Genomic DNA, 274,633 nt, shown 5'->3' on the forward strand with positions numbered 1-274,633 from the left:
ATAGGTCAATTAGGCTTTCAGACGAATGAGTAATGAGCGTGGGCGTTGTTATCATATTTGTACAATGAACTGTTTCTAGAAGCAATTGCAACTCTTGAGAAATTTTAGTATTCTGCAACACGTTAAAATTGAAGTCGCCCACAATAGCAACGTTTAACTCATTCGTACTAACGAAGCAGAGCAGATGGTTTAAAAAAGACAAGAAATTACCAGCCTTGCCTTCCGGTGGGTGATGTATACGACAGATACAAACTTTTTGCAGCGTATACTGTTAAAACTTCATAATTCGGTTTAATGACCGAGAACCCGCCGCGGTGGCTCAGTGACTAAGGCGTTGCGCTGCTGAGCACAAGGTCGCGGGTTCGATTCCCGGCCGTGGCGGCCGCTTTTCTGATGGAGGCGAAAAGCGAAAACGCCCTTGTGTACGATATTTCGGCGCACGTTAAAGATCCCCAGGTGGTCAAAATTAATCCGGAGCCCTCCACTACGGCGCGCCTACTCGCCTGCGTTGCGTCGGCGCGTTAAACCCTACAATCAATCAATCATGAAATTTAATGACCGAGAATACTGGAAGTAAGGTGCATGAAAATTTTTCCGGAGCAAGCTGTAACACGTCCCCACCAAGTCGACATGGGCGCTTTAAGTAAGAGGTCTGATAACAGGGTAAGCAAAGTACATCATCTTCGGATATATACCATGTCTCCGTGAGCACGATAACGTTAAACTGGAACGAAAATTGACTGAAGAACGTAATGAGCTCATCGCGCTTATTTCTAGCAGACTGCGCATTGCAGTGCAGAAGCGTCAGACAAATTTCATTATTGGGACATGTGACACCTTCGGGTGCTCATTGAGCGAAAAGAACCCAATTAAAGGTTCCGAAGTAGCGCTTTCCTCATCCGCGCATCTTCGCCAGATCAGCCTCACATGCAATGTGCACAACCTTTGAGTTTTATATTTGACGCCCGAACACCTTGCCATCCCGAGACCATACAAAGCGCCAGCCTAATTCTTTTTTTTTTTTCTTTGCAATGGTCCTTCCAAGAAGTTTCTTCACTTGCGGGCACAAGTGTTCGTTAAAGGGGCGCTGACACAAAGATTTTGCATCTTGTCTTTTTTTTTTTTTGCGATAAGTAGCTAGTGACCTACTCATCACCTGTAGAAGCCTCATTTGCTTCAGCGTGCAACGGTTGTTTAGTTAGGGGTATTTTCAATGCGGCCAGTCGCAGTTTCGGTTTCAGCGGCTGCCGCGAAACGATGGATTTTGTGTGAACAAAGCTTACCACGTGACCGTCAAAGGGACATCACCACTGATCACAACTGAGCTGCCGTCGCACTGTCGAATCCGCATCGCCGGCAGTTTCTGCGAATGCCCCCATGCACGTACTGATCTCGTGAGCCGCTTAATTAAAAAGCGACCGTGGACGTGATGCAGGCGCTGCGAGTGCAAATGCTACCGCGGCTAAAGAACGACGCGCGACGCTCGAGACAGTGGGTGGCAAGACGCGCGCTGGGAGCAGCCGGCCGGTCTTCCTACAAGTCCGCCTACAGATGTGTTCGGCTTAGCAATGCGGCGGATATTCGATTGCCGCTCTCGTAAGCGGTGCAGATGACAATTTTTAATGCAACCCGCCATCGCATCATTAACTCCGTTCTCATACAAGCTGCCATGGTTGGGACTTGGGTACAATTTCGTGCATCGGTAACAAGCTATCACTCGAGCTACCTGCGCCGACCTGCGCCACTTCACGGCAGTGGCCGCCGCCTGCACAGCGACCGTGCGGCTAGCTCAGTGGGCTTTTCGTTTCTCCGGCGCGTTTTCGCGTCCAATATAAATAAAAAGTAATAAAAACAGAGTGCCTGGAATCGCTGTAGAACTTTGGTCGCGGCCAGCTGCCCGATGAGCCGACGAAATCAGGGCGCCTCCGCCGCCAACGATCGGGTCGTTCGTTCTCGAGAGCAGAAGCTCCGCCCTCCGATTGGAGCAGCGAGCCGGGCGAGCCGGCGAAAAACGCCGGCAGTGCGGAAGCGGCAAACACAAACTCGTGACGTGTTTGGATGTTGTTTATTTACACAGGGTAAGTCTCGTGCCCCGCGCGGGGCACGAGATCTAGCCCCCTCGCGGTGGCTCCTGCCCCGCAGAAGTGACGTCAAACTAAACTAGTCACGTGACTTCCTGTTACATCACTAAATTTTTTTGCACAATTGAAAACGTTGTTTGACGGCGTGTGTGCGCCATGTGGGATTCCGGCCGTGGCTCCAACCGCAAGCCTGCGCAACGTTACGTCCCTATCGCTTTGCACAGCACTGCCTCGCGGCGTTTTAAGTGCGAATGCACTTCTTAAGCGAGCCTGAATCGTCCGCCGCCGTTGTCCGCATAGCAACAGCTGCGGGTGCGCGCGCTCCTCGTCTTCCTCCTCGTCTTCCCTAGCAACGGGGGGAGATGGGCGCGCGCTACTCTCCTCCTCCTCTCTCCGCTCAGTGACTGCGGGTGTTGGGCGCCTCCTCTCCACTCCATGATCACGATATCCACCGTAATCGCGCAATCAACAACCGTGCATTCGCACTTACACACTCTCCCCCTCGGGGAAGTGCGAGGGAATTTTTTTTTCTTGTTGGGAGGATTGTTTGCAATTATTTATTGAGTATTTATCGTGAACTTGCTGCTGCTAGTCTTGGTAAGCCTAACGCATGGTAAGCTGCTTCGCCCCGCTTTTTTCCGTGCTCCTTTTGTTGCCGTGAAATATGTTGCTAGCTTTATATAGTCTTGCAGTTCGCGTGTCATCGGCTTTATGCTCCTGCATTCGTTGTCTACTTCTTCCGATCGCTACTTGCATTCCAAGATTTGATTCTGGCGTAAAACGTGCGGATCAATTTTCCAGCGCTTCGCGCCGTGGCTAACGAGGTAGCTGACTTTTATAACGTGATAACGCGAGCGACGCAGTGTCAGCGGTGTCAGTGTGTGCACGAATCAAGTATCGTCAGGTAGCGCAGGGCATCGTCGAACGCAATCCGTCCTCGCATGTAGCCTGTTCTGCAATTTTCTCGTGGGGCAGTGCAAGAAACCTTACTACCCCGCGGAAACTATTCGTGCACGCTGCATGCAGGGAGCGCAGCTCCACTTTCGTGGGTGGCCTGGTGAATGGGAGAGCCCAGCAGCTGCCCGTCCATGGGCAGCATAGGTACTCAAGCTATCGCTGAAACCAGCCGCTCACTGGCTGGCTTCCTGTGCAAAGAGGCTCAAGCTCCAAATGTGCAAGTTCGGGAGAAGTCAAGCCGATAAGATCGCCGTTTGTGCCATGCTTGACACTTGTGTTAAATGGTGCTTTCAAGTTCGGTGTGCTCGAGGTAAACAAGTGACACTTGCTGTCCATCTATATTTTTCGAATTTGTTGCTTCGAATAATACTATTGTGCTTTCGTGATAGGCAAGACATCAAATGAGCTGCGAATTCTAAGCAATCTGTAGGCAGCCATTATTGCATGCACAGGAAATGTGTTGTCTACCTTGAAATTTTCTACATAGAGTACAGGTGCCGTCATAAGTAATTGGAGCACGGGAGCTGTGGCTGAACCGCATAGGAGCGCCATGTAGCTGCACCGTATGTAGACTAAAGGAGCAGAACACGCATGCGCGTCTGCCAACGGTGATATATCATCTATACTTCTCAACCCACTTCTTTTAACGCGGCTTCGAGCATTATTCGCAGTATACTGGCCTCAGCGATGGCGCTGATAGCAGAGGCGGTATCTGGCAGCGTTGCTCCCACACCTTCAGCGCACGCAAGCTGCTGGAGAAGCGTCGCAATCGCAGGGATCTGAAGTGACAATTTTGCTTTTCTAATATTTTAGGAGGGTCTGCTATCAGCGCCATCACCGAGACCACTATGCTGCGAATAATGCTCGGAGTCGCATTAAAAGAAGGGGGTTGAGAAGTATAGATGGGCTATCACCGTCGGCAGGCGCGCATGCGTGTTCTGCTCCTTTATTTTACCGCCGGGGCAGCTACACGGCGCTCCTATGCGGTTCGTCTACAGCTCCCGTGATCCAATTACTTATGACGGCACCTGTACGTGGAACTGCCAGCTAGCAAATCGGATGTCACTCGGGGCGCAACTTGGATGTCATTTCGAGTCCCCGTACTCCCCATCCTCGCCATCATTCACGGAGTGGAGATGCTGCCATTTTTTATGTTTTTGCTTTTACCGCCGGCTGTGCCGGGCTTGGTTATCTGTGTCCCAAATAAAGCGCATGTTCCATTCTTTCTTTCTTATGCCGCACAGGTTTTCTCATTTGATAGGGAGAATGTTTCGCCCTAACGCCGCTAGCCTAGAATAGTCGTTGCTTTACTTTTATTTATATCGCCACAACCATGCATTGGATTTGTTTATCTTCTTGCTTTTAACGACCGGCAGCGCCTGGCTGTGTTATCTGTGTCCTAGCGCATATTCCATTCTTTTTTTCTGATGCCGCACGGGTTATCTCATATGATAGGGAGAATGTTTCGCCCTAACGCCACTAGACTAGAATATTCTTCTTTTATCTGCAGTTTTCTCGGTGTAAATCGGATGTTCGAGAAACACCCGCGCCGAAAGATAAATAAATGCCCGCATAGCAGATGCCGCATTGGCCGACATTCACCTGCGCACGTCACATAGTTGACTGCTGCTTCGCCGCCTGTGTATTCTTTGAGTTGTTAAGGGAGCGCAATTATCTTCAGGTCATCTATAAAAGCCCAGTTATTTATAAGTTGCAACGTTTTCTTTGCCCATTCAGTTAAAGGAACGCCTGATTTACCGAGAAAAAAAAACTAGCGTCGTCAGCATATGTAATATACTTTACGGACTTATCAATATTAGCGATTTCATTTACATAGAGGATAAAGAGAAACGGGCCAAGTATGCTCCCTTGGGAACACCGGACTTCACTGGCTGTACTTCACTGGTAATTTCTTTGCGATCAGTTGGGTCCAAAAACATAGAGTTTTGATTGCGTGAATTTATGAAGGGCAGGCCACTTTAGATGCACACTACCATCATCACCGTCGTCGTCGTCGTCGCCGTTGTCATTTTCGTCGTCATCATAATCCCTAGTCGTGTGTCCGCTGCAACGCGAAGGATCTGCCGAAGCATTCCAGACGCATCAATCCCGCGTAGCCAAATCCATCCTTCCCTCCAGATTTCGTTGTCTGAACGAATTACGCCAAAAATAGTCTGGTAAATTCAGTTCAGCGCATCTATTTAAATTCTAGGCTTAACCAGAGGTCTCGTTTAGCAGATGTGATTCCGTACGTATCTGAACGCCGAAAAGGTACACCTTGCGACAACTAAGGCTCATTCGTAGCGAACATCCTCCACCCGTTTTCGATAATGACTCAAATTATATATTGCTAACAGGACATATTAAGATTTTTTCTGACCATATGCTATTGTGTAAGGAACCAAAGTCGAAAAATAGCGCTTCTAAAATCATGCTGAGTCCCGGCTGGACCCGCCAATGCACTGTTATTCTAATCATTTCAAAACTATTTCTGCTTGGCGTAAATATCTAAGGTCAAGGTAGCAAGAAAGCAAGGAAGACTAGAACTTAGCCAGGATGTTACAGAAAAAATCTTCGTAGCCATAAGGGCACGTGCGCTAGCAGAAACAATCGGCTCAAAGATCCGTTTCTACGGTGTCCGGTGTTTCATTACCTAGGTCTTTCTTCTTAATTTCTTGTTAGAATTTTTATGTTGGAACTCACATCCAGAAAAAGATCGATACACTAGCCAAAACGTTTCTGGCGATTGTACAGATAGTCCCTGGGCCCATTTATAATGTTTCGCAAGTTTTCTCGCTAACACCATAGTGCACCAACCGGCGCAAAAGGTGCCGGTGTCGAGGAACCGCTCAGTAATTGGTCCAACAAACAGTAATTACGCGTTGTGGAAACAAAAAGTAGTTTCGAAACCCTCCAAGAGCCAAGTTGGGGGTCTTCGTAACGAGTCTTCACTGCCCCACAAGTATAGGCGTAGAGAACCTGCTTAGCAACGGTACCTATAGCAGAAATTGGCAGTCAAACGAGGCAATAAAATGTGCGGTTGCCAAACCTATGATTTATTGTCCAAAAGAAGCGCGACCTGAGCTTCAAGTGAGCGTCATTCGAATAGATGTTTCTAACACGAGCGCAATATCGTTGGGACCACAATTGATGATCATCGTTATCTGAGCAAAGAAACGCGGGTGTCTTTAGAGCGGCAACTCCAACTTTAGCTGGACAGACAGGAGAAGGTATACGAAACGCCTACTTGCATCGATCGAACTGCGATTTTCCTTGGATTAGAGATGAGAAAAGAAAATAAGGAACAAAATAAAAGCGTTCGGAAACGTTTGTTACTTTCCTCTTTTCTTCTGCAGCGCCTTCGAGCCGCTAAAGCTGGCAATTAGGGGGGAGCATTCAATGTTGCGACAGCTCGCAGCCGTATCATGCTTCCACTCTAAATGGCGCCATTATAGGAGGTAGTTCGACTCACGAAGCTCTCAGCATCCTTGTGCGCTCGTAAAGACACATGTAACAGCATTCGCTTTTTGTACCGGACACGGGAGAGCCCGTTTATGTCATTCCCAGCGGAGCGGTTTGTCTTACTTCGATTCCTCTTACGTAAGCGGTTGCCTTATTTGAATGGCCGATGAAGATGGGTTTCCAAGTGTCCCCCGTACACGAGCGCTCTAAATGCTCATCCAGGAGCGCGGCAGCAACATCTGCGACGCCCTCAGAGACCATAGCGCCGTCCTTATCGGCTCTCGCATCGCTCGTGACCACCTACGATGCGTGCCACATTGTCCGGACCCCGTGACCCCCCACGCACTCGCAGGCCTGCCCAGATTCGAGGCCTCGTCTATATTTCACCGCCTCCTTTGTGAGCCGCGTAGTACCCGACCGCTGGCTCCTTCCCATGCCGAACACGAGCCCATCGCTGGCGTGCGCGCGGTATGCACGCAGCGTACGGCAATGAAACGTATGCGCTGGTAAACGCTGCGCGCTTTGCCTAACAGATGTGACCATGACACTGCCCGCGGCATGTTTGCTCGCTCACCTACAACGGTTCCGTGCAGCACGCCGCCCGGTGACGCGAAATAGCGGGAAGGCTGTGCTAATGATGGTGCTCTTAGTCGAGTTGTTCGCTCATGTAAGTGAGGGCAGTAGCATTTAAACAACCGTAACGTAACGTAACGCGGTAACGTAAATGCAGAGAGAAGGGGTGAACTTCGCGTGTACCGTGAGTGTAGACTTGGCTGATATGCTATGTGGTCACTGTTATTGTAGAGCTTTGGCTGGGCTCTAAGGGCAGTTTTTGAGTTCCTCATCAGCATGCTTTGGGTCAGGGGGTTCGGTGCCAGAAAATTCCCCGAAATTTGCCGCCGAGTGCTGCATTCCACCTCTTCCCTGCTTTCAGCCTTTTTCGCCCATCGATATATCAACACAGAAAAACTTAGATAAGAACAGTGTCACTTTGTTGACAAAAATGGTTCCCGGGAGTCCCGTGCACACTCTTATTTTAAGTGCGGTGCACTTTAGGGGCCCGGGATGTCGTCCGTTCTATGTCGGTGGGCGTCACGCACCCAGACTGATACCGAAAGTAGTCAAGAGAGGGCGCCACAGCCTCTCGGAATAGAGCCCGAGAACAAAGAGCCGGTCTTTCCCGCCATGGACACCAAACAGTTGGCACGGCTCAGGTGACATCGGACGCTTGCTCGCGAAAGACAGCGATGCTGAAGGGCCAAAAGAAAACCTAAACATTGATAAGGAAGAGCAATACAGAGAAAGAGAAAAGAAAACCCCAGAGCAGGAGGAGGAATAAACATTTAATTGAGCAGTCAATGTTGTTGGGTTGACCGCCAGGTGGGGGACCTCCTTAGTCCAGGAAGCCCTGGGTCTTGGCGGCCTGTCTCGCCCGGTCTACCAGATGTTGTTGGTGATCCGGGTTGGAGCTGGTCAACCGACCCTCCCACTGCTCAAGTGAGGGATTTGGGTTTGGGGCAAGGGATGGTGTGTGGCGGCACTCCCATACCATGTGGTAGAGAGTGCATGGCTCCACGCCGAATTTACAAGTGTATGTGTGCAGTGTCGGATGCATTGAGTGTAGTAATGTACCATGTGGAAATGTGTTAGTCTGTAGCTGTCTGTAGATGACCGTGTCTTCGCGAGACATGTTGAGATGTGGAGGCGGAAAGGTTCTTCGTCCCAAGCGGTAGTGGGCCAGGATGTCACTGTACCTTCTGGGGATTATTTCTCTCGTTGGGCTAATGGAAGGACTGGCTGACATCCCAGAAGGAGACGCCCGGTGAGTGTGGGCTCGGGCTGCGGCATGAGCCGCCTCATTCCCTTCCAGTGATGAATGAGCCGGTGTCCATATGATGAAAATTTCGGGTAAATCAGGGTGGGCCGATAATATTTTTGCTGCTGTTGATGAAATGCGCCCCATTTGAAAGTTTCGACACGCCGTCTGGGAGTCTGATAGGATGATGACATGTTCTTTGCCAGTGGTAGCTGCAAGGGCAATGGCTGCTTCTTCGGCGGTGTCGATGTCCTTGGTAGGTATAGAAGCTGAAGCTAGCTCCAGTCCCTGGTTATTGACTATGCTGATGGCGTGGGCTGATCTACTGGGGTATAGTGATGCATCCGCGCACCTAACGTCAGGCCGTTTCCCGTATGCAGTTCGAAGAGCTTGAACTCTTGCCTTGCGTCGTGCTTTGTTGTGGATCGGATGCATATTTCTTGGTATTGGGGCGACAGTGATTTTCTCTCTAACATGTAGAGGAATGCGTTGTTTAGCGTTATTTTCTTTCGGGACTTCGTAACCCAGTTTTCGTAGGGTGTGTCTTCCCGTCTTGGTGAGTTTTAGGCGTTCCAATTGGCTAGTTTTGTGGGCTTCAGCCAATTCCTCCCAAGTGTTGTGCAGGCCTAATTGCAATAATTTGTCTGTAGAAGCAGTGAGGGGTAAACCGAGAGAAAATTTGTAGGCTTTTCGGATCAAGATATTGAGTTTTTCTTTTTCGTTATTTTTCAGGGCTAGATACGGCGTTCCATACGTAATTCTGCTCGTTATTAATGCTTGCACAATTTTAATTGTGTCCTGTTCTTTGAGGCCATGTCGGCGATTTGTGATACGGCGTATGAGATGTAGAACTTGATGAATTGTAGTTTGCAGTTTATGGAGTGTTGCCATGCCGGTTCCGTCTTGCTGTAGCGTAAGTCCTAGCAGGCGGAGAGTTTTGACCTGGGGGATTGGAGCGTTGTTGACTCGAAGTTCGATATCAGGAATTGGCACCGGGGCTCGACCTCTGGTTCGCTTTTTAAGTAGCAGTAATTCGGATTTATCTGGAGAGCAGTACGGGCCACGTCGGCGAAGGTACTGTTCGGTGGTTTGAATTGCTTCTTGCAAGGCGTCTTGCTGTGTGCCGGCAGAGCCCGTGCATGTCCATATTGTAATATCATCGGCGTAGATACCGTGACTGATGCCTGGGATATTATCCAATTGTGCTGGAAGGTCTTTCATTGCCAAATTGAAAAGTAGAGGGGATATGACAGAGCCCTGGGGTGTCCCTTTCGGTGGTGTCGGTAGTTTGTCTGTTCTAAGGTTTCCGATGCCAGTTGTCGCTGTGCGGTCTGTCAAGAAATTTTGTACAAAGTTGTATGCCCGCTCGCCGCAGTGGGTTGACTGTAGGCCCTCTAATATAGCATGGTGTGTGACATTGTCGAAGGCCCCTTTGACGTCAAGGGCCAAGATGGCGCTTTTGTGTTGGCTGCTTAGATTGTCCAGGATGTCTTCTTTGATTTGAAGGAGTATATCTTGTGTAGAAAGGTGCGAGCGGAAGCCGTACATGCTGTGAGGCCATTGATCCTTGTCTTCGAGGTAAGGGGCAAGCCTATTATGCACCATATGTTCATATAACTTGCCTACGCACGATGTCAGGGAAATTGGACGCAGGTTTGCGAAGTTTATGGGTTTTCCAGGTTTGGGAATTAAGCTGATGTCAGCATGTTTCCAGAAAGCAGGTACTTGACCCTTTTCCCATTGCTCGTTGATGTAGTGCAGCAACCATTCTATGGCATGAGAGTCCAGGTTCCTAAGTGTCTTGTTGTTGACTTTGTCGTGACCTGGCGTTGTGTTTCTTGTCAGGGTCTGAAGAGCTGCGGTTATTTCCGCCTCCGTAAAGGGTCTGTCAAGGTCTGGGTTGGGGTTACCGGCGTAAGCGGGCAGCCGACGATGGGTGGCGGGGATGGGACCTATGTAACGGTCAGCCAGGTGTCTGAGTAATTGTTGGTCGTCCCCTTGGTATTGGTGAATGAGACGGCGTATATGGTGTGTTGTGGCTGCCCTCGTTTCTGTATTGCCGATAAGCTTTTTCAGAATGTGCCATGTTCGGCGGTTGCTCAGCGTGCCTTGTAGTTGGTCGCAAAACTGGTCCCAGTTCTGTCTACTGAGATGATGTGTATATTCCGTGGCCTCTGCAGTAATTTGAGCTATGCGTAGTTTGAGGGCACGGTTGGTTTTCCTTTTTTTCCACCGCTTGATCATGCTTCTGCGAGCCTCCCATAGGTGTAGGAGGTGTGGATCAGTGTCAGGGTTATCGGTGGTAAGCTGAATTGTTTTGGTGTGTTTGGAAACCGATTGGATAATTCCTTCTGACCATTGCTCGATGGAATCGAAGTTGGTCGGCTGGGTCTCCTCACGGAATGCGTTCCAGTCAGTGATTTTTGCTTTTCCGATGCCTTGCGGGGTTCTGTGATGGGCAACAACAGACTGTATTATATAGTGATCGCTCCCTAACGTCTCATCCAGTCGCAGCCACTCCAGGTTTTTGATGTTATAAGAGAAGGTGAGATCAGGGGTTGTGTCCCTGGATACACTATTTCCTATTCTGGTTGGGGTTGTTAGGTCATTCCAGAGAGTTAACTGATATTGCTGCGCCATGTTGTACACGTTTGCTCCCTTTTTGGTGGTTACGCGGTAGCCCCAGGCTACATGGGAAGCATTGAAGTCACCTAAGAGGAGGAGTTTTTGCCCCCGAGCTTGTCGTTTTGCTTGTTGTATCAGGTGACTCAAAGGGGCGATGGATACCTGTGGAGGACTGTATATGTTTATTATGAAGAGGCTTGCTTGGGATTTTGTCTTTGGCAGGAGCTCAATAAACGTGTATTCCAATGACGAAGAAAAATGATGCTGCACCGTTGTGTGGTGTTTCTTGACGAGGATTACAGTGCGGCACTTGCCTGTAGTAAAGTAGGTATTGTAACCACGGAGACAGATGTAGTCTGTTTCTGCCTCTTGAATCGCGATGACATCTGGGTCGTGTAACTGACTGTAGTGAAGCAAATTTTGTTTATTAGTTAGGGACCTGCTATTCCACTGCCAAATTGTGAGCTTGTTGTATACTTCAGTATTATTCCGCGGTCTCGTCATCCGGAGGGAGGAGGGCATCCAGATGCGCGTTGTCTTCAGATGTTTTTTGTTTCTTGTGGGCTAGATCGCTTTTCTGTTCTAGGACGGAGAGTCGCTGATGAATCCTATCGAGCTGTGTACGTAACTGCTGGACAGCTTGTTCGACTTTGTTTCGGTGTTGACGAAGGGCTTGGTCGAAGCGTGACTGTTGTTGCCGAAGGGCTTGTTCTGAGGGTGCTATCCTGGATTCAAGGGCAGCTACGCGTTCATTTGTCTTTTCGCAGAGCTGCATTAGGGACTTTATGCCTGTCGTGATGTTTGCCGTGAAGACGCTAAATTGAAGTTCAATTTGTTTTGCAATCACTTGTTGTATGCTTGGCTCAGTCTCTGGCACTGAAGTACATCCTGGGTTTACAACAGTGTTGTCCTCGTTGTTCTGCGTGGGGGATTGTGAGGTGGATGGCTGTTCAAATGTGGTAGATGGGAGTTGTGGTGTTTGCTGCATGTTGGGAGATTGCGTAGGGTGCGGTGGGAGGCGTTGAGCAGTGGAAGGATTGGTTAGCGTCTGTGACCAGCTCACCTTGTCGGTTGTTCTTGCTTCTTTTGTGGGGCTTGGCTGGGTCGGAAGGGGGGGCCATTGTTCCCTGTCCTGTGGAGGGTTCTGCGTAGCCATTGATGTTCGGTTTGTAGTTGGGGTCTGCTCCGCTTGGTTTCTGGGGACACGCGGGGGTCGGTTGGGTTTTAGACGGCGTTTACAGTCCTTGCTTGCGTTTTCGTGGGACAAACCACATAGTTTGCACTTAGGGACGCAGTGGTGATCAGGCAGTGGATTGTCCAAGCCACACGAGGAGCAGCTTTTTCTATCCGGAGTGGGGCATACGTCTGGTCTATGGCCAAGTGCACCGCAGAGAGAGCAGTACTGGTGTGTTCGTTTGTAAGGTCGGCATCGAGTCAGTGTGCAGGCTACTTTGACGTAAAAGGGAACGTGAGGTCCTTCGAACGTGACAACAGCGGTAGTAGAGCGCCCCAGCATCCTGGCGTGAAGAATTGGGGGACCAGTGGTGATTAAAAGGGCTGCCAGTTCTTCCTCCGTCGTCCCGGCTTCGAGGCCGTGAATGAAACCGCGGGATGCATTTGGAGGCGGCTTGACGTATGCAGAGAGTTCGTAGGTTGCGCCTTCCAGTTGAAGTTGGGTGATGGTGCTGAGTACTTCTGCCAGGTCCTCGCTTGCGGTACTTGCGACGATCAAGTTTTGATCCCACTGTGTTTGTATGGTTACTTGGCTGTAGAAATCTCTTAATGGTACGTTCCCAGCTGTGGCAAATCCTTGCGTGATTATTTTGTCCGACCATTTTGACAGGCAAAGCCCCGTGCGTGGACGGTAGATAATTTTGTATTCGTTGTCAGGAAGCTTAGGTAGGGTGTGTCGGCGTGATTGGTTAGCTGTTGATGTCTTTACTAGCCCCTCAAAGGGTTGAGTGATCTTGTTAGGCATTGGTCCTTTGTCTGGCGACGAACGTCTAAGTTGAGTCGGGCTTGAGGCGCGTTGTTTAGAAATTGCAGAGTGGCTTACTTGAGTGCTTGCTTGTTTGCGGGCCCGAAGGATCTTTATCCACGGTCCTGCCGGGGCGATGGTACGGCCGCTGTTGTAGTCGTATTCCATGGCTTGGTTTCCGCCAGGATCACCTGATGAGTTTTCAGCAGTGACCATGTTTTGCCCAGTTGCAGAGTAAGTCTTGCCACTCGCGCTTTGGTGTTTGGTCAACGCGGCACAAGGGTGAGGAGCAGGCGGCACATGTGCGGCGGATGCGGCATCCGGCAGTGAGCAGTCGCATTCCATGGTTTGGTTCCCGGCGGAATCTTCTGAGGGATTTTCAGCGGCGTCCATAGCTTGCCGTGGTGCAGGGGCTGGAGTTGAGATGGTGGGAAGGCGAGTAGTCGGTGCCACAGCAGCAGTTGCAGCTGTCAGGCGACAAGCGCCCGACCTTCGCGGTTAGGGTTAGGTTAACGCTGGGGCCGGTCCGGGTCTTTCAGTCAGGGAGACAGTCTGTACTCACACCAGTAAAACCGATGAGTACTGTCCGACGCAGGGTCACTTCAGGGTCACACTGGCGCCATTTAGGGAGATACTCAACGAAGAACCGCAAAAGTAACACAAAAAGCACCAAGAGCAGTCGGAACCGAAGTGCTGAGCTTCTTCGTCTTCGTCGTCCTTTCAAACCTCCAAAACCACAGAGAAACAAAAGTAAAACACCAATAAACAGAAGATAAACACAGTGTACTCACTACAATAGCACAAGGGAAACACTGCCCAATCACTGTTCCGCCCTTCCGGCAGCTTTCACGTTGAGTGGAACTGCCCCCATAAAAATGTGTAGATACTGCGGTGAACAAAGCGTCTAAATTATTGGCTTTATTAAAGCAGAAAAATTACTTAGACGTTGTTTGGGTGCAAGTGCTTCTTCCTTTTTTTTTAACGGCGGCGTATAACCATAGCCTCCGGGATCCGCTGCCGGCAGCCGATCGCGGAGGCCATGGTATAACCATTAGGTTTCATACAATAACAGCTAGAGAGGAATCTGGCGCTGCGATTGTCCCCCGCGATGGGCATGATGGGTAGTTCTGGATTCGGATTTGAACTCGATGGCATGCGGAAATTACTATAAATTGAATCGTGCTGCCAGTTTCGTTTTCATTTTCGACTTCCATGAACGCAGTGAACGCATTGGCCTATGTTGGAAGAAGCGTTAAAAAATACGTTTCTCCTTGAACTGAATGCCGCAAGCGCACTGACGCCGCCCTGAGAGGAAATGTTTTGTAACTAGTAACTAGTTTTGTAATTAGCTTTGTAAATAGTACTTGGACTTTTTTATATTTAAATAAAGCATTCGATACCATCGACCAAAACATAATGCTACACAAACTAGAGAATATATGTTTCCGCGGCCCTTACCAAAAATTTTTTACCAGTTATTTTTCTGCTCGCATTCAAGTAGTGGGTGTTAAAAATGCGCATAACTCCTTTATGCACGTTAGATACGGAGTGCCACAAGGATCCGTGCTCGGTCCTCTTTTATTTGCATCTATGTTAATGATATTGCAAACCTTCAATTGAATGCCCAACTCCTTCAGCACGGAGATGGCACGGCACTAATCTAGTCACGGCAATCTTACAATGAGGCTATAGAGCTACTTTAAAATGATGTAACCAAAGTAGTAACATGGCTGGATAAAAATAAATATTTTTTAACAAGAACAAAACCACGTAAATTTGCTTTAGAAACCCGCACAAGACAATAACACGTAACGGATCCATTGTATTGCATTCTGTTTATTGTAAAGACTGTTCGGGCGTACCGCTACAGCTTTCATCCACAGTGAAATACCTGGGTCTTTATTTTGACGAGCACATGTCCTGGGCGCTTCACGTTGAATACGTTATCAAACGCCTCAGAACCGTGTCCGCCCAGTTATATAAACTAAAATTTAATCCCGCTCTGAACCTGCGCCGGCTGGTTTTTAAGGCCTTGGCGAAGTCTATTCTGCGATATGGAATTTCAATCTACGGTTCCTGCACACAAACCAGAATACACCGAATAGAAAAGTTATTGGACCGAATATCTAATAACATACTATACGGTACTGACCTCGAAACATTGAACAACGGCGTAAAAACGTACATTGCCGGGGTGTATTCTTTTGTGGATCTGTATAATCAAGTAGTACTTTTGCGAAAATTTTTTTGCAATCGATATAAAAAAGTAGCAAAAAGCCTAAGGTGCTACGCAAAACAGACCGTCCCGAATTGCCTAGAATATATACCAACTATGGTAAACGGTGCCGAGAATACTAAGTTCCTTTTATTTCAATAAGTTGCCCGCGGACATAGAAATGTTATTCTCAATTAAGGAGGCGAAATCTCAAATTAAACATTGGTTTAATTATGTAAAGTAATAGAGTGTCGCGGACAGTGTGTTGTCCGGTAGAAGCAGTGCGATTTATTTCGAACAGCTCCTTCTGTTCATTTACTAGTTTAATTTGCTTCATTAGTTCGTTCAAATTACCGCCTCATTCGCTTATAGTCTAACTCTATCAACATGTTTGTGAACTTCAAAAATCGGAGATTTTGTGAAATTTCATCAGTGCTAATGTGCATCTTGTTGTAGTGATGTGTATGTGGTGTTTTATATGCATCTTGTATTGCTACCCCTGAGCCAGCATCCTGAGTCTGCCGTGACCCTCCCACAAGTGATTTGCGCTTCTGCGGACACGAAATGTACAGTGAAATTTATCGTGAAATAAAGTTGCTTGTATGTATGTATGTATGTATGTATGTATGTATGTATGTATGTATGTATGTATGTATGTATGTATGTATGTGTGTATGTATGTATGTGTGTGTATGTATGTATGTATGTATGTATGTATGTATGTATGTATGTATGTATGTATGTATGTATGTATGTATGTATGTATGTATGTATGTATGTATGTATGTATGTATGTATGTATGTATGTATGTATTCAAGGATTTGACAGACGCCCGTCTGGTCAGGAGGGTTCATTTGAGAAAGCAAGAGGGCTTGGACCAGGTAATGAAAAAGAAAAACTTAAAAGACATTTCGGCTCCCGCACGGGAGCTGTGTTCACAATCTAACAGGAGCCTTGTTCACGATTGTGAACAAGGCTCCCGTGCGGGAGCCGAAACGTCTTTTAAGTTTTTCCTTTTCATTACTTGGTCGGTGCCCTCTTTCTCTCTCATATGTATGTATGTATGTATGTATGTATGTATGTATGTATGTATGTATGTATGTATGTATGTGTGTAACTATAGTGGCGAATCGGGTGGGTTATGAAGTCATTGCCTACACAGAGAGCACGAACACAAATGACGGCGCTGTATGCGGTGAAGTTGCCTGTGAATTATGAGTTGCGGCGCTGCTCATTCGGAAGAGCAATGTATTTTCGAAGCCGACGACGGTTGCGAACTGCTTGGAACAGCCACACTTTTCGTGCGGACGCCCGATCTAAAAACGTTGCCTACGGCGTAGACCAGCCGTACCGGTGGCTAATAGGACCGCAGCTTGATGAATGTCATTAATTCGGGCTAGAATAACTTATCCAAAAGTAGTTGGTTTTTAGGAGCACAAAGCTTTTCTTAGTACTGAAAACTACAAGCGCCAGTGCTTTTACAAATAGTTTTTAAAAGAAGTCCGCGTCCTACTGTAGTCGGCGGCTAATGGCAAACCTACTCCGCAAACCTCCTCGGCTATGCGTCTGCTTTGTATTTAAACGCGCCGTTTTATTTCCTACAAAACCAGTTTTTGGTCACTAACGTTCTTGCTCGTCATGTAATCGGTAAACAGCAAACAGGGCAATAAGAGTTTTTTTGTCAAAAAAAAACACAATTTGCACAGCCATAGGTCCATTTCGATCCTACGCAATCCGGTTCCAGAACTACCCATCATTCCCATCGGAGCGTAAGCGCAGCCTCGGTGTACGCGTTTACCCTATACTATAGCGCTAGTTTCCCCCCTGGTTATTATTGAATGAAATTCTATGCGTATAACACCCCCCAAAAATATTTCTGGTTACGCCTCTACTTTGTACGCCGCCAGCATGGCAGGGCACTGCTTGTCCACGGCCGCTGAATGAAAGAGAGGTCCGTGGCTTTTCTGACTAAAGCGTTCAGCAACGCTGGAAACTTGTTAGTGTCCGAGATACGATAGCGTGTGTGGGCACTGATCTTAAAACTTTAGCGAGACACTTCTCCGTATGCTCATTTCTCGATCAGTCTAGTCAAAAGCCAACGTGTGTGCACATGCTATCTATGTGCAAAAGCTACGCATGTGCACATGTTTCACCAACATGCTTAGTGCAGGTTCTTAAATATTTCACTAAATATAATATAAGATAATAATTCACTAGAGATAATGGCAAATGAAGCAGCGATGGCGTAGAGGAAGAACACCCGCCTCGCGTGCAGAAGGACCGTGGTTCGAATCCCGGTGCCGGACAATTCTCACCGGATTTTAAAAAAAACTCCGCGTATTGATGGAATTGCACAAAGGGGCTTGGGGTGCGGCCTGACCCCGGCGACCATTGCCGGCAATGCACCTCCTCACCAGAGCAGGATTGGCCACCCTGGTGTAGTAACGGCCACAACCTCCCATGAATACGCCAATGGAAGATGATCTTCCAACTTTGGTGAATGCTAAACTCTTATTCCAGAGTGGAACCGTGGGCCTGAAAATTAATATTCAGAAAACTAAAGTAATGATCAATAACCTCGGGACAGCACAGCAGTTTGAGATAGGTGGCGAGGCAGTGGAAGTGGTAAGCGAATATATCTACTTAGGCCAAGTTGTGACCCCAGATCCCAACCATGAGGCAGAGATAATTAGAAGGATCAGAATGGGGTGGGCTGCATATGGCAGACATTCTCAGATAATGAATAGCAGCCTACCATTGTCGCTGAAGAAGAAAGTGTATGACAGCTGCATCTTACCTGACAGCTGCATCTTACTTGGAGGCTCACTAAGAGGGTTCAACTTAAATTGAGAACGACTCAGCGGGCAACGGAGCGGAAAATGATAGGTGTAACATTAAGGGACAAAAAGAGAGCGGAGTGGGTCAGGGAGCAAACTGGTGTTAAGGACATATTAGTAGAAATTAAGAAGAAGAAATGGACGTGGGCAGGGCATGTAATGCGAAGGCAAGATAACCGCTGGTCATTAAGGGTAACAGAGTGGATCCCTAGAGAAGGCAAGCGCTGCAGGGGGCGGCAGAAAGTTAGATGGGCAGATGAGATCAAGAAGTTTGCGGGGATAAATTGGTCACAGTTGGCACAGGACCGAGGTAATTGGAGAATAATGGGAGAGGCCTTTGCCCTGCAGTGGGCGTAGATAGGCTGGTGATGATGATGATGAAACTCTTATTCATTATTTTCTACATCGTAACAAGTAACAAGGCCTCTGCAAAATTTCAACTGTAATCGCGCCATCTCAAACCTTATCGACTGTCCATCGTTTCATGGAGGAGCAGCAGAAGGACTAAACTTTATTAAGACGAGTTAAGAAGAAGAGGAAGAGTCTCGCAGTAACGGCTCAACGAGCAGTAAACTTTCGGTAAGATGGCCTGGTAAAACCTTTGGCCAAAACACGCGTAGAACTGTATACGAGGAAGGAGAGCGTCTTTTGACTGCTTGGCTACGTGCAGTGTTGCACGTATTTGCGGCGTGCAGCCAAGTGTAACGAAACTTTTCTGAAAACGTGGAACGCTGCACAACGAGACTACTTACTATGCAACGAAGCCTCCAGACACTCTGTGCTCACAACCTTGGATGCAACTGCCTGCCGCCGACGTTTTGTAAGGAGGTCACTTCCACTGCACGCCTGTCTCTCCCAAGGCTTTGACGTGACACACGTTAGTATTTATTCGTGAGCATTGTCAGCGCAGTTACTACATTACAGCCAGAACCACGAGGAGGGCTGTATCTATTCAACCACGCTCGCATTACAGAAGGTCATGTACGAGTAGCTGCAACATTACGTTCAGCTTTCCTGGCAAAAACACTCATCTGTATACGATAGGAACAGCATTTTGAGCGTGCGTGCAACAATGGGCTGAGCGGAGACAATGAAAACACGTGCTTCAAAATGCATCACTCAAAACTGAATCTGAAGCAGAATTGTCTTTACTCGGATTCAATCTCAGGTCCAAATGGTGGTGGAACGCAATTTATTGGACTTTAGAAGGGGGGGGGGGTTATGGGGAAAGAAGGCCCGGACTCCGGCTCAGGGGAATCCGAATGCCATTGACGCGGCCTCTGCTCTGCCGACCAATAGGAGCTGGTGCTCGAGGGAGGGCCTGTCCAGGATAAGCCTCCAAGGCCTAGGAGCATGACGGGATGGAAAGGGGATGAGGACAGTCATGAACAAATTAAATGCGAACACGAAACTATGAACCAGAACACACGAAATCGAAAAATTGAGGTCCAATAATGGCGCTGTGTTGGTATATTTGGGAATCCACACTTTCTATCTTGGTTTTTGTAACTAAGCCACGCGTCGTTTCGACTTTGATGGAAAGAAATCGCGCTATTTGTGTGTTCCGTCTCATATTTTCGCGTTCGCGTTTAATTTGTCCATGACTGGACATCCCATCTGCAGACAAGACTTTCTAGCTATCCCTTTTGTGCGGTCTTCATAAAAACGACCATACCAAATTGAAGAGCACCATGGCATCTATAAGACGTTCTTTCTTTCCATGACCAATGCATATGATCGCCGGGTGAACCTTAAAATTACAACGGCTCAATGCTTATTTATAATCTTGTGATCTGAAGTGCAATCACTGCGAAGACAAATAAATGCGCAAAGGGGCGTCGTCGGTCGCCTATGCGCTTTCGATCTTCCCTCGTGGAAGAGACCTACGACGCCTGCGACCATCCCAGTCCAACGGTTGCGGTGGCTCTGAATCTGACCTTTCCTTGTCACACCACGTGACCCCACGGAATCCTCAGGTGAGCGAGGAGGTGAACGAAGACTGTGAATGCGGTTCAACTTCTGTTGAAACCTTCCCTCGAAAAAAAAGACCTTGAAAATGTTAATTCAAGCAATTAATTCGTAAGGAGGACGCCTAAGGTCAGCAGAAATACCCCCAGAAATTGTTCATTTGAATAGCCCTACTTCGCAACGAAGCGAATAGCGTTTCTTCCATTAAATAGCCGGTCGTCGTGACGCGATCTTCACGGCGAGGCTTATCCATCAGCGCGGAGCAGTTGGAGCGACAGGTGCGATGTTCCTCCCACAGGCGACGACAGCGAGCGTTCTCTTCTTTTTCGTAACATGTAACGAAATCTTCGAGTGCGAACAGAATCGCGCCCCCGAATGCGACCCCACTCATAACGCGATCCATCACCGAAAGAGAAAGAACGAAAAGAAAACCGAGAGACGGGGAGATAGGACGGAAGGAAGAGGAGGAGGACAGCATCCGGGTGAGCACCGCCAACCGTACTGAACAGAGCGAGCGGCATGATGCGCATGTCCCGTTCAGATTGAGAGATTGCGGGGTGTGTGCTCCGTAAGCGAGAGGGCGGGCGCGTGAACGCGTGCACACGCGGCATGAAACAAACGGCAACCCCGGACAATGAAGATCGCCTTTCCTCTTCTTCTTGTTCCCTCCTCCGCCCACGACCCGCTGCTTGATGCATGCGCAGCACGATGAAAGGGAGAGCATGGTCCCCGACACGCCGCGTTAGCCTGGCCGGCATATAAGGCTCGAACCCGGGAGAGTACGCCACCATAAGTCGGCCGGCTCGATACACTGTAGCGACTGCGTCAGTTACCGGAACAGCCTTCAGTGGACTAGCGCAGACACCAGCGAGGAATTGGACGCCATGGAAATGAAGGTACGACGGAAACCATAGGCCTCGCTTGCTTATTGACACTACCATTTACCCCCCCCCCCCTTTTTTTTGTTCCTTAACGTCTTTAGATTTTTCCCTTCGTTTACTTTTTTAATTTTTTTGCATAAGATGCCCGACTCGATTCCCCGTTGACCGTTACAGGCGCACAAAAGACGCGAGGTTGGTGCGCCGTCACGCTCTTCCTGCAGCCGATCGCCCGAGGTCGCGAGTTTGATCGACCACCCGGTGGACGTTTCTTGAATGGAGACGAAAAACATAAACGCTCTGCGTAGGAAATTTTTGGTGCATTCAATGGTTGTACACAAGTCCATAGCCGTCCAATACGGCGTGCCATAGTAGCCCAGCTGTAGCGTCGGTGCGTGAAAGGTCGAACTCCATTTTATTTCCCTCTGTTTAGTGTTTTTTTTTTCTTTTTGACCTGAAGGTATGTGAAGGATTCAAGTAACGAAATACCCCGCTGCGTGATTATTCTGTAAACTGTTTAATCGGCCTAGAACCCTTTCTATGTGTATGTCGCTGAGGCGAGTAACGCTGTTTCTGAAAGGGAAACTTGAGCTTTGAATTTAGGTTGCTTCTTTTTTATCATTCGTGCGATATATTTTTTGTAATTTTCTTCGTTCGTTTGTTTGGGCGATGGCGTCCTGTTTTTCACGCAAAGGGTGCAATGAGATTTTTTTCCACCTCATTTGTTTTCAATGTCCAGAAGCCGTATCTGCAACTCACGCAATCGCCATTTTGTCTTTATAGCGATAGCTCACTTATAAAACAGTTCTCTGCAGCTACACAAGCTTAGGCTCAGTAGCTGGCCTAGAAGCGTTGATTAGACCAGAACCCACGTGGCGGTACTCAATTAATCAGCCTATTGGAACTCCTAAATAGTTCTCAGAGACTCCTACTGTCTCTCACAAAACACTGCCTAGCTCCCAAAACTCTTTCCAAGGTTTAACGCATGTCTGTGAAACTAAAGCGAGGCATACAAAGAGTGACATGCACCTCTTCCAAATTCGAATGACCACGGGTTCGGTTCCCGGCCGCGGCGGCTGCTTTTCTGATGGAGGCGAAAAGCAAAAACGCCCGTGTGTACGAGATTTCGGCGCACGATAAAGATCCCCAGGTGGTCAAAATTAATCCGGAGCCCTCCACTACGGCGCGCCTCATCGCCTACGTTGCGTCGGCGCGTTAAACCCCACAATCAATCAATTCGAATGACCACTACAACCCGGGTAAGAATGGGAAGGTTGACCCTCTGTGAGATAGCGATATATCAATGCGGACTGCTCAGAAAAATTTTACGTCTTTCTAATTAGCTATTATTTGCTATCAATTCCGGATAACTAAAGTGGCGCGTAAGGTCAATATATTGCATGGCATGACTGACTTTCAAGGTAGCACTTCATAACAGGCCCGCTGCGGACCCTTCGTTACATACGGTGTGTTCAGCAAGTTTCCCAGGTGGCAATCGGTGCAATACTCCGAGAGCTGAGTGGCAGGGTTATGATTACAACGCCAGCACCGAGGATTTCGAGTGGCGACATTGCTCCGGGAAATGTCCGCTGTTGGTTTTTGGACAATCCCCCTAAGCTGCAATCTTCTAATCCCCCAAGCTAATGAACAATCCTCCGAAAGGCGGTCGGAACGGTTGATATGCGAGAAAAAAAGCGCTGCCTCGGTTCTCTTAGTGGGATATATATCTCTACTACCGGTGCGTTAATTTTATGACGTTCTGAAGACCCGCACTCACCGTGGATGCATTTTGCAACAGCCCAAGTGGTCACAGCTTCGATTCTGGACAGCGGCGGATACATTTAAAAAAAAACGCTGTATACAAGATGAAGTCGCATATGCGACAAACACCCATGTGCACGACAGTTGATGCCCATTGAAAAAATCAGGCTAGTAGGAATTAAGTTTCGCGAGTTAACTTATAAGCTCGCGAATTAAACACTGAATGCGAGTTCCGACGTTTTTATAGTTCACTATGATTTCGCCTTAGTTTGACCTAACTTCCTTTCTTTAGAGCCTTCACAATTCTTAAAGAAACCCTGCAACACTTTTTCCAACTTTTTTTTTTTAAATCCTAAATGCTCGCAGACCGTAGTCAACAAACATATCCACTACTTAGAATAGGGGCCAGAAATTACTGCTCTATGCTCATCAGATAACTTAGAAACTTGCTTAAAATATTTCCTCTCTTTCCCGGTCTTGGCGCTGTTCCTCGACCGCTGAAATTGCGTCATCACAGCGGTTTAGAGGCTATTGGCCGGCTTCCTTTCTCTTGCAGCAATGAACGAACGCATTTGATAGCCCCTTTCGACAGAAAGCCGCAAACGCAAAGCAGAAACGGAAGGCGTATCTGCTGCGAAGAGCAAATCACGCCATTTCGATCCGTGCTGGCGATAACTATAGCTTTCGCAGTGCTTCCAGACGCGAAGTAGAGAGCGAAAGCGTTTATCGTAAGGTATGCAGAGTCACTTTAACTGGCACTACCGAAATCTTGAAAATCAACAAGAATCACACGCCGTGTCTTTGGATTCGGGCGTCATGCCCTGAATTCCTTCTTGTTTTGATTCTTGTGATGCGTTGGTGATAGCTTTATGAAAATTCCCCGGCGTTGCTTTATTAAATTCGAGGCAGTCTTTGATTGTTTGATTGATTGGGGGGGAGCGGGTTTAACGCGCCGACGCAACGCAGGCGATGAGGCGCGCCGTAGTGGAGGGCTCCGGATTAGTTTAGACCACCTGGGGATCTTTAACGTGCGTCAAAATCTCATACACACGGGAGTTTTTGCTTTTCGCCTCCGTCATAAAAGCGGCCGCTTCGGCCGGGAATCTAACCCGCGACCTCGTGCTCAGCAGCACAACGCCTTAGCCACTGAGCCAACATGGCGGGTCGAGGCAATCTTTTATGAAGGTTGTTTGAAGACAGCGCATGCAATATAAATTGCGTTTCTACGTGACGATACAATTTCCTTGCGCTAGCAGATTTCCAAGATGAAGATACATTTGGCCCCGCGTAATGTCCACATACCGCATAGATTATTTTTCCACTATTCCTGAGCCAGCTGCTCTAGTTGAAATTGCAACACTGTGTTGCGCAAGTACGCACGGGAGTACACCCTGCGCAATTTCCCTAGGTTGCGCGAAAATCGGGCTTCGTTTTTTTTTACTCATAGTTACAGGCCCCATGACAGGGAATTGAGCAAGGGGGGCATTCGACAAGGCACAAAGAGATGAAGTACAACTTTCAGGAAGGAACAGCGCAACAAGAAAAAATATAAACGTAGTATACATATTTCAAGGTACAACGTGAGCGCCAAAATTTGAATGTATACGAAACTTGTTGCCTTTAGCACAGAGAAAAAGGGATACAGTTTGTAAAAATGAAAGACAACATAGCTATAAATTTCAATAATACGCAATGAACGGAAATTTGAGAACAGAGTAACAAAGCGTAGAACGTGAGTATCTGACGGCGAAGCGTTTCGGAATTACATGTATGTTATCAGGGAGGTGATTCCAGAGACGAACGGCATGAGGCCGGCCTGGTAAATCAAATGCATTATATTTACCGTATATGCGCGTGAAGCTGAACTGATTATGCAATCTGTGTGAAAAATAATAAGGTATTTGAAATTGCAGCCTGGTTCATTTATTAGTGAAAATATATTTGTGGAGCAGGCGCAGGTCAGCATAATTGCGGTGGTTATCTAACGGCGGCAGTACAAGTTCTAGTTTAATGTGTGTTATACTTGAGTTGGTATCGATCGTAGTTACGTCATATAAAGCGGACTGCTCTATTCTGAATTTGTTCTGCCATATTGATTAAGTAATTTTCGTGGGAAAACCAAATTGATGAGGCTAAGTCCAATTGCGGCAGAATGGATATTTGGAAAGCGAGTTTTCGAATGTTAGCAGGGGAATGTCGCAAGTTGCGGCGCAGGTAGCCAAGCGAACGTGATGCACATGGCTCATCTAGACGTGATGTGTGGGACTCGGGAAAGATTCGCTGTAAAAGTAACACCAAGGTACTTGTTGGAGTAAGTGTGAGAAAGTATAGTGTTATTCAAGTAATAGGAAAAATTTAGAATTTACATGTTTGCGGCTAAAGGACATCACCCCGCATTTTGTAAATAATTTCTTGGGCCATTTGTCACACCAGTTACAAATAAGGTTAAGATATGCTTGAATGGTTAAGTTGTCAGTATTCGAGCTAATAGGATGGCAGATCATACAATCGTCGGCAAAAAAAAAAAAAAAAACGCATGCAGCAAGTAATCTCGGAGGGTGATTCATTAGGCTGTTATTATATGTTAGTCATTATATGTTAGGCCTTGATGGCGACACCTTGACAAACGTCCTGAAGGGACAGAACGCTACAAAGGGGAAAAAGGAGCAACTAGTCTTGTACGCCTTTTATGTTCGATTTTCATTTAGTATACAATTGCCTCCGCCTCATATAAGGAGGTTCCTCTTACAATCGCTTGCTAGAGATGGCATCGTTGACAGATTTATTTATTTATTTATTTATTTATTTATTTATTTATTTATTTATTTATTTATTTATTTATTTATTTATTTATTTATTTATTTATTTATTTATTTATTTATTTATTTATTTATTTATTTATTTATTTATTTATTTATTTATTTATTTATTTATTTATTTATTTATTTATTTATTTATTTATTTATTTATTTATTTATTTATTTATTTATTTATTTATTTATTTATTTATTTATTTATTTATTTATTTATTTATTTATTTATTTATTTATTTATTTATTTATTTATTTATTTATTTATTTATTTATTTATTTATTTATTTATTTAAAATACCTTACAGGCCCGTGTTCAGGGCATTGAGTAAGGGGGGTAACAAAAGAAGGAGTTACAGATCATTCATTTTAAAATCATGAGTTAAAAAACACATCAGAACAACTTATGACGACAAGGTTCGCAATGCACGTGCAAGTTCGAAAACGATAACAAGAAAGGGAAAAGTCAATATCATATCGCACACACGTAAACTGTGCACAATCATTGCAAGTATACTGAATACTAACACGCTAGTAGGTAAACTAGACAACAACCAAAGATACCCAAATATGCGCAGACGAAGTGCACCAATCAGTTCCTGCAGTCTTGAGTATGCACAACGAAAAGAGCACGGGAAAAACGCAGAACATACTCGCGCGCGTAAAGACATTTCCAGCATGAAATGTTCGTACTCAGGTACAAAGTGCGACACTGGGGGAAAAAGGAAAAATAGAAAGCACGTGCTAGGACAGGTTGTTTTGGCCTTCCAGCAGAAAAAAAATGAAAGTTTAAGAGAGGGATACAGGACATGGCAGAAAAAAATGGGAGAACACTGGTGAGACCTCATTGAAAAAAGAGAGTGAGCAGTAATTGACGGAAAGTATTGTTGCCTGATACGGATGCGATGTTGTCTGGAAGACCATTCCACAAACGTATGGCGCGAGGAAGAGCAGATGAGTTGAACGAATCAGTTGAGCCATATAACCGCGTGAAACTTAGGTGATTATGCAATCTACGTGAAGTAATGGAAGGAACATCAAAGTGAAGTGGGGTTGGTCTATTGCTGTATACGTATTTGTGAAAGAGGCAGAGAAGGGAAATGTCGCGGCGAGTGATGAGCGGTTGAAGTGAAAGGTTGTGCTTAATTTGAGTTATGCTGCTGTGATAATCATGATTGCTTGAAATGAAACGGGCCGGCCTATTCTGAATCACTTCTAGCATATTAATTAAGTAGTTGTGGTGAGGGGACCATATAGAAGCGGCGAATTCAAGCTGTGGGCGTACGAAGGTTTGATACGCTAGTTGACGGACGTGAGTTGGACAGCTATGTAAACTACGGCGTAGATATCCTAAAGATTTGGAAGCTTTTGCGCTTCCATCACATTGCCACCATAATTATGGTGGCAATGTGATGAGACCAGGAGAGATTGGGCGTGAGATAGATTCCAAGGTACTTATAGGAAGATGCCTGTGACAGTGGCTGGTTATTGATAGTACAGCGATAGTTAGAAATGTTTTGCTTGCGCGTAAAGGAGAATATTTTGCATTTTTACGTGTTCAGTGACATTGGCCATTTTTTACACCAATCATTAATTTGATGAAGGTCGTTTTGCAGTGCTAAGTGGTCGTCGGGGGAGGATATAGGACAATATATTATGCAATCTTCTGCGAAAATTCGCATACAGGATGAAACGTTACTTGGCAGATCATTTATATAGATTAAGAACAATAGAGGGCCGAGAAGGCACCCTTGTGGTACGCCAGACGTTACGGGGGAAAGACAGTAGGGGGAATTGTTAATTACAGTAAACTGCTGACGAAATGAAAGAAAGTTACGAAGCCAGTTAAAGAGTCCAATCGAAGGGCAGATAATTTAGAAATTAGACGGCAATGTGCAGCATGATCGAAAGCTTTGGAAAAATCAAGAAAAATAGTCAGTCTGAAGGTTATTGTTCATGTTGGAGTGCAATTCTGTTGTTAGTTCTAGCAGCTGCGTTTCGCAAGAGAAACCTTTCCTGAATCCGTCTTGGTTGTGAAAGAAGAACTTATTAGATTGTAAGTGTCGGAAAACATGCGAAGCTATTATATGTTCAAGAAGTTTGCAGCAGATACAGTTAGGGAAATTGGACGGTAACTTTCGGGTGAATGCTTATTACCAGATTTAAACACAGGCACTATTTTACCAATAAACATCACCACTTCCACCACCACCCAATTTTCCAGTCGGAGGGGAGTTGACCTGTCGCTAAAGATTGTTTGAAAAGGTGATACAAAATGTTAACAGAAATAGAGGCGGTATTTTTAGGAATTTTAGAATTGATGTTGTCAATACCTGCTGAGGTGGAGAGCTTAAGGTTATTAACTAGATGTGCAATACCTTCGGCAGTTATTTCAATCGGTTCCATGTATGCGATGTCAAGTTCTGGAACGTATGGTACGTCAGAATGGTCTTCAAGGGTGAAAACAGATGAGCAAAATGCGTTAAATGCTGATGTGTAATGACTATCTGAGAGGGGAACATAGTCATTGTCTAGCAGATATATTTCTTGGCCATCATGTTCAGGGGAAACAAGGGACCAGAACTTTTTAGAATTTGATTTCAAAAGGGGCGGTAAATCGCCAGAGGAATATTTATGTTTAGCAGACTGTACGGGGGAACAGTAGTTTTTCAGGAAGTTTTTGTATGCCACGCAGAAGGTGTTTCATGGCGTTTAGCTGCGTGGTTTAAACGTTTATATTTATTTCTAAGCTGCCGGAGAGATTTCGGGAACCAGGGGTTCGATTTATCATTTTTTTACTTCGATGAGCGGCACATACTGATTAGCTAAAGCACATAATTTATCTCTGTACAGCACCCAGTTATCATTTACTGAACGATTGTCGAAAAATGGCAGGAATGTGTCAGTGTTGCGAGCGAGGGTAGTAGAACCGATTTCCAATTGCAAGGTGACTGAGGTTAGAGGTAGTTCGTTTATAGAAATATGCCCTAACACGAAACACGCCCGCACGTTCGCAGGTAACGAAAGCGTAAAGCGTTGGGGAGGGGGCGTTTAAAAAAGTGCCCCATGTTAGGGTACCGGGGTCATTCCCAGCACTTTGACATGGAGGCTATCTCAAGTGTAGACGTGCACTTTTGTGCCAGTGTCCGAACATGTTTTTGCGTTCTTTCCGCCACACATTTTGCCTTCGCAATAAATCTGATAGTTTTTAGTACCCACTTGGGTTAGTCCCACCTTTGGCAATGATGTTTTTTTAAGAGTGGGCAGATAGATTCATGAAAAAGAAACTGCGCTAGACTATAGGAGCCTTTCGCTTCATGGGGGAAAAAGATAGATGGTTACACCTCCCGATGACGTATTAAAGGATGTGCGAATCACAACAGCATTATAGCTATTGAACCTCTCCGACAACATTCTTGTTAATACTCGACCACACTTTGACCCTTGATTCCCATTACTCCAACGTAGAGAAAAATCCTGCGTTTTCCTTCGCCGGAAGGCACGCTGCCGGAAAGCATCGGCATTGTTGGCAATCGTAAAAGCACTGGCGTACGTGTTTAAGCAAAATCTTGCATCGTAGATTCGAACTAAAGGAAAGGAGAGAATGTAAAAGAGAAGCATGGCTTCGTGGGCGTCTTGTAACCAATCCTTTTGGGGATATTTTTATGCTCTATAGAAGCATGTATATAAGCTCAGAATGGTTGACATTGAGTTGTCATTTGGTCGGTTTGAACATTACCTTGACATGGAACGCACAGGAAGCTACTTTTCTGCCTCGTTTGCTCGCGTCTTGCGGGGATATTTCGTTGGTTTTCTTTTACATAGGCAGGCGCCAATAGTTCGTTATAGGGAGTATACTTTTGTAGTGAGTGTACTTTTACCAGCGTGTATTAGTCACCGCGTGAGCCTTGTGCCCATACCAGTGGCGTGTTTAACACATCGGAAATTTGGACGATCGAAACCCACACCCCTATGTTTTTGAGCCAGTAGTCATAAATCTACTTGGTCACGAGTCCTCGGCGAAAACAAGTTATGATTGAGGGTTTTGTGTTAAAGTTTTGTGGGCTGTTTTATGGCCTAAGAGGCACAAATGAAATTTGAAAATTCGAAAGGATAATTGCGGGTTTCGCTTACGCCACACCTCACAGAACAGGTGTGGCGTACCTGAGAGCCCCGGATTAATTTCAGTTACCTCATCTTTAACGTGCGCCGATATCTTGGCACATGGTAGTTTCAGTTTTTCGCCTCCGTCGAACGAACGGCCGCTGCGGTCGCGATCGAAGCCGCGCCTCGGGCTCTGCAGCTGAACACCTTAGCCACACAAGTAAAGTTTCCCACTTATTGTAGATTTCGGCGTGACTCCAAATAGCAGCCCCCAAAAATACACCCCCGTTGCTGCTCCGGACCGATGACTACCTGCACATGATATATGACTCATGACTAATGGCACATGACACGTATCCACTCGACATATTTACAATAAGTGTCAAAGCGAGTATCTTGCTAGTTTACTATAAAGGCTATTAGCACGAAGTTTGGCAGGTGCATCATAGGAAATGATTTTCAACATGCACTTTGCACCTTCCCTCGTAATTGTTTAGAAAAATATGTCGATTCGTTTTTAGCCAGAAATTCAAATTGTGAGAGTTTACTTTAAGGGCATGTAGCATCATATCGGTGGTCCATTGTTGGTATTCTTACAACTGCGTTAAGCGCGCACGCACAGGCGCTGAAGAAACAACAACAACAAAAATCTAGGACTTCTCACCGAGGCAAATCCTTCATTTAAATTTGCACTGACGACTGGAATCGTTAGCTTCAGTTCATTCTATGATTTAGCGTGCAGCGTAACGAACGAAAGAGGAGGAATTCAGGCATACAACACATGGAACACGAGTGGTGCGTTGCCGTGTTCATCAGAACCCTGCCGCGTCGACCTCGCTGTATTGTGTGTTGATACGACTCGCATGCTTAATTTTTTCGCGGCAGTGGCTAAGGCGTTGCGCTGCTGAGCACGAGGTCGTGGGTTCGATTCCCGGCCGCGGCGGTCGCTTTTCTGATGGAGGCGAAAAGCAAAAATGCCCGTGTGTACGAGATTTCGGCGCACGATAAAGATCCCCAGGTGGTCAAAATTAATCCGGAGCCCTCCACTACGGCGCGCCTCATCGCCTGCGTTGCGTCGGCGCGTTAAACCCCACCATCAATCAAAATCTTTTTCGCGGCAGTAGTATGTTATGGTCCGCTTCGCCAGCCTTAATTCGAATTCAACGGACAGAAAAAAAACTACCAAAGCTGTTCTAACGTCACATTATAGCGACATGGCTAATGAAAAAAAAAAGGTATTTTGCATAGGGACTGAGTAGAGCTATCGAATTATCCTCGTATTCAAATTAAGAGGTTCAAATGAGCAAGACTTTGCTGCACCAAGTAAGCCTGGAGTACTTACCTGGTTGGTTAAAAAACCGTTAGAAACCCGGTTTTTTAAAGCTTCGTTGGGGGTAAATATATCACCCAAAACTGAGGAACCCCAATCGGTCGCGGATACCAACATTTATTCTGGTCAGGCAGCGTCTCGTACCACGCGCGTGGTACGAGACATGCCCCCCTCGCAGTGGCTCCTGCCACGCGAGACGTCATAATGACGTCCTAACAATAATAATTGTCATTATTTTGTGTAGTGTAGTACGAATTACACATTTTTTTTAATTTGTAGTACAAATTACCACGCCATTCAACTGCTAAAACTTTTCTAAACAAACAATTTTTGTTCTTGCGGGAGCAGCCGGCGCTGCTGCTGCTGCAGCCGTATCGCGTACGTGAAGTCGCGTATCCGCAAGCGGGACGAAGCATAAGGACGAAGCTCCGATTTTGTTCTGCCGACAACGTAGACAAACCGAAGTTCACACTGTTATAAGCACTATCTGAAAACGTGAGAAAGTTGCTTGCGATTAAGCGTTGTGTAGGGACCCACACAGCCTTTCCAGACGGCAGCAAAATAGCCGCTCTCGAGTAATGTTAACCTGTGACCGCTTGGTTATGCTTCGTATAGGCCGATGGTACCTGCGTACAGTTTCAGCGTACGTGAGACGACATCGCACAGCCGAACAAGCTACGTTCCGCATAAGAAAAGACACCGTCCGAGCGTAATTCTGTGAACCTTCCGATGCATGTCGGCGAGGCGGCATCTGCTATCACCACGGCCAGTTCAGAATGCATAAATTGGTGACCTGAAATCGCGGTGTCTGTTCTAGAAATGAAGACAACTTAGCAGCGCCAAGAGATAATCGGAATGTACAGTGGTGAGGACGAATGGTAGTGGCGGCAACTGTTTTTGATTGATTGATTGATTGATTGATTGATTGATTGATTGATTGATTGATTGATTGATTGATTGTGGGGTTTAACGCGCCGACGCAACGCAGGCGATGAGGCGCGCCGTAGTGGAGCGCTCCGGATTAATTTTGACCACCTGGGGATCTTTATCGTGCGCCGAAATCTCGTACACACGGGCGTTTTTGCTTTTCGCCTCCATCAGAAAAGCGGCCGCCGCGGCCGGGAATCGAACCCGCGACCTTGTGCTCAGCCGGCAACTGTTTTTTACTAGGCACATGTGCGCATTACAATTACAAACAGTCGCGCCAAGGATAGGAAAGGTAATCTTTGGTGTCCCCACACATGTACCGCGTACGTACCACTACAGTAGATCTCCTCTTGAGAAATATTAACAAGAAAAACCACCAAAAATCAGGAAGTTCTTATTTCTAGTAGACGAAATTGTAGCTCAAAATTTGTTTTACACCCAGGATACGTCTTGTGAGCAGAAAAGACTTGTGAGCATGCGCCACAAGCATCACAATTGCATGATATTCAGCGCTTAAAAAGATTTCCTAGTAGAATACATGATTCTACGACATTTTAGTACCTGGGTCCTTCAAAAGGTACACTAGCTAGGCGCTTAATCTCATAGCTACTGCTCTGGTATAACTTTCACGTCTCACTGTATATCCTGTGGTATACGCTATGTTGGCCAGACTTCACTGAGTCCCTTCATGCAAAGGAAGTTAATTCAGGACACACGGACAACAGGGTCAGAGAAGAGGCTGTACACACGGTAATAGGAAGGGTGTACACTTGGCCGACCATCATGTCTAATACACATACATGCACTCCAGCATAGGAAAACCGGTTCTGCGCAGGCTCAATAATCAACCTCAAAGAGAATCTTAAGATGTGCCTGGAACGTGAAAGCATCTAGGGATTGTTTGTGTACACAGGTATAAGCAGCGAGCACGCTGCAAATATAATTGATAGGCAAACGTCAAGGCTGTCATGGGGCAAGTTAACTGAAAAGAAATGGTGAAAAACATCCCCATTTCAAACTGCATTGATGTAATATGGGCAGGAGTTATGTCGTATAGACATGCACTATAAACACAGTCATCAGTATGCTAACTCTACGTAAACACTCAAGTGATATGATCAAATGGAACCAGAGGCCCCACTGCAATCGCCCAGTTATGTTTCTTTGCAGTGGATTAGGTCGGCGGCTGGTAGTCGCACAAGCAAGATTCTGTGATGGCATAGAGAAATAGCTGGAAAGTAGCTATGGAGCTCCGACTGCTTTACGCATTTTCTGTAATACGAATTATTTGTTTGAAGTTTGCAATAAAATTTATGTTAGTCTTTTTAATGAACGAAACTTTTCGTGGCCACAAAAAAGTGGTCGATAAACAAATGCTCACTTGCTTTGGTGGCTTGTAACGATTCACTACAATTTCCCATGGCCAACCCAAGGAATCCATGGCTCGTACACTGCAGGGTAGTGCTAGTCTCCAAAAACATTTCATAGGTGGACTGGAGACCAGCGCAGCCCACAGGGTCAATGGGTGGAAACCAGTAGCCCACCCACACAGCGCCATGAAACAGCCAATGGAGTGAGTCTCTGCTAAGTATTAAGCAGGTTCAAAGGGTAGGTTTGCATTGATAGATTTTTATGCAAAACATTCACTGTGCGTGGATTAACTATTTAGGGTGCACAATAGTTTTTTTTTTATTTCGGACAGTTCTCGAAGGGTTGCCTAGATGTTCTTTTACAAAAAAAAGTGAAAACTCTCAGGGATCTCAAAAACATTGTTTAGCCTCTCCAGCAATCGTCCAAGCCCGAGGGAACTCGGCTGATAGTTGGTGCCGACTGTCGTCCTCGCTTGCTAGCTCCCTGAGCAAGCACATGAATGTAGTGAATAAGAAAGATGGTGACCAAAGTGAGAAGAGAAGGTGGATCCTGTACAACAGCCCTTGATCATCTAAACAGCAGAAAAGAGCGCCGATGACTCACAGTCTAGAGCTGGGTCGTTAAAATACCTTTTGACATACATGTACAGGGCATTTACAAACTTTTCTCCAGAAAATCTTATGATTACACACAATCCCTCCATGGAAGGGGTTTGTTTCTGACAAGGTGGTTGAAATTTGTTATTAGTAACAACATAAACTTATCATTTGTCCCTTTCATTCAGCACTCTTACGAGCTTCGTTTTAAAAACCTTGCTGTTTCTATTTCAGGCATAAATGAACTACTTATGCAATATTCTCTTATTTACGTATGTTCGAAGTAAACTGTGTTATACTGTAAAATCTGCTGTGCCGAGGGCATGCAAGTGTAACATTCTTCAATGGTGTAATGTGCGAAACATGAAGCTCAGTGCTGATAAACTTAAATCAGGGAAAATAAAGCTTCCCATATTGCTTCTTTATTTTTGTATTTATTCTCTCCACCAAATACCTTGGTAGTAACTCAACTAAGCTCACCTTTTCCCTAGGACTTTATTATTGTTGTGCTCTGCAATTATACATTCTCAGCTGGAGCATGTCTGCTTAACTCAGGCCCCAACCATACTTTGCTATTTCACAATTGCAGCTGTCTGAAATGTTGCTGTTTAGGTTTTGCCAATGATTTCCAACAGGCTACTTATGTCAAAACTATTTTATACCTTTAATTGCTATTTACAGCAAACAGTATTCTATCATTTTTCATAACACATTTTGTTGTAACCTCACTCAATGATTTTGTTACCCTGCCAGCCTGGTTCATTATTCTTGGCATGAACATAAATGCATTATTGCAATACATTCACATGCCCATCTTGCAGCAAATCTGCAGTGACAGACACCAGACGTTTTGGCTTTCCAGCGTAGCTTTGGTGTCAGCAAAAGGGAATCTTTTTTCTTGGCTCCTCTGCAGCGCTTTGTAGTCATGCAAAACGATCACTGGCTGGTTTGGCTTTCCCGCAGGACTCTAGTGTAGTGCAAAAAAGGTATCACTTGCTTATTCCTTTTTTATGCTTGTTTTAATGCAGTGCATCTTCCAGAAAAACCCTGGCATTTTGTTTGGAAATGGAGCTTCACACCACCGACTGTGCAGAGAAAGTAGAGCTACTCACTCACTTTTTGCATAGCCACGGAAGTTTGGCAGATCACTTGTCATTGACAAGCAAGTCTTCAAAAACTTAAAACGAGCGCAGAGGACGAGGACACAGAAACACAGTAGACGGGACGAGCGCTCACTACAAACAATTTTATTTCGAACCCTCCCCTGCATATAAACGTCACCACCACGGAGGCGTGCTTGCGCACAGACCACCTGAAGCGCAAGCCACATGCGCGCTACCGATTGCGACATAAAAGGCGGAACTCAGGCGCAGGCGCGCCTCTGTGGTGTTGACGTTTATATGCAGAGGAGGGTTCGCAATAAAATTGTTGGTAGTGAGCGCTCGTCCCGTCTACGGTGTTTCTGTGTCCTCGTCCTTTGCGCTCGTTTTAAGTTTTTGAAGCCATGAACCAACACGTCCAACAAAGCATTTTATTATGACAAGCAAGTGTTTGATTTCTGGCTTAAAGGGGCACTGACACAAAAATTTTGCATCTTGTTTTTTTTTTTTTTTGTTGCGATAAGTAGCTAGTGACCTACTTATAACCTGTAGAAACCTCCTTTGCTTCAGCGTGCGACGGTTGTTTAATTAGAGGCATTTTCAATGCGGCCAGTCGCAGTTTCGGTTTCAGCGAGTGCCGCGAAACGATGGATTTTGTGTGAACAAAGCTGACCACGTGACCGTCAGAGGAATATCACAGAGCAGAGCCGCCGTACCACTGTTGAATCCGCATCGACGGCAGTTTCTGCGAATGCCCCCACGTACTGATCTCGTGAGGCGCTTAATTAAAAAGCGACCGTGGATGTGACGCAGGCGCTGCGAGTGCAAATGTTACCGTGGCTAAAGAACGACGCGCGACGCTCGAGACGGTGGGTGGCAAGACGCGCGCTTGGAGCAGCCGGCCGGTCTGCCTACAGGTCCGCCTACAGATGTGTTCTGCTTAGCACTACGGCGGATATTCGAGTGCCGCTCTCGTAAGCGGTGCAGATGACAATTTTTAATGCAACCCGCCATCGCATCATTACTCCTTTCTCATGTAAGCCACCATGGTCGGGACTTGGGGACAATTTCGTGCAGCGGTAACAAGCTATCACTCGAGCTACCTGCGCCGGCCTGGGCCACTTCGCGGCCGTGGCCGCCGCCTGCACAGCGACCGTGCGGCTAGCTCAGTGGGCTTTTCGTGCCTCCGGCGCGTTTTCGCATCCAATGGTAATAAACAGTAATAGAAACAGAGTGCCTGGAATCGCTGTAGAACTTTGGTCGCGGCCAGCTGCCCGATGAGCTGACGAAATCACGGCGCCTCCGCCGCCAACGATCGGGTCGTTCGTTCTCGAGAGCAGAACCTCCGCCCTCCGGCCCTCCGATTGGAGCGGCGAGCCGGGCGAGCCGGCGAAAAACGCCGGCAGTGCGGAAGCGGCAAACACAAACTCGTGACGTGTTTGGATGTTGTTTATTTACACAATATTCTCGGGATGTCGATTGCGCGTGGTCCTCTGCTGGCTGCTCGGTTGCGTTTCGCACACTTTAAAATTGATTTTAAATATGTTCTAGGCTGTGTTCTAGGCTGTGATATTTTGCAGATGATGTAAATGTGTTCCCACCAATCTATCTCCGAAGTTATCTCGCCTTCAAAATTTTGTGTCAGTGCCCCTTTAAGGTGCGACGCTGGGATAGTTTACTAGTTGGAGGGGGGGGGGGGGAACACAGCGCTGATAAACGGTACTGAAGTACTAGGAAAGGTGCCGGGATCAACATGGTTTCCATGTGTTGGCAGCTTTTTTGTCCAGTGTTTTTCATGAATATTTGCCAGGGGGCCTTAACATGGCCTGCTTTTGTGTAACAAAAATGTCAACAGTGTAGCACTTATCAATGCTCGCATGCTGCTCATTGATACCAGAGCAAAAGTACGTTCAGCAGTCATTTTATTTTTAAAGCCAACCATGATCCATACACCTTCCAGCTGTAATGCAACTTTTACAAACACCGACAGACATTCACATCCACGCAGGTGGCCTTGGCTCCAGTTCTTGCACAAGGTATCAAGAAGTACTCTCGGGAACGGGCAATGTCAAGCTCGACACCAACCATTTCCCCGTAGTTGTACTTGATAAACTTTTTCTAAAGCCTGTTGACTTAAAGGATTGTTTAAATGCCCGTTTTGTGAAAGAAAAAAAATACAGCTGACGGGCACACAACACACAACCCGTGAATCTGCTTTCTAGTAGCCGGCTTCTGACGAGACTTTCACCATGGTAAACAAAATGTGGGACATTTTGTTATGCCAGTTACCACTAAGTAAATCCACTTCAGCAATTTTCCAAAGCAGTTCACACAGTGCGGAGTTAAAAAGCAATAGAATGTGAAACATCCCCTCACAATTGGAAACTCTTCCTGTTCACTACCCCAAAGGCTTGGGCAGCAGACACTTAAAGGAGCCATGAAGAGAAAATGCAAGTTGGTTTTATTCGATAGATTTCGTGTTTTATAGTGCCCCCAGCGCTTGTCCGGATACAAACGGTGCTTTATTCACTGAGAAATTAAACAATTTAGGTTAAAATTTTGATTTTCCCGCTCAATCGTGCGTTTTCGTGGTCCCAAATGACATCACAGGAACCGACCGCTCTGCAGCCTAGAGTACCTTCATTCACGCATCCGCCGTACAGGGTAGAGACACGTATATGCTGGCGCCGCCATTTTCCGTTGCTCGCTCGCCGCCGAAGCAAGTCATTGTGTCAAAACCGCGCTAAAATTATCGCCGCAACGCGGTTTACTGAAGAAGTTTGAATCATATTGTCTGTTTCGCGTTGCTAGGTCTCGTGGGAAACGAAAAGAATAACGCGTTGAGCCCGTTGGCCCAATTGCGGCGGCACGGGACCGTTCAAAGGTTGTCTCCACCCTGTACAGCGGTGTTGGTTTGTTCCCGCGTTTCTTTACGTTCCGTAACCTAGATGGCGCCACCATACCATGGCAAGCGTTTGGTTTGTTTTTGCCCGCATTTAAACCTGGCTTGTTTTTGTTCTGGGAGAAAATATTCGTTCCCTGAAACAGTGCTCGCTCGACAAATGGGGTCACGTAAGACACCGTTGCTTGCGTCAATCGGCCAGTGTCGTCTGAGACAACCCCAAGCCCCGTAGTGCTGTGCAGCTAAACCAAGCATGCTGTGCGCAGTACGAACAGCAGAACGCATCAGTACTTCTATGTTTACATGTGCTTTCGTAACTTCCACTGTTTGTCCCATCATTCTTATTGCTTTGTAAAGAATGTGCCCTAAATTTAAGCGCAAATCGCTCGTTCGTCTAGTTTGTAAGCTCTACCTAATTTGCGTCTGCTTCTGCCAGCCTCCGCCAATCGCAGAGCTTAGCTCATGTGGCATCATAGGTTCTGTTGCGGGAAATGAGCTGGTGGGTCGCATGACCATTCCCGTTTTTCCTAATTATGTAGCTTATTTGAGCGAAGTTTACGTTAAAAGTGGTGTCAGTATGATTCTAACGAGACAATCTTTTGAATGAACCAAACTTGTGTTTTCTCTTCATGGCTCCTTTAAGCACGCTTCACCAGCTGTGAATACAAGCATTAGTGTCAAGTTGAATTTCGCAGAGTGCTTGGGATGCGCATATAGATGTCACAGCCACTTGGAATTTGGGGATAGACTGCAAGCCTCTGAGATAAGCTCTCATCATCATTAGCCCATCATGATGAGAGTGAATCGAAGTATTGTGGCTGGTTATGTTCCATTCCAACCAAGCCAAACACAAGAATAAAGAAGGAACGATCCTATCAAAATACATACTCAAAGCAGATGCAGGAGGAAGTTTTGTTGCCTAATCAGGTTAGAGGAGGCGACAGGCACAGAGCAAAGGAAAGGGAAATAAAAGCCAAGCAGTAATTGTGAACGAAATCCTGTGGTGCTAGCATACAGTCAACTGGCGAGGCTGAAAGGCTATCCTATCCATCATTTGCCACTTCTTTACATCCATTTGAGCAGATAAGAACTTTTCATCAAACTTGCTAGCTGGCAGTACCACGTACCCTCTGTGGTTAATTTCAAGGTAGACAAAACGCTACAAATCTGTTTTGGGTGTTTTCAATAATGGCTGCTTACAGGTTGCTTAAAATTCGCAGCTCATTTCAAGTCTTGCCTATATCATTTCATGAAGACTTTCCAAGTTGAAAGCACAATGGTACTCGAAGCAACAAATTTGAGCATAGATGAACACTAACTCAACTGTCACTTGTTTGCCTTATGCACACCAGACTTCAAAGGACTATTTAGCAGCACACCAGACTTCAAAGGATTATTTAGCAGAAGTGCCAAACTTCGCCCACACGGTTATCTTATCGGCTGCACTTCTCCTATACTTGCACAGTTGGAGCTTGAGCCGCCTTGCACAAGAAGCAAGCCAGTCAGCGAATGGTTTCAGCGGTATCTTGAGTAGATGTCCATGGACGGGCAGTTGGGCTCCACCCACGGAAGTGAAGCTGTGCTCCCTGAACGGATTCTGCAGCGCCGCGTGCACAGATCGTTTCCGCGGAGTAGTCGGGATACACTTCTCGGCGATAGTAGTACTGCCCCGCGGGAAAAATTGCACGGATTCCGTTTGATGATGCCACGCGCTACCTGACGACACTCGATTCGTGCACACGCTCACACTGCGTCGCTCGCGTTGTCATGTCATCAAATACAGCTAACTCGTTAGCCACGGCGCGATGCGATGGAAAATACTGATCCCTACGTTTTATTATTGAGCCACCAGAATCAGAACACAAGGCTTGGCACGGAAGAAGCGAGGCACAAGTAGACAACGAATGCAGGCGCGTAAAGCCGATGGCACGCGAACTGCAAGACAACATGAAGCTTACAAAATATTGAACGACAACACGACAGTTCTAGGAGCATGTAAAAAGAGGGGCGAAGCAGCGTGCAGAAAAGGATGCGTTAGGCTTACCAAGGTGTGCAACAGCAAGTTCACGAAAAATACCCAATCTACTAAATAATTACAAGCACACCGCCAAACAAGAAAAAAAATTGGCCGCGTATCTGCTCCTTTCGTTGCAAATGCCGTCAAAATACGATAGTCTTTATCGGCTTTTGCAAAGTAAATGCCTCCCTTCACTTTCCCGCTCACCTCTCATGTTGTTCCTCTTGCGTCGCGCTCCCCCCAAGGTAAAGACGCCAAAGGTTTGCTTAAATCCTTTTAAATTTCCCGCGTTCCACTGCTCCAAACCGGGTGTCTCGATGCGAACGCTGCCGTACGGCGAAGACGCGCGTTGATCTAGGCGCCCTACTTCAACCTTTATAGAACCGCGTTTCCCTACTCCACGTGCGTTGCAAGCAGAGCGTGGAACCTATCTAGTGGAACCTTGCGTAACTGTTGCCGGTTGATTTCTTAAAATGGCGCCAGAAGCTATAGTGGCGCGGGCGACAGCAGGCGACGGCGGAGTGAATTCTTTTTCTGCAGTTGATGAAGTATTTAGTTCGCAAAAGTCAAGCATGTTTGATTTTTTTATAAAGGAACACTGCAAATATCACTTCTGTATTGATTTGTTGTCTCATATTTGCGTAATGTCTTGTTCTTCTTCAACAATGTTGACAAGTAGGAACATTACACTGGACATAGACGGGTAGATTTAGCTGTGACTATATAAGACTATTGCGCAGGCCTTGTTTTGTTTTGTCCGGGTGGCTGAATCGAGTCAGACAGACAGACATACATACAGACAGACAGACATACAGACAGACCAAAATTTCTGGGTTTAAGTAGCCCAAGAAAGACCATCGTCTTTAAAAGCGCCGCGAGGCAGTCGAGGACGTAAGGATGCGTCAGGCCTGCCATTCGAACCACGGGCGGAGAACATCGGGACACAAGACGTGAACACCGTGCTGCCGTTGTCGTTAGCACAAAAAAGCGACATCAAATGACGTAAATATGACGTATATTTTGTGACGTTCAGGAAGTCACGTGATTACTTTAGCTTGACGTCCCTTCTGCGTGGCAGCAGCCACCGCGAGGGGGGCGTGTCTCGTACCACGCGCGTAGCACGAGCCTTACCCTTCTGGTAATGTTGGCGGGTGCTACTGAGACACATGTGATCTACCCTTCTCGTCTTTTTGTTACAATTCATTTTTCAAGGACAGAATGCAACGTGTGCTTCACTTGCGCCCGTCAATTTTCGCAGGTTGTCCTCGCCTTCGCCGCAGTGCTGCTTGCTGCGGCATGCACAGTCGACGCCGAAAACGCCGCCTACAACAGCGGCGCCTACAACCCGGCGCTGTATAGGGGCGGATACGCGGGTGACTACTACAACAGGGACAGCTACAACCGTCGGCGTTACTCCGATCCTTACTACGGATCCTATGGCGGTGCCTACGGATCCTACAACCGCTACGGAGCCCGATCACCCTACGGGTACTCACCTGGCTACACGGGCTCACCTGGCTACACAGGAGCCTACACGGGCGCCTACAACAGACCCTACAGTGGCGCCTACGGTGGCTACGGTGCCTATAGAGGCTACGGAGCTTCCGGAGGCTACGCAGGCTACTCTGGTTACGCTGACGGTCGCTACGGACGATACGGCGCGAACCGCTACTCCGGGGCCTACAATCCGTACGGAACGTACAGAAGCGGCCTCTTTGACAACCGCTACGACAATTACATGTACCAGCGCGGCTACAACGGCGATTACGGGTCTCATGGACTTTATGGGCACCGTTCGCCTCACGGCTACAGCTACGGATACACCACCCCTCAGAGCCAAGTTTACAGCTCGGCTGGTTACAAAGCTTAAGAGCGCGCTGCGGACCGGAGAGCTCCTGATATCTTCGTGGAGCACTACATTGGTAGAAAGCCGACAAATGCTTTACCGATTTCTTCCGCGCAACGTTCAAATGTTGTTTCGATTGTTAGTAAGTTGTTGATGTTTTTCACTCTGTAAACGATATATTATATTTCGTTGTTTGGTATCAGTACGGCCTTGCGGCTGTATAAGTTTGTGAACAAGTTAGACTACATGGGATTGTTGAAGTACTCATTTTATGAGTATGTTTTCTGAAACAGCGCGAAATAAATACGTGCTCTCCAGTTTACTTGCGATTTTCTTCGTGTTTTGTCGTCAGTGTGATCCATGGAGGAAACCTGACCACAGAGGAAGTATTCAAATCTGGGTTAAAAATTTGTTATCGAATAAAAATGAAAAGTATATACTAAAGAGGGCCATCATGTCGGATGCAGACTGTAAAACCAATTAATTGATCCTTATCTCCCACTGCCAAGCCTGCCCCCTCATTCCCGAAGGCACGCCGAGCACACATAAATGTTTTTTTTTTTTTTAACTTCCATGCAAATATTCCAGGTAACGCTCACGGACGAAGCACAAATGACTGCAAATACTATAGGTTCGCCAGTGTTAAATTTCGAATCTGTTCGCCCATGAGACGGCAGTGTGGAAATGTTTTCTCTCACCTTACCAAGGGTATGCGCCTATTGCTTCTTACGCATAGCTCATGAAAGCATTTGTGGGTAAGACTTCAGCCAGTAGCCACCGGCCAACCTAAACCACCACCTACAATTTTCAACATTTGTACCACAATTAACGCAAAATTACCTTCAAAGTTACTTTATTTTATCCTTGGAAAACCAGGTTGATCTTGACTCACGGGTCAAAAATAACGCAATCGCAGCGCGTTAAACCTACACTCTTTTTTTGACCTCTGTTGTCCCTTGAAGTAATTTGAAACGTAAAAATATACTCTGCTCGTACCATAGTCGGCTCGGTATCTTTCGTAAAAGTATGTTTCTTAAACTGGAATTGGATGGAGGCTGCGTCTCAGCTGTTTCCTGTCCCCTGTCAGCTGTCTCAGCTGTCCCCTCCCCAATCCTCCCACGAAAACGCACTCATTTGAGCAACCCCTATTTAATAAGATATGAATATAGAGTAGAAATTTGTTCAGAGCTCTCATATCACAATACCCCCCCCCCCCCCCTCCTCAAAGTCTGCCGATCCGCCTTGCTGTTTCACGCACTGGCACTCGCTGGAGGAGACCGAAAAGCTCTCAATTTTTCGCCTCCATCCTGGTGTAAAAAGCAACAAAAGAAAATACAAAACAAGGAAAGCATATTGTATATAAAAAGAATCAACAGTTTAGTGTCCTCGTCAAGCGCTTACTGACGAAAAAATCTGTCAAACAGTAATTATAAGTACTGTAATGGCCTACCTTTTGGTTGCTATAAATTAAGATTAAAGGAGCCATGAAGAGAAAACACTAGTTTGGTTGATTCGAAAGATTGCCTCGTTAGAACCATACTGACACCACTTTTAACACAAACTTCGCTCAAATAAGCTACATAATTAGGAAAAAAGGAAATGACCATGCTACCCACCAGCTCATTTTCCGCAACAGAACCTATGATGTCACTCGAGAATGCTCTGCGATTGGCGGAGGCCGGCAAAAGCGAACGCATGTTAGGCAGGGCTTGCAGTTTGCTTAGCGAGCTAAATGCCCGTGAAACAAACTGCACATTCTTTTTATGACAAAGAACGGTGGAGTAAACGCTTGAAGTTCCGAACGAACACGCAAGCGTGTGCGCCAATGCGTACGAAACTACCGCCGGCCGAGCTCGACATCTCGCCGTCGCGCAGACGAATTTTCGGGTTCGAGGCTCTTAGGGGCCAACGAACCGTTCCAGCACGTACAGCCGCGACCTTGCTTGGTATCTTAATCCCTTGACAGGAGGTTGGCCGTCATATCGCCAACCAGCAAAGGTAAAAATAGAAACGAGGGGAGTAAGGAACAGCAAGAAGCGACGAGATAGTACCAGTCGTCGCAGAAGTTTCGAATGGTGTTGGCTTGCTGCTGTCGTTACGAGCTCGTTACTAGTTTACAACCACTGAAAACTTCAGTTTGTTCGAGTACTTTGCAATGAAATTTCGTTGCTGCGTTTTGAAATACCCATGTAGTACGGGCAAATCGTCGAGGGAGTGCGACATCCCCGCTGGTGAGGAGATCTCCTTTCATGTGCTGCCCAACGACGAACCTCGGCAAAGCAAGTGGCTACGTTTTGTGAACTTTGCAAACGGAGGAGAAAGAGAGCTAAAGGAAGTACGAGTGTGCTCGCTTCATTTCCGAGGAAGTGATTACGGCAGGGACCCTTACGTTAGCTCACTCCTGGGACATGCTGGCGCTCGTCGCCGACTTCAAAGCGCTCTGACCTTGGGGGAAAAAATGCCGTAAACACCCCGCATTGACGCTCGTATCTTTCTGGTCGAAGCAGAGAGCTCGCGCGAACGGCTTTCCATACACGACACCGGCCAACTGGCATAAGAGATACTGCTACTGAAATTGAACTATTATTAACCGTAATAAAAAATACGGCACATACGTACCAGTCTGTATTCGTCCGTCGCGACGGGGCTGACGAGGCAGCGGTGCCGACGGCAGGGCGTTCGTCTGTTGTGGCTATCGCGGAATGGTCGCTTTCCCGTCCACCGCGTATCCCACAACTCTTGTCGCTCGTGCACTTAGAAGCATTGAGCGTTCAAGTGGTGTGAGGTTGTTAAATGTAAGCCCGAGCTCCTCGGCGAGAGTTTTGTTCTCCGGATCAGGCGATTCCATGACTAGGGCTGCGGGTGCACTAGGTTTTACTAGTATTTTTAAAATGGCCGCCGTCTCGGTCGACTCCCGCGTGTGGATGCTATATGGAGTCATGGACCGGCTCGTATGACGCCATGGTTCACGTCACGAAATGTGCAATTTTAGCGGGAGATTTAAAATTTTAGCTTAAATTGCCTTATTTCTCAGTGAATAAAGCACCATTTGCTTTCGGGGAAGCGCTTGGGGTACTATGAAACACCTAATCTTTCGAATAAAACAAACTTTTGTTTTCTCTTCATGGCTCCTTTAAGCTTCAGCCAAGGTTTGGGCGAAAATTCCGATACAAGGGGGCGAAAAGTAACCTTTAATTGCGTCTGTGGCGTGCTAGCGCAACAGTAGCTCGTTTATGTTGCTCCACTTCATATTTCCCTATTACTAGAGGTTTTCCCGCTCAATTTAATCCAATCGCCATACAATTTAATTCAGGCGCCAATGAATCTAATCCAAGCGCCATCTAATTTAATCCAGACACCATGTAATTTAATCAAGGTGCCAGCGAATATAATCCAAGTTCCAATCCATTTAATCCCTGCGCCAAACAAATTTATCCAGCTATCAGAGGAATGTCCGGGAGTGTTTTGTGCAAAATTAGGCAAAGCTTTCGGACTTTGTTGCGCATGCATGTGTGGTGAAAACGTGGTGTTTCTTGATTCATTATGTGAAAAATATCATATGCGCGCAGCTTAATATCCATTTATTAACACTCGCAGACCAGGAGAGCGGAGAGCGTTTGATCCCTTGGTGCCGTGTGCTGCATCGAAAAGCTCTGGTGTGCTAATCATCTGCGCGATCGTCAGAAGTATCGTCTGCCTGCGCATTGTTACGCCAGCAGATTTGCCCAGAGTTACTTGATATAGAAGTAGCGAAACTCCTCATAGGCCCCATGTATCAAAAAGCGGCCTTACGATTGCTCCACTGCTTTGGATCTTGTATTACAGCTGTACCATCTTTTGGTGACAAAATAAACTATACAACTTGCTTTGCCGCTCGACGACCTGTGCTAAAAATGGTATTTGAGTGCTTACGTAAATTTGTTATGCCAAACGAGCCCATGTGTTGAACTATGCAAGTGTTTTATATACATACGAAGCAAGAGAAGTAAAAAGAAATGCGACCATGGGGTCAACCGTCGCTTACGCACTGTCGTCTGCGGCGCGTCCTCTTCGGTCTTCTGGCGGCAAAAAAAAATAAATAAGTCGCTTCGACGGCTTTATGCCAGCTGAAACTGATTATTTAGAGTCGCTTGATCGGCTACTAGATTATTTCTGGCATACAATGAGCTTTAGGCCAAACGATAACTCCAAATTCGGTACTTCAGTTCGAACCTATGTAGTGCTGGAGTGCCCGCACATGCGCCATTTGGTCAGGCAGATGCGCGGACGCAGAAACAATCACCACCTAAAAACCGGAGTTAAGATAGCAATGAATAACTTAAGAAAGCACAAAAATAAAGAATTATGCACTTTAAAACAAAATTTAACCATAAATTGTCAGTTTGAATATTTATTTTGTTTTTTGGATAGTGCATGCGGCAGTCGCAGTGGCGCCACGGTACGCACAATCCAAAGCAGGTGGGTCCAGGCGTGGGCCGTTTTTTGATGCGGAGTTTCGCAACTGCCTACATCGAAGAGCTCTGGATTTGCCAGCTTATTGTTAGGCGAGCAGACGACACTTCTGTTTCGAGCAGGCGATATTTCTGACGATTGCAGACGATATTATAATGGCTGCTGTTGTGTTGTGTAATGTATTTCTGTTCATGCCACCAGGTTGCGTACAATGTTAAGGTGGCCAATTTCCAGCATCATCATCAGCAACCGCAAGCTTGGTTATAAATATCGTGTAACAAGAATAAAGGCATAAAGGCTCTTTTCTAACAAGAATAAAGGCGCTCCTTCTACATTGCCTGGGGGTCGAGGGTGAACGAATCTACTACACGCTACCAGAGAAGCAACCTACGGAGGACGAAGACGAATTCAAGACTGCTCTACAGACGCTCGAGACCTACTACGCAGCAAGTACTAACGTTGTCATTGAACGCCAGCGGTTTGGTCAACGCGTTCAGTTGCCGGGTGAGACCGCGGACATGTTCGTTTCTTCGCTGCGAGAACTTTCACTTTCCTTGATCAACTTGACCAACTCGTCGCCAAGACGAGCAACACCGTACTTCGGGAGCGGCTACTTTTGGAAGGCTCCTCATTGACGTTGGACAGGGCCCTCACAATTGCTCGAAGTATCGAAGAAGCTGCAAAATATTCCAAGGAGCTAGCCCTGCAGGGTACGTGCAAAAAGTGGATAAGCGTTTGGCGCCAGGGCCAGCCGAACGTGCCTCGTCGGGACAAAATAGTAGGACTTGCTTTCGCTGCGGCTCTGCGGAACACTTAGCCAATTCTAGTATTTGCAAAGCAAGGAACAAGACCTGCAGCAACTGTGGCAAGGTAGACCATTTCGAGAGAGTCTGTCGTAGCTAGAAGCGTAGCAAGGAGCCCCTCGCAACAGAGCACCGGAGTGCGCATACAAGTACAGGTTCAAGAAACTCCCGTCGATTTCCTCGTGGACACGGGTTCTGCAGTTTCAATTCTTGCGGCTGACACGTACAGCAAACTGAGGCCTCCACCACCACTCCAGCCAACATCGGCGACACTGCTTGATTTTTCACGCAGAAAAATCAACATTCAAGGATGCTTCGCCACTCCAGCCCAGTATCGGAACCGGCATGCTCAACTCCTTTTCTACGTGGTACCGCAAGGCACAAATCTCCTGGGAATCCCGGCTCCACCGCAGCACAGCCCCCGAGTGCCCAGATGTTCCAGCCACTTACTACCCCGGCCAGCACCGACAGAACGGCAGTTGCAACTTCAACTGCAAGTACTGGTGTGCCGAGTGTTGATGTCACGGACATGAGTGTACCAAGGAACGTGTCGGGAAGGACTGAAACTAGTGCTGAAAGTGAGGCTCCACGGCGATCCACCAGGGACCGACGCAAGCCTGCGTGGCTGGCTGAATATGACTTATGAGACAATGCAGTGACTGTGCGTGCCCCTTTTTGGGAGAAGGGGATGTTGTGTTGTGTGACGGTGTGCTGCCCCTTTTTTGGGGGGAGGAGGGGATGTTGTGTTGTGTAATGTAGTTCTGTTCATGCCACCAGGTTGCGTACAATGCTAAGGTGGCCAATTTCCAGCATCGTCAGCAACCGCAAGCCCGGTTATAAATATAGTGTAACAAGAATAAAGGCTCTTTTCCGTGGGTACGAGGTAACGTCTGCGTCTCTCTGCCACGTATGGTGACTCGGTGGGTGGCGGATACAACAGCTGCGCCTGCTGCAACCCGGGGGGAGCGGTTTTTCGCACTTGATCCCACCCCCACTGCTCTCTGCGCATGCGCCTCGTTGCTGTAGCAACAGAGGCGCGTCGTCTGCTTCTTGACCGCCGCGCCGCCTCTTTCACAACGCTACTGCGCATGCGCATGGCCCTGGCGGAGGAGGCCGGAAACAGTCTGGCAGGGGTCGGCCGGTCTGCTCCGCGGTAATTCCACAGCTGTCTGCGGCTGTAACTGAGCCCGTGTAGTGAAAGCATGCGGCCGGGTTCGGCCCCATCGAGAAAACAAAATGCAGTACGTTTCACAAATGCAACTGTCGGCCAAACCATAACATGAAGGGTGAAATTTTTGTTTCTATCGACACACGCCAACCCCGAAGCGAAAGTGAACAAATAGGAGCTCTCCGCCACGGCACCATGCATGAACGCCCCATTCTGCGTCCCGTCGCAGTCACACCATGCATTCACACCGCCAGTGACGATAACCTGCTGGCACGCGAAATCCAGAGATCGCCTTGTCATATATTACTCCGACGACGATACGAACACACTGGCGGACCGAAAGTTGCCATAGTACGATAGCCTCGTTGACCAAGGCGGCCAGTAGAGCCGATTAGATTCGAGCCGCGACGAATGTGCCTCTATTTTGTTAGTTCGTAGAGCGTAATTAACTTCGTAAGGTCAACGAAGTGAACGTACCTTCGCACTATGTATGCGATCCGTATGTCGGGGCTAGCGACGCTTCGCTGACTTCGCTTAACCGAAGCTCCTTATGCGTACACATCTGGCACGCTTGTAGAAAATGTGTAAGGCATGTTAAGTCCAGAAGAAGTGTTACTTAATGTCATCTAGGAAACTGAGAATCAAAATCAACTAATGTTTCTGTCGTAAAGCGCGAAACAAGTACGAAGAGCGCTTTTTTTTTTTTCGACTGGTGGACTCGCGATCTGCTTGCGAGCTAAAATTTGCTATCGTATTTCCTGGCTTAATAAGTAACGTAGAGTAAGAGACGCTTCGTGGACAAGTGCTATTCAAAGAATGATGATAATTTTCTGTGCTAGCAATACTCTAAAAAACGTTTTCAGAGAGGTGCAAAAATATAAGCTAAACCTCAGCCTTGTGTCCGCGGCATTCGAGAACGGTCGCTTGCTGCGCCGTGGCCCAGTGGTCTAGAGCGCCAGAAACACCGGCTTGCTCGAATGTGGTGGTTCGAATCCTCTTGGGATTTTTTTTTTTTTGTCCTGACATGCTTGCGGAAAGTGATGTAGTTTTTCTTATTTTAATCTGCATACAGCCCTCTACTGCTGGGAAATTTATTCATCCAAATGACGAGGAGCTTGCGATTTCAGTAGAAATGTAGTTCCGTGCACCACTTTTTTCGCCCTGATATTGCCGCTGTTTAAAAGGAATGAACCAATACTAACTTTTAAAACTGACAGTTTTTCTAAAGAAGAAAATAATCGTGCGACTACGATGAACAAGTGCGCTTACGAATAAAAATTGCACCCCAAAAATCAATTTTCTGAGATACATCGCGACTTCGGTTGATTTGGACTTCGCCTTCTTCGGTCAAAACGCTTACAAAAGTGATCTGCACATGCATTTATGCACGTTATAAGAAACAGAAAAAAAAGAACGGCGGAATTAAACAAATCTGCAGCCACGTATAATATTTTGCATCGCTGATATCCACATACTAGCTTCAAGCAATGATTTGTACAAAGGCCACATTAAGAGCCTGCGTTTATGCTGCTGTCTTACAGATACCCATGTCCCACTCCCCTCCCTTTTAAGAGCTAGAAAGAAGAAACAGATGCCGTGAGAACATCGCTTCCACAAGGTACTGACACCTGCGGAACTGCTGCAAAAGGAAACGAGCGTCGCACGCTTGTCAGGATGTTTCCCACGTTGAAAACGTACGTCTTCCAGCTTATTTATTCGTTCTGCAGCTTTAGGTTGGCAATACAATTCACGTGAAACAAATAAGCACCAGCAACGCAGCCCTGATTCCCCTTCCCCTGCAGTGGCAGCCCACTTGCACTATAGCGTTTCTTACAGTATACTTACTAAGAAACTCTATGACTTGCACCCCTGCCATATCGCTTCTCGGCGGCGCCACCAGAGGCCGCCACAGCGCAATTAAAAAGGCGGAATCACGCCTCAAGTCGAAACGCGCCGTCGGCAGCGAGAAGCGTCGTCGCCGCCCGTCCGATCGCGATAGATAAATGCGAACGCAGACCGCGAGGCATTTGGCGCATTTAGATCAGCCTGTCGACGGACGATTCGTGTCGAATTTCGATATGCGCTGGTTGTGGCTAGGCTAATCGGCCCTAGCATGGGCTGGGCATCGATTAAAAAAATTATTCTGATTAGTCGACAGGCATTATTCAATTAATTGATCGGTTGGTGCCAAAAACTACATTGGGTTCGAAGCCTTTTTTTTTTTTTTTTTTGCTATGGGGTCTTCCCCGCGGAAAAGACAAAACCACATTAAGTCTGGAATTTTAAGGCAATATATCCTGTATGTGTCTGGTTGTCCAGATGGCGCGCTGAACAGATCCTCGAGCAGAAAATGTGGCTGGCATATGGTGGCTGCAACGCGTGCTTAGTGTCGCTATTTCTCAAAGAAGCAAACACGGAGCCTCTCGTTGTTCCCACTTCATACTTTTGGTTTTGTTAATGTCATTATACGAGCGTGCTGTTACTATGTAAGGTGACAGCATGAGATAATCTCGAAGCTTGATTTCTGGTTTAATGCGCTCGAGCAATTTAATGGCACTAAGTTTCATCGCGATTAATGCATTCATCGATCAGTCAGTATGGTAATCCACCTCTAGCTTTCATCACAATGATCGCTTGTTACCATCGACGTCCTTGGCTTTCCACTCTATCCAGGCGACTCCACAATGCAAGTACGATATTGTCAGTTGCAAGGATGTGTAATTTAGTTGTTTTGCTTGTCCTGTATGATGACGATAATCTGTTACACGTGTGTTGCGTAAGGGAAAGAGAATTGTGGTAAGTTGCTCAGCAAGCAGGTTTTTAGGTGTGGTCAGTGCTATGGAGTTACCAAAGGCAACAATCCACATGCCCGTAGCTGTTCTGGTTTAGTCATTAGTGAGTCGGTAGAAGCAGCTTCCTGTTGTGATACATTTGCATGAACTGTGTACTCTACACATGTATATTCAACAAAACTGGTCTTACTTGTCACATGTAAAGGGGTATTCACACGACGGAGCGTTTCAGCGGAGAAATCCGAGGGAGGTCGTGACGTCACCGCAGGCGGAGTTCCGCTCGGCCAGCTCCTTCGTTCACACGGAGGATGCGACTTTCGGAGGGACATCACTGTTTGCAGTCGCCTATCTCTAAAGCAGAGCTGCCGTAGCACCGCCGATTCCGCGACGGCGGCAATTTCTATTAAGCTCATACGTACTGATCTTGTCAACCGACCAAAAATTGGTCGTCGACGCGATGCAGGTGCTGCCGCGCGCAGAGAACGGCGCGCGACGTGGTAGCAGCCGGCCGGCCCACCTACAGGCCCGCATACTGATGTTAGGCTTAACACTGCGGCGAATATTCGATGGGCGCTCTGGCAAGCGGCTCAGGTGACGATTTTTAAAGCAACTTTCCATCACATCATTACCCCATTTCTCGTATACGCAGCTTTGTTTGCGCCTTGGGGAGCAATAACAAGCTGTCGCTCGAGCTACCGGCGCCGCCCTGCGCCACTTCGCGGCCGCGGCCGCCGCTCGCCAAGCGCCCGTGCTGGTGGTGTACGCGGCTCCCTCAGAGGGCCTGTCATGTGCGCCACGCATTTTCGCGTCCGATGTATTAAGAAGCGATAAAAATAGAATGCCTGCAACCGCTCTAGAACTTCAGCCGCGGCCAGCTGCCCGACGAGCAGACGAAATCCCGCCTCCTCCGCCGCCGAGCGTCGGAGGGTTTGTAGCTTTGTAGCTCGCGAGCAGAAGCTCCGATCTCCCATCGGAGGCGGTGCGCCGGAGAGAAACCGTGACGTAGGGGTCACGTGGCGCGCACTCCGAGGAGCGCTTGTGCAGCGCTTGTGTTTCTGTGAAACTGGCGTCCCACTAGAGAGGCCGCTCTGGTAAGTTGAACAAGCGGGCTTTCAATGTAGGCGGTGTTGTGGTGTCACTAAAGTAGGATTACATGCCCTTGGAAACATAGTGGATTGGCGTTTTGGTGAGAGAGTCAGTAAAAGCAGTTATGTACTGCAGTAGCTCAGATAATAGTGTATTGCTTCCATCTTTTTCAATATCGTGTATGTTATGTTAGGCTTCGTTTGTGCTGCGTGCCTGGATTCACGCGAAACTTTCTCAATGGAGTGAGCTAGTTTTCAGGATTTCTTGTTTGCTGCGAGCACCATTATTTAGTAATGTGGATACTGTAAACATAGGTTGTGCTTCTGGAGAGGTCCTATACGTGTGGGGTGTACCTGCATTGCACTCATATAATTAATGATTAAGTTCTAACTGCGCAAGCGGACAAAGACGAGAGTGCGCAAAAACGAGAGTTTGTGCCCTCTCTTGTCCTAGATCCTCACGTTACGCAGTTAGAACTTAATCATGAATCCGTTTAGCTCGCCCAGCGTTCTGGGATTCTAATACCCATTCAAATGTATACAAACCTTTTTTTCAACAAGTTGGGCTGGTAGGCGCCTCACTTTCTTTTTTTTTTCAGATTTTACTGAGGAGTACAAGTTGCTGAACTGTCTTGGGATATTGTTTCGCAAGTTTTTTAGTAAATAAATGCACTGCTGAAAAGGCGACCTCAAAAAATAAACTTTTCTGGTGATATCGCCCTCCCTGATATCAATTAAATTAATAGGCAATTTTACCCTCGCTGCGTTTTTTCTTGCTTGACATTTCAGGATCCATCAAGCAGCACACACTATGCATTGTTTGGATACCCTGCATCAGTAGCCCATATGTACGAATTGAGGAACAATTAAACTAGGTAATCATCAATTGCGTGACATCTGATCATTGAAATGCACTACCAGACGCCACATCATAAGCTTAATTGTGTAAATACGTTTTTAATTAAATGGATAGTTCATGAGCCCTGGGCTATACCCAGCCATTATTTTTCATTCAAGTATTTCCTTATTGATTAGCATAATTCAGATCAGTCAATGGCACGAGGTCGCGGGTTCGATTCCCGGCCGCGGCGGCCGCTTTTCTGATGGAGGCGAAAAGCTAAAAACGCCCGTGTGTACGAGATTTCGGCGCACGTTAAACATCCCCAGGTGGTCAAAATTAATCCGGAGCTCTCCACTACGGCGCGCCTCATCGCCTGCATTGCGTCGGTGCGTTAATCCCTAGAATCAATCAATAGAATCAAAGATCAGTCAATGTGTGACTGAACCAACAAGAAATGCTTAAGAACCCTCAGTGTTTTGTTTACAATAGCAGCAAGTACATTATTTTTTATAACTGCTGTGCTTTTGGCAACTTCAAATTTACGACGTAAACGCGCGGTGTGTGGACGCGTCTGCTTGAGGGCGTTCGCGTTAAGTGGTGCCGCATGCTTTTTGGTGGGGTTTATGAAGGAGCCTAAAAAACAACCGCGTGATGAAGCGTATCTTGCCAACAATAACAGAATTAATCCCCTTTCCACGAGCATCTTTCCTGGCCGAATCGAAAAAAAAAAAGAATGCGCGCAAGGCATTCAACCCTGCAGTACTTGGTGTATGTACGTTTGCCTTTTTCATTCATATTTATTTATTTATTTATTTATTTATTTATTTATTTATTTATTTATTTGTTTGTTTGTACTGCAGGCCACTATTTAGGCCCAGGCAGGAGTGTCAACAAAATAACAACAAAAAAGACTAAGCAACAAAGACTAGCATCGTTTCTGACATCAGAATACACCAAACTACAGTCGGTAAAACGCTTGTCTATAAGAAGGCTTCTGGTACTTCCGGCCTTATGCAGTGTTGGTTTGAAATAATTTAGAGAAAATTAGTGCACTATTCTGAAGTCTATTCCGACCACTTCAGTACCCGCAACACTTTCCAGATATAGCCAGGCAGCTGAAGTAGAAATCGCTGTTACCGAGTGTACATCATTTCCATAAACAATATCGTGCTTGCATAGTGGAGTCGGTTTCTGAAGCCTGTGTTGCATTGTACCAAGCCACGATCGCGATAAGAGCCCATGCTAGCGCCGATTAGCCTAACTACAGCGTGCTCGTATCGAAATACGACACGAATCGTCAGATCAGCTGTTTGTCGCTTAAGCCCGTTTTCTTTTGAGTCCGACAAGTCGGATCCAACATGTCGGGTCCGACTTGTCGGTCCGACACGCGAGTCTGTGTCGGGCGGTCATTTTCTTTTGCATTCGGGAGCCGGACGCCGCCAGCAGTGTCGGGCCAAACACGTCACTTGAATAGAATATTGTGATTGGTTCGTCCGACCTTATAGTACTTTTTGTTTACGCTCAAACAGCTATTGTGGTAATTTGAGAAAATTTGAGTTTATTTCCCTCAGCGTGGCGCATATGTTGATCTCGCTAGACTTAATCAGCCAGCAGCCGTAACGTTTATGTAGACGCAAGCGCAATGGAGAGCTTCCTATAAACCGTGCATGCCCGGCGATGCTGCAGCTTGGCTCGGGTTATGAAGCGGCGACGGCGCAAAATATATTCTTCCCGTTTTTCCGAATATCATGCGGCAAGACTGTTCTTTGAAGCATAACCGCTCTCCCAGCGATGTAACATTCATCCACGTACGTAGCAGCGCTCTATGATTACGCAGAAACAAGCTCTCGATAGTTCAGCGCATGCATCGCATTCTGATACGGTGCGCACGGGCTGTCTATTTGCGTCGTTGCGGCAAATGTTAGCGCTTCTTTCGTCAACTGCAATGAGTGCTGGTATTTTAAATTCTGTGACGCAGGGTACAAAATTTTGGTATGGGAATATCGGCAGCATAGTTGTTACCTTAACATCATGTCCGCATCTCTTAAACACATATTTACGTACTCAGTTTGCGATTACTCGCCTGTGGAACTACGGCAGCCAGCGATCGCATTTAGTCACTCGCAAAAACCGGAATAGTTCCACCGACCGGCGCCGCGGTGTTTTCTTTTCTTAGTTTTTTTTTTAATGGCGATGCCGGCTTTGATCTTTGTGTTCTACAACGAGATTACCTTTTCTGGACGACTGTGCGAAGGCTCCCATCCAGGTCAACAGTTTTACTTAGTAAATAACTTCCACAGAAAACACAGCTAGGCACATTTAAGGCTTTGCTGCATGTTTCAAGTACATTTGTTTACAGTTAATTATGCTGATTCCGACACTACAGATTTTGTTTGCAAATTAGCACAGGGTTAGAACCTGGTCCGGGGTTTGTAAAAACAGTCGTCCATACACGTCTGCATATGCTGGCCATATACCAGAACGCATGAGCGATTCATACAGCAGAATGGAAGTTTTTTTTTTTTTATCCCTCACTGGAGCAGGCCAGTCCCACCACCTGCACTTACTGGGGGGTAACAGCCGTCTGGCCAAATTAATTTCAAAAAATTAATTCACATACTGCCTCCCACCCTCCCCGCTCCTTTCTTGCAGCCTGGGTTACTGCTTGTTCATCGGATTGGAGTGACTAGCTGACATTTTCCTCCTACTTCTAATGGTCCCCATGGTAGTGCCCTTGGTCTTTCCTTTAAATTTTCTGTAATGAATTATTTCCATTGTAAATGAGCCTAGACAGATTTCGCTATATATTGGCAATTTCACTATTTCTTATAATATCCCCTCCTGGAGTCATGTGTGGGCTACGGGGTTAAAACCGGATGACTGCAGTCTCCCTTCATATCGTCAACAAAAAGAATCCACTCACACTTTTTTACCCTTTTTCAGGAAAACTTGCCCGAAGCTCAGAAATGTACTCGTCTAGCTATTGTATAAACTAGCAACTTGAGCTGAAGTCATATAAAAAACAATCTTTTCTCATCTTGTCGTGAAGTCGGTTTAAAAACGCATAAACTCACCAATACTCCAGCAAAAGTTAGATTATTTTTGTACCCTACTTTAATTTGATAGAAACTTCAGTATGCCTGCACAGTCTCAGACCCCTATAGAGGAAATAATATCGAATTGGTTGAAAAGGCTCTAAGAAAGGCTGTTGACTTTATTTATTCTAAATATAATCGCACAAATTCTCTTTGTGAGATCATGTAAGCTTATGGGATTCGAACATTAGTCAAGGAGAAAGTTTTTGCATCTTACGTTTCTTCACTGTTCAGAATTATAACTATGGTCGCACGGATTCTCTTAATGAGCTCATGCAAACTGGTGCGATTGAAGCACTAGGGAAAAAAGAAGTCTCAATGCCTTAAATTTTTTGTTGTTGTTTTGCTACAAACTTGGCCTAGATACAAGACCACGACATACTTCAAAATAATATTCATCATTACCATTTTCATTCTTTCACCCGTTATACACACCGGTCGAAATTTTTTTTTTCCCACATGTATTATCGACTGGAAAAATACACCTGAACATATGTCTTGATTAATTTGAATAAATAGAAGCAAATGTTTAGTTTATTTTAACCTTTTGTTCTTTCTCATTGCTGCCACGTGTAGTATCCTGAACTGCTGGTATCTCTGATCTTGTTCACACCTTTATGCCCCTCCTTCTTGGGCCTCTGGTTCGCAGTATGCACTTCAATAAAAATTTAAAAAATTAGTGACAAGGGCAGCTCGAGGTGCTGAAGAAAAATTGGCCCCACACTAATTGCAGAAGACTCACGGCAGAACACGACGTGTATACCCCACACAAAATAAAACTCGCCGATCAAATTTTATTTCAAAACAAGACAGCTATGCACAAAAACAGATAGGCCCCAGAGATTTATAGATACATGAATTAATAAGCCTTAGTTATAAACAAAGCTGGCTACGTTTTGTTAAGAGCAGTGATGCCTCAATGAGTTACCAAGATCTAGTTCATTTCCGTAATTTCCACTTATAACGCGGTCTTCTGTTTTGAAATGAAGCCTTTTTCGGCCAAAGTTAGGCAAGTAAAGGCACAGCAAAAAGAGTTCCTTTGTTTAATGCTACCAAATGTACTAAGTATTACAGACTTGAAACACACAAGGTTAAGTGAACAACACTACATACAACAATAAGTTAAGTTTATGCAGACTTGGAAAAAAAAAAGATCAGCACTGGATGACGCTAAACTGCAGCACGGTTTATTGACATTTCATCGATAGGCACACAACTCGTAATGATCAAGTAGTCCCATGCATGTTGAACCCTTTCATTTTGCACCATTCATATTTTTCTTCTCCTGGGTTCCTTAAATATAAATTGATACTTGAGCATCATCACATACACTATGTTCTTGCAATCAGTAAAAAATCTATGCACTCAACACCAATACAATGGCTTAGAGAGAGAGAGAATAACTTTAATGGAGACCAGCGATGTTAGCCGAGCCGTCGGGCTGGCTTGCTACACTAAATGAGACAAGAAAAACAAAAAGAAAAAAAAAACAAACGTGAAGACGAAAAGATGTCATTTGATGCGGCCAAAATTTTCAATCACAAAACTCCAAAAGAGCTTTGATTGCACGTGCAGCCTGACTGGGACCCAACCATAAAGGCAAAAAGCAAAAATGCTCATGTCGAGATTTTGGCATATTTTAAAAATCTTCAGGAGGTCAAAATTAATCCAGAGTACTTTAATACGGCGCGCCTCATAGTCCAATTGTAGCTTTGGTGCATTAAACCCCATAATCAATCAAATCAATGTAACCAGTTGAGAGGTAGAAAACACAGTTCATTTGCAGCGCCTTGCTTTATCTTTTTGCAAAAACACGTGCCCGCTGCCAATAAAGCTGCAAGTTACTATAATGCCAATACCATCAAAGTACTCCTCATAAAATCAAACGCTCTTACAATCACAGCTAAAACAGTCAGCGTCCAACCGTTATAGTGCCCTTTTCCACTTCTCCCTACGCTTGGCGCCAGACAGAAGACAAAAGTGCTACACCCGTTCATTTGTGCTTCTGCACCTGGAATGGCAGGTCGACACACAGCCCAATCTAGGCATTCTCGAGCTCAGGACACCTGTCGGTTACTTTATGCACAAAGCGCAAGCACATGAGTTAGTGCAACAGGGATGGTGTAGTGGAAGAACCACGCAAGGCAGACCGAGGCCATTGCTGCATGAAATGGGGCTGAAAGCTGTAATTGTGCGGGAGCCTTCCAGATGATGATAGTGATGTTAGATAAATGATTTGGGAAATGAATACTGAAGACATTAGCTCCACAAATGGCGGTGCTTGCTGCGTCAGATAGGGTGAACACAGTAAATGAAAAAAAAAATGTGGAAAGAGTACGTAGAAACAATGAATAAGAGGGAGAATGAAATAAATCAGGAACATTTGAAAAAATGGCAGTAGTTGGATAACAGATCTCAGGATCTTAAGTTATAGAACGTCGACCAATCTAGAGCCTTTGTCCTAGCGCAGTGTCAGCATGACTGCTACAGTTCACAAAAGTGATTCAGTTCTGAAAAGTTTTTTCGTAGCAATCGCACAAGAGTTCTTTTCGCTGTTTCGTGTTGGGTTGCATGCTGCGTGCAGTAGCACAAGAGATGACACATGTTCTCTTTCATAGAGTAAGGGCGTTCTGCATTATGCAGCCCGTCCAGCCTCTGCATAAGCGTTTTGGAAGAGGGTGTTCACTTTGTGGAGTGATTTTTTTAGTTTATTTTCTGATCTTCTGCTGTTGAATGAAGCTAGACCCTCAGGCAAGTGGACAAAAGGCTGAAAGTTGGTACACATAAAAACTGAGTGGAAGAAAAATGAGAAGTGAGCAAATGGTGTGTTAAAGCCAAGAAAACCTCGATGTCATTAGCAATGGTCTTGACCGCCACCGCCTTTGACACTTCTGAAACCTCTACCAGTTGGTATACAGTTGTTCATTTATTTTTAAGTGTGGTAGTATGACCGCGTGTTAAGCTTTTTTGCGCAACTTCAGCGCCATGCAAAAAGTCAACGAAAGAGGGCATGCCATGCAGTGAAGTTAGAAAATTTGAATGCCATGCGGCAAAGCCAACTTTTACTGCTCAATTATTCCCAAATTTTCAATACTCGAAAACATTCAGCACTTTGAATGATAAAAGTGCACTGCAAATCGAATAGCAAACAGCATTCGCAAAGTGTTTGAAATTTCAGAAATTTCCACGCCTCTATTGTATTTTTCTGTGTTTGGCGGGACCATCAAATAAATGGATGGACATTAGAAGAAGGAGCTTCCTTGGAAGCCAATGTCACTATACCACTTGATAAGGCACTTTCTAAACTTCCCAGAATTGTGTCAGGACTACCGACGCTGTGATCAGAAACTACGACCAGCTAGGGATAGCAAAACTTACGGAAAGTACGAGTGAAGCTGATGCCGTTTACTACATGCTGCACTAGGCTGTTGCACGTTACTCTCCCAAGCTTCAGATGGTTTTTGACGTTTCATCGCACAGTAACTCACCGAAATATTTCAACAACTTTGAAAGTGGACTGAACCTGACCTCCGATTTAGTCAGTCTATCGGTGTATGCAATGGGCTTTCGAATGCGGGGTGGTGCTATTTGCTTAGCTGCACCGATGCCATCTGCACGGTTGCATTTTGCCGCATGGGCCGCGGCGTTCCTGATGTGAAATGTGGTTCACAGTGTGGTGTTGGCAAGAACGTTCATGTGGACAGCGTTTTTTTTTTTCGAGCGATTTGTGGATTTGCGAATGCCTTGTTACAAGTAGTAGTCAGCATTGTTTTTGCGTCGAAATTCCAGACTGTGCTGTGCACGCTTGCTACAACCGAAGATCCGAAGCAGGCCGCATGGCAAAAGCAAGCATGTCGCTCTTTTTTTTTTTTTGCTGCTTCGGAGCCAAGGATAGAGCAACGCTTGACGACAGTCCGCCTTCATGCTACGAATTTACAATGAAGTTATCGATAATGGGACTAATCAGTACTGAATCTGTTGCACCTGTTTCGTTCCAAGTGGAAACGACAGGCCTTGAAGCTTTCACCTCACACTTTGTCACATGCTTGAAACATTGCGCAGTGCTCTCTGCACCGCTGTCCGCACCTGTCTAACCGTTGGACAGGCGCTGATAACGTAGTCCACTTTGCACTATCTCCGTGTGATCCCCATGCATTGATTTTCTTATTTTTGGGTTGCTTCAAAGGACCGTGTCTCGAGTTAGGAAAATTTTCACCCAAAGCTGCAACAATATTTGATATGGTGGCGGCGTGCGGGACGAGGCACTGGCTTTACCGAGCCACCCAGGCATGCTGCGCGCTTCTTGGGGAGTGCGAGATACGGTGAGGTGCTCTGGCAACAGTGTTCTGGTGTGTTGAACGTATGACTGACGTCTACCTAAGCTCCCAATAATGGTGAGCAATTACGCAGAGGTTCTGGGTGGAAGCAATCGCGACATATGTATATAAAATTAGGTGCAGCCACGTCGACAAAGATTCGACCGATAGTTTTCAAGTGCTTTTTTTTACTTGAGCATGTGCAAGGTATGAGGTGAAAGCTTTGATGGCCGTCGTCTCCACCTCAAATAAAATGGGCACGCCTGATTCGGTACTGATTAAACCCATCATCGATAGCTTCTTTGCGAATTCGTTGCCTGAAGTCAGATCGTCTTCAAGCACTGCTCTAGCTACTGCTTCAAAACAGAACAAAAAAGCGAAACGCTTGCTTTTGTTGTGCGGCCTGCTTTCGGATCTGCAGTTGCAGAAGTGTGCACAGCACAGTCCGAAATTTCGAAAAAAAAAACAATGCTGACTACTCCTTGTGACAAGGCATTCGCAAACCCACGCGAACGTTCTTACCAACACCACGCCGCAAACCACGTTTTGCATCGGGAAACATGCTGCCTGCACGGCAGAATGCAACTGTGGATATGGTGTCGGGGCTGTCGTGTAGGTAGCATTGCTGCACGGCCAAAAGCCCAGTGCATACACCCTATTGCTGAACTTCCGAAGACACCAAGTGGCGCAAGGGTTGGATATCAAACAAACATTATTAAAGGTTGGCATAAAACCGGTGGACAAAGGTGCATTGCGTTTCCTGTGGTTTCAAGCAATACCAAAACCGGGTGTACCACTTTCACCAGTTTTGACTTGCTGTATGACCCGCATCCCTTTCAGAGTGATGGCTAACCCATTTCTACTTCCCGAAATGCTTCAACACCACTTAAACAAAGAGCAGTACCCTCAAACTGTGAGACATACACGGATGACGTGCTCACAGGAGCTGGAAGCGAGAAAGCTGCCGTGAAGCTGTACAAAAATGCCACTGAAATGTTTGAAGCAGTAAAATGCTATTCCAGTGATTTCAACGTGACTCCCGGGCTACCATGCATCTCGGTTATTTGTCGGGTGTGCTGAAGGTTTTGCGACGTACGTGGGACCTGTGTGCCGACCACTTAACATTCTCTCTATGTATGGATTGTATTCATGGCATAGAACCATTCACAAATTGGCCCATGCTACAAACAACGGCGTGGATATGTGACCCACTAGGGCGCAACGTGAAAACTTGGAAGTGTTGGTAAGCATGTTGAACCCTAGCGTAAACGACATGACAAAGCAGCGCTTCGTGTGTCCTGTTGCTATCGTACTGCGTCTTGTCATTTGCGCTGAGGTTCAACATGAACCACTGGGAAGGGAGGGGGAGGGGGGGCTTTCTTTTTTCATTGTCCATGCCAAGGTCCTGTTCCACGAAGTGTGGCGTAAAAACATCGACTTCAACACGCTACCTACCAACAGCACGGCGGCCTGGAAGGTAGCTAGACGGACTCCCTATCTCCCTGAGGTTCAAGTACCCCGGTACTACAGGTCGCAAACAAATGGAGGGAGGACGGACTGCTTTCACATTTCTGCTGATACCCGTCCAATGCCATATGAGGCAGTTGCCTACCTCACCCTGGAGGGGAAAACGGTACAAGATCGACAACTCGGTAAGCAAACAAAGGGTTGCACCAGGCAAGGAAATTACACTGGCGAGACTGGAACTGATGGCATGCCTGCTCGCTGGTCGATTGTGTGGCTATATTTTGGAAGCCCTCAAGCAACAGCCATCAAACATCTACCTACGGACAGATTCAACAACAGCACTCTATTGGATTCATGAAGATGTTGGCCGCTGGAAGCAGTTCACACGCAACTGAGTCACTAAAATTCAACGCCTCGCGAACAAGTGCGTATGTAGACATTATCCGGGAAGAGAAAATCTAGCTCGCGACATCCCAGCCATGCAGCTGGCCAAAAACGCACAGTAGCGGAGCAAAGCACTGTGGATTTGTCCCGCATGCATATTGGGAATGAGTGGTTCCGAAAGCGATATACGATGAAATCGAACTAGGGGAAAGGAAGAAAACAAGATCATTGCCAGCGGCAACATCGCCACCTACTGAGTCGGGCGTGATCGATCTGGAACACTACGGCAAAATCTTAAAGCTAATCAGAGTCACAGCTCGGGTTTTTCAGTTCATCGCCAGAACCAAACAACAAAGCAGCAAATTGGGACCCCTCATATCCGACGAGCTTAATCAAGCTGAACGATACTGGATATGTTGGGAGCAAAAAGGGATTCTCAAAAGAAGTCACGTGTGCCGCCCACGGAACCCGAATTACCCCCACCTCCGCTTTCAGAATGTTCACTGATGATTGACAGTGCTGGCATTTTAATAAAGAGTTCAGGGAAGACCACAACACAGCCAACTTTGGTGTGGCTTAAAGCAAACAACTATAACAAAAGCGTAAATCGGCATTTGAAAAGGTTTATGATAGAAACCATTTTGTGAACCCGGTGTGTAAACACTACTCACAGGAATATGTCATGACTGCATGATTACATTACAATAACCATGTGCTTCATTAGTAAAGGCACTTTTTCGGATAGTGGTGCATGGAAGTTTTACCTAGCGCATATATGCGGCATACGTAAACAAGCAACAGCTGCAAGTGAAATGACCACGAAAACTAGTCCCAAACGGAAGCAGCATCTCGCATGAAGCACACATCACGTAACCTGGCAGTGCTGAACGCGAAAAAAAAAGCACAGCCTGGACACACACTGCAGTTGCTGCACAAAGCACACTTGCCACCACATCACGCGGCCACTAGAATAGGCGAACTAGCGGAGCACTCACGACGCTGGTTTGGGAACGCTGCAGTCCACCAGCGGCACTAAAGCACTGGGAACACCCTCACATTTCAAAACGCACAAACACCGCCACACATCGCTACCAACTGCGCAGATATACAACGGGAAAGTTATGTAAAAGGTGCACCCCTCGGTTGCGATGTGTTTCTTGCAGTATCGGAGCTAGCGGCGCCGCAGCTTCACAGACACACATTCAACTCCGGGAGAACTGCGACGCACCACACACGGCTGATCGCGAGAGCCGAACTTCGACACATCAAACAGATAACAGCACGGCGTACACACTTGATATGAAAAACTTGCACTGTACACAAGCGCTGACCACCACTGCGCGTTGCTTTCACTCACAGTGACCATATTTTGAACGTTATCGATGATCCAAGCGCGGAGACAGACCTTGACAGCTTGGAGCGCGCGAGAGCGGGGCCACGATGAATTTGGACTTATCAATCGTCTCGCGCTAGCGATGAGCGCGACGAGCGTATCTCTACACACTTGATAGAGAACGAAAACACGGCGCACCACTCTGCAGACGCTGGTACTGGTGCCTTTTCTGCCTCGGCTCCACACAAAGCGCGACCATTTGAAGTAGACGAACGATAAACGCGTATCGCAGTACCGACTCAGGACCGGGGTGGTCTGTCGTAACTTCTGCAAGTCGTTGTCGTTTTTGATATCACAATCAAGTTGTGCGACGTACACCGTCCCCGCAGCTCGCCGCCGCCATGTTGCCGAAGGCCGATGGGCGGAGCCAACTCCAGCCGGACGGCCCAGCCGGACGGCTCCAGCCGGACAATTCGCTCGCCGAGCGAATTCGACCTCGGCGTCCAACTTGGCCCGACAGGGCCCCCCCGGCAGAGCACGACAGGCCCAGCCGGACCATGTTGTGCTCTGTCGGACTCAAAAGAAAACGGGCTTTAGCTGGGAAAAATGCGCCAAATGCATGGCGCTGAACGTTGGAATTTTAAAAATCGCTATCGGATATGGGGCAGCAACGCGTCTCGCTGCCGACGGCGCCTTTCGACGAGCGGAGTGCCGCGCCCTCGCGTTTGACTTCGGAGCCGCGGCGCACGATAGCGGCGGCCTGGAAGCAGACGACGTGCCTCCGTTGCTATAGCAACGAGGCGCATGCGCAGGCAGCACTGGGGGTGACATCAAGTGCGGAAAACCTCTCCCCAACCCGGGGCTTAAGTTCCGAGCCGATTCCCCCCAAACTGGCTGTTGCGCACCACGGAAGTGACGTACTTAACAAAAAAAAAATTGCGTAATTGCATGAAACTGCAGTTATTGCAATAGTATTGCATATATTTCTGGCTGTGACACACTAATATAACAAAATTCAAGATTTATTTTTAGGCTGAGATTAATGTCTGTTAATATGACGTCAGTTAGTTACCGTGACGTCATAGACATGCTTTGTAGCTATTGCATTATATTTTTCTCTGTGAAACTCGAGTTCGTTTTTGGTTCTGACACTCGAGTAGAAGAAGTGTAAACAAAGCACTTTTTATAGATTTATAACGGGTTTTACGGATGACCTACGGACGAGAGGCATGGAGAAGAGGCCGAATTCGATCGAAGAGCAAATTTTGGCCCCGTACTGGCATCTGTATGGGTAGAGTTCACTCTAGTACGGGCTTGTCTGTTCCCTGGTACATCCGTCTGCTCCGAGTTTGTTCCGTTGGCCTGTTTCAAATATTCCGGCTTCGCGCGGTGCCGAGGCAAGCAAGAATGTACGAGCGCCGGCGTTGTGTGGAGTCGCTCACGAGTGGTGCGGTGCTACAGCGAATAGCGGTGCGCTGTGTTTTCGTTTCATATAAGGTGTTTAGCTCCAAGCTATCAAGACCTGTGTCTCCGCGCTTGTATCTTCTGCAGTAATTCACAGTCGTTAAAGCCCTCGTGGCAGCAACGCGAAGTGCTGGTCAGCGCTTGCACAGAGCGCAGTGTTTTCATATCAAATACGTGCGCGGGAATTCTCGGATCAGAACCAAATGTTGCCCCAAAATGTGCCGTAAGGTACGAAGCACCGTGTTGTCTTTAAAATGCGACCGATTTGTGTGATGCGTAGTAGTTTTCCAGAGGTTTATTGTTTGTGTGAAGCTGCTGGCTCCGCAGTCATCGATGCTACACGGTGTTGTGTCGGTATCACCACGCGAGGCAAATGTTTGGATACTGCTCCGTACTCAACTTGCGTGTTCTGAAATCATGCGTGGAAAAGTGCCCAGATTTGTGTCGCAGCAGGAGTGTATACGTGAATAATCTAGAGCCTCATTAGCTATCAATGGTGCGCGTCGCAGTGACAGCGAGTTCTCGTTCGTGTGCTTCAACTTGCCGTGATCCTTGTCGTTTTTATTTTGATAATATTTTTTATTTATTTTATTTCTATTTTTTGGCGAGGTGATTGTACAGTGGCGTTGCGACTAAGGCCGCTGTGCAACACCACCCCGTTACAAAGGGGAAGCCGCTAAGCATCATCATCATCATCATCATCAAAAAGCTGGGGGGGTCGACGTGAGGGCCGTTTTTTGAGGCGGAGTTTCGCAACTGCTTACATCGAAGAGCTCTGCTTCTGAAGGACTTGTTAAGCGGATAGCAGACGATACTTCTGACGTGTGTTATCGACGGAGCTCGCGCAGACGATCAGCTCAGCACGCGGCACCAATGGTCTGCGCGTGTTAGCAAAAGTACATTACGCTGTTCACATAAAATATTTTGCACATAATGGCTCAAGAAACACCACGTTTTCCCCACACATGCATGCGCAACAAAGTCCGCGAAGCTGTGCCTAATTTCTCACACAACACTCCTGAACATTCTTCTGGTAACTGGATTAATTTGGTTGGCGAGCGGGTTAAATTCGTTGGCACTTGGATTAAATTCACTGGCACCTGGATTAAATTACATAGCGTCTGGATTAAATTATATGGCGCTTGGATTAAATTGTATTGCGATTGGGTTAAGTTGAGTGGGAAAACGTGTAGAAACATATCCTTCTATTTATTTTTACTGTCATCGCTGTTGTATATCGATTATCCTGTGTCAGCGCATGTGCTTTCGACTCGTAAAATGATACATTTAGGACGAGAAAAATGTTTTTTTTTTTTGGCAAAATTAACAAGGTACTCTTCTGGGTACCACTACCCTTTAACGTGCATTCGCTTAAAGTTTGGTGTTTATTTACAAGCGGTGTAATTTTAGATTATGGCTCTTTGTTATGACGTGCAACCAGTAAAAGCTGTTACCAAGATACAGTAGCACAACTTTTGGTAACATCTCTCATGCTCAGGGTTAAAAAAACGTTTTATTGTGGCCAGGGTCCAAGAATTCTATCAAATATCGACCATTTCTTTAAAACTATAACTTCAAAATCTGACAATTATGAATAAACTCAGAGAATTTTTTATGTGTAACTTAAAATTCAACCGTTTCAATCATGTCTGTATTAATTTTATTACATGTGCCCACTTTTCCGGTCCACTCAGTCAACACAGTGCCTCCATGGTGCAATCCAACTCTCCAGTTGCATTATAAATTACATGCTCAACACCTGCTGCGAGACTACCTTATTGGTCCACGATACAAATCATCTATGTTCTGTGAAGATACTATCGCTAAACTTATGTTACATGGTCACTAAAAAATTAGCTGTGAGCTTTGTTACTACGGCGGAGAAAGTCTAGGAAATACGCAGAAACTATGATAAAGAAACCGAAACCGAAACCAGATGTTTTTTAATAATTTCGACGAAGGCGACCGTTTCGCGTGCTGAGTTAGCAACACTGTGAATCACGAGAAGGGGGAAAATGGCGCTTGCTGCGGTGCCGCACGCATGGCTCGGCACTTCTCGCATTGTGCGTTTGGACCGGTGTTTCTACGGCTTCACTTCGACGAACGCTGCTTTCCGGCACATGTGCTCTCTTCACGCACTCAGGAACAACAATGTAAATATTTCCATCTTTCGAAGTTCTCTTGGCGCCAGGCACTATAGCGCGCCTCCGCAGCGGAAAGGTTTCTTCGGCCAGGTATTTGAGAACATCAAGCAAGAAATGGTGCAGAGCAAGGAGATGAAAGAGAACCTAAAGAAGTTTCGCGAGGAGGCTGCAAAGCTGGAGCAGTCGGAGGCGCTGCGGAAAGCCCGGATGAAGTACGAGAACATCGAAGCAGAGACAGCCAAGGGCTCCCAGCAGATACTGGAACAGCTCGAGTCGCTCAAGGAGAAGATCAAGGAGGGCCTCGAAGAAGCGCAGAAAAGCGAGATCGGCAAGAAAAGCCGCGAGATCACCGAGGAGATCGCCAAGTCGGCCAAGTCAGCAGCAGAGACCATTGCCAAGCAAAGTGACCAGTTGGGAAAGTCGGGAGCATTTCAGGCGGTTTCTTCCGGTATAAAAGCCGTGAAAACAGAAATCGACGAGGCCGCCGCCGCCGGTGCTCGCGTGTACAGGGCCCCGAAGAAGCTGCGGAAACGTAGCGAGCTCGAGTCGGGCACGGCCGACGCCCGGGTGGTCACGCCGAACGAGGAGGCCACGGGCATCGAGTTGCACCGCGACTCCCGCTGGTACCAGAGCTGGCAGAACTTCCGCGACAATAACCCGTACGTACACAAGTTTTTCGACCTCAAGACCCGGTACGACGAGAGCGACAACCCGCTCGTGCGCGCCTCACGCTCGCTCACCGACAAGGTGTCGGACGTCTTCGGTGGACTCTTCCAAAAGACGGAGCTGTCTGAGGTGCTCACAGAGATTTGCAAGATGGATCCGAACTTCGACAAGAACGAATTTCTTCGCCAGTGCGAGGAGGACATCATCCCCAACCTCCTGGAGGCCATGGTTCGCGGCGACCTGGAGATCCTTCGAGACTGGTGTCACGACGCGCCCTACAACGTCCTCAGCACGCCCATAAGCCAGGCTATCAAGTTGGGCTATCACTATGACTCCAAAGTTTTAGATGTAATGAACGTAGACCTCGCCATGGGCAAGATTATGGAGCAGGGTCCTGTGCTCATTGTTACATTTCAGTCGCAGCAGATCATGGTGGTTCGAAACAGCAAGGGAGAGGTCGTGGAAGGCGACCCGGAGAAGATCCTGCGCATTAACCACGCCTGGGTGCTCTGCCGAGACCAGAGTCAGCTGGACCCAAAGGCCGCTTGGAAACTCATGGACCTGTCGGCTTCGTCATCCGAACAGTGGCTTTGAGTAGTTGTTGACACTTAGGGCGTTGTTACCAATTTGATTGTGACTTGTTACAATAGTGTAGAGTATTTGTGTACAGTTTCCGTTACAGAAATTCTATAACTGGGCATGAGATGCTGGCTTAAGTCGGGACACACCTCAATCATTTCCTGTGCCATGATCGCACTTGATATAAGGATAGGCTGCTTTAAACGTATACTTTCAAAGCTCTAGCTTTTATTTAGACAACCAATAAAATTGTCGATTTGCTGCATTGGAGAAAGTCTATAGGTAATCTAAGTCCTCTGTTTTCTGTCTTATGCTTGTTTAAGGCATCTTTTTATTTTTACCCTGGTACCTTCTGCTCCATCCTGAATGTACTGTATTGAATCAAGATTTCCATTTCAGTGTCGTTAGTTCTTTATTGCAAGAAACTGCCCGAGAAGTTTTTAAACATTGCAGTGGAACAGCATTCTACATATTTTCCCAGCAGCTACATTGCAAAAAGTTGGTCCTCCTAAATATGTGCAAGCGATACATGTTCTCGCCTGCTGTCTGCTGAAAAACACGGAGGATTATTTAGCAAAAGCACAATGTGCCTTGTACCCGTGCTTTACTGGTGGCCCGCACGTATTTGGAACTAACTTCGTCCAACTAAAATGGCATTCGGAATCTATCGTGCTTCAGTGCCATTTGGATGGTAGTTGAAATATTTAGCACTTGTTATGTGGCTGTGGCATGAGGTTGCTGCCGCAACACTTCATTTTCCTACCATAGGACTTAAATTAATATGTAATCCCTCACGGTGATTGCATCACCACCCGTATTTAAATGCCAGCTGCACTAACAATTTTACCCTCTTGAAAACGTTATTTTCGTATAGTCTGCCTGAAAACACTGCAAGATATAAAATATGACAGCTAAAATACACGCATCCGCGGTGCAAACGACCATCAAAAAGGGTAGTTCCTGCAACTAAAATTGCCAAGAGCACCGCCACGCCATTACGGCCAGGCTGAAGTGACGTTCCAGCCGGCGGGAGAACAGCCGCACGCGGCTGGCATGTACACGCCAACCTGCGTGCAACGCTTGCCCTCGCGGCAGCACGAGGAGAAGCGCGCCTGGAATAGCTCAGTAAAGCATGTCGTCTGCGCTCGTCCAGTCTCTCCTTTTCCCTGTCCTGTGCGTATGCGCAGTTTTACGTGTAATCAGAGTAGCTCGACCGCTTCTCCTGGCTGGCCAGAGGAAAAAGCCGCAGCCAGCGGCCTTGTCACTTCCACTTCAAAGGCAGTTTACGCGATCCGCCGGCAGGTGCAGCTTTAACTGATTAACGACGCATTTCATGGGGCTGCCAGTCGTGCCAGCTGGTTTCGTGGCATGTACTGCCCATTCAAAATTAATTTGGCCGTAATGAAATATGAGTGCAGTTGGCCTTTAAGATTAGTTATGCACCTAATTTGCTGGGGTTTCTTTCTCGTTTAAAATTTCGTCAATTTCAAAATGTTTGCTCTGTGCATTGATGAGATAGAGGGGCATAATGTAAATAAAGCCTGCAACAACATTTTAAGTTCAGGATATATCTATTGCACAGCGCATGCTATAAAGTTGTTCACGCTAACCCAGTATTTTTTCTTCAGAATTAATTTTTCGAAAGTTGCATAGGGTACAAAAGCTTGGGTCCCAAAGGCTTTTGAGGGCCTCGAGTGTCGTCCGCAACAATCGTTCGGCTCAAAGTGCGTTTGAACCAGATGTTGCTGGAAAACCTTGGGAAGCAGCGTTGTATTCTCATTAGAGTGAAACAATATTTGGTTGATACTAATAGGTTCCATGAAGACAGAATACAACTTTGTTTAATTTGGAAGAACTAGCCTTTGGAAACTCACTGAACTCTATTCCTGCCCCAAAAGACATATTTTTCACTGCAATGAGATAAACATTGAGAAACTCAAATTCCTGCGACATTGCGAGGGCCAGGCAAGCAGGTGGCTGGTGAGCCCCCACCAGTGTCTGGCTTAGTTGTTGGGAGTTAAAAGGGGAATCCTTGTTGCGTTGGCCAATCCAGTGTTTTGAGTGAACTAAACTCTTATTTTGTCTTCGTGGCCTTTTTAAGTGGTATTGTGCCCAGCTTAAGCTATAATCGACTGTTCTTCAAATTTATTTAAGAGATAAGAAGTGTAGTAGTTTTCATTTTTATAATGCTGTTATTTCCGTTTAGTTAAACCTCGTGCAAGTAGTCCTTTAAAACCTTTCAAAGGGTCATTGTGCATTACGACTCACTTGGGTTAATGCTTAGAGAAAGTGTTGCACGGAACAGCTATATAAGCAGTGATTGGATGCCCAGATTTGGCTGGGACATAGCCGTTTTGGAGGTTCGTTATGTGCATCCCCTCTTTTTCACTCAGTGTGGCACCATGACCCGCATTTATTTTTCCTCACTACCTGCGTAATATTACAAAATAAATGTAAGCTTTATTTTTTTTCGCAAAAATATAATGAACTCTTAATTTATTGAAGTTTAATGCTGGTGGACTTGGAATTGCAAATTCCTGCTGCCCCAGAAGTTATTTATTAAATGCACTGATATTCGAAATTGCAGAGGCATGGTTTAACTAAAGGTTATTATTGATTCCTTTTTCTTGCGCACCCCTCTTAGGGCATCCTATTTTCCACTAAGAGTGCTACAGCCACATTCCTAATGAAAAGTAGCTAAACTTAAGTTCGTGTCCATTGTGCACATCCTTTTTTTTTTTTTGTACAACCTGTTCACTGTGCAACTCTAAGTTGTGGTCTAATTTTTTATTGTCACTGATGCTGCTTGGGTGGAGTGATTGCCAGTGTATTTTGCAAGTGTAGAACCTGCTCATGCAACAATGGCAGGGGATGCTTTAGCTGCGTTCTGTTTCGATGCCAGCATAGAGGGCAGTCCACCTGTGACGCCCTTGGCTGAGACACAGGGGTCCCTTGGCAGTGTGCCCAGAATGATGTGAAGCAGCACATGAGCACTGAGTCTTTTGTGGTGCCAGATAGACATGCGTTGCATCATTTCTCACAAGCAATTTTCAAAAGATGCCTTTTCTACGGTTCAGTTCTGTTGCGCCTAAGGTGGGGAAACGAGCTTTGCACGATGAATAATTATTACCTGTGAGCAATGTCCTGCACAAGAGTGGCAAAATTTTCAAGGACATTTATAAGTAGTCAGTGCAGCAGTAACAAGGGCAGAGCTCACTTGAAAAGCAAATGCGTGTTTCATAATATCTGCCATACCTTAAAACCTGCGTGGTCATCCGCATCCACTTTACTACCAAAGAGCCACGCACCCACATTGGTTGGCAAAAGTGACATCAGACATAAAATGAGGAGGTAAGAACAGCATATTGACTAATGTTATTGACATTCTTATGTCATTCTAAATTATGTACGGCACCGCATGGCTGGCGGCAAGATGAATTTACAGGTCAATTCGAATGCACCAGCAGCAGTTCCACAGGTGCTATCAGCCGAAGGAACCATGCATGTGGTGCCTAGCTAAACAAGCAAAAAGACATAGTTGGGCTGCTGCAAATGAAAATTCTAAGCTTGCTTGCAAGTCGATTTGTGCCTTTCGTTCGAAAAATCAAATAAGTAGGGATTTCAGTCCGCTTCAGTTAAAGAAACCAGCAGCAATCGAAACTCTACAAGGTAAACATTTTGACAGAATAGTGTTTTGATTCAAAAAGCAGGCTGGAGGGGGGATGGTTCTGCTTTATGAACTGGCATCTGTTACCGATACCACTGGGTGGATTCAGCTACAGATTTTCAGCCAGCTGTGTATAAATAGCTATAGCACAGTGCGCTCATAATCATCCAGAATAATTCTACATTCTTTTTTACTATGAATAAAACGTCAAATGCTGTGGCGTGAATGAACTTTAGAAGCTTGTTCGGCAGGTCTATTTGTCTGCACTCCAGTTCTTTCCTTCACAGTTATTCAGGGGCGCCCGCAGGTAGGCAGGGAAACCACTTAAGTTACACCCCCCCCCCCCCCCCCCGCCGCCCCCATCCGTATACTTGCTACACCCCAAAAGTTGACCTTTGACAGGCTGACCTCTGATGAGGTCAGCCGATGATCAACCGAGGGGCATCGCGCCCTGCAAATTTCGCACAAAGGAGCCTCTATCATTGCCGTTGGGTTATGTGCAGGAGGCTGGGATTGTGCTGTTGTACCGCATCGTCATGGGCTTCGTTGAAACTGAAGGTCATACAAATCGTCAACGCTTAAATCACACTCGGTACGCGACTACATACGGTAAATACCCACTCCGAGCATTACATTTTCCTTTCTTTGTAGAGGAAGGGGGGGGGGGGTCGTTGTGAATGGTTAGTTTTGCTTTCTGACATAGCGCGTTTTGTTTCATTTTGTTTTGTGAGACAAAATGCGTTAGTCATGCATTAGCTGTCCACTGTCGTCTGCTGCAGCCGCCCGCGTGAAAAACGGCTGCCGGCGGCGTTTCACCGTCGCCATGGCAACGCCGGATCACACCAACATGGCTTTGCCAAAATTAACCGGCTGGCTACGAAAAGCCCTTCGACAGCGCCTAACTTTTGACGTCGAGTTCTACGTCGCCGTGGGATATGTGCGCGGAACAGGTAAGTTTGCTTTGGTCGGCATCGTTTCAATAGCGTAACCTTTCCTGCCTCCTTTGAGTCGGTGTGCTAGTGCCGCTTCAGTCGCAATTGCGGCACTGCACGTCTCGGAGTAGAGTAACTCGGCAAAAAGTGAACTCACAGCCTTCATAGTGAACCACTATTAAACGTTCGCGGGTCTGCTGACCTAACATTGTCACCTCGAAATATAATAGGTGCACACGTGGCACCCATAACCCTGCTGCGAAAAGTAGGTCAGTTAAACCCAAGAATTCACGCACGTTTAAAAATAGATCTATTTCCGTCTAAACATGAGACGGTCGCAAGAATACTTGCTCTTAAGTGCTGACAGATCAGCCTAAAAGTGAGGATAATATTTTGTTACTTAGCCAGTTCTTTCAAAAATAACTTATCTTCGATTTTCTTTCCTTTTTATTTTTGTGCCATGTGGTGCTCGCAAAATGTTAGTTTTGTATATACCTTCAGTTGATACAAATACAAATAACACGTGTTACTGCACAATTGCTGGCACCCGCTCAATAACCACGATGTCAACAAATCCATCGCATCCCTGGGACGGGTGCAGAGTGTTCGGGGGAAGGGGGGGGGGGGGGGGCATGTTCCCATCCCAGGGTCGGGAGGGAGAGGATGATATCTTCGGATAGTCGGACATTCACAGGGGAGGCGGGAGACGCTTGTAGTGTTTGGCACCGTTCCCCCAGCTCCCCTACCCAGACACCTTTAATCCACCACCGCATGCAATATCGAAAACCTGCCATTTATTTTTTAACCGTTACTCTTTTCTTGCTGCCGTGAATGATTTGACTGCATGAAATAATGGCCAAAATATTTCGGAATGCCTCCGGATCGAGGGCCGTCTATAACAATCCGTTCTAATACTGTCAGTATTTTTTTATTTCGGCATTTATTTACCTCGGCATTTATTTCCAATTAATAAACCTGCTGGGTTACACAGCACTAGAGAGTTTCTTTGGGTTTCGTGCCCCGAGCGGCGGCATGAGCTATCGCAGTACATTCATTTTCAATAGTCGGAGCTGCCTCCATGAGCTCTGATGTGTAGATAGGCTTCGCGCATCGCTGAAAAATGTGATTTCTTTCGTTGCTGTTGACGGACGCTGAGAGCGAGAAAATCCATCGTATAGCAGTTTTGCTGCAGAAGCTTAAAATTTATATCATCATCATCACCAGCCTATCTACGCCCACTGCAGGGCAAAGGCCTCTCCCATTATTCTCCAATTATCTCGGTCCTGTGCCAACTGTGACCAATTTATCCCCGCAAACTTCTTTATCTCATCTGCCCATCTAACTTTCTGCCGCCCCCTGCAACGCTTGCCTTCTCTAGGGATCCACTCTGTTACCCTTAATGACCAGCGGTTCTCTTGCCTTCGCATTACATGCCCTGCCCACGTCCATTTCTTTTTCTTAATTTCTACTAATATGTCTTTAACACCAGTTTGCTCCCTGACCCACTCCGCTCTCTTCTTGTCCCTTAATGTTACACCTATCATTTTCCGCTCCATTGCCCGCTGATTCGTTCTCAATTTAAGTTGAACCCTCTTAGTGAGCCTCCAAGTTTCTGCCCCGTAGGTGAGTACCGGTAAGATGCAGCTGTCATACACTTTCTTCTTCAGCGACAATGGTAGGCTGCTATTCATTATCTGAGAATGTCTGCCATATGCACCCCACCCCATTCTGATCCTTCTAATTATCTCTGCCTCATGGTTGGGATCTGGGGTCACAACTTAGCCTAAGTAGATATATTCGCTTACCACTTCCACTGCCTCGCCACCTATCTCAAACTGCTGTGCTGTCCCGAGGTTATTGATCATTACTTTAGTTTTCTGCATATTAATTTTCAGGCCCACGGTTCTACTCTGTTCGCCCAGTGCGGAAAGCATGCTTTGCAATTCGTCCCCCGAGTTACTTAGCAAGGCAACGTCATCCGCAAATCTGAGGTTACTGAGGTATTCTCCATTAACCCTTACTCCCACCTGTTCCCAATCCAACGTTCTGAATACTTCTTGTAAGCATGCTGTGAATAACATTGGAGAGATTGTGTCTCCTTGTCTGACACCCTTCCTTATAGGTATTTTACTGCTCTCTCTATGGAGGATGATGGTAGCTGTGGACCCATTGTAGATATCCTCTAGTATTCTTACATAATGATAATCTACCCCCTGGTTCCGTAATGCCTGAATGACTGCTAGGGTTTCGACCGAGTCAAATGCTTTCTCATAGTCTATGAAGGCTATGTATAGGGGTTCAGTATACTCAGCGCACTTCTCTATCACCTGATTGATCGTGTGAATATGGTCCATTGTTGAATAACCTTTACGGAACCCTGCTTGTTCTTTAGGTTGACTGAAATCTAATGTTGCAGAGATTCGGTTAGCGATTGCCTTGGTAAATACCTTGTAGACGACTGACAGTAAGCTGATCGGCCTGTAATTTTTCAAGTCCTTCATGTCGCCCTTCTTATGGATTAGGATGATGTTCGCGTTCTTCCAAGATTCTGGTACCATTGCGGTCATTAGGCATTGCGTATACAGGTTTGCCATTTTTTCAAGTACAATTTCTCCGCCATCCTTCAAGAGGTCTGCTGTTATCTGATCCTCACCAGGTGCTTTACCCCCTTTCATTTCTTTCAAAGCCTTCCTTACTTCTTCGGTCGTTACTGGTGGGATGTCTATCTCCTCTGAACTACTGTCTCGCTCGGCATTATCCTGTATGTCCCGGCTACTGTACAGATTCCTATAGAACTCCTCGGTCACTGTGACTATTTTATCCCTATTTGTGATGACATTGCCTTGCTTATCCTTAAGTGCATACATCTGATTTTTCCCCACGCCAAGACGTCTCTTTACTGCTTTCAGGCTACCTCCCTTCTTTACAGCGTATTCGATCCTCTCCATATTATACTTCCGTATGTCAGCTGTCTTACGCTTATTGATTAACTTCGAGAGCTCGGCTAGTCCTATTCTGTCAGCTGCGGTAGAGATTCTCATGGTTTGCCGTTTCCTGATTAGATCTTTCGTCTCCTGTGAAAGTTTACCAGTATCCTGTCTAGCCATAGTGCCCCCGACTTCTACTGCACACTCCGTGAGAATGCGTGTAAGGTTGTCGCTGGCTTCCTGTGTCGTAAACTCGGCTTCCTCGTTAAGGGCGGAATATCGGTTCTGCAGCGCGATCCTGAATTCTTCTACTTTACGTCTTACTGTTAGCTCATTTATCGGCTTCTTTCGTACTAGCTTGTTGCGGTCCCTCCTCAGATCTAGCCTAATTCTAGATATTACCATTCGGTGGTCACTGCACCTTACCCTTCCGAGCACTTCCACATCCTGCACGACGCCAGGGTTATCGCATAATATAAAGTCTATTTCATTTTTGTGCTCCCCATTCGGGCTCCTCCAGGTCCACTTCCGACTCTCCCGTTTACAGAAGAAGGTATTCATTATGCGTAGGTTATTCCGTTCTGCAAACTCAACTAGTAGGCCCCCCCCTGCTATTTCTACAGCCCAGACCATAGTTCCCAACTGCCTTGTCTCCAGCCTGATTCTTGCCTACTTTAGCATTGAAGTCCCCCATAACTACGGTATACTGTGTTTTTAACTTTAGCCATTGCCGATTCCACATCTTCATAGAAGCGTTCCACTACTTGGTCGTCGTGGCTGGATGTGGGCGCGTAGCCTTGCACCACCTTGAGCTTGTACCTCTTATTGAGCCTAATTACAAGAGCAGCTACCCTTTCGTTAATGTTATAGTATTTGTCTATGTTGCCAGCTATGCTTTTATTGACTAGAAATCCCACTCCCAGTTCTCTTTTGTCCTCTAGACCACGGTAACATAGGACGTGTCCATTTTTCAGCACCGAAAAGGCTTCGCCTGCCCTCCTAACCTCGCTAAGCCCTATTACATCCCATTTAATGACCTAATTCGATAGATAAGGTTCGCGCTTTAAACGTTGCCAGGTTGGCGGCCTGTCCGGATCCAGGGATTCTTAGCACCCTCTGCTGCGTCACAGGTCTGACCGCCGCCGTGGTCAGTTGCTTCGCAGCCGCTGGGGACTGAGGGCCGAGGGTTAATTGGCGTATTCATGGGAGGTTGTGGCCGTTACTACACCAGGGTGGCCAATCCTGCTCTGGTGAGGGAGTGCATTACCGGCAATGGTCGCCGGGGTCAGGCTGCACCCCAAGCCCCTTTGTGCAATTCCATCAATACGCGGATGTTTTTTTTTTTTTTAATCCGGTGGGAATTGTCCGGCACCGGGATTCGAACCACGGTCCTTCTGCACGCGAGGCGGGTGTTCTACCTCTACGCCATCACTGCGTCGCTATTTATATAGCGTTCTCTAAAACTGCCTAAAATTAAAAGTTGTGTTCCGTGCGTTACCCAGGTTGAATAGTTTACGCACGTGTTCCAGGCGCCACAACGTGTACGCGTAAACGAGAAGTGTGGTTGAGCCACAGCAGGCAGTAACGAAATCTCCTCCAGTTTTCCCACCTTCCCTGCCTTATTATAAGTTGAAAGTATTATCGGTCGGCCAAGGCGGAGACGAATCTTAGCTAGGCGGCAGAGAAGACAGCTATATTCGTGAATTTTCGTCACCTTCTAAAGGCGCGTCACATGCTGGTTTCCGGACGAAGAAAAAGTAACTAAAACGAGGTAATGCGAGTACCCAGAAGACGAGGCACCCCTGCACTTGCTTTTTTTGTTTGTTTGGTTTTGGAGAGAGCCGCTGTGCAGAAAGTATGCGTTTTCGTTTCGCTCGCAGTTTCGCCAATTTTGTTATTGCAACCTGTCACTTTGCAACCCGCCAGGGTGGCTCAGTGGCTAAGGCGTTGTGCTGCTGAGCACGAGGACGCGAATTCGATTGCCGTCCGCGGCGGCCGCTTTTCTGATAGAGGCGAAAAGCAGAAACGCCCGTGTGTACGAGATTTCTGCACACGTTAAAAATACCCAGGTGGTCAAAATTAATCCGGAGCCCTCCACTACGGCGTGCCTCATCGTCTGCGTTACGTCGGCGCGTTAAACCCTACAAGCAATCAATATGTCACTTTGCACATAAAAAAGAGGAAAAGAGGAGCTTTTAGTGCACACTCATCTCTGGCATTGCCTTTGTTGCGTGGAAGCGCAGCCCGGACAATTAACGTCAACACTTCTTTGTACTTCAGTCTTTGAATGCTTGCCAGATCATGTTATCCAACAAGGGTTTTTTTGTATATTCATGTTGTGCGTTTTGTCTATCCTTCGCTTGATGAGTCATATTTTTGTTAGAGATAAGACGCAAACAAGTGACCCAGTTTTTTTGGGCTCCTTTTGTTAGGTCTTAGCCTCGTGGGGTGACCTGCAACCCCTTCGCTCCAAAATGTCCCAGAAGCCGAAAGCCACCGGCCACAAGGCAGGCGGGACCCAAGCCAAACCTCCGGAAGCTCACAGGAAAAGTACCCACGACGGCGCTTCTGGCAGCAAATCCCGTAGTGTGAGCAAGGAGAACGACCGTCGCGAGGGCGCCAAGAAGACTGCTGAGCCCGAGAGTAAAAGAAGCTCTAGCCAGCACGAGCCTAAAAGAAAGACTTCCATCTCGCAGGATCCTAAGAAGCCCGGCGCCCAACGGGACACCAAGCCCACGTCCAGGCTGCACGAAGGCAAGAGAGCCGTGGGTACGGACTCAAGGCGCCTGGCTGTAGGCGAAGAGCCCAAGGGTCGGGACGCGCGGAAGTCGCAGCCGGCAACGGTTCACGTCAGGTCAACGAGCCAGCATAGAAAAGAAGCAGACATCTCTACCAGCAGGAGACAGTCCCGCAGCATTGAGAAAGGACGGCCGGTGGACACGCCGTCGCCGATTGGCACTTCGGAGAAGCGCACGACGACGGCGACCGTAGTCCGTGCTACCCCTGGGTCGAAGAGCAGGCACGTGGAAAAGGCAGCGCCAAAAGGTGAAGTACATGCTGCATGGAGGAACGTATCGTGTTTATGTAATAGCTGGATGAGCGCAAGAATGAATGAATGAATAGGTGGGTGGGTGGGTGGATGGATGAATGAATGATATGTCATATCACCTAGTAAGCGCTGAAAAATGTCAAAACTCTCACCCAAAATTTGCAGGCATTTCATCTACGGCGTCCCCGAAGAAACAATCTGCCCTGTCCAGCAAACCTGGGAAGACAGATGAACGGCCGAAGGAGCGAAGAAGCCCTTACGACAAATCGGGTGCCTCGAAAACGGCGAGAAAAACGCAGAAGGGCCGGACTGCTGACGAAGGCCGTCCTCCGTCAGAGACAGAGCACAAGGAAGCGCCGCAACGTCGAACATGTTGAGTACTTGCACAGGCGACGATAAAAACCTGTTGTTTCGATATCTATGCCTGACATCCAACCAATGTGCGCACTCTTAAATACAACAACGCCACCTTTAGGCCAGTGCATCGTTTCATTGCGCGTACAGGTGCTGCCCTCAAAAGTACTTGAACATGAACCCATGAACATTTGAGCATTTCCTTCACGATATAATTTTCCACCAGCTATTACAAGCCTGGGAGCGGGTCTTCGGTTTGGGAGTTATAGGGACCGGTCACTGCTCAGAGGGCGCGACGAAAAAACTCCCACCTCCCCTCGCGGGAACCCCTGTGTAGATGCGACGCATAGGGGGTTCACGTTGCAGCGTTGGACAGCGGAGGAACGGCGCTGGAACGATGGAGCGGAGCGGCGCAGGCACCGCGTTTTATAGCGCGCATAACTATGGTCCCTAGCATAACGGTGAGGGGACGCGCCGGCGCCAGTGCGTCTGCCGCGGCTATGACGCAACACAATCCACTTTAATCCAAGCCAATCCAATCGAATCCAATCCAATGCCCCTCGCGAGAGAGTGTTCGCTATCGGAGAGGAGAGGGGGTGAGCGGCGGAGAGCGCAGCTGGCGCGGCGAGGAGAATGGGGGAGGGGCGGTCGCCGACGACGCCGGATGCAGGGACAAGGCGGGTGAATGAGATGCGGTCGCATCTAATAAGTACACCCCGCGCCGTCCCGCGGAAGCTTGAGCTAACTTTGGGTCGGTGAGAGCCAGACGGCGGGCGCGCGTTCATATATTCGGCACATCTCGGTTGTTTGTTTTTGCGATTCTGCGACTGTTTTTGAAAGGTGTATCGTGCTTGAAAACTTCTGGTAAATATTTTAAGGGCGAAGCTCCTTAAGTCATGGGTCTGTCCATCCCTTGTGTCTCGTGGTACGTGACCGCCGCATGCTTTCGGAGATGTCGCAAAGTGGGCCGCGTTGCACGCGCAAGAACCGGCTGCAACCGGCAGCGCAAACTCGGCACCGGGAGCGCGAGCTTGTCTGTGTTCGCCAACGGAGGCGCGAGCGCACGTGCACTGCGAGGGGGAGATCACGCAAGAGATCACGCCACGAACGCAGGCAGTCGTTCTCGGAGATAGAACGAGACGCAAGGACCTTTGCTCGTTTCCTCTCGTCTTGTTCGGGCACAAGTTCGCCCTAAATAAAAGTTCTTTCTTTACCGTTGTGTCCCATCCTACGTGACAAATTGGGGTGGAGGTGCGGGGTAGTCCTCGATGGCGCGGGGTCTTTCACCAGGTCTGGGTCTGGGAGCATTGACTCCGAAAATAAAAGTTGATTTGTACAATGTACGCACACAGTCTTACGTCTTTCTTAATGATGTAATGGGCGAACTTTCACGGGAGAGTTACGGTTACCGATGATCTCCCCCTCTCGAGCTTCGCCCCACTTATCATCATTCATTCCGTGGATATGGCGTGATTTTTTTTTTCCCATGTCTCAAGTTCTGTGCGATTTCCGGACAATTGCGGGGCTGAACTACACCTGTCGGCCTCACGTGCGCGAGAAGTTACAGAGATTGTGCGTTTCCGCGCGCGCGTACGCCGGGAAAGAAATTGATGGAACAGACATCGTTGCGAAGTCCCATTCCCAGCAAGGGAAGCTTATTTACAGGGCCAATTCAGGTCAGCATTAATTTTTTTTTGTATCACAGCCTAATAAAATGATCCCAGCATATACAACGGCGCTCCACGACAGAAGCGTGTTTGTGTAGTTTCCTCTGTTCGTGCAACCACACTACAGTTACTTTTTCGGTTGCCCTTTTTTAGCTCGGTTGGTGTTGGCACTAATTAACAACGGATTCCAAACGTTATTAGCTGATGACAAAGTAAACGCTGTTCCGCACAGTTGGAAATCCGTTTAGTTTCGGCTTCTATCTTGTGAGTAATGTTAGAGTCGTCTTAGCGGCTAATTGTGATACAGTTTGTTCCGGCCGTTCAGAATTATCCAAAAAAGTATTTCCCCCTCCTCCCCATCCTCTGCTAAGCACTTCCAGAGTACGCAAAACGCATTAAAGAAGCCAGCGCGAGTGAATGCAACCTTGCCTTTGATAGCTTGCCACGCTCTCGCTTGGAATGCGTGGCCGAACTAGATCTGTACACTTCGGGGAACAAAGTAGGGCAGTAAGCGGGATGCGTATTGACCGTCTTTACATTGCTTTTGGCATCACCCGCGAAGTGTTGTGAACATATTCTTGTGCCGCCTTTTGGAATCCATTCGGTGCCGTGAATGTCACTGAATATCAGCACTCGTTCAATGCACTTGGCGCAATCTATACAAACAACAATTCACGTCCTGCGCAAAGTGCAGCACGTGTTCGAAAGGAAGTCTGTCTTTTTTTTTTTTTTTTTTAACAACGAAATAGACGCCCGGCTTACACATTTACTGTCATGCGTTAAAATTTCGTGCGCTTCAATAATTTCCCGAGCAGTTTGATTACCGCTTCTACCTATCACCTCGCACATTTCAAACTGCGCATGACAGGCCTGCTCACGAGAGTGAGAGAAAAAAGGTTGCCGTCGTCCCGTACATTCACGGCTTGTCTCACGGTTTAAAGAAGATTGCCAACCGTGTAGACGTGAAGGTAGCGCTTAGCGCTCCCCACAAGCTGGTGAAATTCGCCAAATAAACTACAAAAACAGGTGCGAACAACCGCGGGTGCCGTGTAAAGCATCGTACACAGTACGTCCCATGCGTGGATCGTGAGGTGTATCGCATTCCCCTGAGGAAATGTGGGTCTGGGTACGTCGGTCAAACTGGCAGATGCCTTAATGATCGATTCAGGGAGCACGACAACAATGTCAAAAAAGGAAACGATGGATTCTTGGCCATGCATTGCAAATCTTGTGGATGCAAACCTCAGTTAACATGAAGTTAACAGTTATGTTAACAGTTATGTTAACATGAAGACTGTGTATAAAAGGCGCAAGGTTCATCGTATTTAATTTAGTTGGAAGTCAGCGCTCGTCCCGTCGTCTTTCTGTGTCCGTGTTTTATGTCACGCTGTAGCATGTTTTACGATCCCATAGCGTGCATGGAAGCGGCTTCTTCATCAACGCATGAACTTGCCCCCCGCCCCTCTTTTTTTTTCCCCCTCCTTGTTGAAGCAACGGCCTCTAGAAAGTCTCGTACCGTGACGAGACGGGAAACGTATTCTGCGGAAGAAATGCAACAGGTAAGCACGTTTTGCACAAAAGTCGCGCGTTTTCGCGTGTTTATTGCGTTCTATGCTTACCTCGGTGGCTATGCTGCTGCACCCCACGTCCTGGTTTCGACTCCTGGCCACCGTCCAGGCTGTGCTTCCTAACGGAAGCGGTGAACGAAAAGGGCTGTATTTTCGGTGCCCGTAAAAATCACACAGGAATTAATATGATCAGCTGCACCTTCGTTTGGCTGAAGTTCGTTAAACTGTTTATTTTGCTTTAATTGCGTTTGCGATAAAAGAAAGAATAAAACCGCTACAAACAAGCGTGCGCTTTCTACTTTTGGTGCCTGCTTGTGGTATCGTGATATTATCCGCCCGTGGCATTACAAGAAACCTTTGCCTTTTTTGCAGGTTGGATCGGAAAAAGCAACGAGTCATATTGAAATTTCCCATGACACCTTACACACCAGCGTGACGAAGTAAGTGGGTGCCTTCTGGCACAGCGACAATAGCCTGTCAACTGTTGTTTTTTTTTAAAGATACTGCAAAATATCATGCAACCGACAAGTTTTGCATGTAGATAGTATAGTTGCCCTATGCAAGAAATTCATTAATGGCTTACCGCACGAATTCACCCTTCACAGTGTAGGTTAACTTGTAATCTTATAATGACAGCGCTTGCGTATGAAATAAAATGGTTATCAAAATGCAGACCTGAGAGGTATTACGCAAATGGTGTTTTGGTTTCAGGCCTCCGGACGAACCGCCTCCTACGACAGAAAAGGTAGACAAGCAGATTACTGTATGCATTAAACTTCCAAATGATACATTCGTGAAATACATTTACCATTACCCTTGACTACATCACTGGGGAGCCTGATATGTGAAAACTCAGCCCTACTCTCAAAATATTTCGTAGGACGTTCCTCAGTCTTCTGCAATACCAAAGGCGAGGCATCCGTCAGTAGCTGACGACACGTACAGTTACGACGACGACTTTGAGGTGAGGGGCTAAACTAGTGCTCTGCCAAACTGCCAAAGAGCAACAGCAGCGCCATTATTTCAACTGAGCACTGTTACTTGCACACAGGAGTATGAATCCGACTTCGAGGCCGACGAAGATGACGTCAGCAGCTCCCACAGCACTAACAGCACCGACAGCGCTGTCGAGAAAAGCGAGGATGAGAAGTCTTCGAGTAATGCGCCCGCCAGCATGGTCACCGAAGACAGCGGGGCTCCAGCACTCAACGACAACGAAAACATCCCACAGGTTTGGCGAGAGCAAAGTTCTCATCCGAGTGAATCCATGCAAATCCGGAGTCATGCAAATCCTTGCAGGTGCTATCACAACAGCCCCACTGGAAATCCGAGCCTGCACTGGACGCCAGCACAGCGCAGCCTGCCACCGTTATTCCGACGTCTTTTTCAACGCACGCTCTCATTAAGTACATAGAGGCGGCGCAAAAGAGCAAGAATCCCGACAAGGTGCTCAGCAAAGCTCAGTACGTTGACCGAACGCTTTCTGGCTGACACTCTAAACGCTGTGTCCATCGGCACATCCAGACGACAAGGAATAACGAGCGCCTTTCCTAAAACTGTCGCAGACAGCGGGCCAAGGACGTCTTGGAGATGGTATCCTTGGATACCATGACATTCCAGGTTTTTGACATTCCTCCAATCAGCTACGACGTGTACATCAGGCTATTCGGTCGTTCCAATGCCAAGCAGGTAAGCGGAAGCCTCCGCCCTTTGACGCTATTGCCGTGAGGCAGATCAGTCCTTCTGCGCTGAAGAACGAACGTCACACTACACTGTTCTAAACCACAGCACTTGGATGTGTTGTGGTTTGACTGTGAAGATAAATTGCCTGCAAGCGCTTCCTTCGCGGATGTGTCGATCGAGTAAGACCGGTCCTGACTTGTTGTTGCCTCCTCTCACAACTTTGGTCCTCACGTCACCTCAGCTCCCACTTCTCTCCCGCTCCCTTTGTACACGACGATGCCCTGGAGCCACCCCCAGATGAAAGTTCTCTGATTATGTCACAGCTGTTATGGGTATATCTCTGGAGAGAGAAAGAAGAGGTGCTGTATTCCGATAACAAAGGAAAGGGGGCAACGGGACGGCGTGGGGGCTGAGAGACAGCGCATTCCAGGCAGCTCGTGGTGGCCTTCGTGATGAAGCCCGCCAGGCTCCCCTGCTCCTCCAGCCGGACTGCGATAGTCAGCCACTCTCTGGTGTGGTCTCGTCTGAAAGTGGCTCGGTGTTTGGGCAGTCCCGCTGGATGTGGGTTTGTCCCGCGGTACTGCAGAGAGTGCACAGTTCGGCACGGGGATGTCCTTGTTGTTTCTGCAGAGGTGAAGCTGAGCTGGTGTGAGCAGCGTGTTCGCCTCTGCTTGTGGAAGGGTTGGATGCGGGTCAGTTTGGAGGAGGACGCGATGCTTGGGCCATGTCCCGCGCAGGATAGATGCGGTGTCTGTATGCGCGCACTCGTGCAGGTGCTGCTTCAAACGGACCTCGGGGACGACGAAGAGTGTCAAACAGAAGCCATCGAGCTCAAGGATAAATGGACGCAACAGCCCCCTCACGACTACAGAGGCTTCGGAGGTGAGCCTGCCGCCCCATCTTCCCCGCGCTCCGCTTCACATCACATCACGCACATACAGCTATTCAGTGACATGCTTTACGCTATACACGCAAAACGATACGTTTAGTCGCAATTGTTGACGTAGTACCAACGCCCATATGGCATTCATTCGTCGCGGTCTTTTTAGCTTCAATTCAACCGGTTCTTAGACATGCTTCTACAAGATTCTCTCTTCTTCGAATGAATAAAGCGATAAATTTATTTGGGCAATCAATAAACGAAGGAAGGGACTTCTATCACGGAGGTCCTTGAACCGAGCCAACTGCAACGGTGGCTAGTTTTCTTTTTTTTTTAGGAATTTGGGTCATTTTTTACATTCCTGCGCTGATTTTTTAGTTATGGGGATGCATTTCCCCTGCAGGTGTTGCAGTATATGCCTTCGTCATTTACATCACTGTCGCCATTTAACCGATCGTCTCAGCCCCTTCGAAGCAGAAAAAAAACCTTCGTATATTTTCCCGAGAGACAACAATCTCTCGATGGTCTACAGGAGAATTCAGCTATGCACGTACTGGTGCCCTTGACCCGCACCTGCAACGTCCCCTTCCACTAAGCCTCCCGCGGTCTGACGCAACTCTTCTAAATTTGCCGTCTCTGGCTAGGGGCGGCATTCACAAATGCTTACTCGTACTGGATAAAAATGGCAGCAAGTGAGGAGTACGAAACATGCGGCACGCCGGAGACGATTCATCACGCTTTATGCTTATGCCCACGCTACTCGTCTGAAAGAAAGAAGTTGCCGTCAGCACTAAAGAACCTGGACTCTCGACGGCCATTTTCGGAGGAAAATATTCTACGTCAGTATGCTTCTCTGTCATCAGCTCAAAAGGCAATTAAGGAACTCGTACGCGTCCTACGGGTGACGAACTTAAACACAATACTGTAGACTTAAAGTGACAATCACTGAATTTGGACGTGTAGTGCATAGTAAACTTTTTACACCGGTTTTGGCCAAAAAGGATGCAACATAAGTGGAAAAGGGTGTTGGGAAGCCATTACACCCTTTTTCTTGAATTTCAATGCCCTTATTCATAGCTCTACACTCTTTTTGTGTGGTAAAAAAGGGTGTTGACCAACTTCAACACCCTTGATTTTTGGTAGGGTGTGGAAAAGGTTTTAAGGCCATGTATGCATGTTAAGGCCATGCATGCATGTATGCATGTTAAATTTGTTAAGGCCATGTATGCATGTACAATTTCACTGCGAAGTACAAGGCATTCCCTCATATCCTTCTCTCCACCTCGTAAGAAATGTTCAAAAGCAAAACAAAAAAAAGTTCGTCTGCAATGGTCGCCTGTATACGGCGCGCCTCATGACCCAAGGTTAGCTTTGGCGTGTGAAACGTCAACTTGAACATTTAAAATTAAAGAGACTATATATGTACACACTAAACTTTTTTACGCCCTTATTGCCTTAAAAAGGTGCAGTTTAAGTGGAATAAGGGTGTTGACAAGTAATTACGCCCCTTTTCTTCGGTTCAAACGCCCTAATTTGTAGCTTTACATTCTTTTTGTGTGGCGAAAAGGGTGTTGACCGACTGCATCACCCTTGGTTTTCTGTAGGGTGTTGAAAGGGTATCAAAAAGGTGTTCAGTTGCAAAACAAAAAGACAACAGAGCTGGGGATCGACCTTGCTTCTTCCGGCGTTGCCCAGTTTTACTAATTTTTGCTTAGGGTGACCTGGAGGTTCAAAACGGGGCACACCAGCGGGGAGGGGTGGTATCGCACAAAAAACAAAAGGTTGAGAATGGAAGGAAACATTTTAATGCGAGAACTGCTCCTATTTAAAACGTTACATTTTGATGTAAGCCCTCAAACAGGCCGAGGGAGCAATCCCTCTCACAGTTCAATAACGTGCATTCATTTCGAAAGTCCCGCTTCGGGTCCTTCGTTGGTGTAGTTTGCCGACGATGTAACGTTTTTAAGCAGGACTTTATCCCAAAAAACTTGGTTGTAAAATTCTTCGCACTTGTACAGAAAGTTCAGCTGCACAAGTAACATTGCACGCAATGTTGACAGCAGGTTGATGCCCCGGGTGAGTTCACACTGCAGAGACAAAAAGCCCGCTCCACTAGATCCGTGGTTGCAGGAAAACACAGGGCCAGTTCCGCGACGCGAGAAATCTTAGTACAGCGTACATCCCGTGTTCTCCTCTCTCTAAAGACTTGTATCTACCTCTCAGAGACCGATATACCTGAAGAGTTCCAATCTTCTAGTTTCTTTTCGATGTTTCGCTTGGTGATGCTCCACCGGTGAAATAACGTCTCTTCAAAGTCGCCGTCGGCAGGAAACTTCAAAGCTAAATTGTACTCACTTTGTAAATATTTTAAAATACGTAAGGTCATATCTGTATAATATACTTGTAGTGAGTCGGCACACTGTTGGTTTGATCAACTTGCTCGGCGCCTATTTTGAAACTGTGCAGTCCCGAGAAAGCGGGACATGTTTGTTTATTGGGACAAAAAGGCGGGACGGCAGAGGCGGACTTCAAGAACGGGGCTGGCCCAGCCAAAACGGGAAGTTTTGCTATAGGCTTTGCTAAGTTTTCCTAGTTTTTGCCATGTTCTTGCTAGGCTAGCCTAAGCGCTGAGGGGTGATGAGGCCAAGCTTAGCCGGATTTCGCAAGGCTGTTCCAGTGTGTCCCCCACACCGACAGCAAATCCAAGGGGCAAACAAGCCCCCCAGTTTCTCTGCTTCTCCAGCCTTGCACCACTGGTGCAAGCTGCGCCAATGGTTTGCGTTTTAGTATCCCAAAAGGACTACTGCCTTTAGGATGCTATAGTAAGGGGTGCGATGCGCCCGTTGTGCTCACACTCGCACAGGTTCGGAAACCGGCTTCGCTGTTATATTACCCTATCTGCGGTGGTGCACCCTTTACAGGCGCCGCCGTTCTTTTTCTTGCTATTTTTTGTTAACGCCAGTGAACATATCTCAAGCTTAAACAGCTCGCTGGTAATAAATTATGCTGATTCATATTGTTTTAAACGTATTGAGGTACGCAACTTCCCCCCGCATGTAGGAAATGTTCAGTCCACCCTTGTAAACGGGTATAGGGCTACACAGGTATGTACTCTCACTTTCCTCTGTGCGTTACAGTGTTTGTTATCTGGTCATTCCTTGTGTATAGGACACGTGTAAAGATGCACTGCCTGTTTTGTAATGATGTGTTATCGCGCCTATCTATTTATTTTCTGTACTTACTCAGTAACAGCCTTTAAACGGCTTCCAAACTGTAAAGGGAGCCGAGAGCTTGTCAGGCCTCGTGGCCTGTTGTCTTGGTAACTGAGGAAATCATCGTACCGGCAAACAATAAACAGAGACAAAGATAAAAGGGCCGACGAAACACACGCTAGAACTTCAACTCGGTGTTTTGCAGACGCGCATCCTGTACAGATCTTCCTCGCAGACAGAACGAGAAATTTTTTGAGATCTGATAGGCAGAGAAGGGGCAAGATGCGTCAGTTCACCATCCTTGGCACTGTCCACAAAGGAAATCGCTCTTTTGAAGAGGGGGAGCAGGTTGTGCACGGGTGAAGGGTGATAGCCGCACACACGTGTAGGTTTAATTTACGCCGAGTGATATTGGCGGGCACTGTGAGGTGGCTTTGTGATATGAGCAAGTGTGACGAGTGCGATACTATTTTATTTTATTTTGTTTGTGTTCGCTGCTTTTTCACCCTTTCCACGTTTCATATAACACATATAGGCTTTTTTCGTGTTTCTGTTGCATAAACTGAGTTGAAGTTCCAGCGTGCGTTTCGTCGCCTCTTTTACCTTTGTCTCTGTTTAGTGTTCGCTAGTACGATGATTTCCTTGGTAACGAACTCGCCCAACTTGCCGCCCTAATTGACTTTTGTCTTGGCTTCCTCTTTCGCTTCACAGAGAAACAAATAAACTTCAAACTTCAAAATACCTCCAAAGTTAGGGGTCCTTGACACCTTTTTTTATTTAGTTGGCGGTTTTTCACACCATTTTTATTAATTTCCAGCGCCCTAATTTGTAGCTTTGCACCCTTGTGGGAAAAAGGGTGTTGAAATAACGAACACCCTTTTTTGGTGGGTGTTGAAATAATGTGGAATAGCTGTTCGGTATTTTATAAAACTCTATGACCTATTGAACAGAACCACTTCACGATTAAAAAAGTTTTGCGAATCCGCGTGCTGACTTGTATATGCTCACATTAAAATGCATAACTCCAAAATTAGCGCTAAAATATCTGATTTTTTCGACAAGCCCACCGACTCTATCAGACGACTTTCCTCTGCTGGCTATAAAAGCAAGAAGAGGAGATGTATTTCTAAGTAAGCATGTACTCGCTCTCCCAGTGCATCGCGTTGGTTTTCTTGCTCAATTCATTTGTGGTCCCAGTGCGACTTGTGCCTGTTGAATGTGTCCATATGTTATGCTGCGCGCTCAGCGGATCCACATTGTCACACGTAGCTGCGCTGCCCACACCCTTTTTTTGAGGTGTTCCCAAGGACACCCTCTTTTCATCCTTACACCCTGTTTTAGCCAAAACACCTTTTAAGGGTGTACGCCGTGGGACAAGATGTTTATACCCTTTTCGCCAAAAAGGGGGCAAAAAGTCAAGTGTGTGCTTTAGCGCTGGGCATGCCTGCCTGCTGCAACCTGTCTCCTTGGTCCAATTTTTCTTCCCTTCCTGCCTATGCTGGATGGCAAACCAGGCTTCCTCCGGCCTCGCTCCTTCCGAGGGGGATTCGCAGTGACAAGCGTCCCTCGCCTGCGTTGTTTCGCACAGGAAGCGAGGACACTGGGCCAGTGGACGGTGCAGCCGGCCAGTACCTGCAAACCGCCGCCGCTCATGTGATGGACCTTCTCGATTTTTTAAACAATTCATCAAGTGTAAGTTCAGTCCAGCATTCTCTGTCCTAATTCGACGAAAACACCCTCGGACATAACCGTCTAGCCCGACACCTTTTCATGCTTGCAAGAAATAATGTTTTCATTCATTAATGGTAAAAGTTCAGGTTTACACAGCTTTTACGTATCGTGGTGCACTAGTGAGTGTGCGTGCGTGTAATTTGCCTAATCCTCGTGTTTTGATTGTTGAATTTAATGTTAATTATTTACCAGCTCAAATATTAACCGCCGAATTCATCGTCGGTTGTTGACTCAATTGACGTTGGTTTGACAGTGCACGTGTCTGGCAGTAACTTGTTGGTCCTCCCTCTCTTGGGATAGCTTATTCTTAGAGTAATGGAAGAAGACCTCGCTAGCAAAACTCGAAGAGACCTCAAACAAGTCGCCCAAGTCGAGAGCTTCAGCGATGGCTTTCTCAGGCTCGGTCCGGTTTCCTTCCTCAAAGGTTCGTGCGCCTTTTTAGCCTCGCCGTAAGATTCGGGACTAATCATTATAGTAAATTCCGAGCCTTCTCGTTGTTGTCTATTAATTTTTTTCGTGTGTGTCTATTTCCTACTTTAAATTTCAGGGTCCAGGATTAACTTCGTCCACTTTTCTCCCCCATGCCCAAACTACCTGGTCACGGGCCACGACATGACGTCTTTGGTGAGCTAGTCACCTGGTCTCATTTTAAAATTGACCTCTGTTATTAACACCACATTGACTCCACGGCGTTTAATTTTGTTGAAAGCGGTGGTACATCTGGGCGGGTTAGAAGATACTCTTGCTGTGACTTTCGGACCTTTGAACAAAGAACTAATTCCCTTTCGTTTAGTTTCATAGCTGATACATGGTCAATGGCCTTTGGTGTTCTGATGTTACGCATGAAAACATAACCTGACGCATCATTATCTTTTCATTCTTCAACACCTCTGTCGCCTCCGCCGCGGTGGTAGCCAGAAGACAGCAGCCTTCCAGGAGATACGATCATGGGCATCTGGAACCTGAACAACCCAACGAGGCCGACTGAGTATGAGAAGTTCATGGCTATAGTAGCTGTAGATAGGCAGGAAAAGCCAATTGTAAAACAGATGTTTACTTTTTTCCAGTTTCTTGATTTCGCACTGCCAGGTGACGTGCTGCCGCTGGTCACCACTGGACGCCGTCTCCTTGGCTACAGGCTCGGTAAGTTGCAAGCCACCAGGGACCTCCTTCGCTCCCCTAACCCCCTAAAGCCCAACTGGAGTCGGCGGCTACAAGAAGTCGTCGGAAGCACCGTGTTGCAAGGAACGGGGGCGCCCTTTCAATGCCAGTAGTCATACTGCCGTGCCTTTTAAGTTCGTGCACGAAGTCCAGCTACACTGATTAGCAACTACGCAAACTACTTCTGTATCTCACCCTCTCTCCTTCAGTTTGACGGTTCGCTGGAGGTGTGGGACCTGAGGGAGAAGTTTTCCCTCTCAAAAGACGTCGCGCTGAATGAGGGAACAGCAGAGTGCGGGCGATGCACAATGAAGTTACCGGCGTACACTACAGGTGACTACTTTCAGACTTCTCGTGACTGCTTTTAAACTCCCTTTAGCCTTCATCTACTTGAACTACTTTGAACACGCAGCGGCGCTGTTCTAGAGCTGGCCCTGACGATAGTCTCTGCTGGCATCGGGTGATGCTCCCTCTGGAGCAGGTTCTCCTCCGCGAAAAAACCAGTTCCCAGTGTAGAGAAAAATCATAAAAGCTCATAAAATGTTCTAGGACCTTCATATGTTAACACAAGAGCGCTTATATATATATATATATATATATATATATATATATATATATATATATATATATATATATATATATATATATATATATATATATATATATATATATATATATTGCACCTAAAGACGTCTTCTCAGCAATGCATTTGTGTTTACAGGTGAACCAGACTCTAAGGGGATCGGTGTAGTCTCGGTCTTAGTGAGCTGGCCTTTCCACACTGTAAGTTGCAGCGCAGTGAAGAATGGTCATCTACGGGGGGAGCAGGATTGCACAAAGCGGCTCTAACTCTTGCGTTATGGAAGTAGTGGCAGTTGTCCGCTAAGACGACTTTATGGCATTGCGCTGATTTTCATTTACTTGTCATAACTAGTCCGTTCACGGTGAAGCTGTAAACGTTACAGAATTACTGTCTGCTGTAAACAGGTGGCCATGTATACGGGGGAAATGTGGTTACAGAAAATGGCTATGACTGTAGTATTAACGTAACTATCCGGAAACAAATTATATGACAACTTTACGCTAATAAGACTACTCTAGCATTATGCGCCACAGCTTCGCTGGTCATTCTTCTTCGCAGAGTGGGAGGGCACTGTATTTTCTTTTTGGGCGTTACCTCGTTCAGATTCTGTCTATCCCACTTTTTAACACTCAGGACAAAAATCCGTACAACATACCACCGCACGAGTCCCCCGTTAATAAAAACGCTTTAATGAATATAGGTTTTCGCTTTCCGCCCATCGGTTTTTGAGTGCGCTACTGTTGTACTATCAGAAAAAATAGCGTTACCGAATCACAATGGCCCATCGACCACTGTCCCCTGTGATTCGGTCACGCCCTTTTTTATGTAAGTACGTTTGAGTACCTAACTCGCGTTCCTCGAGAACCAGTTTCAAAAGCTGCTTGCCGCATCCAGTTGTTTTCGGAAGCACTTATCTCGCGGTCTTCCGGGCACGACCTTCATTTCCTTTCTGTAAATGCAGCGAATAACTAACTAGTCATCCTGGCTATAACTAGTGACTCACTTTCTAGGCACCGAAGAGCGCCAAAATTTGCGCAAACAGCTTCGGTAAACATGGGAAGAGAAACTTCGCACGAACTTTTTTTTTCTTCTTCTTTCAGGTGCGCGTTGATTTTTCTGCTTTCATGTGTCTTCCTCCCCTTCGCGTTTTCATCCGCTTCCGGGGGAGAAAAGCGGAACAAAGTAGTTTCCCTGCGCATGCGACCGCCCTCTTCTTTTTTCTTTTTTCCGGCAATGAAATAACACGGGATGGTGTTTGTTGTTCCCTGCCGCAGCTTCCCTCTTCGACTCGGACTGCCACGTTTCACCAATCGTCGACATTTGCTGTTGGACGCCGAGCGGACTGCTCGCAAAACAGTGCGTTCTGTTTGTTTATTTTCCCACTCAGTGGGTGATTTTTTTTTTATTCTATCGAAGAAATGAAATAATCAATGCATTTAGGGATAATAAGAAAACACCATTTCTGAAACTTCATGGTTAATTCCGGAATTCGTTCGAAGACGATAACAAATGTAAGTGTGTATGTACGCACGCACGTGCATACGTACGTATGTATACATGTGTATGTGCGTACGTATGCATGAATGTACGTATGCGTGAATGTATGTATGCATTCTATGTATGTATGTATGTGTGTGTGTATGTGTGAACGTATGTATGTGTACGTATTCGTTTATGTACGCGTAGTAGAACATAATTCAGTAAATTACAGAACAACTGACGATGACCGGAAATGCTTTCATCGGTACTTTTGCGGTATACCACTTCACGATATTCCTTGGCAAGCCTCACACCATGGCTTCCCGCGTGCATTTCCAGGTACGCTGGTTCACGCTCAGCAAGACATCATCGGGCGGGGCAAAGTGAGTGCACATCCTCCCTCGCACGTACATCGCTACTGTCCGAAACCGTTGCATAAGCTAGAAGTCGCAGCGACTCTTTTTATCCGAAACTCTATCGGAAATGTTGATGTGTCACCGAAAGGGAGCACCATGCATAAACATTCCGGCCACACGTAACATAGAAATGCACGCGCCAGGGTATAAAGAATGGACATCTCAATGTCAGCAGCCCATGGGGTGTACACGTATACCCCAGGAATAGAGGGCTGCTGACATTGAGGTATCCATTCAGTGGAGGAGATGGGGCAAGGAGATGCCAACCGCTCGAGGCGAAAAGGTTCGGCAATTCGACGCACGTTAAAGATCCCCAGGTGGTCACGGCACGCGCCTCATCGTCTGTTTACCTTCGACTCGCCAGATCCCAAAATCATTCAAATCAATAAGGAGCTGTCATTTCATCGTTTTCTATGACCCAGCTTAATTAGTCGGCCATTTGGCTCAACAAAGCCTCTTGTCTGAAAGGCCTTGCGCGTTCGAGACTGGTTGCCACTCACTTCGACCTCACGTTCGCATGCATATATCCTTCGTTCCCGTGTCGTGCCCCTATACGCAGGCCGGCCCACAGGTGGCTACAACCTGTGGAGCCTGGACGAAGAAGGCACGCTCGTCTCGTGGGCTGTCGTCGAGGCGAAAAGCCAGCCCGAGGGCTCCCTCGCGGACCTGGGCCTGGCGCCCGGAGCTGTGCTAAGCCTCGTGAGGAACGCGGTCTTCCTAGTGCGAGACTTCTTGCCACAGTGAGTTTGCCACCCTGGTTGCGTTTCTAATCTTATTTCTCGCACACAGATGTCCCCGACGGGCTTACCAATAGGCGTGCACGCATCCAATCCTGCACCGAAATTTCATTTTTAAGGGGGTGGGGATAGGGGGTATAAATCCCTGGGCGGGAGTGCTCGTGGTTGGTGAACTTTTTTGGGGGGGTGTCGAAGTCCTCCTGGGGGCGTACTGGGGGGTGTTGGGGGTGGAGTGTATAAATACCTGGACGCGGGTCATTTGTGATATTTTCAGTTTTGTCTAAAGCAACAGGCCCAAAAGAATTCAACTTCAATTTCTTCAACTTCAATTGGCGGAACGAAGAGCCTTCTCACGTAACAGCGTGTCATGCTTGTTAAAAAAAAGTTTTTTCTTTTTCTTATCAAAGCGAGAAACGTCGCAGCTGTTTAGTTAGCCTTGTCTTTTAACAGCAAGGCTGTTTAGCAAATCGTTATTTTTCGTGTCCGCATGCAGTTAAAAATAGCAAACCACTGCCGAGCGCGCGCACGTGAGCGCGGGCATCGCGGCGACCGCCCGGCAACAAAACCAAGAGAGTGCCTGCTCGTGCGTGCGTGCCTCGCGACGACAAATTCCCGCATAGCCTTTTCTTGCAAATTCCTGCATAGTGCACACTTTAAAGTGTGCACTATGCAGGAATACAGGAAAACAAATACAGGAAGTTCGTAGAAGAAATTTCTTCTACAAATTCCTGTATTTGTTGTGCAATTATTCTGATCAACAATTTTTTTCTCCAAAATTTAGTCTCCTAAATCGGGCACATTAGCCCCAATATATCTCCCGATCCTGGCCGATCCCCCAAGTGGGTATGCGCCGCAAAAAAAAAAAAGAAAAAGGAACAACAACAACAACGACCGCCAGCGTCCCTGCGCAAGTTTGTCTGGCCAAGCATACCCACTTAGGGAGATTGTCCAAGATTACGGTGAGCGCCCGGCAGTTTAAAAAAACAAAAAACAAATACCAACCCCCTCGTTTGTGCACGTGCCTCGCTGCGACCGCTCAGCGTCCCGGGCGCACGTTTGTCAAGCCCAGCATACCCACTTATGGAGATTGGCCAAAATAAGCAAAGAAAAAATAAACTCCAGGAGGGGGGGGGGCTGCTATATATGCAAGGGCAACAGGAGCAGAACGCGTAACACATGCAGTGACTCTGCAACAACCTCTTACAAATCAAAGAAAGGGTGCGGCTGCATTCTTTTTAAATTGCGCCTTTAATATATGTAATACTCCGGCGCTATGCAATCGGAGCCGCAATAATGGTTTTTTTTTCTGAAGTCACAACTGAAATAAGTACTCCGAGTCTTTTCGTTCGTGTATCTGAGTCGTTCGGCCCCACCCAGGGTATTTCACAAGGCTATTTCCGTTCTCGCAACGCGCACGCGTACCGTCGATTCGCTCGTGCACTTATCGCGGACCTTGGTGTCTGCTCGCGTTTTAATGCCTTCGGGCGCCACTCATGGCGTGACGTGTTCACGTCGGACCAGTTTCGCACATTAATTGTGCCGCCGTGGCCGCACACAGACCCGCCGTTCAGGCAGGCGGAGTTCGGCTTGTTGGGCCAGAATGATGATTGGCTAAGCCTAATTTCCTTATTTTTGTTTTGTCTTGTTTTTTCCCGCAGGTCCTACGAGCAAACACGCGACGGGCTGAGGACCTTCGGGTTCGCCCAGTTGAACGCCACGCGGGTTCTGGTCACCACCGACATCGTGAGTGGGTCCATTACGCGAGCACGCATGCGTGAAAGAGTCGAGAACCTTATTTTCAGCAGACGACGCTTCGGCTGTTGTTTGCGAACTGGAAAGTTGAGGATCCCTGGTTCTTCGTTTGGGGGACTATCGCAAGCTACAGCCCATCAAGCTCGACTATCGCTATTTTTACTACTATACATTTCTTTGATTTATTGTGAGGTTTTAACGCGCCGAGCTACCCATGCGATGAGGCGCGCTGTAGTAAAGGGCTCCGGATTAATTTTGACCACCTGGGCATCTTCAACGTGCGCCGAAATCTTGAACACGTGGGCATTTTTGCTTTTCGCCTCCATCAGAAAAGCGGCCGCCGCGGCCGGGATTAGATCGCGTCCCTGGGCTCAGCAGCACAACTCCATAGCCACTGAGCCACCGCGGCGGGTACTACTACATATAGTATAACCTCGGTTCAATAAAGATTTGATGGCGTAAAACAGTGGTTCTCAAAGAAGGTCCGTGGAACCCAGGGGATCCGCTAAGACTCCCTAAAAACTTTTTCCCCCGCCATTCTTTCCTCCATGTTGCCAGAACTTGCTGACAATCAAAAAAGGTGGCTTCGCCGCATCACTTGTGCGTTTAGTTTCTCCGCGTCGCACATATTTTAACATCGGCTTTTTGCGCAACACGCCCGATATGAGAAATAAAAATACCAAACACAGATATGGGGGCAGATAGGTGTTTAGAAGGCTTTTAGATTCAAGAGAACATTGTTTAACATTATGGCGCGCATCGTCATAGAAATCAAGCCCAAAATGTGGGCAAATTGAGTAAGTGTTTAGGAGAAGACAGCGCGGTTTACACAGGGACACAGGGAAGAGTACTTGACACACACGAGCGCGGACACTTTTCCCTGTGTCCGTGTGTAAACCGCGCTGTCTTCTCCTAATCATGTTAAACCAACACGCCCAGATAGCCACGTTAGTGCATTTCATGAGTAAGTGTGTGGGGGGCGTAAGAGACGCAAGTGCTAATTGTGTGGCATTATGACACCGATCGACATATATTTAATCGTGGGGTCCCTCATCAATTTCGCAAGCCCAAAAGGTGTCGCCAGCGCAGTCATGGCAGAGAACCACTGTCATAAGATATATATGCTTTTCCCCAGTGCACAGACGGACGAGACTCTTCTGGCGTAAAAACGTGTCGTCTAACTCATTTCTTTTCTATGCGCAGGATGTGGTTGTGCATTTTGACCTGTACAAGGCGAAAACCTACCCCAAGGTATTCAGGCCAAAAAAACGTACGTGTGCTGCGAACGCCCCCGCTTCGTTTATAAGGCATGCGCGTGTTTCCCGCGTGAAAAGTGTCGGACCGCGTGGAATGTTATCTCCCCACAACTGCGATAGCATGAGCACCTATTCTGCTTTCAGCATCCGTGGGTATAGGAGCATGTATTTCCCTGTTACCACATCATCCGTCGTTTTTCCTGGTAAGTGCAACGCCCACCTTGACTTGCCTACATCGCGGCATGTCTGCTTGTGGAGGCGAAGGCTATAGGCTGAGGCCGCTATACCTCTTCCAAAGTTTTGGTTCTTGTTTGCACACCATCTTTTAAGCTCTCTCTCTCTCTCTCTCTCTCTCTCTCTCTCTCTCTCTCTCTCTCTCTCTCTCTCTCTCTCTCTCTCTCTCTCTCTCTCTCTCTCTCTCTCTACCTATATCTATATCTTTATGGAGTTTCTCCCGTTACAGGTGGCAACGAAGAATGGTGGCCTAAGACTGCACTTTCTCGAGTATGGTGAGTACAACCGAGGCGACATTAACTGACGCGGGCAGGCGAAGCGGCCAGTGCGTGCAATCACCGTGGCAATCGCGGGACCGTTTTGCATTGAATTGGTAGCCTGCATTTCGATTATCTCTTACGCAACGAGCATTGCGAGTGGCCTGCGATAATCAGAGCTTCACTTCCCTGTGGAAAAAAAATAAAAGCGGAAGGTGAAGTTGATTACCCAAGCACTTCAATGCCATTCCTCTAATTGCCTCGTCCACTATAGCTTTTGTTTCCGCTCCACTTTTTCTGACCTCCCCCTTCACTTTTTTTTTTTTTTTTGCTCTGACGTGTCTATTTTCGGTTTTCATTTATTTCCCTCGGCGATTCTCTTATATCAGTTTATTGAAAGCAGAGATCTCCTTGGAATATTTTCATTTTGAAGCCAAATGTTTAAGGTTTGTATTAAAGTGTGACTTATTCTACAGGTTACCACCTTATTTCACCCGCACCTAGGTGTTAAAATAATGCTAAAAAAAAGCCGTTTTTTGCGGGTATGCTTGGGGCCAGGCGATCACTATTTTCGATAACTGCCAAATAATTTATTGTCGGAATTTGAGGAGAAAATAAAGACAAACGATAATGAAAACTACCTCGCTCTTGAACAATTCCGAATCTGCTTTCGGTTAGAGCTGCGCGGCCGAAGTGTGCCCTCAAATATTCCTCGTCGTATTCCACAACTCACAAAAGGTGCGCAATATTACCTGGAACGTTACAATTATGCATTATGGGGTTGAACTTCCATACCATGAATCGCCTACCACCAGCCTTGCTGGAAATGTTTTGTAAGGTGTGGCAAAGTGTGGTTATTATGTACGTGTCTCTTATTTCCTGATATAAACATGCGCCCCTCTTCCCCAAACCGGCAATTAAAACGTTGGTTCCTGAATGTGTGGTAATTATTGAAAAGTTGCGTATTCAACCGCCAATCTGGCCCTAAAACATACCTGCGAAAATAGCAATCAGATTACTGTCACTGCTTTCTTCCAAGTGCGGAGCACTTTAAACTAAGGGCCTGGCTTGCGCCGTCGGTGCCACCGCAGTCGCGCGGCGTCACGCATCCAAACAGGGGCTTCGGAAAGATACCCGCTTGTCCCTCGATTCAGCCTTCCGGCCAAGCGTTAAGAGGATACTGGAACAATAGGTTTATGTAGGCAGAACCGTGCGAAACTCCTGGAACCGCAGTCACTGGTCATGCGTGTCCTCAGTACTTTGCGCGAAGAAGATTGCAGGTACATTTCAGGCCAAATTTGTGTGCTTAACCGGCAGTCTCCGCGTTCATTTAGTTAGGAATGCACGTTGGGTTGGCTTTTACGATTAAACGAAAAAAAAGTGGCCGCTGAAGAAAAAAAAAAACGACGCGTTCAAAATTGACGCACAAAGGCTTCAGCACGTTCGAGGTGAAAGCAAGCAGAAAAAGACCAGAGCTCCCCCTCATGCTGTTTCGGGCAGAACAAGACACAAGGATGCGAGCTGTCCCGGGAGAAGGTGCGCGAGCACTGCGAAGGCGGGAAAATTGAATTATGCACTGAACAAACCTCGGTGAGACAGGGGTGGGGGGGAAGAGCGTGAGGGGTGGTAAAAAAGAGTGGAGAACGCCGCCACAGCCCCTTTCGAGAATCACTGCTCCGCACCTGACAGATTGCGCTTTGAGTGGAACTGCTTTAACTTTTTTGAAAGCTTAGTCGCGGTTAAAATAGGTCACCCTGCACAGACTGCAGCACATGTTCACATGAACGAGCTAATTTTCTGGCGGCGCCATTGCGGCAGAGCGGGCCGTGTGGGAGTGGAACCCTGCGGACGGGCCGGGCTTCGCAGCGGTTCACTGGAGCCCCCGTCGGCCAGTCCTCTTGTACGCCGCCACCGCATCGGGAGACGTCGCCACCTGGGACCTTTCGTTGGACGGCAAGGCCCCCACTTCAGTCGCCAAGTTCCCGTCTTCGAGGTGCATACAAACCCTCAGCCATATGATGCGAAGCCGTGTGTAAATGCCAAGGTGGCGCTAGGTATGCAACTGTCGTTCTGTCGGAGTGTGAAGCCTGTCAGTCAAGCCTGTGCGTGTGGGCTGCAGGAATGGAGCGTACCACCTCCAGGGGGATTGGCCAAGACGGGATGATATTAGTGCGAAATGAGCCCCGCCTCGTAAAATCGCGTCTGTCGTTCTGTCGGAGTGTGGCCAAGACGGGATAGAGCACTGCACGGGCCCGGGCCGGCCCGAAAGCCCGGGCCCGACCCGGCCCGCGGGCCGGGCCGGGCCGCCCGATATCGATTATTGGCGGGCCCGGGCCGGACCCGGGCTCAGTGCCTCGGGCCCGGGCTGGGCTCGGGCTCAATGCCGCGGGCCCGGGCCGGGCTCGGGCTCGACGCCACGGGCCCGGGCCGGGCTCGGGCTTGAATTCATAGGCCCGGCCGTTAATAGTTCCGACGTGATCAAGTGTAGAAAAGAGCATAAAATTGAATATTCTGAGTATACTTTTACGCGCTTCTTGGTGTTAGTTGTACACATTGTTTTAAAAACGTGTTTTGCTAGGGCTGATAGTCACTATACTGTAACTTTAATGACATTTCATGTACTGCATCAAGATTTTATATTTTGGTGTATAACATATCAAAAATACGGTTACAAGGAATGTCCTATAGAGGAAGGAATTAATTAAGCCACCCTGGAGCTGTGCACCCATGTCTATGTACGTGCACGTGTGTTTTGGATGTTGTGGCGACGCAAAGCGGCGCTTCTGTGTGCGGTGCAGAGAGCGCATGCGCCCGCACGAGAAAGTTATCTTCGAGACGAAGGATGATAATAAAAGTTCAGTTGTTGTTTGGGACGCGAGTTGTTCACTTGCGAAGCTCTGCCGAGCGACGCGTCCCAACATTGGTGACCCGGAATACAGACACAGCGACCGGAGTGTCGAACCAGCCGCAATATGGATTCAACGTCCACGACCGACGCCCCTCCGACAGTCTCCTCAGTCGACGGTAAGCTGCCCCCTTTTTGGACTGCGGACCCCGCACTTTGGTTCATACAAGTGGAATCTCAGTTCGCAGCCAGACGAATCACCGCAGACCTTACGAAATACCACTACGTAGTCAGCAGTCTGCCGCCCGCCATAGCCAGTGAAATCAGGGATCTGTTGCTCGCACCACCTGTCGAAAACGCATATGCAACGCTAAAAGAAACCCTTGTTCGCCGAGTTACGCCCTCCGAACCACAACGACTGCAGCAATTGCTTCGCGGCACGGAACTCGGCGACCGTACTCCTAGTCAGCTTTTGCGGCACATGCAACAATTGCTCGGCGAGACATCAACCACGATAGATGGAGCATTGCTCCGAGAACTTTTTTTGCAAAAGTTGCCTTCAGGCGTCCGCATGGTCGTCGCGGCCTCAGAGCACAAGGATTTAACCGCAGCCGCCGAACTTGCTGACAAACTGGTAGCGATGACCCCGCCCACACCCATGGCTGCCGTGCAAGCGCAACAGCCTCTAAACGAACTTCAAGAGATGCGTGAGGAGATTTCTCGACTTGCCGAAAAAGTATCAGCTTTGCACGCAAGCAGGAGGGCGCAAACGATAACCGAGCCTAACACGCCGCTATCGCAAAAGCAGCACGAGCATATCTGCTGGTATCATCGGAGGTTCGGAAGTAGTGCGCGTAAATGTGTCCCACCGTGCGCGCACTCGGGAAACAGCCGCGGCAGGCACTGAGGGCGACCAGTGCTACTACGTTGCCTCCAAGTCGTCCCTCGGTATTCTTCGTTACCGACCGCAACAACGGAGTACGTTTCTTAGTTGACACAGGCGCCGAGGTGAGCGTTATACCGGCGTCACAAGCTGAAAGAAAGAAACCTAGTGCATCGCCCTTGCAAGCTGTCAATAACACGGTGATAACAACATATGGCCATCGTTCACTGTCGCTGAACTTCGGTTTCGGCAGAACGTTTAGCTGGGTGTTCATAGCTGCTGATGTCAAATTCGCCATACTAGGCGCAGACTTTCTCCAGTTCTTCGGTCTGTTGGTCGACGTCCGCAACAAACGGCTTCAAGATCCTGTTTCTCGGGGAGCGGTACAAGGCACGCCGTGTTGGCACCCCCCTATCAGCCCGGCCTTGCTTAGTCCGGCTGGAGAAGCGTACTTCACCGCAATACTACAAGAGTTCCCAGAGCTGACGCGACAGCCACAGGCATTTCCAGAAGTAAAGCACGGCGTCCTGCATCACATCGAAACCACAGGCCCACCGGTCTATGCGCGACCACGGCGCCTGTCACCCGAGAAGCTGCGGTTGGCTCGACAGGCGTTTGCCCACATGATGGAACTCAGGATAGTACGTCCTTCATCCAGCCCATATGCGTCACCTCTTCACATGGTCCCAAAATCAACAGACGGTGATTGGCGCCCTTGCGGGGACTATCGAGCGCTGAATCGGGTAACCGTGCCAGACCGTTACCCAGTCCCGCACATTCATGACATGACCTCCTTCCTGCATGGTGCTACCATTTTCTCTAAAATAGATCTAGTGCGAGCATATCATCAGATACCCGTAGCACCGGAGGATATTCCCAAGACCGCAATAACAACGCCGTTCGGAATGTTCGAGTTCCTACGCATGCCTTTCGGCTTACGCAACGCCGGCCAAACTTTTCAACGGTTCATGGATGGCGTTGTCCGTGGCCTCGACTTTTGCAAGGTATACCTCGATGATCTTCTGATTGCTAGCAGCACTCCTGAAGAGCACGAGCGGCATCTGCGCTACGTACTTCAGCGACTGACAGAGAACGGCATCGTTATCAATACGGCAAAGTGCGTGCTTGGGGTACCGACACTATCATTTTTGGGCCACAGCATTTCAAGTGCCGGAGTACAGCCCCAGAAGGACAAGGTGGAAGCAGTACGGCAGTTTCCACAGCCGAAAAACCTCCGCCAGCTTCGAGAGTTCCTGGGACTCGTGAATTTCTACCGTAGGTTTATCCCGAAATGCGCCAACATCCTTCACCCTCTCCACAGCCTACTTGCGGCATCTGGATCTAAGGCAACTGCCATTCAGTGGAACGACCAATCCACACAAGCATTCCGGATGATTAAGGAAGCTCTCGCAAATGCTACCATGCTCACGTACCCGCAGCCTGGTGTTCCTCAATGCGTCATGGTGGACGCCTCCGATGCAGCGATTGGAGCCGTGTTGCAGCAGAGGGTGAGCGGAGTGTGGCGACCAATTTCCTTCTTCTCCAGAAAACTGAGCCCGTCCGAACGAAGGTACAGCACCTTTGGTAGGGAGCTCCTGGCCATATACGCGGCTATCCGGCATTTCCGGCATTATGTGGAAGGACAAGAATTTTTTGTGCTCACGGATCACAAGCCACTCACCTACGCATTGCGCGCGAACTCCGATTCTGGTGCGCACGTGGCACGGGAGCTCCGCCAAATGTCGTACATCGCAGAATTCACGACAGATATACGCCATGTTAGTGGCACGGATAATGCTGCTGCCGACGCTCTTTCGCGCGGTCCAGTGAATGCCATCAGCCTGCCGAGCGGCGTGGACTTCACCACACTTACGACGGCTCAACGCAGTGATGGAGAATTGAAGCGTCTACTGACGTCTTCAACCAGCGCCTTGAAGCTGCAATGGTTGGCAGAACCCACAGGATCCGTATGCTGCGACATGTCTACAGGCAGGGCCCGACCGTTCGTCCCCTCGAACCTCCGTCGCAGCATTTTTGACTTGCTGCACAGCCTGGCGCATCCCGGGATTCGAGCCACGCAACGGCTATGCACAGCGAGGTTCGTGTGGCCAGGAATAAACCGGGATGTCCGACACTGGACACGAGAGTGCCTCGCATGCCAGCGCTCCAAAGTTCAGCGACATACTGTGACCCCCTTGGGATCCTTCCCTCTGCCGGACTGTCGATTTGCCCATGTGCATGTTGACATTGTGGGACCACTGCCGTTGTGTCAGGGGCAAAGCTACTTGCTAACCTGCATCGATCGCTTCACGCGATGGCCGGAGGTCGTGCCCATTCCAGACATGACTGCTGATACCGTCGCTCGCGCATTTATCTTCCACTGGGTGGCCCGCTTCGGAGTGCCGGCAACCGTGACTACGGATCGCGGAACACAGTTTGAGTCCGCCCTATTCGCAAGCGTCACCCGGCTCTTGGGTACTTCCCGCATCAGAACAACTGCCTACCATCCGATAAGCAACGGTATAGTGGAAAGGTTCCATCGTCATCTGAAGACGAGCCTGACGGCTACTGCGAGTCACAGTTGGGTAGAGGCACTGCCGTTTGTTCTGTTGGGCGTTAGGACGGCTCTGAAAGCAGATATTGGATGCTGCTCTGCTGAACTGGTGTACGGAACAACGCTTCGCCTCCCAGGGGAGTTTTTCGCTACCAGTAAGGACGAGAACGTGTACGCGAACGCGGACTACGCCGTGCGACTGCGAGACATCATGAGCAAGCTACGCGCTGTTCCTCCGCGTCCGCCCGCAGCCCGGCCAGTCTACGTGGACCGGGAACTCTCCTCCTGCTCTCACGTGTTTGTGAGGCACGACGCCGTACAGCGTCCACTCCGGCCCCCGTACGACGGGCCTTTCAAGGTGCTGCGACGGGCAGACAAGCACATTACAATCGACAGAGGTGGTCGTCACGACGTGGTTTCTCTAGACCGCGTAAAACCAGCACACGTGGACTCCGACAGCGAAGCACCTGCACCACCTCGAGCTCCATCTTCGCAGGCACCCCCGGCAGACCACGTAGCGCAGCCCCAACAAATCCTCAAACGGTTCACGCGGAGTGGACGGTGGACGAGACCCCCGGTGCGCATGAACTTATGAACCGCAGTGGGTCGTCCGAGTGCGACCGTTGTGCGCGCACTCACTAGGGGGGGAGTACTGTGGCGACGCAAAGCGGCGCTTCTGTGTGCGGTGCAGAGAGCGCATGCGCCCGCACGAGAAAGTTATCTTCGAGACGAAGGATGATAATAAAAGTTCAGTTGTTGTTTGGGACGCGAGTTGTTCACTTGCGAAGCTCTGCCGAGCGACGCGTCCCAACAATGTCGAACCAATCTAAATGCGGCTGCCGTGGCTGGAAATCAAACTCGCGTGCTAGAGAAGCGCCACCGCTTAACAACCACTCCAGGGAAAATATTTCAACGCACGCACATACTCGTGGATTCAAATGGAGAGCAAGAAATTTCATTCAACTTGTGACCGAAACGACCACATGAAGTTGCCAAGAGTCTCGTCATCAAAGGTGATGGTGTCTCTCGTGTAAGAATACGAGCTATTATTGCGCCCATCAGTCATGAACTGCAATGTGTCGTGAACTGTGAGCTAAACTTAGTATACGTGTACTTTTCAACCTTTTTTTTGCGTTACAATTCAGGGCGTGCTTGTACAGACAGATGCTCCGTCTGATTTCCCGCTACGAAGACACTCGACCAAATATAATAAACTAATTTTCTTCAACGTCTAAAACCAGGCCTGGTCACACACATGCGGGCCCTCCGTAGGCTAGAAAAAAAAAAAAGACCGTGCCCGGGCTGGGCGTGGGCTTGAGACGACGGGCCCGGGCCGGGCCTGGGATTGAGACGACGGGCCCGGGCCGGGCCTGGGCTTGAGATGATGGGCCCGGGCCGGGCCCGGGCTAGGCTCACTTATGAATGCCCGGGCCAGGGCCGGGCCCGGGCTCGGTGTTACGGGCCTGGGTCGGGCTCGGGCTTCACAAAGCGGGCTCGGGCCGGGCTCGGGCCTTAAAATCAGGCCCGTGCAGTGCTCTAAGACGGGATATTCTTAGTGCGAAATGTTCCCCACCTCGTAAAATCGTGTCCGTCGTTCTGTCGGGGTGTGAAACCTGTTAGTCAAGGTCACGGAGAGAAGGAATGCTCGGTGAGCGAGAAGGGGCTTTGCTAGCCAACTCGTGGCTGCAGGTGCGTTGGGCATAGCACAACAGCTGCTTGCAGTGTAGAGTGCGGTAGCTGCACAGGATGCACAGAGGTCGACAGTGTGAAGAGGAGGTTAGCGTATACATATAGCCTGGTTCCTGCTTGCAATGCGTGACCCTATATCCTCATGTTTGGGCAACGTGTCGCCACAGAATGTACAGGCCAAGTATACCTCGAACAATATCGATGTTCAGCTTCGCTCTCGTCGAGCTGCAGAGGACGTACACTGCGCTTTCATTGCATTGTCTGTCAGCGAGGGCTTTCACTTCGGTGTTTCCCTTTTCAGGGTGCTGGCAATGGACGTGAACCACACGCTGACATCGACATCGATGGAGCCTTGTCTGGTAAGGAGTTATCGGAAAAGAAGGCATATGCGGGGTTGATGCCACCCTTCCTTTTTGTGCAATTCCGTCATGGGACAATCTACACGAACAGTTGCCGAGTGCGTGGGTGTGTTTTTGTGCAGGCCCTGGCAATGGACGACGGGACAGTGCAGGTGCACCTCTTGGAGGCTGATTCGAACGAAAGCCTTCGCTTGGACTGTGAACAAATAGAACGGACGCTGCTGGCTCTTTGAGTTTAATAAACCACTCAACTGTTTCCCTTTTATGTCCGCCTTTCCATTTGAATCGGGATGATCTCAATTTATTTCTAAATGGTGTTTTTATTTAATCTCAAACACTGGCGGGCATTTCAGGATTTCGGTATTATATAAGGATACGTTCTTCAGATGAGGGGAGGTCCGCAATGGCTTTTCACAATCGCGACCTTGCTTATCGTCAGTTAAGAGTACTTCGCTTTTGAAGAACACCCTTGAACTGGTACGGCTGCTGCTGGTGCCGAAATCCTCCGCCCCCGCCCTCTTTTCTTTTTTACACCTCACGCCGGTCGTTCGAGTACCACTCACTACCACATGAGAAAAGTACGGATTGCGTGAAGAGGTGGTAACCCAAAAAATGTTCCCCTAGCGTTCTGCGTTTAGTTATCGGGAACGCTGGCTTTCTGGGCGAGGAGAAGGGATGCTTTCACTGTAACGACAAATGTAGAAGATTATGACACGTAATGTAATGAGTAAGCATTGGAATTTACTTGCGGCTTAAGTAGGCCGTACTAGCTTATGCGCGCCTTATAGAATCTAGCTTTCTCGCACGACTCTAATGTCGTGCAAACGAGCCAGCTTGAATAGCGCGCGCTACGCCGCCGAGAGGCCATGCACGTCGCGTGCCGTACTTTTCTTTCCTCCATGCGTATTACGGACTTCAGCATCCTATTCGCCACCAAGGTTTGGCACAAAATTCTGGCATGGGGCTATCCGGAAGGCTTAGTAGGTCTCCTTCTTGTGTATAAAGCGTCGTTGTAACGTGTTTTCTGGCTGGCGAAAATAATTATGTTTGAATGCAACAGTTATCTCCTCTGAAAATTTTTCGGGGAGGGTGAACTGTGTGGTATCCAGAAAGTGGTGACTAGAGCTAAACGTAGATTATTTAGTGGCTGTAGGGATGACCAACTGATTGTACGTGGGAAATTGAAAAGGTAAAAAAAAAAAAAAACGCAGGAAGCTCATACTAACGCGTGAGAAGGTAGTGATGCTGTACGCAACCTTCTTGACCATCACGATTGCAGCCGATTTGCTTCTTATTCGCTGCCACAACGACCTTTACGCCATTGCTGTTGATATAAGTGCGAGCTTCTTTCATTTATTTGGAAGTGATAATCGTTGGACATCCATCACCTTGGAGGGGCGACCGCTATGACGCCTCTTTCTCGATCCGAGCAAGTGTTGCCGTGATTGCAGCGAACGATGGAGTCTTTAAAGACTGAGCCAGTGTTTCCACGATTATGGCGAACGCTGGAGATTCTTTTTTTGCCAATCTTGGCCGATCTGCCTAAGTGGGTATGCTATAGACTTTAAAACGTGCGCCGGGAACGCTGGGCGGTCACCGTGAGGCACGCACGCACGAGCGCTCGGTATTTTCTTGTTTTTTTTTAACTGCCGGCCGGTCGCCGCAATCTTGGCCAATTTCCTTAAGTGGGCATGCTTGGCTTGACAAACGTGCGCAGGGGACGCTGAGCGGTCGCCGCGAGGCCGCGCTCACGTGCGCGCGCTCGGCGATTTTTGGTATTTTTAACTGCGGGCACGAAAAAGTACGATTTGCTAAACAGCTTCGCTGTTTAAGAAACAACAACAACGGAGAATTCGCGTTATGTTTGGCTATTTCTAAGCAGAATGAACCAAGCGGATCAACACCCTCCGCACGTATACGTTCGCCGGCACTGCAAATTTTGCTAGTTACTTTGTTTTCACATAAACAAACATGTGCTGAGTATATCCGTGGTTTCTATCATGTCATTTCATTTTATTTATTTTAGCCACCTTCCTGTACAAAAATAACGCAGTGAGAATTAGACTGGCGATAGCGTATAGACAAGCTAGATATTTATGGCCCATACTACGCGTTGCTTGTTTGTGTAGCGAAAGCAAATAAAAAGGAAAGGAAGGAAAATAACACATATTGGGTCACATTTATACGTATACGGTCTCGTAAACTCGGATGCGGGCTGACTGTTGTTTTACTCAGTTCTACTAGAACCCATGAAAAAATAAAATAAAAATATACACACGTCGAAAGTGCTCATTTTTTCCCAGCTACAAATCAGATTTTAATTAGTTTATAGACTTAAAAAAAAAAAACAGGATGCGGATGTTTCCTCGACTTTGGTTAGCAGTCAATTGTTCCAGAAAGTGGAACTTTTCGAATTTTTCGACTCATCGGGATAAGCACAGAAGCTACGATTTATTTATTTATTTATTTATTTATTTATTTATTTATTTATTTATTTATTTATTTATTTATTTATTTATTGAGGCAACAGAGGATTTCAGTACACTTTGTTGATCAGCTAGGCTGGTATCCCCGTGTTCTGAACATATATTATTAGGCCAAGAAGATTTTAAAAAAGGTTTTGTAGGAGCCATGCTGTATAACATACGTCAGCAACAGCGTGAAGGGAACATTGTGAACTAAAACTCGCCTGGCATGGATACCGGGACGCATGATGCATGGCAACTGCAGACGGCGCACTACGCGGCTCTTCCTCGCAACCCCTCCGCTGGATGACCAACCTCCTGCTGCTGTCTCGCCTGATGAAGGGACTTTAGTCTCGCCCACCTCCGTTCGGCTGCAACTATATATATATATATATATATATATATATATATATATATATATATATATATATATATATATATATATATATATATATATATATATATATATATATATATATATATACACACACACGCTCGCCACGTGCGCCGATGCTGGCCAATCCCCCTGAGTGAGTATGCGACAGTTAATGGGCCATCACCACCGCCTTAGGTCCGCCTAGCATCAGGCACGGGCCCGCTTGACTATCTCAACCGGCGTCCCTTCTCAATGCCTTCTTAACCAGGGCCAGCCAAAATTTCCGTTAACAAGCCTCTTCCCAATGCTGCTCTCCCCCTGCGTTGTCCGCACTGTTCGGCGGCCTATATCGCGGTCCTCAGCCATTTAATCTAGCACTGCACGCTGCATAGACCACTCCCCCCGCGGATTCTTCACCAGTAGGCACTTTTTCCCTTCATAGTGGCCTGGCACGAATAGTTTGAAATAGAACCACTAAATTGAGTGGCTTTAGTGCGGGCCGGAGTCTACAACCAGCTCGGTACCTCAAACCGTTAGGATCGAGCCTTTGGAAGCTGCAAGATTCGAGAATTGTTTACTCCGCCCTACCTGCTACTACCATCCACACCTTCTGACCAACCGGCCATCCTTTTCCCAATAAAGGACTTTACTAGTGCATTATGAACCCTTATTTCTTTTTTGTCTTGGAAACAAATGGTGTACGCGTGGTCCGAGCGCTACAGAAGCACAGAAGCTCCCCGCCTTTCCCGGCATTAAAATCTTGATGTCTTGAAGTTTAATCATGTATTTATAATGAATCCAGAGCTTGTGTATGCAACAAATCGAAGTATGCTGATAAAACTGGCTTTTTTGGAGCGTGCCTGATTTTTTCCGAGTTTTCATGAAAACGCGGCAAAAATGCTGCTAGGGTTTAGCAGACAAAACTTATTTTTGAAATTTTTGGTTTCCAAAGATTGCACTCGTAAACATTAGCTGGAGAGCTTAATAACTACTAGCATAAACGAAAAAAAAATAGTTATTTACAACTCTGGAGGAAAACAAGAGAAAAGGGGCACAGCGCGTGACTGCTCGCGGATGCTGGCTCGCGATACGCTAGCTGTTGGCAACAATGGAATCAGCTATTTTCGTTTTTTAGTGCGCCGTTCCGAGTATGTCATCTACGTCCTAGAACACTGGTAAGAAATGCTTGCAGTGCTTTAGTTTTAACTTAGTCCAGCCACGATTAGTAAACGCAGTTGAGTTCTTTACCGCTTTTTAATCTGCTGTAGTTATTTCTGGAACGTTTTGGTGGCGACCTCCGTCATTGCTCGAAGCCGCATATGAACCAGTTGTACGTGATGTTTCCAGCATTTTCAGTCTTCATTTACTTCCTTCAGACCTCATTACTAGCATTTTATTTCTCTCTCTTTCGCATAAGTTGCTATATTGATCCAGCCAGCGCCCAGGTAGCGGTGCTTGTGTGTTTAGTCGTTTCGCACTCTTATGTCAACGTCGAATGTCATTCCCCCTGTGTCGCTCAATCAGAACACTTGGAGGGGTAGATATCGTGCATTTGGGAATGAACCTCTCGCAAATAAGGCTAGTAAATTGACTACAGTGTTCTCTGTTTAGTATTGACGCTGTGTGACCTGCCCGTTGCAGACGCGGCCACAGTAATCCGTGCTACGTTTGCTATGTATCGCCCATGCCCCGCCCCCTCTTTTGATTGCTCGGATACTGCTTTTATTTTTCGTAGTTGTTTTTCTTGCGTTCAAGTTGTTCAGAACCCTACTATTGGGGCACGCAAAAATAGCAGTTGGTTTCTATCGGCTCATCTGAAGCCAGAGCAATATATATGCCTTTTCTTGTCGGTATCATTCTCTTGAATTATCAGGAAGGTCAGTCCACAGTACCCCCGTTCACTGGCCGTGGTGAACCACAGCCACTCTTGCCGCAGACGAAAACGAGAGTGTGAACATTGCCGATCTGAGAAGTTATCAGCCCCTACAAATGGCAGGCCTTGAAGTAAACCGCGCACTTTTTGTCCGCAGTGTGCCGACAGCCTGCGGACCGGCTTGGCACCAAGATGACCATCTCCAGCCAGCTGGTGGTTCCCATGACGCTGTGGGGCAAGATTGCCCCCACACACTGCATGTCCTCGGTCTTCATCACCAAGGACCAGAAGATGATTGTCACGGGCTGCAACGACGGGCAGATCTGCGTCTGGGACATTATCGATGGCGCCAAGGTAGGAACTCCCTGTCATACTTGCAACAAAAAAATCTTCACAACAGCTTGAGGACAAAGTAGTGCTGCCTGAATGTGGGAATGCGATTTTTAGCTTCCTATATATGCCAAACACATCGCGTGAGCTTTGCTCGCACTTAACTTGGGCTGACAAAAAAAGCAGTGTCCACTGTGAAGCGAGGCCAGAACCTGTCATTTAAATTCCCGTTGCTGCAACAGCCCAACAACATAGGCGTAAGGCCGTCAGAAGCTCACAGCTGATTTAATGATTCCCATAGGGCTGTATTTGTGGGTATGTGGCAGCCTGCCATTTCCAGTGGGTATCTGACGGCATGGCATGAGCCCAAACATTACACTTCACGGTCTAACATGGTCAACCGTGCCTGCAGCTTGACGTACGACTTTGATGTTGCATGGCATGTCGTTGAGGCCAACATAAAGGTCACCTAATATTTGGGCTGAGTAGAGACCTACCAGTGTACCCATCTATTCACATAACCTGACCAGGGGGATTGGCCAGCGGAGGTTCGTGGCTGATTCACCAATTGCCATTGGCAGTAACGTCAACACACTCACCTACACATGTGCATTCACAACTCAACGATAAGTGATGCTCACACGTTCCTGTACCAAAAGGTGCCCCTGTAACTTGTATACCCCTGACGGTCTTAGTGTTGGTGTCTTGTTGTGCCTTCAGAAGGATGTCCTCGTAGGCTTTCCACATGCTGATGTCCCGTGCTTTCAGATTGTGCCTCGCAGCATGCTGTTCGGGCACACGGGTCCCGTGCTGTGCCTGGCCAGCGCCTCTCCATCTGGCGATGGATCCCTGCTTGTCAGCTCCTCAGAGGCAGGGTGAGGTGCTCATCCTGTGCCAGGACACACGCTATGCTTACTTCTCGGGAGCCGAACAAACAGCATTTCTACAGTCATGGATTCTGATTGTTGTATTATGATCCAGACTGTCTTGGTTGAGGGCATCAATATGGTAGCACAGCCGCTGGATGAAAGGCACACTGACGTGCAGCCTGCCACGTGCTCCCAAACCGGCGTGGGGGTGCTGCCTAGTGCCCATCACTGCCGCGGCGGCGCCACCGTTCTGGGACTGGTCCGCCTTCAGGCGGGTTGTTTCGCGCACTCGTGCCGGTCGTGGTTTCGAGGTGTATGCTTATTACTGGCGTTCTACGCTCAAGAGAAGGCTCAAGAGAAGCAAGAGAAGGCATGAGCCTGTGCTCATGTTATGCCTGTATGCCTGTTAAAGGGACACTGAAGTGATTTGTAAACATTGCGGGATTACTAGCGCAAATTGTAGTTCGGAGTCCGTAGGCATTGTTTCGACCACTCTGGCCGCGTTTACGCGAATTTATTTAGTAGAAAAATCAATTCGAAAATGCTGTCCTCCTCTCTTTACGCTTGCCCATTTTCTGTGGCGTTTTCGTGTGACGTCAGCGGGAGATGAGCTGGAAAATGGCTGCGCTACTGCACGGTTCGCCGACCAGCCGACCTACCGATCGAGTCAGTCGGCCCAGCGTTTCGTCCGCCGGCCGCCGACGGGTCGTCGCTATTCGCTCGCTCAATTGAAACTAAGCCACAACACCTTTGTGAATGAAAGAATGTGCCTTTCCTTACTTTGTTAGTTTGTACACTGTGTCAAACTCAGAGTCCGGGTCGCTCCACACAAGCGCTGCACAAGTGCACATGCGACGCTTCGCTGACTTTACGCTAGTAGGAAAATCTAAGGCCAATTGAAGGCGGGATAAGAGTCAGCGAAGTCAATATAGGTACTAAGAAAATAAAATCACCTGAAACTTTTACCATACAGCGCAAAACTTGGGAGCAGGAAGCACTTTTTGCGCTGGGTAAACAAGCACATTGGTCAGCAGCACGACCGCACATCTGCGAACGCTTTTCCGTCAAAGAAATGCAATTGCTAGACGTGAGATATTGTAGAAGTTTGGGGGACACTTACTGCAGGAGTGATATACAACAAATAGTCACATAAAGTACTTAAAATGCTTAAAATAAATAAAAGTGTAAACTGGTCATACATTATAAACCTTGTATATCCAAACTGGCCAGCGCCGGCTCGTGGCCTAGCGGTCTGAGGCGCTGGAATTTGTTTTGAAAGTCGCACGTTCGAATCCCCGAGGGTACATGTATTTTTTTTTTTGTAAGTTGATTTTTTCTATGCGGCCGATGTTTTCTGAACTGAGTTCACCATTTTTAGGCCGTAACGTTCACTGCTCCACGAGCGAGATCGCAGAACGCGCGCATACTGACAATGACGCGCTAGCGAGTTCTCGTTGGCGTGCTGTTGCCACAAGCACCGACTGCTTGCGGGCAGTGGGCCCAGGCCTGAATCAGCACAACCTTGGCCTGGTGCGAACTAGCTTTTTACGAACAGACATGAGTGAGGCAAGCTCCGAATATGCGGGAAAATCGCATGGCATTTGAGAGTCTGCGGTGACGCGGAGGGCGTTCATCCACTGCGTAGGCCTCGTCTAGTGATTTCTACGATTCCAAGCCGCCCTGGGAGGTTTATCTTAGACATTTGACAGCCGACAACATGGCAGAAGCGCGGTACGGCGATAATTGAGAAATCGAGAATGCCCATCCAACAACGCCATCAGATGTCAAGCATGTTGTTTTACAGAACCGAAACCGAAACCGAAACTTTTGATTGCTAACCTTGGGCATCGTCCAATCACGGTGCCCCCCCCTCCTGACGTCACAGCCTTTAGTTGGTGCAGCCGCCGCAAACCGCGCATAGTAGTTTTTCTTCTTTCGCGCTTTGTAAAATAATTACCGATTTGTCAACCGGATAAACGATGAATAGTGTGCTAATTTGAGCCAGTCTACACAGTGCAAGCAAAAACGGGAGCTTGACAAATTCACTTCAGTGTCCCTTTAAAATCCAGAGACGATAACGGCTGCCGAGCTTGTTTTGATCAAGACGGGAGTTAAAATTTCGTTCGACCCGGCTACTTTACTAGCGTTGCTGTGTCTCGCATTGCCTGGCATGCTCTTTGTGCCGTGAGAACTGGCAGCGATTCACGTTTTGGTAGCATGCTGTGACTGCAGGAACTTTTGAATGTTTAAGATAGTATACGTTTTTCCTAGTGCACTAAATAAAACACCACCATTAGGCACACAAGACTTGATTGCGCGTAGTTTGGGGAAATGCGGGGACACTGCTTTGATAGTTATGCTGGAACTTCTTTTTTTATTTTGACACCACAGTTGAAATATACACACACAGAGCAACAAGAGGGCCATAGTTAGTATGCAACTATAAGCGTGGGAATGTCAGGCAGATCTTGCAATGCATATACAAACTCCACAAAATTGCCATAAGGAAATGTATACACAAATATTCATGAATTTACAGTACGACGCGCAACTCTCTTGTGTCTCCACATTCATCCAGGGGAACGTACGTGATTGGGTTTGACCTCTGAGATCGTCCCACAGCGGTTCACAAAGTTGAATGAAAAGCGATCCCACGTGACATCAGAGTCAGCACCTTTCGTGACGGGCTTTTGGGCCAGCTTGACAATCCAATCCACGGTTGCATTGATATTTCTGGCCCAGTTGCCCAACAAAGGTCGCAGTAGTTTTTTGAGAAGCCTTGGCGTGGTCGGCGTCATCCACGTCGCAGGTCAAAACGGAACACTGTGTGAAGTAGTGCAGGAGTGCCGAAAGAAGAAGACTGCACAATTTACCGCTCTGTCTGACCTCTGGTGAGTTCATGACTTTGCTAACGAATGTGCACATCAGCTTGCAGATGCCGATAATTTCAGTGGAAGGGTACTTGAGGTGGCCATTATCCAGCTGCTCTGTCATGCCGTAGAGTCCTGCAGTAGGGTTCTGCACCTGCAGCAGAGCCTTGCATGCTTTGCACTGCACCTGATAATCGCAAATGGAAAAAACAAATACAAGCAAAACGTTAGTCAGCCTCACCATGAGTTAATGTTCGTGTTTTGCTTCCAGCACTGAACTGAACTGCCCAACATATTTTTGTGAAGCTTATTCCACAAATTAAAATTAATCTGAGGGAAAGTAATAATAAAAGGTCGACAGCATTAGCCTGATCGCCACAAGAGCAGGACAAAATGACAGCGTGACGTTGAACAAAAATCAAAATTTCACACCTTTTTCTCGCAAGCCCGGACGATGTAGCCAGCCAAAAAGGCGAGGGGTGAAACTCAAAGTCAGCTTTCGCTTCGGAAGAGTAATTCACGAACTCCAGCTCGCTTGCAAGCTCTCTCGAGGCCCATTCTACCACAGCAGGTCGGGCAGCGAGGTTGCCATCCCGAACCGCTAGACTGAGGGGTGTCTTGGTCTCAGAGCTGGAGGGGGCGTTCCAACTCTTCGCAGCGTGCAGTATGCCAACCTGGAAGGGAACACGAAGTGAGCTTTTCTTTTGTGCCAAGTCGTCGTCAATTTCCGTACCTTTAGGAGCTTCTCCACGGTGAACACTGCTGTCCTGGCATCCACCCGGTCATTGCCGCCGTTGAATTGCCTCACACAGCTGAACAATGACCCTACAGGGTCGCTGTTGAAGCTACGGGTCAATACGTAGCGGAAGCTGGAATTTGGAAAGAAAAGTCAGTTTTAAAATCTTGGTTCAAAAGGAAAGAGCAGAAAGTATGATGAGAGAAGAAACTTACTTTGCATGATCGAGAAGGTACTCGACTGTTGCCACTGTCGACCTTGTGGTTAGCAGTGTCGCCTCGTACGTTTCGTTCATCATCTTGTTTTTCGATGGGCCACCGGAGAGCTGGAGGTCCTCCAGATAGGTAATGAATTCTATCTCTAGCCATGAAAGCCAGTCGTCGTCAGACGTAGAGAATGGTTCTTATTGCCGTCGGCGGGGTCTCACAGAACCAATGTCATAAAGGGCGTACCACTTGGAAACCATCTTCATGAAAGCAATGGTGGGCAAGCTGTCCTGAAAATCTTCAGAGTCCGAGTGGCACACTGGGTTTTGCTGAAGGAACTGCAAAGTGGTTATCACTTCAGCTGAGAAGATCTGCGTTGCTCCAGCTACTTTCATTTTCTCCAGGTTATTCGGTTCCACATGAGCCCGCGTAAGGAATCTGACTGGTTTCACAAGTAGCTGGGTTTGCATCTCGAACAGCTTCCTCAGGTACACACCGCCTTGAATTTGCTGCCCTCCATCCAAAATCTCCCGCTCGAGGAAATTGGTGCGCAGATTTTTGATCAGGTGATTCGGGTCAAACGAGAGAAAACACGGATTGCCTTCACGCATGGGATGGGGGACCGCGTGGACAAGTGCGTCCTCGCCCGAAAGGCTCTTGAAGAGGGAAAAGTTCATTTGGTGATTGTCAGTCACAACTCTCACTACGCGAAAACCTGCTTCTTTAATGGCCTTCATCACCTCGAGCGTCATGAAATAGAGCTGGTCACCCTTCAAACATCGAGTGAAAAAATAACCAACCGGAATGACATATCTGGTGGAGAGGCCTCTGAGAACAAAACAAAGCAATCGATTTGCGACTTCAGGGGTTGTTGTAGAATATTCTTCCAAACCATCTTCAGAACTTGTGTCGACAAGGCCAAAAATTTTGTTGATTTGACGGTCGTAGATGACCTTCTGTTGAATCGGCATTTCGTCGATGATGAGTGAGCAAAACTGCTCTTGTTCGACGCGCAGCCCTTCCACTTCCACACGGAGCCGCTCTTTAATTAACGGAGCGACTCCGATTTCTCCTGTAGACTTGCCCACATACTTTTGTAGGGTCGAACAACAGGGCAGCGTGAAAAGGCCTCAGGATCGGACATGAGCGTACCCTTTGTTGGAGCATGCCTTCCAAAGGACGCATTCTCTGACGACGGTCTCCCTGTACGTCGGCTTCTTCCCATTGAAGCACGAAACTTGATTTTTAATGAACAAACCCTTCTTGTCACCTTGTTCAGCGGCTTCCAGCACATTCAGGAACTGCTGGATTTCTTTGCTGTCATCATAGTGTTGCAGGCACTCGCGCGCTTCATCATGCTTTTCTTGTAGTGCTTGCAACGCTTGCTTGAGGCGAGAGACTTTCATCTCAAAATGGTGAATTATTCTCTTCATGTTCTCCATCATGCGCTGAAAATTCAAGTTGGTTTGCGACGTCCCTCTCTACTAATGATGTAACCACTCCTCTGGTTTCTGTCAGGGTCTTGACACACAAGTCTACATCGGTTTCAGAAGTTTTGAGTTCTAAGTGAGCGGCGAGGTCCGAGTTCGTGCCACCATTTAGTTCGCCATCTTCGGCTACTTCACTGGTCGCACACGGTGGAGCATCTCTCCGAGGCTGTTTCCTTTTTCTTGGTGCGACATCTCTCCACATGTAGGTCGGATAGTTTGGAAATATTGTAGGAACGGCGCTTGGCAACAACACTTTGTATTTTGTTGTACTTTTGTAATCCTCATGCTTGAAATGAACAGAACAAGACCAGTCACTTGGCTCCCATCTCGCTGCTTTTCCCGCGGTGCCTTTCCGGGAAATGTTGTTCAGCCAAACGGCTCGTCGTTCAGCGTCGCACGGGAACTCGTGGTAGCGGGTTCCAGGATCTTTTTTCGCGTTTGTCGTGCATAAAGGCACGCAGAAGTTACGTGGCATGATGCCGTATACACCGCCTATGCACCACTTTCTTTAGCTATATGGTCCCTACGCTCACAATCCCGCTGAGAAAAACATTCTCACTGACTGTTCCTTCAGTGGGCACAAGGGCTCGCCAAAGGAGGGTAAAAAAACTTCTGGGGTGGAGGCGGAGCTCTGCTGTTGACGCCTGCACCTACCACATTGTTCCAGAAAAAAAAAAAAAAAACACGAGTGGTGGCCGTGTGGGCCCGCGCGACGGTACGGCAGTTTTCGTGAATTTTGTCAGTCCGGGGTCGCGTTAATCAGCTTTCGATGTAGAGAATCTACAATGACAAAAAAATCTGGGCAAAGCCAATGGATTTTTTCTAGTACCGGTCTTCCTAGCAACCACCACGGTGCACCTAAATTGGCAGTAAGGCACGCCCCAAAAATGTTTGGCTTTTAGGGAACTCGTGCACGAAACGTTCTGGTCCTGCAGTCCCTCCCGCTCCCACTCCGTCACCCGTGCCTTTCACATGAATGTCATGGTGGCAGGTGCACGTTCTCGTGACTAATCTGCAGTGGCCGAAGTGCCCCTTTTTCATCACTTTTTTTCATTTTAGTTGCTCCCTCACTGGTAGCCAAGTGCTCGCAGCGGGGTCAGCCTCAAACATTTTTGCCCCTTTCCTTTGAAAGCCTTTTTTGTGTGCACGTACAAACCAACATCAACTGGAAAGTGGTACGAACTCGGCGCGAACTGTCCGAAAAGAGGAAATAAGAACGTGCAACTCCTGGAAGCATAGCCGTTCCCCGAGCAGTAAGCTGAGGGGACGCCCTTATGTTTATTTCGCCCAAGGCTACCGCCAAGAATGGTGGACCGGCAGCCCGCACATTCGCAGATCGCTACTGGAAAAATATCCATCACACCAACTGCCCCGTTTCATTTTAAAGCGCCATTGCGGAAGCTCGCTCAACATGTCGGCGTGGGCTCGCGCCGCTCCGTCATGAAACCCGTCCCCAAACGCTAGCGCCGTGAGGAAGTCTAGCGGCAGCAAACGTAAACACCGCCACTCACGCCTTCGCCCGTTGCAATCCGGGCGACGCGGCAGGCCGCACCTTGCGTGCACTCTCATCCAGCAGCCGTGATGGTAGTTTGCTTTTTTGCATGAAGCAACAGCGAAAACTGCTCAAAATAAAATTCCCTTGCCATGCGATACAATTTAGAGGTGAAACGTGTATCTTTGCTGCAAATTGCAGTGCATTTCAAGGATTTGTGGATTTCATTGCAGTGCATTTGCAGTGCATTTCAAGTATTCAAGGTCTTGAGCATTTCAAGGATTATTCGAGTTATGTTTGTCCAAGTTTGCTCACTAACATTTGCAGATATTGTTAAACCACTCTGTTGCTGTTACCATCTGTTTTGCCGCACTATTTATGTGCTTTTTAGTGTGCTTGCTGGATTTGACTACAGATTTGAAATAGTTAATCTTAGCTTAATCCAAGTTTACAGTCCCCTTCTAGTATTAGTTCATAAGGTTATGGTGTGACATACCAGCAGACAAAATCTGCTGAAACATGCTAGTTGCGTATCTGTATAATTGTAATTTGTTTACACAAGCACAGGTATTGAAAAGCACTTTGGGTAACATAGAAGTCAGGATTAGAGGTGATTTTCAAAGTTCGCTCTCTTTATTAGGGCTGTTAGCGTGCCCCTAAATACAGCAGCAATGGAAATACATGTGTGTAGAGATGTTCTGATATACTGAGCTATATCACCACATGAACATTTATATTGTTTGCTTAGATCAACTTGTTGCAAGCAGTTTGTCGTGAAGGGACCCACTTATATTTTGACCTGTGTGATACCGCCTTACCTTGTGCAGAGAAATGTCCCTCTGGGACCTAACAGATGGGAGGTGCTTGGAGAACACCAAGCTTCCATATGTTCACACTCACATGCAGGTAATTCCACGACTGTCTTGAGATTTGTTTGCACTCTCTCACATCCAACTTCTGATGTATTTCTTTTTAGACTATTTTTCACTCGTTTCTTAGTGCTTTCGCATAAGGTATAGAGAAATTTTTTTATTGCATGGCATCTGCCTTCTATGCATCTACCTTCCTTGCTAGGCAGTACCTGAGGGAGGGAAAAATGCAGGCGCAAAGTGTCCGGGCCAACAAAGCACCCTTGTCTGTCCCTTCCGTATGTCTCAATCGTGGAAAATACCTACTGGCTAGCTCAGTTGTCAGTGTTCCTACAGTATCTCTGAAATTGCAGTGCATTTCGTTACAACTCTTGGCAAGGCAGTTAACGCTGGTAGCAACGGTATACTTATTTGTGGCAGGACATGTCAAGAACTTCAGGATTCTAAGCCTACTCCCCAACCCTCTGAAAGAGTATCTGGAAATATATTTTTTTATTTAAAGGAGCTTCAGTGACATATTAGTTAGCCCAGTACACCCCCAACCCCTTCACCTTTGAATGGCTCATTCATCTACTTTGTGTGCCAGTATGCTTTAACCATTTTAGATTGGCTAGATTCTAGGGTTCATGAAAGCTCAAAGCTCTGTAGGTTGTATGAAGTAAAGAGATTTATTCACTTCTTGAAATCCAAATTTTGCACACTCCTTTCTTCCCTTTCAGTCGCACATTCTCTCTGGGGGCGAGAGCTCACACCTCTTCTGCAATGGCTATTACGCTGACATTGTTGTCCTCGACACCATGACCTTGACTGTGGCATTCCAACTGGTGTCACGTGTTGCCTCCGACTGGATTAGTGCCATGCATGTCATCAGAACACCTAAGCGAAATGGTGAGTCATTCTGCAAATTTATTGCACAGGTTGAGCAAGAAAACCAAGGGCCCACTGCTCACTGATTCACACCACAGGATGGTTTGCCTCTCAATGCCTGGCTTAATTGTTAATTCAACTATTGGTGCAAATTTCTTATTAGCTTGCAGGACTGATTTTTTTACACAAATTGCAGTGAATTTGCTGAACTTTTACCAGTTGTGACATATCACAGCTCAAAGGATGAGGACAAAGAAATACACAACGCAGGCACTAACTTCCAACTAAAATCTTGCAAGCATTCAGGGTTTATGCATCACGGGTTCTGTGCATAAAATAGGAAAAGGAGAGGAAACTAAGGCTTTGCAAGGCTTGCACTGAGCCTGTATACACTAGTCTAGAGGTTCAAAATGGAAACCACCTCAGTTTATTTTTATCTTTTTGTATTGTTACGAATTTGAAAAACTAAAAAACATCCATGCCTTCGTATTTTACCTGGATGTCCCTGTTTTATTACCTAACCTCCTTGCAATGTTTGTTTACAGAGGATATTGTTGTGGCGCTCTCCTCATGTGGCATGGCAAAGGTGTGGAATCTTTTCCCAGAAGACCTCAAGGTTAGTGGCACACCTTCTCTATTTTGGAAAAACAGATGGAAGGGGCAGAAAAAATTCTGCGATTCATTGCCACAACCAGAAGATGTGGTGTTTATTTAGCTGCTGCGTCACATTCTCTCGCTTGTCTTGTGGGTGCACAGACTTGTTGAACAGACACATTTTGCTGTTAAATGGTGGGGAGTGGCTTGCCGCTGCCTCTGGGTCTACCGAACACAGTGGGAATTGGGGACATTAAGGATCCCGACCTCGTGGCACACAGTCGAGAAGGAACGTGGCGCGGCGAGACCCAGGAACATGACATCAGGCGGCGCTGCAAGTTTAGCAGTGCCCAGAGAGATGGCACCACCGCACCGCACGCTTGCTCCGCGAATGTGCATGCGCATGGTGACTGAGATTGAGGTCGGGTCGGAGGAGAGATCGGTGGAACACAGCGAGCAGTGTGGCCGGCCTGGAACACGTCTCTCAGGTGGGGACTGACTCTGTCGTGATCGCGCGCCATCTGTGCCTCCCATTCCGATCTTGACTGGGTGATGTGAATCATGAATGCCGTCGAGCTTCATGCTTGCATGCTTTGGGAGATCCCTAATAAACGGCTGTGCTACTTTGTTCTCATATCGGTGAACCTTGCTGGGCTGCTATGGAAACGGTGGCCAGCATGGTGGCCTACGCCAGAGAGCCGGCTAGGTTGCCCCCGAGAACCCCACAATTTTTTCATGCTCGACGGCTTTCACGATTCACACCATCTGGTCATGATCGAAATGGGAGTCACAGACGGCTCGTGATCACGAAAAAGTCAGCTTAGCTGAGATGCGTCACATCCATCCAGCCCACTGTTGTCCGCCGATTTCTCTTCTGACCCGATCTTCAGCTCAGTCATCTCGCACGCACATGTTTGCGCAGCAAGTGTGCGGAGTGGTGCGGCCATCTCTCAGGGTACTGCTGAACTAGTGGCACCACCTGACATGTTCTCGGGTCTCGCTGCATTGCGTTCCTTCCCGACCATTCACCACAAAATTGGGATCACGAATGTCCCCGATTGCCACAGTACACTTACGGTCTGCCAGCACTTGCGAGTGATGTGTAGTTTAGGACTGTCAGTGTCCTTTGGCAGTCTGACGTGGGTATTAAAGACGGCTTCCCGGACCATGTGCATTTTTTGTTGTGACGTGAATGCAAGTGCCGACATGTGTGGGGAGGGAGGCAGTCTGCACCGAGTGTCGTGTGATGCATGCGCAATTCCTGGAGGAAGTGACTAATCGCATGGCATAGTGGGTGAGTGCCGCGACCTTCCCTCTTCTTGGGCAGCGACGTCTGTACCGCCCGTTTTATAAAAAAAGAAAGATTTGTTTGGAGCACGTGTGAGGGGACGTTGTCCGAGAGAACATGGTGTGGCAGGGTGCTAAATCATGGCTGCAGATTGCTTTTGCCTCACCTTTCTCCCTGCAGTCTTCCGAACCGCTCTACGAGATGGAGTCCAAGACTTTGAAGTGCCTGAATGCGCTATGCCTGGCATGCTGTGCCTACAACCAGCGCACAGTTTTGGCAGTGACGGCCAAGTTCTGGCAGGTGAGACTGTAGTACCCAAAAGTGGGATGTTTCCCAAAACTGCTTGCAGAAAATTGATGCAAGCTGACCGGTTCTGAATCGCTGCTGCAGATATGCCACCGTGTTTCTTATGTTGATAAAAATGTCATGTTCTGGACTGCTATGGTGGTTTCCGGATAGCTTGGGAAAATGCTGGCCGTAGCATATGTAGCATGTGTGTGTCCAGTGGAAGGTTTCAGTAAAAAGTGAAACAATGGCAAACAACAAATACTATAATCATTAAGCAGAACCAAAATGCCGATTTTGTGGGTACTACTTTTGCTTAATTGCAGGCTTCTCTAATTTTGGGCACAGATTTTATTGCCATCAGATGCATTATTTTTTATATATGTAGGATTGCAAAAGTTTAGTTTCGGAATTATGGCAAATTATTCATTTCATGTTGCCCTTATACATTTAATCACAATTTTTTTTTGTAATTTATATTCATTTAATAAAGGGCCATTTTTTTACAGGGTACGATTCTATATGCCTGTTCTGCCCATAAAAGAACTGAAAGGAAGGCAGTGTTCAATATAATAGCATACACATTGCATCCAGTATCCATCAGTGACCTACAGTCCCGTGCATGGATGGAATATAACCTCAGTTAGCCTGAAACCTTCCTTTTGCAATAACTGCTGGCTTCCGGCTGTACCTGTGCGTCACAATTAAAGACACTTTATAATTGCCAGAGAGTGCAAACAACTTAGATTCTAAAGTTACGCTATAGCTGAAAATATTTTCTTTATTCAAGTCATTCTGTTCATGTGCGTAAAATGCACGTACACTGTTGAAGCTCATGCGTTATTGTTGTTCATACTAATGAGAGAGTGTTGTCAAATGTACGAATAACCTGTGACATTTCTGTCCAACACGTTGGCTAGATATACGATGCATACGACTTCGCGCTGCTTTGCTCCACGGACAACCGGTCGGGCGAGCGGTGGATGGGCGGAGACTTTATTTCTGCCGACCGCGTGTGCATGTGGAGCGACAAGGGCCGGGGCTACCTTTACCAGCTGCCAGCCAAGTGAGTGTTCTCTTTCGCAGCACTCCTGTCTTGAACACATAGCTGTGGTTGCAATTAGGATTACAGGAGGAATTGCCGTCGCCTAAACTTGGAGGGACCCAACATTACGGCCGTCGCCGTAATCACAGTCTCATGTAGTCACTGTACTAAAACACCGTCAGCTTGTTTAAGCCTCGTACTAAAACATAACGCGTACTGAAAAAACACCGGGACACTCGTTTACGCCTCGCGCTAGAGATCTTCATGCTTCAAAGACCAGAGACCTTTACAGCAAAGCTGTATACCTTTACCCTCAAAGGGTTTCATCTACGTTGGCAAAAATGCCAAGGCGCCATCAATACGCTTATACACTGCATGCTTCGCCCCTCCCCGGGTTTCACATTAGTGGAGATGGCCCGGGATTTTCCATTTAAGACTTTGCGCTGTGACCTCTTGGTAATCTACACAGCAAGGTATCTGACGTCCAGGAAAATTCCCTTGAAAAACGTGCATGGGAAATTGACATTCAGGTTGGGTGTTTACGGTCATCATTTTCTACGCTTCTTTTTGCAACATTTGTTCACACCTAAGCCAAAGTTTACATCATACATGGTTATGTGTAGTGATTACCAGACAACATGGTTACCACCAACATCCAGTGCTGTGTGGTGAAGAGTCAAATTATGTAATGCTGCTTGATTCCCATACACTTTTTGGGCCTTGGAGAAACATGCAAGTCTATGCGTAATTTCTTTCATGTGAAGGATCTGCTTTTGATTGGAAGCTGAAACAAGATTCCTTCAATACTGGTTGTTAGTTGCTGGATCCAAGGGTAGCTTGACTTGTCTAACATGTGTTTGCTGTACCTTATTACAGAATTCACGAAGCATGCAGTCTGCATTGGTGTGTTTTATTGAAAAACTTACTCGTCAATTTTTGCGCCAGTACAGCTAGTTGCAGCAGTGTTAGCACAGCGGGTAGTGCATTGTGTTGGTGAGGTGTAATGTTAAGTAGTCGTTGAAGATCTTCATATTGTCATCATCAAATGACATATTCAGCATTTAAGGGGGACCGGTGGGGCTTAGCTCTTGCAAATCGATTCTTAGTGCCACTTTGCAATGTAGATAAGAATCCCAGTACTAACGTGTAATGTAAGCCATGCAGCCACAAGAAATATGTGCATAAAGCTATATATGTTGGTTTAGTCTTTTCACATTCAAAATCAAGTTTTGTCAATTTCTCAGCAGTGTGCGTGGAACATGGGGGAAGTATTAATAGTGTGCAATTCTTGAGCTACCAGTGAAAGAGACTGACCTGCAACGTGTTCTGTGTAAACAGCAAGAAAAAGGGAGAAAAAATCGTAAACCAAGCCTGTCTTGTCTCTTTCTCCTCCAAACAGCAAACTGAAGGGAAAAGCAATTAGGTTGGTATGTGGACACAACCTTTCCCTGCCCCCACCAGCTTGGCTTTTCCCCTGTAACCTGTTGTGCCAGGCGCATGCACCGAGTGTTGCCTGTCTTGAGCGCCCCGGTGCATATACAGCCCCAAAATTAATGTGCATCCCACCCCTCTCCCCCACCGTTGCCCAGTGCTGTGTGGCTGATGTTCATGGGTGAGGCTCAATCTTCCAGCTGAAGGACGTCTTTGAGTTTCTTTCAGTAGGAGCGCTGACATACCTCCGCTATGCTGCTGCAAGCATGCGCAAATTGTGTGATTACTTAGTCTTAAGCCCCTGTAGTTTCTTCTGCCTCGAAAGCAGGACTGAAGGAAGCTTTTGTGTACTAGGCAGTACTCCAAAACACTCCTCTGCCGTACCCGCCGCGGTGGCTCAGTGGCTAAGGCGTTGCGCTGCTGAGCACGAGGTCGCGGGTTCGATTCCCGGCCGCGGCGGCTGCTTTTCTGATGGAGGCGAAAAGCAAAAACGCCCGTGTGTACGAGATTTCGGCGCACGTTAAAGATCCCCAGGTGGTCAAAATTAATCCGGAGCCCTCCACTACGGCGCGCCTCATCGCCTGCGTTGCGTCGGCGCGTTAAACCCTACAATCAATCAATCAACTCCTCTGCCGTAATAGTGCCTAACCGACATGTTGAATAGCAATGTGCAAGGATCCTGGTAGAGGGCAGTCTTGAAATATTTGTGCAACGCACAGCTGACAGCACATAAAATGAACTGAAGTATAAATAGGTAAATTGCACTCCTTGTAATGTCATTTGCTGATATCAGTTAACATATTGGTAATTGTTGAAAAGTTTGCCATGAGGCCGCGTGTAGGATGAGGTTTTCATTTGCCGCTGTCACATTTTGAGACTTACTGGTGCTTTAGTACGAGTTGTTTATTGCAGTATCTGTCTTTTACGTGAGCAGCTTTAGGAGGCACAAACGTGAGGCCTATTTCAACATTAGCTTCAGTGCGCATAAAGAAAAAAGCGTGCTTCAGACTGGAAGAGGGGCAAGCTTTTGAAGGCCCTGATTGGCAGCTTGATGCTGGCATGAGTGTAACGCACACCGACTAGGTGCCTGAGCATGTTTGCTTTTCCCTTTTAGTTCGTGCGGTGCTTGTGTATTACTTTGCTGCATCTGGCAGCTTGTACCTAACCGTACCTGCAAGCTCGCATTTGGCGGCAGTTGATTCATCCTGCAGCCTAACTGCTCGCTGCAAAAGGTGCGCATGTGCATTTTATATGTTGCTAAAGTTCTCAACATATTTGAGCAATCTTGGTGAACCTCGGAAACTAAATTATTGACTGTTCTTCTGTTGTCAACATGGCCATCTAAAAATACTGTCATCATTGGACTTGAAATCGGTATGTAAGCCTCTAGGAGCTGGTAATTGCATCTTCTGTAATAAATTTTCGTAAAAGTCTTCAGTACAGAGTATTTTAGATCATGCCTTGTCTACCTAGTTCACCTTTCATCTGAAACTGAGGAATAAAGAAAGTTGTTGCACTAACTGGCAAAAGCCTTTTACAGAAGCAGTCTCTGTGCCAATTTAGTGGTTGCCTCTTTTAAAACATGTTCTTATTTCATTACAAGGCATATATAAAGGTTGATAGGAACTGTTTAGGCTTTCCCAGGCACTCTAGCTATGTGCCTTGTTACCGGGAGTGAAAAATGAGCCTGCTCTAATTTCCTCCGCTTGCCCAGTGCCATCGCCGAGAGCAAGGAGTTCCGAAGTGGGCCCAGGTCGGAGGAGAACTGCTTCTTGTTTTGCGTTCTCGCTGTTCCAGGGGAGGAGGCAAGTCTTTGTTGAGAGGAAATTTTTGTCGCTGTTTAGTACTGTTTAGTACCGTGACATCTACCTGACCTACTGCTAAAGGCAGTATTCCGTTCCGAGTTAGGTACAAGCCAGGCTCTTCAGGGGGGGTGCAGATTGTCAGTTAAACAAGTAAGTTGATATGCTGCTCACCACCCTTAAACCAACTGAAAAGGTACTGAACCAACTTTACTTACAAAAAGAATGAGTAGGATTGAGCCAAGAAAACATTTTACAGTAAAAAAAAAAAAAAAGGCTGCTTCCAAGCGTGAAGGAAAAAAGAAAGTTCAATTGGGATAACATTTGTCAGTTCAGTTCAGGGCCCTTTTAAAGGGGCCATGCAGACAAAATACAAGTTTGCAAAAAATTTTACTGCTGCTGGTGCTCAAACCCAGGCCGTTTGCACGGAAACCTGCGATTCCACCAATAGGCTACCGAAGCCTAACAGCAGAGTTCTTTTAGCAGTTGCTCAAAACAATACAAGAGGGTCCAAAGCAAACCAGTAGATGGCACCGGGTGCACAGAGGAAGGGGCGGGCTTGTACCCACTAGGGAACGGAATCCCGCCCTGTTCAGAACCAGTTCGTTAGATTCCACCTGAATAAGTTTTGCTGTACCCTGTTCATTGCATGCGCAGAGTGTAGTGCGTCTTTTAGTGTTGGGAGTCGCCACATTCCCCACTGCACATAATGCAGAGTGGCTGGGGAATAAAAAGACCTGAGTAGGGTGCGGGCAGATCAGGTTGTCCGCTTCGCCTGTGTGTGATGGGGACCCCAAAGCAGTTTTCCCAGCGGTTGATTTCCCTTCCGGCATCTGCCTCGAGCCCTCGCAGTCTCTTCTGCCCTCAAATGTGCCATTTTGCGCTCACTTGTGTCGCAGAAGTGGTGCCTTGCTCACATTAGGGTTTGTCTTTTTTTTTCCCTTAGTTGCAGCAACGAGAAAGGTTAGCTTCTGTAACAGAACAATACAGGAAAAGACTCTGCATGATCCATTTGCTGTACTGAGAAAATAGAAACATGCTGCTTCCAAGCGTGAAGGAAAAAAGAAAGTTCAATTGGGATAACATTTGTCAGTTCAGTTCAGGGCCCTTTTAAAGGGGCCATGCAGACAAAATACAAGTTTGTTTTACTCAAAAAGATTTTGTGTTTTATGCTTGTCCAGGAAGAAAACGGTGCTTTATTCACTGAGAAATTAATCAATTTAGTTAAAATTTTGATTCTCTTGCCAAATTGTGTTTTCGTGACGTCTGCAATGACGCCACAAGAACAGGGCTTCAAGCAAAATCTAGTGGGCCATTAAGCTCAGCAGCCAACTGCGAAGCCTTGTTTACCGTCAGTTCTCCCAGATGGTGCCACCATACTGTGTCAGGCCGTTTTCTGCCTTCCCTTGGTTTTTGACCGTATTTGTACCTGGATTGCTTTTGTTCAGGTAGGGAATAATCAATTTGTAAAACATGGTGTTTGCTTGACAAATATGGTCCCGTAAGACAACCCCAAAGCGCCGCACTGCTGTGCAGCTAAAACGCGTATATAGTGCGCGCAATACCAACAGCAGTACCCGTCAGTACTATTCTATTCTATTATTTACCCCACCATTCTTACTGCTATAAAAAGAATGTGCCCTAAATTTAAGCGCAAATAGCTCGTTCAGCAAGCTCATAAGCCTTGCCTAATTTGCGTTTGCTTTTGCCAGCCTCAGCCAATTGCGGAGCTGGGCATAGGACATCATAGGTTCTGTTGCGAGAAATGAGCTGGTGGGTGGCATCGCCATTCCCTTTTTTCCTAATTATATAGCTTATTTGAGCGAAGTTTACAGTAAAAGTGGTGTCAGTAGGATTCTAACGAGGCAACCTTTGAAATGAACCAAACTTGCGTTTTGTCTGCGTGGCCCCTTTAAAGGGACCCTGCAACACTCTTTGAGCAGTACAAGTAAACCTGCGCGACGTTTAGATTCCACTGCCAGGAATACCTGAGCCAAATATTACACGTGCACGTGAAGCGGTGAGCGCGCAAATCGATGTGAAAGACGTGGAAAAACCAACCGCTCTCTCTTCAGTTGTCCTCATTATGCATGGCCTAAGGGACGTCACATAGGCCATGGCTGCCCGATCGGCTGTCACTGGTCAACTTCGCGGCTAGATTCTCCCATTTCCGTCGTCGTCATCGCTGTGTACGAACCTCTTCTATGCCTGAACCTGTAGGCACAGTTTTGCCGTTTATTTTGTGTTTTGAGTGCGCGCGGAGTTTGAGTGATGAGCTCAATACTTCCCTTTCAACGGGACCACTCGACTACAAACGTTTATTGCTTCAAAAACGCCCTACCAGCCCGAGCGCGCACTTGCGAGCAGGCACCCATGCCTGCTTTTTTGTGGCACCAGACCGGAAATAGGCCCCTCCGCGTTGCGGAGAAAAGGAGAAAACTACCCGGCATGTGATATATCGAAGGCTGCCGAAGAGAACGCCGCAAGCCGCCCCCCTCTCCGGGAGAGAGCGCGCAGCTTTCGTCGCCTTGTCCGCGCTCGAGTTGAGAGGGAACGATTATGCGCGATTTCTCATCGCGCGTAGTTTCGTTAATTGTGAACGGATTTTCATAATTCTTGCGGGAGGAGATTTCTGGGACAATAGACTTTATCCCAAAATACAGTACTAGTAGTCGATGGCAAGTGTTGCAGGGTCCCTTTAAGGTCAGCGACTGATTGGGCTGTTCTGGTATGTTACAACATGGACCTGAGCTTCAGTTTCCTAATGCACGGTGTCATTTGCTTGGCAGCTAGGTCTGCTGACCTTGCTGAGTAGGGTTGTTTTATTGTTTGTGGAAAATGAGATGATAGCTGAAAGAACAGAAGTAGTGGAGGTGAAAGTACTAATGCATTGGTTATTTGCAATGACAGGCGTTCAGAGCTGCCTATAAGGGGAGGTAGCTCACCTGTTGTACTCCTGCACGCCCCACCATAGGTGAGGTTTCACTCATTGCGTCAGTGTCAAACCGAATAAATGCCTGGCTCAGCTGATCTCAGAATGTGGCCTAAAATGGGAGGAGACAGTTTTTTGCTTCGATGTTCCTCGATGCAAACGAAGCACGCTAGGCGACTTGCTGCTTGAAATGCCCCGAGTCCATTTACTGCTCTCAGTGTTTCCCGGTCAGTTCCGCCGTGTTGGGACGTGTTCTCGTTTCTGCAATGGCCTTCCTTACACTTTGGCTGTTTCTTTCCAGAGGCTTGTGTGCCCTCCGGCCATGGGCTTTTTCACAGGCACTCGAGGCGGCTTTCACAAGGTGCTTTTACGGGGAGACTCAAACGGCCGTGTGGCTCTATGGAACGTGGTCGATGTAGCCGCTTCCGATGTAGCCCGCATGCGTCAAGAGGCAAACGCCGTTGTCCGTAAGTAGTACTGTTGTCAATAAAGGTGATGCTGACTTTGAAATTCTGCGTTCCGGATCTGTGCCACTTGTCCACCGTACTTAGAGCGCCTAAACTTTCACCAGCGCGTTGGAAAGTGTACTGAACATGATATGATTGTGGCTGCATTAGTGCCGCGCATCAAACTGAGGAATTCGCTAATAATTATTTTGTTTATTAGGGACGAACAAAACGCTTCTTGAATGCGAGTGACGTACTCGCGAGTCAAAGGAAATCACGAGCTGGTGCTTCTGTCAGCTGCCATGTTGTTTGTTTTGATATCGCGCGGCAGTGGTTGCTGCCGGTGGCTTCGATGGTTGTCATCTCGCAGGGAATGTGTTCTCATGACGGAATAAATTTTCCCGCTCAACCCACAATGCATGGTTATTCCGCGTGCTTATGCAAAAACTTTTCTTAACATCTACTACCTGCGCCACGAGTGTACGGCTCTTGTGGGAGCATCGATCATTGATTAAAGAGCCGCCGTATGGGGGGTATTGGTAGCTGAGGGAAGCGCTTCTCTTTGTGATACGATTTTCTAGGCGGCTGCATTGCCGCGTGCTTGTCACTTCCGTGTTGTGCTGAATCGTCCCGTCTGTCATGAGTGCCCTGGGCCCGAAGAACTCTCTCGGTGCTCGTTCAGAGCAGCGTTCAAACCGGCTGCTTTCTTTGCTGGCCTTTTTTTTCTTTTTTAGAGGTACAATTTTTGGGGGGGTCGACCTACATTCGAGCCGACTTACAATCGTGTAAATACGGTACAAATTTGCTTTATTCTAAAGATTGGGAAGCTCCTACATCACTACAATTTTGTTTGACAGAAAACGTTTTTGCTGTCACAGAAACTTGTACCCAAATGGGCGGATTTCCTATTCCCAGCTGACTGTGTGGTATGATGTTGCAAGGGCCCTGTGAGGTACCTGGGGGAGCAGTTCAAAACACTCGACACCATTGCATTTGGGTTACTCCAATTATCAAGCAATCGACAACCGTTGGATTCCGTTGGGCATCACAACAGAGGTTAGCACTTCAAGAAACAAGACACAGGACAGAAAACGAACAGGACGGGCACTCCTGTTCCTGTGATGACCATGAACCAACTAGCCCAGCTGCAAGTTTTATCATGATTCTGTTGGGCTGCGTTTAGCTGGGCTGGGTTTGGCACGTTGCATCACCTAACAGTAGCCTATTGCAGGCCCTCACTTTTGTCACTGCAGTTTAATGTGCTCGCCACACATGGGTATCATTGGTTACTTGCACAGAGAGTGAGTCCAAATCTGTTCTGTTTGTCAGGTGATATTATCAAGTCCTGACAGGCTTTCGTGGAAACAGCCATGAGAGAGAATAATGAGATTATAAAGAAGTTTGTGCTGAAAACGTATGTGCAGAAAAGACTTCAAGATCAGTTTTTGCTTATTTACTTCCTGTCGCTATTTCGTTGCTTACAAGACCATGATGAGTAAAAAATATGCATTAGGGCGCAATGTGGTGTAGTGAATTTCTGAAACAAGAAATGTGCAGTTTGAGCCCGTGTACCTTTCTTCAAAAGCAACTCACCTGAGGATCTTTTTCTGCCTTGCAGAAATGAAGCCTTTTCTGAGCCTTGCTCTGCAGGAGGCTTGGGATGAAATGAAACCTCCACCTCCTGGCATCCTAGACAAAATGGTTTGTTGCCTCAATTTTAATTTGTTAATCAGTCTCTTCTAAGGGCTAATGTTTATTTAATGCTTGGCAAGAAGACCATACAGTTTCCCGCTGCTTCCATTAGCTTAGCTTTATTGTCTTCAATCGTGCGCTCTGTATTTCACACACACACACTACCCTCGGTGGCGGTAGTTGCCAACCCATTATACCGATGCACATGAAGTACGTTGTAGTTAGTTCAAGACCACGGGGCGACGCCCACACATCAGCCTCTGCTGGAGAAATAAAATTTTTCTCTCTCTCTCTCTCTCTCAAGACTGGGTTTCAGTGCCTACTTTTCAACAAAAACACTTGTGTGCCCAACCATAATTTACCAATGCCATGCTTATTCTTCAGCTTTCTGTGCATCAGTCTCTATTCGAACCTCACACACAATGGAAGAACAGCAGTTGGAGCAATCGCATTTTAAAAGTCTGTGCACAAACCACCTTCAGGGCGACAGGCTATGATTGTTTCTACTGGTACTGTGCAGTTGGAAAAGGAGAGCGGAAACCCTCCAGGGTGGGTCAGGGGCTGAGGCCCAAGGATGCGGGTTCGATCGCAGCCGTGGTGGCCACTTGTCAGATTGGGGCGAAGAGCGAAAACTGCTGTGTGTCGAGGTTTGGACACACACTGAACACCTGAAAGGGGTGCAAAATAATTGGGAGCAGGCGTAGCCTTGGCGTGCTAAGCGCCATACTAGTTGGAGCACATGTCGCACCGACTCCCCTCCCTGGTGTCCCAACACGGTGGGGGTGCAGGAGCTTCCCGGGGAGCAGCAGGAGCTGAAGCTGACAGCCAGCGTGTACCTGCCCCTGCAAGGGCGCCTGGTGGTGGGACGAGAGGACGGCAGCATTGTGGTCGTCTCGGCCACCCAGGCCGTCATGCTGCAGCTGCTCTACGGGAAGCACCACCACGACGGTGAGGAGGCGCCTGACAGCGGTGTCTGCCGCTGAAATGGAAGCTTAACCCTCTTTCCAGTCCAATACTTTTACTCACGGTCCGGCCGTTTTGGTCCAAAACTATTTTGCTAATTTCTGGCACTGCGAAAAAAAAAGGCAAACTGTGCAAGCAAACCTCACGGTATATTTATTTTTTCTCTTGCATTCTGCTTGCAACTACTTTACCAATATTTCAGCAGCGTGTGAAACCACTCGAAGCTATGTCCTGCGTGCAGGCCACTGTTGTTAAAAAACTGCAGGGTTTGCAGAAAAACAGTTTCCCTCCCACTTCCTCTTGTTCTTCTATCTCTACCGACAGCTGATGGAATTCTCTACCTCACTGAAGTCATCATTGCTCTAAGTGCACCACCGTAGAACGCGCGCGGCAAGAAAGCGGCCATGCGAGCGGTGTGCACATGAAAATTCTCCGGGATCCAGAAGGCCTATGCTGAACATTGTACTGCACAGGGGCGTAGCCAGGGGGGGGGCACACCGGGCCCGTGCCTCCCCCCCCCCCCCCCCCCCTGAAATGTCTGAAGAACCGCCTGAAGTCGCCTGCAGGCGCGGAACCTGCAGTTTTAAGGACATTTATGTTCATATAAAGCTGAAAACAAGGGCTACGTCAACATCTGATCCCTGTGCCCGCTCCAGATGCCGTACATGTCAACATAAACAGCCCGGCTGAATTTCGCGCTGGATACACCGGGGTAATTGGAGAATAATAGGAGAGGCCTTTGCCCTGCAGTGGGCGTAGATAGGCTGGTGGTGGTGGTGGTGGTGATGATGACGATGACGACGACGACGACGACGACACCGAGCTGTGCCGGGAACCTGCCGCGAGCCAATTGAGGCAGTCCCGCTGTTTCGCTGGCGGAACAGCACGGCCAGGAAATGGCGGAACCGCAGGAAAAGCCTCATATAGGCATACATGTGGTCTGGACTTTAGCGTGTCATTCCTTGTGTTTACACTGGTACAAAGTGTAATAACAAGACGGAGCATGTCACTGTATTTTGTTCAGTAAACTATCAATCCTTGATATGTTTGTTTTTCTACCGACATCACATTTCATTGACCATTGCAGTTCCATAATTTCTGCTGTATGAAAAGCATTGCTGTGCCCATCTTGTGTTTCCTCCACATCAACAAAACTGTTCAATTCTCTTTATTGCAGAGCTTTGTCTTTTTGACACTATTCCATTGTTTCCTTGACTTCCTTCTTGGTTAGAATCAGCATTCTGTATTTGCAACCGGAATTTTACTGAAGCCATGTCTGTTCGATCTAATGACTACAAATAGAATGAAATTTAAGAAACGTGCAACAAGCTCAACATTCAACAGCAGCACAATAAAGTGTTCCGCTAAGCGTAAGTTTAAATTTCGCGTTAATAGCACAAAAAATAACAAAAAGGCCCATGAAGACAAAATACAAGTTTGGTTCATTAGAAAGGCTGCTTCGTCCCTATAAAAATGAGACCGATTTCATCGCAAACTTCGAAAAAATAACGGAGATAATAAAGAAAACGTGTGGAGCTGTGGCGACTCGCTAGCCAGTTTGCCTCACCTTTTCTATGACGTCACAGAATCTTGTTTGGGCCATTGACGGTGGCCGAACTAATCAATCACCAGGACACATGACTGGACGATAGTAGTGGGGCCGCTAGTTCCGTTTGATCGAATCACTTGAATGCTAACGTGCACCTAACCCCCTGAAAATTATGTTCTTAGTGCTGGCCCATATGACGTCACTCGCGACGATAACACGTCACTGTGGCGCGAAGTTTGAAAGTTCTTAAGTATTTCTTGCGTCTTTATCGGTTAAAAAAACGTCTTTCGTGGCCAGAATGGAGCTGAGTGAGGTACTGAAGCCTATCTGTTTAAAGTTAAACAAAGTTGTATTTTCTCTTCATGGACCCTTTTTAAGGACGAAGACGCACGTTTTCTAGGTTCACCGCCATAATATATGAATGCGCCGCACGTACAGTCAACTGCGATTCGAAGGTTATTGCGGGAAAGCTACTCTTTCAAATGAAGCAGACAGAACGCCAGCTTTAGCAAATCTTCCATGCCAGTTTCGTTATCGTCGGCGTAGATAAAAGACAACCAAGTCAGTGATTGATAACAACGAATGTAAAGCTTGAAACCCAAAGGGGGCAAGTCAGTCGTGCGGGCCATTGTTGCAGCACGGAACAGCCAAAAAGGGCGAGAAGAATGCGAAATGTTGATTTTCATGGTTTTTGTTTCAGAACCATGAAAATCAACATTTCGCAATCTTGCTACGCTTGGCCACTCGATGCTGGCGCGATAGCCTTCAAATCTGCGCGACTGTGCTGCATAGTTGATAAAAAAACTTATTTAGTCCCTTTCCTAAACGAAAATCTAAAACACTCGAATCTTGATAGTAAACGGCCAGTGTTGGCCTCCACTTCCGCCTGACGAACTTCGGGGATCGCCTGCCACTCGCGAGCACACTCATGATCACGCTGACGAGCGCGTGCCCCCATAACCGCCTGCTCTATACGGATGAACGAATCACCCGTTGTCTACCCATAGACTGGCGAACAGGAATTTAGGTCATCATCATCATCATAATCATCAAACCTCCTTAAGGTATGCTTTACTGTTAGCGTTCAGCATACACAAATCGCAGCATAAAAAATGCGCAAAAAGCCTTGCCTACATATTTCCCCCTCCCACCTTTTGGTCGACCGCGCCCCCCCCCCCCCCAAAAAAAAATTCCTGGCTACGCCCCTGGTACTGCATCCTCGTAAGTAAACTTCAAAAAAGTTCACTTATCCCTCAAGAGATGGCACATCATGTGTACAAAGACTGCGAACTCGTCGCAGTGAGAAAAACCGTGAAATTTAACCTTGAACCCCAAAGTCAGGCGGAGCCCATCGGTGGACCGCTACAGCCATGTTGTGTTTTCTGGCAGGGCCCGTCAATGGAGCAGAAAGGGTTAATGGATGCAACGTGATCAAGAGGATGCAGACGCATTGCTGACTGGCAGTTGGTTTATTTTCCCAAATTCACTGCTTTTTATGGCCCGCATTTATGGAAAGAGAAGGAAAGAGAAGGACTGAAATACTGTGGGATTAATGCGCTGAAAAATTGTGCAGAAAAATTTTCCAGTGAGAGGTAAACAAGGAATGCTGTGAACCAGCTAGAAAAATACCAATGCACTCCTGAAAATGCAGGACAATAGGCAAAAGAAAACACAACGGTGCAAAGTGCAGCTTAAAGTCAAGGACTGCACCTCTTTTTTTGGATGGCGAAGGCATGTGTTCCTGCTAATACACACCTGCCAAAGCCCGAGTTTCTGCTGCTTCTGAAATTTCGCAAACCACTTGCTCGTCGTGCCTATCCACAATGGCGCCTCTTTCAAAACGGGGGTGCAGCTGAAATCACGAACAGGTTTTGTTGGTGCTCCATGAAGCAGACATTGAGGCATTCGCCTCTTCCACATAATGCTTCCCACATGGTGGAAGCATGGATTACATGATAGAAGTGCAACGTTAGAACTCCACTTTAGCAAGAATTACTTGAACAGGTGTTTCAGGCAAATTAGGATTAACGGAAGCTGTTGAACCAAATGCACTTAGTTTCTGTTAGGCAGATTTCAATAGAATCGAGTTTCAGTTCAGTTCAGTTCTGTGGTCACTGAGGAGTGCGATTTTGTGTCATATATTGCGTATCATGTGTCGCGTGTCATTTTCTACAAGTAGGCGCTGTTTGACCTAAAGCCACGTTATTTTCCTAGTGAATCTAAAGCCAACAGCCAAATGAGGACAGCAGTGGTGAGCCGCTCAGCCTCAACATATCTTTTTCACTGCAGTGAATCAAAATTTGCAGTGAAACGTGGGTCCTAATGATCAGGCTTCCTTGGATGGGCTTACTCTGCTGTGGAGCTCTGCTCTGAGAGGCAAGCAAGAGCCCCCTCTTCTTTCCTCGTTGTGCCCCGCAGACCACCCGCAGCACCAGCTGCTTCATGGCCATGCGGGGCGCGTGACGTGCCTGCTGTACCCGCACCACGTGCACTCGCGCTACGAGATCGCCCACCTGGTGTCCGGCGGGGTGGACTTCTCGGTGTGCCTGTGGGACCTGTACGCGGGCACCCTGCTGCACCGCTTCTGCGTGCACGCCGGGGAGGTGAGCCAGCTGCTCGTGCCGCCCAGCAACTGCACCAGCCGCGTGCTAAACAGCATCTGCACGGTGGCCAGCGACCACTCGGTGGCCCTGGTGAGCCTCAAGGAGCGCAAGTGCGTCATGCTGGCCTCGCGGCACCTCTTCCCCGTCGCCGTGGTCAAGTGGCGGCCCTTCGACGACTTCATGGTGGTCGGCTGCTCCGACGGCTCCGTCTACGTCTGGCAGATGGAGACCGGTGAGACCGGGCCTGGCCCGATTCCCTGCCAACCGGTCTTGTTTGAGGCCTTTTTGGCTAGCAACAAAAGCGTGTGATGTGTGTGCCTCCTCCCTTTGGTTGCAGGGCACCTTGACCGCGTGCTGCAGGGCCTGTCGGCAGAGGAGGTGCTGAGCGCCTGCGACGAGCACACGGGCCACCCCGGGGAGCGCATGACGAACCCTGCGGTGCACCTGTTCCGGGGCCTGCGGCACCGCAACATGGCCGCCATCCGCCACGCCGCCCAGCGGGGGCTCCACCACCTGCAGCAGCAGCACCACCACCCAGGGGGAGGGGGACACCACCACGGGAACCACGCCGCCCCGGGCAGCGCAGGAGGCGGGCCGCACCAGGTGGGTGGCTCTCTCTCTCTCCTCCAGCACCGAGCCGGGGAGGAGGGGAGCTCGGTATCCTTCCAGCGCTGCTCCATAAGCGTCCATGACGGGCAGAGAAGCCGAAGCAGATTTTTCACGGCAGACGTGACGCCGAGACGGGGACTGACGTTGCCAACCGCAAGTAGCATCTTCCACAGTGCTGTGGTTGGACGTGATGCTACGTATGACATCACATCTGCTACTGGCAATATCTCTGCCTGTAATGTCAGTGCTGGGCGGTGAAGCAGCAGTGTTTGTGGACCTGCTTCCGAGGAAAGACAAACTGGCAGAGGACTCTAATTGTTCCCATCACCTGATCAACTACAGTTAAACCACGTTATAATGAAATTGAAGGCGTGCCGCGATTTGCTTGTTGTAACCTATATTTCATTATAGCCGTGGCGGACATTTGCTGCAAATATTGTGCACTGAACCATATTTACATGATTGTAAGTCGACCCCCCCCCCCAAAATTGCATCTGATAAAAAAATGCGAGCATAGGAAGCAGCCCATTTTAATGCTGCTGGGAACGAGCGCCGAGATGTTCTTCAAGCCCCGGCATCACCTCCGGAAAATCTTTTGAAAAGATTTTCCAGGGGTGAAGGCCCAGGGCACTCATGACAGACAGGACGATTGAGCAGAACACATATCACAAGGAGGAGCTGTTCCATCAACTACCAATACCCCCCATACGGCAGCTCTTCCATCAATGATCGATGCTCCCTCAAGAGCCGTACACTCGTGGTGCGCACAGTAGATGGTAAAAAAGAACACCTTTTGTATAAGCACACAGAATAACCATGTGCTGTGGGTTGAGCGGGAAACTTTATTCCCAATCATGAGAACACATTCGCTGCGAGATAACACTTATCGAAGCTACCGGCAGCGTCACTGCCGTGCGATATCAAAATAAGCAACATGGCCGCTGACACTAGCAGCCGCTAGCGATTTCCTTTGATTCGTGAGTACGTTACTAGCATTCACGTAGTGTTTTGTTTGTCTCTAATAAACAAAATGAGTATTACTAAATCCCTTGAATCAATGCACGGCGCTGACATAGGCACAATCATATCACGTTCAGTACACTTCCAAATACGCTGGTGAAAGGTTAGCCGCTATGGGTACGGTGGACAACGTGCACAGATCGGGAACACAACTTTCAAAGTCGGCATCAGCTTTATTGATGCTAGAATGTATGCTATGGTAAACGCTACGCTTCGGGCGTAATCATAGAGGGTGTTACGCTTTTCCCAGCTCGTAGCACCCCTGATTTCTCATTTGCCTTTGCCGTTACAAGCGGCTCAAAGTTAGATTTCGATTCTAAGTCGACCCCCCAACACTGGATTGTCAAACTTGAAAAAAGGGGTCGACCTACCATCGTGTAAATACGGTACTTGCCAAAAACAAATAGCTGGCAAAATTGGATCTCGGCTAGTCTAGGAAATCCCATCGTTATAACCGATAATTGTTAAAAGCAGGTTGTGGGCTGCATAAGTCCCCGAGGGACAGTGTCGTGTGTTGGGCCTCCTGCAAAGATGCTACCCGAGTGGGCTGTGCAACCACGTCAGAGTTGTCACTATCACCTCTGCCCGCAGCACGTATCCGCACAACGGTCGCCTCTTCACTGAGGCAGTTGGACGTTTTCAGAACATTAACTCAACGTCCTTTCCGCGAAAAAGCGTAGGCAGTTGAAGAGGCACCCAGTCAAATTTAAAAAGCAGTGCACACGTGACACCACAAGTGAACGCGCAAGCGAACGGCGCCGCGGTCTCGCGAGCAGGCGCAGCAACAATGCCAGAGCGGTGGCTCTGGGAGGGGGGTCGGGAGGAAAACTGCTGTTCTCCTCTCTTCGCTTCCTTGTAAGCGGCCGAGTCGACTCGTTTTCTGGGGACTGGAAGGGATGCCAGCGCATCGCGTCTCGCTGTGCATGCCGGCGGCGCAGTGAGCCTATCGACAGCTCGCATTTTTGGCATGCACGCGTGCGCTGTTCAGCGGTAGCCGGCTAACGTAGCCCAAGCCAAAGACGTGCCATGAGCGATCTAGCCATGAGTCACCATGTGTTGCCCCCTGGTGGTGTCGCTGCTAGGCTGCCTCTACAGCCGCCTGTTGCACGGTCTTTTATGTAAACATGGCAGTGGCCATGCAAGCGCGTTGTGGCAGAAGCTTACGCACTTTGAGTCCCCAAAAAATGCATTTGAGCACTTTTGGGATAGTGTTAGCCTCTAATGGGTAGATAAAATGCCAACCGGAGTTATAGCGAATTTCGTTAACGCGGATCGCTTTCCAAAAACATTTCGTTGCCGCGAGATATGAAATACACGGGCTTCTATGGACGTTCGCCAGGGATCCGAAAACATTTGGTTGCAAATGATGGCTCGCTAAGCTAGGTGCCCAATGTGACGGCTTTTCTTATAGCCACCTTCTGGTCTAGCATCATAGTCTTTCGCTTCCCACCCGGCACATTCGTGCTGCTGGAGTCATGAGCACAGCACGATAAAAGATAAGGCACTCCAAAAAAAGCCCACACACAATTTCAACAGTGCGGCTGCCGCGGCGCACGTCGGCAAGTGACCACAGTTGCAGGCGAGCATGCCGTGCACCACGACCGTGCATGTCGTGTGCATTGGCTGCGCGCTGTGTGCAGCAAGAGGAAGGTGGGAATGGCTCCGCTGGCACAGTAGATGCATGGTGCACCATCCAGTTTTGCACGCGTTGCTGGAGCATGCGGGGCGGGAGTTTTGAACTGCTAAGTACAGTTGTCGCATTGCACACCGTCTCAGATCCGCTTTGTGTACTGTTGCAATATTGGCTCAATTATTTTCTAACAAAATTTGTTTGTTACAGCCTGTCACAGGGAGATTTTGCCTCGTGAAAGCGAGGTTTTAAATAAATTGGTTTCGATGAGGACTTTTAAGGGGAATTGCGATTTGCTTGTTATGTCTATTATTCTGTTATAGCCTGTCTCAGTATAGCAAGGTTTAACTGTACATAATCGAAGAGCGCACAGCTTCGCTAGCCTTTCATGTCTTAGTCATAAGTGCGTCTACTAATGTGTTTTCAGAGCTCTACACGTAGCCACAGTAATATCTACATGTATGTGAATGTTTTAATGCATAACTGCTGCGTTGAGGGCCCTTGTTGCTGGTGGCTTATGCAGCTGTGCAGACATTGCCTGGGAGTGGGGGCCAAGTTTGTACATATCCCGGGTGCAGCTTGGGGCTTCGGATGAGCCAGAGCCACAGTTTGCTGCCAGAAAACACCAGCCAGTTGCGTTGAGCCCCATCTAGTATTCACTGTTTCCACCAATTGGACACCTTAAGAAGACACCATCAGAAACCTGCAATAATGCAGGCCCTGGGGAAGGCAGTGCCAGCATAGGACGTTCGTGTGCATTGAAGTTTGGCCGACAAGTGTGCCTGTTAAACTAGTTTCTTTCTTGTCGTAACCTTATAACTGTACAGCCACTCCTTGGGTTCAGCTTTTTTTGTGACAATATCAAAGTGCCAAGGAAATCCCATCTGTTGGACCTCTGGGCCTGCCAGCGGCGGTACAGTGTTCAGACAGTGGAACAGCACGCCTTGTTCTGATGACGCTTTAGTGGCACGTTCGAGACAGCGGGCGCGAGCCGGCGCAGCCACGAGAGCACGCGACAGCTCGTAAAGAGCAGAATGGAGTGATGATGAACAGCGTTATCTACTACGGGGTTGAAGGAAAGGAAGTCACAACACCATCGTTATAACCGATAATCGTTATAAGTGGTCGCAAAATAGAAAGACAAAACATTTTATTTGTATGCAAGCAAGGTCGTACTGCTACTTATTTGCAGAAAAGATGCCATAGTCGGTCAGCTTTGTTTGTTGCACGCGAAGCTTTTGCACATTTTTTTCAAGAGCATCGATAGGTGCTTCACCTAATTGAGTGAAAGGTCCTTGGCAGAAACAAAGTCCCTGAGGGACTGTATCACGCGTTTGGCCTCCTGCGAAGACGCTACGCGATTAGGCTGCGCAGCCGCATCATCAGAGTCGTCACTATCACTGCGATCCGCAGCACGTATCCGCACAACAGTCGCCTCTTCAGTAGGCACTCGGATGTTTCCAAAATGTGGGCCCTGATGCCCCTTCCGCAAAAAAAACGGAGGTAGCTGAAGAGGCACCCAGTCAAATTCAAAGGGGTGCGCACGTGGCACAAGTGAACGTGCAAGCGAGTAGGCAAGCGAGAGAGTGGGTGCGGGGACAAGGCCAAAGTGGTGGTGCCGGAAAGAGGTACGGAAGGAAAACTGCTCCCCTCCTCCCCTAACTTCCTCGTAAGTAGCGCAGTCGACTCATTTTCTGAGGGGTGGACGGGATGCTAGGCGCTTCGCAGTGCATGCCGTCTGCGCGGTCGGCGCGGAGAGCTGGTGGCAGCTCGCATTTTTGGTGCATGCTGTTACTGGATTCAGTCAATATACCCGATATCCCGAAACTAGAGCATTGTAATAAGGGGTTTATTTTAACATTAAACACATAAAAAAGTGGATGGTGCCATAGTTGTTCATCATTATATCCCATATATTGTTATAAATGGTATTGTTATAAGTGGACTCAACTGTAAACTAGTGTGCACTTGTTGGCATGCATATGCAATAGCGGGTGTATGTGCATGTGCCTTATGCCACATCTCAAGCTTTCACACTGCTGCTGCCGTGGTGTTCAAAACTAGGGAGTGTTGGCAATGCCTTGCAAGTTATAGGTTGTATTCATTGGTGGGGCATGCATGCTGGCAACGAAGTACATCGCCTTAGCAGCGGGGACGCGCTGGCTCGCGCATGGCTGCACACGCATGAGGCATCCCAGTGAGCTCAAATGCATTACCTCGACATAACTACTGTTTCGCGCAGCGTCCTACAGCTTACCTGTCATGAGACACGAGCAAAGTCATCGGCACAGGTCAGCTGATTGCCAGCTTCCGTGTTTTGGTATCGGCCTCAGATTGCTCATCTGTCGGCGAGTGCGCTCTCTTTCGGTCACTTGCTGATATATGTCGCTAGTCTGCCAGGTAAAAATGCGCACGCTGCTACGCTGCCATCATATCTCAATCGGTGTGCACACAATTTCTTCGGAAGCAATATTATTTGGCTTTCGTACTGAATGACTCCGCCGTGTGCAAGGTGCGGGCACAAATGTGTGGATCTCCGTGTTGGCAGGCAACTGTGCTGCAGCATAGGCATTTCGTGCGTTGTGCCGATTCCTTTTGCGACCGCTGCTCCATTCTCCAGTGGTGGTGTGGAGTTCTCTAGGGCAAGTAGAGCATCAGCACACAATGTCGCTACTACTATTCATGTAACCGCACCTGTATAAACATTGCGTAACGCGTCGCCCGCTTTCCAATGGGAGCGGTAGGGACGCTTGGTTCAGGCACTCATCCGGTGTGTGGCGCATGCTGGCGGCCGTCCCGCCTTACGTCACTGCTCGCGAGTCGCAAACACCGCACCCACTGCTTCTACAGCGTGTGCCTGTCAACTTGCCTCGAATAAGGTCCCTTAGCCTCGAAGGCGTCGGAGCGCCGCCTGGGGAACAGTTGACAAACTGTCAACTATTTTGCATAGTTTCCAAGAAGCAGCACTGGCTGGCGGACATGAAAGCATGCTGGAAGGCTACGGAGCGGGAAAGAGAGAGCAACAGGAGAGTGGCTGTTTGGCCATTTTTCGCTCACGCGTCAGGCAAGGATTGTACAGGCGGCGTTGATTCATGTCTGTTGACTTTGACGCCATGTCCGAGAGTCTGGTGGTAATGGCGCAGACGACAGACACCAGGGCCTCTTTTTTGTTTTTTTTGTTTTTTTTCTGCAAGATGTGGACGCATGCACAGACACAGTGGGCACTGTCATGGCAGTTTTCAGTGTTTTTAAGAGAAGAAACCGGCCGCTAAACTTTTATACGGATACCATGTGCAAGAAGTGTGCCATTGCTGCCGTTGTACCGGCCTTCTCTGCCCCCTCCCCCGGCTGTGCAGCATGGCATGGGCCAGGAGGTCGGCGACAGCGCCCATGCCAGGGCGCGGGCGCACCCACTCATGATCCAGGGGCTCCGGACCAACCCAGTGGACCAGGACAGCCACGTGCTGTTCTTCGACATCGAGGCGCTCATCGGTAGGCACAGCCTGCGGCAGAGGGCGTGGCCTCCCATCCCCCCCACCCCTCGCTCTTTTTCCTCTCTGGCTTGCCGCAGCCAAACAACTCGCCCATGTCAAATAACGTCTCCTGTGTTTGCAGGCTAGGGTCACTGTGTAGCTGGAACTAGGGCTCACCAGCTTCACACTGTACACTCTGCTTTGCATTTCATTTTCCTTTGTTGCCAGCTTATCTCGTTAGTATCTTGCGTGGAGTAGGCGCTTATTGTCTTTGATTTGCCCTACTTGTGACGCAGAACCAGTAATGGGAGGAATGTTTTACCAAAGCTGTTCTTTTGTGGGGAGTTTATTGAGCCGGAACTCTTGGGAGGAAGTGGGGCCTGTGCTAGTCATCAGTTTCTTGAGGTCCCGTGGGTTGAGGTTTTGGTGTACACAAAGAGGTCCCCAGGTGTAGTCTAAATTAATCTGCAGCTCTCCACTACAGCATACCTCATAGCCCAAGTGTAGCTTCGGTGTTTTTCTTGTCCTGGTCACGTTTCTTTCGTAGAGCCTGTGGGTGATCTCAGATCAGATTGAACAAAGTGTGGAAGGTCGGCCTCCTCAGTTTGCTTGACAATTTTTAACATGATTACCTGATTATTCCAATGTCGAGATTTCCCCCGGGAAAAATATGAACTGTAAAACATTTTGGAACGTGACAAGGTGGACCCCCGGCACTCCATGCCCGTGTGCCTCGGCCAACTTTAGCGACGTCTATGTAGCTACGCAAATATTTGTTGAGTGCGATTCGTAAATTTTATACTCAATTATACCTGTAAATTTTATACTGGCGTAAATTTTAAAAGTTTGGGTTCCGTCAAAAATATATATTTTTCACGATAAAATGTCAAATTTGGCTCAGAGCACATTTTTGTTTGAGCTTTGAGCCTAAATATTGCAAAAAGTGTTCAACTCTTTCGTCACTGTGCCTATTCAGTATTGTTCAATTTGAAGGATACCTTGGGGGACCCTTTTCATGGCATTCCAGCCGTTTCTGAAACAAGGGAAACTGTTTAGCCTTAGCTCAGAAAATGCCCTTTTGAAATCAGTTGTGCTTTCATTGTTGCAACAAAAACGCGAGTTTTGACATGCGTTTCTATCACCTGGGTGTCGAAAAGGGGTGTGGTCATCGCACGTACCTGTTACCAAAGAAGAAGGCATGCTGCTTGGTTTTTGTCAACGCCGCCTGTATAAACATTGCCTAACGCGTGAGCGAAAAATGGCCAAACAGCCACTCTCCTGTTGCTCTCTCCTACCCTTCCCCACTCCGTAGCCTTCCAGCGTGCTTTCGTGTCCGCCAGTCAGCGCCGCTTCTCGGAAACTATGCAAAATAGTGGAAAGTTTGTTTGGCGTTCCCAAGGCGGCGCTCCTACGCCTTCTTGTTTTTCACCATGCCTGTCTGTCTTGGTCTGTCACTGATAAAACTTCCTTTGTCACGAAGCAAAATCCCTTGCGCTGCTGCAGGCTGATGCCGGCTTTCGCGCTTATCTACGCGGATCACAGGCCCTGAAATTTTCTGAGTGGGGCATCCCACCTTTATCCCCTCCGCATTTAGGTATTTTTTTGACCCCGCTGTTTGCACTCCGCATCAGTACGCACTTCTAAAATTGAGGACTGTACTGTAGAAGCGCCCGGACAGCGTGGCGGGATCGCAGCTGCTTATCCTTTTGTTTCCTATAATTTTCTGAAGTTTACAAGCACATGATATTATTGGAAAGTAATCGTAGAAGTGAGCGCCTGAACAAAAAACGTGCGCGCAATTTTTTCTTCTCTAAATACTCCAGAAAGAAAAATATCAGTAAAATAATGGCTGCCCCATCCGAAAATATCGTTTTTCTGTTAGCTATATGTCTACCCGACAATCAGTATGTTCTTACACTATTTCAGCCCGCCTCCGTCTTTATCTTTGGAAAAATGCAGCAAGTATGAAGCGAGCGACACATTGAACGAGATCCCCCAGTGCGCCACAGAACTAGCGCCCCGTCGCGGCTAAGATGTAAGCGAAACGGCCCTTGAAGCCCAACAGGCAAGCTGACAGACACACGTCGTAGAAGTGGGTGCAGCGTTCGCGACTCGCGAGCAGTGACGTAAGGCGAGATGTCCGCCGGCACGCGCCACATAGCGGATCAGTGCCTGAACTAAGCGTCCCTACCCTTCCCATTGGAAAGCGCGCGAAGCGTCAGGCAATGTTAATACAGGCGGCGTTGTTTTTGTTATCAGGGCACGAATGGTGAATCAGAAAATGATTTTCAATCGGCAGGTTTTCACTCTGACAGTAATAATCCCTGAAATCGGCTGAACATATCAAGCAGTGCCTGTTTGCAAAGTCATTTTACGATTTTAGGCAGTTTTATTGCCTTTGTGTACGTTCTGACAAAATGTTTTGCGCATGTCAGCATTTTTTCTAGGCCGTGGTTTTGAAATGTTTCCCTACAAATAGTTTAACAAAATTTTTTATACTATTGGTGTTTTTTTTTTATCGTGTTCTACGACTTTAAATTCGGTGTGCGTTCATCATGGTGCCAACGTAGACATTAGAAATGCCATTTTTTCTGCTAAATTCTCACCTATTGTATCCGTAAAGGGATCATTTGACTTTTATACAGGAGAAACATAATTCATACATATCTGAGGGAAGTTGCAATCACTCCAGTAAGTCGTGGATAGGCGGGCAGATAGGGCTTATCCCTCGCGCCAAAGTAAAATTTGAATGTTGTAATTTAAGTACTTTTTGTAATATTTAGGCTTGAATTTCAAACACACTTGCGCTCTGAGCTGAATTTGATGTTTTATTGTGAAAAATGTGTATTTTTGACAGCAGTAAAACTTTTCTAGAGAAATTTACACTAGGCATAAATTGAGCACAAAATTTACAAATTGCCCTCTCATAAATATTTTCATAGCTAGATGTCGCTGAAATTGTCCGAGGCACACGGGCATGTAGTGGCGGAGGTCCACATTGTCACGTTCCAAAATTTGTTACAGTTAACTCTTTCCTTACGGCGCCATAGGCCATCGGACACGGAGTTCCGATGATTTCAGATGTCCCGCGAAAGCTAAAAATGGCCCCTGGCGGACAACTAGCGCCATCTGGCGTATTTATTGACAACTCATTTTTCGATTTTGTTATGTTTTGTTGATATTTCGCGTGCAGAGACCGCGCCAAGACGGAAATTTGAACCGCGATAGTGGCGAGTTGTGTGAAAACGGCGTCCGCTGTATTTGGGCTGTATTTATAAACAAAACGGGCTTCCTATCTGACGACTGCGGCTTTACACATTGATGTGTAGGGTCTGGACAACGTACGGTGGGGATATTCTTCCAAATGCCCCGCGTCATATCGCGTTATCACCTTCATGATAGCCTGGCACTCGTGCCAGATTACCGCTGCGGAGCGATGCGCGACACTTCTCAAGAGCGCTGATTTTTTTTTTAAAATGCAGAGCATTTGTATAACTCACGATGTCACCCGGGCGTCGGCGTCCGCAGCAGCCAGCCTCCCCCTACACTATAAAAAGAAATAACAGTTACCGGCGCCTGGTTTCGATCCCACGACCCTGCGGGCGGAACGCAAGGTACATGGTGCTCTACCCACTGCGCCACAAAGCCGACACAGAATGAAAGGCTATGAACGCGCCTTATATCCTTGACTCATTCAAACTACGTCAAGAAGCTGCTGATACAACGCATTCACTACCTGTGGGCGGAACGGAACGCGAGGTACATGGTGCTCTTCCCACTGCACCCGCCGCGGTGGCTCAGTGGCTAAGGCGTTGCGCTGCTGAGCACGAGGTCGCGGGTTCGATTCCCGGCCGCGGCGGCCGCTTTTCTGATGGAGGCGAAAAGCAAAAACGCCCGTGTGTACGAGATTTCGGCGCACGATAAAGATCCCCAGGTGGTCAAAATTAATCCGGAGCCCTCCACTACGGCGCGCCTCATCGCCTGCGTTGCGTCGGCGCGTTAAACCCCACAATCAATCAATCAATCTTCCCACTGCGCCACAAAACCGTCACAGAATGAAAGGCTACGAACGCGCCTTATATCCTTGACTCATTCAAACTACGTCGTCAGCGGCGTGCGTTGGCGACTCAGCGGCGTGCTAGCGGTGTGATAGCTGCATGGTGTACACGTGATAGCACCAACCCCCCAAACACTAAACGTTAACGCAATACACCCACCCCCTATGCGACGCATTTACTCGAGTCCCCCTCGCGGGGAGATGGGCCCATTTTTTTTTTTTCTGGTTTTTTTGCCACTAAAGGATTTTGTGTCAGAACACAAAAAAGTGTGCTTGAATGCATGACCGACTTACACTCGAGTGGCTTCGAGGAGGGGCACAGCCGTCAGTTCCACTAGGTTGACGGGCCCACAAAAATACAAAACTTGGTGTACAGCGTTTATATATATATTGAATCATAGCCAAGAAATGTAGGAACAATTTGTATATCTTAGAATTCCTGAAATAATTTTTAGGCTCATTACAATCGCCTATATACGTTGTGTGTATACTTTTTTGTGCATTTTTTTTTTATTATTTGACTAATAAACTGTAAGTAATTGTACCTTTCACAAAACTGCTGTTATGTGTTTGTAAGAGCAATCTATAAGCTACAATTCTATGCATAGCAATGCTAAATGTGTCCACTAGCTCAAGAGAAAGCAATAGTTTTGTGGAAGCACTCAAAATCGGCTGTTTTTTTCACCCTAACGAAAGAGTTAAACAATTTTCGTGGGAAAAGCAAAAACGCCCGTGTGTACAAGATTTCGGCGCACGTTAAAGATCCCCAGAAGGTCAAAATTAATCCGAAGCCCTACACTACAGCGTGCCTCATCACCTGCGTTGCATCGGCATGTTAAACCCTACAATCAATCAGTCAAATCAATCAAATTTTTCGTGGGGAAAATATTTATGAATCTCGACATTGGAATAACCAGGGAAAGAGATGCAAAAATTTCAAGCAAATTGAAGAGGTCGACCAGCCACCCTTTGTTCGATAGTTCGATATCTGAAATCAAATGCGCTGAGTATACTGAACCTATATATATATAGCCTTCATGGATTATGAGAAAGCATCTGACTCGGTCGAAACCTCAGCAGTCATTCAGGCATTACGGAACCAGGGGGTAGATGAACATTATGTAAGAATACTAGAGGATGTCTACAATGGGTCCACAGCTACCATCATCCTCCATAAGGCGAGCAGTAAAATACCTATAAGGAAGGGCGTCAGACAAGGAGACACAATCTCTCCAATGTTATTCACAGCATGTGTACAAGAAGTATTCAGAACGTGGATTGGGAACAGGTGGGAGTAAGGGTTAATGGAGAATACCTCAGTAACCTCAGATTTGCTGATGACGTTGCCTTGCTAAGTAACTCGGGGGACAAATTGCAAAGCATGCTTTCCGCACTGGACAAACAGAGTAGAACCGTGGGCCTGAAAATAATATGCAGAAAACTAAAGTAATGATGAATAACCTCGGTACAGCACAGTGGTTTGGGATGGGGGGGAGGGAGGTGGTAGTGGAAGTGGTAAAAGAATATATCTACTTAGGCCAAGTTGTGACCCCAGATCCCAACCACGAGGCAGAGATAATTAGAAGGATAAGAATGGGGTGGCGTGCATACGGCAGACATTCTCAGATAATGAATGGCAGCCTACCATTGTCCCTGAAGAAGAAAGTGTATGACAGCTGCATCTCACCGGTACTCACCTACGGGGCAGAACCTTGGAGGCTCACTAAGAGGGTTCAACTTAAATTGAGAACGACTCAACGAGCAATGGAGCGGAGGATAATAGGTGTAACATTAAGGGACAAGAAGAGAGCGGAGTGGGTCAGGGGACAAACGCGTGTTAAGGACATACTGGTGGAAATTAAGAAGAAGAAATGGACGTGGGCAGGGCATGTAATGCGACGACAAGATAACCGTTGGTCATTGAGGGTAACAGAGTGGATCCCTAGAGAAGGCAAGCGTTCCAGGAGGCGGCAGAAAGTTAGATGGGCAGATGAGATCAAGAAGTTTGCGGGGATAAACTGGTCGCAGTTAGCACAGGACCGGGATAATTGGAGATTAATGGGAGAGGCCTTTGCCCTGCGATGGGCATGGATAGGGTGGTGGTGGTGGTGGTGGTGGTGGTGATGATGATGATGATGATGATGATGATGATGATGATGATCTGAAATCACCCCTGTGTGTGCTTAGTGTTCTGCCCGCCCTGTGTGCTGCCCAGCCCTTGTTGTGCTCCTGAGTTTGTCACCTCATGTGTTGCTCCTCCTCCTCCTCTGCGCTGCATTGCACGGTGCTGCACGTGCTCTTCCTCCTGCATGAAGGCCGCCTGCTCATTCTAAAGCTCAAACAGCGCAGCGACGCTTCGCACGCTCGCACACCCAGGCTCACCTCTCGGGACATGTCAGAGCTGCTGGCCGAGTTCAAAGGTGCGGCTCCTTCCTCCTCCCTCCTCCCGTCATCACAGTTCTCTGTTTCCCCCCTCTTTTTTTTTCTTTATTTCCTGCTTTATTTCTGTCTTTATTTCTTTCTTCTTGGCGAAAATGTACAAGGACGCACAGTAGAGTACCCGTGCAGTAGTCAAGGGTTCTGCAAAAGTTTGTCTGGTTAGGCATATTTCAAGAACCAGTAAAGCAGTCACTGACCAAGTGAAAGACAGTAAAAGACAATTTGGAACACGTACACGTTTTAGGTTCATTGTGGACAAAGAACCCATGTGGGTAAGGTTAAAAGAACGGGTAAAAGGTAAAACATCTTTTACCGTTTTTTGGTCAGTGACTGCTTTATTACTGTTTTTTTTTTTTTTTTTTTGCTTGGGTAGTGTTTTACTGCAACTGTAGCGAATGGCTTTCAACCTGTTGCAGCTCAAATGCCCCGTGGCAAGGAAAATCACTTAGTGAATTGCCTGAAGTTTACTGCATTGTTGGAGAAATTGTTTGGCAGCTGATTCAGGCAGTTGGGAAATGTTAGCTAAAGTGCATCACTATTGTGGTAGAAGTACAGGTATTGTACTCACCTCATTTCATCCATGCCTGATAGGCTTGAAGTGAAAAGGGGAACTCAAGTTTGGTGTTGATATTTGAAGGCTACCTTAATGCATTACTTTATACGGAGAATGTAGAGGCATTTATGTAAGCGTAAGTGCATAACTGTTAGTAAGAATGACGCTGCTGTATTGTCTTGAAGGGTAAAAAATTCACAGCATATCCACGGGGTGAATGATAATGAGTGGGCGAAGCTCCTGAGGGGAAATCATCGGTAAAACCGTGACTCTTCAGTGAAAGTTCGCCCACTACATCTGTGTCCGAACGTAACGTCTAGAAAGTCTCGCTTAAACCGCGCGTCGGCACCTTGGGGCTGAGCTCGCCTGATGCGTTTTGCAGACGCCTCACGAGTTCTCACTGCATCGGGGTCTGCCTGCCGATACGCGCGCTTTCTCGCCGCTTCCCGTTCTCTGACGTTTTGGAGATCCTCTTCGCGCCGCAGCCGTGCCGCTTCGCGTACGGCAGGGTCCTCGCGCCGTTGCCGTGACGCTTGGGCCTCTCGTTCTCGAACGCTGGGATCTTGGTGGCGTCGTCGCGCAGCCAGACGACACGCTTCAGCCTCCCGCTCTCGTACGGCAGGATCTTGGCGGCGGCGTCACGCAGCTTCACGGAGCGCTTCTGCCTCGCGGGCTCGCACATCTGCAGCCTTATCCGTCAGGCGACTCCGAGCGCGCGCCAACAGCGAACGGATTTTATTACATCGCTCCCCGCCATCTAGTAAACAATCCAAGAACTAAACTAGAGGTAGCCACGCCATCTAGTAAACAATCCAAGCGCATCTTTTCATCATATACAAGTACCGCCATCTAGTAAACAATCCAAGAACTAAACTAGAGGTAGCCACGCCATCTAGTAAACAATCCAAGAACTAAACTAGAGGTGGCTACATACATACGTCGAGGATGGACAGACCCACGCCCTAAGGAGCTTCGCCCCTAAAAAGCCCTGATAATTGGCTATGAAATGACCGCCGTTTGTCATGCCTGATTTATTTCTGTTCTTTTCTTGACTATTGTGCATTAATGAACGCACCGTAGTCAAAGACCAGGAACAGGGCTAGTGGAAATATCCACCTCCTGCTTTCATGCTTGCACAATTCCCCCCCCCCTCCCCCGCTTCCTTTTTTGGTGGGATGCATTGCTGACTGCCCCTGACTGACACTGCTGTGGTGAATTGCCGTGCACAGTGCAACTGCTGTCGGAGGAGTATTCCGGGATGTCGCCCGGCACCCTGGAATCTCAGGGGCTCATCAACCAGCAGGAGTACCAGAAGTACCTGACCCTGTCCTCCTCTCCAGAAACACACAAGAAGCTCTCAGGTAGGAGCTGGGAGGAAATGGTAATGATGATTATAACCGTGATTGTTATGATAAAATAACTAGAACAAAAAGTTGCTCATTGTTTTGTCAGTTATCAGCTTTCAAAGCGACCTGTTTGCCGCAAGTGTGGGCTTTGCATTGTCGGCCTGTTTTGCGAGCAGCATACAGGTACCACTCAAACATCGTGCTTGTCAGCATTCTGTGACATACGCCAAATGCACTTCACCTGTGGTTGTTGAGGCCTCCTCTAAATTATTTTAGCATTCCTACGACTGGCAGGTGTCATTGTCCAAAATCTTCGTCTCACATGATCCTGCCATGCGTGAAGTTGCAAGTTGTGTTCCTGACCCCTGTGACTGAATTTTTAACGAGGACCGCAAACAAAAAGCCTGTATGCACTAAATGTGCTGCACATTTACATCCTCTTTGGGGTCATCAATGAAATAAGCTCACAGCTGCTGGGGAAGTTAACTCTGCGATGAGGAAGCTGTGGTAATCTGCCTGATTTACCGTCTGGAAGATTGACGGTGGAACAACTACTCGTGGCTGGCATGTAATTGAGTTGTTCAGTAGGAGTGGTGCAGAGGCAGTGGACATTTAAATGCGCTGTTCATCGTTCCTTCCACTGCATCCTTTTAGTACGGAATGAAGAGTTTCCAATTTTGAGGGGCTATTCAGCCACACTGGATTGTGGAATTAAAACCTGATCTCCAGTATTAGCATAGATCGCAAGCTGAGGTTGGCATTAGCAGTATTCTCTAATCACTGGGTGATAGAAATGAAGATGTGCACGCCCATAATGCCTCATCACTGTTTCCCCTTCCCATGAGAGAGGCAGTACAAAGGAAGAAGACAGTCCTAGCAACTTTCCGCAGCCTCGTTATAAAGTAACTCAAAATGATGGGAGTGGGGAGGGGTGGAGGGGTGGTGAAAAGACACACAGGTGCTGCACAGTTCTATTTCCTTTTGTCCTCACAGGCTTCATCGCTAAAGTTAAAGACACTGCGGAAACTGCAGCATCCAGAATCCAAGCCAAGGCAGAAAGTGTGGGCATCAAAACATCACAGGCAGATATTTCAGGAGCAAAGGTATCTAATTCTTGCTTTTCTCCTTTTCTTTCAAGCATGAAACTTTCGCCTTGGTGTTGGGAATCTTGTATTTCTCTTATGGCTCGCACTGATTTTGGCATGAAACATTGTAATTGCCAGAGGAGTTGACTCTGAGCTGTGTTGTGCACTGTGCACACCTCAGAATGTTGGATGTCGAGGCGGACGGAACAGCCCAACTTCGGGTCATCCTCAGTTCTGCTTGTCCGGTCAGGCCAACATTCTGCGGTAGCGCACTGCAGTGCAGTAAGTGCTGAGCTGGCGAGCTGCTGTGTAGAGGTCACAGGTTCAGTGTTGAGCCAAGGAGTTTGCATTTACACGAAACCAACGTAGTCCTTCACCACGGCATGCCTCATAGCTCAGGCATGGCTTCATACGCACAAAGCTCCCATTAACCCAGCACTAAGGCAGTGATAAAGAGGCAAGAAACAAAACCATCTATGGGTCGAGATTTTGGCACGTGTTGAACATCCCCAAGTTGTCTATATTAATCCGGAGCCTTCCACTATGGCACATCGAAGCCTGGTGCAGATCCTGGTACAAAAGAGAAACTCCCATGAGAGCATTTTTGCACACTCCAGGGGCCGAATTCTCTAAAACGACGGGTAGCGCCATGCAAATGCATGTGTGTTGGACCCTCTGGGTTCTTCCAGCTGCGGCGCGATGCTCAGGGAGGGGAGCGACAAGTGTGAAGAGGATGAGGATTTAATGGCATCTGTAAGAAGTGGCGCGAGCCGATGCAGCCACATTAGCATGCGGCAGCTCGTGACAAGCATAGTGAAGTGGTGATGATTACCGTCGTCTGCTGCAAGGGAGGACAAAGAGGAAGTCACAACAGCATGTTGGGGCGTCGCTTTGAGGTGTTTGCGAAGAAGCCCTTCGCAAAGAAGCCCTTTGCGAAGAAGCCCTTCGCAGTCCCTCCGCAAAACACCCCCAAAGCGACGGCCCAACCCCTGAACACATGCATTTGCATGGCGCTACCCCGTCGTTTCAAAGCGACGTCCCGTCGTTTTAGAGAATTCGGCCCCAGCTGTACGCTAATATTTGACAAAATGGTACATCATTTGACATTACTTTGATCAGACTATCAGTATTTGAAATTTCAAAGTGTCTGGCTATATGGCGGCAGGCATTCCATAAGCAGCAGCTCTTAGTTGAATTGTTCTGTTTGAGAAGGGTCTGCATTCAGTGTACAGAAGAAGGAAAGAATAAAATTGTTGATTACCAGAATAGTTATTGTTGGTCTGTTTGTGACTGTTGTTAGTAACTTTTCTGCAATTATTTAAATTATTTGCTTCGAACTTACTCGAAGCAAATTGTTCATTTCATACTTGCTTTGAAGGCTGAACTAGTTCTTGTGCATGACTACCCTGTTCGCGTTTTTTGTTTGTTTGCTTTTTATTGATGACGTTAATTAAAAGCACATGCTGAGCACTTTTCTCTATAGGCTTGAGAAGCCTTCACAGCTGTTGTACATAATTTGTTTCATGAAAAACATCTGTTTTATTACGACAGCTGTACACTTGCTGTATTCCTCTCTCTCTCTCTCTCTCTCTCTCTCTCTCTCTCTCTCTCTCTCTCTCTCTCTCTCCTCTCTCTCTCTCTCTCTCCTCTCCTCTCTCTCTCTCCTCTCTCTCTCTCTCTCTCTCTCTCATCTCTCTCTCTCTCTCTCTCTCATCTCTCTCTCTCTCTCTCTCTCTCTCTTCTCTCTCTTTTACGTGTTGGCTGTACTGAGAGCATGCTTTTAGGCACCATTAATCTTGACATGCCCTGGTGTGCATTTTGTGAGCATTGTTTTCATTTGCATGTGTTGAGCCTGAATTTTGCCACCTGTATTTCTATTTGCATGCTGTGAGTTAGAGGTATGCGAATGCAGATTTTCTGCCTCATTTTGCTTTGCATGTGCCCCTTCAATCCTGTGCCTCACTTTTGCGCTTCTGTTTTAGGCTTTCGCGCACAGACCTTTGGCCAGAAGGGTAGGCTATGCCTTGCATGCTTCACTATGCTCCTGCACTATGCACTGTACTGCTTCCTTTTCTTTTGTGTGCAGTCCGAATTGTTCTTTTTCGGCTGCGCTGGAGGCAGTCGCTTGTGTATACTCCAGAAGTACCAGATGCTAAGTGAGAGCAACCAAGCTTTGCAGTGCTTTTTATTGGCACAAACAGTGTGCAGTAACCTTGTGCATGCACATAACCTGCCCCCACATGTTATCCGCGCACCCATGTGGTGCCTGCAGAAAAAAGAAAAGTACAGTGTTGTCATGTAGCCAAGGGCGACATGGTGTTTGAAGGATTAAAGTTTATGGGAGTGAACTTTTGCTCTGCAGTTAATAAGAAAATGCAAATGTCAGAGAAGCAGTCAGCAGATTGGCACAGACGGTTATCAGGCAGATGCCATGGTGTTTTCTTTGCATGAATTTATCTACAGTGTTCTCGTTGCTACAAACATGAATTTAATAAGTCGAGAGAATTCCCCACTGAACAGCAACACCCTTGCCCTGTCAAAACAAGATTGCCGGTGTGGCCCAACTCTTGCTTCTCTTGGAACGCAATACGACAAGGTGGCCAGGGGCAGCCAGGCGCTGATCACGAGGCGCTAATGAACAAGTCAACAGTTGTGGCTTGCAGCAGCGCAACACTGCTGGAGTACAGTGGTTAAGCATGGGTCCCGAATGTCTCCTCGTTGGTGCCGCTGCCAAGTGGTGTGGCCATTGTTGGGTGCTCTCTCTTCCCCTCAGCCGGGGGAGGCGAAGAACGCGGCCGCGCTGGCGGTGGGCTCCAAGCTGAAGCACCTGAGCCTGGCCGAGACCAACCTGACCATGGAGATTGCGCAGCTGCTGCTCTCCCTGCTGCACGCCTGGGGGCTGGACAACGACCTGGACAAGGCAAGGCTGAGCGGGGCCACACTGAGCCTTGAGCGGCTCTGGTCACGGTGCCCTCCCCCGCCTGTGCGTGCAGGTGTGTGAGGGCAAGCTGGGCCTGCTGTGCCCCATGCGGCCCATCTGCTTCGGCCTGCTCTCGCGGGGCAGCCACATGAGCCTGCTGCTGCCCACCCACACCTACCGCATCCTGCCCGCCAAGGAGGCGCCCGCCCTCAGGTGGGGTTTCCTGGACAGGCCTCGGTGGGCCAGCATCGGAATGTGTTTACTGCTGGGGGTAACACTCAGTGCCACACGACGGCATCTCCCCCGTTGATACCTTCTCCACTGTAGTTGTCAAGTTGCAGGGCCTTTGCTTCCCCCAACCCCCCTCTCCTGCAGACAGTGGTTGTGGCCAGTGCGACTGCAAGGGTGCCCGTTGTCACTGTTGCAGCAGCAGCAAGGGGGAGGCGCGCAAGGTGACCATCCCGGTGCCCAAGGAGCAGATCGAGGAGGAGGAGCGGGCACGGCGCTTCTCGTCGCGGGGCCACTGGGAGCTGTCCACGGCTGTCACCACCAACCACCTGCTGTCGGTGATTGCACTGGCCAACACGCTCATGTCCATGAATAGCGCCACTTTCGTGCCCGAGCAGGAGAAGCGCCGCAAGCTGCACAGGTCTGCCTCACTCGCATCGCTGCCGACAAAGTTGGCCGCAAACTCAGCCACTACTGTGCCCTTAGCATTTTGAGCAATAACAACGCACTCCGAAGCCCAAAAAGAAATATTTACATGTAGTTGCTTCATTGATAAAAGTTCAGTTCAATGAGCCAGCACTGTTTGAAAAAGTTGGAACCAGTGCAGAAAGCTTCCAATAGTGATGCGACACCTGAGATTAGAAGTTACAAGTCTGTTTCTCAATCTTATTTTTTATTGAAGGGGCCATGAAGATAAAACACAACTTGCTGAGTGTGAAAGAACTAGCCCTTGGTAACTCATTCAGCTCCATTCCAGCCACGAAAGACATTGTTTAACCGAGAAAATGCAGGAAATATTGAAAATCTTTCAAATTTCGCACTGCGGTGATGTGTGATGGGCAGGAGTCACGTGATGGGGGCCAGCACTAAAACATAGTTGTCAGTGTGTTAACTGGATGTTAGCATTCGAGTGGTATGATCAAACAGAGCTGAATGCCCCACTACAATCGCCCAGTCATGTTTCTTGGCAAGGGCTTAAAGGGACCCTGCAACACTTACCATCGACTACTCGGAATGTATTTCGGGGTAAAGTCTATTGTCCCAGCAATCTCCTCCCACAAGATTTATGAAAATCCGTTCACTATCACCTAAGCTACGCATGATGAGAAATCTCGCATAATTGTTCCCTCTCAACTCGACCGCGGACAACACGGCGAAAGCTGCACGCTTTCTCCCGGAGAGGGGGTGGCTCGCAGCGTTCTGTTTGGTGGCCTTCGATATGTCACAGGCCGGAGAGTTTTGTCCTTTTCTCCGCAACGTGGAGGGGCCTATTTCTGGTTTGGTGCCACAAAAAGGCAGGCATGGCTACGTGCTCGCACGCAAGTGCTCAGGCTGGTAGGGCATTTTTGAAGCAGTAAGCGTTTGTTGTCGAGCAGTCTCATTGAAAGGAACGCATTGAGTTCGTCACTCAAACTCCGCACACACTCAAAACAAAATAAACACCAGAAGTATGCGTGCAGGTTCAGACGTAGAAGAGGCTGGTACACAGCGCCGACGACGGCGGATCGTCACAGGAAATGCGAATAAGCCACGAAGTGGACCAGCGATAGCCAATAGGACAGCCATGGCCAAAATGATGTCGTTTAGGCCATGCCAGAGGTGCGTAATGAGGAGAACTGAAGAGAGCATGGTTGGTTTTTCCCAGCCTTTCACGGCGATTTCTCGCTTACCGCTTGACGGGCACGTGTAATATTACGCTCAGGTATTCCTGGCAGTGTAATCTAAACGGTGCGCAGGTTTACTTGCACTGCACAAAGACTGTTGCAGGGTCCCTTTAAGCCGGCGGCTGCCAATCGCACAAACAAGATTCTGTGAAATCAAAGAAATTGCCAGCAAGTGGCTGGGGAGTTGCCACTGGTTTGTGTTTCCCTTCATATCTGCATTATTTTTGCCAAGTTTGCAATAAAGTTGGCATCATTGTTATCGGGACAAAGCAGTCTTTTAAAGAACCAAACTTTTATTTTGTCTTCATGGCCCCTTTAAAGGAAAACACAGAAGCAAGCAGTAAATGTGCAATTTCTGAATGTAGAAAAACTTCCCAAAGTTTAGTTGGTTAAGGCAATTTAGAAAACAAGCGCACAGTGGTGAAAGTTCCTGCTTGAGCGTGATTGGGTGCGTTTTACATTGTTATGATGCCTGAATATCCCTTCTTCGCTTCGTCAGAGTATTTCTCATTACTGGGTGGGTCTGTGTGGGTGTGGGTTCTCTACAACGTAGAATGTTTTATGGTGGCCTCCTATTGTGTCATTTGACTGCTACGACTTCTGCGCTGGACCCAAACACACCCTGCACCTTGTAGCCTTGCATGCCAGCTTTTATAGATGGTACTCACACTAAAGTTTAGTGGCCAATTTTTTTCTCTTGGCAACACTGAAAACAGCCAGGATTGTGCCTACCGTGCCTGCGCATGCATCCGCATCTTGGAGGGGGAAAAACACGCTCTAGTGTCTGTCGTCTGCACCATTACCACCACACTTTTGGCCATAGCGTCAACAGACATGAATAATAGCAGTGACATTATGTGCTGATGCTCTACTTGCCCTAGAGAACTTCGCATCACCACTGGAGAATGGAGCAGTGGTCGCGAAAGGAAGCGGCATGAAGCAAGAAATGGCTACGCTGCAGCGCAGTTGCCTGCCAACACGGAGATCCACACATGTGCGCCTGCACCTTGCAGACGTCAGAGTCATTCAGTACAAAAGCCAAATAATAATGCTTCCGAAGAAATTGTGAATGTTCACACGCACACCGATTGAGATACGATGGCAGCGTAGCAGCACGGTGGGCTGTAGGACGCTGTGCAATACAGTAGTTAACGTTGAGGTAATGCTTTTGAGCTCACTGGGGCGGTCTCGTGTGCTCTGCCATGCCGGAGCCTGCACGTCCCCGTTGCTATGGTGACACGCTCTGTTGCCAGCATGTGTGCCCCGCCATTGAATACAACATATACAACGTCCCTTCTGTTGACTGCCCCAGCTCTGTCATTGTTTATTTGTGGCATGCAGTGAAGACAAATGAGCCTTAGCCTTGCTTTGTAAATATGTCCAGTGGGTGAGTGAGGCTTAACCTGACTTGAAATGCATTGATATCAGTTTCCCTAGTACGATAGGTATGTGGGATAAAGTAAAACACTTTGTTTGTGTCCCACAGTTTCTCACGGACTAGCTGCATTGTGCTCCTGTTTTTTGTTACTGAGGCCTCTGGGGAAGGCCCTCTTCCTGTGCCACCATCATTCTGGTTGGCCCCGCAGGGGGCATCTGCTAAAGCAGATGTTTGCGTGTACTGTGCGACACAACGGACCCCGAGCACCCACGTTTAGCCGTGCGTGGCAGCGCCGTGACCGGGGAAAAGAGGGTCCTGGTGGTTGAGCCGACGCCGAGTGCTTGGACCTTTAAGGCCCCTTGGCGGAGGCAACACACCACTTTGGCCTCCGCTTCCCGTAGACGGCACCTCCGGTCTGACCCGCCCGGGGGGAATCGGCAGTCGCCTTTTCCTGTCCTTCCCTTCACCTTTCGCTTTCCTGTCTCCTTTCTAACAACTTTCCTGTCGTCTCATTCTTTCTCAGTTTCCCTTTTTCCTGGCGGCTAGGGTTAACCTTGTGTGGCGGACGACCCTGAGTTCAGCCATATTAGGTTATAGTCGTGGTGTACAGCTGGCGTGGGCAGGACTTGCTCGCGAGTTCCTGTCCCGTCCCCTTGTTGGGCTCCATGGTGGGCGGCTGGCACCATGGCCGAACAGATTTTTCATTTTATGGCTTCTTTTTTTCGCACAACTGATCCCTCTCGTAAAAGAGGGGGCACCGACGTAACTGCTAAGTTTTTCACGAAGAACGTTACGAACTTCCCACGCTTCCACGTGGTTCACAGCAACGATGAAGAGAAAACTGCCCGACTTGTCTCACCATTTCTTGTCGCAAAAACCCTAACTGCCACCATTGGCGAAGGCTACAAAGTAAAAAAACTAGCTAATGGAGACCTCCTACTCGAACTGCTCTACAAACACCAGTGTGACAAACTGCCAGGACTAACATCTTTTGGTGAGATCCCTATAACTATAAGCGAACACAGGTCACTCAACACGGTCCGCGGAGTCATATCCGATGACGACCTAAAGTACGTGTCTGAGGAGGAACTTCTCGAAGGTCTGAAAGAACAGAACGTCACAAATGTGTATAGAATCAAAATCAGAAGAGAAAACAAAGAAATCCAGACTAAACACATGGTCCTTACCTTCGCATCCAGCATACTTCCAGAATCCGTAGAGGTAGGATACACAAAAATGAAACTGAGACCGTATATTCCAAATCCTCGCCGATGCTACAAGTGCCAACGATACGGTCACGGCTCGCTAAGCTGCCGGGGCCAAGACACCTGCGCCAAATGTGCCTCCAATGAACACCTTACTGAGAACTGTGAATCCGAACAACAACTGTGTGAACTGCAAGGGCAACCACGCAGCATACTCTCGTGTTTGCCCAGCGTGGAAAAAAGAAAAAGAGATCATCACGCTGAAAGTGACTGAAAACCTTACATTTCGTGAAGCACGGAGGCGACTGACACCAGCGCATACCCGATCCTACTCCGTTGTGGTGCAACAGGGCGCGGCATCACAGCTGTCTTCGGCGCCTGCTGAAGCCACACAGAGTGAGGCTGAAGCAAGGCCCCCCGCGCCCCCGGTGGAAGCAGCTAGTGCTGCTCCACCACCCCCAAAGCGGGCTGCACGGACCCCTGGTTTGGCAGTCCCGAAGACCTCTGCCCACACGGCTAGGTCCAACACTTCAACACCCGTGCATTCTGCACGAACCTCCAGCGTCTCGGAGGAGACAATGGACACAACTGAGGGAGGTTCTCGGCCGTCTACTTCGGTGGTGCGGCGGAACTCCCTTGAAAATGGAAAGAAAGGCGAAAACCGTATCACGGGACCGAAAACGTAGTTTTCACCTGATACAAAAATAACATGGCATTCCTAGTCCACTGGAATTGTAGAGGACTTTTAAATAATTTAAATGACGTGAAAGAAATATTCGCGACTCATTCACCTGCAGTCTTGTGCGTTCAAGAAACAAACTTGGGTCCTAAACATAAGAACATACTGAAAGGATACCAGGTCTTTCGTTGTGACCGAGAGCAGGCGAATAGGCTCTCTGGTGGTGTCGCCATAATTGTGCAAAATGGTATTGCAGCTAAAGAACATAAACTGAAAACTAGGCTAGAAGCAGTAGCTGCCACCATGCTTGTATTCAAAACAATCACAGTCTGCTGTGTGTACTTGGAACCACAACTCACGGTATCACTGCTTGATTTAGAAGACCTAGTAAATCAGTTACCAGAACCGTTCCTAATAGTAGGTGATTTTAATGTCCACTCATCCTTTTGGGGAAGTGAAAAAACTGATGTAAGAGGCCAGATTCTAGAAGATTTGATTTTGACCAATAATGTCTGCTTACTGAATACTGGTAAGCCTACATACTGCTCCCCAAGCTCAGGAAAGATGAGCTGCTTAGATTTATCCTTTAGTTCACCATCTGTTTTTAGCGATTTTAAATGGGATATCATAAACAACCCATATGGGAGCGATCATCTACCTGTACTCATTAGCGTAACATCTTCACCAACTATTATCCCGACGAAACCACGCAGGTGGAAACTTCAGTTTGCCGACTGGGGACTTTTTGCTTCGGAAGCAAATTTAGACCAAGTTTTTTCAGACACTCTTAGTATTGACGAATTGAATGAAGTGTTTACATCCCGCATTGTTAATGCTGCACGCATAGCTATCCCACAGTCCACGGGAGTGGTGAGGCAGAACCACAAAGTATGGTGGACTCAAGAATGTAAGGAGGCAAAAAAGCAGCAAAATAAAGCATGGGGAGTCTTTAGAAGGTACCCAACCCAGGAAAATTTAATAAATTTTAAAAAGGTAAGAGCTAAAGCAAGGTACATTCGCCGAAAAGCTGAGAGAGCCTCATGGCAAAATTATGTCTCGTCCATAAACAGCTCCGTAACATCAAAGAAGGTATGGGAGCAAATTCATAAGCTAAACGGGACGTACTCCCCCTACACACTTCCCCTTTTAACAGCACCAGATGTGCAAACAAGCATAGAAGAACAGGCAGATATACTGGGTGAACACTTTGCCAAAGTATCAAGTTCCGCACACTACACACAAGCTTTCTTAAAGTATAAAAACACAGCTGAGAAACAACGACTGCCAACATTTGGTGGCACAAACGAAACGTACAACAGTTTAATTACACTCCAAGAATTAAAGAGAGCTCTTTTGGCTGGTAAGCAGACCGCCCCCGGGCCAGATGATATACATTACGAAATGCTCGCTCATCTGTCTGGTCCTGCTGTAGAAGCACTTTTGAAGTTTTTTAACAAAATTTGGGTATCGGGAAAAATGCCGGGAGCTTGGAAAAAAGCTTTTATTGTAGCATTCTTAAAACCCGGAAAGCCGCCAACCTCCCCTAGTAGTTATAGACCAATAGCCCTTACGAGCTGTCTGGCCAAAACTTTTGAACTAGTTGTGAATACCAGGTTAAATTTTGTCCTACAATCAAATGAACTTATAGACATTCACCAGTGCGGCTTCAAAAAAGCATGCTCAACAACTGACCATCTTGTCCGCCTTGAAAATGCCGTACGAGAAGCATTTATACACAAACAACACTGTCTTGCTGTCTTTTTTGATCTCGAGAAGGCCTATGACACTACATGGACGTTTGGAATAATGCGGGATTTAGTAGAATTAGGCATACGTGGAAGAATGCTGAACTGCCTGAATGATTTCTTGACAAATCGTTCATTTCAAGTGCGCCTGGGCTCAACCCTGTCGAGGAATTTCGTACAGGAGAACGGGGTCCCTCAGGGCTGTATTCTTAGCACAACATTGTTTGTTGTCAAAATGAACTCCATATCAAAAATAATTCCAAGGTCGATTATGTATTCTGTTTATGTTGATGACCTTCAAATAGCTTGCACATCGTCCAATGTAACGACATGCGAGAGACAAGTACAGTTGACCATAAATAAACTGACAACATGGGCAGACAGAAATGGTTTCCAGTTTTCACCACACAAAACAGTCGCCATTCTTTTCTCACTCAAACGAGGCCTGCAGACAGACCCCACCCTACACCTAAAAGAAATAAATTTGCCCATACAAAATGAACACAAATTTCTCGGCGTAACATTTGACAAAAAACTCACTTTCCTGCCTCACATCAATATCTTGAAAAAGAAAGCATCCGGGGCTCTAAATATACTTAAGGTTCTGTCTCGTAAACACTGGGGTTCCGACAGGTCATGCCTCCTACAAGTTTATCGCTCCGTTGTACGCTCTTGCTTAGACTATGGTTGCATTGTGTATGGCTCAGCAAGGCAGTCCTACTTAAAACGACTGGATCCCGTACATAATTTAGGTTTACGACTCTCGTCTGGCGCATATAGGACATCACCCATTAGCAGTCTTTATGTTGAAACCAATGAACCGCCACTTACATACAGAAGACTCATGCTCACGTGCTCATACATCCTAAAGATCCGTTCACTACCGAAACATCTGTGCTATCCCATAGTCACGAAATGCCCATCTAGGACACTGTTTAATAACAAACCCCAAGCTATTAGACCGTTGCTCCTTCGGTTTGAAGAGAAATGCCAAGAACTTGGTATGCTGGACACATTACCTGGGACTGCCCATAGAACAAAACAACTACCACCTTGGTATACATTCCCTGCTGTGTGCGATTTTACACTGACACACTTTCAAAAAAAGAAAACACCGCGTGAACACATATTACAGGAGTTTTTGGCACTAAACGAAAAATACAAAGGCTACACCTCATTTTACACAGACGGTTCCAAAACAGCATGCTATGCTGGGAGTGCAATAATACAAGGTGAATGGGAGAAGGTGATCAGACTACCTCAGTGCGCCTCGGTTTTCACAGCGGAGTCTTATGCAATTGCTGTTGCTGTGGAAAGAATAAGGAAGGAAAGCATTCCGAAAAGTGTTATCTACACAGACTCGCTCAGCGCGATCACAGCCCTACATTACAAAAATGCAGCTCAACCCATAATAGGAGACATAATACACAATTTAGTGACAGCAAAAATACAGGGACAGGAAATTAAGTTGTGCTGGGTTCCTAGCCATGTTGGGATCAATGGTAATGAGAGAGCCGATGCATGTGCTGCGCAGGCTGGTAGTAAAACAGTAACACAAGTACATATTCCTCATAGCGACTGTATGAAATTTATACGGAGTAAACTCAGAGAAACATGGCAGTCCTCATGGGATAACGAAACAGACAACAAACTTCACATAGTTAAGCCCACTATAGCAGAGTGGGAATCAAGCAAACATGAGGAGCGCTACACAGAAGTCATTTTATGTCGTCTCCGCATCGGACATACACACCTGACACATAACTTCCTTCTAATGAAAGAAGATAAACCGAGATGTGAGAGAGAGAGAATAAACTTTATTTAATGAGAGGAGTCAAGCGGGCGGTTTCCTCAGTTCAGGACCCCGTTGGAGCGTCCAGCCGCCTCAGCCCGGTGGATCAGCCGAAGCTGCTCTTCGAGGCTAGAGCTGGCCAGCACTTCCTCCCACTGCTCAATCGAGGGATTAGATATCGAGGAAAGTGAGGGGTTAAGCTGGCACTCCCACACCATGTGATACAAGGTGCAGGGCGCGTTGCAGAATTGGCACTGTGAGTAGTATATTGTTGGCCAGAATAAGTGGAGTTTGGTCGGGTGGGGGAACGTGTTGGTTTGGAGGAGACGCCAGGAGCGCTCCTCTGCCTTGCTGAGGGAGGGGTGGCCAGCGGGTAGCATAAGCCTGGTGAGCCTGTAGAATTGGGTCACCTCCTGGTATGACGTTACAGGGATCGCTGTCTCAAGCCAACTTTCTCGCGGCGCTCGGTTGGTCAGACCTCGAGCAGTCTCATGAGCAAAGACATTACCGCAGAGGGAAGCGTGAGCTGGTGTCCAGACAATTGACACCCTTTTCCTCGGAGGGTTCTGGCCGAGGATCTTCATGGCGATGCACGAGATGCGGCCTTGGAGGTAGCTCCTACACGCTGACTGTGAATCTGTGATTATCACTTCCGCTGGGGTCTGCGTTATTGCCAGCGCAATAGCTACCTCTTCGGCCTGTAGCGTCGAGACGTTGTTGAGAGTGAGGCTCGAGGCGTGGCTATCTTTCTTCGTCACAGTCGCTACCATGGCTCCTCGTCTGGCATAATCTGCGGCGTCCGTATAATAAACCATATCGTTTGAGCCGTAGTTTTTCTCCAGGGCTCTAACTCGCGCCTCTCTCCGAACATCAGAGTGGCCCCGCTGCCCAGAAACATGCAACCGAGATGTGAGGAATGCGACCAAGAGCTAACAGTAAACCACATGTTACTCTCATGTACGAAATTTGAGGTCCTGAGAAAAAAGCATTTTAGGCTGTTCTACGACGAACACATTCCATTTCACCCCAGTCTACTTTTAGGAGAAAACGCACTTGTTAAAATTTCCTCCGTTTTTAGTTTTATCAAGGAAGCAGGGATTCTAAGCAAGCTGTAAAGCTGTAACGTGATGTAACCGTTATTATCCACAAAATACACAAAACCTTCTGTTTGGCGCATGATAGCCTAAGTTGCTTATGTGCCATAAAACACAACACAACACAACACAACACATTCTGGTTGGGTTTTAATCAGGTTCAATCGTTAGGACTTGAAAAAAGAACAGCGCAACAACAGGACAAAAAATGGAATTACGGTGGATGGACACTGTCTGGTGCCCATCTGTAGTGCTTCTGTTCTTCTGTCCGGTTGTTGCGCTGTTTTTTCTTTACACCGCTCGCCCACATGGAGCTCCCTCCGTGCTTCAAAAGAGGCCCCGTGGTGCTTCCCCCGTCCTTGGTGCAGGCGGCTGAGCCGTGCAGACAGCCGGGCCTTCATGATGGCGGACGGTGGTGCAGCTGGAGGCGGCGGGGTGGACAGCAGCGGCGCTCTGGCGGTGATCCAGGAGGTTCTGACGCAGCAGCAGGCTCACGTCAAGCAGGGCTGGAGCTTGCTGGCTGCGCTGCACTGTGTGCTCCTGCCGGACCTGGTGCGCACCCCGGACTTCAAGCGGCCACAGGTCGAGATGCTGGCCCGCCGCTGGCAGGACCGGTGCCTCGAGGTGCGGCCTTCCTCCATGGTGGCTGTCAGGGTGGGGATTCACACGCGCGAGGGGGCCACAACACCTTGTCTCAGCACACTGGCTGGAGGCAAGCTCCGGTCGGGCAGTGCGAGTGTCACTATCGCCGTCACCCCTTTGTGCACAGACGGGGGTGCATTCATTCTATCCGAGTAATGTCCCCCTTGTTCTTCACTGCTGTTGGGGACTGTTTTCAGTGCTTCCTATGCTTTGAGATGAGTGCCGAATCTCATAATCAGTCCATAGGCTGGAGACGAGAAGTGACTTCTATGTCCACAACATCTGAAGCACACACCAAAGAACAAGAGCTGTGATTCCATCAAGAATAGGATTATGGAAGAGAGGCTTCCTAATTGAAAAGTCCTGGCACCCAAAGAAATGAAAGCACAATCTTGGAGAGGTTGCGAACAACCTAGTCTTTTGAAATGAACGATAATCAAGGCTCGCAAGTGTGAGTCACTAAAAGCGAGCTTGAATAAAATATGCATCCATAGAACCTCACATTCAGCTTATTATGGAGTTAATGTGGTATGAATGTGGTAGAGGTGACTTTTGTGCCTGAGGAGCTCATTTTGTTCCCGTTCAGATGCAGGCAGAAACTCTTCTGGGGAATGAGAGACGTGCACAATCTTTCCTTATTATAGGGGAGCCTGAGGGAAACATAAACGCAACGAGTTTACTCACGACTAGCTTGCGAAAAAGGTTTTTACCCAATGACTCACAGCCAACTTCCACGATTCCTAGCACAATTTTTCCAAACACCATCATCCCCTTTCTCACATGTGTAACTTTGTTTTTACATTCTGGCAGGCGGCAACATGCTACGTGCAGTGGCATGCGTCAATTCATGCACACAGGCAGCCGCAATGCGGCTGCTGGTCGCCGCGTCGTGTAGAGGTGCTGGTGATGGATCGCTCCATGGCCGGCCAGCGTAGAGAACGTTAGGCTTGGCATTGCGGCCCGTACACAGTTTTATGACAATAGGGGAAATGAAAGTTGGGGGCCTCCAAAAAGTAGGGGAACCCAAAAGCAACACGCTCGCTCGCGACAAGTTTTGGAAGAGTGTTTTCCCCAACAGCTCGCAGCCAGCTTGGGTTGCTCGGATTGGCTCGGATGTTGGGAACTGGAGACTCAGCATCGAGGCAGATGTTTGGTCACTACTATCACTACAGTAGTGAATGGCAATCACTAACACAGTTTTGCACCACACTTTCGTCCCCTTTCTTTGCCATTTTAGCAGTCGGTGCGTGTCGATTCTTGCGTGCAGGTAGCACCATCCTTTGGCCCCCCGCTGCATTGCGTGCTCAGGCAGGTGGGTCATTTCAGATAAGATCGAACAAAGCATGGCTGGTCGACCTCTTCAATTGGCTTGAAATTTTTTTACCTCATTCCCGCATGTATGTAATGTGCGGATTCACAAATATTTTTGGGTGAAAAAATTTTGGCCGACTGAAAAAAAAATTTGAACCCACCCGTGTGGACCACGGCCGCTACCTGCCCATGCGCCGCGGCCAAGTTTAGCGACGTCTACCAAGAAATATACTAATCAGGCGGGAATGGTAATTTTTATGCGTAATCTACGCCTGGTGTAAATTTTGCGCCCAAAATATGGTTGGCTAGAAAAACATATATTTTTTGTAATAAATTTCCAAATCTTGCTCAGAGCGCATTTTGTTGTGTACTTTGCGGGCCAGTATTATCGTAAGTAATGGAGCTAGAGCATTCCAATTTGAGTGAGCGCTGCTCCTGGCAAGCACAAATAGGGACCGTAAATATCGTGTCTGTGCACACTAGGTTAAAAAGTAAATGGCGCACAAGTGTGAAGAAAAAACTAAAACACTCCGAGTTCAGAGGCTTATTTAAAAAAAAACACTTCTTCGACTTTGCTGAAATTCTCCACAGATGTTAACTTGTGAATGTACTTCAATGATCATTAAAAACATGTTGCATCATTTTGTTCCTGACGCGCCTACAGCGCGCGAAAAAAGCCTGGTCGGTCAGGTCTTCACAAGATCCTGAGACACGAAACAGTGAGAGCAACTTCCAGTGAATGTGCAGACATTTGATAATTTTTTTGTACCAAAGGCAAACGATTACTTATTGTTAGTATTACAGAGAATGCAGAAGTTAAACTAAAATTTTTATGTGAATTTTGGAACGAAAATTAACAATCTGCGCACCGCTAAATGTGTACTCGTCGAAGAAAAAAAGGAGGAACTCCAGGTTCACGCGCATTTAAAAAAAACGCTTAATTCTTCGAGTTTTATGAAGCTTTCCACAGATATTTTCCTCTAAACGTACTTGTGTGAGCCCTCGAAATATCGTGCGTCATTCTAAGCACAGCGCGGATACAGTCGTGCGGGGGCGAAACAGCTGCCATGTATGGTGGTAAAACGCGCAATTTGAAAGTCTTCAGGTCTACTTTTATAGCTTCCTCTAGATTTCCCCAACCGCGGTCGCTCTTTGTCTTAGATTATCAACGCTCTTTTTTTGTGCGCACTGCTGCCGTGATGCGCTATGGTATTTGACAAGGTGCAAGCAGCCTTGTTTTTTTTAACTCGCCTGGACGTAACTTTCGTTCGCCTGAAATCAAAGGCTCTACGGAAGCCCGTCCGGTCGGCAGCACACATGGCAAGTATTAAAAACGGACATCAGCCACACATGACCCCGGCGCGGGTAACGTCTCCAGGTAGCGCGCCCCTCTTCGGTCCTTCTCCGGACACACTAGTTCAATTACCAAATTAGCGACCAAAGAGGAAGGCAAATGCCCTTGAGCCCGGTGGGGTGTGGGACGACACATGTAGGATCTTTTTTTGTTTGAGTCGAGTATTTTGTGGGCTTTTTCAACCGTATGCGGCGGCGGGGACTTGGCTGAGAGAAAGAGCGAAAGAGGGGACTGGAAGAAAAGGGGCTGCATGCGTTCGAACGGTTACAAGTTTTCAGTTCTGTTACACTGGGAGAGTGCCTTGCGCTGCCTCCCCGCTATGTGACTACGGTCGCATTTTAATCTTCATTTCATCACTTTTTATTATTCCTTTTAAGTATTCTGATTTTATTATTCTTTTTGTATATATTTAGCTTGTTACTCAGTGTCTTTTGTCATAGTTTTGTGGTTGCAAGAGATGACGTCTGCCATGGCCCATGACTGTGCGCATGCCTGCTTGGGTTTAGAAAAAAATCAGGCAGTGGGTAGACGACAATCTCCCACTGTACTCCAAGGCGACTTATGTGAGTGGCGGAGCTGCCAGTCACTTTAAAAGCAGGTACCGGCTTCATGAGTTGCGAAAGAGCGACGTGCCTGAAACGCAATGGATATTCTCCGCAACAAGGCACGGAAAGAATGCCTGCGACGGAGTTGGGGGAATCGTCAAACACCAGGAGACACTTTACAACCTAAATGAACCACTAAGAAATGCGATTCAGATGGCAAAAGAAAAGGTAACTGTGTTGTCTGAGAAGATCAAGAGCGTTCACTTCAAATACCTCGAGGGGGAACGAAGTTTCCAGCTATCACGAAACAAAAAAGGAAGAATGGCGAACAGTGGGTGCCTTTCCCGGCATACAGTCCTGGCACTTGCGGCGTTTAAGGAAGTCACCAGAAGCAGATATATGCGAACTATATGCAGCGCGGACTGTTCGTGCCCCTTTGAGGAAACTGTGAACACTGATGTAGCAAGCAATGTGTAATAAACAGCTAGTAGCTGCACGGTATTAATGGGGTGCCGATGGAACACTTTCATGTCAAACGTTGAGTTCGTTAATGTCGCTTGGCTATTCTATTCTCCTTATCTCGGGAGATGTTCTGCCCTTTCTACGAAATAAATAGGGTAGATCTGCAGAAAGTCACAATCGTCGTTTTATGTCTCAGCTCCTTGTGACCAGCATGCTTGACAAGGCTCTTTTGCGTTTCAGGGATCAAAATGATGCGAGTTTTTTTAATGGCTCACACAATTAAATTAACAGGAAGATATCCGTGGAAAGCTTCATAAAACTCGAAGAAGCGTTTTTTTTAAATGCGCGTGAATCTGGAGTTCCTCCGTTTTTTCTTCGAAGAGTACACGTTTAGCGGTGCGCAGATTGTTTATTTTCGTTCCAAAATTCACATAAAAATTTCAGTTTCGCTTCGGAATTCTCTGTAATGCTATCAATAAGTAATCGTTTGCCTTTGGTACAAAATAATGATAAAATGTCTGCACATTCACTAGAAGTTGCTCTCACTGTTTCATGTCTCAGGATCTTGTGAAGACCTGGCCGACCAGGCTTTTTTTGCGCGCTGTAGGCGCGTCAGGAACAAAATGATGCAACATGTTTTTAATGATCATTGAAGTACATTCACAGGTTAACATCTGGGGGAATTTCAGCAAAATCGAAGAAGTGTTTTTTTTTAATAAGCCTCTGAACTCGGAGTGTTTTAGTTTTTTTTTTCACACTTGTGCGCCATTTACTTTTTAACCGTAGTGTGCACAGACACGATATTTACGGCCCCTATTTGTGCTTGCCAGGAGCAGCGCTCACTCAAATTGGAATGCTCTAGCTCCATTACTTACGATAATACTGGCCCGCAAAGTACACAACAAAATGCGTTCTGAGCGAGATTTGGAAATTTATTACAAAAAATATATGTTTTTCTAGCCAACGATATTTTGGGCGCGAAATGTACACCAGGCATAGATTAAGCATAAAAATTACCATTCCCGCCTGATTAGTATATTTTTTGGTAGACGTCGCTAAACGTGGCCGCGGTGCACGCGTGTGGGTTCAAATTTTTTTTTCACTCGGCCAAACTTTTTTCCGCCGAAAATATTTGTGAATCCGCACATTACATACATGCGGGAATGAGGTAAAAAAATTTAAAGCAAATCGAAGAGGTCGACCAGCCATGCTTTGTTCGATGTTATCTGAAATGACCCAGGTGGGGGTGCTGGGTCACCCACCTGCGTCCGCAGCCAGTCGGCGTAGAGAAGTGTAGGCGTAGAATCACGGCACAAATTTGATCATCCCTTTCAAGATGCCTCGGATTACAATCCCTAGCACAATTTTCCACGCCACTACCATCCACCCTCTTGCATGTTTACCTTCTTTTTCGCGATTGCTTTTATTCTGGACAGCAGGACGAGTGGCTGCTGCCATGGCCTGCGCTAGTTCGAACCGTTTTGTGGGGGCCGTAAGGGGAGACTCGGCCGGTGTGTGTGCAGAAAACATTTCACACTTTCCAGCTTAACTCATTTCTTGCTAACGTTGCACGAAATCTACGGGCTTAGCCGAGCTATCATCATAGCCCACAGTGTTGATCGGAAAACGAGCAAAACATTTGGGGAACCCGAGCATTGCGGTCCCCTAAATTTCCTAATGGATCGGGGACTTGAAGCACCTCCGAATTTGTTTGAGCCTGTCACTTCGCGTAAAAAGCCCAGAGCACCTGTTGACACAGCTGGCCCGGGCTGGTTGTGAAGGCAATACAGTAGCCATGAACGCTCGGGTAGGAAATCTCTAGTATCGCTGAATTAAAGGGGCCATTCAGACAAAGTAAAAGTTTGTTTTATTCAAAAGATTTTGTTTTATAGTGCCCCCAGTGCTTGTCCAGTAGCAAACGATGCTTTATTCCCTGATAAATTAATGTTTAAGTTAGGATTTTGATTTTCCCTCCAAATCGTGTGTTTCGTGACATCTGCAATGACGTAACAAGGACAGAGGGAACGTTAGTGCTCTGTTTACTTCACAGCGGACTGTGGAACACCTTCTTTACCGTCAGTCCTCCTAGATGGCGGGACCATGCTGCACAAGACTGCTGTCTGCCTTTGCTTTGATTCTGACGATAATTGCACCTGGCTTGTTTTTGTAACGGTAGGTAGTAATCATTCATGAAACGTGGGGTATGCTCGACAAACAGGGTCATGCAGGACAACATCGCTTTCACCAATCGGCGGATGTCGTGTGAGAAAACCCCAAAGGGCCGGACTGCTGTGCAGCTATAGCAAGCATAGTGCGCGCAGTACCAGCAGCAGGACGCACTGGTACTTCTATGTTTACGTGTAGTTTCGTAACTTCCATTGTTTATTGCGCCATTCTTAGTGCTATAAAATAGAATATGCATTACATTTCGGTGCACGTTAAAGATCCCCAGGTGGTCAAAATTAATCCGGAGCCCTCCACTACGGCGTGCCTCATTGCCTGCGTTGCGTCGGTGCGTTAAACCCTACAATCAATCAATCAATTACATTTAAGTGCAAGTAGCTCGTTTTGCAAGCTTATAACCTGTTTAATTTGCGTTTGCTTTTGCTGGGCTCAGCCAATCACATAGCAGTGCATATTACGTCTTAGGTTCTAGTGTGGGAAATGAGCTAGTGAGTTGCATGGTCATTCCCTTTTTTCCAAATTATGTAGCTTATCTGAGCAAAGTTTACACTAAAAATAGTGTCAGTATGATTCTAATGAGGCAATCTTTCGACTGAACCAAACTTGTTATGGCTAAAAATTCATGCAGAGGCAACTCAAGACAATAAAGGTTAATAAAGTTTAAATTACATGCCAGCTTAATTAGGAAGTTTGCCCAGAAAACTGTTAAACAGCAAAGCGGTGGCGCCCGTTGCTGGCTGTCTTCTGAATATTACATTACTTGTGGTCGCTGCCTCTCGGTTTCTCGCTCTTCCGGCGGTGTGGGAGTGAGCAGTGGGCAGGGCGGAGGGTCAACTTTATCGACGGAAGCCACTGTCCCCAACCTAAAAATGCAGATAAAGCTTACAGACTTAAACTGACCTATGTATTATTAATTGCAAAAAATAGATTCTTGCCCGATTTTAAAGCACTTCACTAGCCCTTTAAGGAGTTTTTGATGGTGATGACTTATGTGACCACAAGTGGCATACTTCTATTCATGTATTCATTTTCAATGTTGTTTGTGCAGTTTGTTTCACCGTGTCCGCTAGCAACCTCAGTGACAGTCTCCCAGTGGCATACTGACAGGTGTTGGCCTGTGCTTCGAAAACACCCTTAGCTGCTCTGAAGTGGCATTTTCTCCTGCAGTCGCTGCACTAACTCGGTGAATTGCTGTTGCAATTAAGCATGTTAGGCCAGCTGCCAGGATCTTTCATGAAACTAGAGGCACGCGTTACCCTTTCAGTGCAGCACATGTGATACAAGCGGGGCGTGGTGTTGCCGTTTGGTGCAAGCATGTGTGGGTGTGTTGTGGGTGCGGGCGCAGGTTCGCGAGGCGGCCCAGGCGCTGCTGCTGGCGGAGCTGCGTCGCATCGGCCCCAAGGGCCGCAAGAGCGTGGTGGACGAGTGGGCAGCCTACCTGCCCAACTACGGCGAGGCCTTCCTGCCCCAGCACCCCCACGGGGGAGGCGGAGGCGGCCCGGGTCCCGGCCAGGGGGCCCAGCCCCCGGCAGCCCAGCAGGGGCCGGCAAACGCAGGCGCCGCCAGCCCCGGCGGCGCGGCTCCCGAGGCACGTGCCTTCTTTTTCCCTATGCATCCGTCACTGCTAGGGGTGCTGAACCGAGTCTGGGGTGTGCCATGCCCTGCCCCCAAAGCTGTTTTTCTTTACTTTTTATTCTTCCTGTTCTTCATCCTCCTCCTCTTTTTTTTTCAAGCAAAGTTGTGGAAACTTTCCATTGGAAGTCCAATGCAAGTGGTGGGAAAAAACTGTGTCTCTAATTGAGGCAAAGTGTCATCTCTGTGTGTAACACTTCCAATTAGGGGTGTGCAAATACTGAATAGTAACTTTCACATCGAATATCTAATCAAATTTTTAAAAAATCCAAATATCGAGTCAGTTATCAAATATATCATATTTACTCGAATCTAGAGTGGCCTCGATTCTAGGCCAACCCCCGAAATAATAAAAAAAAAACTTACCTCGAATGTAAGCCAAACGAAAAAAGGCACCGGACTAAAACTAGTGCATGCACTTACGCTTGCGGCGCTTGTCGTACCATGCTCAATGCTCACTCGTCGTCGTCGTGAACATCGCTGTCCTCTTCCCACATTGCGCTGTCCTCACTTCTGTCCAGTGCGTTCGGAATTCTGCACTTATGGAAGACCCGCACAGTTACCATTGCCGGAATTTTGTGCCGTGCCGCGGCGACCCACCTCACCAGTTGGCTGAGTGAAGCAGGCTTGATGCGCCCGGTCGGTGTCAGCTGGTGATCTTGCAGCGTCAGCCAGTCATTGTAATGCTTCCGTGGCCTGTCCTTAAATAGATTGTTGATGGCCACATTGAGCGGATGTAGCTGGCTCGTCATACCGCCGGGTATTACCGCAATGTCCGTACTGCCCTTCAAAAGCACGGACTTAACGGCATCTGTCAAGTTGCTGCGGCAAGAGGCCAGAACCAGGAGTGACTCCTTAAACAGCAGAGCACCGGCACATCACTGCCCAACAGTTTTCACCCATTCTTCGATGAAAGCACCACTCATCCAACCATTCTCGTAGGCTCGCACGACGACGTTCTTAGCAAAAAATTCCCAGGCTAGTAGAGACTTCCTCTTAAAAATAATGCACGGCGGCAGCTTGTGCCCATCCGCCATGCAGCACAACATCACGGTGGCGCGCTGCTTCTCGTAGCCTGCAGTTTTGACCTTGACTTCTTTTGCCCCCTTGTCGTTCACGGTGTAGGCCACAGGCATGTCGAAATACACCGGGGTCTGACCGGCGTTATTGATCTGGCCAGTCAGTAGTCCTTTTCCACCCACTTCTGGATGACAAAGCGCTGGAATGCGACCAGCTTCTCCTCAAAGTCAGGGAGCAGCTTCTGGCACACCGACATCTGCCGTCGCAGGCTGAGCCTAAGCCGCTTCATGAAGCAAGTGATCCAGCCCCTGCTGACCTTGAACCGAGTCCGTGCGACGCCTCGTACGATTGCGATCTCCCTCACCTTTGCCTGATTTGTGTCTGTCGTCACAGGCATTCCACCCTCTCTTTGCTGCCTGATAAAGTCAGCGACTTCCTTTTCAGCCTTGTGGTGTCAACCTTTCTTGGGTCCTGTGAAGGCCGTTCGCTTGGCAGTGCAGCTGAAACGTTCCTTCCGCTGCTTCCGCCATCAGCGCACGTTCTTCTCATCGCTGTGCTTAGAGGTAGTTCTCTCGGCCTCCAAGTCTGCCTTGCGCTTGAAAGCCGTGGTGTAGTGGCACCGCTTGGTGGGCGCCATTGTGCCGCAAGCACGGAATGCTCAGAGCCGAGTTCACAATGTTCAAACATGCAAAATGGCGCCTGCAAACCTGCAGGATGCCTGCAAGCTGCAAGCCTGCAGCTGCGAAGCCGCTTGATGGCGTGGAGTGGCTGGCGGTGGAAGGAAAGCTGCATCCTCGAATCTAGGCCGACGCCCGACTTTCATAAACGACCTTTAAATAAAAATTATTGGCCTAAATTGGAGTAAATACGGTAATATTTTTTACACGCCTCAATTTTTCATGTTTTTGTGCGAAAACTGAAGCTACTTCGCAAATGTTGAAGAAACTGGGGGCCACAGTATGTGGGTGAATCTTTTATGGCAGATGGATCTGCACAATGACGGTGGTAGTGCTGTTAGGAGGCAGCTGCTAATGGCCACCTCTTCTTCCTTTCTGATATTTTTAACATCTTCCCGGCCATGCGATAAATGGAAGACGACACTGAGCATGATGTGAAGGATTGCAGTTTTCAGCGGTCATCAAGCACTCGTATTTTAGCACTTTCATGCAAGGTCATGTATTCAGTACAATGTGGTAACAATCCATGTAATGTCCATGTTGGCCACATTATGGTAGTCCAGTCTTCTGCTTCCATCTATGCTTCAACCGTCTGTGGCGGCACATTCGCTCTGCGGAGTCGGACCAGCAGGGATCTGGACCATCGTCATCCAGCAAGGGATTCAGGTGTCTTCTTCACATCAAGAGTATGGATTGTAATATCATTACAGTATTTTTTGACATCCTTTGATTTCGCCTGGGCACATTCATTAGGCACATCCTCTAGGCTGATTTTCGTTTACTAATGCCCATTGCACTAGACATTTTTGTTGTAAAACTACTTACAAATGAGCTGATACAGTTGGGTGTGCACTGTTCTCCCCATGCAGAGCTGGGGGTAAATGCAATTGGGCTGCTTCCAATGAAAAAAGCAGCAGGGTGTGCTTAATTAAGCTTAAAAAGGGATGTGCCTGCCGCTGTGCTCTTTGATGAAAAAAACTAAGAGTACATTGTTAACTGGAAACAAGGTTTGAAGGATACCATTCAGCAGCAGCACTTCCTTTTTAAATTTTGAATACACGATAACTTTGTGAGCACCTTAGTGGACACTAAATGCGGCATTGTGTGATGCGCGTTAATATGTGCGAGGAAGCGTTAATCGTAAAAACAAAAATTTAACGAAGTAATGTAAGAACAAATATTCGAGTGCAAAAATTGATGAATGGTAGCTGTCATGAAAACTGAGTTTTGCACTTGTCCGTAACGCTGTAAACTGCTGTAACGTGTAAACTGCTACTGTGTGGTTTCTTTAAACCTCTGCTACGGGTAAAAATTTCTTTGAACATGAGTTTTTCAAGAAGAGGCATACAACCTTTCTAAGAGATCACAGTTGAGGCTAAGGATTGTTGTTAAAGGTACAATGAAGTGACAATACAAGTTACTCAAGTTTGATAGATTAGCTCACCAAAAACACGAATATACGGCTGTCCTATAGCTTTCTTTAAAATAAGGTAGAAAATAGTGAAAACGTGAAGACCTGTGCCGCCACCAGTAGCTATACCGCGCAACTTGCACCAAAAGTGGTTGTCTGGCATGCACAACGTCTTTCCTGGCTGCCACTGGATGGTGCTACTAGTCCATACTTGGGGCAACAATATCACTTTTTGAGCAAGCACATGAGCTACGTGGTTGGTTCGACACCATCATTCGTGGGGCCTCAAAAGGGAAATTTGTTTTTCTTCAACAAAATGTCAATACTGATCATGGGCCCGATGAAAGAACATTTTTCTTAGTGGTTCGGAGCTGCAAAGGATGTGGGAGCCCAGGAAAGCACGACTGATTTGACTGAAACTGACCAAATCGCTTGGTGCATGGTAGCGTTAAATCGGTAATGAAATGATGATCAAACGTGACGCAAACAGCGACTGTAGTCGCTGTTTGCGTCACATTTGATCAGCGTTTTGTTACCGATTCCCCAGCAATTGGGGCATTTTTCGCCACCGAATCAACGCTAAAATGGCTATTGGAAGGTGAGACTTTCATTTGAAACCAACTTGCTGGTTGCCTTCAGTGACCTGTCCTGCATAATGAAGTCCCCTCCTGTGGTGCATTTGCCCGTGCAGGGCAGTATTGCCGGCGTCCCAGGGGGCACCCAGGCACACAGCCGGGCATCTTCGGGCTCGAACACGCCCTCGGCAGCCGTCCCCGCAGCCAAGGTGGACGCCCAGTCCATACGGACGAGCGACGGCCAGAACTCGTCTGAGGAAGAGGACGAGGAGGAGAGGGAAGGTATGCTTGGAAATTGCGCCAAACTGCTCCAAAACAGTCTGAGAGCCAAGGAGTGTAACGCTCCCGTCAGTTTCAGTGGGGAAAAATGCGTACTGACAGCATAATTTTCGGGCACCCACGAGGTGATGCTGTTTGTAAAGGTTTAATTGATTGATCATTGAATAAAAAACCCACATAAAATTGTCCCCGAGATAGCTTTTTCGAAAGTCATAATGTCGGGTTGCACATGTTATAATTTGTGAGTTTTTAAAGTTTTCCCATTGAAAACCATTGCAAAGTCCTGTAAAAAAAATATTTGTGTCATGAAGCGACAAACTACTTGCGCAAGTTGATGAAAAAAGGCAACATTTGGAGCGCCGTATCTCCGGAACGACATTACTGGGCGCCACCATCTTGGTGTGGTGAAGATTGGAAAACATGGTCGCCGCACAAAGCAGTTGCTCGTGGTTCAGGCAGAGTGCTCTTCGCCAATTTTTGCCATGGTTTTGGTTATGGAGGTGGCTAGTTAGTTTGATCTGTTGCGGGAAGTTGTGCAGCTCGTAAAGACGGGAGTTCATCAAAAACAGTGTGGCGCCCTCAAATTCGCCATGTTTCGGCCTTGAGTGTGAGGCTCGGTGCGTGCTTGAAGCAAATTTCGTACTCATTGCGGCGTTATAAAACGCTGAATTATTGCTGCCTTTGAGGAATGGGATGATCAACACTGCAGAAGTGGTGGCGCAGGCTACATCGCCGCAAAATGTTCAAGCAGTGTCCGATAGCGGGACGGGCTATTATTGCGCGCTAGTAATAATGGTTCATCTATCTGAAGCGAAATTTAATGCCAAAAGGGAGGTGACTAAACATACCAACCTTACTCACCGTATGAACACAGTGAACGTGCACCTTGGAAATGGAAATGGGAGGGCTTGTGAAGGGAAACAACTGTCACCTCGCTTTGCGCACCTTTTGACATGGTTCTACACTTGTACGTAAAGCCAAATCTGGTTTACAAAAACAATAATTTCGGCATTCACATGATAATAAAAAATGCCTTACAATTGCTTAGTTTTTCAATTCGATATTTTCAACGGCACTCCACGCTATTATGCATAGAGCTTAAGAATTTAAAAATGGTATGTAGAAAGGTAGTGCAGTTCGTACCTTGTGATACTGTGGTAGAAAAATTTTTATTGAAAGGTGGTTTCAGTGTTATGTACGTTCAAAACTGATTGAAAAGTGCACTTTTCCACCCTGAGTTGCCAAAAATTTGATTTTTTTTGGCTCCTAAGGTGACATAAGAAATGTCGTTCTTGTGCTCCAAATCAAGGTTCTTGTGCTGCCAACCCTGATTTAGCTGTCTCACCCCTGAATGGGGTACAGGAAGGGAGCAGACCCACTCTCCTCTATCTCTGTCCCCCTCTGCCGTGCTGCCTCCCCATCCACAGCAGTCCATGCAAAGCACACCTGTGCACGAAGGGGATCGCACTCACACGTGCATGTCTTTCCATCTCTGCAACGGCTGCGTCCACGTTGGTGTGCCTAAAATTGCTGCCACATGCAGCATTACTTTGGCGTTTCCAAGCAGTGTGACGCACTTCTTAGTCTTAGTGCGTCGTTTTTGGTGGGAAGTTTCAGTCATGTTTGTCAGGGAAGGGCAGGGCATGCTAAGGCATGCTGTAGCACTTGTGCAAAAGTGCGTTGCAGTGGACGTCCAGGGTATGCATTGCAAAATACAGTATTATTATGAACATCTGCATGGATGTAGTTACGCGAGGCAGTAGCACTGTGTTAGCAGCCCCGAGACAGTTCTTCTTTTGCGAGCAGCTTGCACAATATGACCAAATGCCGAGCAGTTGGAGGACCTGGGAGCAGTGCGAGTGCACCCAACGGGATGGTGCTGCCCAGGTGGGGAGGCGACCACGAAGCATGCCTGGAGTGCAGCCGAGGGTCGCCGCAAACAGTCGACAGCCATTGTTCTTCTGGGCGTGATCGGGGCGGAGTACGGACATGAGATTGAGCAGAGCAAGCGCAAGAACGCCGACGACCAGAAGAAGAAGTCTGTTGTGGACGGATTTGGACCCACCAACTACTCCCTCGCCTGGCACACCAGTGAGTAGTGTCTCCCTTGATCTCTCTCTCACACACACTGTGTCGGGGAAGATATTGGGGAAGATAACCTCATTCCAATTCTTCCTCCTCACGCAATAACTGTAGTAGCACACACACGCCTACGTTATGTATGACATCTTATGAAACGCTGAGTAGAACTTCCACATAGAAACACGTCTGCAAGATGGGTAGCTCGTAAGCTATTCACCTTGACAGTTTGATGGCATCACTGTCACAGTTGACCAGCCACAGATGTTTGGCTCCATTCAAAGCATTCAAAATCCCACACTAGTGATTCTGCACTGCCAAATATCCCACAGGAGTAAGATGCCCCTCCTGGAAAGGAACAGTGGCTTGCTGTCTGTGTTCTTGCACTAGTTTCCTCCATGGACAAAAATGAAGGAAGCTCACAATAATGTGTAAGCCAATCTGCTTCTTCTTCGCTGCCGCAACTACCTTTACGCCATAGTTGTTTCTGTAAGTGTGAGTGTCTTTCATCTTTTTAGAAGTGATAGTCATTGGGCATAACCTTGGATGGGTGTATGCTGTGACGTGCCTTTCTCATTTGAGCAAGTGTTGTCACGATTGCGGTGAACGCTGGAGTCTTTTTCGTTCCAAGCTAGCGTTGCCACGATTACGGCAAACGCTTGAGTTTTTTTCGCCCATCTTTCTAACTTGACAAACGCGCACAAGGGATGCTGGGCAGTCGCCACGAGGCACGCACACACGAGTGCTTGGCATTTTGTTTGTTTTTTTAACTGGCGGGCGGCCGCTGCACTCTTGGCCAACTTTCCTAAGTGAGTGTGCTTGGCTTGACGAACGTGTGCAAAGGACGCTGGCGGGTCGTTGCGAGGGACGCACACACGAACGCTATGCATTTTCTTGGTTTTGTTAACTGCCTGGCTGTCACCGCGAGGCCCTCGTTCACGTGCACACGCTCGGCAGTTCCTTGGTATTTTTAACTGGAGACACAAAAATTGGGATTTGCTAAGCCGCTTTGCTGTTGGAAGACATTGCCCTCCTGTGTGCTGTGCCCAGGCCAGGCGCTGGCGTACCTGCTGCTGACGCCGGCGACAGCGGCCCTGCCTGCGCACACGTCGCTGCGCCGGGCGGCCATCGACCTGATCGGGCGGGGCTTCACGGTGTGGGAGCCGCACGTGGATGTGTCACGCGTGTTGCTCGGCCTGCTCGAGCTGTGCTGCGATTCGGACAAGCTCGTGCCCAGGTGCTGCTTCCTCCTTCCTCCTCCTCGTGCACCCGCATAGCGGCACAGCGTCATTGCGTACCTGTAGATACTCGCGTAGAGGTTGCCTCAGGATTCTTCCCTGCTGCCCTAGTGGCCCCATTCCCCTCACTGGCTCCCGCCACTTGTGCTTTTTTTCACACGAGCCAGAAAATTTGATACTCTTGGAGTTAACAGTGGGAGCAGGCAGACAGTGCTTTTTATTGTGCATGTGGTGGCATGCCAGTTAACGGGAAATTATTCGGTTTAATTGCTGCTAAAATGGAGAAACAGCTCTGGGGCTGCTCTTTCTGTGATGCAGGGCTCACTGGCAGATGGCAACCTCCTTGTAACTGTTAGTAAGTTCTGCCGTGCTTACGGTAAGCTAATACCCAGCTAGAATGAACAGCAGCTGCAGCATGCTGGAATGCGAAGAACCGTAAAGGGCACCTCTCATCCTCGTTATGTACTTGTGCTGTGCCCCTGAAACAGTGGCCTGTGCAAGCATGTGGTTCAGCTTCAAATGGATTAAACAAAACCATTTCAGATGCAGCACGCCCAGAGGATGGTGCCAGTTCTGTACCCAACATTGACGTAGTGTCGTTGATCAACAACAGCCTCATGCTTATTGAACTAGGAGCAATCTGTCCTTTATGGGCGAAGCCAGATAGAGAGAGAGTGATAATGCATGCAGACAGTACGGGGAATGCAGAGTACACAACAGGTACACAACTTTACTGCCACACTTCCTGTACCTGCCATGTCTGTGTACTGCCATGTATTTCAAAATCACCGGTACATTGGGTGGCTAGTGTGTTCATGTGCGTAGACTTTGCTGCTGGTCATCGCTTAACTCTTTCCTTACGGCGCCATAGGCCATTGGACGTGGAGTTCCGATGATTTCAAACGTCCCGTGAAAGCTAAAAACGGTGCCTGGCGGACAACTAACGCCATCTGGCGTATTTATTGACAACTCATTTTTCGATTTTATTATGTTTTGTTGATATTGTCACGTGGATATTTGTCAAGCCGCGATGCCCTGCTTGCGATGTGTGCGATCGCTGTGCAAAGTTCAATCCCCAGTTAGTGCTAGGTTCCGTGCTTCTTGGCCAACCAGGTTTTTGAAGACGACGACATAAATGTGTGGGTCCACCGCTCGCGGGCCAGACTGATTCAGCCATCTTCGCTGAGCCTCGCCATGCTGCCTCTTATGCCTGGATCCCTGTCCGGCGCCAGCCCAGAAAGACCGTGTCTCATCAACACGCCGGTTCATCGGAGCAGTCGGCGCAAGCTCGGTCTCTCTCCTGAATTACCGGGTCTTTCCAACGTCCGCACCCGTAAGCCCCTGCAAGCTCCCATTATGGCCACACCACAGGTGGTAATTCACCAGCCTCGCGAACCCAATAAATTCCACAGGGATGCCTTCGAGGACGTGGAAGACTGGGTTGCTCACTTCGAGCGTGTTGCCACTTTTAATGAGTGGGACGATGCGCACAAACTGCGGCTGGTGTACTACTCGTTGGAAGATGGCGCTCGTATTTGGTACGAGAACCATGAGGCTACATTCGCGTCTTGGACCGACTTCCGCCTGGAGCTTCAGGAAGCCTTTTCCGACCCGGATCGTCCTGAGAACGCGCTGCGGTTGCTGGAATCGAGAATCCAGAAACCTAACGAAAGTGTCACCATGTTTGCCGAGGACATGCCACGCCTTTTTCGCCGCGCTGATCCTGCCATGTCGGACGCGAAGAAACTTCGCTACCTTATGCATGGCGTCAAGGAGCAGCTTTTTGCCGGCCTTGTCCGAAACCCGCCACGCACTGTGCAAGAGTTCATCAGGGAGGCCACGGCTATCGAGCGGGCTGTGCAGGAGCGCAGTCGTCAGTATTTTCGGAGGTCCGCCAACGCTCCCGGAACCGCTGCCAGCCTGACGAGCGATGACAGCTCTTTGCGGGAACTGATCAGGTCGGTCTTGCGTGAAGAGCTAGGCAAGCTTGGAATTGCGACTCCACAGCCGACGCCCTCCATGGCCAGGATTGTGCACGAAGAGCTCCGCCAAGCATTCTCACCTCCCGACCCGCCCGTGCAAGAGAGCCCCGCAAGCTACGCAGCAGCAATGCGTCAGCAGCCTCCAAACATGCCAACTGTCCCTTTCCGTCAGCCACCCCCGCCTGTGCAGTCGTGGCCCACTTCGCAGCCGAAATTCCCACCGACCCGGGTTCGCAAAACGGATTTGTGGCGCACAGCTGACTGGCAACCCCTGTGCTATCACTGCGGTGAGCCTGGCCACGTCTACAGACGGTGCCCCTGCCGCGCGATCGGACTACGTGGCTTCTCTCTGGCTGCTCCTCCTCCCCGTCTTGGCCAGCGGCCGACCGAAATCGCCGACTACCTCACTGCACGCAACACCACGTCGCCTATTCGTCGATCCCGCTCACCGTCTCCAGCACCGCACCTCCCACCGACCCGTCGCGCCCCTCGAGACGGCCCCGACGTCCGGTTTTCCAGCCCCCGGCGGGGAAACTAGACGAAGCGACCTGGGGAGGCAAGGTTGCTGATTGCAGAAGCTCAGAAGACCTTCCATCGCCGCCGACGTCAACCAACGGATGTTCCGCTACCACTCGACGGGAACAAAGCGCCCATACAGTATTGCCGCAGTGTAAACACACAACGACGACGACCCTTAACGCCGACAAAGGCGCTAGTGCTGAACTCAGGGTTTCTATCGACGGGCATGAGGTGACCGCTTTGCTGGACACCGGAGCAGATTACTCCATCGTGAGCCAGCAATTTGCCGAGCGCTTGCGCAAGGTAAAGACTGCGTGGGACGGGCCTCAGTTTCGGTCCGCTGGAGGCCACCTCATGACACCAGTCGAGAAATGCACGGCTAGGATTCGTCTAGGAGGCTCCTACTTTGTCGGCACGTTCGTCATTCTACCTCGGTGCTGCAAAGACGTAATCTTCGGCATGGATTTCTTGCGCGAATACAACGCCGTTATAGACATCGGTGAGGGCAGGGTGAGCCTTTCGACGAACCTGCCTCCAGTACAGCCTACCGAGCACCGACGTCTGCCGCTGCGTATCGCTGCTGACGACGTAAGTGTGCCGCCACGATCATGCGCGTTCGTCGCAGTAGCGTGCGACGATCCTTGCACTGCCGATGGCGTTGCCGAGCTGCACACATCGCTCTTCCTCGACCATGGTTTTGCCATCGCGAGAGGCCTGGTGCACCTGTCCTGTGGCCGCGGAAATCTCCTGCTCACCGATTTCACCAATGAACGCCAGCACATCCTGAAAGGGACTACTGTAGCCTTCTTCGAAGCTGTCGACGACACAGAGGGCTGTTACGTGCTCCAAACTGGTGCCACCACAACAGCGAGCGCCAAACTCGCAATAGACGTCAGCACCAACCTGTCGTCCGAAAAACGCCGAGCGCTCCTCGACCTGCTGGAACAATATGCGGACTGTTTTTCGTCCACGGCAGGTGTCCGCCAGACGCATCTGACAAAGCACAGAATAATTACCGAAGAAACAACGAGGCCCATCCGTCTGAACCCGTACCGTGTGGCCCCCAAGGAGCGCGATGCAATACGGCAGCAAGTACAGCAAATGCTGGAAAACGACGTCATCGCACCGTTGAATAGTCCCTGGGCGTCGCCCGTAGTCTTAGTGAAAAAGAAAGATGGGACATTACGGTTTTGTGTGGACTACCGCAAACTCAACGAGGTCACCAAAAAAGATGTCTACCCGTTGCCTCGCATTGACGACTCCCTCGACAGACTACGACATGCCCGCTATTTTTCGTCTATGGACCTAAAAAGCGGGTATTGGCAGATCGAGGTCGATGAACAAGACCGCGAGAAAACCGCTTTTGTGACGCCTGATCGACTGTACGAATTTAAAGTGTTGCCGTTCGGGTTGTGTTCCGCTCCAGCCACTTTTCAACGACTGATGGACACCGTGCTGTCGGGCCTAAAGTGGCAAACTTGCTTGGTGTATCTGGACGACGTTATCGTGTTTTCCACGTTTGAAGAACACCTCGAACGTCTCACGTCCGTCCTCGAGGCGATACGATCCGCCGGACTTACACTAAAGCCTGAAAAGTGTCATTTTGGGTACGAGGAACTCCTGTTCCTCGGCCATGTGGTTAGCAGTGCCGGAGTTCGACCTGATCCTGCTAAGACTGAAGCGGTATCTCAGTTTCCTGTGCCAACCAACAAGAAAGCCGTGAGGCGCTTTTTGGGGCTATGCTCCTATTACCGACGATTTATACAGGACTTCGCCCACATTGCAGCTCCGCTGACCATCCTTACAAGGGATGATGTCGTGTTCCTTTGGAATGACGAGCAACAGAGGGCGTTCGACGAGCTGCGCCAACGGTTGCAAACACCTCCGGTCTTGGCCCATTTCGACGAGAACGCCACCACCATGCTTCACACCGACGCCAGTAACGTTGGACTCGGAGCGGTTCTTCTGCAATGGCAAGACGGCGCCGAAAGGGTAATAGCGTACGCCAGTCGAACGTTGTCCTCTTCGGAAGCCAACTACTCGGCCACCGAAAAGGAGTGCCTCGCCGTCGTTTGGGCAGTACTTAAATTTCGACCATACCTGTATGGCCGTCCATTTACAGTGGTCAGTGACCATCACTCGCTCTGCTGGTTGATGAGCCTAAAAGACCCGTCTGGACGATTAGCTCGGTGGAGCCTTCGGCTTCAAGAATTTGACGTCAAAGTCGTTTACAAGTCTGGCCAAGAGCATGCCGACGCCGATTGTCTCTCCCGAGCACCAGCTGTCCCTGCGTCGGCGAATGACTGCACCGATGACGACGCTTTTCTTGGCGTGCTGGACACATCCTCCCTGTCGGAACAGCAACGGGGGGACTCCGAGTTACGGCCGCTGATTGACTTCTTGGAGGAACGTTCGCCCACTGTGCCGCGGGTGTTTTCAAGAGCGCTGCCATCCTTCAGTCTCCGCGGTGGTGTCCTGTATAAAGCGAACTTTTCTCCGCGTGGCCGAAGCTACCTGCTTGTTGTTCCCGCAATACTTCGTAACGAGGTTCTGCGGGCTTGCCACGATGAGCCGACGGCGGGTCACCTCGGCTTCACCCGTACCCTGACTAGGATCCAGCAGTCATACTACTGGCCAAAACTTTCTGCAGCCGTGCGGCATTACGTGCGCATGTGCCGCGAAAGTCAACGACGGAAAGCTCCACCACTCCGGCCAGCGGGCCTCCTGCACCCTGTCCAAATCCCCGAGAAGCCGTTTGAACAGGTCGGGATGGACCTGTTGGGACCATTTCTGACGTCGTCCGCGGGGAACAAGTGGATTGTAGTCGCCACCGACTACCTCACTCGGTATGCAGAAACAAAAGCCCTCCAAAGAGGAACTGCATTCGAGGTTGCCAAGTTTTTTATTGACAACATTGTTCTCCGGCACGGTGCCCCGGCCATTGTTATTACGGACAGAGGCAAAGCGTTTACTGCTGGGCTTGTCGACGCAGTGATGCAACTCAGCGGTACAGCACATCGGACATCAACAGCGTACCACCCGCAGACAAACGGGTTGACTGAGCGGCTCAACAAAACAATAGCGGATATGCTGAGTATGTACACCGACGCCGAGCACAAGACCTGGGACGCCGTATTGCCATATGTGACATTCGCTTACAATACGGCTCAACAAGACACGACCCGGATGACGCCGTTCTTCCTCCTTTACGGCCGTCCCGTGACCACTATGTTGGACGCAATGCTGCCTCACGACACCAGCAACGACAACATGCAGCTAAATGAGTTTACGGAACGAGCGGAAGGGTCAACTGGCGCGCTTACGAACAAGGCAGCAACAGCGCTATGACACGCACCGTTACAACCTCCGTCACAGGACTGCCGTTTTCAAAACCGGCGAACGAGTCTGGATATGGGCTCCTGTTCGACGTCGAGGACTCTCTGAAAAGCTCCTAAAACGCTACTTTGGTCCTTATAGAGTTTTGCGCCAACTTAGCGACGTAACCTACGAGGTTGTGGACGACGGAATTGTTTCTCAACGCCAGCGTAACCGCCGCCCTGACGTCGTTCATGTCGTGCGTATGAAGCCCTATCTCACACGTTGAGGGACAATGCCGCAAGCGCATCCATTTATTTTTTTCCAAGAGCTTTGCACGCATCGGGACGATGCTGTCTCGACGAGGGGGCAAATGTCACGTGGATATTTGTCAAGCCGCGATGCCCTGCTTGCGATGTGTGCGATCGCCGTGCAAAGTTCAATCCCCAGTTAGTGCTACGTTCCGTGCTTCTTGGCCAACCAGGTTTTTGAAGACGACGACATAAATGTGTGGGTCCGCTCGCGGGCCAGACTGATTCAGCCATCTTCGCTGAGCCTCGCCGTGCTGCCTCTACTCTTCGGTGTAGCGCTACGCCTAATAAATAGGTACATCGCCATCCTGCTATCTACACCTCCGTCTACTAAGACGCAACAATATTTCGCGTGCAGAGACCATGCCAAGAGGGAAATTTGAACCCGCGATAGTGGCGAGTTGTGTGAAAACGGCGTCCGCTTCACGGTGCACTCCGCAAAAGCGGACAGCTGTGGCAGGGAGTTTGGCAGCTGTTGCTGCTGATTTTTGTTACCCCAGCGGCAGTGATGACTCCACGAACGATGTGGATTTGCTAGATTTTAGTTTTGATGAAGACGCTCTCATTTAAATGCCTCAGACCGACAGGTGCTGCCAGGTAGGTCTGTTTTTGACTTTGGGCTGTATTTATAAACAAAACGGGCTTCCTATCTCACAACTGCGACTTTGCACATTGATGTGTAGGGTCTGGACAACGTACGGTGGGGATATTTTGCCAAATGCGCTGTGTCATATCGCGTTATCACCTTAATGATAGCCTGACACTCGTGTCAGGTTACCGCTACAGAGCGATGCGCGACACTTCTCAAGAGCGCTGGATTTTTGTCTGGTTTTTTACCACTAAAGTGAAAAGGATTTTGTGTCAGAACTCAAAAAAAATTACACCATCTGCCCGTAGGGGAACACTGAGTAGTATGCGAAGCAGCCATGGGGTCAACTGAAGTTCCCATTAGTTTTCAGTTCGTCGTTTCCGTTGACGTACAGCTTCGCGTGCCTTCATTGTATCAGTAGCTTCTTGACGTAGCTTGAATGAGTGAAGGACGTAAGGCGCGTTCGTAGCACATGCTCCCGTCTCGGTTTGTAGCACACTGGGAAGAGCGCCACGTACATCCCGTTGCGGCCAGAGAGTCGTGGGATCGAAACCGGGCGCCGCCTAACTATTTCTTTTTATAGTGGACTGCACTGACGTCAGCCCAAACGCTTACGGGGCTGGAGAGACGCGCATGCGCAGTGGAGTGCGGACGGCGGACGACGACGACAACGACGAGGGAGGGAGGGACACAGCCCCGAGCATAAGATGCTTCGCATCTAAAAGTGTGCTTGGATGCATGACCGACTTACACTCGAGTGGCTTCGAGGAGTGGCACAGCCGTCAGTTCCGCTAAGTTGACGGGCCCACAAAAATACAAAACTTGGTGTACAGCGTTTATATATATTGAATCATAGCCAAGAAATGCAGGAACAATTTGTGTATCTTAGAATTCCTAAAATAATTTTTAGGCTCATTACAATCGCCTATATACGTTGCGTGTATACTTTTTTGTGCATTTTTTTTTTCTGATTATTTGACTAATAAACTGTAAGCAATTGTACCTTTCACAAAACTGCTGTTATGTGTTTGTATGAGCAATCTATAAGCTACAATTCCATGCATAGCAATGCTAAATGTGTCCTCTAGCTCAAGAGAAAGAAATAGTTTTGTGGAAGCACTCAAAATCGGCCGTTTTTCCGCCGTAACGAAAGAGTTAATAGGGGCTTGTCTCGGGCTTAATGTGAACTCTCTCAAGCTAATGGTTGAATGCAATCTGAAAGCGGTAGTTCCTGCAGCACTTCTATGGGGATAAACCTTTTAATGCGTGGCTACTGCTGCCTCTTCTGCTACCCCCCTCTCGTGGCGCAGCATGTCGTACGGGCTGCCGCTGACCCCGGCGGCAGACTCGTGCCGCACAGCGCGGCATGCACTGACCCTGATCGCCACAGCGCGCCCTCCGCCGTTCATCACAACCCTGGCGCGTGAGGTGCACCGCTACAACACGCTGGCGCAGAACGCCCAGTCGCTCAACATCTCGCTGCACCAGACGGTGCTGAGCCGCGCCCGCCCCGAGATCCTGCGCGTCATCGAGCTGCTCATCGACAAGATGCAGACCGAGGTCGCCGACCTGCTCGTCGAGGTCGGCTGCCTTTTCTCCCTCCCTTCTGCCCCCCTCGTAGTTTGGTGTTTTGAAGCGAAGCTCTATGTGGCTAGGTGAAAGGGAAATCCGGTGGTCCCAAGTGCACAGGAAACTCCTCCAGCGCAACGCCATGCTCATGCATGAAAGACCAGGTTAGAGAGGTCTGCCTCGCATCTGCCGACACTGGCAAGCAAGGGGGGGAAGAAGTATCTCGCTGCCGAGCACGAGCACAGTGGGCAGCTGCATGAAGCACAGCTCAGTCGACAATGGCAGCCAGTGCGGGTGGAGTCTCACATTACAGCTTCCCTGGTTAGCCAGCTGTACCGGCTACATGAGCTGGCTTGGGAGCAGTTTGTGTCCCAGGGGGTCTTCCTAGTACACTTGCACTTGCTTAGTGTAACCTTGGTGGTATCCGAGGCTTTTTTTTTCTAATGGACCAGGCAGAACTCAAGAAGTTTTTGAAAAAGGCTGCAATGAATCGGGCCATATTTTCACCAAGTAGAATAGGAATGAGGATCCTCACAGCTTGCACACAATCAATAAAGCGCATTTGGCTCATACTACGAACTCCCACTGCCCTCTGTGCGTAGTGTGGGAGACGAACAAAACTTTAATTAAAACGTTAAAGTAGTATGTTCGAACAGCAAATAACCGCATTGAGTTGGGTTGTGTTTTCACCAAGAAAGATGGGAGTGGGGATCCTCATAGCTAGCATCGCCTGGAGGAACTATTTGGGTAGCTGAATTGGCAGAGGTCAGGGACACGAATAAATGGAGAATATTTGAGCCACTTGAGATTTGTGGATGACGTTGTCTTGTCAGTCAATCAGGAAAAGACCCACTACGAACGCTTCATGAAGTGTACCCAGAAAGTTCAGTGGTAGGGCTATAGAGAAGTGTGAAGCAATTGAAAGCGAGGCTCACCAGCAAATAAAAGTTAGTGCTGTGCCAAAGCACAGGGTCCTCCCAAGATGTAGGAGCACATGCAGCTCAAGTGCATTCAGGATTTATGTCAACTGGCCAAGGTTGAACAGGAAACAGACACTGTGCAGCAGAGATGGCTCTCACCCAAGATTTGCCCCATCGCTGTCAGGCGTTGCTCGCTCGAGTGCGCATTTGTGGTTCTCCAAGTATGCGCGTGCAAGTGTGGAGCAGGAGTGCCATTTGTTACGGCCCATTTCAACCTTGTCGCAAAAGAGAGTCGTCCCCTAGCATAGCAGCACTTCTTGGTGCCATGTGCTGGCAGACAACAGAAGTTTGGGAACTCAGGGGAGGCATGAGAGAAGGGAATTTGAGTGCGGAGAGTGCATTCGGACAGGGCAAGACGGGAGAGATGTTCGCCCTGCAGTGGGCATCGTAAGCTGATGATACGATATAGATAGGGATGGTGGTTGAACAGGTGCGAGTATCAAGTGTGTCGTCAGTTTCATGGAAAAATAATTTTAAGGCTCACCTTAGCTGTGTGCTGGTGCCTTTATAGAGGTTGTAGAAGGAACAGGAACAGAGGGCAGTTTTCTCACACAAGGAGTGCCCCTGCCAAAGGGGCTGTTTCTTGTGCCACCACAAGGGCTGCCAGCACCTCACCATGACAACAAATTCCAGTGCATTACTAAAGGGTACATCCAGCAATCGCGCAGTTGTTTTAGCATGCATAAATTTATATAGTTTGTGTGCAAATTGAAAAAGAAAAAAAAAAAGCTTCAAAAGCTTCTCGTGACCCCCCTCTCCCTGCTTCACTACCTAGTTGCTTTTACAGAATGTTGAAAAATGAGCACCATGTTCGTAAGTGTCATGTTTATGTTTCTACTCTTTGGCAGGCTTACAGCTTGCATGCTCTTTCCACCTCAGTCAACTGAAGTGCATTGTGTTGGAGAAGGCCAGCAGGCCTTATCCGTGCACCCAGGGTAGTGTGGCCGTCTTGTGAGACGCCCAACCTATTAATGGCAACCATTTTCTCCCTCCCACATCTTTCCTGGCCGCACCAAAGGTGATGAACATAGTGCTCCACTGCCTTGACCCAACACAGCTGAAGATGCGTGGTCTCAACGAGCTGTTTCCGGCCATCTGCAGGTGGGTCCACAAATCTTACCAGCGCAACAGCTAGGGACAGGAATGATGGGAAATCCCACTCACCCTTGCCACCAGCTGAGCCATGAAGAAGAAAAAAAGAAGTTTGATGACAAGTCCTGTGAATTTCAGCACCAACAGGGTAGGGTGATGGTGGTATACTGCACCACTACTGGCAAATATAAGTGAGATGGCGATGAGATAAGCAAAAGCAGAGGACATTCTCAGTACTGCGGGCAGTACTGTTCAAACCAGCTCGCCAACTCCCAGCCTTTTGGGTTTGATTCCCGGCCACGGCAGCCACTTTTCTGATGAAGGTGAAAAGTGAAAACGCCCGTTTGTCAAGATTTCGGCGCACGTTAAAGATCCCCAGGTGGTCAAAATTAATCCGGAGCCCTCCACTACAGCGTGCCTCATCGCCTGTGTAGCTTTGGTGCGTTGAACCTCATAATCAATCAGATCAATCAAGGACTCCCAGCCTTTTAACAGCAGCGTGAAAATTATTTCACACTTCCATGTAGCACGTTCACATAGGTAATGTTACAGTTGAACCCCTTTATAAGAAACGCGTACCGGGGAGCAGTTTCTGTCTCTTATACAAGATGTCTCTTATAAGCAGGGAACCATGTTTTCACTTACTAATCAGACCCTAGTTCAATGTGGGCACCGTATGACTAAAATAAACTAAAAAGAACGCTACAGCACGTTGCAAAAGATTCATTCTAATTTATGTTTAGCCCCCAGAATTTATGAAGCAGTTCTGAATCTTTGTTTGCTTCATGACTGTATTTACACTGTTTTTTACAACCGGTTCTACGAGCTTTTTTTCCTTTCACTGTTTGTGGAAGATGAATCGTAGACGTTAAGTTCACGAGCGTGATGAATAGCCAGAGCGCACAGCTTCTTCCGCTGTGTGCTCAGGCTATTCATTACGCTTGCAGGACTCAACATCTGCGATGCTTCTTGATTGGGAGCTACGTGAGTGGGAGAGCCCGCATGTGCGGTCGCGCTCCAATGGATGGCAGTAAGCTTCAACCACTTCTGTAAGTTGCATTTCCATTGGCAGGGCTACCCATCGTCATTTCATAGCTGACTGAACCAGTGTGTGTTTGCTGAAGTTATAATAAATAGCGACTGCAGGCGTCTGTCGTCCACCTGTGTTTCCACAATGGAAGCAACTGCAATTAGCGACTGGTGGCACTGCATCTGAAGTTACAATGTCTGTTACGAGCGAGGTCATTGATTAAAGTTCAAGGATGACTTGTCCCTTTTAACCAACTGTCTTCTACATCCAACGTCTGTTATAAGAGAGGTCAATTTAATGGGAAAGATAGGACAGCCACCCGTGTGGGTGAATAGTGCTTCTTACACCCGTTTGTCTCTCACATCCATGTCTCTTATAACGAGGCTCAACTGTGGAAGATACGTACACTCATTGTCAGTTTGTACATTGTACATTTTTCTCATGGCGACAACTACGTTGTCTGTGATGAGGTTCATGCCAATGCTGTAACTGTGGTGGAAGTTACTTTTGATATACCGTATTGACTTAATTTTAAGCACCCCCTTTTTGCATGTTTGCGATGTCCGAAGTGATGGGGTGCTTAGATTAGAAAAACATAAATTAAGCCCCTCCCACTCCACACACACGCACTTTTTTTGCGGCAGCATCTCGATGAGATGGGTGCAACGAATAATATTTCATTCAGGAGAAAAATTCGTACAGACGGTGAACCACTGCTTTCGTCTGATACTCAGTTACCCCACTACCACTCGAGTGCGTGCACCATTTGAGCCGCCACTCTCTGTATCCCGTGCAGGTCGTCTTCTGTGTCTTCCAAGTGGTTTGCAATTGAACACATCATAAATGACCTAGTCACAACATCAACTTGAACTCGCTAACGCGCGTCCGAAATCTACCTTGCAATGGTTGCTTAGAAAAAGGGATGCAGATTTGCGTGCAGACTTTTTTTCCAAAATTATTTTTCTGAATGTGGGAGAGGGGGCTTAGAATCACTTAGAACCACTTTCTAGCTACTTAATGAATCCCCCTGTGAGGACACCTGCCATCTTATAGCTGATGCGGAGGTGTAATTCATGCTGACACTGCAGTGGACAATCACGTCTGAGGTAAATTTACTTTTTCTAGCTTCCTGACCAGCCTCCTGTAGTACCCATGCCATCTCACAGCTGATGGGGAGTTCTTTGCGACCACATACAATAACTGAATGTCGAGGAACGTGACTATCAGCCGATGCTGTGGAATGACTTCCCTGTTCTCTCACCAGGTTCAACAATGTCAGCTACTGCGGAGCCACACGGCGCATAGCTGTGGGCACCAAGAGCGGAAACCTGACCCTGTATGAATTGAGGGCCTCCAAGGCGCAGGTTCGCTCTTTGCTCTCTTTTTTTTATCTTAAACTTTTTATTTGTGCAGCCAACCACAAAGCCACATCAGTTTGTGGTAGTGGCCGATATTTACTGTCACGACAGGCATGGTGGGTTTGACAGAACTTGTACTTCCAAAAATACCATTTGCCATGCTTGATTTCCTTTTTAGTAACTTTCAGTTTGCTCTTGCATCACCTGTCCAGCATAACCTTGTCGTCCTCCTCGCAACCCACCCATATTCATCTTGTTTTACTAGCTTTTATGATTTGAGCTGAAGGTGGAGCAAACACACCTGATCTTGACGTGGGACTTGTTAGTTGGTGAGCGAGAGGTTTCGTACATCAAAACAAGCAACAGATAGTTGTGCATTAAAGTGTCTACTATATAGTGCAAAGCACAAAATAACAGGCAAGTGGAAGATGGCCCTGCGCAGGGGCTAGAATGGGGGAGAGTGGATAACCGGGAGAGGGATGGGCAGAGCGGTGGCGTGCGCTGCATGCTTGGCAGTGCTAGTTCAGAGTTGGGGGTGCTAGTCTACTCGACTGCACAATTTCCCATTCCCTAGCTTGTTATTTTTGATTCTGTGTCTCTCATATGTGTGCCTCATCATTTTCTGCTCTTGTGAGTTCCCGCGTCCTGCCCGCCTGTTCTTCCCCCAGATAATACCCGCCCACTCGACCACTGTGGTGGCCTGTGCGTTCTCCCCCGACGGGAAATACCTGGCCACCTACTCCAGCGGGGAAAACAAGCTCTGCTTCTGGCAGGTACGCCCACTGCCGGAGGGGGGGGAATCACTCCTTGTTCGCAGCATGCTGGCAGTACGGGGGCACTGGTGGAGGCAAAATGTGGCTCCTCCTCAGTGTGAAACCACACTGCAGGGTATGTTGAGAAATTCCATGTGGTCCATATCCGCCAGATAGTGTTGCATGAAACAGCTACTGCACAATATTGTCCGAGTTACTCTTCACCCACCGTACTCTCAAGTCTCAGTGCCTGCCATTCAGATAGCACGTGTGCACTGCATTGCCGGATTGTATAGAGGCTGAAACAACACCATTCCCTGGTCAAAATTTCACCAGTTTTCAATAGCACTAAAATATGGCCGTAATGACTTCCTTCACCTCTTCTGCGCATGCAATTTGCCATAGTCTTTTGGCGATGTTTTTGTTGCTTTTCTCTATCCCATCGTGGAGGGGGAGACTTTGATTACAGCAAAATAGATTTGAGCTAAATGAAATAAAAATTCTTATTCGTATCTGTCACAGTCCTGGTCAAAAGAACCCTTACTCCATTTGCTATCAGCATGCTCACACAGAAAGTTGCCACGCATCCAACACAATGGTGACTGTACTTTTTGCCTATCTTGATATTCAAACATAAGGCATAATGCAATGTATATACTTATTTATTCGAATAAAATGCGAGGTTCTTTTCCAAAATCCGCAGTCTCAGTCATACCGTATTTACACGATTGTAAGTCGACTCGAATGTAGGCCGACACCCCCCCAAATTGCATCTCTCTCAAAAAAAAAAAAAAAAAAAGCGAGCGCAGAAAGCAGCCAGTTAGAACGCTGCTGTAAACAAGTGCCGAGAAAGAAGCTCTTCCGTCCAACTACCAATACCCCCCCTACGGCGGCGGCTCTTCCATCAGTGATCGATGCTCCCCCAAGAGCCTTGCGCTCGTGGTGCACGCAGTAGATGTTAAAAAAAGAGGCTTCTGTGTAAGCATGCGGAATACCGTGTGCTGTGGGTTGAGCGGGAAACGTTACTTCCAATCATGAGAACACATTCACTGCAAGATCACAACCATCGAAGCTACCGGCAGCGGCCACTGCCGCACGATATCAAAACAAACATGGCGGCTGGCAGAAGCGGCCGCTCTCTATTTCCCTTTATTCGTGGGTACGTTATTCGCGTTCAAGAAGCATTTTGTTCGTCCGTAATAAACAAAATAAGTATTAGCGAATTCCTTGATTTAATGCGCGGCGCTAACGTAGCCACAATCATATCACGTTGTTCAGTACATTTCCGAACGCGATGGTGGGACGTTAGTCGTGCAAAGGGCACAGATCATGAATGCTAACTTTCAAAGCCGGAATCACCTTTGTTGATGCCAGAATGTATGCAACAGTAAATTAATACACTACCCTTCAACTATAACCGTGGAAATGAGGCTGCAAGGCTCTCCCCAGCTTGTAGCACACCTGATTTCTCGTTTCCCTTGCCACTACTAGCGGTACACGGTTTGATTTCGATTCTAAGTCGACCCCCCAACACTGGATAGTCAAATTTGAAAAAAAGGGCCGACCTACGATCGTGTAAATACAGTACCCCGCCTTATATTTGAAGCTCAGTATATATACTATATATATATTGTCACGTGGCCAAAGACGACGCAGTTGTCTTCAAGGAAAACAAATTTATTGGAGTGAACTTGTGCTCCCTTAACAACTCAAAAGAATACAGAGTACAACAAATTGACTTGCGCAGGCGAGGATCATTGAAAGGAATGCCACGACGTCTGCTCTGCAGGCTTTTATCTTTCGACGCGAGTGTTTGTGGAACCGTCGATTTACATCTTGAACATTGTAGATCAGAGAAGATTATTCTGGGCTAGTAAGGTTAAGATGAAACAGTCTGCTTATCTGAATGAGATAGCCCTTGCGGCATAAAAAATAAAGAATGAAAGACGCGCTTCACTTGGGACACAGATAACAGAGCTGGGCGTGGCCGGGCAGTAAAAACAAACGATAAATAAACAAACCCATACGTGGTTCACGGCAATATATATATATATATATATATATATATATATATATATATATATATGAGGCGATTTTTTTGACTCTCCAAACTGCACCCTCACCTTCTAATCATTCAACATTTTACTGCTTACTCTGCAATCGACATGCCATACAAAACATGTTATTGAGAATTATTATGAATGGAACTTTCTGCATAAAGAATTTCGAATTGCATGTTAGTCAGTGTGGTTCTCTTTCAAATGCAAAATGTCACATTTGAGTTTTCATTACTTGCAAGGGCTGGGAAAAACCAAAAATACTTATCCAGCACACTAGCATGCAGTCACTTGTGGTGTTTAGGTGCTGTAAAAGCGTCCATTCAGAGAAGGAAAACCATGGTTCTAAGCAGTAACACACTTTTGTTTCACCGCTTTTCACCGGGTATTGTCTGGTGTAGACGCACAGGTACCTTGAAATTCACTGGAGTAGATTTGCCAAGCTTTTGGTTTTGTTTGCATTGCATAGGCTGTCTAAAGTGGGCACACTTTTCACTGTTCATCTGGTCAATAAGGCAGTATTTATTTTATAAAGCCTAAAAGAAGAAATAATACTATGCGACATTTGTGGCGGCCGCAACAACACAGCAGTGACGCGCAACGAGCTGCGATGTTGATTTAATGATGTTCAAGATTAGAATTCGGACCAGATTTGGTTTTGGTTTTGTGAGACAACATGCTTGGCATCTGACGTTACCACTGGATGGGCATGCTCGATCTCTGTAATCGGCACAGCACGCTTCCGCCTTGTTGTCGGCTGTAAAATAAGATGACCAGCACGGCTTGGAGACACTCAAATGCGATGCGCTTTTCCCCCATCTTTGGAGCTTGCCTGGCTCCTGCCCATATCGTAAGAGGCGCATCCGCACCAGGCCAAGGGGTCGGCTGATTCGGCACTGTGCCCGCAAGCAGTCTGTGCTTATGGCAACACCACGCCAACGAGAACTCACCAGCACATCAGTGTCAGTCTGCACGCATTCTGTGAACTCGCTCATGGAGCAATGAATGTTACAGCGCAAAAGCGGCGATTTCAGTTCAGAAAACATTGCCCAGAAACAAATAAATCAACTAAAAAAAAAACTTGCGCTATTGAGGATTGGGACTTGGGACTTCCAAATATACACCTAGCGTTCCAGACCACTCGGCCACAAGCCAGCGCTGTCAGGAACGGAGATATAAGGTATATGCTGTATAGCCTGTTCACAATTTTATTTAGTTTTAGCATTACAAGAAGGTTAGATGACTATTTCTTGAATAACGCCCATGCAGTAAGCGTCTGCGAATTCCCACAATATCTCAACTCAGGCGACTGCATTCCTTAGAGTGAAAACCGCTCGCAGATGTGTGGCTGTGCTGCTGACTGCTGTGCTAGTTCACCCAGTGAAAAAAGTGCTTCCTGCACCCTGGTTTTACGCTGCACGGTAAAAGCTTCGGGTGATTTTAATTCCTTAGTACGTACATTAACTTCGCTGACTCTTCTCCCGCCTTTAATTGGCCTTAGGTTTTTCTGTTAGCCTATCAGTCAGCGAAGCTTCACATGTGTGCTTGTGTGTAGCTACTTGGACTTAGAGCTTGATACAGTCTTCAAACTAACAATCTAAGTGCACATTCTTCCAGGCACAAATCGTGTTGTGGCTTAGTTCCGACTGAGCAAACAAACTGCGACCCGCCGGCAGCCGGCCAACTAAATACTAGGCCGACCTATTCTGTCAGAGCGTCAATGAGCCGTGCAGTGTGCAGTCAAGCCAAGCCATCTCGATTGAGCATCATATGAAATGTGATAGGAAATCTGCAAGGGAGATGCAGAGAGGACAGAACTTTTGAATTGATTTTTTTTTACTAAAGTTGTATGATGCAGCGAGAGTGGTCGAAACATGGCCTATAGACTCCAGACAACAATTTGCTCAGGTGATCCTGCAATGTTTACAAATCACTTCAGTGTCCCTTTAACACCAGATTTTCACCATCTGGTGCCGAATTTCACCATCTGGCAACACTGAATTGTGAGTACTATGTGAAAGACATCTGGAGTAATACTATTGTGCTGTAGTTTCTTTCATTGTGCATGGAAGTTCGCTGATTCCCCCCCCCCCCTTTTTTTTTCAGCGTATTTTCGGATGGATGCATTCCAGTTGTTAGAAGTGGTCAAACAGTCCAACGCCGCCTGTATAAACATTGCCTGACACGTCGCCCGCCTTCCAATGGGAAGGGTAGGGACGCTTAGTTCAGCCACTCCACCGCTATGTGACGCGCGCCGGCGGACGCCCCGCCTTACGTCACTGCTCGCGAGTCGCGAACACTGCACCTACCTCCGCAGCATGTGTCTGTCAGCTTGCCTCGAAGGTGTCGGAGCGCCGCCTGGGGAACGCTAGACAAACTCAACTATTTTGCATAGTTTCCGAGAAGCGGCGCTGGCTGGCGGACATGAAAGCACGCAGGAAGGCTACGGAGCGGGAAAGGGTAGTAGAGAGCAACAGGAGAGTGGCTGTTTGGCCATTTTTTACTCACGCGTTAGGCAATGTTTATACAGGCGGCGTTGAACAGTCAAGCCGAAGCAAGTTGAGGGAAGGGGGGTGAATTATGCAGTGGGCAGATATTCAAGTTTTGAACGCGTGCTGAATAAGTTTAATTTAATTAAAGTCTGAATTCCTGATATTCAAATTTGCAAATAATCTCAACTTACAATTTCCGGCTGTGACAATGCAGTGGCAATTGCTGCTAAGTGTGAGGCCGCTGCTTTTGAACTGGGCAGTAGGACTTTTTACCCGACAGATGTGAGGGAACAGAAGCAGCCGAGCTTCTAATTGATACTGTGTGCATGCAAAAGAGCCCTCTTGGGCACAAAAGCATGCCTTGTCGCCCAAGGGCCAATTGTGCTCTGGTAGGGATAGCCACAAGAGGGGCCGTCCGTCAGCAGTCGGTGAGGAGCTGTCTCTTTCCTTGCCTGTGCAGACGGCGACGGGGCTGTTTGGGCTGGGCAATGCGCAGACGCGCTGCGTGCGCACCTACTCGACGCCGCCCCTGCCGGACAGCGTGCGTGCCAACCCGCTCAAGATGGCCCGCCTGGTGTGGGTGACGAGCCGCATTGTGATCCTCATGCTCGCCAACGGCTCCGAGCACCAGTTCAACCTGGGTTAATCCACTTTCCGCTCTCCGCCCCCAAGTACATGCGCACGTACTGCCCCCCCCCCCCTGATATATGTACATACATAGATACGTAGGTCTATAGGGTTGGTGCAATTGCGTTGTTACAGCGGCAGCAACGCTTGCTGTCTTTCGGGAAGCGGTGCGAGATGGTATAGGGATGGCTAAAGACCGCTGTTCACAGCGATACCTGTGGCTTAGAAGTTAGACTATGTGTGTATTTGGCATCTAGCCACACCGTTGGCAGTTCTTGAAACCGGGCACATGAACACTCATAGATTGCGTAATGTGCAGTTTATGTACAATGCGGAAGACCAAAATGTCTGAGCAGTTTATCAGGCTGGTCCTTCTGCATTTGTGGGCCACATCACTATGAAAACAAAAAACAAAACAAAAAAAGGAGTGCACTGATTGTGAGCATCATTACCATGTAAAAGTGAGCTGCTTAGCAGTGCTTATTATATGGTAAGACTGTCGGGCAGGTTACGGCAGGGACAAGAATGCTTGTCACAGTAAATAAAATAATGTAGCTCGAGTTCGTGTAGCTCACCTCTAAATGCGATTCCTATCATTTTTCTGTCGTCCTGCCTTTTAAGCTGAATGAATAGCTTTTCTTTTAATGGCAGCAACTTGTTAGCGTTTGCGCAGCATTGGGTTGTTTTTTGCACTCGCTTGATTTTATAAAAACCTCCAAGAAATCTTTGCTTTCAATTTACCTGGCTTGTTTTTAGCTTTTGTGTTGAATTTTTGTAATACAATACAAACTCACTAGAGCAAAAACTGCAAAGGGAGGGTTGCATCTTACAAAGCATAGTGCTGCTCACGGACATGGCATGCATGATTGTGTGCTCTATGCTAGTTGGTGTACGCTCTCATTGATGTGGTGCGTTTCAGCTAGATCTTGAGCTTCCAACTTGCTTATTTCGTAGCCATTGAAACATTCACTCGTAACAAAGACACTCGATTAAGGAAAAGTATTAAGATTTCTGTTAACAACATGGCCATGTTTTTGGGTTGGTCTGGTGGCCTTCCATATTGAAGGTGCCTTGGCAACATCACCCGAGTGTCTTCGCATGTATGAACATCAATGTGTTCAGGCTCTGTAATGTGCTTTCAGCGGTCTTTTGCCTTCCCTATGTGCGATCAGAATTGAAATTTACTTGTTCCTTGCCACCTCAGTTGTGGCAACTGATGCAGAAAGTATCGTGTTCTACCAGGCACTTTGCTGCCGGGGCCTTTTTATATTATTTTTTTTCTGCCATGCCATTCCTTGATTGTAAAATTTGCCATCCTTTGGCTACTGAAGCTTGATCTCTTCATGCTGCTTAAATGCTTGTGGGAGGCCTGTATGAATGCACATCATGCGAAGTTTGTAAATGGGTCCTTGGTGCATTTCACAGCCAGTGTTTAAACTGTGCATGACAAATCTAAAATAAGCATATTGATAGCTTTGATACACCTGAAGTGAATTGCCATATAATTCTATTTCTTGCTGTATGAGTGTTGTTGGCCTTTTTTTATTCTTTCAGTAGTGTGTAGATGTTCTAGTGTTGGATATTGTCTGTATATATTGTTAAACCAAACGTAGTTATTTCAAGCAGTGCAGTTTTAGCATTGCGTTCTACTATTTGTGCGCTTCTTTGGGTCAAGCTTTGCTCCATTCATGTTTTTCACAAGTTGCAACATAAGGCAGGTGCTGTAGGGCATTGAAGTCTAGTGAAGGCAAAGGAAGGGACTCGGACATCTTAGTTGTATAAGGTAACAATGATATTTGTTGCATTTTAAAAGGCAAATTAGATTTCCTCTCTTACATCAGAATTTAGGTCTGTCATAGTTTTTCAGATTAGTTTCAATGCTTTGTGAAGTTCGTTAGCATTAATTAGGAAGTTTGTGTAAGTCCATATCATCAATGGCCGGCTTGACAAGAGAAATAATCAAATTTCAGGTTTCAATATCCAGATTTCAGGTTTTGGCGTATACGTGGGTGGAGTAAAATGATGCCGCCAGAACCACCATATAAAAAAGAATAAATGTGCCGAATATGAATATTTTTTACTCTCAGAGGCTCGAGGTCAACATTACTGCCCATGAGAAGTGGTTTTTGAAAAGTAGCTGGAAGAAAGTTTTTTTTTTAATAAGCTTGGTTTTTATAATTTTATAATTCAGTCAACTTAACCCTGAATAAAGGAAAGCTTTTAACCATATTAAAGAGAGATATAAGGCTTTAAATTCTCTTGGTAGTGGGTTCTGGTGGGCATTTATCAGTGAGTATCTGCAACTTTAACAAAGAATGTGAACACAGTATCTCTAATTCGTGTAGGAAGCAGTTGTATGCAAGTTCTGATTGATCGTGGGGTTTAGTGCTCCGAAGCTAACACTGGGCTATGAGGCGCCCCGTGGTGTAGGGCTCCGGATTAGTTTTGACCACCGGGGGTTCATGTGCAGCGGTTTAGCCTTCGGTAAATTCTGTAATAGTTGGCACGTACGAGATGTTTATAATCCTGTTGCCAAAATACTGTCATTTTGGCACGTGCCTCTCTCGAAACTTGTGAATCAGTTCCAGCCCCTTTTATGAGACGCAGTGATGGGTAAGCAGCTTGTCTTGTGGAGGGTAGTTACTAGAGAGCAAAGACCTCTTGACATGTGCACAGCCTTTAGTTCCCACTTTGCGTTGTGTACAAAAAAAATGGGTGATCTTGTTTGTACAGCCCTAGAAAGTTTCAGTATGACTGGATGCAGGATGTCTGTAGATTCCCTGGTTGCTGCATCCCAATCTGTCTTTTTGGCAGCAGTGCCAGTTACGTGTAGTTGTTACTAACGTGCGACACGTCCGCACTGTTGGAAGAGATGGACACAGAGCGTTCATGCATATCATTGTGCAGTTTCCAGCCTGCCTTTGGTGTACGTGCTGCTGCTGTTTGCTTGTTCTGTGAAAAAGGTGTTCCCGTTCACTGCTGTTGCGGGACTAGAGCAACATTCCTGTCTTAAACAGGCTGTGGGTTCAATTCTCCGCTTTGTGTGTCAGTACACTGCAGTTAGGAAATTGTTATAGCACTCTTTGATCATTTTCTCAGATTTTTTGCACTTTTTTGCAATTTCTTTTAGTAACTGTTTGGGAAGCAAGCAACCTGCAAAGAGTACATCTATTGCACATTGCTACACAAAGTTATGTTAAAAGTGTATGCAAGACCAGCCGTTATCTTGTTTTTAAAATTATGCTGTTCAGTGCTGTTACATTGTGCGCTCAGTATAACCAGCTTTGAATGTGGTTTAGCTGAAAATGTGTATCAGAGATATATTGAGCAAAATGAAATTTTCCCAAAACTGTAATAACTGCTTCTGCGCGTGTATAGCCAGGTCTGAGCCCGTTGGCACTTGGAGTCTGACTCACGGGAGTCGTGCTGCACTTCAGGCGGTGTTTCCAAATTGTCTGTGCACTGTTGCGGCATGAAATTAATTGCCCTGATCAAGAGAGCTGGCACCAAAGCAGAACGTGTGATGCATTTCGTGCTCTGTGATTGTGCTCACTGCCGAACCGCGCATCGTGACTCTGCGTTTTTGCTTTCCGTTTTGCAGCCACACGAACCGTATGTCCTAGCTTTGTTGACTTCTGCTTCAGGGAGCCTACCTGACTCTGTACGAAGCTGGGCATGCGAGGGCGATGAGAACAATACCTAATTTCTCTCTTTTTCTGCCAACTCACCGACAGTTGTGTGTTATATTGCAAAGTGGTGCCTGACAAAGGAGGGGGACAGCCTTTTAACGAGCTGGTTCGGCAACATTACTTTTTCCTGCTCACGCTTCGCTTTCATGGTGCAGCATTTGTTGTGTTTGCATCTTGCCGGCATATTTCCATTAATGCCGTGTCTCTTGTCAAATTGTTGGGACAGCGCGTGCCATATCTAGTCTAGTGTGTGCAGGGGAAAGAGGCAGCTGAAGTGGCATTCCCAGCCCCACATATTGTGCATACCGGATGTAGATTTCTCTAATTGTGCTTCGCTTATTGGCCAGTTGGTTGTCCAGTGCAGTAAAGGAATGTGCTGGGCTTTGTAGATTGTGTATAGCAATTGCCGGCGTGATCTGGGTCAGTGCAGTGCTGTATACACGCATGGCTATTAAACGTGTTGACTGAACGAGCCTCCTTTCTTTACATCTAAGCACTGTTAGTAAAAAAAAACTCGCAGCTGTGCTTTTCCCGAGAAGTTGACCACGCAAGAGTATGCACCTTGTGTGCTGGGCAGAGTGGATTTTCATGACAGGTCACCATCCACATCTCTTTAGCAGCAACCTGTGCATTTCTACTGCTTCTGGCTCCAGTCGGTGCCAATTCCCTAAGCCTTGGTGGATCGCTGTTCTGCTTTCTGGACTTCATATTAGCTCATAAAAGTTGCGTATAAAGCCCTCCAGTTCTGGCATAACAGCAAAGGAGTCGTGGCCACCGGGCACACAATTCCTGTTTCACAGATAGTGGGGATGAGAAAAGTGCCCACGCAGGCATGCAGATGCAGTGGGTTTGCAGGTGTTTTGTGTCTACTATCTGTCTGGTATTCCATGGTCTGGTGTCTGTCTATCTGGTGTCTGTCTGGTATTCCATGGTCTCAATATGCTAAGCTGGTCTCAAGCTTATAACCAGATGCAAGGGGGACGTAAAGTTCAGGCGGCGGAAATAGTGGAGAAAGCAATTTTTTGGAAACTGCTTGCTTTGGTTCCAGGTCTCTTATTCTATGCTGTATAAAAATGTCTGGGCAAAAAAAATGGCCTCTCGAAGCTTTTTTTGCTAGCTGAAAGTGTGAAATGAAGTGGCTGCCGAAGTGCTGAAACACGTGGTTCGTCTCAAAGGTACCGTGAAGACAAAGCACAACTTTGTCTAACTTGAAATAGCCTTTGATAAATCGCTCAACTCCATGCCGTAACACGAAAACAGATGAACAGGGAAAAACTTTCAAATTTGTAATGTACCAATACTAATTACTAAAAATGTTTTGTGTTAATTGCACAGTAGCATCCACATGCACAATAGCATCAAACAAAACTTAGAGGCACCATTATTGCAAAGTCGTGTTTCTTGGGGGTGGCTTTTGTCGGCCGCTGCCAATTGTGCAAACAAGTCCTTGTGATGCCATAAGGGCTGGACGGGGAATTTGCTGGTGAGTTGCCACTGCCGCATCTGTTTTTCACATCTAGTTTCTTTGTTCGAAGTTTGCATGACAATGGGCATTGCTGTTATATTGGGACAAAGCAGTCTTTTGAGTGAACCAAATTTCACTTTCATCCTCACAGTCCAAGTATTTCTCTAGCATATTTTAGGGGGTCCTCGGGTATTTTAAAGCTAGTTTGAATGTTTTTTTTATTGGTATTTCTTACAATTGTGCACAAGGCACAAGCTGCGTTAAAAAAACGTATAGGTGGTATTTATTTAAAAGTTAAGCTATCAATTTCTTCGCTTGGAAACACTGGGAACAGACATGGACATGGCCGATGCGCCACGGACATGGTGCGGCTTGTGCCATGCACCCGCACGCCGAAGAAGGAAAAACGCTGGCGTGCGTTGTCTGCTCCATTTCAACCCGATTCTCAACAGTGGTGTCACAGAGACGTTATTAATCACACTCACATCGGAGTCAAGGCATTACTTAGCGTTCAGTGGAGTAGAGTTTGGAACGTCCAACACAACACGTGCTAGCACGGACAAGTACCGCCATCCCACAGAGCCCGACGTAACCAGTGATGGCGCACTCACATGGTTGCCTGCATGCGTGCCTCGCCAGTGAGTACAAGCTATAACTTGATCAATTAGTAACCATACCATTTCATTATGTAGCCAGCAAAAAATGAATGTACTGCAGAATCGTTCTATTACAATATTGCAGCAGTATGTTTTATTTTAGCATTAGCAATTAATCCAATGACTTTTTTTCAAACTAAGTTTTAACCCAAGTGCTTTTCTTTGACGCATGCAATTGCATTGCAGCTATGTTTCGGCTTCATTTCTTTGCAGGCTTGCAATTCCTTGACAGACACTGCATAAGTATGTATGTCACACTGGCCGTCCAGCTTGATCCTGTGGATTATAAGTTGCTGCGACAATCTGGATGACAACGTTGGGTCATTATGCATTTCAACAGATGAGCCAAAGTATCGGTTATTCAGGTAATCACGCTTCATCAATAGTGAAACGTGTATGTAAGAAATAATTTGGCAAACTTGCTGCACAGCTGTTAAAGCGAGCAACAGCTATAAGGACAGATTAGTTCAGCAAACGATTCGTGTGATTAAGCATTGTTTCTGGCTGGGTCTGAAGTCTCCAACCAGTCGGAGACAATATTCATGCGTACAGCTGTACCTCGCTTACTTCGCGGGATTGCTGCTTGACGGGTGCTCTCCGCTCTGCTTCAATGCCCTCTCCACAGTCTATCTCAACAGTGTCCTGCCCCCTTTTCATTGGTTGCAGGACTGTTTTCATCCTCCCGGCTTCAACTTCGATATCTTCTTGACAGAGGCACTGTCGCCCCTCCCCACTGCATGGCCCAACCATTTTGGTCTTTCTTCTTGGACTTGCGTGAGCAGCCCCCGGAGCACTTGGTATGCAGCCGCTCCAGGCCGCATCTTTTCTGCCCTCTCCAAATGTTGGCTTCAGCTGTTTCTTCCCCATGGAAGCTGGCCCTCTTCAGGGGAGGTTCTTCGGCACAGCCTTGTACACTTGGGCCTCTCCACTTGACCGCAGCTTTCTCGGAATTCCGGTAGTGGTTCTCGATCAGAACCACAGCCAAGTAGCTTGCCAGCAGCAGCAGCACGACGTCTAGCAACCACTGTGTTGCTGAACCACATCTGTTAGTGGCCACAAGTGCACGCTATTAGAGCACGAGCCTGGCCTGTGCCGACGAACAGTCTTGCTTTGACACTTCACAACTACTTCTTTTAGAGATATTGCTTGTGTGCACTGGCGAGGCGTGCATGCAGGCAACCGTGACTGCGCCACCACTCATTACCTCGAGCTCCGCAGGATTGCGATACTTGTCCGTGCTAAGCGCGACTGTGTTGCACGTTACAAACTCTACCTCACCCAACGCAAAGTATAGCCTCGAGTCTAATGTGAGTGCGATTAATAACGTCATTGTTGACACCACCGTTGAGAATCTGGTTGAAACGGAGCAGACGACGCACGCCGGTTTTTTTTTTTTTTTTTTTTTTTTTTCTTTTTCTTTTTCGGCGTAAGAGTACAGTGGCCCAAGCACTCCGTGGTGCATCGCCCATGTCTGTGGCCGTTTCCAGTGTTGCCAAGCGAAGAAATTGACAGCTAAACTTTTCGACGAATACCACCTATAGACTCAGATCCTTGATGGGGTGCCACTATGAATCAAAATCAGCTGCTTCTCAAAGCGACTGTGAACCTTTTCTGTTGCACTTTGTGTACCATTTGAACTGGTCAAACACACACGGTGCAACGTTTTCACCAAGGCTTCCCCGATAGCTCATCTCCACTGGTGCTAGTATTCCCTCAATCAATGAAGCCCAAGCAGTGTATAATTGCTGCGAGTGAGTGAATCAACCTGAAACAGTAAGCGCATCTTTGGCCGCTCTCCCAGTGAGAGGTGTCCCAAGTCCAGAATTGCAGTAGGAATTTATTCACAAACTGTAGGCTGCATCTAGAGATGACCTCCCTAGCATGGATTCACTGTTGCTTCTCAATGATTCTTTGCAGCACAAAGTCTGGAGCAGTGCCTGACCCACCTTGAGGTTTTTCAATATGTGTCCGAGAACACCTGTGAGGCAGATCTGGAAAATAAAACTGCTCTGCCAGTTTGAAACCTCTGGGGACTAGGCCACAATTCTTTACTGATAAGGAAATGTACCCACATGGTTTCCCACTTTATTAAATCCAGAAGGCCGAAGGAAAATTCATTTTTGTTCAGAGCTTTCACCTTAACCAAACCAGCAATGCTAAAGTCAAAGAGAAATGCACTACTGCTTAAGGCCTGTGTTGTTTTAAAGCAAAGCTTTTTACCTCTACCCCCCACAAGGGTTCTGTCGCAACCGTTGGTGCAAAGAGAACTCCCGAATCGAACCTGGAACGAACAGCGAAACGCAGCGAGAGCCGCTTTGTCTTACCGACTGAGCTACAAGCCCACACGCAGATGGTGCACATCTGTGGATTTACCCCCTGCAAACTTGCTGAATGCCACGTGATAGCAGCACGCAACCTCTCGCACCGCTGTGCGCTCCGCCCACAGCACGTATGCACGCCTTGTGCATGCGCTAGGAGTTGCTCACACCAACGCTTACTTCTCCTCTGTCTCCTCCGTTGGCAGCGGCAGAGGTGAAAAAGTGAAATTGTCCAACACCGGGTTGGAGCTTTCATTAATTTTACAAAAAAAAAAGTTTACACTCATGTGGTTCACCAATACAACTCAACCAACCACAGTCCATGAATCGTGCATCGATTTAACCTAAGAAAAGCATATCTCTCAAGTAATAAATGGTGTGCTTAAGTGCACTTCACTTGTCTCTGGTTTTGCTTTCTGCAGAGCCATGTGCGAATTCAAGTGACGTCGCATGGGCAATCGTGGGTGTCATTTACAGCTTCACTTTTCGACAATCTTCACAGGGTGGATTAGCGCACATTTTTTCAAAAACATTGGCGAAAATTCAGTTCCATCTCTTGTTGCATGTATTTGAAGGGTTACCTGCTCAATAACCGCATGCATGCACCAGGTTCAAACCAATAATGAATGAAATTTGCATGCTAACTGGTTTGCTCACAGAGGTCAACTGCCATTACTTCTATGAACCACTATTGTTCATAATAGAAATAATTTGGTTCATAGGCAGAATTTAGTTTCTTATTTCAGATATAATGCACCATTACCAACCCAGTATGTGCAAAGGTGTCATTTGACAGGCAACACTAGCAAGCTGAACCAGATGGCTTTTGCCAACTACATTGGTACTTGCCAATTCCACAAGGGTGCCGACTGCATGCGACAAGCACATGCAGCAAGCCAAAGCAAACAAATCGAAACAGCCAAGCTCAGCAAGACAAGTTTTGTTTATTGGCATTGAAACGAAAGGGCATGAAAATTTGAACGAAAAGAAAATGGGTTGCATGCTACAGAAACAAGCCTCCTAAGCTATGAACAGTTACGTAATGTGAAGAGAGAGTATGAAGGTGGAAAAAAATGATTTACACAAGGCCATTTGATTTTTGAACATTTTTGGCAGTTTATGCAATTTTTTTTTACATTTTCGAACATTGCGAGTGAAGAAAACTTGCCCAACTAGTCTAGCACAGGAGGAAGCTAGTTTGACCACAAGCGAGGGAATCTGTACTCGACTTTGGAAAGTGCACTCATTAAATTTCGTTGTAATGCTACAAACACTAGCCCTAGTGTATGCCGTAACCTAGCGTTGGTCCCAAAGAAACCTCTACAGTAAGAAACCAAACGAGGCTGCAGTATTCAGGGCAAACATCGCTAATGGAAGTAGTGTACACGCCGCCGCGCATCGCCTAAAGTATGCAGTTAGCGGAAGAAATTTATAGCCAAAGAATTGCCTATCGCCTCGCTTGTGGACACTATGCTTTAAGGAATAACGCGTGGTCTCTGAAAAGGCCCCTCCCCGAACAACGTCCCAATGCAGAATGTGCCGCCCAACCCAGTTTTTTTGTCCCGGTTTTTGTTCTACACCCCTTGCTTTTGACTTCTAATGTTAGCACACTGGAAAGGTTACACGTCTGGATCTCCTCCCCGAAAGAGTTGCAGGAAAAGGAACAAAACGAAGAAGCTATAGGTGCGGCAGAAGAGCCAGGAAGGACGGTTTGCTGCTGGTCCGACCATGTCTCACTCGATGGCATAGGCCATGTACAACTGCTCTTCGGTCGTCGACTGCGGCACAAGCGGGTGTCCTGGGGCCAGAGTGGTGAAGCCCAGGAACATGAATGTGCGCACAATGCCGGCTGGAAGGCAAGCGGCAGACAATGTAGTGGGCTGCACAACAGGAAAGTGGACAGTGTGTGCTGCTCTGTGCAATAAGCAGCAGCTAGCAACACTGTTCCCAACAGCGCATTTAATATGCATCCACTAGCAGCCATCTGGAGTCTTACAATGCATTGTTTCCATTTATAAGCACACTTTAAATTTCAAATTCCTGCATTTTACAGAGATCCCCTTTCAGATATCCTGCCCACGTAGATGCCATGACAGCAGGAAAAGCTAAGGTACACTTGGCACGCTTACACGGGCATGCAAGGACCCAGGGACTCAAGCTGCCTCAAGTGGACCACAGCTAGCTCGTACCTCTGTCCGAGCGGTCCTTGTTGAAGAAGACGAGAACATGGCTGCAGTCCAGCTGTTCCTCAGCAAACTCGAGCAGGGTCACAAAGGCTTCGCGGGAGCCGTCAGGCAGTACGCACGAGGGCAGCTGCACGTACAGCCGGCCATCGCACAGCACCGTTTCCCAGTTCACCTCGGTCTGCTCCGTCAGACGGCAGCGGAACGTCAGCCGCACCGCTTCCTCGCTCCACTGCCGCGATAACAGCTCTCCTCCCTTCTGCAAGGGCATTGCGCCAACCGTGATGAGAGGCGGTCACTGCGAGGAGTCTGGCGCCTGAGCGGCCAGGAGCACTGCTTACCCGAACATGGGAGTTGTCCACAGGGGGCGCTTTCAGAGACCCCACGCCGCTGCCTCCTGTGCTTGACAGCGACACGTCGGCGGCATGGGGCGCATCAGGAGCACCACAGAGGCCCAGCACCCAGAGAGATACAGTAGTGGCGCAGCAGCGTCCTGGGAGAAACAGGGACTGTTCAGCACACGCACACCTTCCACGGAGAGGCTCCAGGCAACCAAGCTATGAGGCGGCGAGTCGCAAGGGACGGCAAAGGATTCATTTTAAAACTATCCAGTGGTCTTGACCCGCGGCCGTGCGACCTCGACCCCTTAGCCACTGGAACCATTGCGGCGGGTTCTAAGTTGATATTACAGCCGCACTGCACTTTCGCCGCGCTGTTGAAGCCTTATTGGGGATGCCGAAAATAACTTCGAACGAGGGCACCGTTTTATTCACAACACTCGACCTCAAGCAAGAATCCCATTTAATACTGTAGAGAGGAGTGCAAGTTGGCGGCGCGCTTTGCCCATGATGCAGCTTGGTTCAAAGGAACTTCGAAAAGCAAAGATTCGACCACAATCTAGGATAAAATGTAACGCTACCCAGCAAATTAAAAAAAACGCCATTTCACTGCCCTAAACCGTAAGCAAACCACCCCTTCCGGCGCCAACGCAAACCACAACTTCCCCGTTATACTCTCGCTCTCCAATATACTCTACTACAACGCAAACGACGGCAACACCTCGCTACTAATCCTAGTAGCGGACGCATCAGAAGTTCCTAGGTACGAAAACGCTACGTTTCAATACGCCAGCAGCGCGTAAATGGCGCCACATCAGGGATCCGCCGGTTCTGCAAGCTTTTTTTTTTTTTTTTTTTTTTTTTTTTTGATATCTCGGCCTCGTTGCATCGTAACGGCTTTACCGGCAAACGAATCGATTCCAAAATAGTGCCTGCCTGCCAAACTGAAGAGCCATATCAACTCCAGTATTAAAGCGACAACAGAAATATTAAAAGGTCAACTTTAGGTTTCATGTGTGTTTTGGGGCGAATCACGATCAGTACGCTTTAACACATGAAATGTAGCAATCTTTCCGGCAAAATGCGTTCCAGCTCCACGTTTAATCGGCGTCCATGCCGCTGCCCAGTGAAATGAAATGGGGTCACGGCACCAATGCGACGCAATGTTCGTACATGTTTTGACTGACGAAACAGGAGGAGGAACGGAGGAGAGGGAATAATTGCCTCGGTCATGGCAGCTTAACAGCTTTTTGCAACACGGTCACGAGACAAGGTAAGCATCGTTCCTCCAATGAGACTCCCAAAAGCACGAAACTAGAAGCATCGGGCCCGAAAATGCCTACGTGCTAGCGGTCAGTCCGGAGGTCAGCCCTCCGGAGTCGACGGGATAAGGATTATCAAGTACAAACAAACCCCGCAAAACCCGTCTCGTTTCTGAGCGTCGCAGTTCATACGCATCGAAGATAGCCGTGGAAAACAACGCCGAAACATGAACAACCGCACGACCCACACAGCCGGGAAACCGTTACTTTGCCGATAAATTCTGGTGTTCAAGCAAAAAAGAAAAAGCATCCGCACGGGGATGGGGCGGGAAGGCCGATATCAAGGTCTGTCACGCTCGGATGTTAGGCTTAGCAGGGCGAAACGAGGTGCAAGTTCACGGAACGCGGCGCGTAAGATGCGAAACTGAGCCGCAAGGGCAGATCAAAACAAAGAGTGGCCCTACCTCATGGTGTTGTCCGGACAGCTACTACTAAAATGACTACTAACACCTGGCATGGCGGCCTCTTTACTACTTAAACTTGATAAGGCGAAGTCGACCGTACGATTCATACCGCCCAAAAGGGTGGCGGGGATGCGAACTGCCCGCACGCCGCTCCGCGACCTCCTTTTGAAACCTCCGCAGCAGTGACGTCACTGTCGATGCACGCCGCCTGGCGCTGAAACCTCCGGGGGCGTCAACGGTTTCGTTTTCGGACACTGGCTGGCACGATGGCACCACTGCGAAGCGGCGCGGTGACTTTTTTTTTATTTTTTTTTTTCGCTTTTTTACTCCGCTACATCCCGTTTCGGCGCATTGCGCCGCAACAAGGTTGCGCAATGCTGTTGTCGTTCATTGACCGGAAGACCAGGCGTTCGAACAAAGACTCCCCCGCCCCTTTCCCGCACGTAAACAAAGGAAAGTAAGCCAATGGAAACAGACAGCTGAATCCATTTTAGCTCTATTCGGGAGAATTTGGGCGATAGGAAGGCCCTGCCGGGGCCACGTCTTCTGAATATCGAACTTCTTTTGGCAACAGCAACTACAAAAAAAAAAGAAAAAGATGGACGATACAGAAAATGAAATGAATGGAAGGGGGGTGATCCTGTGGTTCTCAAAGGGGGCGTCCGCGAAGCCCTCCCCAAAACCCTCCTACCCCTTTTTCTTCCTCCATGTCCTACCCCCATCCTTTTCTCCTTTTTGCCAAACTGAAAAAAGATGGCTTCGCTGCATGACATGTGCGTTTACTTTTTTTTTTTTTTTCGCGTAGCATGCAGCGTGTGCAGCCATGCGGAAAAGCTAGACTCATAAAAGGTAGCATATATGTTTCGGGTGACTTAGGACTTCAAGAGCAAATTCATCGACATTATGACACGCATGAGCGATCAGACTCAACAGGCGAGCATTTAGTATGTGGTATGCATGCAAGTGCAAATTGTTTGACATTACGATCCAAGCCCAAATGGGTCCCCGGCGGCGGCGCACTCATGACTGGCTCAGCTCACATCGAGTGGAAAACAGTGTCTATTTACGTACGTATCCGCCTGCCGAGGCTGACATCACCGAAACGACCCGCCTCCAACCCACACCAATACATGCATCATATCAATTTTCGGCCATATATTTATCAGCTTCACATTAAGCAAATAACCTGCGTAAATGCAGAGTCAACTAACTGTCCTTTTGGGTTGGCCAAATTAGGTGCAACGTCATTCTACCTCTAATCTAGTTCCATGTGATCCATATTTTCTTAGAATTTTTCCTTCCTGTTTTGTGATTTTGGAAAGCGCAGAGTTGTGGACATTTTGTTAGACTTCGCTGTACTTTATAGTTACTGCAATTAATACTTCATTTCTGCGGGAGGGGGGGGGTTGCGTTTTTCTGATATCAGAAAGCGCTCGCCAGATTTTGCAGCGCACGAGGCTGTATTAAACATTTTTCCTGCTAGAGAATATTCGTATACTATTGCAGTAGCATACGATTTGCCGGGAAACCGAAAAGCTGCCGTATATTTCGAGTTTAAAGTCATGTAATGCACATAAAACTCCTCCAAGATAAAAAAGTTAACGCAAATGTACAAAAATAATATGAAAATTCCGGGCTCATTTCTTTTCGAAAGAAAATTAGTGAGAACATAGGATGAGCGTAATGTAAAAACATGCAGACGTGATCAGGAGCGTTCATACTAGCGGTATCATTGCGCAGCTCAACCAATCTCGTCAACACTTTGATAATCTTTTTAGTTTAGCCATGCACAAGGACACCGCGAAGCAAGTTAAATAATTTGGTGACAATTCCGTACACGTTAGGAGGATATAGGGCACTGCAGCTATACATTCGCTACACTTTGCGACAATGCGATATTATAAGGGGTTCTTCGCACCCTCGACATTTCGTGCGCGGTGGTCCTAACCGCAGTGGCAACCTCCCTGCCTTTTTTCTCTGCTTTCGAATATTTGCTATCCCTTCCAACCTTTCCTTTCCTATGCACCTTTTCTCTGAATTCACCGTTAATCTGACCAAGTAGAGGTGCCATCTATTGATAAACGGTTACTACGGGCCACATTTTCCTTCGTTATTCTTCTCCACTAATGATCACACACACGGCATCTTTACATGTTCCTTTCCAGCCACAAGCACCTCCGCGTGGTGTGCGCATTCCCGGATGTATTTGCTCACTACTGCCTGGTACCAAGCGGAGCGGCGATTGCGTGCCGTTCGCTGGGCGGTTCCGGGGTGCTTCAGGAAGGTTCTCCGCGGGTAAATTGCCCCACGGAGAAGTGCCTCATCGATTGCTTGCTATTTCCCCCCGATCGTGGGCTCACATACCGGAAACCGTGGTGCAGTGTCGGCCTCTGCGGCCGCCACGCTCGCGAGGGAAAGTACAGAGCGTTGCGGGGCTGCTCGAGGTTCTGGGCTCCCAGCGCGGGTCATCTTGATGAAGATGATCATTAACCTTTGGAGTAATCGATTAGCTGTGATCGAAGTTCTTTCTTTCTTTCTCACCTAATCGGTTCGACTCCGTGAACCAAGGTAGATCTTTTTTATGTGTCATTTCGGACTGGCCAGAATTTTTTTCCCGTAGAATTCCTGTTTCGAGAGCAATCCTAGCTGGACTGTCCAATAACTGTCCAAAGCTATTCTGGACTGGCAAATGAAAGGACCACTTCTCGGAAAATAGTTCCCGTGTTGACGTGACCGCCCTACGCATGGCAACACGACGCTCAGGGAACGTTATGATGGAGAGCTCAAGTCAATTGCATGTTGTAGAAAAACGAAAAATAAACGTGATTGCGGCTGAGGCTTTTTTTTTTTTTTTTTGCTTTCTTGATATAAGCTTGAGATTGCCGTCAGCTTTAAGAAAATGCGACGCCGCGAACGCATATATTGTATCCGAATCAGAGCTCGATAAGCGGCAGATGCAAGCGAAGATCATTTGGGCCCCTAGTAGTGGCCGCGAGGACCTGGCTGTCCTTCACAAAAAAATATGATCAAATGGTGCTATGCGTCCCAGCCACATCATAGTCATGCTAGGGTCTGTTGAGCGCAGTTGAAATGGCTGTGAAGTGCTCGTGCAGCTCGCACGTATAACCCATGCGGTAACGCACACCCTGGAGCGTTGTCCCTCCGAGACGAGGTCTTGCTGCACGACTGCGCGTGGGGTGGCCCTCAGGCCGACTGTGACGAGGATCTGGCCACCTCATAATCTGGCCACCTCATAAACCTTAAATTCAATTGTGACTGATTGAAAAGGTGTTGGCTCACCACAATGCCCTCGATCGTTGTATTTTGCTCTTGCGAAGCGCCAAAGAATGCGTCAGCTTTTCCTCTCTTTTTTTTTTTTTCAGATTTTACGACGACGGACGTACACAGAACAAAAAGGATGCCGTTTTTACGAGCATGCGACGGCGGGCTTGTTTGGCAGAGCGTCACCAGCTTGCCTGTGGGTTGGGAACTTGTAACGGTTCTCTAGCTTGGAAACATGACCCCGAAAAGTACCTGTAAGATCCTTAACAGGTTGCCAAATGCCTCGCGACAGCTGTCGTCGTGTTTTAATCACCGCCGCAGGTTTCTAGCTGTCTTTCTGTACGCATTTCTTTGTGCTTGCGTGCGTGTTCTTGCGTGTGAGTGGGTGGTAGCCTCTGGCGGCTATACCAGAGGTGTACCACGGTGTTTTTTTTTTTTTTTTTTTCATTTTCTTTTTTTGTTGGTGGTTTGCATATTCGCATTCTTGCGCCGCAAAATTTCCTAGGGAAGCAGCAATAGCCGTATCTTTTCCTGAGCGGGCATGTGACTCAACGCTGCGTTATCTCCTCGGGCATGCTATCGGGGGCCTGGTGCCAAGCGTCCTCGCCTACGCATTATCAGACGCCGGCGTTTTCCTGTCGCGACGCTAAATTCGGGGGGCATGGAATATGCTTAAACTGGGTCTGTTAGTAAAGTATCATTTTTGATACATTAATCTTCTTGTGAAGTAAATCTGGGTCCATACGGAGAAAAATCCTACCAGGAGGTTCGAGGGCCCGCATGGAGCAACGCAGTAGTGGCGAGTGTTTTTATAAATCCGCTTTACTATGGGCGCTGTTGCGTTTCGCCCGGAATTAAGGCCAGCGGCAAAGCCATGACAGAGTGTACGAGAAGAATCGTACCCAACACCTCTGAGAGGAAAGCGAACAGTAGCGACATGAAAAGCTGGTAGCGTGTCTGTTTCGTGCCTTAAAACCCACGATGTCGTCACTGCGGCTTGCTCGGCCACACCGCTAACCGCTGCACCTTCGTTCGAATACCGGCCTCTTCCCTCCCCATGTCCTATTCCAAGCAGTTTAATTATGAAATGAAAAGTCAAAACCTGGCGAAAAGGAAAGTTCCTGTCTAAGCTGTGTCCACATTCTATTTCGAGTGATGGCATCTCAGTGATGCACCGAGGATTTTTTAACTTCAAGGGACCTAGTTAAACTTTCAGAATGGGATCGGTCGTCCAGTCGATGTGGATCATGTGATGAACGATGATGAAGCGACGCTCGTAGGCCGACGGCACATAGCCGACGACGGGCAGGGCCCGCGTCGAGCGGGAGCTCGCCGCTCTCTATCCTCTCTCTGCCCTCTGTTCCCCCCTCCAACATCAAACACCTCGGTTTTACCAACAAAACCCCGCCCACACAAGGGACGTCACAACTTGAGAGTGAGGATGGCTCATTCATTAGCCCACACTTGGCCATTGATTGGCCACCATGACAAACAAAGCTAGGTGGGTTCAAAACAGTCACGTGACCCACCTTTCTCACTCTAATACAGCAATCCAAAGGTATTCTGCAAAACACAAATATAACAGAAATGAAAGCCAACCCACTAAAAGCAGACCTAACGACGGGAATCGGCTCTCGGACTGCACGTCTTAAAGGAGTACTGACACCAAATTTTGACGCCTAAAAAATTATATATTTGGCTGCATTAGTTTGTACAGATGCCTCACAGAAATTTTTACAGCGATCCGAGGCCGAAATCACACCTAAAATCGATTTTGATTGTCCCGGCCGCGAGCTTCCACAAATCGGCACCACTAGCGAAATCGCTTTCGGCGTGACGAAACATCGGCCGGCGTGTCTGGCCGGTTCAGGGTGACGTCATATAGTCGTTTTCGGAACCGGAAACGATATCCTGCGCTGCTGTATTCGTCTGGGCAGGAGGCGTACGGGTGTAGCTGTGTGAGCAATGCTTGTAAACTTTGCGCACTTTGCGTGTTCGACGTCTTTGCTCTTCAGTTCGTGGCCGGCGCATGGTGTTCCCTTGCACTGGTGCCGAAAACTGCGCGGTGCCGGCACCGCGCGGTGCGCGATGTCGACGCGCACCGCGGCGACGCGGCGGTGCGCGTCGCCGCGCCCGCCCAAGTTGTGCTATGGCAAGCTCGCGGAGCCCGCCCAAGTTGTGCTATGGCAAGCTCGCGGAATGCGAAGTACTGCTCCTGGAAGCCTGTCCGAGCAAATCGACGACGACGCCAAACCGGCGCGTCGCCGAGCCCGCCCAAGTTGTGCTATGGCAAGCTCGCGGAGCCCGCCCAAGTTGTGCTATGGCAAGCTCGCGGAATGCGAAGTACTGCTCCTGGAAGCCTGTCCGAGCAAATCGACGACGACGCCAAACCGGCGCGTCGCCGAGCTCGCCCAAGTTGTGCTATGGCAAGCTCGCGGAATGCGAAGTACTGCTCGTGGAAGCCTGTATTTCTGCGCTGCGGACAGGAAAAATTGCGATTTTGTAAACAGCTTCGCTGTTAAAGGAGTAGTGACACGAAATTTCAAAGCTTAGATAGCTATGTACAATGCTTCCTTTTTATCAAGAGATATCTCCCAGCGAGTTTCAACAGTGACCGTTCAGTAAACCATATTTTAAATCCATTTTAATCTTTGCCCCCACTAGAATGTTCAGAGCAGGCTGACATGACATCATCTGCTACTTGCCCCAAACTGCCGACGTCGGGGCTCCCGTGACGTAGCCTACGCGCCGGCTGCGCTGCTATGCCGTGTGTACCCCGTCATGGTTTTGGGACTGACGTCATGCTTCCCGGGCGCGTGGGGATGGTGAAGACATCGGCCGGTCTGGGCGCGCGCGCACGTCCATACCCAGACTAGCTCGCCTACCCTGCTAGCCGCTCTTCTTGTACAGAGACGAATTAAGAGCCTATTGCAAAATCCCGCATAGCCTTTTCTTGCAAATTCCTGCATAGTGCACACTTTCATTCTACAAGTTCCTGTATTTGTTGTGCAATTATTCTGATCAATAATTTTTTTTCTCCAAAATTTAGTCTCCTAAATCGGGCACATTAGCCCCAATATATCTCCAGATCCTGGCCAATCCCCCAAGTAGGTATGCGCCACAAAAAAAAAAAAGGAACAACAACAACAACAACAACAACAACAACAACGAAGACCGTCAACGGTGCGACAAGAATGGTAACGTCACGTGCACCCTCCTGTCATGGCGGCCGCTCGGAGTTCGTTTTGTCGAAACCGAAACTGACACGAATAAACGACGCCGTAAATTATTATGTATACGCTGCGAACGACCGTCTAATGTGCCATTCTGTGATTAGTGGGCTAATAGGCACCCATAGCAGCGAAAAAAAAACGTAACACGAAATTTTCGTGTCAGCACTCCTTTAAAGGAGTACTGACACGAAATTTTTATGTTACGTTTTTTTCGCTGCTATGCGTGCCTACCAGCCCACTAATCATAGAATGACAGATTAGACGGTCGAGCGCAGCGTAAACATTCATTCACGGCGTCACTTATTCGTGCCAGTTTCGGTTTCGACAAAAAAACGCCGAGCGGCCGCCATGACAGCATGTATCACATGGCGTCACCATTCTTGCCGTATTGCTGCCTCTCTGGAAGCGCGCGCGAGCGAGCTCACGCGCGCGCCCAGACCGGCCGAGGTCTTCGCCGTCCCCACAGACCCGGGCAGCATGACGTCAGTCCCAAAACCATGACGTGTACACACGCCCGAGCAGCGCGCGCCAACCACAGCCAGCGCGTCGGCTTCGTCACGGGAGCCTGGACGTCGGCAGTTCGGGGCACGTAGCAGATGATGTCACGTCGGCCCGCTCTGGGCTTTCTCGTGCGGGCGAAGATTAAAATGGATTTTAAATATGTTTCGCTGAACGGTTGCTGTTGAAACTTGCTGGGAGATATCTCCTGATAAAAAGGAAGCGTTTTACATAGTTATCTCAGCTTTGAAATTTCGTGTCAGTACTCCTTTAATATAGCGTCCCACCTGTTGAGATTTAATCGTTAATGTCGTATACAACTGCTTCGCGGGAGTCTATCTCTCAAACTCGGAGGGCATGCAACGTTGCCCTCGCGGTTTGACTGATTGAAAACACGTTTATTCCATTTTCTTGCGCTTGGGCGCTGCTATGGATAAGGGTCGGTAGGGGATTGGTAGGGAAGGGGAAGTGGGAAAGGATAATTATGCCGCGATTTACTGCGTCAGTGGCCTGGACGCAACACTGTGGTCGCCTGGAGTCGTAGCCACCGTATGCTGTCCTGCGCATCGCCGCAAAGCCGGTCACCAACGACTGGTGCTGCGAAGTCCAACAGAAAAAAGCAGCAGGGCGCGCCACAAGCTAGCAGCATAGCCAGCAGGAGCTTAGGCGTCGGACAGGACCAGGACTGGAGAGACGTGGGCCAGGGTCCAAGTCCCACGTTGGTGAGGGCGCGGTACCGAGGAATACTGTAGCGGGGGCAGTCCCACACTAGATGTTGTAGGTCTGCCCTGGTATGGCAAGTGATGCAGGTGCTCGGGACACTGGGAGCGGCCCCACGGCGATGAAAACGGTGGAGCAAAAACGGTGCGAGCAGTGTTCCCGTCTGAATCCGTCGGATATGATCACAGTTCCCGCCGCGAGAACTCACGGGAAGGAACTGCAGGGATCTGGAGAGGGTTGGCCATGGCTGCGAGGTAAGCTGTCCGGCGGGTTTGACTAAGCTGCCGTTCAGCCGTGGGATCGGCTTCTTCTTGAGGGACGGGCAAGGACACCGTAGCCGCGAGTGGGGAGGGGCTCCGAGCTAGCACGAAGAGCAAATGCGCGCGTGCTAGTCGGTGCACTTCGTCATTTCCAGGGATGCCGCAGTGTGCTGGAACCCAGTGAAGTGCGAAGCCGTTACCCGATGCCCGGAGTTTCAGAACGTTGCGGCGAATGACGTCGGTGGCGGGGCTGGTGGCACAGGCCTGAGTCTGTGTACACATGGTAATGTGCAGGGGAGCTTGTTAGGTCTTCCTGGAGAGCTGCGTCGAGATAGTCACAGACTCTTGCAATTCAGCTTGTGTGCTGTGTGCCGGAGTGACACCGACATGGTGGCGGCGACCTTGAAGTCCAGTAGTTTCGTCGAACCAGGCAGTGGCGTACACGATGTGCGAGTCTACGGTAGTGGGCATGGCCACGTCCGTGTAGATGACACGCTCGTGTCTAAATGCCGCTTGTGTGGAGCGGGCGTGACGTTTCGCATGGGCTGCTCTTCGACCGTCGTGATGAGTTCCCATGTGGACGGGTAGTGGCTTGCCATCTGTAATGGTAATGTACTCCCACGGAGGTGTGCGTCGCGGGAGTAATGGTATACCACTAGTGTTATGGCCTAGACGGCGAAGGGTGTCACGGCCAGCCTCTGTTGAACGAAGCCGGACTTCTTGCGTGTGCCGGTGCGTGTCTGTATTCTCGGACAAGTCGTTAATAAGGCCATAGGCGTGCGTACAGGGGGGGCCGGGGGGGCGGCCGCCCCCCCTAATCATGTGAAGGGGGCCGCCGAAGTGGCCCATATTTTGTCAATGTAACACATTAAAGTAAAAATTTCTGCTCAGACATATTTTGTATGTGTTGCAATTCGATCGCATTGAAATAAAATTTTTATAAACATCCCTCTTTGCACTGCGTTCAGACCGCTAGGCCGTCAGTGGGAAGAGGTCGGGAGTTGCTGTAATGTAGGGGGGGTGGGGGTGCAGTGGTAAGACTTTGCCCCCCCGTAATCGAGAACTCTGCGCACGCCTATGAATAAGGCTGCAGCTCTTCAGCGCTTCGAGGCGGGTGTAGCGGGGAAGTCCCGTGACAATGCGTCGTGCTTCGTTGAGCAGCCTTTCGAGTGCAAGCGGTATTCTCGCTAACTATATTCCGTAATGATGTCACACCAGTTTACTTTATTTTAATTGGTCATAAACGTTTTTATGTTCCTTAATAAGTTTGTGGTCAAAACCTTTGTGTTTGACCAGTCACAGATTTCATAAGACGAACGACCCTCCATTCTGTTATATCTTTTCTGCCACCCCGTACTTGCGAGTGTGTCGCCGCAGCCGAGATCGCCAAATCAGGTGAAACAATAGCGCTAGGAGGAAGCTACTTCTGAACCTGCTTTTCTCGCGGTAAAATGCACGTGAATTTCTCGGAAAACCTCTGAACATAAGCTACGCAATCAAAAATGAAATTTTATGAACTTTCTTAGACATTGTTCACAGCTGTCTAAAAATTATCTGTGGGCCAAATTTTCTTCAGGTCTCTATTATGTGTTGCGGCTAGAACAGAGTGTGTTTGTCGATAGAAACCTTTTCCCTCACGATCTACTCGCGGTACTCGCTATGTCTTGTGGGGAGCGCCTTGGCCCGACACCTTCTGGCCTAGGGGGTGTCGCCCGGAGCCCCTCGCCATGGGCTCCCTTCCCTCGCCCTCCTCGCCTACCGTGCGGCCCGGTCGCCGGAGAGATGGCGCGAGTGGACGGGTAGGGACGGGCGGTGGTGCAAAAGAGAAGCGCGCGGGGACTGGAACTCGGGACGCGAAGTGTGATGATGGTGTGTGTGTGTGTGTATGTCCGGACGGTCGACAGCGTGGAGGATGTAAGTAAAGAGTTCTTTCACGCAACCGCAGTGTGCCTCATTCCTGGGCATGCCGTAGAGAGCAGGCCCACATCTGGCGCCCGAACGTGGGGCTGATTTCAAGCCCACCAGTGGACATTTGCTCTCTGAGGCTGCCGGGAAGGGGCCCACTGCGGTTTGAGCCGGCATTCCTTTGTTCCGGAAAGGAAGCGCCATTTTGGGCACTAGGCTTCACGGACCTTTCCGCCGTATAGATGCATGTATGGTAAATCTGTTGGATGGCGGCGTTTTGGTTTCTTAGTTTAGTTTTCACGGTAGCTGCGAAAGCCTGAAGTTTTTTTGCGTTCTTCGTTCTGTGTTTGTGTAACGGCTTAGGTGACTATATTACACCGTGGGTATATATACGTAGCGTCTTGTAGGCTGGTAGGAAGGTATGTAGCGCTTGAGAAGAAGTCGTTCGTGTATTCTGATGCGCGCCTATTGCAGTTTTTTTTTTTCGTATTTTGACGTGTGTTTTCTTGAGTTTTCGTCATATATTGTCTGGATGCCTCTGTTCCCGTTGTAGATTTCCGAATGTGGTTTGTTTGTCGCGTTGCGTAAGTAACTAGCGCGAAGTGTTTTGTACCGGTGTGTGTGCAGTTTGGCGTTGTAGACATAGTTCGCTCGCGATGGCCCCGACCACAAGGAGTGAGACGGGACAAAAGGAGAGCCCGCAGGGCTCGGGGGAAGACGCGGCGGCGGACGCCGTTGTGCGGGAGGCTGCTGAGCAGTCGCAGCCCGCTGATCTCGCCTCCATGATGAGGCAGATGACCGCGATGTTCGCGGAGATTACCCGAACGCTCGGTTCGGCGCCGGTGGCCCCCGCCGCGGCCCCAGTAGCGTCAGGTTCGCGGCCGCGCCTTAACGTTGAGGTCCCCTCATACTCCGGCTACGGTGACGCGAAATCGGTGTACGAGTTCCTTCAACAACTCGATTCCTACCGAACGGCGCTGGGCGCATCGGAGGAGGATGTGCTGAGGCAAGTCCTGCCCGTAGCACTGGTGGGAACCGCTGCGCGGTGGAGGCGCTGCCAGCCGGCGTTCACGTCGATGGCAGATTTCAAGGACCGATTCCGCGCGGAGTTCCTACCACCCGATTACGAACACCGTATGAGGGACGAGCTTGCACTTCGCACGCAGCACCCAGAGGAGAGCCTCCTCGAGTACGTGCGGGCGATGCAGGAGCTCTACGAGCGGGCCGACCCAGCGGCAGCCGACGCGGACAAAGTAGCACGGGTGTGCAGGCAATGCCACCCGCGTTTTAGACCGCACTTGCGGGGTCGGAGTTTTCCTAACCTCGAGGCCCTCGCACAGGAAGCGCGCATAGTTCAGGCGGATCTGCTCGCCGAGCTGCGCTACAGGCTGCCGCCGAGGCCCGGAGAATCGCTCGAACCGGGTTGCGCTTGGTCAGGAGCGCCGGTGCCTAGCGCCCATCAGGCCGAAACAATGGCCGTGAGGCAAGAGACTGCAGTGGGGAACTCCGCCACTGTCAGGGCGCTAGACCCGTACTCCTACGAGCAAAGGCGCCGTTCGGGGCTGGAAGACCGCCGATCGGCCCCTCGGCAAAACGCCGGCTTTCGAGGACAAGGGGAGCGAATGGCGGCCACCCAAACTCCTCTGAAAGAAACAACGCAGGCGTAGGAAGGGGGCAGCAGGACGAAATGGCCCGTTTGTGCTGGTTTTGCCACAAGCCTGGCCACTTCTCCCGTCAATGCCCCGAGAAAATGCGTAGCACGCAGGGAAACTCGGATCGCCGGCGACGGTGAGGGACGGTGGCTCGTCGTCGCCGGCGGGAAGCGAGAAGAGGGGGCCAGACAGAGGGGGCGCGAGGGAGCCCCCAGGGCACCCCGAAGCTGGCGTCGACGGGCAGCTGGCCCCCTTCGCATGCAGGGCGCAGGAAGACCCCTCTTCGTCTGCCCCATTCATGCGAGTGCAATTAGTCGGTCAAGAACTTTTTGCACTGGTCGACACGGGCTCGACGGTTTCTCTCATCGGGGACGAAATCTTCGAAGCCTGCCGGAAAAGAAGAATCCGGGTCAGGCCCGCCGAGACACCCTTGAGCTTAGCAGCGGGTTCGGCAAAAGCAGACGGAGCTGTGAGACTCACGCTCGGTTTTGATAGCAGAAAGCGCAGACAGCGTTTTGTTTGCTTGCCTGGTTTGTCTGTTCCAGTCATACTGGGCAGAGATTTCCTCTCGAGGGAGGGTGTTGTGCTCGACATGGGGAGGAACGGCTACCAGTACGGGCCGCAACCCCCTTTCTTTCCTTTCGCGAACGCGCCGATGCACGGTTTACACCCGCACGGGGCAAATAGACTCTACTGCGCTGCGGAAGGCCAGGGAGAGGCGTCAGGAAAGAGGAGCACTGATGTAGAAGCGATCGTCGCATCTTTTTCAGGATCCGATGATCAGCGCCGAATGTTGGCGGAAAGTTTGCTCCCCTTATCGGAAGGGGGTGGCGGAAGCGCGCGCGCCGAGTGCAGTGGTTTCATGGGCGGCGCGGGCCACCCCGAGAGGGGGAGGAAAGGGCCGGACGGAGGAGTCGAGGCCGGCCGCAAACGGAAAGCGGAGCGGCATCTCGCAGCGGCGCTTTCTCGCCCCCCGAGAACAGAGGCAGAAAGGAATCTGTCTTGGGGGGAGGTAGTGAGTAAGGAAGAGCTCATTGAGGCCCAGAAAGCAGACGGTCTGTGCCAGCGGGTGCTGAAAAGGCTAGCGGGAGGCGTAGCTTGCACCGGTAACGCTGAGGGGTTTGACGCGTATCTGCTGGGCGACGATGGCTTATTACTTCGCTACTTTCCCCAACTGGACGACGAAGAGGCGGTTTCATCCCCCTTTCGAGTCGTGGTCCCGAGGAAGTTGCGGAAACGGTTCATGCGGTACTTTCACGACACAGCGCTGGCAGGACATGGCAGCGGCAGTAAGACTTACGACAAGTTATGCCGTGTCGCGACCTGGCCAGGCATGAGGAGAGACGTGCTGAGCTATTCCCGCGCTTGCCCTCTTTGCCAGGTAGCGAAGCCGCGCGCTGGGAAACCTGTGGGTTTCATGAAGCCGGTGGAAAGCAGCTACCCGTGGCAGATTGTAGCGTGTGACGTAATGGGACCCCTCCCAAGATCCGCGCGAGGAAACCAGTTCATCCTGGTTGTAACGGACCACTTTTCTAAGTGGGTGGAGTTGTTTCCCCTTAGAAAGCTAGCGTCGGAGCGGATCGTAGAGAAGCTGGTGGAGACATTCACTCGTTTCGGCTTCCCCTCCGACCTGATCACTGACAATGCTTCGTATTTCACAAGCAAAGTCTTTTCAGACTGTTGTCGAGCGCTGCACATTCGGCACAGGAAAACGAGTCCTTATCATGCTCAGAGTAACATCACTGAGAGGGTGAACAGGAACCTGAAGTGCATGCTGGTTGCGACAACCAAGGAGAATAAGGACTGGGACGCGCGTTTGCCTGAGCTGGCTTTCGCGACCAGGACTACCGTAAATAGGTCAACAGGTTTGACACCAGGTTACCTAAATTTCGGTAGAGAGATCGCTTGTCCAATGGAAAATGCACTGCTGTACGCGGCGGCGGGTAACGCCCCTTCTCTGTCGCAATACGCGGCTAGGCTCCGGGAACGCCTTTGGGCAGCGCAACGCACGGCTCGGGAGAACCTCGACGTGGCGCGCATGGAGCAAGCCGAGCAGTATAACAACGTCGTCACCTTGTGTACAACATCGGTGACCTAGTGCTAAGGAGAACGCACCCACTCAGCAACGCTGCACGCGGTTTCACCGCAGCGCTCGCACACAAATGGCAAGGGCCATACAGAATTACGGCGCAGACGACTCTGCTCACGTATGAGATGCAGTCGCTTGAAAGCGACGAGCTGGTGGGTCCTGTGCACGTTAGCGATCTCAAGGCCTATCACGTTCGCACTGGCGATGACGAACTGGTGGTAGCGGAACCAGAAGGTGGGAGTCCCGCTACTGAGGACAGAACGGCCGGCGATGGGTTTCGCACCCATCGTTACGACCTCAGGGTGCGGTAGTGGCTACCCCCCACGGGTCCGGGTCTCACGTGGTTCCACCACGGAGCAACCCGCAGCACAGTCACCGCTTCAAGTTTCACCGCGCCACCTGTGCGGGGGTGCGAGGCGTGGTTTTGTGCCTGGCCGTTACGATGACCCGCCGCGGTGGCTCAGTGGCTAAGGCGTTGCGCTGCTGAGCACAAGGTCGCGGGTTCGATTCCCGGCCGCGGCGGCCGCTTTTCTGATGGAGGCGAAAACAAAAACGCCCGTGTGTACGAGATTTCGGCGCACGTTAAAGATCCCCAGGTGGTCAAAATTAATCCGGAGCCCTCCACTACGGCGCGCCTCATCGCCTGCGTTGCGTCGGCGTGTTAAACCCTGCAATCAATCAATGGCCGTTACGATGCCAGCCTGGGCCTGCCGACAGCGGGCCCTTCCGGTGCGACCCGGGAGCTTCGCGCCACCGGCCTGGTGGTGCGGGGCGATACGTTCGTGCCTGGGCGTTGCGAGTCCGGCCCGGGCCTGCCGAGCAGAGGGCCTTCCTGGTTCGACCCGGGATCTGTTGCCATGGTCCGGGGGTCCTGCCGCCCTTCGGAGATGCGAGGCGGCTGCGGTTCGCCTCCTTGTCAACGGCGGAGCCCTGTTCGTGGATTGGGGGCCTGCTGAGCTCATCGCGGAGCTGTAACCCCGGCGTGGAGGCGCCGGTGGGCGCACAGAGCCTACAGCTCGCTCTGGGGCTGCGAGCGCCCGTCAACCGGGTTTGCCCCGGGCTCATCACGGCGTCTCCGGTTCCGGCGCCGAGCAGCGGAGATCGGGACGCCGGGGCGCTGTCGAGAGGAGCCTGGCCGTTCGGTGGAATCCTGCGCCGGGCAGCCGAGAATGCGCTCCCGCGGACGCCTACATGGTGGCGATGGCGAGCGGCATGCTGCCACACTTCGGCGGGTGCCAGCCCACCCACAGCCGCACAGGGCGGCCCGGCGGGCGATCTTCAATGATGGACCCGTATCCCGTGTTTGAGGGGGGGAGAGATGTGGGGAGCGCCTTGGCCCGACACCTTCTGGCCTAGGGGGTGTCGCCCGGAGCCCCTCGCCATGGGCTCCCTTCCCTCGCCCTCCTCGCCTACCGTGCGGCCCGGTCGCCGGAGAGATGGCGCGAGTGGACGGGTAGGGACGGGCGGTGGTGCAAAAGAACCGCGCGCGGGGACTGGAACTCGGGACGCGAAGTGTGATGATGGTGTGTGTGTGTGTATGTCCGGACGGTCGACAGCGTGGAGGATGTAAGTAAAGAGTTCTTTCACGCAACCGCAGTGTGCCTCATTCCTGGGCATGCCGTAGAGAGCAGGCCCACAGTCTTTAACAATAGTTTAATTCAAGCTCGTGATTCCGTGCACCTGACATGTCTCATAACGCCCTCAACCCTTATTCTCCGTTGGTTGTCAACGCCTAAGTGGCTATATAACGACACATCTACAACCATGGAGTCCCGATTATAGCTCGCACATCACGTCGTCTACTCTTCAGAACCATGCGTTGCTGGATGACGCTCCCGGAGTTCCGAGAACCACTGACAATAAGAGTTATACAGCGCAGATAAGCACCTTTGCAGTGCACTTTTTTATAGCGGTTATTTTGCCACGGGGCATAAATGAGGGTGTATGAGTTGATGATGAGAAAAGTTGATCAAATTAAGATGAAAATGTTCGCTCCTCGGATGCAGTCCAGGGGGGAACGATGGAGAGGCCCACGTATCACACGCAGCTGTGTATGCAGTCGCGTCGTCTGTATACGCGAGAGCCCGTGACGTACAAGAAAAGAATGCAAATAGTCTGGGACGCCGGCACAGGAAATGTGCATTTGCCTCTTTTGTGCGCAAAGGGGCTGTAGAAAGCGTTAAACGAGAGCAAATCTTGCACTGCCGTACAAGCGCACAAAGGAAAAAAAATACGCTTTGAGGGCTTCCGTACAATGTCGACGGTCAGTGTGCCGTCAATATTTGATCAGTCCAAAGGGATGTACGGGCTTTACGCATTGTTCGGGGCACTTCCTAATGCCCCTGGATAACGTGTGCTCGGATGGTCGCAGCAACAGCTTGCAACAGGACTGCTGGCTTCACGGGATGTGCTTGACTTCCTCTTGTTGTCAGAGTGCAAGCGGAAACACAAGAAGCGGCAACCGCCGAGTAACACACACAGCCCTGCGCTGGTCCCTCTTCTTTGGTCCCTTTATTTCCTGCTCTGAGCGCATCTTCCCTGCCACCTTAACCACGAATAAATGGCCCAACTTCTTGTGAGCGAGGGTGTCCTTGTTCTCGATGCTGTGCAGTTGGAAGAGATATTTCCAGTGGTAACGTCACAGTTTAATGTGAAAAATTCGATTGGGAAATCCGCCACCACACAGATGCCGACGGAGCCGATGACTCTCCGGGAAAGAAGGGGCACACCAGACATCGCACGTCGATGGCCGAGCAGTCGACAAACACGTCAGCCACCAACAGACGAAGAGCCACCGTTGAGTGGGGCCACGCGGTCGTCGTCTCGACCGGCTCAACGTGCGCGAGCTGGCGAACAGGTAGCGGCAGATTTCCAGCTGTAGTGGAAAACGCAGCCGACGGCGACGCTGCACCCGAGGTAGGCCGGGCTGAAGGCACAAGGTTACTCCGACGGTTGTGCGGGTTGCCGCGGCCAGGGGTTTATGCAGTGTTTCGATTTTGGAGAGGTCGAAATCCTCCTGGCTGTGTATTAATTCCTGGGCAGGTTACTCGTGGTTGTGGAATGTTTTTGGGGGGTGTCGAAATATTTCGGAGGGAGCGTTGGGGGGGTATAAATCCCTAAACTCGGCCCTACCAGGCATAACAGTGTCGCTTGTGACGTTAACAGGGCTATATGTCTGGCGAAACAAAACCTGCATTGTGTTTCTGCAAGGGAACAGCATAGGCAGGCAGCAAGGGTCCCCCCAAGTGTAAAGTTTCGGCCGATTCAGCGTTACTAGCTTTTTGAACTCGGCGAGCCAAAACGTATGAGAAGTGCAGAAAGGAAGACGTTTGAATTAATATCAAAGATTTCTCGTCTGCTGCGCTATGAAAAACCTTTTTTAAAGACAAATTTCACCCCCACGTGCCTCGTCGCCAACGTGTTCCGCTGAAGATATTGCCGGAAGGATCTCTGCTGCTTTTTTCCAAGACAAAGGGCAAACGCGGTCAAGTGGTTCCCAGCAGTCTGCATCGAAAACAATGCCGCGTAAATCTGGCCTTCCGGAGGGAGTAGATCTCATATCCGTAAACGTGACTCCTTGAGTAACGGGCGCTTGGAGTAGGTCTAGGGCAAGCCTGCTCAAACAAAGGCCTGTCTTTTGTTGCTTCTTTGTCTACTTGCATCAATGACTTTGTATTCGCCCTCTTCAGAACGTATCCTTGTCCCTGGAGCGAAGTTCGAGATCGTTTTTCTTTTGTTCTCACATAAACACAGTCAGCCAGCGTTGATAAGCAATTCTTTCCCGTCACTCGCAGCACTGCAGGGCAGTTTTGACGGCAGAGGGTTTCTGGGAGAGAAGATGGGATGCTGCCTCCATAGAGTTTTGTATGAAGCCCTATGGCTGCCTCTATTGAATATGAAATGAGTGCGAGGTCAATCAACACGTCACGCTTCGTTCGAAATGAACGCAGTACGAACTATAAACGCCAGAGCGGCAGGGCGGCGACGTAGTTCCAATCTCTGCTCGTCTTTGTACACTAACCTGCCTAAATTTCCTCCTATACTCGGTTACAACTCAAGAACGGCACCACCTCATGTAGTGTATCACTCCGCCAAAACGCCGACCCGTGACGTCAGTGCGCGCGCGTTTTGAAAGGAGTTTGCTATGAATGCGTGATATCGTCTGCCTTGCCTCACGCAGTTTGTTTGTCGTCACTGGAGTCGTTTATAAGCATATTAAGTCCAAAAAATCACGGGAACGGCTCACGCCATGTTCAAAATATTCCCAGTAACGCCCTACTTTCGCCGCGCGGAGAAACATCCGGCTACGGTTATAAGGCACAGCGGCAACTTCCGGTGGCCTTAGGCGCGCATGGAAAAACAACTAACGAAGCAGTTCAGGGAGATATGGGCTGGGCGTCGTTTGAAGTTAGAGAAGCTCAAAGTAAAATATGCTTTGAGATGAGGTTGAGGGCAATGGATCAACGAAGATGGGCAACTAAGGTTTTCAGGTACCTATACTTGAAAAGCGTGGACACGCAGTGGTTAAGGAAGACTAGACGGCTAACGATGAAATACGGAAAGAACAGTGGGGAATCCAAAACAGCCAAGGTAACCAAAAAAGAGGCAAGGCAGATTGAAACGAATAAATGGAGGGAAAAAATGGAAGCTAAAACGTCGTTAGAGATGTACAGGGCTGAGAAGATGAACATCAGAAAGGAAAATTTATACGATAATTCCCAGGGCAGTGCTTTGCTTTTTGAGGCTAGAGCAGGGTGCCTGCGAACTAAGAGTTTTGTGGGGAAGTATTCACAAAATGATGGGGTATGTGTGGTCTGCGGAAAAGAAACAGAAACTATGCGGCACATAGTGTTAGAATGTGAGGGTATCCATCCAAATCTACATGAAGGGAATATTGGGCTTTCAGAAGCCCTAGGATTTAAGGGTATCAGTGAGGAAGTTAACTTCAAGGCTGTCGAGGGGACGAAAAGAAGATTAGAATGCTGGTGGATGAAAAGCAGAGAGGGGAATATTGCCTAGGACAGTTGCCACCTGTAACAGGGAAAAGAAAGTATTTCGGGTCTAATAAGCCTTAGGGCCTGCCATAAGCAGCGCTAGTATTAAACCAAGAGTGTAAAACATGGTTATATTAGTCCTTTTTGGTAAGATGACATGTCATCACCCCGCTTCAAAGGGGAAACCAATAGGAATCATCATCATCATCATCATCGGTGCCGTTCATAAGTTGTCACCGAGTATACCTTCCCTCATTTATGCGCCCTTTCTTGGTACTTTTCTCTCGGGCACCTAGCTTCCGCCTTACTTCCTTTCCGTCCATTCTAGTAAAAAAAAAAAAAAAAGCCACGTGACTGTGTTTTGTTTCTTAAAGGAGCCATGAAGAGAAAACAAAAGTTTGTTTTATTCGAAAGATTAGGTGTTTCATAGTACCCCAAGCGCTTTCCCGGAAGCAAATGATGCTTTATTCACTGAGAAATAAGGCAATTTAAGCCAAAATTTTAAATCTCCCGCTAAAATTGAACATTCCGTGACGTGTACAATGGCGTCATAGAGCCGGTCCATGAAACAGGTACTTAGTATGTCGACTCCATATAGCACCCACACGCGGGAGTCGATCGAGACGGCGGCCATTTTAAAAATACTAGTAAAACCTAGTGCACCCGCAGCCCTAGTCATGGAATCGCCTGATCCGGAGAACAAAACTCTCGCCGAGGAGCTCGGGCTTGCATTTAACAACCTCACACCACTTGAACGCTCAATGCTTCTAAGTGCACGAGCGGCAAGAGTTGTGGGATACGCGGTGGACGGGAAAGCGACCATTCCGCGATAGCCACAACAGACGAACGCCCAGCCGTCGGCACCGCTGCCTCGTCAGCCCCGTCGCGACGGATGAATATAGACTGGTACGTATGTGCCGTATTTTGATTACGGTTAATAATAGTTCAATTTCAGTAGCAGTATCACTTATGCCAGTTGGCCGGTGTCGTGTATGGAAAGCCGTTCGCGCGAGCTCTCTGCTTCGACCAGAAAGATACGAGCGTCAATGCGCGGTGTTTACGGCATTTTTTTCCCCAAGGTCAGAGCGATTTGACGAAGTCGGGGACGAGCGCCAGCATGTCCCAGGAGTGAGCTAACGTAAGGGTCCCTGCCGTAACTGAACAAACTGAAGTTTTCAGTGGTTGTAAACTGGAAACGAGCTCGTAACGACAGCAGCAAGCCAACACCATTCGAAACTTGCGCGACGACTGGCTCTATCTCGTCGCTTCTTGCTGTTCCTTACTCCCTTCGTTTCTATTTTTACCTTTGCTGGTTGGCGATATGACGGCCAACCTCCTGTGAAGGGATTACGATACGAAGCAAGGTCGCGGCTGTGCGTGCTGGAACGGTTCGTTGGCCCCGAAGAGCCTCGAACCCGAAAATTCGTCTGCGCGACGGCGAGATGTCGAGCTTGGCCGGCGCTAGTTTCGTACGCATTGGCGCACACGCTCGCGAGTTCGTTCGGACCTTCAACCGTTTACTCCACCGTTCTTTGTCATAAAAAAAAAATGTGCAGTATGTTTCACGGGCATTTAGCTCGCTATGCAAGCTGTAAGCCCTGCCTAACATGCGTTTGCTTTTGCCGGCCTCCGCCAATCGCAGAGCATTCCCAAGTGACATCACAGGTTCTGTTGCGGAAAATGAGCTGGTGGGTCGCATGGTCATTTCCTTTCTTTTTTCCTAATTATGTAGCTTATTTGAGCGAAGTTTGCGTTATAAGTGGTGTCGTTATGGTTCTAACGAGGCAATCTTTCGAATGAACCAAACTTGTGTTTTCTCTTCATGGCTCCTTTAACGCTTTACTTGTTTGTTTGAAAGCTCCCACCAACAGCAATAGGCGTCCTTGAGTGCTGCATTATAATGCTACAATCAGGCGCACGACACAGGAGGGTACCGACGGGGGTGGACACGAGGCGGCGAAAGAACGGAAAGAGCTTCGGAGGACGCCGTCCTGGTTGCTGGCCAAGCGGTGACGGCAGCGGCCTCAAAGGTCAACAGGAAGTTCAACAGCAGATCAACAGAAGTCGACATAGGTTTTCGCCTTCACATTCTTAGCATGTTCTAAGCATCACCCGTAAATTTTAGGGTGCAGCCCTTTGGCGGCCGTCTTTGAGCTGAGCCGAGTTGTTGGCGTTAGCCGAGTGAACGCTGGAAAGACCGACGAGTGAAAGAAACAGCGAACGATGAAAGAAAGCAAAGGAGAGTGTCGCGAAATTGGGAGGCGAGGGCGGTTCGCCGTGGCGGCGCGAGCCAGCGCTCTCCAAAAGTGTGTGGTGGGGGAGGGGAGGGGGCAGTATGCTGTGCCCGCACGAGGCGCTCGACGGCGCGACGCTTAGCGAAAGCGTGAGGGGGGCGCGCGCGTGACTATGATGTGCGTTCGCTTAAGACGCAGTTCGCGGTCCCTTCCTGAGACGCACTTCGCTCCGCTGACGCAGAGGCTCATCATAGCTGCAGTCCAGAGAACTCACGAATGAGTGCTGCCTCAGCGCACTGCTGCTGCGCCCAAATATCGCATTAGGGAGTATCGTAATCGCCAGCCAATTATTTTATTTTTATCTTCATGTAGAATATAGTACACATCTTTAGATGCATGTGTAGAAGATAGATTTTCACATAGAAGATACATATTTTTTATCTTGGATGTTGATTTTTTTTTGCATTTTTGTTCAGTTTGCCGTTTATATGCGTTTTTGTGCAAATGAAGATAGTCACACAGTTACATGATTGGTCCGTTTTCGCGATATTTTTTTTATCGGGAAATTTGAGGTTGCGTTTTCGAGTTACTTTTCTAGTTTTTTTATTCATCTGTGAGGGCGTATATGCGATAGAAATTTCAAATTTTGTTGGTAGATTTTTGTCATTGTTACCGTTTTTCTATTTATGTACTGTTTGTTTTTTCTTATATCTCTTGGACAAAAAAAAATTATTTCTATTTACGTTACTATAACCAGAGTCCGTCAATGCATTTTGTGCAAATGCAGGGCGTGACACGGTTGGTGCTTACTCGGCAAAGAATGCTTGCGCAATAAAATGTGGCGGAGCAGCAATCGCCACATGTTGCAGCCTTTCACAATAACGTAGGGGATATTATCGTGACCGGAGCTAGAATTCTTTGAAGGCACACTGCGGAGGGAGACGTGACATCCCCTAAAGACATTTCAGTCATCTGTCTGACGGCCCGATTCCAAGTGGGCATCGACAACCGCGTGTTGTGGAATACACACACCCGAGAGATGTCCTGTGCCCAGTTCACGCACGTGTGCTGCCAGTGTCGGGAACGATGGCGTCGCAGCTGCCTGGGGCGTGTTTTCACGTTGCGCACACCTGTTCTCGTGTCCTGCACATTAACAAATCATACAGAAAAAGAAAAACGCTAACAAACGTCTCCTCTCCGTGTCGCCATGTAGACATAGACAAGATGAGGCAGTTGCCTATATTTATTGTATTTATTTTATATTTATTATTGTAACATTGCATTTATTGTAACTGAATTTATATCAGTTATTGATAGTTTTATATTTATTATTCTTACTTATATTTATTACTTTCTCGACAAACAAGTCAGTTACTTATATTTTTGCAAAAGCCGGCATGTTCCGTGCGGACGCTCCACAGCCCCAACTAGTGGCGTGACATAACGGCGAGCGGGCGTTGTCGAGCGGTGCAGCTGCCGCACGGGCCCTGTCGGAATCGGACATCGATTGCCTCCTCGCGAAAGAAAAGGCCGGCACGCCAGCTGGAGTACATGGGCGAAGGAAGCAGGGGGCACTCGAAGGGGGGTGCGCCCCGCTCGCGTGCCGGTAAAGGAGATTGATCGTCCGATATGGCTGGGACCTTGAGCCAGTTGTCGTGCCGCCTCCCCCCTCGCTCGGCGCTGCTTGCTACAGGGTAGAGGGTATCCAGGCGCACACTATGTTGCCGAACACGCGTGCTTTGCGGGTCCGATGGGACTAGTTTAGAGGGACTTGCTGTTGGGCGAGTTGGTGCATGTTATCAACAGGTGTTAACTGCGCCAAAGAAGACGCCGCACGGAGAGGTACACACAGGGACAGGCGCTGTGGCGTCTTCCTGAGCGCAGTGCACATCTTTCGAGGAAGAGGGTGTTGTGCAGTAAGGAGCACGGTGGCCGCCCTCTTGAGTGAATTTCAATAGCACTTTCTGGGCGGCACAAAGATGGCATAACGGAAAGCAGCGCAAAGTCAACACGTGGGCTGTGAGCTGGTGGCGCGCCATACTGAAGGGCTACGAACGGATTACGCTCCCCTGGACGTGTTTGATGTGCGCCGACATATCGACACAAGGGCATTCTTGTGTTTCGCCTCCAAACAAGCCGGAATTCTACAGCAAGGGTGGGCCGCTCGGGCAATCGAATTGAGCGTCGGCGCGTGCCATGTGCGAGCATGTGCGTGGAGAGAACTCGGCCCTTTTCCTGACACTTGACGACCGTCCAAATCCAACGGCCTTATCCTTTTTATCCCCGCGCGTAAGTGTGCCACGTATACGAGTGTGTGGACATGGGATTTGGCAGCTTTCGTTAGTAGAGCGGCAGAGCAAAAGGAAATGCCGTTTTTCTTTTGTGCTACTGCACCCAAATTACAAGCCATGACGAATTTTTGTTGTAAGTATACCTGCTAGACCATATAACAAGCCGTAGAGCACAGTTATACTTACTTCGGTTGAAGTTTATTTCACCATGACGATACTCTGTGGTTTACACAAAATAGTAACAATTGTGGCATGGAAAGTGTGGGAAAAGCTGCGCTGTAGCAGCTTGACTAGCCCCACCTCCCATTTGTACAAGGCAACGGAAACAATGGCACACCAAACCCAGTACGGTCCTCACGCATGATTGAAAAAAAAAAGAAAGTAACATTCTAATGGTTATTTTCCAAGTACAGTTTACAAGCACACTAGGGTGTTTACAAGCACATAAAATTATTGGGGAAAAAAGGCAACTTATACCGCAATAAGACATTATAACAGAAAGGGGTACACTGCTGGAATTTGCATGCATTTACAAGTACTGGATGCAATTTCTCTGGGTTTATAGCTCATTATATATGTTGAGGAACTGGGCCCCGGGCCATGGCACCACTCAGAACGCTATTTATTCCCTTCTTCCTCTACTAGTTGATGATGGTGATAGTGTCCCAAGCCGGAGACAACCCACGAGCAGACCTGACCTGATGCGGCGCAGTCTTCGACGACGCTAGGCCTGGAGTCCCCTGGTAGCTACTCAATTCTGCGAACCTCGTCGTCGAACCCTGTCTGCCGCTCGTGCTCGTGCCTAGGCCACCCGGTCACCTGCTTTCGTGCCGTCTGCTATGGAGGAGCTACGCCGCCGCCGTGACATCGTGAGGGAAGCCGTCACAAGGGGCGTAGCTGCCATTCATTACTGCTGCAGTATCCACTCACGTCGACCAGCCAGATCCGATCGCACCTGCGCACCGTTGACAGCAGGTACGAGGAGTTGAAGTCCCTCGATAAGCGCATATATGAGGAAACCATTGATTTGGACGACCTGGAGGCCGATTTATTCGACAGCTACGAATACGACGAAAAGGTCGTCACGATCCTACACAGGTGTACTTCGCCAGACCATCTGCCGTTCTTTCGCTAGTGGCTGCTCAGAGCACCGGAGCACCAAACCATTATTCCGCCGTGATCCGGCACGGCAACACCGTGGTGCCCTCCGGTGAGAGCAGGATAGCCACGGAGGCTTTGACAAGGTGGCGAATGTTCCCGCTGCGTGTGAGCCGTGCGTTTCAGAACTACACGTCCTCACAGCAGCTGATGAGTCTGATCGTACAGAACAACCTGCGAAGAAGTCAACGGATTCTCACGAGGCACGATTGGGAGTACCCAGCAGACCCCCTAGCAGCGACTGCCTCTCCGTCCAGGACAGCCACGGAACCGACCTCTCCAAGGACCCCATGACCACGATGTACGGTGATGCGGACCCGCCCAGCGTGATGTTCTCCAACGCTTCGGACATCGCTGCCGCTCGTGGGGGTTCCTTGCTGAGAGAGAACGTGGTCGTTAAGTGTCGCGAGCGGGCGCCGTTCCCACTTGTACGACGATGGCTATTAACGGAAGAACGGAAGAATCGCGACTTTCTATGGAGTCTGTTGGAAGCAGAGAGCCGAAAAGAGAAGCGAGACCTGGGCCATGGCTGCCCTTAGCGGGGACGATAACTTTACTAACAGGGGCGCTTTCATGATGATTATGATGAATGGCGCATACCCAGCGGGAGATTTAACATTCTCCCGCGCCCGAGATGATCGATGGGTGAACAATAAATCCGCAGACCTAACATTTTGGTTTTTCTGTCCATAAGGTAAGTCTTTCGTCTCCACCCGTGCTTGCGCCGTCGTGCAGATCTCACGACAGCCAAGGGAGAAATGTAATGCGGATGACAACCAAACACTCTGCCCTGCTTCCAGAAAGATTTCAGGACCTTCAGACTTCCGGCGATTGTCCTGAAGATGATGGCGAGCAACCTGGGATGTCTTGTCGTCGAGCTGTGTTCTTAGATCGGTGTTGTCGTTCTCTTGGGTTTTCTCTTCTGTAACTCCCGTTCCTGGCGAGCGCATTTTCTTGACAGGTTTCAGCTCACCATACGGCTCGGCCACTTCTTGATCACATATCTCTGTTTCCTGGCACTGAGCAGAAGTGAACAGCAAGGTTTCCTCTGCTTTTCCAATTTCAGTTCGACACAATGACTGCCATTCGCCCATTATTGCAACCTCATAAACTACTTCAACGGTTTGAGCTTGTCGGATCTTAAGAAGTTCCGGCAAGGACTCGCCCTTCATGGCGTCTAGAACGATGCACTCTAAACCGTGTTGCGTAGGCTGTACGTTTTCTTTAACGTCCTTCATTTCACGTGTTGCGTCGTCTACTTGGACAGGAACTGCTGAGTCGTCCTTCTCTGTGGCCGACGTAGCCTCGTGCTCTTCACGCTTGTCTTTCGTTGGGACGCGCGATGCAACCTCACTGCTGGCTCCCACGTTGTCAATATCTGGAAGGTTCTTGTGGCTATGGTCCGTTGCCTCGACATGGTACCAAAACCCCTTGCACCGACTCGGCTCACCATCCAAAGTTGAGACCTGGAGCTTCGGCAGGACAGCTGGCGAGGTTGATGGACGCGAGCCGTAGTGAGGGGGGTCGTCTGGATGGGATGCTGGCCGAATACCGTTGTACACGAGGGTCGTTGTTCGAGGGTCATTTGGCTTGTCTGCAGTCCCTCTTGTACTGACTCTACTGCCGGGCGCCTTTCGAGAGTTCAAGGCCGAGCGCAGACAGTTAATGGTACAATCTATGGTTTCTCGGTAAGCCAATGCGTCAGAGTAATATCCTTCAACCTCATCGTCGTCTATAAGCTCTATAATTTTCTCTTCAACTTCATAAAGTGCAGTGTCCTTACTTTCCAGGAGGTCAATAGCCTCTTGAAGGTCGTGAGGAGTCAATAAGATCCGTTGCTGCCTTTAGCAGTCTAGTACTTGCGTCGCGAAGGATACGTTGATGCCGGCGCATCTTATCGATCGCACGCATTCGGTCGGTCGTCACTACGTGGTTAGGGCCAGCCATGCTGACCTCCGGCTGAGGGCGGGGCTAAGCAGCGTAGCAGCAGTCAAAGGAGTGGGGTTCTACGAACCTCAAGCCGGAGGGGACGTCGGTGGTCTCCTTCGCCGCACGTGTTCATTCTCCCGGGTTTCGGCACCAGAAATATTAACGGAAGAACGAGAGAAGCGAGACCTGGGCCATGGCTGCCCTTATCGGGGACGATAACTTTACTAACAGGGGCGCTTTCATGATGATTGTGATGAATGGCGCATACCCAGCGGGAGATTTAACAATGGCCGTGTTGCTCCCTGCGCAGGCTTCTCCGTTGGCGTCTCCGCTCGCTGGAATCAGCGCTACCTGGTATCCCCGACTAGGATTGGCGCGCCGTCCTTCCGTTTTGGATCGCACGAACCGTCAGGTGACCCTGGTTGCGGAGGGCTTGTGGGCGGCAACCAAGCAGCTTCAACTACCGCGCTTGGCGGCCCCCTGGGAAGCTCCTGGAAGCCACCCCATCAGCTGCCACGATCATCGTTCCTGAGGCATGGGGTTGCAGTTCGCGATCATGCTGTGCGCACACGACGAGTGGTCACATGTGAGAAGCTACCATCCCTGCCGCCCGGCACTGGCTACGTGCATGCCTGCCGCGGGCACAAGACTGAGCTCGTCAGTCTGAGACGACAGCCCGAGCAGGGTGAGTTCCCCTACGATCCTGGCGGCTACGACGAACCGGGAGAACAGGACGGCTACCGACGCACCGGGTATCAACTTAATGCCAGCAATGACCTGCTTGCTCACCAGCGGTTCCTCGCCATCAGCCACGCCACAATGTTCACTGAGTATGGCGAAGGGGAGCCCGCAGCCGTAAAGGAAGCTTGCAGGAGCAAGCTAGACCAAGTGTCCAAAACTACTATGCACTCTTACCGACGAAAACGGCGTCTGAATCACGAGGAATCTCAATCAATCTGGCGTCGCAAAGAACCTCGACCCAAGATCGCCCGCTATCTAACTCTTACCCCGGAACCGAGTGTTGTTGGACTTTCCTTGCCAGCGCTGAACAGAACCGGTACAAGGAAGCTACATCACTCCTCAAAGCACCGGTGGAAAAGGAAGCAACTCACGACGTGAGACCGACCGGCTTAACGAATAACAACCAGAATGCTAAACTGGCTGTTATTTATCTTTGTGGTATTTCATGCGCGGGTCCTGTGCTCGTCTGTGTGCATGAATCATTGTCGCGGGCGAGAGAGTGTTGAGGAAAGAAGACGAGCTTGGGATATTATCACCATCATGGGTTAGGGAAGAAGAAGTGGAATAAAAGGCGTTCTGAGCGGTGCCATGGCTCTGGGCCCACTTCCTCAGCAATATAAACAGGTTTAAATTTCAGGGTGTCGAACCTGACCCGAACCGAACCGTAAACCGGAACTGAACCGGTAAATTTGCGGGAACTGAAACCGAACCCGAACCGTTATTTTTTGAGCACGCTGAACCCGAACCGGAACTGAACAGAAAAAATAAATGACGGTTACCGGCTCATGCCGGCACGGTTCGACCCTCCGTTGTTGATATCGCACAGTCAATGCAATTCAGGCCTTTTTTTCTTTCATGTAGCATCAACTTCATACCCGGTCGCGAACTTTCCTCCCCAGACAATTGAACATTATCACGCTCTATGTAACAACAGGGGAAATGAATAAGCACCCATGTAGCAATGGCCTGTTGCTCCTGGAAGCGCGAGCGTAGTGCAAGCTGACCAAACGAAATGTCATTCTCGGCAGCTTGCAGGAAATATAAAACGACTTTGCCCTTCCCTAGCTGCGACTTTATTGGAGCAATCAGGCTGCAGGAGTGCTCCACTGCGCAACAGCGAAAGCCCACACCCAATGTGTGCAAACGTTTTGGATATCATAATTTGTTTAAAAGGTTCGACACTTGCAAATTGTTAATACTTGACAAGTGTGACCGCAGGAGCTGCTCAGTGGCTAAGCCGTTTGCTGCTGACCACAAGTGGCCTCGATCTCCCTTCCCCACGACCTTCTGAAGTAGATGAAAATCGAGAACGTCCGTGTATCGAGATTTTGATCCACGTTTAATATCACCAGCTTATTAAAATAATTCTGCCGGCCTGCAACATAATCTGCGCATCGGAGCGGAGATATAGCACGGGGCATCAAATGCGCCAGTTAATTTTAATGTGTTTACACGAAAAACAACAAAACAGAAAAAGCGAATCACGTTGTTTTAAAATATTACTCGAGAAGTAAATAAAACCGAATAAGTAAAAAATAGGACCAAAACGTGGTTATTGCTCTATACTTTTCTTTGCCCTGCCTTTCACAACCAAACGTGTCATCAATGCAAAGGAAGTGAGTTCCGTGGTCAATTTTTGAGGACAGTACAGTGGACAAGTTCCGTTTTTTCACAGATACAAATAACAACAGATATGTCAGGGAAAACTGTTAAGGTGCACACTTAATCTCTAGGCAAGAAACTGCAGCCCTCGACCTTGTCTTGGAAGCAGAAACAGTAATAAAGCAGATGACACGTGCAGAAAGGCAGGCCGGTACCTTACACTGCCCCATTCGCCCAGCGATCATCTTTTCTGCTTTTTCTGTAGTTTTGTCTCTTTCACGTCTGATTTTTTTCGAAGGTGCACTTGTACTGACTGCCCAACTCGCTACATTACTTCTACTGCTACTCGTTCCGGAGGGTAGTACTGCTGTGGACGAAATAAAGAGCGTCTACCCAAAAAATCTCATCTCATGCTCTGCGCGTCGCATTTCCCTTTCATTTTGTAACAGCATAATCAGTTATAAGATTCTGCAATGTAGCGTATACGGAACGATGGCCGGGGGTCAGGCGGTACGATGACAGACTGATTGTAATGCACACATCAGGTATAGCTATCGCAAAAGTAATTGCAGTGTTCAGAGCAATAATGCAGTGACTGAGCGTTAGTTTAACTAAAGCTTACTTTTAACAAAATTGTAGCTAACACATTCGATAAGGTGACAGCTAACAAATTATTCAGGGTGACCAAACAATCTAATTCATTGGTATTATTTATGTGCCTGTTGTAGGATTTTTCTGTTTTGTTACAAATATAAAAAAATGTGCGCCATTGGTATTAAGCGCTGGTATTTGAACGCGCTATACAGTCAAACCCGGTTATAGCGAACTGCAATACGCGCCACGATTAGTTCGATATATCCAATAGTTCGATATAGCCAAACCCGCCTATAACGAATTTATTGTTACGAGTTCGCAATAGGCGGGAATCCCCTTGCCATCCCCGCATGCAGAAACGAACAAAATAAAGTATGTCATTACCATACACAAAACAATCAATTTATTGCAAATAATAAAGTTACTTTCCGCATTAACACCTTAACTGTCTACTTCCAAAAAAGCGGTGATTTTTGTTTTCCCTTTCGTATTGGCAGCGTCAACTAGCACAGCATTCGTTACACGAGACATTGTTTGCTCCAGTTTGAGTCTGTGTCCTTCAATATCGAAGAAACATTGGCGGAGGACATCGACTGCCGAAAGGACTTCATTAAGCGTCGGATGGCTTTCATTCGCGACATCCTCTGCCTCCGCGGTGCTTTTCATCAGCATTACGACGGTGCTGCTGACGGTGCCCGCGTCCGAGGGGCTTACAGTGACGGCAACGTCGTCGTCGACACTCAGGAAATCTTCGAAGGACACTCCCTTCGTCACAGCATCAAGAAAGTTGGCGAGCTGCCGCCTTGGTCCGGACTCACTGACTGGGCGGGTTCCGTCATGAGTTCCGCGCGTCGGAAACAGTTACGGAAAGTGTCGGGCGTCATGTCACTCCATACGAGGCGCAATGTTTCAGTCGGGGCCTTTGCTCAGAAATCGCGACCGTTCAAAATCTCAATCGCCGCTCCGATACCATGCATTTTGGCGGCCATTCTAGGCACCCTGAGTTCGATATATCAGATGTGAAGTTCGTTATAAGGAATGTGTTTCGCGTGTATTTTCGTAACTGATTTATTTTTGTTCGATAAATAGCATAATGCGCTCTATCCGGGTTCGTTATATTCGGGTTTGACTAAGCTTAAGGCTTCAAGGTTAGCGTGATGGGCGATTCCATAGCGACGATTACGATTTCAACAAAAAAGGAAAGTCGCTTGGCGGTGGCTTTATGAGTAGTCGCTAGGACAACATAAAGTCTGGGCGAGAAAGTAGGTGGTAAATCGTCGCCACTTCATCTGTTTTTCTAATATCTCGTAATTGTTTAAAGTTTGCTTTGCAATTGCGCCACTACCCTTGGGGAACAGCAGCATTTTGAATTTTTGTTTGTATTTTGATTTGACTGTCGTTTTAAACTACTTATAAATGTTTTTTTTTCTAATTTCAGTGATAATTAAACTCATCAAACCGGTTCGCGAACCGATTCAAGCTCCCGAACCGGTTCGGGAACCGGTTCGGCATGTGATTTTGTCGAACCGGAATTGAACCGGAACGAAATGTTTTCGCCTGAACCAGAACCGTAACCGAACCGGTATTTTTTCCGGTTCGACACACTGGGTTTAGTATATCACTACCTGAAAGGAGACGCAGGTGCTGTTCTGTAATCTGGAACTTGCGTCGCCACGACTTATCAGCAGAGAGTCGTGGCAACGCATTCGTTATGGCTCATATAGCTGCCCTGGTCCACGGCGGCATCTGTGCCACTCTCTGAGAGCAGTGTTGACGCCGTTTCTTCTTTGGAGGCGAGCGCTTGTCTACCGTTAGCCGTATACATATATACGTCGACCCCTCGCTGGTCGATACAGTTGTCGCCGTTTCCGTAACCGCGATTGTCATTAGCCGACGAGATGTCCTTCAACGTGCATGTGGTATGCATGCCTATCCCCTCACTGGCCGAAACATTTTTCTTCAAGCTTCATACCCTAGCTTCCAGTTAAACCATGTGTCATTGTCGGTTAAAATGTGCACCACAATCGGCGTCAGACAACGTTGCTTTATACAGTGCCGTAACGCTGGATGCTCTTGTGGTGTTCTACCACGGATACTTAAACCGGCAAAACCGGCAATGCCTTGTGGAATCGGTTTCCTCCGTCACGAGCAAGCGCGTGCAATGTAATTACGGTAGTGGTACCCCAGTGGATATGATGGACGGGCATGCCGAGCAGCACTTCGTGAAACAAAATCGTTTGCACAAACGATTACTTGGACAACTCAGTATGCCTGCTTATATACATAATTATGTATCTAAGACCACCGAATGTTTACTTTCGGGCATGGCAGCATTTTTGCCTGATGCCGCCCTCTGTAGTCCTGAAATCAATCGCGCAGCCAAACTGCCAACTTCCCCATTTTAAGCCGAAGACGTTTCCTTTTCTCTTCGCTCTCGAACTCGGTGACGCCCCGTCACAGTTGGACGAAAAAAATTACACCATCTTCCCGTAGGGGAACCCTGAGTAGTATGCGAAGCAGCCATGGGGTCGACTGAAGTTCCCATTAGTTTTCAGTTCGTCGTTTCCGTTGGCGTTCAGCTTCGCGTGCCTTCGTTGTATCAGTGGCTTCTTGACGTAGTTTGAATGAGTGAAGGACATAAGGCGCGTTCGTAGCACATGCTCCCGTCTCGATATGTAGCGCAGTGGTAAGAGCGCCACGTACCTCCCGTTGCGGCCAGAGTCGTGGGATCGAAACCGGGCGCCGCCTAACTATTTCCTTTTATAGTGGACTGCGTTGACGTCAGCCCAAACGCTAACGGGGCTGAAGAGACGTGCATGCGCAGTAGAGTGCGGACGGCGGACAACGACAACGAGGGAGGGAGGGACACAGCCCCGAGCATGAGATGCTTCACATCTAAAAAATGTCGACAGTTATTTGGAACATGCAGTACCGACGAATATTCATCACGGAAATACTTTTGTGAATAATCTTTGCGTAATACTTAAACGCCTAGGGTGTGATAGATCTCCGTATGTGGATCGTGCATTGGTTTGTGTTTTCACGGTTAAAAAAGGAAGAAGAAAACAACCGCATGCTATTGCTGTCGATCCCTGAAACCAACGCAGCTGTTCGATTCGAGCGGGTTTCGCTGTAAGGCACAACGCATTCATCGTGCTACCAGGGAATTTTCCGCGTATAGTAGGAACTTCGTCCATCCGGCAAGTCAGATCTCCAATTCCCGCGTGCTGCACGCGGGCAAGAAACGGAAAAAGCAGGAAGTCTCTGGTGTCGCTTTGCAAACACAAAAGGACGCACAAGCCACCCACCGTACACGCTGTCGTGGCTACCCGGAGGCTATAGCCCGCAATGACAGAAGTGTATACCGCGCGTACGCTGTGAGCATACGTGCGGCTTTGTGAGTGCATGATCTCTTTTTTCCCTGTAATCAGTCTTCAAGTTTCTCATATCAGCTACCCTTGTCTGCTGTGTGTGTCCGGTGGCGATGTTTTCATCTGCCTCTGTGCGGTGTAGCCAAACTGAACGGTCGTTCGTTGCTAGGGGTAAGGTGCTCCCCGCTCTGTACACAGCGGAGGTTCCACCCCCGCTCGGGCGGGCCTTGCGTGCAATATCTGCAAACAACGAGACAGTCGAGCGACAGGGCAAGGACGTGTCCGCGTGCCTGGGCATTGTGAGGCACACATTTTCGTACGCAACTGCTTGCCGCTTGGTCAACTTATCGGCCGCAGCAGAGGAAGGCTAGATAAGGAGGCTGGAACCTGCTGCAGGATACAAGGGCAGATGTGGCGCTTCCGTCTCTGTCGCCCCTATCTGTCGTATCTTCTTCCATGCATGATAAGGTCTTATGCTCAGCACTGTGTTGTTTCTCTCCTTTGTGGAAGGCTCTTGGCTTGACAGAATCGTTCAGTGTTATTGCATTTCGTTCACTATCTTTTTATGGCTTAGTGCCGCGTACGCCTGGCTCAGCAATCCTTGGCGTAAACGTACGCCAAGGTCGTGTAACTTAGCCTGAAAACACTTATTCTTTCGGCTTCACGTCAATGCCGTCGTCATGGCATGGATACCACGGAGCACGGCACGGAGATGACAGGGGCGTTACGTACTGTAGTGGGGGAAGGCGCACCACCCTCTCTTAAGTAATGCAGCCATAGTTGTGGGTATGGTATAGTCGCAGTTCTTCTATGATTTTTTCTCCACTTTCTTTCTTTAAAAAAAATAGATCTGACCTACCACATGTTACCCTTTGTTTTCCGGGGCTTTCTTGGCTGCCTACCATTATTTCTGCCTTCATTCAACGAGCCCCTCATCTCATTTCTTATTCTGATTCGCAATGCACACACACACACACATATATATATATGCGTGTGTGTGTAGCGAATCAGAATGGGAAATGAGGGGAAAATAAGACATAAATAAGGGTTGGCAGTCAAGAAAACCTCGGAAAGCAAAGGGGAGGATGTTGTAGGTCATTTTTACTCCGCTTTGTCTTGTGCCCCTGACGTCACTCTAACTTTAAATTATCTCTTCGTTTTTGAGTTCCAGGACAGGCCTGTTCCAGGAATGTTGCCGTGGGTGACACGTGCCATTTTACTTGCCGGGTGTGAGGCCGCGTGTTAAGCAGGCGGGCGTGTGGCTCGCGGAGGAGGATCAACGACAAGTGACGCCATGGGTCGAGAACAACTAAAAAAACATATTCTTCTGAGGACACACAAACACTGGGGAAAAAAACTGGCGACCTGATTGGCAACAAAAAGCAGCACACGCGCCACGCGGAGGAATGGCTATAACACTTAAGTCCGAACCAAAGTTCGAGTGGAGGGGAAAACAAAGGAGGCGATACGCTCACATCTAGTCTATTCGACGCTGGGCGGAATGACGTCGGTAGTACGTGTTGAGCGCTCCCCGTGTACGGTGCCGGTGGTCCGGAGACGTGGCGGTACACTTTCTCGGTGCCGCCTTTTAAGTCTCAGAGGCCCCAGGTCGGAACGCCGATGCCCGCGCTCGTGCCTGGCCACTCTAGGCCTCGTCCCGAACCTCGGCCCGGATCAGGCCTCGGGATCTCGCCAGCGGGAACAGGCACCCCTCGTTGCAGCAGAGGAGTCCCGGAACAGCTCCCGGGACGATTCTCGGAGCACGGCGCGCGAACGCTCCTGGCCTGCCCTCGAACCGCCTCCCGAGAGGAATCCTTGCGCTGTCCCGTCCGCGGTCACTGCCGGCACACACCCCTCTCGTGCTCTCGACTCGTCGTCTTCTTCTCTTTCACCGGCGTCTCCTGGCGCACTCTCCGGCCCGGGGACGTCAATCGTCACACCGGGTCATTGCTTTTTCTTTTTTGTGGGGGTTTGTGTGGTTTCCCTCCCGTTTTTTTTTCTCTCTTTTTTTTTCTTTTTTCCTTGACCTGGTTATTTCCCCCCCTCTCTACCTTCTCTTTTGACCTGAGGCTTGTAGATAGTTTCTGATGAGGACCCCACTCTCTCCGCCTGGTCTGCTTCCGGCGGTTCTGAGAACCTTTCGGTATGCCCCGCGGCGGGTCAACAAACACCCTCTCCTCCTTTCTCTCCAAAAAGTCCCAGAATATCAATTCCCGGCGGACTTCCCTGTGACCTACTTTGCGGCTCAAGCTATACAACCATCTTTCCCCCTCAATATCTCCCTCGACATACTCCCAAACCAATCCACTTTCTCCCAAACCAATCCACTTTCCTTCTCTCTTCTCACCGGGAGACCTACCCCTATATAAAGCGCGCCAGCCAGGCGAGAGATTGCCCTGACGAAAGCAAGTCTCTTTGCTGAAACTTTGGCAACAATCGTGCTTTTACCTTGTTCGAAGTTTTTCTTCTCTTGTGTTTTCTACCATCTTCAAAGTTCTACTGCTCCCTATATATATATATATATATATATATATATATATATATATATATATATATATATATATATATATATATATATATAGCGAATGAGAAAATGGGAAATGAGGGGCTCCGTGAAATAAGACAGAAAATAAGGGTTGGCAGTCAAGAAAACCTCGGAAAGCAAAGGGGAGGACCGGTATTCTGGAGGTCGTGGGTTCGGATCCCACCCGGCGGGCATTTTTTCGCCACTTTCTTTTCGACTCAAAAAATTCTTCATCTCTTTCTATGACCCACCACAACCTCCCCTTTGCTTTCCGTGGTTTTCTTGACTGCCAACTCTTATTTTTGTCATATATATATATATATATATATATATATATATATATATATATATATATATATATATATATATATATATATATATATATATATATATATATAGATAGATGGAAAATAAGGGTTGGCAGTCAAGAAAACCTCGGAAAGCAAAGGGGAGGTTGTGGTGGGTCATTGTGGAGGTTGTGGTTCGGATCCCATTGTGGAGGTTGTGGTAGGCCATTGAAACAGATAAAGAATTTGGAAAGAAAGAAAGTGGAGAAATAATGCCCGCCAGGTGGGATCCGAACCCACGACCTCCAGAATACCGGTCTGTAGCGATAACCACTACGCTACCGGCGGGGCGATTTTCCCCTCCACTTTCTAGGGTATTTATGTTAAGGTATTTTTGTTTCCTGTGCTTGGGGTGGTAGCCAGCGCCACTCGGACTACTCGGGGTGAAGGGGACCTTCTTTTTAACCCCCGGGCCGTGACTCGAGTGTCTACGACATGTCAAGAGTGGTCGACCAGCGTTGAACCCTCTTAAGCTTCCTATGGCACCAAGACTACCAGAACAGAGGCCCTCGCTATGCATGTAGCGAATCAGAATGGGAAATGAGGGGCTCGTTGAAATTAAGACACAAATAAGAGTTGGCAGTCAAGAAAACCTCGGAAAGCAAAGGGGAGGATGTGGTAGGTCATTGAAACAGATAAAGAATTTGGAAAGAAAGAAAGGGGAGAATATATATATATATATATATATATATATATACATTTATATAGTCTGGAAAGATAAAAACTCATGAAAAAATAAGGTTAATAGAGGCAGAGACACACGAGAAAGGCGTAGAAAATAGAAATAAGTTTATTGACGTTTCAGGAAGGCCTCTATTAACGATATATATATATATATATATATATATATATATATATATATATATATATATATATATATATATATATATATATATATATATATATATATATATATATATATATATAGCAGGTAAGAAGTTCCGGACTACCGTAGCAATAGGTCAAAACTTGGGTGCAGACACTTGGAAAACACTGAACAAGGGTTTTGTTGTTCCCAACAGTTGCGAAAGGAGAACCTTACTTCTAAGGAGAACCTTTATTCTAAAATAACCCCTGAAGAAGAAAGGTTCTCCTTTCGCAACTGTTCGGAACAATAAAACCCTTTTTCAGTGTTTTTCAAGTGTCTGCACCCAAGTTTTGACCTATATATATATATATATATATATATATATATATATATCAGTGTGTCGAACCGAGAAAAATACCGGTTCGGTTAATGGTTCAGGCGAAATCATTTCGTTCCGGTTCAGTTCCGGTTCGACAAAATCACGTACCGAAGCGGTTCGCGAACCAGTTCGATGAGTTCAATTATCACTGAAATTAGAAAAAAAAACATTTATAAGTAGTTTAAAACGACAGTCAAATCTAAATACAAATAAAAATTCAAAGTGCTGCTGTACCCCAAGGGCAGTGGCGCAATTGCAAAGCAAACTTTAATCAATTACGAGATATTAGAAAAACAGATGAAGTGGCGACGATTTACCACCTACTTTCTCTCCTGCAGACTTTATGTTGTCCTATCGTCTATTCATAAAGCCACCGCCGAGAGATATGACGGTGGGATATATATTTTCTGCCATTTCCTTTTTTGTTGTAATCGCAATCGTCGCTATGGATTCGCCCATCAGGCTAACCTTGAAGCCTTAAATTTGGGCCTGCGTACTGGCGCGTTCAAATACCAGCGCTTAATACCAATGGCGCAGATTTTTATATTTTTTAATTTTTTTATTTCAAAAAATTCTAAAGGCCCTCTGGGGAGGGTATTACATAGGGTATGGGGGGTTACACAGGTTGTACATAAACTAGAACAAGAACAAAATAAACACAAGAACTAAAAAATGGCAGAAATAATTAACATTGCTAGAGTGCAAACAATTAGAAAAAATTCGGTAGAACAATAAGAGCAGCTATTGGTACAGTAACTAGAACAAACTACACAGATTATAACCACATGTTATATTACCACACGTCATTTGACAACGCAAGAACTGAGTGAAAGGAGGCAGTGAAAGGATACACATTATACATTGATATTTTGCTCAAAGCATTAGTGAATTTCATGGTTTTCGGTTCAGTAACAATGTTTGATGGTAGATTATTCCAGTCTACTGTGGTACGAGGAGCAAATGATTCGGCAAAAACGACGGTACGGCATGTGATGCGTTTGATTTTGCATGAATGATCTCGACGCGGAAAAATGGCGGCGGGTTCACAGATCAATTCGTTACGAAGGGATGCATGGTAGTACAGTTTATGAAATAATATTAAGTAAGATATGTTGCGACGATGCGATAAGGTTTTTGATATATGTAAGATATTTGTAACAAAACGGAAAAATCATACAACAGGCACATAAATACTACCAGTGAACTAGATTATTTGGTCACCCTGAATAATTTGTTAGCTGTCACAATATATATCGAATGTTTTAGCCACACTTTTGTTAAAAGTAAGCTTTAGTTAATGCTCAGTAACTGCATTATTGCTCTGAACACTGCAATTCCTTTTGCGATAGCTATACCTGATGTGTGCATTACAATCAGTATGTCATCGTACCGCCTCACCCCCGGCCATCGTTCCGTATACGCTACATTGCAGAATCTTATAACTGATTATGCTGTTACAAAATGAAAGGGAAATGCGACGCGCGGAGCATGAGATGAGATTTTTTGGGTAGACGCTCTTTAATTCGTCCACAGCAGTACTACCCTCCGGAACGTGTAGCAGTAGAAGTAATGTAGCGAGTTGGGCAGTCAGTACAAGTGCACCATCGAAAATAAAGCAGATCTGAAAGAGACAAAACTGCAGAAAAAGCAGAAAAGATGATCGCTGGGCGAATGGGGCAGTGGAAGGTACCGGCCTGCCTTTCTGCTCGTGTCATCTGCTTTATTACTGTTTCTGCTTCCAAGACAAGGTCGAGGGCTGCAATTTCTTGCCCAGAGATTAAGTGTGCACCTTAACAGTTTTCCCTGACATATCTGTTGTTATTTGTATCTGTGAAAAAACGGAACTTGTCCACTGTACTGTCCTCAAAAACTGACCACGGAACTCACTTCCTTTGCATTGATGACACGTTTGGTTGTGAAAGGCAGGGCAAAGAAAAGTATAGAGCAATAACCACGTTTTGTCCTATTTTTTACTTATTCGGTTTTATTTACTTCTCGAGTAATATTGTAAAACAACGTGATTCGCCTTTTTTGTTTTGTTGTTTTTCGTGTAAACACATTAAAATTAACTGGCGCATTTGATGCCCCGTGCTATATCTCCGCTCCGATGCGCAGATTATGTTGCAGGCCGGCAGAATTATTTTAATAAGCTGGCGATATTAAACGTGGATCAAAATCTCGATACACGGACGTTCTCGATTTTCATCTACTTCAGAAAAATGGTCGTGGGGAAGGGAGATCGAGGCCACTTGTGGTCAGCAGCAAACGGCTTAGCCACTGAGCAGCTCCTGCGGTCACACTTGTCAAGTATTAACAATTTGCAAGTGTCGAACCTTTTAAACAAATTATGATATCCAAAACGTTTGCACACATTGGGTGTGGGCTTTCGCTGTTGCGCAGTGGAGCACTCCTGCAGCCTGATTGCTCCAATAAAGTCGCAGCTCTGAAAGCTGCCGAGAATGACATTTCGTTTAGTCAGCTTGCACTATGCTCGCGCTTCCAGCAGCAACAGACCATTGCTGCATTGGTGCTCATTCATTTCCCCTGTTGTTACATAGAGCGTGATAGTGTTCAATTGTCTGGAGGGGAAAGTACGCGAGCGGGTACGAAGTTGATGGTACGTGAAAGAAAAAAAAGCCTAAATTGCATTGACTGCAATATCAACAACGGAGGGTCGAACCGTTTCGGCATGAACCGGTAACCGTTATTTCTTTTTTTTTTTTTGGTTCAGTTCCGCTTCGGGTCCAGCGTGCTCAAAAATAACGGTTCGGGTTCAGTTCCGTTAAAAATACCGGATCAGTACCGGTTTTCGGTTCGGTTCTGGTTCAACACCCTGATATAAATATATATATATATATATATATATATATATATATATATATATATATATATATATATATATATATATATATATATATATATATATTTGGTCAGCAGAAGACCAAATGAAACGCAAAGTAAAGTTATAGCAAAATTATACAAGTGCTTTATTTGTTCAGTGCCCTCTTCAGTCTTCGTATATACTTCATCGTCCGCTACTGCAAAGTCTTCGTCGAGCTCTCCCTCGCCGTTGAAGACCTGCACCACTTCTTCTGTTTGTTTTTCTGGACGATTGCATTCTCACCCGGCTGCGCAGCGCGCTTCCTGTTGGGCGTCCGGATCTTCTTCGTTCTCCCCATCCCCCACGCGGGCGGCACGGAGTCGGGGAGAGTTCTTCAGCCGTCGCCGCGACCACAGAAACTCACTCACTCCGCGTTGCTAGGGACAACCACCTGCTCTCATAACTCGGATCCGCCGCCGCCGCGCCGTATCCGAGTTATGAGCACAGGTGGTTGCCCCTATAGCAACGCGGAGTGAGTGACGTGAAAAGCAGACGACTGTCGTTTTGTCGGTGACGCTGTTGGCGCGTACGCTGACTGGCGCGTGCGCTTAGAGGAGGAATGAGCTTTTATTGATTTGTATGAGTTCCTTTGTGGGAGGCCTCCTTAGTCCAGGAAGCCTTGGTCCTTGGCTGCCCGGTGGGCCCTGTCCACCAGTCGTTGCCGGTCTTGAGGACGTGAGCTGGTCAGCTCGTCCTACCACTGCTCCAGGGTGGGGTTTGGTGGGTGTAGGCCCGTTTGTCACATGGCGTTTCGTCATTGGCCGGTTCGTAATAGGCCATTTGGTCACATAGGGGAATTCATCATGGGCCAGTTGTGGGGTTCAAGGACATACAAGGTGACCGCAACAATAACCAGAGGGGCTCAGGTTATTCTTTGTGGCCCACCTTCCAAGATGTTTTCCTTATTGAGCTGCATCCTTCCTTGCTTCCGCGGTTTCGCAGGGGGGTTAGTGATGGTGATTGTCGGCACTTATTCTTTTTTCTTTTTGCGAGCCCCTCACGCAGCGCAAGCCCACGCGCAAGCCTGCACGACGCGGGGTGCTCCTCAGGAGACGCACGCCCACGTGCTCTTCGTATTTTCTCAATATTTTTTTCTCTTTATGTACGGCACAAGCAAGATCCTAAGCAGTTTGCTGTTGAAGCCCGCCGCTACAAGAAGTCCTTCCAAAGGTGTCATGCGGGCCGGGCTCTCGTTGATCGACCGCAATTGTCGTCCCCGCGCCTGCTTTCTTGAGCTCCCTCTGCGTCGAAGCAGACGCCGAAGCCCCGCTGTTAGGGCCGTCACAGTGCACGCCAGCCAGTCGTGTTCGCGGGCTGTCCGCGTGATGGCACGGCCGCTGGATGTACACTCAGTACACTGTACACTGTATGTACACTGGATGTACACTGTACACTCAGTGTACAGAAATAGCCAGGAAGGAAGGACGCTCCCTGTTGTGCTGCTTCTTAGATGTGGAGAAAGCATACGACTCGGTACCCCATGCCCTTCTCTTCAAGCGTCTGGCACGTATGGGTATCCCAGGGGCCATACTGGACACCATACAACGCCGCTACGAGGGAAATTCAGTGGTGGTGAAGTTTGGTGGCGTGCAGTCTGAACGGATCCCAGTGGCCAAGGGACTCCGGCAGGGGTGTCCACTTTCACCCCTGCTTTACATACTGTATGCAGCTGACATTGAGCGGGAGCTGCTAAAATCAGGCTTAGGCTTTGGCCTAAGATTTAGCACCAGGGGCATAGATGACAGCTGCAGACTTCCGGGTCTGGCCTTCGCAGATGACTTGGTCGTTATGGCAGAAAGCTCATCAGAGCTCCAAGTGCTGCTGGACATCTGCCATGCCGAGGTCACAAAGCTGGGCCTACGGTTCAACACCAAGAAGACTGCAGTTGTCCGCCTTGCTGGTGGACAAAACGCAAACAGTACGCTCTCACTGGCCGGAAAACCCCTCACCACTCAGGCATCATACAAGTACCTGGGTGTGTGGCTGGGAATGGACGAGAACCTGTACAGTGAGCAGGAGGAGAAGCTCCGGCAATCAGCACTGCGAGCCCAAGGGATCCTCAGACGCCGGGTGCTGTGGGGCTGCAACCGCTTCACTATGGTACGCGAGTTGTGGAAGCTCGTCCACGTACCAGCCCTGACGTTCGCCAACGCCGTGGTCTGCCTGTCATCGGAGACTAGGGAATGGCTGGAGCGACGCCAGCGTGAGGTGGGCCGCACGGCAGTCGGCTGTCATGGCACCGTAGCCAACGAAGCTGTGCAGGGCGATGTGGGGTGGTCCTCGTTTGAAGCGAGGGAAGCTTCCAGCAAGCTTGTCTATAAGGGCCGCCTGCTTTTTATGAGCCGTGAACGCTGGGCGCGCCGAGTATTCGAGTACCTGTCGGCGACGTGCCTGCGCACCAAGTGGACGCGTCGAATGTACAGGCTGGAACAAAAGTATGGACTCTCCCGAAAGCCTGTCGAGGCGAACTCGGCAACCTTGTGGACACGAGAAGTGCGGCTGCGAGTTTGTGCGGCAGAAGAGGAGGAGTGGCGCCGCAGCTGCTCCGAAAAATCTTCTTTGGCCCTCTACAGAGCCCACAAATGTGCGATCAGCTCGGTCCGGCTGTATGACAACAGCCTGGGCAGCACGCTCCTTTTTGAGGCTCGAGCGGGGGCACTTCGTACGCGAGTTCGACAGAAGAGGCTGGACGATTCGGTGGAGGATGTCCTGTGTCGTGCGTGTGTGCATGAGGAGGAAACGATGGAACATGTGGTCCTCCAGTGTGATCAGCTTGGACCAGACCGCAAGGGCGTGGGGAGCGATGGCAACACTCCTCTGCATGTTGCTCTTGGGTTTGAGGAGGGTGGCTCGGTGGACATGCGCGCTGTGGCGCGGACAAAGTGCCGCCTTGAAATGTGGAAGAGGGCGACCCTTGGCACACAGTAGTATGGGTCATAGTGTGGCGTGGGACTAGGACGGTGGGTTCGGGTTCTTCGGCCACTGGGCCTTCACGGGTCCTGAGTTCTTGTATATAGAGTGCGTGTGTAATGTTAAACTTTTTTTTTTTTTTTTTTTTTGGTTAGGGTCGAGACCTCTCACCCGCCCGCTGCAAAGGGTACAACCGCAATATCATCATCATCATCATCAGGCGCACTGACGTGCGGCCTGCCGCGTGCTCCCAAACCGGCGTGAGGCACGGCCGGACTGGAGCAGCGGCGAGCGCGCACTTTCATACGGCCTGCGCTTCGGGTATAGTTCCCACCTTTGACCGCCGCTAGTTCGTGTCGCTGCGGACCAACCCTCGCCGGTTGACCTACAGCACGCGCGGGGTAGGTAGAGCGGCGGCGCGCGCGCACTTGCCACTGCTCTAGCCCTGCCGTGGCTACACGCGATACCTGTCCGTGTAAATTTACATGTGCGTCATTAAAATAGGCGACTCCTCCCCCTTCTGAATTTTCGGTCTAATAGGGTCAAACAGCCTAACATTATCACTCGGAAGCGGCTAATCAAAAAATTGAAAGAAACATTTTAACTCGGGGCACATGAAGAAAAATGTGCGAGGCCTTCATATCTTATCAGCGACTGTATTATATGAAAATGGTGAGACCGGCAAATAAACATGGCACTTTGCGTGACTGAAATATCATTTCTTATTTTTTTTTATTTTTCCTTTCGGATGATGTCTTGGTTTGCACACGCACAGGGCACGACCAGTGACGCGAATGATTTCCCGTCGAGGGAGATAGGGTTATCGCTTAGCTAAACGTGATTCTGCTATTCACGCTCCGGTCGGGCTGAGCGGCCCGCCGGCAGCGAAGCGCGCTGTCAAAAACACACAGCTGCTCGGCCAGAAGCGATGCGTCGACTAACAGAAAGGCGGGTTGGAAGGGCAGAGGGTTGGTTCGAAGCGCCCCCACTGTAAAGAATCTGCTGTATTGGTTCCTTCTTGGGTGCGCAGGCCGTATGAAAGTGCGCGCTCGCCGCTGATCCAGTCCGGCCGTGCGTGAGGGTGCCTAGTACCCATCGCTGCCGCGGCGGCGCCACCGTTCCGGGACTGGTTGCGGTAAGCGCAGCCCGCGGGACGCCGGCTTTTGGGCCGCTTATTTCGAAGTGTGGGCTTATCATCGGCGTTCCACGCTCCGCATAAGGCATTTACCAGCACTAATGTTACGCCTGTTAAAGGACAAACACGATTAGCGGCGGCCGAGCTTAATTTGGTCAAGGTGGAAGTTAAATTCCATTCACAGCAGCAGCATTACGCGTTGATAGTGTGCCTTCTGTCTTGCATTGCTGTGTCGTTGTGTCTCACGCATGCTCTTTGTGACCTCACGCACGGCAGAGATTTACGTTTTGTCTGCAAGCTGCGACTGCAGAGAATATATTAAAATTCCCGACAAGCAGAAACAATGTTTTTGTGGCGGCGCTTGTTATTTATGAGTGCCAACACTTCTTAATGTTTAAGACGTAACCATCTTTTATGTAGGTTTTTCCTCGTGTACTAAATAAAACACCCCAATTCGTATTAATCTCACGGCACATATGACTTGATTACACGTTATTTAGTTATGAAGTAATACTAATATCATGTCGGCCCTTTTTTATTTTGATAATATATATATATACAGTTGAATGAAAAGCGATTCCAGTTTCTACCTGATATTTTTACTTCTTCCCTGTAGCCTCTAAAAAAATTAAGGAGAGCAGATGGGATTTCCGGGTCGACAAAAAACTTAAAAAAAATATTTGGCGAGCTTGGCAAGCTAAATTTTTGCCCGGACACGAAAGAAAAAAGCGAAATTGTACAGAAATTCCAAAAATTGCCTAATAATGCGTAAGCATTCGAACACCGCTTTTCCACTTCACGTTTTCTTGTTTTCTTTGCTATTTTAAACCAACAATTGTACATCTTGAATATCATAATTATTAATTGTTCTAACTGCGTGAATTACACATTATTTGTGCAGATACAAGGCATTGCACTTGTTGCATTACGTAGAGATTATGCTAGGGTACTCAAAAAAGAAAGCTGACGTAATAATAACGTATGTGAAAATTTTCTTACGCTACGAAAATTAATTCGAATTGAAGCGCAGTATGTTCACAGATCAAAACTAGCGCAACGTCTTTAGAGCGCGCTAATTTGAGCGCATACTGGTGCTGCTCCAGGAGCCCGGCCGTTAGCTTCAGGGATAAATGCGTATGGGTTTAAATCGGCGGTGAAATAACGGAGGATATAGCGCTTGTTCTCATCGCAAAGTTTGAAAAATGCTTAGCAACGTGGACCGCGTACGCACTGTTTCTTGAACACAGCACGGTGCATTTATTTTTCTTTCTATACAACCTAGAGCTGTAATCAAGTTTTCATAGCGCGTTTAAAGGCATTGTCGTGCCTGCGAAAATAAAACAACCCAAATCTCTATGCGCGGCAAGACATGATCGGGCCAGTATAAGAGTATCAAAAAAAAAAAAAAAAAGACACGCATAGCAAAATGTCTAGTCTTTTCAAATCCTTTTTCGACCATCCTATCGCCTGTCCTCGTTTTATGAGGTGCGCATTCCGCCCGGCCAACATGTTTTTGCAAAGAAGTGTCTTTAGGCAAGCTTTAATCCGTCGCCGGCAAATATTCATCGCTCTCCCGTGTGTCGACACCGCGTTTCCCGAGAAAAGGTGACATTTTTTAAATTTCGGACGAATAAAGTCCCACCAAATACCTGCCGCTTGAACTGTAACTAATGAACTTGCGGCTTTAAACTGTGCAACGCGGTTTACGTGCTGTGTGTGAGACGCTTTGTACAAAGCTAACCGGTGGTTATTATCTTTTTGTTGAATATTATCTTTTTTTAACAATGTTGTCGAATATGGAGCATCTTTATAGATTTGTTAGATTTAAAATGTATTGCCTATATCTCATTCAAGAATTATTTTAGCTTCTGGCTGCTTCAGTCACGGCCGGGCGGCTGGATCGAGCGACAGACTGGCACACTTACATACATACGGACAGGCAGTTTTCGCGGTTGAGTAGCCCAGGAAGGACAACCACATCTTTAAAACCCGTGCGCTGGCTGTCTCTCTCAGTCGGTGCAAGCGCTCGCCTACGGGGACCGCCCCGCTCCGTCCCGAAACCAGTCCCCGAACGCTAGCGCCGCGAGGGAGTCAAGCGGCGGCAAACGTAACCACCGCCACTCACGCCCTCGCCCGTTGAAATCCGGGCGACGCGGCAGGCCGCACCTTGCGTGCGCTCTCATCCAGCGGCCGTGGTGATGGTATGCGCAAAAAAGAAATCCTAGAGGGAACAACAAACAGAATGCTGCCGATGGTATTGAACCCTTAGGACCAATAGAAATCGAGAAATACTAACGCCAGGACATGGGCCGATGCGCGATGAAACAAGAGAAAAAAGTACGGAAGCTCCCAGGTGGGAATTGTCGAGTGACTAGCCGCTCTGCTATACATAAGGGCCCCTTCAAGTTGGCTTCACCGCCATACACACATGGACAGCTGTGAAGATATTTTTCTGCCACCATATAAGCAGCATTTTATTGACTATCTTCACTAGGTCGTGTGTATCTCAAAGAAGGTATACACACCCAGCTCCTTGAAGTCGGCCTCACTAATATACGCAAATGAATTGCTCAGAAGACACCTTCTATGCGCAATAAAAGCAGTCTGGCATCAAAGCTTGATGTCTGCAGGACATTATATGACTCCGTGCATACCAACGGAGCGTTATACACCGAGCTAATACGCACAAACGCATTGCTGGGAAAACATCTTGTGGAGGAAATATGAACAGTTTGGTATCAAAGTACGAAAGGCTCTTGGGCCTTGTCGTAGAAAGCTTCCTATGCGGCAAACGTGTTGCACACCAAGCGTTACCGACAAGCATGGACGGGGTTATTCGTTGGTCGAGTGAAAGAAAAAAGAAAGTAAGAAACCGGTGCTAATTCCTCTTTCTCGGGGACACTTTGTAAGAAGAGAGAATATTGTGTGGCAGAGAGAGAGAGAGAGAAGTAAACTTTATTGGATATGTCCGGCGGAGGTAGCGGGGAGGACCACGCAGGGTCGCCCGCCACCCGACGTAGTTAAGGCGTCTTCGGGGTGTTGCCTCCCCGACTCCCGCTAGGCCGGCCCGCTGTCGACCTGTGGGGTTTATACCCCCGGTCTCCAGCCGGCTCAGCCCCACGCGTTTGTCGGGCAAGAGCCACCTCGAGCCGCTGGACGGCCTGCAATTGTTCTGTCAAGTCCTGCGATAACACTGCACGAGCTATGTCTTCCGGCAGTCGCCCGGGAGAGGCGACCGCTGTGATACGTGTAATCAGGCACGTGTGAACATACTAGCACATTACTCCATTTGCTGCTCACGTGAGCTGATAGCGCAACGTAATTGCTTGCTTTGAGGCAGAAGGGCCCTGCTCCTCAGGGGCACATGGCGCGTGCCGTGCTGCACCGGCTTCTCATCCGCTGGTGTTTCCACGGGGAGGAGTGGGGCCTCCTCCAAACGGGATGGCGAGCCACTACTTTACCTCGCGGAGGATGCCGTCGCCATCCTATCAGCCATTCCTGCCCGAGCTGGTCATGGCCCGCTTTGTGGTGTCGATGAGGAGCCCTCGGATACATGTGCACACGTCACGTTCTATGGTAGTGCGGAGCGAGGAGGAAAAGCGTTTTTCGTGTCTCCAAGGCTCGTTAGGTTCACTCTCGATCGGGCGAGGTTGTCGGGTCTGCATTGTTTCAGTGTGAAAGTGCAGGTGGCACCGTCTACTCGAAGCGATGGATAGGGGGCGCAGAGCGAGGGACCCGCCGCCTGTCTCCGCGTGCCACAGTTGTTGCGGCAGCGAGAACGCGGCGGTGATTCACGTGAGCCTCCCGTGGCAAACAAGCGAGAATAGCAACCTCTGCCTTTCCTCCGCCGCGCACCGGCCGTCCCACGGTGGTCCCGGCGTTAGGAATGTGGTAACCGCTCGCTCGCTGTCGCCTCGACGGCTTGGCCGACGTGTGCGCGTTTCATTACGACCGGAATAGGGGCAGAATGCACTGAACACGTCGCAAATAAGGAAGAAATGTACGCCGAGATCTTTGTCGATTCCTTGTAGATTGGAAGCAAGAGCTAGGGGTGATCATTCCAGTGCTGCTGCTATAGAAAACTCCCAATTAAGACAAGCGACGTATACGCTACGCATTAAAAACCACTTCTAAGAATATCCGCAGATTTCTTTCTCATTTTGTCGGCGTACACCGGGCACGGTAAAGCCATTCGGGAGTTTCAGCATACAGTTGCGACGAAAAAGATTAAATGCTTGATTATTTCGCAGGCCCGTTCATGCATCAAAGTAGTTTTTGCTCTAATATGCGACGCTTACCATTTCTACAAAGTAATATTAGGATTTATCCCAGGCAGTACCCAAGGAGGCGAATGTTTATTTAAGCCCGTCTAAATGTTCCGACGTGTTGCTCAATATGTGTTATATCCATTTCTGTGACCCGGTTACAGTGGCTAGAATTCTAGCCACTGTAACCCGGTTCTTGCCTGGCAATAGTTCCCCTATAACGTTGCGAGACGGGGAGGTGCACTGGGAGTCTTGCATAGACATGTTGAACTTGTTTTCCCCCTTTACACTTCGCTAAGAAGGAAATTAAAAAAAAAATACGCCCATCTTCCCGCGAGGGAACCCTGGTGTGATGCGACGCATCGGGGGGTTCAATTGGTGTTTCCGTTGGTTTGATTCTCTAAATCGCGTGAAACGTGTTGTGAACGCGTATGATGCATTCCCATCACATGCGGGTGTTCCTATGCGCGGGACGATGGGCGTAATTGTTGTGTCACACCACTCACTGAAGAGACCGTCGCTTCCATCACGTCTTCATCGGAAGAATCAAGTCAAGCACGAAGTAGTCAAGCACGAACTAGCCAAAGCAAGGTCACGTCAGTGCGAGAGCGAGCGCTTGACTGAACCGCCGCGGCGCGATACCCGCTTTATATTCACAGCGTTTGAAGGAGAGGAGACAACGGAGGAGAGTCGCGCACGTGCGCACCGGAGCAGTTGTTAACGCAGCGAAGCGCGCGCCAGCTGTGGTATGCTAATGAGCCGGAGTGAGAGTGTTGCACACAGCTGTGGGAGAGAAGAACGGAGGAGGTGTGCGGACGGACGGCGCGACGACGACGCAGGAGGGACAAGCCCGAGAGCAAGAGATGCGTCGCATCTAATAAATATATAATTTGTTTTGGGGCCTTCGTAAGAATAATTTCTCGATACAAAGCCCGATTCGGCAGCTCTGCGGGCTTGAGCAATAGCGTGGAGCCTGTGAAAACTCGTTCGCATTTCCACCTTGAGAGAGAGAGAGAGAGAGTAGCATGGAATTAAGAAGCCGCGACAGAAGAAGCTTACACACTGCTGGTTTCGACTGATTTGATGTATTATGGTGCGCTCCGGCTAACCTTGATAGTAGAGGTATAGGACAAGCTCTTCCTGAATATGCAGGGCATCTTCATCATTGGAAGCGTCATGGACCCTTTAACATCTGCCTTCATGACGCCTCCAAGGGCGTCGCTGCACCCTTGGAAGCGTCATGACCTCATTTACTCTGCCTTCATGACGCCTTGTAGCTCTAGCACAAACATCACCCGCCGGCGATTACAAAGCTGACTTTCATGATGACACAGGACTCGAAGTTACGAATTGTTTCGACGCGCTCGTAGGCTCAGACAGACAGACAGACAGACAAAGAACTTTATTCAGGTCCTGAGGAACTGCCTTGGACCGCCCCTTTCAGGGAGAGTCCGTGACAGACGCCGCGGGCCGCTCCCACGCAGGGACCGGAAGGTCGTGACCCTCCGTCCTCTCGCAGGCCCTTTGGACCAACGACCACAAGCTAGCTTCAGCACTGTGGAGGCTACATTGTTATCAATAATGCGCCCACTGAGGGTGACTAACTCGCCGTGAAGGGGGTCCTGAAAGGACATTCCCTTCTCCCCTCTCGGCAACTGGCACCGCAAGGCTCCAGCGCCTTTTGTAGCTTCCTTCGCGGTGAGTTAGGCGCCCTGAGGGGGACAATAATGTAGCCTCCACAGTGCTGCAGCTAGCTTATGGAATGAACTATAGAATAAGTGTATTCTAGTGACGTTGCTCTGGACAGCCCGAAGCTGAACCGAAAGGTCGCCGCTCTTAAGGACTTCCTCCCAGTCCTGTTCTTTGGTGCACTCTTCATCGCGTAACGAAGGACATTGCCAGGGCATATGAGCTAGTGAGCAGTCTCTGCAGTCCGGACAATAGAGAGTTTAGCAGTCCGTCCGTTCCGTCGTGTACGTAGCTACCGGGTTGACCGGGACGCACTTGTGCATTATTCGCGGTAGGGGGATTAGGTCCGCGGGCCTGCCTTCGCCATGTACGCGCCTCCTCGCCCTTCCTCCTCGCCCTTCCGCGCGCGCAGGCGCCGACGGGTCTCGGTAAACCCGGTAACAACGTAAGCAGCGGAACAGACGGACTGCTAAAACTCTCTAATGCGGTTCTATGTTAGGCCAGAAGTGGCTAAACCTTCCCCTCGAAGGGAAAGATCCCGTTTGGAGCATCCTGAATGCCGACGATTGCGGTCGAGTGAGGTGAGGGTGAGGAAGCGGAAAAGTCCTCCGAGAAAGTTCGCGACCTCGTGGAAGGTGAGGAGCGAGTCCCTGTACCTCCCGGCGACCCTGCCTGCGAATTCGCCGGGACCGCCGCGGTGAGCGAAACCTCGCGCATGGTCATGTGCAAACTCATTAGCGTTGGGAACATCGGGATGTACGTTGGCCCCCATGTGGGCCGGGAACCATTTTATGGTGTAAAATCCGGCAGCGCCGAGGATGGCCGCCGCCTCTCGCTTGTTCGCTTTTTTAAAGACGATAGCCTTTCTTGGGTACTTAAACCCAGAAATTGTGGTCTGTCTGTCTGTGTGTGACTCGATTCAGCCACCCGGACAAAGTAAAACAATGCCTGCGCAGTAGTCTTATATAGTCACAGCTAAATATACCCGTCTAAGTCCGGTGTAATATGTTCATACTCGTCAACATTTTGAAGAAGAACAAGACATTACGCCAATATAAGACAACAAATTAATACAGAAGTGATATCTGCAGTGTTCCTTTATAAGAAATGACACATGCTTGATTTTTGCGAAATTTAATACTTCATCAACTGCAGAAAAAAAAATCACTCCGCCGTCGCCTGCTGTCGCCCGCGCCACGTCTTCTGGCGCCATTTTCGGAAATCAACCGGCAACACTTGCGAAAGGTTCCACTAAATAGGTTTCACGTTCTGCTTGGAACACACGTGGAGTAGGGCAGCGTGGTTCTATCAACGTTGAAGTAGGACGCCTCGATTCACGTGTGTCTCCGCCGTACGGCAGCGTTAGCATCGAGACACCCGGCCTGGAGCAGTGGAACGCGGTAAATTTAAAATGATTTAAGCAAATCTTTGGCGTCTTTACCTTGGGAGGAGCGCGACGCAAGAGGAACAATATGAGAGGTGAGCAGGAAAGCGAAGGGAGGCATTTACTTGGCAAAAGTCGATAAAGACTATCGTCTTTTGCCGACATTTGCAACGAAAGGAGCAGATACGCGGCACATTTTTTGTTTGATTGTTTGTTTGTTGGCTTGCTTGGTTGTTTGCTCGCTTGTTTGTTTGTTTGTTTCGTCGTTGAGCGAGCTACCACTAAACAAAAAAGTATTCGCAGTCGCCACTCGTAGGTTGTATTATCGAGACACCCCAACCGTTGAACAATAGAAAAAAGAACTTCAGCTCAGTAGGCAGTCATGCCATTTTCAGCCTAAAGCTGAAAGCTGTCTTGACCGGGCATATAAAAACATAACACCGTGGAAGTGCTTCGCGAAACGATTTACGAATTCCCCGCGCACGAAATCAAGCAGTGCGGCAAGCTGGGAGACAGAAAGGCCGTAAAAGCGAAACCGCGTTACGAAACAATGCTTGCAGGGAGTTCCTCGGCCTGATTATATATGTATATATATATATATATATATATATATATATATATATATATATATATATATCAGGGTGTCGAACCGGAACCGAACCGAAAACCGGAATTGAACCGGTATTTTTGCCGGAACTGAACCTTAACCCGAACCGTTATTTTTTGAGCACGCTGAACCCGAACCAGAACTGAACCGAAAAAAGAAATAACGGTTACCGGTTCATTCCGAAACGGTTCGACCCTCCGTTGTTGATATTGCACAGTCAATGCAATTCAGGCCTTTTTTGCTTTCACGTACCATCAGCTTCGTACCCGCTCGCGCACTTTTCCCTCCAGACAATTGAACACTATCACGCTCTATGTAACAACTGGGGAAATGAATGAGCACCAATGTAGCAATGGTCTGTTGCTGCTGGAAGCGCGAGCGTAGTGCAAGCTGACCAAACGAAATGTCATTCTCAGCAGCTTGCAGGGGATATAGAACAACTTTGCCCTTCCCTAGCTGCGACTTTATTGGAGCAATCAGGCTGCAGGAGTGCTCCACTGCACAACAGCGAAAGCCCACACCCGATGTGTGCAAACTTTTTGCATTTCATAATTTCTTTAAAAGGTAGACCGGACACCTGCAAATTGTTAATACTTCACAAGTGTGACCGCAAGAGCTGCTCAGTGGCTAAGCCGTTTGCTGCTGACCACAAGTGGCCTCGATCTCCCTTCCCCACGACCGTTTTTCTAAAGTAGATGGAAATCCAGAACGTCCGTGTATCAAGATTTTGATCCACGTTTAATATCCCCAGCTGGTTAAAATAAGTCTCCCAGCCTGCAACATAAACTGCGCCTTGGAGCAGAGATAGCACGGGGCATCAAATGCACCAGTTGTTTTTTTAAAGGGACGGACAACCGATTTTTGTCGCGTATATGTTCTCTAGCTCATATGAAAGCCAGCGTTTCGCATAGCCCGGTAACCACAAGCAATTTCTAAACAAATTGGCGGAAATAAATTTAATTTGGCAGCAAACTCCCTGAAATCGGAAGGGTGGCGGTTCGTAGTGTCGGAACTTGACACTACAATATGTGTCCCTGTCACGTGACCTGCAAACCTAGCAGCTACTGTAACTGCTGAAACGTTTATTTACGTATTGGAAACCTTTTAAGACAAGTATTTGTACAAGGTTAAATTGTATATGTATTTCTATCGTCTATCCCAACAGATGGCGCATTCGTGCAAAATGGACCGTTGCATTAAAAAAAACACATAAAGGAACAGGAAAGCCTGCGATTCAAACTTTTTTAGCTGGGGACAATTTTTAAATATCGTTTTTCATTTCGCATACAGACAAAAGTATGTTGCCGAGCTACTCTATGTCATGGTTGCCAGCATCATTTTTGGGAGGGACACATACGGCTCGTAGATCTAAAAATTTCGATTTAAAAAGTTCTAGGGCGTTATCAGCAAAACCGCTTCTCGCCAAGGTGCTTTAAGTCATGCCCTTTTGTTTGGGATAGAAAATATATACTCGACAAAAATCGGTTGTCTGTCCCTTTAAATGTGTTTACACGGAAAAGAACAAAAAAGGCGAATCACGTTGTTTTAAAATATTACGCAAAAAGTAAGTAAAACCGAATAAGTAAAAAAAAGCACCAAAACGTGGATATTGCTCTATACTTTTCTTTGCCCTGCCTTTGACAGCCAAACGTGTCATCAATGCGACGGAAGTGAGTTCCGTGGTCAGTTTTTGAGGACAGTACAGAGGACAAGTTTCGTTTTTTACAGATACAAATAACAGATATGAAAGGGAAAACTGTTAAGGTGCGCACTTAATCCCTTGGCAAGAAACTGCAGCCCTCGACGTTGTTTTGGAAGCAGAAACAGTAACAAAGCAGATGACACGTGCAGAAAGGCAGGCCGGTAGCTCACACTGCCCCATTCGCCCAGCGATCATCGTTTCTGCTTGTTCTGCCGTTTTGTCTCTTTCAGATCTGCTTTATTTTCGATGGTGCACTTGTACTGACTGCCCAACTCGCTACATTACTTCTACTGCTACTCGTTCCAGAGGGGAGTACTGCTGTGGACGAATTAAAGAGCGTCTACCGAAAAAAAGTCCTATCTCATCCTCCGCGTGTAAAATTTCCCTTTCATTTTGTAACAGCATAATCTGTTGTAAGATTCCGTAATGTAGCACACGGAACGAGGGCCGGGGGTCAGGCGGTACGATGACATACTGATTGTAATGCACACATCCAGTATAGCTATCGCAAAAGGAATGGCAGTGGTCAGAGCAATAATGCAGTGACTGAGCGCTAACTAAAGCTTAGTTTTAACGAAAGTGTGGCTAACCTAACACATTCGATAAGGTGCACAGCTAACAAATTATTCAGGGTGACCAAATAATCTAATTCATTTGTAGTATTTATGTGCCTGTTGTAGGATTTTTCTGTTTTGTTACAAATATAAAGAAAATGTGCGCCATTGGTATTAAGCGCTGGTATTTGAACGCGCCAGTACACGGGCCTAAATTTAAGGCTTCAAGGTTAGTGTGATGGGCGATTCCATAGCGACGATTGCGATTTCAACAAAAAAGGAAAGGGCAGAAAATATATCCCACCGTCATATCTCTTGGCGGTGGCTTTATGAACAGTCGCTAGGACAACATAAAGTCTGGGCGATGAAGTAGTAGGTGGTAAATCGTCGCCACTTCATCTGTTTTTGTTCATGTGTTCATTGTTTAAGGTTTGGTTTGCAATTGCGCTACTGCCCTTGGGGAACAGCAGCATTTTGAATTTTTGTTTGTATTTTGATTTGACTGTCGTTTTAAACTACTAAATGTTTTTATCTAATTTTAGTGATAATTCAACTAATCGAACCGGTTCGCGAACCGGGTCAAGCTCCCGAACCGGTTCGCAAACCGGTTCGGTACGTGATTTTGACGGACCAGAACTGAACCGGAACGAAATAATTTCGCCTGAACCAGAAGCGTAACCGAACCGGTATTTTTTTCGGTTCGACACACTGATATATATATATATATATATATATATATATATATAGTAAGGAAATGAGGGGCTCGTTGAGGAAATACAGAAAGATAGGTCAGCAGTCTACGGCGCCAAGGGAGGCATAGGGGTGTGGTTAGGCTCTTTTCTTTTTTTACTACGGTTAATGAAGTGAACATTTTTTCACTTCATTAACCGTAGTAAAAAAAGAAAAGAGCCTAACCACACCCCTATGCCTCCCTTGGCGTCGTAGACTGCTGACCTATCTTTCTGTATATATATATATATATATATATATATATATATATATATATATATATATATATATATATATATATATATATATATATATATATATATATATATATATATATATATATATATATATATATATATATATATATATATATATATACATACATACATACATACATACATACATACGTACATACATACATACATACATACATACATACATACATATAAGGGCGAATGCATAAGCTGTCTCGGCCAGATGGCGTCCGCAATCTAAGCTCACCTGTACAAGGCTTCATCCACTGTTGCAGCGGTCATCTTCGCTTTGCCTCTTCGCTCGTGCCGGACCCTGTGTGTGTGCGGCGGCGCTGAATGGCCTCGCTATGGTCGTCGATCGCCGCGTTTACCAGCGGGGCAAGTGTACAAACACAGCTGTTTGTGCCGGGAGCCCGCGGCCTCCGTCAAGAGCGGCGTCTCATTCACAGTCGCTGCCGCGGGCTGTCTGTTCAAACTGAGAACAAGGCAGCTAGAGCGGCGCATCCGCACAGCGCTGTCGGGGGCAAGGAGGCAGCGGTGAAGGGCCGGCCGGGCGGGGATGGGTAGAACGAAAAGACGGCGAGTCCCTCGCCGGGGTTGCACTCGGCGGTGTCGCAAGCTTTCGCTCCGAGCACAGCAGCCGCAGCGGTAGATGTATTCAGCGGTCTCGAATCGTCTTACGCGTGCCCCGACAGGTTTGTCAACAGCGCGCTCGCAGTGAGGCAACAACCCATCGGGGCTGGGGTCGCGCGCCGACCGGGGTTTACACGCCCTCGTTACGCAACCAGGTCGTGGGCTGGCGCGCTGGATCGGACGTATCGCACCGCCGCGTGCTCCTGGCAAGGCGAGGAATGCAGCACGCCGCAATGAACGCCTTACCGCACAACACATAGCTTCCTGCAGCAGACGGACCAATGCGCAAGCAGCGTTTCATCTCTGTTATTACTATTACTAATACTAAAATTGCGGATCAATGCTAAATCTGATGGAGGCTTATAGGGGGGAAAAGTGAGACTAAGATGACATTGTGCGCGGAGGGGAAACAGGTCTGTTCTGAGTCGTTTTTTTTTTTTTTTTTTCCTTTTTCTGGGGGGAATTCATAACCGCTATATCGCGTGAGCGCGACTCCAGCTTAGACGAAGAACAAGTGTTCTTTACCAGTGTTCTTCTTTAGCCTTTCTGCAGCACCTACAATGGCTCTGACATCGGCAAACACGTAGCTTGCGTGCGGTGGGCGCACATGTAGGCTATTGCGTCCAACGCCTTTCGCCCGTACTTCAGTCACTATCAAACGGCAGTTGCAAAGGTTACCAACCTTATAATCGACCTATATAGGGTCTAAATTCGCAGTTTGTTATCTGATGCAAACCCTGGCTTCTCTTCACAGAAGTGCTCTGCATTGTAGGTGCTGCTATTGTAGCACACTGTGATTTTTTTTTAATGTCCATGAGACTATTATTGCTTTTCTTGATGCTCCCGTTGCTAATTAGAGACATTCGTCAGCTTTACTGCGTTCCTGTCGGGACGTGGTGGACGACTGCATTCATTCATACGAACGAGAGGGGGGGGGGGGCTGAAATGACGCCTCCACGCAACAGAGAAAGTGCTAAAGAAATTAAATAAAAGAAATGCGGCAAGAATTAGGCGCATGGAATATGGCATGATGCAAATTAGTTTCGTCTGATTTACATTACGACGTGCACCTTGCGCTGCCTGGCTTCCGCCGCACGTGCGTTGACAAATGGAAGCGGCGGCGGCAGCTGCCTCGCTGGCCTCAGCCCGGCCAGCCAGTCTCGCACACTGCCACGCGAAGCGCAACAGGCGCGATGCTTTTCCGAGCGCCACGAGCCGTCACGGTCTCCTTGGTGCGCAAGCAAACACCCGACTGTTTTGGAGTCACGGAGGCGTACGCTGGTGATTCGGTATCCACTCACGCGGGAATGCGAACCGGGCGACGCTCGAGCTTTGCGTCTCCGTGTTGGCAAGCTTCCCGCTTACGTAATAAAGCCGCTATCGTGATCCAGAGAGGCGCGCACGTGGGATCAGCGCGCCCTTCTCTGCACCCGAGTGTTGCGTTTGTCTTGGTATTCGTCTTGCGCCTCCTTGTCTGGACACCGGCGCACTCTGGCTTCGACGGAAACGAGGCCGCTCATGAAATGGCCCGAGGCCTGCCTCACCATCCGGGCTGGATCTATAGCCTGCATCGAATCCACGGAGCCAGATCTGCAAGGGACAGACTAGTGTCGTACAATGACATCACGCAACATTACCGCCTCTGCCGCCGGGTCTACCCTCCGGCGGAAAAAAACCTAACTAACGAGCAAGCCCACGTTTGCCGCCTCCTACGGACAAACACCTTCCCAAACCCCGCAAGGCTAACGCGCATTCATCCGTCACTGCGTAGCCCGGACCCAGGCGTGCAAAGCACCCTGGTCACCCGAGCTACCGACGTCGCCGCTCAACTCGTGCCTGTGGCCACGAGTATCCTCTGACCGAAGGAGATGCTCAGTAAAATGTTTTCTGTCTGTCTGTCTGCCCCTCAAGCCGGTCCCTCGCATGCACCTCACCGTCGCCGTAATGCGCGCCAAGTTGCTCTTGCAAGATACGTGCGTGATACGTGGCGCGAGATGTATATTCGAGCGGTAATACCAAGTGGTGATGAGACGCCATGAGTATAGTAAGGCACGCAATAAATACGCTCATACCCTCATGATTACAGCTGTCGCTTCATGATTGCTTGTATCGCAAGAATTTTTTTTTTCACTAACTGAGCACTTACAGCTTATTAGAGGCGATCCACGCACCATTGAAAGGATAGCAAACTTTGCTGTACAAAGTGGTCTGTACAGAGTTGAATAGTGGCTGACTGACTCCCACCCTTTTTTCAAGTGTTCGTGCACGCGACTGTACTCGTGTGACCGTTCCTGACAGTGCTACACATACCAACGACCAGTGCCTATGTGAACACTCAAACCGCGACTGCAGCTAACCGGAAGAGGAACTCTAAACGATTACAACGTCATGTGATCATTATTGGTCTTCCCTTTTCCCTTTCCCCCCAACCCCCACCAGGGCCTCAGGCCTCTTCCTAAATAAAGGTCTTTCATTCATTCATTCTCCTTTGCGCAAATTTGATAGATCCACTTACATTTTAGAAGGTTGAGTGCATTGGTGTCTACTGCCCATCATGTGCGCGGCAATATCATCACCGTCAAAGCTAGCTCCACTGCAATTACACTTATGCAGAGCTGACTGTATAGCAATACAGAGTTACCAGTGAGGAAAACTGTTATATCGTTGGTGGATAATTGTAATGATAATATATGTGTGATTACAGTGATAATTTATGGGAGACGCAATAGAAACCAACGCCGAATGATTGAATAATGTTGGTGTAATCGCCTGCCGATTTACAGGACGACGTGACCCAGCCATATTCAAGTAAATATAGTTTTCTTTACTCGACTAGAATTCACAGCGCACAAGAAAAGGACAACAGACAAGAGAGCTTGGCACAGGGCAGGACAGACTACTGCTTTTACTTCGTGAAGCAGCTCTTGAGAGCGCGGATAATTTGCGGGCTTTGTCGTGCACATTGCATGGGCTGCTGCCATCCAATAATTCCTATGCATTTCTCGGCGCGACACTAGATTGTCGTTTCGGGAGTCCAAATACAAACATAGGTGGGAGTGCAGCGTGGAGTAAATGCAAAAAAAATTGAAATCAATTAAATTAAATTGAACTTTCGTGTAAATGTGGCAGCCCCAACCCGGAATCGCACTCTGAGAACCGCGTAGCACCACACAGATGTGTAATATCTAATGAAGGGTCGCGTAAGTGACATTTAGTGAACCGGAAGTACCTAGTTGACTTCCAGAAATGGAGGCACCCTGTTAGCGAGTAAAACTTACAGAGAGCTGTTTCCTGACGTACAGCCTTTCTGCCAACTGACGAGTGTCCGTGCGGGTGTGGGCGGAGTGTCCCGTCACAAAAAATCACGGGTGCGAAAATTCAAACCAACGCAGTCGAACACATTTCCAGCTCGTCATCCGGAAGCTCAGGGCGTGAACTGAAATCTCTTCTGTTCCGCCTTTCCTTGCGGGCCAACTGCGACAAATCTTATTGCCAAAGATTGTACTGACAACAAAGTCAAAATATCGCCCGCGTTCGAATGCTTTCGCTATCTTGTATTGCCCAGTTTTCAAGAATTTCCCGCCTGAGCTTGGTCCCGTTAATAGTGTAGATTGTTATTTGTGTCCAAATAACGCTTCAAAAGCGGAACTACTTCGCCCCGCCGATTCATTCCTCCCCACCCCTGCCCACAGAAATCGCATACGACCAAGTCACAAATCCATGTCCCGCTTCAAGAGCCCAACCCCCCCCAGACACTACTAGAAAATACCTACTGCCGATTACGGCACACAAATGCTACGTCACCTTCTTCCCTTTTTTCTAAACAAGCTTTGACACTAAATAGTCTTTGTTTGAAAAATCAGTGCCTTTTATTTTTTACCGTGCTGTTCAGTTGACACCCACTTCTTGTCTGGTGATTGTATACCTACATATGCTTGATGTAATTTATCTTTTTTCTTCTTCTTCTTTTTTCTTTTATCTTAGACAACCTCGGTTACGTTTTGCTTGGTCTGGTTGTTAAAGTTTGTTGCTATGCGTACGCATATCTTCTTGCGATGAGATTTGTGTTTTTTTAATATCCATGTATTGTAACTTTGTATGTGTTAACGTATGTGCACGCTTATGTTGGCAGCAAGCCGCTGCTGCCGTTTTGCCCTGTACACGCGGGGCCGTGGACCCTATCAAGCCCATTTGGTGGCTTTTTGTTCACGGTCCCAAACACAGATGTTTTTGAAATAAAAATATTGATTGATTGATTGATTGATTGATTGATTGATTGATTGATTGATTGATTGATTGATTGATTGATTGATTGATTGATTGATTGATTGATTGATTGATTGATTGATTGATTGATTTCCTGCACCATCACGCGAAACACATCTCGGCCGAGATGAAAGGAAGCAGAAGCCTCGAGATTTCGGAAAATCGGAAAATAGTTTCCCTGTTTCCCCGATTTTTCAAGGGGATAAAGCATGGTTTAAAAATCCCCCGTAAACTAGGAAATCATCAAGTAGCTCTTTTAACTGTTCCTGATTCTTTTTTTCCCTCAGAACAAAGCGAGACGGGAGTGAGGGAGAGTGAGCAAAAGGAAAGGCATGAATATTAGCCATGCGCTGTAAAAAATTGGGTAAATTTACAGAGTCTTTACATACAATGTCTGTTGCCATACATAATTTTTTTTGTGATGGTTAGGGAACAGAAACCTGTTAACAGAAAAAACGCAAATTTTCTGTTATTTCCTGGTCTTGACCAATAACAGGAGTGAAATCGTGAAAAATACTCGAAGAATTATACAGGGTGGTGCGCATAAAATAGAGTAGAATACGGATAATTTCTTAAAAGTTCTGCAAGAATTTACTGAGCCGTCAAAACAGCGCCCGCCCGACGTTGTTTTGTTGTGGTCCTGCAGTTTGGAAACACGGTCAAACAAGACCGTTCTCTTGGTCTGCGCGTGTTACTAAATGTCCATTAAGCTGTGCGCGTAAGATATTTTGCACATAATGGATCAAAAAACACCACGTTTTCACCACATACGCGCCACAAAGTCCGCAAAGCTGCGCCTAATTTCGCACAAAACACTCCTGAACAACCTTCCTACAGCTGGACTAATTTTGTTGGTGACCGGATTAAGTTGGTTGGCACTTGGATTAAACTCGCTAACTCCTGGATTAAATTAGATGCACAAAACACTCCTGAACAACCTTCCTACAGCTGGACTAATTTTGTTGGTGACCGGATTAAGTTGGTTGGCACTTGGATTAAACTCGCTAACTCCTGGATTAAATTAGATGGCGCTTGGAATAAATTGACTGGCGCCTGGATTAAATTGTATGTCAATTGGATTAAATTGAGCGGGAAAACCTGCAGCCCCTCTCCGCCCCTCTCCAATTTCCCTGAGCAGCAATGAAAATGGCTTTAACGGGAGTGACTTGCACTAAACGTGTCGCATCCTTGGTTACTCTGCTATTATGTGAATTGAGATTTAAATCTTCTCTGCTTTTTTTCTGATTTTCAGAAGTTATAAAAGATGCTATTTTCCTAGCTTCACAACACTTCCTCTCTCATTCTTGATTACAGCGTTACTTGCGTTATGTTGCTTTTTTTGGCTTCCAGAGTTTAATTTTTTTTTTTGAAGTAGAACAAAATGTGTTTCGAATCCTATCGGAGTTCTCACCGTATATTGTGCTGCAGTAGTACAAGATATGAACATTTTGTAACACAATGCCACGGTAAAAAGATGTCCTCATTTTCGCGTTACTAATGTTCGCCAGAAGTCTCATCCTTCATCACTGTGCTTGCTACAAGATTACGCGGTGTAAATATTTTGTGCTACCTCAGTGGCATGTTTTTGTGCATTTCTGAAAGTTGAAAACAAATGTGATATTCCTGGTCTAACGGCACTTCTGTCGCTCAAAGTTTTCTTTTGATCACTGTGGCACAATATTGTGAAATTTTATTTTGTTTTCATTATCTTATATCCTCATATTTGATTGATATTGTTGATACCTTGTTTGAAAGTGAGTTGTTCTTCTGTGGTAGCAATAGCCTGAAGTTTTCCAGCAAAATAAATAATCTCATTGATACTTTCACCCTTCCCTCTGGTGTGCCTGAGTGGTCACTTTGCTGCATGTACTGTACAGAAGTAGTTGTGCTGGCAGTTTCAAACAATATTATACAGGGCGATGTTTTTTTTTCTTTAAGGTACGATATTATTCCCACCCATGAAACATAAAGCCGCAAAGTCAACTGCAGTACTTCCAAGATGTTAAAAAGTAACATAAAATATATTTTATGAAGGACCGTAACCGAACTGGTGTCTAGGTGTTCAGAGAGAGAGAGAGAGAGAGAGAAACGTGTAATAGCAGAAGAAAAAAAATGGCCGTGGCTTAGTTCGGCTATGCCAGGATTTGCGTAGCGTGAGCTAAGGTTCAGCTGGTTATTCTTGCGGCTGCTGCGTAGCGTCAGACTTTGCTACTGCGCAACGGAGGCGCACAGCTGGGCACGCGCCGGCGCCAGTGCGTCTGCCGCGGCTGTGACGTCACTCCTCTGGAATGCGCAGACCGGCGAGGCGGCGCGGCGGAGGCGGCTCCAGCGCGCCAGCTGTGCGCCATGTGACGTCACTGCTCCTCGCGCATGTGCAGCATGCCTCTCCAGGTGCCACGCGAAACTGTTCAACCTCGGCCAGTGTAGCTCCCGCTACAAAAGGAGGTGCCGCGATTGTCCTAGGGGTGGTGCCCTCTTTCCAGGGCCCTTCTGCTCCTTTCCGGGCTCGAAGAATTAAGT

The 274,633-nt window shown here is 48.2% G+C and overlaps 6 protein-coding genes and 1 pseudogene across 12 annotated transcripts; 5 read left to right on the forward strand and 2 right to left on the reverse strand.

Moving 5' to 3' along the window:
* Positions 1–20,586: 20,586 nt before the first annotated feature.
* LOC144180260 (uncharacterized) lies at positions 20,587–41,904 on the forward strand. Its single transcript, XM_077708637.1, has 2 exons — positions 20,587–20,836; positions 40,995–41,904. The coding sequence occupies exons 1-2, from the start codon at positions 20,825–20,827 to the stop codon at positions 41,604–41,606; spliced, it is 624 nt and encodes a 207-aa protein (XP_077564763.1). The 5' UTR covers positions 20,587–20,824; the 3' UTR covers positions 41,607–41,904.
* A 24,875-nt stretch (positions 41,905–66,779) lies between these two features.
* Positions 66,780–71,050, forward strand: LOC144178147 (mitochondrial import inner membrane translocase subunit TIM44). Its single transcript, XM_077705718.1, has one exon. It carries the CDS (start codon positions 66,798–66,800, stop codon positions 68,184–68,186), a length of 1,389 nt encoding a protein of 462 aa, XP_077561844.1. The 5' UTR covers positions 66,780–66,797; the 3' UTR covers positions 68,187–71,050.
* Positions 71,051–72,621: 1,571 nt separating this feature from the next.
* LOC144178149 (cytoplasmic dynein 2 intermediate chain 1) lies at positions 72,622–106,311 on the forward strand. Of its 2 annotated transcripts, XM_077705719.1 has the most exons (27): positions 72,624–72,788; positions 78,130–78,742; positions 78,912–79,118; positions 82,259–82,326; positions 82,708–82,775; positions 83,047–83,080; positions 83,216–83,299; positions 83,387–83,566; positions 83,635–83,798; positions 83,901–84,024; positions 84,792–84,900; positions 89,699–89,802; positions 90,142–90,265; positions 90,389–90,465; positions 90,756–90,829; positions 90,909–90,984; positions 91,212–91,335; positions 92,860–92,941; positions 93,404–93,447; positions 94,040–94,220; positions 95,876–95,960; positions 97,173–97,239; positions 97,370–97,428; positions 97,689–97,734; positions 99,535–99,709; positions 105,989–106,046; positions 106,169–106,311. In XM_077705719.1, the coding sequence occupies exons 1-27, from the start codon at positions 72,774–72,776 to the stop codon at positions 106,277–106,279; spliced, it is 3,153 nt and encodes a 1,050-aa protein (XP_077561845.1). In that variant the 5' UTR covers positions 72,624–72,773; the 3' UTR covers positions 106,280–106,311. The 2 variants fall into 2 exon arrangements, with proteins under 2 accessions (XP_077561846.1, XP_077561845.1); XM_077705720.1 differs by lacking the exons at positions 97,173–97,239; positions 97,370–97,428 and having other exon boundaries at positions 72,622–72,788.
* Positions 106,312–109,954: 3,643 nt separating this feature from the next.
* On the forward strand, positions 109,955–204,276 carry Rbcn-3b (WD repeat-containing protein Rbcn-3B). 6 transcript variants are annotated; one of them, XM_077705721.1, is made up of 32 exons: positions 109,955–110,062; positions 110,918–111,114; positions 111,859–111,965; positions 119,581–119,659; positions 120,342–120,510; positions 121,035–121,105; positions 122,552–122,671; positions 123,577–123,722; positions 125,101–125,124; positions 126,847–126,937; positions 130,168–130,333; positions 131,931–132,013; positions 132,793–132,952; positions 136,935–137,351; positions 137,457–137,722; positions 143,735–143,870; positions 150,224–150,328; positions 152,130–152,261; positions 153,240–153,349; positions 156,105–156,251; positions 156,325–156,464; positions 156,679–156,900; positions 166,405–166,660; positions 173,880–174,122; positions 177,966–178,131; positions 180,016–180,219; positions 181,258–181,444; positions 189,472–189,742; positions 191,729–191,811; positions 194,097–194,196; positions 194,859–194,963; positions 199,952–204,276. In XM_077705721.1, the coding sequence occupies exons 2-32, from the start codon at positions 110,953–110,955 to the stop codon at positions 200,135–200,137; spliced, it is 4,854 nt and encodes a 1,617-aa protein (XP_077561847.1). In that variant the 5' UTR covers positions 109,955–110,062; positions 110,918–110,952; the 3' UTR covers positions 200,138–204,276. The 6 variants fall into 6 exon arrangements, with proteins under 6 accessions (XP_077561847.1, XP_077561850.1, XP_077561852.1 ...); XM_077705724.1 differs by having other exon boundaries at positions 156,682–156,900; XM_077705722.1 differs by lacking the exon at positions 109,955–110,062 and adding an exon at positions 110,087–110,217.
* LOC144178151 (uncharacterized) lies at positions 115,643–117,970 on the reverse strand (annotated as a pseudogene).
* Positions 204,277–209,171: 4,895 nt separating the features above from the next.
* Positions 209,172–267,671, reverse strand: Oda (Ornithine decarboxylase antizyme). The gene is made up of 4 exons (XM_077705728.1): positions 267,462–267,671; positions 210,771–210,922; positions 210,436–210,688; positions 209,172–210,095 (listed from the first exon to the last, which is right to left on the reverse strand). Exons 1-4 carry the CDS (start codon positions 267,475–267,477, stop codon positions 209,980–209,982), a joined length of 537 nt encoding a protein of 178 aa, XP_077561854.1. The 5' UTR covers positions 267,478–267,671; the 3' UTR covers positions 209,172–209,979.
* On the forward strand, positions 223,048–224,058 carry LOC144178525 (uncharacterized). Its single transcript, XM_077706448.1, has one exon. The coding sequence runs from the start codon at positions 223,048–223,050 to the stop codon at positions 224,056–224,058; it is 1,011 nt and encodes a 336-aa protein (XP_077562574.1).
* Positions 267,672–274,633: the final 6,962 nt, after the last annotated feature.

Source organism: Haemaphysalis longicornis, unplaced genomic scaffold (assembly GCF_048455015.1).
Source record: "Haemaphysalis longicornis isolate Haplotype H1 unplaced genomic scaffold, Haemaphysalis longicornis Haplotype H1 scaffold_4, whole genome shotgun sequence".
Classification (NCBI taxonomy): Eukaryota; Metazoa; Arthropoda; class Arachnida; order Ixodida; family Ixodidae; genus Haemaphysalis; species Haemaphysalis longicornis.

Coding starts and splice junctions, on each gene's coding strand:
- LOC144178525 (XM_077706448.1), top strand. CDS start 223,048: ATGGCCCCGACCACAAGGAGTGAGACGGGACAAAAGGAGAGCCCGCAG.
- Rbcn-3b (XM_077705721.1), top strand. CDS start 110,953: ATGACCATCTCCAGCCAGCTGGTGGTTCCCATGACGCTGTGGGGCAAG. Junction 166,661..173,879: donor GGCAGGACCGGTGCCTCGAG/GTGCGGCCTTCC, acceptor GTGCGGGCGCAG/GTTCGCGAGGCGGCCCAGGC. Junction 174,123..177,965: donor CCGGCGGCGCGGCTCCCGAG/GCACGTGCCTTC, acceptor TTGCCCGTGCAG/GGCAGTATTGCCGGCGTCCC.
- Oda (XM_077705728.1), bottom strand. Junction 210,689..210,770: donor TGGACAACTCCCATGTTCGG/GTAAGCAGTGCT, acceptor ATGCCCTTGCAG/AAGGGAGGAGAGCTGTTATC. Junction 210,096..210,435: donor CAAGGACCGCTCGGACAGAG/GTACGAGCTAGC, acceptor CTTGCCTTCCAG/CCGGCATTGTGCGCACATTC.
- LOC144178149 (XM_077705719.1), top strand. Junction 84,901..89,698: donor CGACTACAGAGGCTTCGGAG/GTGAGCCTGCCG, acceptor TGTTTCGCACAG/GAAGCGAGGACACTGGGCCA. Junction 99,710..105,988: donor GCCAAGTTCCCGTCTTCGAG/GTGCATACAAAC, acceptor TTCCCTTTTCAG/GGTGCTGGCAATGGACGTGA.
- LOC144178147 (XM_077705718.1), top strand. CDS start 66,798: ATGGCGCTTGCTGCGGTGCCGCACGCATGGCTCGGCACTTCTCGCATT.